The sequence below is a fragment of the Lissotriton vulgaris genome, chromosome 9 (assembly GCF_964263255.1).
Source record: "Lissotriton vulgaris chromosome 9, aLisVul1.2, whole genome shotgun sequence".
Classification (NCBI taxonomy): domain Eukaryota; kingdom Metazoa; phylum Chordata; class Amphibia; order Caudata; family Salamandridae; genus Lissotriton; species Lissotriton vulgaris.
This window is the reverse complement of record NC_141697.1, coordinates 335,582,128-335,845,755: the sequence shown is the minus strand read 5'-3', so window position 1 is coordinate 335,845,755 and position 263,628 is coordinate 335,582,128. Positions and strand designations below refer to the sequence as shown.

The 263,628-nt window shown below is 46.1% G+C and overlaps 1 protein-coding gene across 2 annotated transcripts; it reads right to left on the bottom strand.

The window, feature by feature from the left end:
• Window positions 1-42,789: 42,789 nt before the first annotated feature.
• Window positions 42,790-225,966, bottom strand: NRDE2 (NRDE-2, necessary for RNA interference, domain containing). Of its 2 annotated transcripts, XM_086937672.1 has the most exons (14): window positions 225,866-225,966; window positions 169,307-169,415; window positions 167,140-167,340; window positions 140,740-140,889; window positions 118,881-119,343; window positions 108,307-108,712; window positions 98,742-98,875; window positions 94,165-94,288; window positions 92,480-92,655; window positions 75,516-75,902; window positions 60,909-61,831; window positions 56,662-56,800; window positions 56,389-56,460; window positions 42,790-43,247 (listed from the first exon to the last, which is right to left on the bottom strand). In XM_086937672.1, exons 1-14 carry the CDS (start codon window positions 225,924-225,926, stop codon window positions 43,122-43,124), a joined length of 3,471 nt encoding a protein of 1,156 aa, XP_086793798.1. In that variant the 5' UTR covers window positions 225,927-225,966; the 3' UTR covers window positions 42,790-43,121. The 2 variants fall into 2 exon arrangements, with proteins under 2 accessions (XP_086793798.1, XP_086793799.1); XM_086937673.1 differs by lacking the exons at window positions 169,307-169,415; window positions 225,866-225,966 and having other exon boundaries at window positions 140,732-140,889; window positions 167,140-167,294.
• Window positions 225,967-263,628: the final 37,662 nt, after the last annotated feature.

Genomic DNA, 263,628 nt, shown 5'->3' with positions numbered 1-263,628 from the left:
GAGAAGGCATCTTTCACAACAGCAGGGCCCTGGGCAGAACCACATTTTGGCACCTCTTGATCCCCTGCTTTTCAGCCTAGTTGAACCTGTAACTTGAGATATACAAGGGGCAAACCATTATTTCCATTAATTTAGCAAATATGCGCTTTCTTTGCATCCTGTATTTATAGTGAGAAGCAAAGGTGGAACTTAATAAAATATCACTACTCGAATAGCACAGCAGGTTCCTATTTGTCAGCATTATGTGACCAGAAAGATATAAGAAGTTTAGATAACAATAATTAGAATTTACGGCCCAGATTCTGAAAGGTGTCAGAGAGCGCAGCGCAGCAGCCAAAAAAATGCTGCGCTGCGTTGCATGACAAAAGCACAGCGCCATATTAACAGAGATATGGGTCTCTCCTCCCCTCTCCCTACCGCTGGTGCTGATTTCAGCTGCCGTGCGCCAGGCACACACCTAAGCGCCTCAGTGCTAGGGTGCGTGTGAGTCTACCACAGGTATTGTAAAGGAAGGGTAACATCCTTGTACTAAATACTATGGCTAGAGAAGTTTAAAACTTTTTCCTACTTTGTGTGTGTGCTGCACAGCGCAGCAAGCATGCACAGTAGGAAAAGAAAGGAGATATAAAATAATTTCTCAATTTAACGCCTGCTTTCCAGCTGCATTCATTTTTGGCGCTAAAGACTGTCTGCTAATGTTTGTAGATCGGGTTTAGCGTCAAAAAGCATGGGTGGTTGCAAGGGAACGCTCATGTAACTCGCATTGGTATAGTTACAAATGGTCCCAGTGTGAAAGGATTGGTGTGGGTTAGGGAACAAAATAATAAATTGATACTGGTCAGTAGGACCCAAATTATAACAAGAAATACAAAGCGTGTTGGCTCTTAAGTTCAGCCACACTGTGTACATGAATGTCATTCAACGTTAATACAGAAACCTCAAGAAAGAACCACTCAGATCATTATCACAATATAGTTGGTTGTGGGTAAGGTGGAAGATCGTCGACGTTTCGACCCCTGTTGTTCTAGGAAAAAAACTGAAAACCTTAGGCTGGGGTCTTCATCAGGACAAAACGGTGGGGGCAAGGAACCTGTGGGGAAGCAGGGCAAAGGGTAAGGATAACATCCGAATGACGCGGGGTTTAAATTCGGTTTACTTAATGCATAAAGAGGCTGTAGTTACCGTGATTGAATAGTCCTCACGGCTGATATACTTTATGGTACGATTGGGCCATAGCTCCAAGCGAGAGAATAAAATCAAGGTCTGAGGAATAAAAGGAGAAAGTAAGCAATTGTGGCACAACTTACAATTACAGTAGGCCAGCACAAAGAGGCACATACTCACTTGCTATAGTGGTATGAATGCAGATAACCGTCAAGTGGAGACGCCACCAAAGGCTGGTCGTGGAGGAAAACCTGAAAAGGGTGTGGTAGTTACTTATAATGGAGGGCGATCAAACAAGCCGTCACCGGAGTGCTAGTGGGTGCAGGCGGCGGCGCATATAGCGGACTAAAGTAGTGGGTGAAACGTTGACGATCTTCCACCTTACACACAACCAACCATATTGTGATAATGATCTGAGTGGTCATTTCTTGAGGTTTCTGTATTAACGTTGAATGACATTCATGTACACAGTGTGGCTGAACTTAAGAGCCAACACGCTTTGTATTTCTTGTTATAATTTGGGTCCTACTGACCAGTATCAATTTATTATTTTGTTCCCTAACCCACACCAATCCTTGCACAACCCCCCCCCCCCCCCCGCCCCCCCCGTCGCTCTCCCCGTGGGGCTTATTTGTTTGTTGGTCAAATTGAAAAACATTGAACCTATGCAAAACTTAATTAAAACGTAAATCATACATTGTTTCTTGATTCTATGTGATTGGTCAACATTGAATGTGAATTTGTTTTCTCTTAACTTGTTTTTCCAAATCTTCATTTTCTTTACGTCCTTTTATGGTTTCACACTGGGACCATTTGTAACTATACCATATATAACCCAGGTCCCAGTGACTATTTTGGGTATACCCCCCTTTTTTGTACCATGTAACTCGCATTAGCAGAGAGGAAATGAAAGACCTGCATATACATTGCATTATACTAAAAATATCGGGTCAAGTCTCAGATACATTCTGGCAGCTAGTCTAGCTGTCTTGAAGATCTGCCTGAGTCAGAGGCCCCAGCTGTCCACCAATTACACAGATGTCCATAAATTGTGCCTATTGTAGATTGTCTGTTATTGATCGACAATGGACATCATTTGTTGATAATTTCAGCACTATTGCACTATCTACAGTGAATGAGTTCAAGCCACATGATGTGATGTTAAACAACAGACTTATCCGTTGCCCATAAAAGATCCTATTCAGATGACAGTTGTCTATAAACTGAATGCTGCTTCCTGACAGCCAATCATGCGGCTTACTACTAGGGGCGTAGCTTGGCCAGTAAGATTGGGGGGGGGGGGGGGGGGGGGGGTGAGATTCAGATTTCCTGACAATCACGATGTCATATAGTGTTAATCTACATTATGCAACAAGCAGAGCGCAAAGAGGGGCTTAAGGGACAGCGGACAGTGGAAAGGGAAAGGAATGCAGATTGGTATGAGTAGTAAGTGAGAGAAACACAATATTTTATAAAATAATCAAAACATTTTAGGACTTTTAAAACAGAGGTGATAGTGTGTAAGTGTTTTAGTCAGTGTGCACATGCAAAAAGCCCAGGTGAAATCCAACAGGCACCTCACCATATCCTACTAAAATCCCCTGTACCCAACTAGTTTTCAGAAAACACATTTATTAGGGGGGGTGTAATACAACAAACACCCCCTTTCACTAAGCTATGCCCCTGCTTATATGTCCTCCAATCGCCACAGTTGACTGTTATCACAGAGTGTATGCTGACCTTGGATTGGCTTAGATGTTGGCAAGCCAATCCTAGCACACTCTACACAGCATGCCCTCTCCTCAGTGGCCCTCTAAGTAAACGCTAATCATTAATTTATGGCATCAAAAGTCTGTCTTCGACCAACTGATGGTCTCTTTTCCTGGTCTTGTTTTTGATCTTCGTTCTTCTGAGGAGCTGACTGGCCTAAGAGGCAACAACTTTATCTGGGCCTCAATATAGGGAGCTCCTTGGCCAGACCAGTGGGCAAGTGGCACGACAAGCCAGCACCTGCCCTCATTTTTAAAGCACCACCACCAATGAGCCACCAGAGTTTTCCAAGGTCTGCTGATCATTCAGATGCTTTATCTTTTCAGTTGCTGGGCTGTCTCCTCAGATCTTTGTCCAGATGCTCAATAAAATATGTTTGATGCATATGAGCTGTAGATCATATGCGTTACCATAGATCGCCATTTGGTGTTGGGCCCGGATGTTTGCACTTTGTTTTTCTTCAAGAAGTCTTGTAGTCAGAAGGTAGGCGACTCCTCCTTTTGTTGATAGTGCTCATGGGCATTGACGCCATCCTTAGATTGTTTTTTTCCGCCATCGGGTTCGGATGTGTATTGTGGAGCTCTGGTTCAGTATTGTTTTTGAACGCCTTCGACGCGCAATCCTCTACCCTCGACGCTATTGTCTTTCGATCACCGGTCCCACTCCACGCGCATCGTAAATTTGTAAAACCTTCGATCGAGAACTTCGAGGTGGGCCGTTGGGCCTACCCGTGTCGACAACGCCAGCAGTCGATGGAACAGACACCATTTAAATATGTCCTGGGTGTCGTGCTACATTCCCACGCACCAACCTGCCAGGTCTGCAACCTGTGCATATCCCTGGAACACGACGAGAAGGACTGTGATACTTGTCAATCATTCTGATCAAAAAAGACTCTTTTTGACCGTCGGGCTTGACGCCACGACGAAGAGGCAGAAGAAGAAGAACTGGTCTCCGTCTCCGAAGCCGACAAGGAGGAAGACCTGATCACCACCCCAGGTCAACATACTGCGAGTACAAATCCCCATGTGAGCACACACCCAAAAAGACTAAGGCTCCGTCATCACACCTGCTCTCGAGCTCGGGTCGACACCGAGAAAATGTTTCCAATGACCCGCCCTCAGGACGGCTATGAAACATAAGGACAAGCCTTCTGGCTAGGGTTTTGAGCAGGCCCTATTCCGGTACCGAAACACCACCTTCGGCACAAAACATAAGCGGTCTCATGTGCCACTCCCTACATCGCTGGCAGAGAAGACACATCAGCACCGAAAGCTGTGGAGCAGAAAAAAGCTCCAGAGCTGAAATCATCCACGCCGTAATCTTCGTCACCTAAAAGCTCGGAGCCATCATCCTCTGCACTGAAACACTCGGAGCTGAAACATCCGGCTCCAAAAGTAAGCATTAGGACTCAGAACCTTCGGCGCACAGGGACCCTCAGAAAGCCTCCACGCCGAAACCCATTCCTAAGGGGAAGGACACTCCTTCCAAAGAACTTCTATCCGAAGATACAGTTTTGAACTCAAACAGAAAAGACTCAGTATCGACCCCAAAACTGGACAACTTACAGCCACTCCTCCAAAAAAAACTGAAGTTAAATCTCTCAGAGGACTGTCCTATCCCTCTGAAATATAAGGACATGGGTACGAACCCTTCTCCCCCTTACATACCTCCTTCTCTTCCACCTCACCCACATTTACTAATCACACCATCAAATTCACCACCACCCCCTTTTTCACCTGAACCACAGGATGATGATTATGGGGACGAGTATCAGCCACAATACATTCCACAAGACACTGATCCATGGGAAGATTACAATAAAGATCCGGATCACACTAATGGTCCTGACCTGTAGGCCTCCAGACCGTGCCCACCGGATGATAATATAGGCTTTACACAGCTTATTAACAGGGCTGCCCAATACAATGGGGTGGAGTTAAACTCCCACCCTCTAGAGGAGGATTTTCTTGTGGAAACATTCACACATTTTCAGAAATCCACTAATACTTTGCCCATGCTCAAAGGCATGAAAAAACACGTAGACAAGGTTGTTAAGGACTGAGTCAGGGCCAGAATACTGACCCAGAGAGTAGACAGAAAATACAAACCCGCTCCCACAGACCCTGTATATATTAGGGGACATTTGCCCTTAGACTCTCTTGTTGTATCGAAAGCCCGCAAGAGAGCTAATTCCCAAACTACAGGCGATGCCCCTACTCCTGATAAGGAGTCTAAATTAATAGATGCATCAGGCAAACAAGTTGCCTTACAGGCTGCTAACCACTGGCAAATAGCCAATGCTCTGGCCCTGTTAGTACACTACGACAGAGCTCACTAGGATGAGTTAGAAGACCTCATCCAACACTTGCCTGATGAATACAAGACAAAGGCTAACGACCTCATTCAGGAAAGAAACCTTATCACTAATACTTCAATAAAATGCGCACTGGATGTGGCCGACAGCACCTCGTGCCATCAACACAAGCATACTATTACGCAGGCACGCTTGGCTTCAGATCTCTGGATTCAAGCAGGAGGTCCATACTCCATACTCAATGAGCCCTTTGATAAAGAGCATCTTTTTGGGCCAACAGTCGACACTTCACTTGAAAAGATGAAAAAGGACACTGAAACTGCTAAGTCAATGGGGGCCTTACAGATACCTTCCAGCAGGGGTTCCTTTTGCTGCTCCTTTTATAGAGGTAGCTCAAAAACAGTGTTGTCATAGACTCCCTACTCCTCTTATAAAAACCACAATCCACCTCCTCAGAGGTTTTTTTTCGAGGAGGCTACAGAGGAAATAATAATATGGGACGAGGCAGAGGTAATTCCACCCGCACTTTGCCTGTCAATAAACAATGACTTCCCTCAACTACCCCCGATCATTTAACACCTGTCGGGGGACAACTCTCACAGTTCCTACCTGTCTGGATTTCAATTACCACAGACATATGGGTATTACAAATTATCCAGTATGGTTATTGCCTGGAGCTTACATGTACTCCCCCCAACTCTCCTTCCAAAAGAGCGTGCAATGTCACCAGAACACCTCACACTCTTTAAAACAAGAGGTTCTCTCCCTGTTACAAAAAAATGCAATAGAACCAGTCCCATTACATCAACAGCCGACAGGGGTGTACTCGCTATTCTTTTGAATTCCAAAAAAAAGGCTCCCTCAGGCCTATATTAGACCTCAGACAGCTAAACCTCTATATTCAGTCAGATCATTTCCACATGGTCACACTACAAGTGCTCCCACTGCTTCAGCAAGGCAACTTCTTTTTCACTCCTGATTTAAAAGACGCCTACGTTCATATTACCATTCACCCTGCTCACAGCAAATATTTCAGGTTTGTGGTGGACGGGCAACACTACCAATTCAAAGTTCTACCATTCTGGGTAACTACAGCACCCAGAGTGTTTACCAAGTGTTTGGTAGTAGTTGCAGCACACTTGAGAAGATAACACATTCACGTCTTCTCTTACTTGGACGACTGGCTAATAAAAGCCAACTCACAACACAGCTGCATACAACACACAAAACAGTTCAGCTGCTTCACGACTTGGGATTCACTGTAAACCTCACCAAGTCTCATCTCCAACCCTCCAACACGCAACAATACCTGGGAGCCACAATAGACACTTGCAAGGCTCTAGCATACCCCAACCCTGTCAGAATACTCAACATACAAACTCTGATATCACAATTTCGGCCTCAACACTCATTCCCAGCTCGAGCGTTTATTAAACTCATCTGAATGATGGCATCCTACATTCTAATCATTCCTTACGCAAGACTTCAAATGCATCCCCTACAGGAATAATTAGCACATCAGTGGACCCAGGCTCAAGGTCAGTTAACCGATCTGGTGTTGGTGGGCGGCCGCACTCATTGCTCTCTGTAGTGGTGGAATACACCAAACCTTTTCAAAGAGCGGCCATTCATCGACCCTGTTTCATAGATAGTGCTCACAGCAGACGCATCCCTCAACGGTTGGGGAGCTCATCTTCAAACACATACCATTCAGGGCATGTGGACTGTACAACAAAAATGACCACATAAACCATTTGGAACTGCTAGCAATTGTTCTTGCACTAAAAGCTTTTCAGATACATCTACTAGGCAAAGCTATTCTAGTTCTTACTGACAACATGACAGCGATGTACTACATACAAAAACAGGGAGGGATACACTCTCTACACCTCTCACACCTAGCTCAAAGCATATGGAGATGGGCCATCCCTCAAAAAATATATCTTCTTGCAGAACATCTCCCAGGAGTAAACAATCAAATTGCAGATCTGCTCGGTCATCAAAGACAACAGATCCACAAATGGCAACTACACCCTCAAGTTCTCCTCCCATTTTTCCAAATGTGGGGCTACCCACAGATAGATCTGTTCGCCACACACCTGAATGCAAAGTGCCCAAACGTTGCATCCAGATATCCACACCCATTGTCCAAAGGCAATGCGCTTTGGATCAATTGGTCAGGGATATTTGCGTATGCTTTTCCACCTCTCCCGCTAATTCTATTAGTGGTTCGGAAGCTCAAACAAAACTCCCTCACAATGATCCTAGTTGCTCCCACATGGGCTCGACAACCATGGTTCACAACACAGTTGGAACTATCAGTAGTTCCTCATCAAAAACTACACCTCTCCCCTAAGCTTTTCACTCAGAACCATAGAGAGATAAGGCATCCCGATCCCAGTCAACTCAACCTTGCGATCTGGCACCTGAAATCATAGAGTTTGGCTATTTTAATCTTCCGCCAGACGGAATGAACGTCATTAGAGAGGCTAGACGCCCTACCACAACAGCATGCTATGCAGCAAAATGGAAATAATTTGTAATTTATTGTAATAACAATCAAATCATTCCGCTTGATGCTTCAATTCAAAACATCATTAGCTATCAGTTATACCTACAACGGCTAACCTTGCATATACATCAATAAGACTGCATCCATACAATAACCATTTTTACAAAGTCACCACAATAAAGTGGTTCTTAGGACTAACCCAAAATTTCTACCCAAAGTCGTTTCTGCTTTTTATCTCAACCAGTCTGTTGAGTTGCCAGTGTTTTTGCCTCAGCCAGACTCAGTAGCAGAAAATGCTCTTCACACATTAGATGTCAAAAGAGCGTTACTTTATTACATTGAAAGAACCAAATCTTTTAGGAAAACTAAACAACTCTTTGTTGCCTTTTCCCCACCACATAAAGGCAAACCCAATTCAAAAGCAGGTATTGCACAGCGGATAGTTAAGTGCATCCAAATATGCTACCTTAAAGCTAAACACACCTTAACAATTCCCCCTAGAGTGCTCTCTACAGGCAAGCTAGGGACTTCTACGGCATTCTTAGGGAACATACCCTTAGATGGCATCTGTAAGGCTTCAACTTGGTCTACACCACACACATTCACAAAGCACTACTGTGTAGATGTGTTTGCAAAACATCAAGCTAGTGTGGGCCAGGCAGTTTTAAAAACACTATTTCAAACCACTGCAACAGATACAGGTTAGCCACGGCTGAGAATAAAACTGCTGTATAGTGTATGCTAACGCATATGATATACAGCTCATATGCCTCAAATGGAAAATACTACTTACCCAGTATGCATCTCTTCTTGGCATATAAAGCTGTAGATTCATATGCACCCACCCGCCTCCCAGGGTACCTCTATCTGTTGCAGTAATAGTTGCAGTAATATCTTAGTTAGGTACATTTCACATGGACATCTCTTTACTACTCTTACTAACTCCATCATCACCCATTATGGCGAAACAATCTGAGGATGTAGTCGATGCTCATGCGCACAATCAGCAAAAGGAGGAGTCACCTACCTTGTGACTACAAAGACTTTTTCGAAGAAAAACAAAGTGCAAACATCCGTGCCCAACTCCAGATGGCGATCTAGGCTAACGCGTATGAATCTAAATCTTTATATGCCAAAAACAGATGCATACTGGGTAAGTAGCATTTCCCTTTCTCTGACCGCGAGATAATATTCGATGACCTCAAAGATAAACTTTAGGAAATTACAGGTGCTTCAAAATTCCATAGCAAGGGCAGAAGTTATAATTGTGAGGAGAGAGCATATATCACCTATTTTGCATGACTTGGACTGACTGCCAGCTGAGAAGAGGATTCACTGTAAGGCACTGAGACACTGGTCCAAAATGTCATCTACTTTTCAGCACATCTACGTATGTGACTAGACCGGAGATCCAACCTGAGGAGGAAACCTCCTTGACATGTCTGGATGTCAAACCTCTATGAACACACAATAAATGATGCTGATAATGGCTAGCATTATGATGGAGACTTCTCAAGGGTGTGCAGATGGTATTGTCTTCTTTGATATGGTAAAGTTGTCTATCAAAGTTAGTGGTGAGTGCCCCTTAGCAGCTTTATTCACGTTTCCTAATATAAACATACTTATTTGATTCCCAGGTAAAGTCCATGATTTTCTTTAGGGTTCTGTGAAATAGGGCCATGAACTGAGGGTCATTTTGAGGGTGTAATATCAAGCAAAGAGCAATTGTGCTTTTTAAATGTGTTATCTGAACCATTACTTCAAAACTGGGGACAACTAGTCAGAGTGAAAGGAAGATTTATCCAGTGTCAAATGGTGCCCAGTGGCTTGGGTGTGTTGTGCACTGTGCCACATTTTGTGGCTCACTGTTCTGAGAGTAATAGTGGAGTGTTCTAAAGAATGGAGCTCTCAGTAGTGATGCTATACTGTTCTGTGCTCGTGCAGTGAGCTGTGTGAAATGGTGCACTATGCCATTGGCGGAGTACAGCACGCAGTGGGTGGTAGGAACAATGTGCCACATGTCGTTTCATGATCTGAGAGTGGTGATGCCCTATTACGTGAGTAATAGTGCTCTGTGGGTTGGTGCACTATGCCATTGGTTAGGGCACACGACGTAGTGGGTAATGATGAGCTGTACAGCATATGGTGGTGCTTTGTTTGGTATAATGATTGGGATAAAAATTTGTGGGAGTTTTGAAATTGTTGTATCTGCTCCCTTTCTGCATCTCAAGCATGTTTTTAGGTGTGTCTTGTCTTTGTCTCAGCCTTCTTCAACCAGTAGCTTCTTGATCCTAGGAACCTTCAGCTATTGACATGAGACATGGTCAATCGCATCTTTGACCCGACCTCCAAAGTATTTTAGTCTTACCTTTTTATTGGCTATTTGGGTGTCTCCAACTGCTACTATCACACATGTATTTCCTTAGGTCCCCTATGCACTGTATACACAAAATAATCCTGTATTAATTATTTTGCACTGGCAGCAGGCATTTTTATTACTTTGATCAGCACTCAAATGTAAACGTCAAACTTGTTGGCTTTGCCAGTGCTTGTACAAGACCTTGAAACTACCACTAGAGACTGAGTCTATGCTGATGGATGTAAAGTATTTTGGTGTCAGATATTTATGTACGTTCCAATTATTGCTTCACCTACTTTAATATGTCTGTAAAATTAACGTTTTCTCTTGAATTTTAGCCCTATGTCCTGAACTTTTTACAGTGACTGCCCAGAACGTGCTTCCATGGCAAGTGGTCACCCTAGATTGGGTATTGCCTAGCATGGTAATTCCCATGGAACACCCTCCTGATGCAAAGTAATTCAAAAAAGTGTGTAGTGCTACTTTGCATTACTTTAGTCAACTTTCCATAGCATATCCTGATTTGCATTGGAAAGTAAAGAACACCACAATACTCTATGCCAGGGTTGCATTAATGCAAAATCTTAGTCCAGGATTTTGCTTTGCATTCTAGTACTTGCAGAAACAGTGGGAGAACATGCTAACAAACGAGGCACATTCATTCATTTTTAGTGCTAAGCGGGGGAGCAAGTTAAAAAAAAATAATGTGCACAAACAGTAATTTCAATTTCGGGATGAGTTATATTGAAGCACGACTGTAAGCTTGAAGGAAGAGGGAAGGTGTTTTAATTATTTGTAGTCTCACGGAAAGCTTACTCCACACAGCAAGCGTCAAAGCACTAAACAACGCTCATCTTAAAACACGAAGTTACCCGTATTGAAGTATTTGCACTATTTTCGGCCTCAGGGTGAAGGTGTGCTTTCGGACCCTCCCCAGCTCTATGAAAACAATGCGCAGGGAAGAAGTGAGGGCATTGCAGATGCTGGGGGCTGTTTGTCTAGACGTGAGAGAATCCATCTGCTGTTGAGACACAAAGGTGCACCCCAAAGCTTTGCGTAAATGGCCCTGGCAAAGAATGCTAGAATTTGAGCACCCTTTTTAGGTCTCGCCTGTCGATGCGCATGCGCATCGAGCAAGCGAGAGTATTGCGACTTATCCACTCTTTATCCACACTGCAAGGAATCGTGGCGATTCCTTGCAGTGCCCGTGACTTTTAAGGTCAATGCGCATGCGCATTGAGCTTATGCGCATGCGCATTGACCTTAAAAGCGCGTGCGCGTGCACGTCCGTCTTTGTTTACCCGCTCCGCCCCCTCCCCTTCCCGCCGTGTCGCATTTCTCCTCCCCCTCCCCTCTCTTCCTTCCGTCTAACGCCGTCTAACTTTCTTCCGCATAACACCGCCGCAACGGTCACATCACTCGTCTTTTCAAACACTAAGGCTAACCCTTTCCTTCATCCTCAGGAATAGCCTTGTGCATGCACAACTGCGCCTAGATTCTCATCGGCACACAAAATAACCGGACCTCCCTAAGAGCCGCCAAGAATAACCTCTGCTCTGATTGTCTCCCTCCTCCAAGCCCACCCCCCCCTCCCCCGGTAAGACTCCACGCGGTTTGCGTCCCTCGCGCAGCTCACCCGCTCCGCCCCCTCCCCTTCCCGCCGTGTCGCATTTCTCCTCCCCCTCCCCTCTCTTCCGTCCGTCCGTCTTGTTTTCTTTCTCTCCTGCCTCTTGTGTTTTTCTCCTTCACTGTTGCCTTTTCTCTCGCCAGCTCTATATCGTCCGTTTCTTCTCTCGCATCCAACCCGCCGTGTATCAGTGTATTTTCATGATGTTGCTGTTAGAATTTTTTATTATTTATTGCTTTGTTTCCATGCCCCACTCTAATGCTTTCGTTACCTCATAATTTTGTTTTCTTTGTTTAATTTAACCCGCTCCGACCCCTCCCCTTCCCGCCGTGTCGCATTTCTCCTCCCCCCTCCCCTCTCTTCCGTCCGTCCGTCTTGTTTTCTTTCTCTCCTGCCTCTTGTGTTTTTCTCCTTCACTGTTGCCTTTTCTCTCGCCAGCTCTATATCGTCCGTTTCTTCTCTCGCATCCAACCCGCCGTGTATCAGTGTATTTTCATGATGTTGCTGTTAGAATTTTTATTTATTGCTTTGTTCCCATGCCACACTCTAATGCTTTCGTTACCTCATAATTTTGTTTTCTTTGATACACTGTTCCACTCTCTCTCGATTTTTCCCTTTACATCATCACCCTTAGTCTTTCTCTTCTTCTCCTCTCTTACCGTTTCCTCTCCTTCCCATGGTCTCATTTCCCTCTCTTGTACTTTTTTTCGTCCTCCTTCCGCTCACCTGCCCCAATCTCTGTAATCTCAATCTAAAAAGCGCTATTAAGCGGCCAGCATTGGCCTCTTCATAGTGCTCCTTCAAATTATCCGGTTATGCACCCCGCCTTCACTGTCTGCCACCCCCCACCTGAGGCCAATGCCAAAAGCTCTCCCAAGGGCGAGATCTACTGGCTTTGTCAATGCTTTTTGCATACAATGCTCTTCCAAGAGACACAGCTGTAGCATTTCACTGAGGTGAGTTTCCTGAACCCTTACATCACAACTCCAAGGAAAGGGTTACTGACAGACTGATCATAGACCTGAAGTCCGTGTGCTTTTCTTCCATAGCCATCTAGTCAGAAAAGCCGCCAGCAAACACAACATATAAAACTTGCTACCATATTAAACAGGAGTGGCAGCTGAATGAAACCGGCAGCTGACAGGCAAAAAGATGAAGGATATGACAGGTTGCAGCTATCCTTCAATGGGAAATGGGAGCTCCTTCAACGTTATGCAGTGTCAAATCCGCTTTCCAAAACACAAATGATAAAGACGGCAAGCTTCTCAGGATAAACGTGTTTTAATGCATTGCTGCCGGTTAGACATTACACTTAATACGGTCTCCACCCCTGCTTGATGGCACGAACAAGCAGAAAGTAATGAAAGTGCTCTTTAGAATGCATACACATTCAAAAGTAGAAAGTGAGCAAAGGAAATGTAGTCCTTTTCACCATTTTCAGTCGTGATAGAACGTTCTCTACCTGGGAACTGAGGCTCATCATCTGTAAAAGTCATTGTCTGCACTGTGGTCTATCTTGTAACACATTTACCCCTTCCCCAGTGGGAGTGCTTTGTCCCCAGTGCCACACCCTCCCTTCTCGAGAGAGGCCCAGGGACATTATTACTTTGTACTGAGGAGTGCAGTGTGCGAACCAATCACTCAAGGCTGCCTGACGGTTTTCAACTTCCTTACATTAGGCCTGTACAAATTTATGCCAGCCATTGTACCCTCAACCCCTCACTCACCCTCACTCTCACTCCTCACTCCCCCTCACCCTCACTCACCCTCAACCCCTCACCCTCACTCACCCTCAACCCCTCACCCTCACTCACCCTCACTCACCCTCAACCCCTCACCCTCAACCCCTCACTCACCCTCACCCTCACTCACCCTCAACCCCTCACCCTCACTCACCCTCACTCACCCTCACTCACCCTCACTCACTCTCACTCATCCTCACTCACCCTCAACCCCTCACCCTCACTCACCCTCAACCCCTCACCCTAACTCACCCTCACCCTCACTCACCCTCAACCCCTCACTCACCCTCACTCACCCTCAACCCCTCAACATCAACCCCTCACTCACCCTCACCCTCACTCACCCTCACCCTCACTCACCCTCACTCACCCTCACTCACCCTCACCCACCCTCACCCTCCCTCACTCACCCTCACCCTCACTCTCACTCTCACTCTCACTCAACCTCACTCACCCTCACTCACCCTCACTCACCCTCACTCACCCTCACCCACACTCACCCTCACTCACCCTCAATGCCTCACCCTCACTCACCCTCACTCACCCTCACTCACCCTCAACCCCTCACCCTAACTCACACTCACCCTCACTCACTCTCACTCACCCTCACTCTCACTCACCCTCACTCACTCTCACTCACCCTCACTCTCACTCACCCTCACTCTCACTCACCCTCACTCACCCTCACTCACCCTCACTCACCCTCACTCTCACTCACCCTCACTCACCCTCACTCTCACTCACTCTCACTCTCACTCACCCTCACTCACCCTCACTCTCACTCACCCTCAACCCCTCACTCACCCTCACCCACCCTCACCCTCACTCACCCTCACTCACCCTCACCCACCCTCAACCCCTCACCCTCACACAGTGCAATAGGTCTCGGAGCATTTGAGTTAGAGCTTTTAGAATTGTTTATGGCTTTTTTTATTTGTAATTCTTTAGCATTGGCTACAGGAAACAAAAATGCTAAAGATTTACAAAAAAACCCATAAACAATTCTAAAAGCACTAACTCTAATGCTGCGAGACCTATTGCATTTCCAATGCTTGTTTAATCAAGTCTTCTTCATGATTGATCAAAGAGGGCGACGTTTCCAGGGTCGGTTGGGGTTGTGTAAAGTTTTTCTCTCATGAACGTCCAATAATTGTCGTAAATTCTCCAAATTCCATCGTAGGTTTTTTTCTCCTTACAGCTGGGGCTATCACATCCTTTTACAGTTGGTACGAAAAACAAGAGTATCAACATCAATCTAAGCGTTCCAAGGCGAGCACCGGGAGAGACTTGACGGGCGGTTGATGTGAGCCAGCTGTGGCTGGGGTCCTTATCTATTAAGCTAACTCAGTTAATAAACCTTCTTGTTTATCCTTCTCCCGTGACTCTTCCGTGGTCATTTCTACAGTATAGCCTATGATAGAAGGCTGTAATGCTATAATCTCTCCTAAGGGCTATCACTTAGACGTGCCCTTCAGTGTACAGACCCTTACCCCAACCACTGGCACCACATGCGCTTCTGATGCAAATCAGGCTGCTGCCTCTACCAGATGAGCACTGGGCCTCCAGCTCTAAAGGCTGCTGTAGGACTGGAAGTACCGCCTCCAAAAAACTAATTTCTGAAAAGTGAACTGGTGTAACCAATATGAAGAAAATCTCTTTTGGGGAATGTCCCATTTGCTGGAAATCATTTCTGACAACGTATGTCAAGAGCTACACCAAAGTTATTATCAAACAGCAAGTCCAGTACAAACAAGTGTCCTCTAAAAGTTCTTACAATTGCTTAAAATGAAATGAACCAGCAACCCATTGAAGTTGGAGTTTGTATTCATGTGTTGATCTTTCATACCCAGTGTGATGATGCACATAAACATACATTGTTGGTGCATCACGTGACTTTTAAAAGTATCATACATTTTAAATTAATTTAGAGAAACACAACCTATATATGTTAGACCTGTCTGCCTCTGCGGGTGTTCTAACCATTATTATTTATTTTTGTCACCCTTAGCCTCCCAGTGTTTCTATTTTTTTTTATGTTCACCAGGATTTTTCAGTGTTGTCAGGGGGCTAGGTGTTCCTTGATTATGTCGCCATTTTTCCCTTCATTGTCTGTGCGGCCTAGTCAAGCTCCTGGAAATCTAGGGACACTCAGAAAACCTAAAATGGTGTCCACCAACTGCCATAACGGACACCTAAGGGTGGCAGACCCATAGGCTAGCATGAGGAAGGTTCCAGAACCAACTGGTAGGTTCCAAGAGCCCGAGGGCAGCCTATATAAGGCCAAGTCAAGGGTGGCCATTTTAGAGAGAGGTGACCTGAGAGCAGTTGGAGTACAGGCTGTGGCGCTAGTGGGCTAGGACGCATAGAGGGTTGACTTCCTTTCAGAGGGTTTGCTGCCTTACTGTTGCCACCGACCCGCTAACCAGGGACCTGGCCCTTCTGACTTGCACTCGTTTAAGTTGGACATAAGGTCCATGCGAGTTCCTAAAATCCACTCCCTAGCTCGAGGGTAAACTCACAAGTCTACTGGAGAAAATGCCGGTACTCGACAGAGACAGCGAGCCCTGAGATCTGAGGAAGTTTTTCAACCCTCCTCAAGACTGTGAACCTCCCACTCCAAAACTCCCGTAGTGGTCACTAACCTCTTGCTCCTGCTGAGAGGCGCTGTCCCGTGAAGGTCTGCCCATGGTGTGAGCCTGAGTGCGGAGCGGGACTGTGAAGTAAGGGAGAGATTGGCAGCCCAGTCCTGCGCAGGACCTAGTGCGAGGGAGACACTACCCCCAGGAGGGCAGGGCGGAGCAACAGCGGAGTGTAGCCTGCTAGCGGGCGGGTCCGGAGGAGCGCCTGACAGCGTCCTGTGGAGGTCGGCGCCGCTGCAGAGTGAACACTGATCTCCCGCGCAGAGGCGGAAGTGCGGGACTACGGTGAGCCTCGCTGCGACACCGCTGAGAGGAGCTGAGGTGAGGTGCAGACAGCGCATTTACAGCGAGAGCGTCCCCCCCTTCCCGAAGGCCTTGTGAAGAAGCGGTTTGGCCTGAGAGGGGAGGTGGACGCGGTTCAGCAGCGCTGGTGTCAGCGATCAGTGAACTAGAGCTTTCAGTCTTCCTGACCACAAGTAAGCAGGGAACCGGGGCCGGCAAGGGACGGGAAGTCTGCGCCACGGTTCCTGGTGGGTAAACCAGGCAAGGGGATTCTGTGCAGCAGGGAGTTCACCAGCGAGTGTTAAGCTGGACTAAGCGGAAAAGACCTTGTGACATTGGAAACTCGAATGAACAAGGGCAACCTTTGGCTGGTCAATAACGTGATTCAGGGAAGCCCTTGGGAGGGGGAAAACGGAAGAGTAAAGGTTGACATTCTTCTGGGTATCCAGATCGGTTAACTCAGCCGAGTAAGTTAGACAGAAGTCCCCAGAGTACCTGATGTCGGCTTAAGCTGTCCTGCCTATGTGGGAAATGGTTTTGCTAATGTACAGTATTTAAACACTCTGAGAAATCTGTGTGATAAACAACTGTTGTAAGTGACATCCCCGTGAAATTGGGGAATCATAATCTACTGAGTTAAGCCTAGGAATTTTAAACCTGAAAGAACTGGAGTCTTACGTTAGACTAGCTGGAATCCCATAAAGTGGTGTTGAAAAGTACTGTTTCACAAACTGTCAGTAATGTATTGAATAATTGAAGCTGTACAAGAATTGTGCTTACGCTGTTAAACAAAGTCAGAGCTGTTGGGGCGGAGCTAGCCGGCGTCGATGGCGGACGCGTGAGCCTTCGGCTCCTCGCATAGCCCCAGAATAATCCTGCAAAACTATCCTTAATTGTGCCGAACAAGCCATAGCGGGCTCTTGACCGTCTGCTGGCACCCCCAGCTGCCTTTGAGGAACTTTTGGGCCGATTACGGGTGCGCCCTCCCGACTATTTGGAGGGGCTGTTCCCGGCGGCACGGCAGTGGAGAACTAGGCCGACAGCAGCGCACTATCCTGGAGAAGAGGCCGGGCGACGTCACCGGACGTGCGGCCTCATCACTGGCAGTGGTCGGGCTGAACGCGAGAGGTCTCGCAGTTGGGTTTTGTCACTGATCGAGTCCTCCTCTGCTTACTAGTCGGCGACGACCTTCTGAGAGAAGAGCCTGGGGACTCGGCGGAGCAGCGGAGCGAACAACACCAGAGTCCTGCGTCACGAGGTGGGGTGGCCATTAGCTCGGTGCCACGACCTGTCTGATTCCCCGCAGCGACGACCTCTCCTATCCCTTAAGGGAAGAAGTTGCCCGGAGCTGGCATAGTGGATCTGGCTACCTCCTGGGCTAGGAGGCTTCGAGACTTGTGGAAGTGAACGGAAGGGTTCTGCCCGCCATTGCAGACGCCATCTTGGGCGCATCGGTCACTCGAAAATTGGTGGCACTTCGATTACCAGCGAGGATCCCGACACTGCATGGTCGACCTGCTCCCTTGATCTGCATTATCACACATCGGTGACTGAGATGGGGAAGAACGTCACAACACAGGGGAAGATCTCTTTTGAACGGCGTCGGCCGAAAGGGTCGGAGATGGCGGCGCCGGACACATCGCTGAAGGGAGCTGCGGCACCGGCCCCGGCAACCACGGAGCTTTGGGACATGCTGGCTGCAATGGAGAAGGGCATCCAGGATAGCATTGCCTTGGTGGGCACCAAGATAGACGCTCTGTCCTACCGCATGGATCGAATGGCGGAGCGCGTGGACGAGCATGCGGAACGCCTAGACATGGCGGAGCGCCGTCTCACTGAAGCTGAGGAAGCCCAAACGGAGTGGGACAAAGAAAGAAAGCAGTTTGACAGACTCCTGACTGTGATCGGAGACAAGACAGAGGACTTGGAGGCGCGATCACGCAGATCCAACCTCCGTATCACAGGAGTAGCGGAGACCACACAAACGGGGAAGATGGAGTTATACGTGGAGAAACTGCTGAAACTGCTACTGGGTGAGGAGGTTTTTTCCCCCATGTTCATTGTGGAACGCGCGCATCGCACGTTGGGCCCAAAACCTCAGCCTGGCGCACCTCCCCGCCCCATTATTGCGAAACTGCTTAACTATCGCGACAGGGACACTGCTTTGCGAGTGGCGAGGGAGAAAGGCAAACTGCAACATGAGGGTATGGATATCTCCCTCTATCCGGACTTTACAGCCAGGGTGCAGGAAGAAAGGTGACAGTTTGCACCGTATAAGAAACAACTCCGAACTCTGGGCCTGGACTATGCGATGATGTATCCCGCCAAGCTCCGAATCAATACCGGTGGGAGGTCGTATTATTTCACGGACCCTATGGAACTCCATAAGTCCCTGAAGACTTGGACGCGGGAGCGGAAGGAGGCCCGGCGTGGCCAAGACGACGAAGCCGGCTCGACATCGAACCTGGAATAACAGGACTAGGAGCTGCTATGGTGCGGCTTGACACTCTTCACCGAAGGTAGTCCACGGACCTTGGCTACACGGGGACTCCGAGTTTGCAGAGGCGCAGGGAGCCTATGTTCGCCTCACTGGGGCTTATTGGTTGAGAGTGGAGACACTGATTGGACACTAGCCTTGTGCACTGCTGGTAAGGTATTGGTCGTAACGGAGGAGAGTCCCTGGACAAACAAGGCAGGCTTGGGGGAGCCGGTCTGGGTGGGTGAGGGCTATGACTCTTAATATTTGAAGGGCACTGAAATACAAGTGGGGCTGCAAGGGGGCGCGGTTCGGACACTCTTTCGGAACAGTTCGTGGTGTACTATATTGGCGCGCTCTGCCCTGGTGCCTTTGGTTGTCTTACTTTCTGAGGGGTTAGTGTTGGACTATTGAACACTACACTTGTTGAGAGTACATGGGGGGGTTCTTGGGGCCTGTCTGACCAGGTTGGGGAGGTCGGCTGTGGGTGGGTAGATGCACTAGGGGCGGGTACTATGGTTTGGACTGTTGGGGAGTGTTGTTGCTTGGGGTTGTTTGTGGGGCTTGATTGCGCGGAGTGTGGACTGCAGTGTAGTGCTGTACCTGTTCGGAAGCGCCGGCTGGCGGCTTTGAGATTATGTGAACTACTGTGTCCTGATTTGCTTATCCTCGATGTTTATGCACAAGTGAACCCCGGTAATGGCTAGTGTAGCGACGAACTTGCATGCACGTGCCCTGAATAAGCTGAACCTGCTGACATGGAATGTGCGGGGCCTGAACGACTTCCGTAAAGTAAGAAAGGTCATTAGCTATCTCAATAGACATCATGTAGACATTGCCCTGCTGCAGGAAACGCACTTGCCGCTCTCCAGCAGAATGCTACAATCCAGGGGTCTGGCTGGGAACATAGTGGCCGCGGGATTCACGACACATGCCCGTGGGGTACTAATTTGGGTCAATCCCTCGTCACAGCTGCGGCTCATTCCTGTACACTCTGACCCGGAAGGCAGGTATGTCCTGACAAGGTGTGTAGGTAAGGGTCTGGACCTATTGGTAGTGAATGTCTATGGCCCTAATTATGACCACCCTGAATTCTACGCCACTCTGTCCGCTCTTGCCAGAACATATGCACAACCTTGGATGTTGTGGGGCGGGGACTTTAACTTTGTGCTCGACCCAACTGTGGACCGTTCTGCGGGCAATGTTCGGCGCCCTGTGGCCTCGGCCTCACATATGGCGGCTGAAATGATCAAATCTGACTTGGTGGATGTTTGGAGGGAAAGACATCCTACGAAGGGTGGTTTTACACATTACTCGGCGTTCCACGACGTCCATACCAGGATAGACTACTGTTTGGCGACCCCCCTGGTACTTGGTAACATTAGCACATGCGAGGTCCTTCCACGCACACTCTCGGACCACTCCCCTATTCTTCTACACCTTGTGACAGCCAGGAAGGGGATCCCGGCCTTCACATGGAGGTTCCCGCCTTTTGCGTTGCTAGATGAGGCATTCAGGGGGGAGCTAGCTGAAGATATAGAAAGATACTTTGCGACAAACATAGGCACAGTAGACGACTTCTTTACGGTCTGGGAGGCCTTTAAGGTCTACATCAGGGGGGTGGCGATGTCAAAGCACTCGAGTGTGTTACGCGCCATTCGGCGGGATCTCACTACTCTGGAGAATAGGATAGCGGAGCTTGAGGCTAGGCGACTGCAGTCAGGCGGCGACACGGAGGGGCCGGCGATCACCCAACTTTTGTCCGAGTTTCAGGCACTGGCGGACAGGGAGGTCCTCTATATGGGCAAATATGCCACAGCTAGACAGTACGGGGAGGGGGAAAGGCCTGGCGCGCTGCTGGCACGCATGGTCCGTAGCTCTAGACGCCCACTGGTTGTTGAGGAGCTGAGGACTCCAGAGGGAGACACAGTAACGGATGAGGAGCAGATACTAGAGACCTTCAGGAGATACTACGCAGGATTATATCAGTCACAGACGCAGGGAGTGGAGAGCGAGGTGGAAGACTACTTAGATCATATAGCTATGCCGTTCCTCAAGAACTCGGAAAGAGAATTCTTGATGGCCCCCTTCCACCAGGAAGAAATCCTAGAGGCGCTAGCGAGTATGCGATCGGGAAGTGCGCCGGGCTCGGATGGCCTCACGGTTAGTTTCTATAAAGCCTTTAAGGACTTACTGCTGCCACACTTGACCGCCCTATTCGACGCCATCTGTGAGAATGGCGAAATGCCGACTACTATGCGTGAAGCGCTGCTCATTACTATACCCAAACCGGGAAAACCGCCCGATCTTTGCGGCTCGTACAGGCCACTCAGCCTGCTCAATGTCGATGCCAAGATTTATGCTAAGGTCATTGCCACTCGACTGGCCTTACTGGTCCCTGAGCTGGTCGCTCCGGAGCAATCCGGATTTGTCCCGTGCAGGAATCTAACTTACAACATTCGCACGGTGCTGGGCACAATGCAGCATGTCAAGAAGGAGAACAGCGCACTGGCAATCTTCCTTGACATGGAAAAGGCGTTCGACTCGGTTGAGTGGCCCTTCATGGTACGTGTGCTGCGGAAACTGGGTCTAGGGGAGCCGTTCCTGCAGCAGATAGGGGCGCTGTACCATCGACCCACTGCTAGGCTACGTCTGGGCGATAGGGTGACGGAGCCGATACATATTGGGAGAGGTACGCGACAGGGCTGCCCCCTGTCGCCGTTTCTTTACGCACTGGTGGCGGAGCCCCTGGCGTGTGCCATGCGAGAATACCACAGCCTGGAGGGTATTAGCTTCCCCACATATAAAATAGGGATATCGACCTATGCAGATGATACGTTACTGTACGTTAGAGACCCGGAAACCAACTTGGCCGCGTTGCTACGCGAGGTGGTCCGTTTCGGCTCACTGTCGGGCCTGAAGGTGAACTGGGATAAGTCGATCGCGTTCCCGCTCACCCCGGTGATGTGTCCGTTCGCTATGGATACCCATTGCAGTGGTCCTCCGACTCGGTTCGCTACCTGGGCATTCGCCTTCATACGGATCCTGAGATCCGTATCCGGGACAATTACGGGGTGGCTTATAGCAAATTGGTTGATGACGTGGATAAGTGGATCAAGCTTCCGCTCTCCCTTTCGGGCAGAATCGCTTTAATGAAAATGGTGGTACTTCCCCGTTTCCTGTTTCTCTTCCTGAATTTGCCTGTGGTATTATCGAAGGTCTTCTTTAGGCAACTTACCAAAGTAATGGTGCGGCTGGCCTGGGGTGGCAAGCAGCCCAGAGTCCGGTGGACAACCCTAATTCTCCCCTGCGAGATGGGGGGACTGGGGGCGCCAGACCTAGAGCGCTATTATAGGGTCGCACAGGCCTCGCATCTACACTCGTGGGTACATGGTGATGCTCGGACCCCACACCTTATATTGGAGAGGCTGTTTGCGGACCCGCTTCCTCTGCCCGCCACTGTTTGTCAGCCCACTGACCGCACGGTTGGCCAGATGGACTCGCTGAAAGCAACCAACCATGCCTGGAACTGCTTGGTGAGTGCTCGTGGCTGTACATTACTGTACTCCCCACTGTTACCTGTGGATTGGGCCATTTGGCTTGATCCTCTGGGGGAAAAAGGGGTGATTAAAGCCTTGCGGTCTCTTGGCGTAGTCAGAATGGAAGACCTGTTCACGGATGGTAAACTTAAAACCTGGGACCAGTTGTCTGCTGCCGAGGCAGGCCACACCCTGCTACAGAAATTCCAATATCACAGGCTCCGCTCGGCGTTCCGTGAAATACTGGGCTCAGACCTGGAGGAACCGGAGGAGATCCCGGAACTGACCTATGTACTTAAATCCACCTCGTCGGCGAAGCTAAATTCGCAGCTTAACAAGCTGGGTGTGACGCAGCAGCGCGTGCAGCCGTTTAAGGCCAGGGAGGCCTGGCAAGCTGATTTTCAATCCCCCATAGATGACGGGATGTGGCGATACTGCTGCTCCAGCACGCGTAAGATTTCCTTGAACGGCAGGCACCGTTTGGTGCATTTCAAATATTTGCAGCGGGTGTACTATACTCCTGAACGTCTACACCGCTATGGCCTCCGTCCCACAGCTGAATGCGAGCGCTGCCGGACAAGGGTGGCAGATTTTTTCCACTTGGCATGGTTATGTCCTGGGGTGCAAGCGTTCTGGGAGGACGTATTTGCCGAACTTGATCAGACTCTGGGGGAACCCCTGCCCCGCACTCCTGCTCTAGCGCTTATCGGTTACTCTAAGCCTCTAGCCCCAGGGCTGCGTCGCCTGGTGGACATGGCACTGCTGTTGGCAAGAAGAGTGGTCGCGGCGTGCTGGATGCGAGGGCCCCTTCCCACGAAAACTAGATGGATGAGGGATCTACAGTACTGCTGCACCCAGACAGAACTGTACAGCGACCTGCTCCCGCCCAGAGGTAGGCCCAAGAACTTCTGGGATCTTTACAAAGAGCACTTACAAAAAGGAGAGGAGGACAGCTCTGACACCTCTGAGGCGGTTGAACTGCAAGATAGAATGGAGGAGTTAGGTCCTGACAATGTTCACTGTGATACAGGGGAGGGAAGGGGAGGGAATGTTCCGAGTTAAGGGGGGGCGGCTGTGAGGACCCAGGGTTGGGATAGTGGGGGGCTGCTGAGGGAGGACTGTTCACTACGGGGGGATGGGCACTGGACACAGGGTAAGCACACACGGGGACATGTTAGTCGGGACAGGGTTGGCAGACACACAGACACACTCTAGAGGGTGGGGTGGGAGTTTGGCGGGAACTGTTTTTTCTTGATCTCGCCACAATGTTTGCTCGATTAACCGCGATTGCAGAAGTTGATTGCCAGTTGACACACCGCACCTGCACGTGGCCGTGCGATATAACCTCCTAAAAGTCACAGTTATATAAGTAATGTATTACCTCGCCGCCGGGCCTCCGGGATGCCGGCAAAAAGGCTGTGTACGAACTAATACTTTGCTGCCTATGTGATTTTGGTACTGAATGCGGATGTACACTATGCTTGTGTGCTACATTTGATGATGTCAATGGCTGTGCTATCAATAAAGATCTCTTGTTTAATAAAAAAAAAAAAGAAATTTGGAAAAAAAAAAAAGTCAGAGCTGTTTAATGGACAGAAATTTGATAGTGCTAAGATACATAGAAATTTTTATATAAAGCAGTTCATATTTTTCTAAACTGGTGTGGCGTCTTTTACTTTTAATGGTAAGTCATTGAGTTATTGTGAGTGGGATTGTAAGCACGACACAAAAGCCTTGGAGGTTAGCTGTTTCCCCTCTGTGCCAGGCTACCCTATGTAGTCGAGGATTTCCCTAGGTCTAACATAATTGGTGTTTCAGCGGTGGGATACGGGTTTGTGCTTACACCCACTTAGTAGTAACGCAGTGCTTACCACAGGCTTACACCTGGAGTTTTCTCCAAGCGGTCTCCAAAATTTAAATTTTGATTTTCCAAATTTACTCTTGGTGGTGGGTGGAGGTTGTCCTCAAATCACACTGGTTAGTTCACTCCTGAGTGCCCATTTGATACCATACTTGAAAAATGGAACTGAACCTTGAGGAGATAGAGACCTACACTGTGGCCCAACTTAAAGAGTGGTGTCAACGACAGGGGGTGTTCTACAAGAAAGGTGCCAAGAAAAGCGAGTTACAGACAAGCTTGAGGGCATGGGTGGAAGCTCATATAGAGGAGAAACCAGACACAGAAGAGAGTGATCAAGACACTGTCCTTGGGGCAGGGCTGCTGTACCAAACTGAAGGGGGGAATCTACTGACAGGTCCCAGATCACTTTCAAGGGAGGGCAGCAGTGTCTCAGTGAGGAGCCTTACTGACGCCGAGCTAGAAGACAGGAGGGAAGAGAGGAGACTAAAATTGGATTTAGCTAGAATGGACATGGAGAGGGAGGACAGAAGGTTGGCCCACGAGAGAACAATAAAAGAGTTAGACCGTCAAGCCTTAACCTTAAGAACCTCCAATCCAAGCAATGGTGGCAGCGAAAACAAAGAGATCACCAGAGACCCCAGACCCTACTTACCCAAGGATGTCATTGCTAGCTACACCCCAGGTGATGATATTGCCAAGTGGCTAGCCGCCTATGAGGTCTCCTTAAGGGCCCATGGGATCTTGGAAACCCACTGGGGGGGTGGGCTATATAAGTACATGCCACCTGCTGGCAGGGATACCTTGTTGGCTCTGGAGCAGGATGAGCAAACCCACTACCCTACAATGAAGGTGGCGCTCATAAGGAAGTTTGGACTAACTCCTGAGAAGTATAGGCAGAAATTCAGGAGTAGCCACAAACTAGGCACACAGAATTAGGTGGACTTTCTTGATTACGCCAGGAAAGCCTTAGAGGGTTGGGTGAAAGGCAGCGAGGTAGGGGACTATGAAGGTTTATATGACCTCATACTCAAGGAACACCTACTCGAGAAATGTTTTCCCGAGCTGCGTCAACACCTGGTGGACAGCAAGCTGACCAGCCCCAGGAAGCTTACTGAGGAGGCGGACATCTGGGCTAGTACCCGGGTGTCCTCGAAGGGGACTGGAGGGGATTACCAGAAGTCTGGACAGGGCACCCCCCAGAAGAAAGAAGGGGGAGATAATAAGAGGGAGTTCTCAAAAGGTCCACAAAATACTTCACAAGGAAGGGGCAGAGGATTCATCCCTAAGGTTAACCCACCCCGCAACCCTAATCCTGGCAAAGTCAGCAGCCAAGGGTTGTTCATTGCTTCGAGTGTGGTGGTGTGGAACACTATAAAGGAGACGTGAGATGCCCAAAAAGACCACCCCCTCCCACTGGAGGAAAAGCCCCGGGAATAACTAGTGTAGTGCTCGGGGAGGAGATGCCTTTGGGTAACGGAGGGGAGCGGGCGGGTGTCACTTTAGTGTCCCTGGGTGATAAGGAGATGGTGCCAAAGACCCAATTGCCCTCCAATACTACCAAGTATGAGCAGTGGGTCACCATCAACGGCCGTAGAGGGGAGGCTCTGAGAGACTCAGGAGCCAGTATGACTATGGTGAGGAGTCAACTGGTGTCACCAGAGCAGGTCATCCCAAATGTACTCCATCCAGCTGTGATGGCTGACGGCAGATTGGGCCACTATCCCGTAGCCGAGGTACCCTTTGAGTGGGGAGGGGTTGCAGGCTCACTTGGAGTTGCCGTAAGCCCTGCCGTGCCTGTTGATTGCCTGTTAGGAAATGATATGGAGCACAATGCTTGAAGGGGGGTGGAATACCAGACTCATTTTGAGATGCTGGGTACACCTGACTGGGCCTCTGTCAGCACAAGGTCTGCGACTACCCGGAGGGGAAGTTCGCTTACGCTGGAGCCTGGAACAATGGCCCAGCCCGCTGCCAGAAAAGAGAAGGACAGAAGGCAGGAGGGACCTGCCTCGACATCTCTACCTCGTGAGATAGATAGGCCACCTGCGGAGGTGGATCTGGAGTCCACGGAGGAGAATGTTGCTTCCTTGGAGAACCTACCCATCCCCGCTGAGTGGCATGTGGAGGGAGGTCCTTCCAGGGAGGAATTCTGCAAAGCTCAGAAAGAGTGTCCTACTCTTGAGGGGCTGCGGCAACAGGCCAAAGCCCAGGCAGCAGGGAACATTGTAGGGCACTACCAGATTTACTGGGAGGATGGACTCCTCTACAGCGAGCCCAAGGCACCCGGACATGGTTCATCCAGGGCCTTGGTGGTCCCTCAATGTTTTAGAGCCTTTCTTTTAGAACTGGCTCATGAGATACCCTTGGCAGGACACCTGGGGCAGGACAAGACGTTTGCCCGGCTTGTCCCCCACTTTTACTGGCCTCGGATGAGAGTGGCGTCTGACACCTATTGTCGGATGTGTGTGTCTTGCCAAGCCAGTGGGAAAACAGGGGTGAAGCTAAAAGCTCCCCTGGAACCACTTCCTGTCGTTAGCACCCCCTTTGAAAGGGTGGGCATCGACATTGTAGGGCCATTAGATCCACCAACTTCGGCTGGTCACAGGTTCATCCTGGTTCTAGTGGATCATGCCACCCGGTACCCAGAGGCAATTCCTCTGAGGACCATCACTGCACCTGCAGTGGCAAGGGCCCTGATGGGGATCTTCACCAGAGTGGGTTTCCCCAAGGAGGTTGTGTCCGACAGGGGGACCAACTTCCTATCAGCTTATATGCGGGCTATGTGGAAAGAGTGTTGTGTTACCTATCGGTTTACCACTCCTTACTACCCACAGACCAATGGTCTTGTGGAAAGGTTTAATAAAACCTTGAAAGGCATGATAAGAAGTCTGCCTGAGAGCCTGCGGAGGAAATGGGACGTCCTCCTTCCCTGTCTCTTGTTTTCCTACAGGGAAGTGCCACAGAAGGGAGTGGGCTTCAGCCCCTTCGAACTTCTGTATGGGCACCCTGTAAGGTGTCCTCTCAGCCTGGTGAAGGATGGATGGGAAAAGACTCCCAGGAAGCTTCCCCAGGACGTGGTGAGCTACATGCTGGCCTTCCGGAGCCAAATGGCCAAGTTGTGGAAGCAAGCTTCTGACAACTTGGAAGCCAGCCAGGCAGTAATGAAGGAGTGGTATGACCACAATGCTCACCCAGTGGAACTGGAGCCTGGACAAAAAGTGTGGGTGATGGAACCTGGAGAGCTAAATACCCTCCAGGATCGTTGGACAGGCCCCTTTGAGGTATTGGAGAAAAAGGGTAAGGCCACTTATCTGGTGGACCTTAAGACCCCGAGACAGCCCCACCGGGTGCTTCATGCCAATCGCCTCAAACCACACCATGAGAGGCCCGAGGTCATCTTAATGATGGTGACCGATGGAGCAGAGGAAGAAGAAAGCGAACCTCTCCCAGATCTTTTATCGTCTCAAGAAAAGGATGGGTCGGTGGAGGGAGTGATTCTCTCGCCATCCCTGACTCCTGAACAGCAGAGAGATTGCCGCCAGATCCTGGAGCAATTTTCTTCACTGTTCTCCCTTGTCCCGGGAAGAACCCACCTGTGTACCCATGATGTGGACACAGGAGACAGCCCACCTGTGAAGTCTAAGATCTACCGGCTGTCAGACAAGGTGAAGGCCAGCATCCAGGGTGAAGTCACTAAGATGCTGGAGCTAAGAGTGATTGAACCTTCTAGTAGCCCTTGGTCCAGTCCGGTGGTTTTGGTACCAAAAGCTGCCCCGCCGTGCGCCACACCCGAATTGAGATTCTGTGTGGATTACCGAGGACTAAATTCAGTAACAAAGACTGATGCTCATCCGATCCCAAGGGCGGATGAACTCATTGACCGGCTGGGAGCTGCACAATACTTGAGTACCTTTGACCTTACTTCAGGGTACTGGCAGATTTCCCTTACTGAAGGAGCCAAGGAAAGGTCAGCCTTCTCCACGCCTCAGGGTCACTACCAGTTCTGCGTGATGCCCTTGGGGCTCAAGAACGCCCCTGCCACTTTTCAGCAGCTGGTGAACAAGGTCCTTCCTGGTATGGAAGCTTTTTCTGCTGCTTACCTGGACGACATTGCTGTCTTCAGTAGCAGCTGGGAGGACCATTTGCAACATTTGCAAGCTGTTCTACAGGCCCTGCAACAGGCTGGCTTGACAATCAAGGCCAGAAAGTGTCAGATCGGGCAGGGGTCAGTGGTGTACCTAGGCCACTTGGTGGGCAGAGGGTCGGTGCAGCCCCTCCAGGCGAAGATTGAGGCTATCATGGCCTGGGAGCCCCCCAAGACTCAAACTGAGGTCCGAGCCTTCCTGGGCCTCACTGGATACTACAGTCGCTTCGTGAAGGGGTATGGCACCATTGTGGCACCCCTCACTGAACTTACCTCTAAGAAACAACCCCGTTGGGTAGTCTGGACGGAGACATTAAAACAAGCATTGTGTACTGCTCCAATACTTAGGGTCCCTGATTTTTCAAGAGAATTCATTGTCCAAACAGATGCGTCAGAACATGGCATTGGGGCAGTGTTATCGCAACTAAATGATGAGGGCTTGGATCAACCCGTGGTTTTCCTGTCTAGGAGACTACTCCCCAGGGAACAGAGGCGGAGTACCATTGAGCGAGAAGCCTTTGCGGTGGTTTGGGCTCTGAAGAAGCTGCGTTCATACTTGTTTGGCTCGCACTTCCTGGTTCAGACCGACCACCGGCCCCTTCGTTGGCTGATGCAAATGAAGGGGGAGAATCCCAAGTTGTTAAGGTGGTCCATTTCCCTACAGGGAATGGACTTCCGGGTGGAACATCGGCCTGGAATGGACCACGCCAACGCAGACGGTCTTTCTAGGTATTTCCGCCTTAGTGATGAGAACTCCCAAGGGATTGGGTAGCTCTCCCCACTTTCAGCTGGGGGGGGACGCGTGTTAGACCTGTCTGCCTCTGGGGGTGTTCTAACCATTATTATTTATTTTTGTCACCCTTAGCCTCCCAGTGTTTCTATTTTTTTTTATGTTCACCAGGATTTTTCAGTGTTGTCAGGGGGCTAGGTGTTCCTTGATTATGTCGCCATTTTTCCCTTCATTGTCTGTGCGGCCTAGTCAAGCTCCTGGAAATCTAGGGACACTCAGAAAACCTAAAATGGTGTCCACCAACTGCCATAACGGACACCTAAGGGTGGCAGACCCATAGGCTAGCATGAGGAAGGTTCCAGAACCAACTGGTAGGTTCCAAGAGCCCGAGGGCAGCCTATATAAGGCCAAGTCAAGGGTGGCCATTTTAGAGAGAGGTGACCTGAGAGCAGTTGGAGTACAGGCTGTGGCGCTAGTGGGCTAGGACGCATAGAGGGTTGACTTCCTTTCAGAGGGTTTGCTGCCTTACTGTTGCCACCGACCCGCTAACCAGGGACCTGGCCCTTCTGACTTGCACTCGTTTAAGTTGGACATAAGGTCCATGCGAGTTCCTAAAATCCACTCCCTAGCTCGAGGGTAAACTCACAAGTCTACTGGAGAAAATGCCGGTACTCGACAGAGACAGCGAGCCCTGAGATCTGAGGAAGTTTTTCAACCCTCCTCAAGACTGTGAACCTCCCACTCCAAAACTCCTGTAGTGGTCACTAACCTCTTGCTCCTGCTGAGAGGCGCTGTCCCGTGAAGGTCTGCCCATGGTGTGAGCATGAGTGCGGAGCGGGACTGTGAAGTAAGGGAGAGATTGGCAGCCCAGTCCTGCGCAGGACCTAGTGCGAGGGAGACACTACCCCCAGGAGGGCGGGGCGGAGCAACAGTGGAGTGTAGCCTGCTAGCGGGCGGGTCCGGAGGAGCGCCTGACAGCGTCCTGTGGAGGTCGGCGCCGCTGCAGAGTGAACACTGATCTCCCGCGAAGAGGCGGAAGTGCGGGACTACGGTGAGCCTCGCTCTGACACCGCTGAGAGGAGCTGAGGTGAGGTGCAGACAGCGCATTTACAGCGAGAGCGTCCCCCCCTTCCCGAAGGCCTTGTGAAGAAGCGGTTTGGCCTGAGAGGGGAGGTGGACGCGGTTCAGCAGCGCTGGTGTCAGCGATCAGTGAACTAGAGCTTTCAGTCTTCCTGACCACAAGTAAGCAGGGAACCGGGGCCGGCAAGGGACGGGAAGTCTGCGCCACGGTTCCTGGTGGGTAAACCAGGCAAGGGGATTCTGTGCAGCAGGGAGTTCACCAGCGAGTGTTAAGCTGGACTAAGCGGAAAAGACCTTGTGACATTGGAAACTCGAATGAACAAGGGCAACCTTTGGCTGGTCAATAACGTGATTCAGGGAAGCCCTTGGGAAGGGGAAAACGGAAGAGTAAAGGTTGACATTCTTCTGGGTATCCAGATCGGTTAACTCAGCCGAGTAAGTTAGACAGAAGTCCCCAGAGTACCTGATGTCGGCTTAAGCTGTCCTGCCTATGTGGGAAATGGTTTTGCTAATGTACAGTATTTAAACACTCTGAGAAATCTGTGTGATAAACAACTGTTGTAAGTGATATCCCCGTGAAATTGGGGAATCATAATCTACTGAGTTAAGCCTAGGAATTTTAAACCTGAAAGAACTGGAGTCTTACGTTAGACTAGCTGGAATCCCATAAAGTGGTGTTGTAAAGTACTGTTTCACAAACTGTCAGTAATGTATTGAATAATTGAAGCTGTGCAAGAATTGTGCTTACGCTGTTAAACAAAGTCAGAGCTGTTTAATGGACAGAAATTTGATACTGCTAAGATACATAGAAATTTTTATATAAAGCAGTCCATATTTTTCTAAACTGGTGTGGCGTCTTTTACTTTTAATGGTAAGTCATTGAGTTATTGTGAGTGGGATTGTAAGCACGACACAAAAGCCTTGGAGGTTAGCTGTTTCCCCTCTGTGCCAGGCTACCCTATGTAGTCTAGGATTTCCCTAGGTCTAACAGTATAGTGTTGACGGTAGTCAGGATTTCTCTTGTAAATACACATATCGGCTGATACTAACACTGGAATAAGGCATACAGATAAAAGACCCTATGCCAGGACACTGGCAAGCCTCTGTGCTCAAGCACACAGGAAATTACGTGTTTCAGCATCCAGCTACGCTCCATATTGTGACACACCAAAAAAGAGAGATCATGGCAGAAAGGCTGCCTGTATTAATAATAATGATGATATTTTGTTTCGTATTTAGAGCTATATTTTGCCCTCCTGCCACTCCCAACCCTGTTAAATACTTGGTATTACTGTTTCCGCATTCAATGGTGTGCGGTTTGTCAAACTCAGAAGAATGGAAAGTTGAGTCAAACTAGAGATGTCCAGATGGAGCCATGTTTCAGTAGCATCTTTCAACTCAGTGAACTATCATGCTGAGGGACTGGTAGATGAATAAGTGTCAAGTGCATAGAAGCAGCTTAGTAGCGAGTAGCAAAATTGAGATGAGGCAAGTTTTAAGGACGAGCATGGCATACTGAGGGCATAGCAGTCAAAGGCTGAATTGGGCACTTACAGCACATGCAGGTATTCCCATGTACACTCCTAGGTCAGCACTTATGTCTCATTTGTCATCTTATACATATCCCCTGGAAAAGGCAACGCAGGGAAATTAACCTGCCATACGCCTCTGAGAAAAGTCTGCCTCTTACTCGTTGAGTACGTGGTTTCAGATTTCTTTTAACATTCGCCATGTGGAGAACGTTATCCCATGGAAGCTTGTTTCAAAAGTTCTTTTGACCCCACTTCTTAACAGGAGAAAACATGGTTCTGAATTTGACTGATAGAAGAACATAGTCTGGAAACTATGGACCCAGCTCTGGGCCATGGGGACCATTGTGATACCACACGGTGAAATGAAAGTTGTTGTGTCAGCCCTGAAAACAGCAGAAGGGCAAGATTAATAGTTGTCCCCTTAAAAATGTTGAGCTAAAAAACCTAAAGTCCATACAGCTAGGATCCCACTCATAAAGGTATCTTGTGCCCTGCTGCTCCCAGTTATATTCTGATGACCTAGTATCTGGTCATCAGTTTACGGTTAGGGACGCCGTCCACAGTGAACAGGAGTCTAGGGACATCTTAAAGGCCCAAGTGATCTAGATGTTTTGCAAGGAAACTGATGGAGGGTCAGCTCCCTCCACCGAGTCCAAAATGTGTCTTTTCCTTATGGACCTGTTTCTTGCAATGTGCTAGCCACCGTCAAGGTTTTCTGGAAGTAGGGACACCAATGTGACTTGGAGCAATCACTTCAATTCCTAGTGGCACCAGTCACAACTGAGAATGAGTGACTTCAACCAGCAATATTTCCAGAACCATATGGGCTGAACGGATGGCTGAGGGCAACCTCCTTCAACTAGCAAAACCAGAAACTATGCTGTGGTATGAGTTCATCTGCCTCTTGCTGCCTTTGGGGTGAAGAAGAAAGGCGCAGGTTCACCATTACATCAATCACACACAATGCAAGAGCTCCATGATATGGATGTTCTTCATGTTTTCGCCTAGCCACATTAGATGGCCTTGTCACCCTTGGGCAGCCTCAATTGATCAAGCTGTTCTCACAAAGGGCTTCCAGCAGCTTTGCTTTTACAGGTTTTCCTAGGGCTTATGTCAATCCACCTAGCAGGCATAGTCCTGCTTCTCAGCAGGCAAGAAGATTTTTCTTCTCTCCCAGATCATACCAGCAAGGCAACACTGCAGGCTTCCCACCCAGAAGTAAGCCAAGTACGGAGGGAGGCTAGCAATCCACAAGAGATTTTCCTTGGGCCTGTGTCTTCTCTCCCACACTGGTGTGCATACCTCATTGATGTCTAGAAGAAAAAGAAGGATCGCAATGCTGGTAGACCCTGGTGCAAAGCCCTGGGCCAACTTGAGCATCTGCCATTTTTAAATTTGGAGGGCGTTCTAATCCTGAATAAGAAGAAAGATATTCCCACTGCTGGGTAGATCGCTCGCTTTTAGAGTGGACAGTCCAAAGTGACACTATTCCTTAGTGGTCAAAGTGTTAACTGTATTTAGCCCCAGATTAAGGCCTGCGTCTCCACTCCAACTCCTTTGACTCCACGGATATGGGTTCCCTGACCTGATCATGTTCACGACTAGTGAACGAAGGAAACATTAGTTATAAACTTACTTGTCTGAATTAGGGCACAACAACATAATGGGAAACAGACTTTACAACACGGCTTCAAGCACACGTTCTGTTACTCCGCAAGATGAACAACGCTTGCCTTAACCATGCATATTGCTGAACCACGCACATGGGTGGTTAATGCAATCAGCTTTCAAGCTGTTCAAACGGGTGGGGGGAGGAACCAGAAAGAAGGACCTGCGCGAAGGACGGGGATGCGGCAGCTCTAGGACAGGCAGGCAGTTTTTAGGGCAAGGGTTAAGGGGGGCGGTCAGGGTAGATTTTAAGTAGGGGACATAGTTTTAAGGCTAAGGGCAAGTGGGAAGGGCCGTTTTCATGGCAGGGGGCAGTTTTTAGCACAGGGGAGTCAGGGTAGTTTAAGGTATTAGGGGTGGGTTTCTTTTTAGGTCTCAGGGGTGGGGTGGTTGGGTTATAGCGCATGGGCCGGGATTTTAGGACTCAGGGCAGAGGGAAAGGGGCATGAACTTTACCACACATCCCTTTACCACGAAATGATATGATAAAGGCATGTGTGGTAAAGGAATGTGTTGTTTAGATGCATTCGTTGTTGGGGATGCGTGGTAAAAGCATGCGTGGTTTAACCATGCGTGCCTCTATCATACAACCCCAACATAATACATGTTACATTGTTGAAACCTTTGTTGGTAATGGCTACTCGTATATGTGCAATAATTTTGTGATTATTATGTGCCTACATTTCTGGCATTGACATTGATTTTGAGGTCATGTGGAAGACTCAATATTTGCAGATGTAGAGGTGGGCACTTATTGGCTACTACTATACGATTCAGGTTCCAATGTGACGCTCTGGAACTGATGTGCACCAAATAAATTGTTTTTTTAAAAGTCAGTCACAAGCCCTCTATCGAACAGATGTTGCCACTCAGCCTGACCAGTAGCCAAATATGGTTCAAAATGCACTATTCGGCACATAGTTTCATTTGGGGGGAATCTACCTAACTGCAGATTCCTCATCCTTAGAATATTCCCCAGGTGCCAGACTGGATCAGGAAGCTTTTATAGAAGAACTAACATGTGCCACTTCATGGCCCTTCACATAGGCACCACAGTCAATTTCTTGATTGACTGACTCATTCCACCCCCCAGATGCAGAGCACAATCAACTGCCGGTACCAGTATACAGATCTCCAACATAGAGCTTTGTTGACTAGTAAAATGAGACTACTCCACAAAATGGAAAGGTGGGGGAGCACTGAGGAATCTGTGGTTAGATAGAGTATCCACTATAAAGAGCATTACCGACGGTATGTAACTTGTTCTTCTGCTGGATACTCTAACAGCAGTTTTTTCACCTTTAAAAGTGTTACCAAGCAGTATTTCTAAAGGTGGAGTGCTGAAGAGTGGACTCGGACCATAATCCTAAAGGACCAAATAGGTGAAATTCTCTTATCCCCTATCGTGGCTGTCGTTTCATAACTTTGTACACTGACACCTGGCAGGTGTGAAGAACATGCAAACACAAAAAAGCTGAAAGGGCAGCCAAATAACCCATAATGGTGTCCACTGAAGACCTTGCTGGGCCAAAGATTAAACAAACAACAAAACATCTGACAGTTTAGCTTGTATTGCAGACTCCACACCAGGCCACATATTTATCCCAGCCGCCTTCATAAAAATTTTTTGTAGAAGGAAGCCTAAGGACATCCACAACCTCAGGAGGTAGATACAATGTAGCCAACTGCCGCTGCTCAATCTCCACACATGGAAGTGTAGATTGCGATGGCTTGGTTGAAGAACCTTTTCTGGCTGCTCCAACAGAAGATCCTCCTAAAGCAGTAGCCTGATCTGAGGGCAAATGCTCAAGCCCAGAAGTTCCAGGTACCACCAACTACTGGCACAATCCAGAGTCACTAGGATGACTTGTGCTTCCTGATCTTCTTCAGAACTCTGTGCAGGAGAGATAGTGGCAGAAAGGCTTACAGAAGTCCTGTGCACCACTCTAGTCTGAATGCATCTCTTTTAAAGAGAATTCTTGGGAACTTGCAGAAGAATTGACATTGCACAGTCTCAATGGCAGCAAAAGATCTAGCCAGGGCTCTTTCCACTGTCAGAAGGCGCCCTGCACCCAATCAGTAAGCAACTGCCATTCATGATCTACCAGGCATTTATGGCCGACTTTATTCGCCCTGGCGTTTGAAGATCCCACCAGGTAGTAAATGATCAGGGAGATGCACTGATGCTGCAGCAAGTTATAGAGGCCCAGGGTCCCACTCTGCCCTGCTTGGCATTGGTGTGGTCTGTGAGAACCTGCACCAGCCTTCACTTGGAGTATTAGGAAAGACTGCAATGCAAAGCGGAATGCACACAACCGATTTATGTGTTTTTTTTTTTTTTTACAGGAGACCATAGCCCTCTGATTCCCACCTCTCCCAGATGGCTTCCCGAGCCTAGCAGGGATGCAACTGTCGCCACCGTCTGCTCTGGAGGGGGAATGGAGAGAGGTCTGCCACTGATCAGGTTGAAGGCTAGCAGCACCAATGCAGATCTTGTGCTATGGAGAGGTGTGGCGCCACGGCGACTGACGCTGGAAGCTGGGGATCACGGTTCGATTCCCCACGCCAGCAGCAGATTAGCCCAGCACCATGTGACTCTGGGCAATAGCTTCCTTAATCTTCCCGACGGCCCCCAGCGCATGGAGACCCTTACGGGTGATTGTTCACGCTTTACAAATGTGGATTATTATCATCATTATTATTATCACAAGTGAAATAAGGATAACATACAACAGGTTTCCTTGGTGCTGGGCACACTGAGACTGCAGATTCCAATACAGAACCCGCATATGCCACCTGGCTACGTGGACAAACAAGATGCTTGAGGCCAGCAGTCCAAGAAGCCCCACTGAGTTCAAGGACCAAGGCTGAAACATGGGGATCATAGCCAGATTGTCCTGTACTTTTTGCGACAGAGGAAAAGCCCTGAACTGCACTGAGTTCTGAACAGGTCCAGTAACAGGAAGGATCTAAAAATGAGTTACATGTGACTTCACTCATTGATTGAAAACACCAAAGATGTCTGGAGGTTCTCCATCATCTCGATGTGGTCTACAACGGACTGTGGAGAGCCTGCCTTCAACAGCCAGCCATAGAAGTAGGGGAAAACTGGTATCTCAAATAATTGAAGAAGGGTGGTGACCACCACTATCATTTCGTGAATAACCAAGGGGCGCAGGGAAGGCTGAAGGGGAAATGCTCCTGGCTGTCCTTAAACTACAGGTAATGTCTGTGGGAGTGGAGGAGGGGCAGTATGCATCCGGCATTACCAAGGAAACCAGACATTTGCCAGGATCCAGGGCAGACAGAACTTGGACCAATGCAAGTATTTAAGGTAGGCATTCAGAGGGCGAAGATCCTGAACAGGGGAAAGGCATCTGTCCATCAAAAGGAAATAGTAGAGGTAACAACCTGTTCCTTCTTCCAAAGCAGGCATCTTTTTGATGGCCCCTTTGGCCAATAGAGCTTGAACCTCTTGCAACAAGATGGATAGATTCTCCCCTGAAAGGAGATCAATAGGTTCTCCCTCTGAAGTGGGAGAAAGTTGAGGTGGGTAGGAAAATAATGCAAAGTCATAGCCGTGCTCGATGATCTGAAGAACCCATCTATTGAATGTAACAGCCGGCACCCTGAAGGAAAATGTCTGATCCTCCCTCCCACATAGTGGCTGTGCACTGCAAAGGGCAAACGAAGTTGGCTTGCAGGCTGATGCTGCAGTGAAATAATGTCTCTTTAAACCCACACAATGTCTGCTGAGGAAACTGTTGGGCAGGGAATGAAAAGCTCACTGAAAACACTGTGGGTCTGTTTTGTTTAAAGTGGTCAAGAGGAGAATCAGCCTTTTGGCAAGGAGGCAAGACACATCAAATGGCACATCCATTAGAGGTGATTGCGCATCCACAGAAAAGCCAGTGTATCCTACAGCACCACACTAATGCCCACAGCATGAAGTCAGTAGTGTAGAAGTTCCAGAGGTTTGGAGAAACATTGGGAAAAAGCTCCATAAGTGGACTGACTCAACTGGACAAGCCAAGCCGCCTGTCTTCAACCGCCAGTCGGTCTGCCATCCAGGTTCGTCCCACTAAAAAGCTCCGTAGGTCCGACTTCCAGAGTTTGACCGAGAGTAGGCAAAATCCGAGGCCAGCGAACCCTCAGCAAATCCAGCCTGGAGAAGAGCATCGAGGGACTCCACAAGAAACAGCTTTTAAGTCCGAATGAAGAAAAGGTGACTGGGAGCAACTGCAAGAGCCAAGCCACCTGCCTTCAACCACGAGCAGGCCTGGATCCTTGGTTCGTCCTCCTGGAATGCTCCGGAGGTCGGACTTCCATAAGTTTGACTGGGAGTAGGCGAACTCCGAGGCCGGCGACCCCTCAGCAAATCCGGCATGATAAAGAGCATCGAGGAACCCTACAAGAAAAAGCTTTCTGAGTACAAATGAAGAAAAGGTGACTGAGAGCAACCGCGAGAGCCAAGCCGCCTGCCTTCAACCGCGAACCAGCCTGGATCCTTGGTTCGTCCGCTGGAATGCTCCAGAGGTTGGACTTCCATAAGTTCGACAGGGAACTCATCGCAAGGCAAACTCTCACTGAATCCGGACTGGCTAAGAGATTCAAGATACCCCGGGAAGAAAAGCTCCAGAAAAGTTTCTAAGTCAGGAGGTAAAAACTTAGCCTGAGAGCTAGCGCGAGGGGTAGCCGCACTGGGCACCTTCGCGGTCGGACTGAAACTTTGACTTTGACCCAGTCTATCACTACCAGATGTCCCGAAAAAGCACAATAGGTTTCTATATAATGCTAAGTCTTTAAAAAATCATATCTCCGGTTCCCTACATTTGAATTTTGTTGTTTTGGTGTCATTTTAAAGATACAAATATACCCTATTCTTATAAATTGGTGCTGGAATTTTATTGTGCTTCGTGTCTTAATTATTAACTGAATTGGTGTTTTTAAATGCTTTACATACCTGCCTTTGAAGTTAAGCCTGCCTGCTCGCAGCCAAGCTACCAACGGTTGAGCATGGGAATAATTTTCCAGGACCTATTCTGAGCCCTATACTGTGTTAGTGGCAGATATACATTTGCCCCTACTAATAATCCACTTTCCAACAGAGGCCAGTTCAAAGGGTGCTCAAACTCTGTGGTTTGTGGGACATGTAGCCATATGAGGAGTGTGAGCCTGGAGGCCACCCTCCAAGAAAGATTGGCAGCAGGATGAGCAAGAGGGCCAGAAGTATGCAGAGCTGATCCTCACTGTACAGTATTATCAGAAGCTCGGCTATGACAGCCCAGCCACTGTACACCCATTGCCTGCACACCCATGAAAAGGAATGCATACGTTTGTAACGCATAGAGCTCATCGGTGCGCGCTGGTGATTTGGAAAATTGTTTTTAAAGAAAAAGAAGGAACAGCATGAGGAGCACGAGGGAACCGGAGGGCAGGGAGAATGCAAGCCCAAAAAAACTCAGTGGCACAAAGACGATGGAACGCATGTACTGGAATAGAATGCAGGGAAGAAAGTATAAAACAAGGATGTTTTAAATGCGTGCAGCCAGGAGAAGATAAATATGGAAGAACAGGAAAGTTGTGCAGCCTTAACGTATGAAAAAAAGTTCCACCCCTTAAAGAGGATGAGAATGAGTACTTGGGCCTTGGGATACTAATATGAGAAACACTTTGAAGAACAGGAAATACAACACTACAACCAATAGAAACAGAGGAAAAGTTAAGTGACAAGCATAGTGACAAATAAAAAGTAAAGGCAGGATGCAAGTCTTTTTTAAGATATATAAAAAACAACAGATTTCACAAGCAAGCGAAGTGCAGGCAAAACCTTAAAATCAAGGTTTTTCCAAAGTTAAATGGTGCAGGACACCTTAGTTACTTCCATTCTGAATGTTAGTGCCGAGACCAGTGCTGCTGTTCACCAAGGGGTCGCTTGGAAAGGCCTGGGCCGTACTTGGAGTATCACTGGTGTGCACTTTGAGATCTTAGGACAGGGACAGTTAGTCTGGGACATGGTCAAAGTCACTCCAAACCTTCTCCAATTGATGCTTTGTGCAAAGGACGAAGTAGAACCTAAAAACAAAAAAGACTAAACTATTGTACTTTGCTCAAACTGCAAAATAACACATTCTTAAAAGCCACTTAAAAATCTAGTAATAGGGGGCTGGGTAAATGATCCAAGCTCTAAAAGTACCCAGAAATACGCAGCCCTATTCCCCTCCTTTAACAAGCTTTTCATGGTCACATACACAAAATCAAAAGCATCCCAAATGTCACTGATGACTCCATTGGTGACGTCAAAACGCCCTTGGATTCCTTAATAACATAATTGAAGATGCAAATAAAAATGCTTTGACACAACTTTGAAGTTGTCAAGAAAATATGACTCTCTTTCTTTGTGCATCTTTTCAAGGGCATCTTAGTGTTGATGAACTGAAGGAAAAAATCTGTAGCCTGGGGTCTATGGGAGAAGGTGCATTCATCCCAGGGTCTGGTAAAAGGCAATGCCCAGCAGGATCAGAGGAGGTGATGAACACAGGATCTAACCAAAGACTGGAGCCCATGAGTTGTGAGCAACTGGGGACTAGGCGCAACTTGATGCAGAGCTTGTTAGGAAAATCAAGCAGGATAACGAAAACCAGACAATTTCTGAGGTATTCACTTTCATACCTCAACTTATACCTAATTTTCTGTAATGGAATATGACTGAATGAACTTCAAGGTTGTCTTAAAATGAAATCTGCCTTTGTCCTAAGGAACAACAGATGTTCTGAAAGCAAAGGGCAATTAAGTGATCCTACAATCTATGTGTGGGGTGTTGCTGTTTTAGAATTGAAAAGTGCAGAATTCCACTCCCACAAATATTGTTACCACGTACACTGTTCCTGAAATCAGATCTTTCACAATTATTGGGCTCTGCCAAAATACGAACAGGCACTTGATCAAAGTGCAACGTAAACACTGCTTGGCCAATGAAAGGTGAACTGGAAGGGTGAGGCGTGGCTTACGCCCACGGAAGATGGCAGCGTCCGAGTAATTTTGCTCGGGATGGCGCGGGCAACGGCAGAAATACGACGCTTCCTGTGCTTGTTGACCGCTGAAAATTGGGTTGCAGGCACCACAAACTATGTCCTGGTGAGGACGTCTTGCTACCGTTAAAATTATGTTAGTTCCTATCATACTTTACACTATCTCTAATATCCCACTACCTATACCCCTTAAATCGTTCCATAAAGTTAATTCTATACTTATGTCATTTTTGGGGAACAACAAAAAATCTTTTATATATCTGTCAAAACTGTCATGCCCAAAATCAGAAGGAGGTGTAAACGTCCCTGATTGTTCTAGCTACCATAAGGCGTTTGTATTCTGACAATTATCAAGATGGGTTTCAGACTTCTCATTGGACTCCGTTATGGGTTGACCTTAAAAACTCCGTCCTTTCCCCTTTTTCTTTCCGAGAATACTTGTCTTTTACCCACAAATCACAATGTGTGTCTACACTGGTCCTTAAACACTCCGGTAACTTGCTGATTCTGTCGTTCACTCTACCCCGAAAGATCTTGATACTTTTCTTACTTCCACTATTTGACATAATAAATATATACAAATAAACCTGAAACTCATATATTGGAAATTGTGGAGAAATAAGGAGTTACTCTGGGTACATCCACTTTATGAACAGGATACATTTCTTACATTCTCACAAGCACGCCATCTTTTCCACTGCCCCTCTTCCGTTCAACTTAAATTTTCAATTTTACAAACCACAGTATGCATTGCATATACTCACTTCCAATCTCCTCTCCCTTCTTCTTCCTTTGTTGATTCTGGATGGTATAACCTCCTCCGTACAAACCCCAAAGCATCTATTATTTGCTCTCCTCTTCTACTGATAGAGTTAAAACAAAAGTAGAACCTTCCTGGGAATCTGACTTAGATACAAAATGGTCCATCTCCCTCTAGAATAAGATCTGAACAAAACTTAGGAAATCTTCTAGGGCAGCAAACACCATACAAACTCTTTAATGCATTTATAACAGACTATGATTGTCTCCTTTGACCTTGCATTAAATGCATTCTGAACTTCCGGATTCTTGCTTGCCATGTTCCTTTGAACATGCGGACTTAAAGTATATACTTTTCACATGTCCATTTGTGCTCAAGTTTTGGATGCAAATTTGGACTCAGATTAATACAAGTTTTCACACCACAATTCATTTTTCATTTACTAATATTTTCTTGGGAAGCTTATCTACTGACTGGGACACATGTCAATCTCGGATACGAATAGTGGATTCACTGCTAGCAGTCGCGTTTCAGCAGATCACGAAGAATTTGAAGGATTTGTCTAAACAATCCTTTCAAATATGGTGGTACGCTGTCTATCACAACCATACATTGGATACCACATTTGTATAGCCTATATCTCTTGCTGCGAAGCGTTTACATTTATGGCCTCCTGTTACACAGTTCTTGGATGATAGTGCAAAGCGTTCCTTTGCTCCTACACCCCCCTCAACAAGAAGTTCTTCAGCCTCCTTGACTTTCCCTTTATTGATAGTAAGGCTGTTTAGCATGTTCATTTTTATCATTAAAACAATTTTATTTTTATATTACATTAAGATTTTAGTTGTACAAACCAGCTCTTTCCTACCTGGCGTATACTATTCCTTTTTCATGGACAACTTATTTTAATTAATACTGTTCCTTATGTTTTATTGCATTAAGTATTGATGTTTTAATATTTCTGCAATAAACTTACTTTTGAACTGGAAAGGTGAACTTGAAGAAGCTGCCTGGCACTTTCGCTTTTCTTATGTTATGCATGGTGTAAATGTTTGGTTCCTAAACCTGGGAACACCGACATTAATTTTGGTAATTACCCTACTTAAATATTCATGTTAAATAGATCTGCTTTGGGAGAGTATGGTATCGGAAGAAACTGATACAGTTGTCTTGCTCCACATTGCAATACCAGTATTGACTAAATTGCATTAGCACCCTGTATGGAATGCTAAAATTGCCTCTGCTACTCAGAATACTGTAACCATTGATTGTTGTTTGCCTGCATTTTAAGTTCAGTAAGAGTGGTACGTAGGTACGAAGAGCAGACATTTATAGATGGCGTGTTCGGGATGGGATTGGGAGCACAAGTACTACTAGCTAGGTGTTTACAGCTGTTCATTGTCCTTACTTTGTTATGTGACAAATTGTTGGGGAAGGCAATGAACAGCAATCAAAGCCTTGCAAAACGTTTTAAATAAATCACCTTCATCTACCAGCCCCCTGAGGTAAACGAAAGACGATGCACAAAGCTGTATGAAACATCAAAAGAAATGTTCTTTAAGAAATAACATAGTTTTTCTTTATTATTTACAAAGAGTCCACACAGACCACAAAGCTTGCACGATTTCTGTTGTACAGTACAAAAGTGTAAATTGAGGTGAATGGAATAAAGGTACTCGAAATGAAGGCACACAACAGGCACAGATACTGGGTCTGCTGTGCAATTATTAAGGGATGCTGGATGGTCAAAAATACAGAATAAAACAATATATTCACATAGGATGGACATCCTTAGCAGGTTTACATCTAAAAATATCAAATATTGACTTTCAAGCAGAGAGTCCTCTTTCAATGTACAAAAAGAGACTGATGCCCAACAGTGTGATCCTCAGTCTTCAAGAAGCAATTCAAGCTCTTCGATGGGAACTCTGACTCGCAACTCCTTCTCGGTCATTAGATCCAGAATCTCCTGCAACTGATCTGGAAAGTATTCTATTGCATCCAGGTAGAGAACCTGCGGGTTAAGGAGAAAGGAACAGCACCATTAACATCTAGGCATTAATAATCAAAAATAACATTTTAAACTAAATAGGATAACCCAACTCTCATGAGATATGAAAAAGAAATCTGAAGCAAACAATTATAACTAACCTCAGTTAATTTAGAGGCAAGTACAAAAAATAATAAAAAGTAACCCTATGAATTAAAGTACAAGACTGTGAAATGCGACCATATGCCACCTAAAACATACAGAAGCCCTGTCAATATTATAGAGGAGTCAATCAGAAAGATAGCAATCGAGAGAACACAACTTTATGAACAACAGCTTGTCATAGATTTGTTCCTCATTTATATTTTTTGGCACGAACACTCAAACAACTCACTGACCGTGGTTAAGGCGGCAGCAATTTACTTCTGCTGATAAAGATTTTCAAGCTTAAGCAACGAACACGGACACCTGTGTACCTGATCTGGGGCTTACTCTTGATTAATCTACAATGGGAAGGTAGACATTTCCCTAAGCACCAGCAGTGTTGCACTTGAAGGCAGCCACGTGGGAAGGGTCATTGGCATAGAAGAATGAGACTGAATGGAAAGCCACTAAACAACTGAGTAGAGACATGAGTGTGACAGAGTAAAAGCTTGCACTGCTACTGATTGAGAGGAGGTCATCTTTTCATGAGGATCCCATTGCAGCAAAAGACAGCTGTATATCTGATCCCTAATCAGAAACGTATGACTTAATTTTTGATGGGCGCCTGCTAAGAAGTTTGTAAAACTAAAATGCATTAAGATTAATAAAGATCAAATCATTTTGTATCCAATTTCCAACATCTACTATGCATTACTCATTGTAGCAGCTTGTACTGGTCCTCTCTGTAAGGCCCCCTGGCTCCAGACTCATGAGATGTCAGAGGCACGGCTGAGGTGCCACGGAGCATACCTGCAAAAAGATTGGTCAAGCCCCTGAGAAAACACATGACAACAGGGGTCTTAAACACGGATGGCTGATCCGGAAGACAGAGGAAAGCAAACAAGGAGGCTAAATAACTATTTGCAGTGCCAATAACAAATCTCCTCTGAGCATGGTAAAGTGCAAATAGCACTTGAGACAGTTTGACCTGCAAGGGATGCACACCATAACACCAAGCATCAAAGCTGACCCATCTGCCAGAATAAGACTTAGTGGAGGGGCAATGTGTAGACAAGATACAGTCAACCAACTTCAGTGGTAGCTGAAAGGAGCTCAGTTGTCCCTGCTCAATCTGCAAGGCTGTAGGTGGAGATCCTGGAGATTGGGGTACAAACGCTCTCCACCAGACTGGGAGAGATGGTCCGGCATGAGCGAAAGACAAAGCGGGGGTGACATGTGGAGAAGCTCAGAAGGTATGAATACCATACCCTTCTCAGCCAATGTAGGGCAATGAGAATGGTTTGGGCCCAGTTTTAGTGCATCATCCTAAGAAGTCGAGGAATCAAGGTCATGGGTGAAACGTGCAATGCTGCTGAACGATTCTCCTGAATGGAAACAAGTCCCTCAGGACTTCCCTAAAGAGATACTGGCGGGTGCAGAACTAGTGTGCTTCGAAGAGCCAGTCGTCGTGGTACAGGAAAATGGGGAATTCTGACTATCTAAGATGGGCCACAACCACTGCCATCACCTTCATGAAGGCTCGAGGTGTCCAAGTCAAGCCAAAGGGTAGTACCGTAAATTGATAGTGCGTAGAACCCACCACAAATTACAAATACTTCTGATGTGACCACAGGATAGGGATGTGAAAGTAGGTGTCCTGCAGGTCAAATGACACCATCCAGTCTCTCAGCTCCAATGCCAGTAGAACCTGAGCTAGGGTCACCATCTTGAGCTTTTCCTTTTTGAGGAATTAGTTCAGGCTCCTGAGATCCAGAATCTGATGCAGACTACCGTCCTTCTTGGGCAGCTGGAAGTAACACGCATAACAACACTGTCGCTTTTCCTTCTCTGGCACAAACTCCTCCTCCAGCGGTCCTTTGTGGAGGAGAGCTGCCACCTCCAGGTGTAAAATGGTTAAATGGTGGGGAGGTGAAGAGAAGGGAGGGACCCGTACCGTTGGCTCGGAACCTAAAGGAATGGAACTGTGTAGCATATTTCTAGGATTTGAAGGATCCACTGGCCCAAAGTAATGGCCTTCGAGGTTGGAAGAAAGCAGGACACCTATCCTCCGACAGACTCTATGTAGAATTAGAGAAGCATACTGGGCCTGCTTTTCTTGTGGTGCAGGGGGAGAAAGAGGAGGAGGGTTGTAAGGAAGATTTGCAGCCTTTTACTCTAATGAGGCCTCTTTACAGATGTATGAGAGGACTCCGTTGCTACAGCGCTGGTGTGTAATGTTAGGATCAAAACGAGGTGGCTCGTCCGCAGCCACAAAAGCAGCAAAAAGGTTGGAAATCCTTGGTCCAAAGCCAGAAGGAGTAGTTTCTGTCCTGTAACTCCAGTTCTGTAGTAGGGGTATCTCTGTTATAGTCATAATCTAGTGAATAGTCCCGCCCATGTGCGCGGACCCCGGAGCAATCAAAAATAATCTCTTAAGCTGTCAAAACATGCAGACCGGCATAGACACTTAAGAGAGAATTTAAAGACAGATAATGCAGCCTATATCCACAGGCTACACTGTCCAATACTTCAACTGGAAATTCCACCAAAAACCACAACAGCACAGCCTGTCCAGGGTTTTCCACAGAGAAAAACCTTGCTTTGAACAGCAAAACCCTCTGGAATGATAGAGAGGAAGGAGTGGACAGACAAGCCCCATAGGCTGCCATTATGTGGCTCAAAACAGGATACTGTGCCTTTAAGAGAACTTCCCAGAAGCCTCACAGTATCCCAGAATGCAATGCAGGTCCCTTTCACCTTCAGTTCTTTTTGAAGGCGTAACACGCCAGACCTGTAGCATTCCTTACATGAATATCTCTCTCCACCGGGGAGGAGGGCGGGCGCTTATGACTATAACAGAGATACCCCTACTACAGAACTGGAGTTACAGGACAGAAACTACTCCTTCTGTAGTAGGGGATCTCTGTGTATAGTCATAATCTAGTGAATAGAATGGCAAGCCCATCCCCACACCAAAGCGGCGGTGGAGAAATGAGAAATAACACCACTATTGTGCGAACAAATTTCGCAGCGAAGCCTGCCCAACCTGAGCATCTGCCCTGGTATCAGTGTCCAGACAGTAATGCTAAGCCAAGGTATGGACCGTCTTCCAAGTGGCGGCCATGCAGATTTCTGCAATCGGAACATTAAGCAGCAAAGCAGTCGCGGCAGCTTTGCCCCTTGTGGAATGAGCCTTAGGTTTACCTCCTAAGGTCGTATTAGTCTGTTGGTAACACAATAGTGTACAGGACACAATCCACCTAGAGATGGACTCTTTTGAGGTAGCAAAACCGGTCCAGACTGATTCATAATTGTCAAACAATTGATCTGAACCACGAATATCTCTGGTTTTTGCCAGATAAAATTCCAACACCCTCCTAACATCCAGGGAATGTAGGGACCTTCCCGCTGGAGATGCCGGATTCTGAACAAACGTAGGCAAAGTTATTGTCTGATTGACATGAAAACCAGAAAGAACCTTAGGAAGACATTTAGGGTGAGTATGCGTAACAACCTCAGCAGCATGAAATACAGTATAAGGTCCTTGGCAACACAACGCCTGAATACCACTCCCCCTGAGGGCCGATGTGATGGCCACGAGGAACGCCGGCTTCCAGGACAGATGCTGCAACGAAGCCCTATGAATAGGTTCAAAAGGCTTCTACATCAATCTGGACAGCACCACATTCAATTCCCATGAAGGCGAAGGAAGCCAGACAGGAGGGAATGCTTTCTTCCAGCCTTCCAAAAAATCTTTGATCACAGAGATCTGGAAGAAGGAAGTCTGAAGGGCATTTCCTGTAGGCAGTCAGCGCAGCAATATGAACCGTAATGGAGTAGACATTAAGGCCCGACTGCGCCAGGCGTAGAAGATACAGAAGGAAGACATCTTCCTTACACGTCGACAGGGCATGGTCCTTGGACTTGCACCAGATGCAAAAACTTCTTTCACTATTAAGCAGAAGAAGTCCTAGTGGAAGGATGCTTAGCCTCCTTCAGTATGTCCATACAAACTTCTGGTAGATTCAAATGGCCATATCACACTATCTCAGGAGCCATGCAGCCAAACCCAAAGACGAGAGGTTGGGGTGCAACGTCTGCCCCCCGAACTCTGCGAGAAGGTCCTGCCTGCAAGGCCTCCGTATGAGAGGACGGAGAGACCGGTGAAACAGGTCCGTGAACCACCACTGTCTGGGCCACTCCGGGGCAATCAGGATCATCCGCGCCCTGGACTGGGACAGCTTGATGAACACCGCCGGAATCAAGGGAAAGGGTGGAAAAGCGTACAGAAAGCTGTTCTACCAGTTAATCCAGAACGCATTCCCCAGCTTCCCCACAAGCAGTACCTGGAGGCGAAGTCTCCGCATTCGCCGAAGACTTCTCCTAGTACTTCGTCGTATATGACCCACTCATGGCTTTCCTGAATCAGTCTGCTCAGCACGTCTGCCCGAGCATTCTGCCCACCTGGCAGATGGGTAGCCGTTAGAGTCAGTCGCCAGATCGCCCGCGCCTCCTGCGACAGAGTGCGCGATCTCGAACCCCCCTGCTTGTTGAGGTAACACATTGTGGTCAAATTGTCCGTCTGTACAAGCAGAGAGTTGGTCTGGAAGGACGGAAGAAACGCCTTCAATGCCAAGGGAACAGCTCTGAGTTCCCAGAAACTGATGTGATACGTGGACTCCATCGGGGACCACGTCCCTTGTATCTGCAAGTCTCCGGAAAGCGCCCCCCAGCCGTGGGGAGACGCATCCGTCACGACAGTCTGTGTGGAAATGTCCTTGTGAAAGGGAACCCCTCTTAGGAGATTCTCCGCTGAACACTACCACTTCAGAGACTGAAGAGCACGCAGAGACAGTCGTATCTTGTCGCCCAAGGATCCTTTCCTCTAATCCCACAGATCCTCCAAGCACTCCTGCAAAGGTCTCATGAGCAGCCGTGCGTGTGGCGTGAGGAACATACAAGAGGCCACCGACCCCAGTAGAGAAGACACCGTCTCCACTACCGTAGATGGGGCGGTCACAAGAGCCTGAGCCTTCCCAAGGGGAGATAATCGACTCTCCACCGAAGGAGACACGCTTGCTGACAGCGTATTGACGGAGGCTCCCAAGTACTGTATGCACTGGACCGGAATGGGGACAGACTCGTACATGTTGATGTGCAACCCCAGCCCGTTCCAGAGAACGCACGTCCTCCTGAAGTGCGCCTGAGCTTCCGAGAAGGAGGAGGCCCTGATCCACCAACCGTCCAGGCACGATTGGAGAAGCCACCTCGTTTTTCCACAGGCGTGCAGCTACCACTGCCATGCACTTCGAGAATAGTCTGGGCGCAGACTTCAGCCCGACTGGCAGTACTGTGTACTGATAATGATGGGCGCAGACCTGGAATCGCAGGAACTTCCTGTGTGCAATGAGCACATGGGAGTATGCATCCCGTAGAACTATGGCACCAAGCCAATCTCCCTGTTGCAGCAGAGCATAAACCTGATGCAACGACAGCATGCAAAACTCCTCTGCTGCGAATCCACTTGTTTGCTTGTCGCAAATCCAGAATGGGCCGGAACTCGTTCCTGTCCTTCTCATGAACCAGAAGAACCGGGAGTACAGACCTCTCCTCTTTTGAGACAGAGGTACGTCCTCTATCGCCCTTGTCCTAGACAGGATAACGGCCTCTGCTTAGAGCTCGCACCGCTGAAACCGCAAGCCGACCGGAGGAAGTGCTGGAGGAGGGCCGATGAACCGAAGACTGACTTAGACCCAGCCGGCCTTTGTTCGCCGAGGAGCCACAAGCTCTCCCGCGTATGCGCACAATATACTTGTAAAGAATTAAATGGCGGCCCGGGACCACCGGCAAATCCTGGGAGGAAAAACGCCGCTAGAAAGGGCAGAAGGCCTCGGGCCGTTCTCCATGCCCCAAACCTACAGCCGTCCAAAAGTCTCCGATTCAGACTTCATGCGGGCCACTCACTACTCTCATGGCAACCCAAGGGTTGCTCAAAGAACGGGAGAGTAGAAGCACACTGCTGAGCCGCAGGCTGCAGAGACATCAGGCAAATAGAAGTATGGCAATGTAGGACAAATCCACAATACCTGGGGGTCGGCAGGAGAGAAAAACTTTGCTCCGACACCGATGCCTAGATCCGAAACTATCAGGCCCATTAGACCACCTCTTGTAAGGCTTCCCTCCTGTCTCACGGCAGAGGAACCACAAATCGGTGAAGAACCCCCCCCCCCAGAGAGGGATCTCACAACAACGGTCCAACAACCGCAGGCCACAGCGCGAGGCCTACATGCCGCCACCCCTGCGACCAAGTCAGGAGCACGGTCGGAGCCAGAACCTCCTGCCAGGCGGTAGTGGACGAAAGGTAAGTCCCGCCAACCAGTAAAGAGTCGGAGAGGGACTCCCCGTACTCATGGCAGACGCATCCCTGGCATCAAGGCACGGAGGTTCGCAGACTGAGGGGCAAAAGGCCCCTGGGGTGGTGGACGGAAGAGGGAACCGAGGGGATTCTGAAACATTCCCGGTGGTCTCACCAGTAGTGGTTGAGCAGGAGGCGACCTAGCAGCCGTGCAGGCATGCAAGCACTCAAAACTAAGCAAAAGGACAAACGTCCCTCGTGTACACGTGGTGAGTAACAACAAACTCCCCATCAGAAGGGTTCCTCGACGCTGATTAACTGCTCTGCGTCGTGGGTGGAAGGTGCCGGGAACACAAAGTCCCCCTACGACGGGAGGCTCACCAAGGAGCGAGGCCTGGAACCAGACCCAGGCGTCAAGAGCCGGCAGTACTCTGCGGCTGTAACCCATGACGCCGACCTCACTACGACGTCACCATTACTAAGACAGTGACTGTCTCTATGACAACCAACACTCAGACGTCAAAATGTCACTAGGTGTCAACCAAGGAGACGCCGAGCCATCCCTAATGGTGACGTCCTGACCCGACGGAAGAGGGCAGAACCCAAGTGACCAATGCCCCAAAAGGAGCATCACTGCTCCATGACGTCGAGCCTCACCGCTCCATGACGTCTAGCCTCACTGTCCCATGACGTCGAGCATCCCTGCCCCATGACGTCGAGCATCCCTGCTCCATGACGTTGAGCATCACCGCTCCATGACGTCGAGCATCACCGCTCCATGACGTCGAGCAACACCGCTCCATGACGTCGAGGCACCCCATGACGTCGGGGAACCCCATGACATCGAGGTACTCCATGACAGAGACACTCCATGACGTCGACGTCGAGACACTCCATGACGTCGACGTCGAGACACTCCATGACGTCGACGTCGAGACACTCCATGACGTCGACGCCGAGACACTCCATGACGTCGACGCCGAGACACTCCATGACGTCGACGTCGAGACACTCCATGACGTCGACGTCGAGGCCCTTCATGACGTCGAGGCACCTCATGACGTCGAGGCACCTCATGACGTCGAGGCACCTCATGACGTCGAGGCACCTCATGACGTCGAGGCACCTCATGACGTCGAGGCACTTCATGGCGTCGACGCCGAGGCACTCCATGACGTCGACGTCGAGGTAATCCATGACGTCGACGCCGAGGCACTCCATGACGTCGACGTCGAGGCACTCCATGACGTCGACGTCGAGGCACTCCATGACGTCGACGTCGAGGCACTCCATGACGTCGACGTCGAGGCACTCCATGACGTCGACGTCGAGGCACTCCATGACGTCGACGTCGAGGCACTCCATGACGTCGACGTCGAGGCACTCCATGACGTCGACGTCGAGGCACTCCATGACGTCCAGGCACTCCACGTGCCGACTGGAACCGCGTCATAGCTCAGACGTGCCCTTACTGGGGATAACCCCAGAGATCACAGCATGGGACTCGGTAGAGGACCTACCCTCACCTCACCCAGAGGCTGAAGATGCCTTCAAACTCCTCTGTTTGAAACCTGGAAGCCGAAGCCCCCTAGAAAAGAAGGTACAGAGAAGACAGGTGTCCAAAGACACAGGCAAGCACAGAGTACAAACCCTGTGAGCTTCAGCTTTGGCCTTCAGTTCAGCTGCAGACAAAGCACATGTCAGACTAGAAATAGTCTAAAGACAAAAAGACTGCAGAAATTCTGCCAAAAAACCACAGCAGAATGCAGATAAAGGCCAAAGACGTCGAGTGAAGCTACAAAAATCCAAAAATATCACAAAAATAGTATAGAAAAAGCTCAGAAAAGAAGAGCTAATGCTCCAGGGTCCTGCTAGCAGGAGCCGGAAAAAAGAACTGAAGGTGAAAGGGACCTGCATTGCATTCTGGGATACTGTGAGGCTTCTGGGAAGTTCTCTTAAAGGCACAGTATCCTGTTTTGAGCCACATAATGGCAGCCTATGGGGCTTGTCTGTCCACTCCTTCCTCTCTATCATTCCAGAGGGTTTTGCTGTTCAAAGCAAGGTTTTTCTCTGTGGAAAACCCTGGACAGGCTGTGCTGTTGTGGTTTTTGGTGGAATTTCCAGTTGAAGTATTGGACAGTGTAGCCTGAGGATATAGGCTGCATTATCTGTCTTTAAATTCTCTCTTAAGTGTCTATGCAGGTCTGCATGTTTTGACAGCTTAAGAGATTATTTTTGATTGCTCCGGGGTCCGCGCACATGGGCGGGACTATTCACTAGATTATGACTATACACAGAGATCCCCTACTACAGAAGCTGAAGGCTCAAGGATCTTGCCATAGCTTTACAGGCCTTAAACTGCTCCAGCGCTGAGTTGGCCTGGTCTCCAAGCAAGCACACTCCCTCAAAAGAGAAGTTCATCAGGTTACCCCAACATCAGGTGAAAAGCTGGATATTCTGAGCCAAGCATTAAGCCATACCACCAAAGATGCTCGGAGCCTGTAGTATCCAGACTTGAGAATATTCCTGGAGGTATTCAGGCCATCTGCAAGGAGCTCCTGAACGTGATCCATTATGTCTGTGGGGACATGCAGAAGAATCATTTCGGCTATGTCCCACAAGGTGTGAATGTAGCAGGGGAGAATGAAGTAGGCCTTAAGTGGCTCCAAGGCCATCCTCCCCACAGAAAATGCTTTCTTGCCACATGCATCCAGTCATTTTAACTGACTATTTGAGGAGGGCTGTAGGGAAGGAACCACCCAACTGAGTTCCAGAACAGAAATCCAGGATGACTAAGCTCTTTAGAGAAGGGTGTGTGTTGAGGAAGGCTGAATCACCAGGAGCAGAGTGATAACCACGGGCCATGAGCAGACTGACCACTGAAGTGGCGGAAGGCTACCCACCATGCTGCCATGATGGGTTCCAGCAGAACCTCATTGAAGGGGAGAAGGGGGTTTGTAGCTCATTGTTAGGGGCAGGAGAACCTCAGTGAGGACGGTCACTTTCCTTTCAGCTGCTTGCTACAATAAATTAAAACCCTCTGCTGCCTTTACCACGATCTTGTGCAACAAAATGACTTCCGATATTGGTAGTCCAGTGAGGAAGTCAATAGCCAGCTCAGATGAGGTATCTAAGCCACTGGCTAAAGACAGGCCCAGGAATTCAATGGGGTCCTGATCCAGGTTACCAGTAGGGAACTGCTTCACAGTGTCCAAATCCATCCCAAATATTCAATGGATGTGTGCTCTATAAGCCTCCTCTACTAGTGATTTCAGGCCCTCCTTCCGGTAATGGATCAGACGGTTTACGTCGGGTTGCAGTGCCATTTCTCGAGCCGGAGCAGGTGGCAGTGGTGGTGGAAAAGACAGCAGATGTCCAACGGCATTGGTTTCAGCACAGAGAATCAAAGCGCCGAATCAAAACAATGTGGTGATGGCACCAGCTCAGATGGAGCGGGGACGAAGGATGTCAGCTGAAAAGGATAAAGAGTGGCAGATGCCTTGGGGCCGCTAGGCACGAAAGTGCGCCAGATCGCGGTGAAGTCTTTGCAAAGATCGAATACATTGCATTCAGGAACATCGCTGGGTTTGATCTTGGAGCTGGGAACCCTGGGAAGACCGGGGTCGGTGTTGGAAGTTCAGGAGCTGGAAATGCCTGTGCTGAAGACTCCAGGAATGGAGGTCTGTCCCGAGTCAGGCCCATAAGAGGAGCAGGGCTGTGCTGTGGATCCATTGGCATCAGGTCGACAGGCTACGAGGACAAAGGTCCTGTGGGAGACAGAGAGACACTGGAACTTATCCCTGGAAACTTCATCTCCTTTCTTTTATATTTTCTCTTTGGGACTGCTTCTGTTGTTAGTGTTCGTCCTTCACCCGGGTCATGAGGAGCTTGGTCGTCTACTCTTTAATGGCCGTGGGTGCATGCTGAGGAAAGAGGAGCAGGACTTCCAGTCATGGTCCGAGTCTAAACACGAGTCATGGTCTGAGCCAAACAAACGGCATGTGGGTCCATAATGGACATCTGTCCCTCACAATCCCAACAGATTTAAACCCAGACGTCTTGCGAGGAGACATTGGTACTGCTTTCATTTGAAAAGTTGGTGAGGAAATTCCTGAGAGAGTGACACTCTGAATGGCAAAAGGCACAGAGAAAAGGGAACAAATGTCAGTGCGCCGGGGCAGGCACTTTATGGTCTTGGTGGCGTCACCTGACTTTGCCTCCACTGCCGTCTGAGTCAAGTGCCCTTTACCGGCAGCCTTGCTGCTATACAAGTTTACAGATCATGTCTGACACCTGAGGTAAGGAATCTTCAGGTAGAAGTATCCATCAGATATGTATTTTAGGGCCCTCCTTTCAATTAAAGAATAGAACTCACGGAGTCAGTGAATAAGCTAGCAGAGTGAGGTAGTCATCCTATCACTGGGGAATTCTCCATCCTCTTGATTCTCTTCGGTATTGAATCCTCCCATGAGCAGAGAACATGCTGAGACTGCTGGAGGTGGAATTGACTCCTGTGGCTTGGCCGGTCTTGGCAGCAGCTGAGAACTCAATGATAAAATCACTGGTGATGCATGTGGTGGCACATATTGTGGCATTGACAGACGTGGTGTAGCTGCTTTTTCAGGCCCTACTGGGAACCTGTTATAGTAGTCTGTTATCATCTGTCCTGGAACTCAGACCACCAGTCAACATCTGTATCACCAGGGGTTCATGATAACCCCCTCGTAATATAGTTTATAGTGAGCCTCCTAAAGGGACTCATGGAGCATAGACCTCATTCTTGTTCATCATGAAAGGTGGATAATGTTATCTTAAGTCGTGAAGGTTCATACTGGTATTCCATCTACACTGAAATGGGAAAGGCGTCTTTTTCATCCTACTCCTAGTATTTTACTTCTTAGCTGTGTGGGACTGTATGCTTGACCAAATGGACGTTCATCCTCAGAGCCCTCCATATCCACTATTCTGGGTGAAGGCTGTGGTGTCACCTTGCACGGTGATGTATACGCAGGAAGCAGGAAAAATTGAATTCTTGCCTGGAGGTGATGTTGTCGATAGTATTGTCATCTACAGTACACGTGTCTTTGTTAATTAAGTGCATGTTTGTCATCAAAGGTGTCACTGACTATGCTATTTTTGTCAAAAGTGGGAGAACAGCTGATAGTGAAAAAAGGCAATTGCAATTTCAGAAACTGAGGCACAAAATAGAGACTAGAAAGGCTACATTTTTGGTGTTGCTTGCTGGTGTGCCTTCTTTGCCTCAGGAGATACTTCAGCAGATGAACTGAGCTTTTTCAGTTTTCTTCTCTGCCTTCCTGGATAGTAAACAAGGTGGCTCTTTTGATGTAAAATTTCTTCTTCATCAGAAACTGTTTCAGAGATAGTTTTATGTTTAGAATGAGCCTTTGTTTGAGTCATCTTAGGTAGTTTTGAAGCAGTGTCGGAGTTTTCACCTGAGGGAATTGGGTCTTTTGCCTTCAAGTTGCAAAACCACAGCATCTAGCTTCCTACCATATCTTTAAGGGTTTTACTTGAAATCTTGTAAGATTTATATTTATGAACTGGGTATAAGCGACATATGCAGTCTTTGTGAGGATCATCACAGAACAGTCTTTTTCTCAAAGGTGCCACAAGGTCTAAAAAATACTCTTTTCAGAAGAACCTCAAACTCGCCTTCAAGCATGTCTCCCAGGTAAACATAAGCTTTAAAACCTGAGTAGAACATTATGGACTCCCTTCACACACGAAATGCAGGAGAAACCGGAGGGATGGTGGCCTCTGTGGGGCTGTGGTCCCCCTTACTGGCTAAAGTTTCATTCTTAGTTGATAAGGTGGTTAGCCTACTTCGGTGGCAATGTTTACAGCCTCTGGCACTATTTAACATTGACCTATTGTGGTAATGTTACTATGGGACTCTCAGGTCGATGATAGGAAGATTCAAGCATGTCATGTATCCTCCTAGACTCATCTGATACCTCATCTCTCTCCCTAATCTACTTCTATACTCTACACTCCTCCATCTCTCCTTTACTCATCCCCAACCGCCTCCTACTGCTATGATCTCCAAATAAATACTTTCTAGGCCCTTCTCTCTTCTATCCCTCTACTATCCCTTTCAATCCAACTAACAGAGGGACATGTCCACTGCTCACATTAATTTCATTTTTCCCAATAATAATTCACCATCACTTTTTGGGTTCCGGAGTAGCGTGCTAGTCGCTGAAAAGCGCTTCAATGTCTCCTCAGTGGTAGGAACAGTTATATGAATGTAAAAAATGAACTAAATGCAATTACACATACGTGAAACTATGTAAGATCCAATGCTGTAGAACTGAACAAACATACAAATAAACAATTGCAATGTGTTGCTGTCATACATCAAAAATGACTGCTGAACAATACGTTGGATAAGCCATTAACGTGCCATCTACAATATTCACTTCAAATACTCCCAATGTTTACTGTGCACAAATGTAAGAGCAAAAGTAAACAGTAACGAGTAATGCCCTATTTTCTTGAATCTGCAAAAAGCTAGGCTAGCTCCGTAAACAGCAGCTTGCCAATTATGCCTCTGAAAATTCAGAATTCACAATCTAGTCATCAAGGCAACAGTTTGCAAGTATAGCCGGAGACGTTTATCTCTCTCTCTCTCTCTTTCTCACTCACCTTTGCCCAAGGGCAGTTCTGAAGTGCTTTATAAAACAATCCTTTGGCACGCTCTTTGTTCCCCAGAGAAACCTAAAAAGGGAGGCAAAATAGTATTGTTTTATGAAAAATTAACAATGTACAAAACAGTAGGGTAGAACAATACTGGAATGGAAGTGAGAATGCTATACTATAGTTAATAGGAGGACACATTCAATATACAATAACAATCTATAGGTAAAGGAACTATTGCTTTATCTGCAAAGAGAGCAATGGAACAAAGTATGCGCTTACAGTAAAGTGCAAATACATCCTCCACAAGAGGGGACAGTGTGTCCCATTCTCGCTCTGAAGGGCGTGTTCAAATAGTGCTTTGATCCGGTTGGATAACCCAGTCTCGGGAAAAGTGTAGTGGACCTCTCCCAACTCTGCCCTAGGGGAGAAAAAAAGACTTTTACTACTATAGTAAACACTTTCGACAAAAAGCCCAGAAACAGCCATTTAACTGATTCAATCAGCAGTCGCTTTTCCTATTCAGAGCAACTGAATGTAGTCAGGTCATAAAAGACAGTGACTGCATAGTCGGCAAACAAAACTTTACCAGGCCATGAACACGGTTGAAAAACGATGTAAAATTCCAAACAATACTACAAAAGTTTTTAAAAAGCGAATAATTTCCAAAGACAATAGTTTAGACTTTGATGTGCAGACACAGCCATGCACACTATATGTGCCATTATTCTGTACAACCGGTCTCTCTCTGTGCTGCCTTTAGCTGTACAGTCAAATTTTTACCCAAAGGTTGTGGTGCAGTAAGTTGCACAGAGATAGAGCACAAACAGACTAGACTGTACATATATAATAAACACCAAGTAGTCTAACAGAATTAGAGGAGACAGAAAAGTCAAGCGCAAATCATTTGTAGACAATCTCTCTTCAGCGGATTATCGTATAAAAAGAGCTGCAGAAAGCGCCCATCGCTTATTCTCGGTGTAGGTCTTCCTACAGCTCATTTATGAGTTATGTTAGTTATTCCCCATGTAAAGTTTTTTAGTCATCGCTACATGTACTAGTTTAATTACAAGAACTATACTATTGTGTGTGCAGTTTCAAATATCATTTGTGTGAAGATAATGCATTTCTACACCGTCGATGCGATGCTTCCTACAAATGAAATACTAGTATTGTGGTGATTAAAGTTTATGAAATTAAAGTGTTTTGTCGCTATGAAAGATCAGAAAAGGTACTTGAGTGTCTGTGGGCTATTTAAAATAGATGATGGATCCAACATAAAATCTATACAGCATTGCTAAGTTAAATAATGAATTTACGCACAGTAAATAACATCGGGGTACAGTTTTACAGAAATATAAAAACGTGAAGATGGAATTACGTGAATAGGTTAGATAGCCTTCTCCCTATATTGAAAATCATCAGTGAAGAGCAAGAACGCTCAGCAAGCTGAAGGTCGATGGTGACATCTGCTGGATCTAGAGGTCACCAATATGAATCATAATCCTAACAAGGCCAATTCAGTCTTCCATCTCCACCAGGTCTGTACATTGAATACCACTTAATTGCATAATAGTAATATGGTTATTTACAGTGAATAGATATGGGAGTGTGTTAAGAAACACTATATAACATAAAACAGTTTTAAGAAGGATGAAAAAGCACACTCCTTGAAAGAAAGAAAATAAAGAGCTAAAAAACAAAATGTTATGATACGCAGAAGATTGTTAATCCAAATTAATGAAAACTCCTCAAAAACACAAAAGGTGTAGCAGGTCTGCTTCGTCTCTTACATGTCTTTCCTGAGTCAATATGTCAATACTTATTTGTCATGATTTAGTTAATTAAAACCATTACATGATATAAAAACGTACTGTTTAACTAGTGCACAGTCAGTTAACAAATAAGAACGTTCTAAGGCTCAGTTAATTTCAATAAATATCCTGATAATTAAAGTGCTAGCGCCGGAACTCATAGACAGTTGAGGTTTAATCGGATAAGAAAGTAAGAAAAGTCTAAAAATAAGAACACTTCATTAAAAGGCCCAGCTGTTAAGAATATAAAGTGCAAGTGCGTGGGATCATCAAATAAAAAGATTCAATGCACTTTAAACTCGTTATTAGATTAATAAAAACGGTAAATATCAAAGTTCAATCTAGGGGCGGAATACGTTCTAATGCCAGTAGAAGATTCTCCTAACAACAGTGATGGGTCTTGGCTCTAACTCAGCAAGGCTGAGCCATCAAGATACAAAAACTAAACAATTGCCAATGCTGAGACTGACTATTCCTATAGTTTGTTAGGCAATTTCATGAGTTCAAACATGAAATTCCGCTTTACAGATTTCACCTTAGTCAAACGTAAACGTAATGTTTACGTTTGACTAAGGTGCAATCTGTAAAGCGGAATTTCATGTTTGAACTCATGAAATTGCCTAACAAACTATAGGAATAGTCAGTCTCAGCATTGGCAATTGTTTAGTAGAAGATTCTCAACATTTTGGAGTGCAGCCCAGACATCCAGAGTATAGAGCTGTTGTTTATAACATAATATAGGATACTAAAGGGCTGAAACCAACAAAGATAAACTCAAAGCAGGGCGAAAAAAGTGCAGTCGTGGTAAATACTTTGGAAGAGGCCTCTGTAAGCTGTGCTGTATGGCTAGATGTTTCCGGATTTCTTGGGGTAATAGTCAGTTATTAGTTTTAGACCTTGATGCAAAGGTTTGGAGGTTGAGGGTCGGCGTTGAAGGGAGTCCCTAAGAACCTTGACAAATTTCCCGCACACCTTGATAAGGACACTGCATCCGATTGGAAAAAACATAATAAGGATGCCTCCACACAAATGCGGAAGCCCTTCATCAGAAAAATTGGTTTTACTAAGGCCCTCCTTGTGTCGTTGAGGGTGGGGCAGTAGCACGGAAGGGGAAACAGCAAATACCACAACCACTGAACAACGTGCTGCCTTTGTAAACAGCGAATGAGTCTGAACCATGCATTCCATTTACAACACAAGTCGTTACAATGACATGCATTAGGTAAAGCAGTGTTGGACTTTAAACTCCAACGCTTTCCCTACTGTGCCAGAGACTGGAGTTGGAACAGTAAATTATACTATTCCAAAGTCGAGCACCCCCAAGGCAAGTTGTTGTAACAACATGTGTTGTGAATGGAATGCATGGTACAGAAGCATTTGTTTTTCCGCCCGCATTGTTAAGGAACGAATGGGAAAGGAAAGTGTGGTTGTCTCATACAACCGCACAGAAGGTGTAGTTATGATTCCCGCTTGAAATTGCATAGTCTACGGGCCCGGCTTTGTCTTGGTTGGCCAATACCGGGTTGAACCCTGCTACTGGTAGGTTAGGCAAACACATATACATAATGTGACTCCGCACCCTGCTGTTGATGGAGACTGAAAGGTATGGCTCAGGTCTCCCAACCAGATATGATGAATTTAGGGAGAGTAAACCAGATATGATACATCACCTCTCACAAAAGCCTGATGAAGTTTCTCGAACTGGTGGTCGAAGGAGCAGTGCTGTCAATGTGCCTGACAGCAAGTACTCAGGAAGAGAGCAGTCTCCGGCTCCTTTAGCCCACAACCTTTAAACCAAGCAGTGCCAGCAGGAGCACCACTGCTAGCGGGCGCTCCAAAGATGGGCGCTGTGAGGAAGCTGGCACAGACGTGCAACCTCTTTTCTCTCCCTGGGGCTGGATTACACCAGTACTGCACATAAAGCAAGGTTATCCAACCTGAGGGAAGAAAAAGCACCTAAGGCTGGAGGGGCACGATCACGCTTCTCGAAACTGAATAGGACACTACATAAGATCCTTGCTCTTACAGCCTATTTGATTCAAACTTTTTGCGTGGTCTGCTGATGCCAATGGCCTAAGCTTCTCACACTCCCTGTCCACGTGTACCTATCTCTATACATGGACTGACCATGTGCCTATGTGCCTCATGTACCTCTACCTGTGTGTCCATTCCCACAAGCGCCACACATTGCTTGCATATGTGCTACATGCTCCTCAAACTCTCTGTCCACTGCTCCAAGCTCAACACTTTCTACCTCATATGTGCCAAGATTCTCACGGTGTCAACCCATGTATCTTAAGCACCCCAAGATCTTCAAATTGTATACCCATGCATCCTAAAGCTCTGCTCCTCACCACATGTGCCCTTAAGCTCCCTACTCTGTGCCTAATACAAGAAACATGTTTATAGGACGAGATGTGAAGGAGATGAAAGACTGGATTTGAAACTGCTTGAGATAAATAAAAGAAATATACATGGATGAAGAAAAAGAGCACACTTGCTCTTCAACTCATGGATCACAATAGTTATAAAAAACAGGCTGCTAAATCAATCACTTAAATACTAATGGATTGCAATAAGCGGAAGAAATCAGATGTACTTACATGGCAGGCTCAATTCACTCCACTCATAGTAGTTCAGTAATAAAGCAGTTAGGCAAAAGAAACCAACAGGCAAGACAATTGACAAAGAAGCCATCAAAAACAGCTGTATTACCTCTGAACAGATTCCACAAGCTTTTTCCTGCTTTCTTCTGCTTGGATTGCAAAGAGCCACGGCTCTAAAGACTTAGTGGACCTTGCAATGCTGTCAAACATCCGCCGTGCTTTGCTGGCATTGTGGGGCTTACTCTCCACCTGAACATAGACTTTCCAAAGAGTCTGGTTGCTAGGGTACAACTTCAAGGCCCCAGTGAGGACCTCTCTCAGAGGTTTCAGAGGGTACACACTAACTTTCATGTGGAACTTGAGAAGATTTACATGCATGAATGTGAGAGCTTCGAGTGCAGTGCTGACATAGGACGCTCCAGTATTTTCAGTTCTTAGTTTACCGTCAAGTGTGACAGAGCTGGGACATCTTGCAGAGACTTGACTAAAAACGGAGACTGCTGCTTCAATTCCAAAAGTTAAATACTGGAAGAGCATAAAACAGCCCACCAGGCTCATGAACGGACTAGTACATTCTGTTCGGTCAGAGGCTGAATGTTCACTCAAGCAGTCTTGAACTGCATGTTCATAAGCCTTACGAGCTTTCAAAGAACTAACTGAAGACACCTGTCCATTATAGGGAACGTATGGTCCACTTTCTGCAAGCTTGGTAAGGATGTGAACAGCCCGGGACCTGCCAACCCCTTCCTGGCTCTGTAACAACCCTAGCTCCAGTTCACCATAAAGCAGACACAAGTCGCAGAGCTGTGGGTTCTTCATCCCATTGGTTCCCGCCATGCTGATCGCCGTATCAAAAACTTTCCTGGAGTCCTCAATGTTTCCAAGAAGCCATTCAAGGTAGGCAAATTCCTTCCAGAGTGCTAGGTTGTTCCGGTTCTCAGCTTCCTTGAGGAGGTTCTTAGCTAACCTCTTGCTTTTCTTTCCCTGTGATTTAAGTCTCTTTTTGTCTTTCAGTTTATAGTACCAAGAAACCTAAAGTAACAAAAGGAGAAGATACTTTGTTTAACGTATTTCCAACGTTTGTCTAATTATAATTACTACATTGGAAAGAATAGCATTGCACTTTTCCACAACATAATGTAAACAGGTCTTTTTCAAAAATAAATGTACTGTGCCAACCTGCAGGCTATATTTACTGAATTCCAAAACAATAGAGGAAGTGTAGAGGAATTGATAGAATCACCCTCCTTGTAGATCCGCATAAACAAAAGATTCTATCAAAAAAAGTGCAAGTGTTAAATTTTAGGGTTTTTACAGTTTATTATTAAAGGCAGTGTGAAGTGAGCATCTTCATCAGACCAGTGGTATGAAGGCACTATGTGCTTTTAAAATACCCCTCACACACTAAGAATCCCTTAGTGTCATGCTTCATCATTGGGGTCTTCCCGTCCCTCTACGGGGCGGGGCGTGCTACGACCTACGAGCTACGCGGGAGCACTTTTTTTGTGATGAATGACTATGTGTTAGTGCAGTGTCAGTGAAGGTAGTGAAGAGTAGGGACCTTGTGATGTGGATAAAAAGTTTAAAAATTCCCTGGCTAGTGGAAAAAATAATTTTATTCGCTTCCCTGGCTGGGAATGTTAAAAAGGGGTTGTGAGGTAGGGCTGTTGGCACCTACCAGGTCGACATGTTTCACAGACAGTCCCCTACTGTCTGATCATCAGGACCTCTGATGGTCCCTACTAGAAGGTACTCAGTTCTAAGGTATTGCCTAGAGTCCTACAAACCAATAGCAAAAATAAGCTATCGGTTTGTGCTTCAGGGCATGAGTTGGCCCAGGAAGAAGCTTTAACAAATGAAAAAAGTTGAAAAAAGACGCAATGATCTCTGAAAGAAAAAAGTATATAACAGAGTAAAAATATACCTTTGTAGCACATAGTTAGTTTAGACCTTGTCATTGAATTTTGAACGCATACCTAACTCGGTTGCATTCTAGGAGATTTGCTCTTTAGTTGGGAGCTTACTTTTGTAGAAAAACACACATACGATCTCGACATGACACACGTACAACTGTGACTCACATATAAAGACAGACATCCGGTTATATCAATGTATCGATAGTATTGATAAATGTTTTTTTGCGATCGGTTTACTCGTTGTCAGAGTTGCGATTGCAAGTGGTGAATAGTATGGAAGGAGCGCAAATATATACATATATATACATACTTTCCCAGTTCTGATTGCGTGCCTCATGAGCCGGCAGAAACAAGGGTTTTCAACGCGGTCAACTGAAAGGATAAATAGAGCCGCATCCTCTCGTTAGACAACATTGTTCGCGGAAGCATATTTTACCTTATTTCTTGTGAAGACCTGATGCACTCGGCTGTTGTTCACAGTCGATTTACTTACTTCACCGCTGATAAACACTGCTTCAATCCTACCCCCGTGCCGCTCCGAGGAGAACATCAGCCTCACCTCGCTTTCATCGTTCTATGCATGCCGGTTTTGCAGTGTCATCGGCGTTGCATTGTAGTTCAACCACTAGCCTGCTAACCCAAAATGGCCGCGTGTTTTTGGGACACTTCCTGGTTGGGATAGAAAAAAGTATTTCCTCTTTGTCTATTATTCACAATAAACAGTTTTAAGGAAGATAGTTTTTGGACGGTGGTAGTATTCCATGAAAAAACTAAAGAGGGTTATTGTTCATAAGGATAAGTGATATCTGACAACGAGTAAACCGATCGCAAAAAAACATTCATCAATACTATTGATACATTGATATAACCGGATGTCTGTCTTTATATGTGAGTTACAGTTGTACGTGTGTCATGTTGAGATCGTATGTGTGTTTTTCTACAAAAGTAAGCTCCCAACTAAAGAGCAAATCTCCTAGAATGCAACCGAGTTATGTATGCGTTCAAAATTCAATGACAAGGTCTAAACTAACTATGTGCTACAAAGGTATATTTTTACTCTGTTATATACTTTTTTCTTTCAGAGATCATTGCGTCTTTTTTCATCTTTTTTCATTTGTTAAAGCTTCTTCCTGGGCCAACTCATGCCCTGAAGCACAAACCGATAGCTTATTTTTGCTATTGGTTTGTAGGACTCTAGGCAATACCTTAGAACTGAGTACATTCTAGTAGGGACCATCAGAGGTCCTGATGATCAGACAGTAGGGAACTGTCTGTGAAACATGTCGACCTGGTAGGTGCCAACAGCCCTACCTCACAACCCCTTTTTAACATTCCCAGCCAGGGAAGCGAATAAAATTATTTTTTCCACTAGCCACGGAATTTTTAAACTTTTTATCCACATCACAAGGTCCCTACACTTCACTCACTGACACTGCACTAACACATAGTCATTCATCACAAAAAAAGTGCTCCCGCGTAGCTCGTAGGTCGTAGCACGCCCCGCCCCGTAGAGGGACAGGAAGACCCCAATGATGAAGCATGACACTAAGGGATTCTTAGTGTGTGAGGGGTATTTTAAAAGCACATAGTGCCTTCATCCCACTGGTCTGATGAAGATGCTCACTTCACACTGCCTTTAATAATAAACTGTAAAAACCCTAAAATTTAACACTTGCACTTTTTTTGATAGAATCTTTTTGTTTATGCGTATATTTACTGAATGCCATTTGGTTTTGCATTTTAAAAAGAAATTCTAATTTCAATTGCTACTAGTGCAATATTAGTTGGTTGTGACTTTCTTAAAACTTTTAAAAAACAGATTTTACAAAAAAGGAGTGAAGAGGAGGAGCCAAGTCAGCATCCAAAATGGTCGCATAGCCGCTCGGCTCCGTGAGCCCTCTCGCCCTGCACGCCCATCCTGCTGTTCGCTCTGAACTAAGAAGGTGTATTTGGATAAAAGAAGGAGAGCGTTCACTTACCACCTGCTCCTGAGACTCCTGCGTGCTGTGAATCCGGAGAATTTCCCATCCACTGCTCTGCGGCCCGTGCGATGACGAAGCCGGGGTGTCGATTGCAACTGGCAGCCGGCCGCGACTGCAACAACAGCGGCCGCCTCTGGTGGTGGGGAGTCGATCGGAGGGTGCCGTTGTCTTGAAGTGCCGCTGACGGCAGTATCGGCCCGGTCCCTTCTCGAAGAGCCTTGGGGGCCTGCGAGGCATACTGGAGTCGAGGGGGGTGTGTGGCTCTTGGCCCCCCTCTTCGGACTCCGCGCCCGGACATAACCAAGGATCGCCCCCGAGACAGGCGGGCGGCCCCCAGGGAGTGGTAGGGTCTTTTGTTTAGCCTTTTGGTAACTCTCCCTGGGGAACCCACCTCACCACTTTGTGCTCCGGGCGTACATTTGGTGGCGCCCTGTGCCGAGGCCGGTCCCTACAGTGAGGTGTAGAGGGACAGGGCCGAACTGACAAAGATGGCGGCTGACACCCTCCCTCACGGATCCTGTCTCGGTCGGACGGCTGCCGTAGGCACGGAGCTGGGGTGCTGGCAGCGCACTATGGAGCCCACACCCAAAGATGTCTTGGCCGCCCTAACGGATCTACGCGAGACCTTGATTTGCAATGCCTGTGAACTGGATCGAAGAATGGCCGCCATTGCTGTTTCACCGCCCAGTGGGGATGTGATCCGATTCCAAATGAGTGCCGGCGTGCCCGTATCTACTTCCTTGGGGAGGACTTTGGCCTTGCCCGTGTCTTGGGAACTGCTGAGGGCCCTGATTCCTTCGTCCTCCCTGGACAGTGCGGCTGTGTGCATGAGTGACTCTTTGAGACGCGTGCTTGGCCTGAATCTAGAGACGCGATGCTGTTCTTCTTCTCGGGCCGTCCCGACAGCACTGCGGCACTTGCCGGCCTGTGAGATTTCCCCTTCATGGATGGTATTACTGTGCTTGAACTTTGTGCCACTCGCGGGCTTGGTACCGACGCCCTTGGATTTCAGCTACATGCGTCCTGATGGACTCGAACTGCTGAACTTTTTCTTGGTGTTGTTCGGGCCTGATTGGCTCGGATCCTCCAGATCCTTCAAAAAGTACTGTATATCGATTGTCAAGGGGTCATTTGATGGTTCTGTTGCTAGACGAGGCCAGGGATGATGCATTTTAGGTTTCGGTGGCCCTCACGTAATCTGACGGTGCTTTGGATGTGTTACATTGGGATTGTATTACTGATGTAATTGGCACTTGATGTTCTCCATGATACTCTATTCTGCTTCTGAATCTTCCCCATGTGCAGGGGTGATGGGCGGGGCCGGGCGGCGACTTTGAGGGCCCTCCTCCACATATGTTTCTTGTCTTTTCTCTTTTTCTTTCTAAATTTCGGGTTCCATTAGGGCGACAGGCCCACGGCTGGGGGGGTAGGCCTTGGCCTTCCGGGGGTGTGCAGGGTGGGGGTAGGGGGGGCGGGGTTTGCTTGTTCTTTGTTTCCATGGCCCTTTAGTCTTTTTTCTTTTTCTATAGTGTTGTCTTCATTTATGGTTCCTGTAACGTGTATTGTTCTGAGAAGTGGGGTTAGGGTTTGCTATCCATTGGATTTGTGCCTACGTTTCTCCTGATTTGAGTGCCTTACCCCACTACTTTGTTTGTGTTTATACTAATTGTTGATATCCTGATTGCGTGCTGTGTTGCAGGACCACATGTGATTGTATGGCACTTTTTCAGTTCTTATAAATTTAAAAATGAACCTCTGTAATCCTGACTTTGGACCTGATCGTTTGTCCACGAGTTGTCTCCTGGTCTACGTATCGCCCTGGCTTTTGACCTGTTCTGACTCTCCGCATTGATTGCTATACTTTTACTCTGCTTCGCGGCCGGCCGAGAGGGTTGTAGGCCCGTACCTGTAATTGATTGCAAGACTAATAAAGGTTTAAAAAAAATAAAAAAAAAAAGGAGTGAAACAAATCATATTATGCATCATATTACTTGAGCTGAAAACAGACAGTCAGTTTGAGGTAAGTAGCAGCTCGAGTCGGCTATCCTGATTTGTACTAGACATTGCTCCAGCTCATTCCCACCGAGCCAAAGAATCCTGGTTTTGCTCGATTTAGCCTCCTTCAGCCACCACAAGGCAAGTAAGTGGGTTGCGTATGACTGCAATGAAGATACCCATCATTTAGTACTATGATTGTAACTTCATAAAACTTCTTTCTCCATTACAGGATCATCATTTATCATCCAAAAATGTGATTAGATGAGCAAGCTCAGCTTTTCATGAGCGGCAAAGAAACTATGGGTTGGTACTATTACAAACAAAAGAAGAAATAACCTCTACTCTTAAGGAAACACCATTCCCTTTTGTTCAATGCTGCCGCAGATAGTATAGAGAAATGTCTTAGCTACAAAAGACAGAAGGATCTGCAGAAGAGAGGCCTATTGAACTTTTATGAAGGTCGAGTTTTTATTCGCCAGTCATTCGAATATGGACAAAAAAAGGTCTTTCTCAGATTAACTACTATCACAGACATGCACTGTGAAATGGATTAAAAGTAGGACTTTGCACTGACAATTATGTTTTCATAGTACGAATCAAAGAACGTCCATAGGTTTCTTGTAATTAGGATGTGGAAGCGTGAATGCAGTAGTGGTTAAACACGTCTGGAGTACAGGTAGCATACTGAGATTTGCACATTTAGCCCACTTCTTATATACTATATTCAAGTCTAGTAGGGGTCTGAATTCCTGATTTAAACAATTCAAGAATAAACTCAATTGCCTTTCTGATTTGAACGAACTGGTTTTAACATCTGCAGTAAGGTACTTGTTTCAGCTTCAATACGTATTTAGTGATACACTAGCAAGGTCTTGGGTAGAACTATAAAAGGTGTAGTCTTGGAACATATTCTCTAGCCATTTTGCTCAATATTTAACACTCATCTACTTTTTGTTATTGAATGAACAGCCATGTATTACTGTTGCCTTAAACATTAAGGCGTCCTTGCACATGTATATCACAATGTGCATTGATATTGCTTTTATACTAACTAAACGGTGCATCACCTCTAACAAGCGTGATATGTTATGCAGATTTGTAGAGCGCACTACCACCTGGGAGAGTATCGTGGCGTTGAGCGGTTGTGAGTCTAGCCAAAATTAGTACCTTGTGGGACTAATCGAAAAGCAAGCTCTTCAACTTCGTTTAGAATTCAGGAAATTCCATTTTTTGCCAATCCTGGCATAAAGGGTAGTCCCATAAGCCAGTTTGCTTGAGACAAGGGCATGCATGATGGTTTTCAGCTGCTAATTGGGTATCATTTGAAAATCTTTCTCAACATCTTCAGAGTATGAAAGCATGAAGGGTTTATGGGGTGACTTGGGGGGTCATGTCAAGTTTGTTGTTGGCAATCCCAAGGTTCTTGGCATGGGTGGTAAAACTGTGCGTCAGTTCTAGCTCTGCTGGCCACCAGATGAAGTGCTCCTCCATATTGCTGGTCAAAACATAATAGTTAGTTCACCAGGTTGTTAATGGACATTTTTGCCTAAATAGTGACCTTATCAAATATTAGGCACATATGCATGTATTCCTACACTTTTCCAATTTGTATTTGCTGATATAGTAGGAACCATAGTAATTAGTTTCCAACATGAATTTTTCCTGCATTAATAGTTATGTTACTGTTCTGAGCATATCCCACAAAATAGTGCAGCCAGTAATAAATACTCATAAAAATAATTACTGAATTTATTCCGTTATCAGACATGGTACATTCGATGATTTAATATTCGATGATGTCACTTCTAAAGCTAGGATATATAGCCTTGTGTTACACTAGAAGAGCAGTATCTATTGTCCCATGTCGCATTGCATTTTAGCAGTTTGATGACTGCCCAGGTGTGATCATACAATTTAGCTTAAAGTTGTACTAAATTGCTTGGTGCACTGCTATGGAGTCATTTTTACCGTAATTTGGGTTAAATAGCTTAGCAAGGTCTATGAAGACACTGTAAAAATCAGCCCCATGAACAAGAACTTGACTTATTAGGGCTAAGACCATTGCATCATCCAAGGTGGAGTGGCCTTCTTTAAAGCCTGTTTGATAGGTAGACACAATATTATTGTTATTCAACCACTCCAGTAACTCAGGAGTATGCATACAAAGACTGCCTGGTGGATGCAGCAAAGACAACAAACTGCCAATAAAAAGGCATGATGGCACACTCATTTTGTTGGCTTCCCTGCTGCCTATGGACATCATTGCCTCATTTGCTTTTGCCTTTTAAAAACTATTCAGGACAGAAAACAACACAACTAATTTTTCACGTGTCATTAAAAAATAATAATAATTTTAAACGTAAAAATACAAAATGCAATTCAATAACTAGAGCCTGCTGACAAACTGATACAAAGCATTTACATTTATTCCATTTTATAAGGGACCAGAAACATTTTCACCTGCCATATGCAAATGCCGCCAGTGGTAAAACAACACACTTTTTCAGTTGTGCACAAATTTGGAGAAAAAAAACTCTATTCTGACAGAAAATATCAAATTCTGGTTGCAATTAAAAGCTGGATTATAAACAATAAAGTGAGGAGTGTTAAGTGTAATTCAATATTTTGCTTTTAGCAAAAGGTTAAAAGATAAAAACCTATCAATATGCACTCTACACCTTATTGCTCCAGTCCACAAATTCTAATGTATAGTTGTTTTTGGAATACGTTTGTAAAAATAACTAATTGTTTGAAAACATTGGGATTGAATCCCTTACAAGACCTGCACATGCTCAACAGATCATTCAGATGATGATAATTTACATTAAACATATGTCCAGTTGGCTTTCAGATAACATGGCTACGCAGCGAAAAGAGATAGTAAGAAGACTCTTGAGGCGGAAGCCGGGAGTCAGGGAAAGCATTGTGTGTTATTTACTTTATTTTGCACCATCACGCATTACTTATCTGTGTGGTATTTTAAAAAAAATCTTTTTCACCCTATTTTAACTTGCACTGTGAGTAAGATAGTATATCTAAATTTGTGTTGCTTTTTAACATTCGTTGAGCGCTGTGTCACTGCGCTTTAATTCGAAATCGCGCCCTGCCCCTACCTCCTCCTTTACTCGCCCTGAAAGTCCACGCGCCTCACAGCGGCTGATTAAGGGCCCTTGGAACGCAGGACTAGGCTCAACTCATTCCAGTCAGGCGCCATATTGGGCGTACCGCAGGTCAGCAGGCTAGTGCTCAGGGCGATTAGGCCCAGCACTACATATAGAGCTGATCGTCGCGGTTCGCGGTGATAGTAAGAAGACTCCTGAGGCAGAAGCCGGGAGTCAGGGAAAGCAATTGTCTGCATTGTGTGTTATTTACTTTATTTTGCACCATTTATTTGATCGCATTACTTATCTGTGTAGTATTTTAAAAAGAATCCTTTTCACCCTATTTTAACTTGCACTGTGATTAAGATCGTGAATCTAAATTTGTGTTGCTTTTTAACATTCGTCGAGTGCTGTGTCACTGCGCTTTAATTCGAAATTGCGCCCTGCCCCTACCTCCTCCTTTACTCGCCCTGAAAGTCCACTCGCCTCACAGCGGACGATTAAGGGCCCTTGGAACGCTGGACTAGGCTCAACTCATTCCAGTCAGGCGCCATATTGGGCGTACCGCAGGTCAGCAGGCTAGTGCTCAGGGCAATTAGGCCCAGCACTACTAAATGCCCTTCCCACTTCGGAAGCACAGCGGACGAGCGCAGCGGGCGCGACGATGGCGCGCCGGAGGTGCGCCAGAGGTAAGCCCGTCTGCGCTCGTCCGCGCTAGGCAGACCACAGAGCCCAGCACTATGATAGTCACTCACCAGGTACCTCTTGCTTACCCTAAAGAAGCTCTGCTTCTAATGAGACAAAAGACAGCACCATCTTGCTCTCATTCCATCTCACTGGATGGCCCCTCTTCACACTGTCCTCACTGTCCTTTCAAACTTACTACCAATGTTCCTAGCCCATCTTCCTCCATGGCTGTTTGCATGGCTTTAGTTAACTGTAGGTCACTCTCAAAACATGCCGAAGAAATCCATAGCATGTTAGAAGATCTCCAGTTGGACATTCTGTTCCTGACGGAAACCTGGTTAGGACCTAACTCTGATCCAGACATCATCAGGTTCCTTCCACAAGGCTTCCTCATACAGAATTTAGACCGCCTAAAAGGCAAGGGAGGGGGAATAGCCATAATCTATAGGGACCATCTTGCCTACCGTTTTCAAGGCAGTCCCCTTTCAGACTGTGAAAACGTCCTATTTACAATTCAAGTGTCCCCATGTAAATCCCTATCGGGCCTTCTTATATATCACCCCCCCGGGCTCCGTAGGACAATTCTGCAGCTCACTTGTGGAACATTCATCTATGCTGGCCACCATCAACTCCAATTTCATGATTCTAGGAGACCTTAATCTCCATTTTGATAAGAAGGAAGACAAGTTGGTCTCGGATCTCGCCTTAGATCTTGCAACCCACCTACTCCGCTTGGAAAATCGCCTTCCTACCCATACGCTGGGTCGACTCCTAGACCCTATCTTTTCCAACGTTCCTGATCTTCTTATCTCAACTCCATCTCCGATACCATGGTCAGATCACCAACTAATAACATTTAGGTGGCAGATCCCCACCCCCCGTCATAGACCTCCACCGAGCAAACCAACACGCCCCTGGGCTAAACTGGACCCGGAAACATGGAAGTACAACTTGGAGCGCTCCCTTCCACTGTGTGACTTAGATCCCATAGCAGCCGACTCCGCGTTCTCAACATGGATAGGGAAAACACTGGACATTACTCTGCCGAAAAAATTCACGTGCAAACCCAGAAGTACAAAATTCCTCGCCCGGGTTCACCATAGAAGTACGCCTCCAAAAAAAGCTCTGTAAAAAATCTGAAAGGGCGTGGAGGAAGGACTTCGACCCTTTAAAAAAGCTAGAATATAAGCGCATGATGCTTAACTATAAAAAAGCTCTCAAAACAGCACAGTCCACGTATTTTGATGAAAAAATCAGGTCTTCTGCTAATTCTTCCAGGGAGACATTTCAAATTGTAAAAAAACTTTAAAAAATTCCTAATCCACCCCCTTCGGTGGGCCCTTCGACCAGCCGCTGCAACAAACTCGCCGACATTTTTGATTTCAAGATTAAAAAAATCCTCATCTCTCTCTCATCACCTCCTCCCAAGACTATTGATCCTCAAGACCTGTCCGAATTCCCTCCTCAGGCCCAGAAGCCCAAATTAGATTGATTTGTCCCCACAACCACTGAGAAGCTTTTACCTGTGCTACAATCAATCAAAAGTGGATCCCCACTGGATCCTGCTCCTCTAAATATTCTAAAATTAGTCACCCTGACCATTCTGCCTTACATGGCCAACTTGATCAATATCTCGCTTTCCCATGGTATGGTTCCACCTAGCTGGAAAAAGGCAGTTGTCAAAGCTCTGATTAAGAAACCTAACCTTGATCCCCTAGAGCTAAACAACTTCCGCCCAATCTCCCTACTGCCAGGTATCAACAAAATTGTAGAAAAGATAATTAATCATCAGATCTCCGACTACCTGGAGACTAATGGCCTACTTAAATCCTCCCAGACGGGTTTTAGACCGGGCCAAAGTACCGAGACCGCAATGGTTGTGGTAGTCGAAGAAGCCAGAAAGATCATGGATGAAGGCGGGTCAGTGGCAGTGATCCTCCTGGACCTTAGCGCGGCCTTTGACACCGTGAAGCATTCCACACTTGTCCACAGGCTCAAGGGTATGGGAATTTCAGGGGTTGCCCTGTGTTGGCTGAACTCCTTTCTGAGGTGGCGGATGGGAACTTTACCTCCAAAAGTATACCTATACACTGTGGGGTTCCCCAGGGCTCGTCGTTGAGCCCAACCCTTTTTAATGTGTATATGTCCCCCCTGGAGAGGATCGTCACCCCGTCGGGGATTAAGTTACGTTTAATGCACCACTTCTGGGTGGTTTATATCGGTTTATTAAAATCAATAAACAGAATTTCAAAAAAAAAAGTTACTTACCTACGCAGATGACACCCAGATGGTAGTATCCCTTAGTCAGCAAAACCATCCCTCTCCTGACCTCTACACTTGCCTTGGAGAGATAACCAAATGGATGGATAGATCCCATCTGAAGTTAAACAGCTGAAAGACCGAGATCATGATCCTGGGCAATCAATCCCACTTCCGCCCGGAGTCCCTATGGCCCCCTTGTATGGGACCTCCTCCAACTCCTAAGAGCGAAATTAAGAGCCTGTGGATTTGACTGGACGAAGGTCTTACCTTCTCCACCCAAGCCCGGAAAACAGCTGGTACTTGCTATGGTCTCCTACGGACCTCCAGAAAAATCTTACCGCTGCTGCCTCCCCAATCTCAAAAACTCCTGATCCAAGGTTTAATATTGTCTTGCCTGGATTACGGAAACGCCCTGTACCTCGGAGCCCCTAAAAAGGTGGTCTCACAACTTCAGGTCGTGCAAAACACGGCGGCCCGCCTCCTCACGGGTACGCGCAGTCGCTGCTCAGCCAAACCCTCCCTTAAGTCTCTCCATTGGTTGCCCATTCAAGAAAGAGTGCATTTTAAGGCCCTCTGTACCACACACAAAATTTTGCACAAAAGGCCCCTCCTATCCTGAAGGATCTTATCACGCTCCACACAACCAACAGAACCCTCCGGTCATCTCACCTTCACCTCACCTCAGTACCTAGGATCAAGAAAGCCCGTCCCCGTGGCCGCCTTTTCTCATATAACGCCTCCAAATTGTGGAATTCTCTTCCACTGGACATTCGGGCTCAACCGAATCTGCTTCCTTTTCGCAAACTTCTCAAGACATGGCTGTTTCCCTAACTCACTTCCCCTCACTTACTCCTTCTTTCACTAGCGCTGGGACGCTTACGGGCAGCCATGCGCTTTACAAATCGGTAAACATAAACATAAACATAAACACACGGCTTTTAGTTTAAGATCATTGGTAATATTATTTAAATATAAAATGCATAGTTAAAGAAAGTGAGGGTAGGCAGCTTGCAATGGATAAATGGATGGCATAAGCAGACTAGTCACTAGCCGTCCTCATTTCAGAAGCTCTTCATTCCACTTATAAAAAGTGTACCACTGAACATTTATACTATCAAGGGGAAACTGTTACCAAGACACACTAAACACACACTGCTCTGGAAAAATATATGTTTTTCACCAATGTGTCATCAGGAGAAGGCTAAATCCATGCGATCTCTTGCACAGCACCCACTTGCACTCACAATCAGTTTCAGACTGAGTTTAGCGCTCATGAACAGGTGCTTGATAAAAGGCACTGAAAAGTGACGTTCCTATTTGCGGCGCCCACCAGTAGGCAAGCTATGTATATTTGCGGCGCCCACCAGTAGGCAAGCTATGTGCTGAGCAAGGTGAAAGTCTCTGTGTTCATTCAGTCTTTACCGCTCGTCTGAGACTGGTGTTCTAGAAATAGTCTGGAGGTAATAATAGAAAAGCAACGCAACAGAGATGTAATGGGGTGGCCCTGTCTCTGGGGCATATGTGTCTATCACACAATCAAAGGTTACAAATTGTGGTTACCATTGGTGAGAGTCAGAATCAAACTCCAACAGCACCACCTGATAAATGTGGACATGACAGATAAAAAGTAGGGCAAATGGCTAAATGTAGGGCATAGGAATGAACAAGGACATTTCAAAGAAGCAGCAGTGTGTATAGCAGTGATCAAAGTGAATACATGGGGAAGGTGACCAAAACAAGTGAGGTGCACACAGACTAAGGAGATAACACCGACAAGGAACATACAGCGAAAGTTGGAGAAACTTAAAATCAGACACTTATTAATAGGAAATGGTGCTAAGTAGTAGGCTCTGGAGATATAGACACAAAAATGCCACTAGGTGTGTTGCGCCACGCATTAACTATAACCAGGGCCGATGGAAATGATGGGGTTTTTGCGGCCACAGGGTTTGTGGCATAATTATGGATCAAATGTTACTAAAAACGCAGCAACAAGGGTTGCCACGCAGTAGAAGGCCCTTTGCAAAAACTCCCTGGTCCCTTTCCACATACTTATTGTTGCATTTGGGTGTTAGACCAGTACTGATCTAGAAGAACCTTTGTCCAGACTGTGTGAAACTCTTTAAGAAAAAAAAAGTAATGAAGTAATATTATCCCACCATGAGCAGCATTAAGCAGCATAATTCACATTTTCTTGTTGCATAATATAGTTAACCCTGCTGTATAACCCAGTTCCCTCCAGCTGCATAATTCCAGGGGCCTTAACTAATACCAGTCCTTCCTGTCCCATTTAAAGACAATCATCAATCCAGTCAACTATTAAAACAAACACTGGAAAAGCTAATACGCCTCACATAGCAAAATATCTTGACTTTCAGTGCTTTATTTTTTTATTTTTTTAACCCTGTTGTAGAGCAGCATGGCGGAAAGAAAGAAACACTAGGACGCATTACAGATACGGTATTCAGAGTAATATAACAAAGCACCTCCTGCAAAAGTCATGAGCAGAATATCTAATGTGGTTCTGACACTGGGAGTGATGCAGCCTCATGAACCATAAAAAAGTAGTATGAAATTCACTTCCCTTCCTTGAATCTGCAGTGATCAAACAGCTCAATTCAAGAATTGCTGCTTAAGACTTGACACCTTCATGCACATTAATATTAATACAAAACACAATATCAGTAGGAAATGCAGGAAAATTGCCTGAAAATATGACAAAAAATACAAATGAAGAGTAGGTGAAAAGCACTACAAAACTCAAATGTACCTTAGATATTTCGTACCGTAGCCAGAAGAGAGAGAGATAAGACCTCTCATCGCCCGAAAAGAAAGACAGTATGGGCTGGAAAACATTAACAATGAACTCCTCGCCCTCCTTACAGTGACCTGGATGGTGTTTTTTACTGGAGAATGAGTCCATGTGCCCTATACTGTTAACTCCAAAAAAGGGCAAGTCTAAAGTTGATAATGGCAATTCGTTTGGTTGTCTGCAATCGAAGATGGAGGACTCATCCATGGCGAGGTAGAGGAGTGAGCAAGGAAGCCGAGAGCCACACGGAACTCCCAAGAACTGCAAAAACGACTTGACCAGCTGGAACTTCAACTGGGGAGACGATATTTTGATTAAGGAAGAGCCAAGTTCATCAAACAAAACCTGAAAGGACACAAATAATTTTTGATAAATGCAAACACAACACTTTTAACTCAATAGTCTAAGAATGACAATAATTTATAAATTAACAAAAGGTATTTTTGTTTATTCATCCTCACCCACGAGGCATCATGGCCATACAAAGTGTACTGATGGCCCATTGCAAAGCAGAAATTTGGCATAAAACTACGGAAATCTAGCAAGCAGTTATGAATGAACCAACAGGAAAAGATATGCTACCTCCACGGTATGCAAGTTTAACAGAAGCAGCTCAATATCAATTAAAATCAATGGACTCAAGCTAGCCTGGCTGATGAGGGGTGGCACCCCGAAACTGGTCCCAGGATGCTTGTTTCCAGTCCAGGGAAGGCCTGGCCTGGCAGTTCAGGCTGTTCTATTCCCACCAGGCGCAGGGTCAAGACTGACTTCCATATGGCTGGGTCCAAACTGGGGTGGCATAGTGAGCAAAAGAACGATGGATTAAACCCAGATCTCTTGACTGGGGGTAAGTGGTTGAAAAGTTTCACCACTCTGGCCATCATCTTGTTGTGTTTGCAAAATCACAAGCTATACAGCATATTGATATATGTAAACATATCAATTATGTAAGGATTTTCTAGTTGATTTCATTCACATTTGTGGTGATTATGTTATGCTTTCTAGTGAGTGGGTGATTATTTTTAGTTTTGCTGATATTTTTCGTATTTTTGTTGTAGTTACTCCTCGCCTTTGCTTTCCTCCTCACTCAGAAAACACTATACACAACGCAGTCAATCAACACTGGGTGTTGCTATGCAAGGTGTGCGACACTGACAGATGAAGTAGGAGAGAGAGAGAGAGCAGGAAATACGTAGATTATAATGTCCAATCCACAAGACAAGACTTAGTGGGTCTTGTGCCCAACAGGCGATCATGAGATCCCTGCAGCAGGGGGGCGTGGCTTGTCAGCCAAGCATGGCGGCCGTGTTTGAGTAGAGCTCTGTCTCTCGGCCCTTGTTACCCTGGCACTTACCCTACAAGAGGTGTTTTTCAGATCCGAGCTGTGCGGAGCTCAGCTGGTGTGGTGCTGCCGCAGAGAACCTGTGGAGCCCAGTGGATTCCAAATCCGGGCAGCTGAGGCGGCAGTGCGACCGGGATAGTGTGGCGCGAAAGGTGCCCAGCGGCCGTAGACACGGGTGCCTGCTGTCGCAGGAGGCCAGGCGCTGCTCCCAGCCTGAGGGAGACACACGAGTACTGTTGGGGGGCCGGCGCTGCAATTGGCCGCGATAATTGCTGCACTGCCCCGCGCGAGCGGAGGATGAGGGGAACCCCACGGCCGGCAAGGACCGTGGCCTGACGCCTCCCCGTTGGAGCCCACGGCTGGTGACGGCGAGCGGATCCCCCTGACTCGGCGAAGCGGCTGCCCACGTTGGTGCTTCCGGAGCTGCTGCCCGTTTCAAGAACCCCCCAGGGAGAGGAGCGGGACCAGAGGCGGTTGGGGGAGCCCCGTGGAGGTGCTGAGGTTCGGTGGCTGGTGGCGGCCTGGGACGCCTCGGTGGTGACTGTGCAGCCCGGGGGCCCCGGGCGGCGGATGGTGGACGGCGCCCTAGGGGTCTGAGGCCCGCCCCAGTCGTGTGCAGTGAGGAGGGGGCAGATCTGTGTGCCAGCTGGACAGCGAGGGAGATCGTGCGCTGCACGGCCCTTGCAACATCGGAGTGAGAGCAGGCCTGCCCTCGGACCGCGGCCGTAGGTGGGGGCTGAGTCAGAGGAGGCCGACGGCGCTGACCGCGAGCCGAGCAGAGCCTCTGTATCCCTATTTTGCCAGCAGGACAAGGTGACAAGCTAAGACGCGGGCGGATGCTTGAGGTTCGCTTTTTGGAACAAGCAGCGCACATCGTAGGAAATTTTAAGATCTGGGCGCCATTTTGGAGTTAGCGCCATATAGCCGCTGCTGCCCCGTTGGCGAACTAGCTTGGCGAGCGGACAGAGTGGCAGGTGGCCAGGACTGAGCGCGGTGCGCTGCATCTGCTCTGTGTGGCGCTGTGGCCTCTGCGGTCGGGGGCCATTGAGGTGAAGTGGCTGTGATTGCTGGTGAAGGGGGCGCTGACGGAGAGGACCCCTGAGATCCAGTGGGCGTAGACCTGTGGAGGGACGCAGTGGCAGTCAGCCATTAGTTGGAGGCGCCTGCGGAGCTTATATACCCTGCTCCTGACACCGGAAACCAGGAGCTGGACCCTGGCCATGGAGGGCTGCCCTGTGGGTGCTACTGGCACTACACGGACCGTGGAAGGAGGGCCACACAGGAGGCTGGGGGCCGCTATGCAACGTATCTAGTTGGAGTCAACAGGGCTCCCTGATATTGAAACGCCATGCGGCTGCGCCGAGTCGGGCGTGTCAGTGGAGGGCACCAGGCGCTGGTGGAGACAGCTACAACAGGCTGGATGGCGGCGACATCGAGGCACAGCGGAGAGCGTTGCTGGCGCGCACGGCCTGGGGGAGGCCTGGCAAACCTGGGCCTGGGCGCCATTTTACACCAGGCGCCATCTTAAACCCTGCCATAACAGGCGGACCCTGCCCACGAGTCAACTCTGGCACCGCACCTAGAAGCCAGGATATTGAGGCTGTGCAGGGCGCACTGGACCCATCCCTCAGCGTTACTGGAGCTGCTGCAGCCATTGGTGCGGGACATTAGCGGGGGCTGCTCGCACTCCCGGGGGCAAGTGCATAAGGAACTTGGAGCTGGGTTGGGCGGCGACCCACCCCTGGGTCTCTGGCAGTGACAATCCTCCTCTTCAATTGGCTTCTTCCTGGAACTACCACTGCAATATTTGAGTCGGTGAGGTGTCCCTTCCACTAGGCACTGGCAGTCCGCCACTGTGCGTTGATGCAGTTAGTGATGGGCAGGCTCAGGGACAAATCCCAATTGAAGCAGCAGGCGGGGGGCGACCCAGGCTCCACACAAGAATGGGGATGGGGTGACATGGAGCCCGCAGCAATTCTAGCAGCCAAGATGGACTCTGTTTTGGCGGCGGGGGAGCGCAACGGAACCACTCTGGAGCAAACCAAAACGTCCATCGAAGCCCGGATAGACAAAGTCACCTCTGACTTCACGCTATTTCTCGCGGACCATCGTAAGCTGTCGGAAACAGTTGCCACGCAGCGCCAGTCGGTCCAGGAACTACAACCTGCGGTGCAAAGCCAATGCCTCAGCGCTGCAAGACTTAATTGACAGGGTTCGTGGTGGAAAGGGCACACAGAGTACCGGCATAGGCTCAGCGTCCTGGGGCTCGGCCAGCCAGTTTCTTTTCAAAATCCTCAACTACTGAGACCGAGAGGTGGTGCTTCGCAAAACCAGGAAGCTGGGTGACCTAAAAGTGGGAAATAGCAGAGTGATGTTTTTCCCAGACTATACGGGAACGGTGCAGAGAAGGAGAAGCACATACATGGCCGTAAAGAGGCAGTTGCGAGAACTGGAATTGCCTTACTCCCTGCTGTTCCCCTCTCGCCTTCGGGTAGTTTCCAAGGACGGCACACACTTCTTCAAGGCCACGTCGGACGTCTGGGACTGGCTGGAAGAGGCGGGGCAATGGTCGGGCACGAGACCCACGGGCCCGGAGGAGGGCAGATGGCAAGAACAGAGCTCAAGGAGGAGGAGAAAGAGGGGGGGTCGCCGGGGCGCAGATCGGAGCCGGGTCGCGCCCAGCCCTGAGAAGATGCGATTGGAGCGGCAAGAAGTGCTTGAGGCGGTTGCGACATTGGGAGTGGCGAACAATGCTGCCTGCTTGGACTCCCGACCGCAGAGCAACCTAGACGGGAGCGGTTCGTCGTCCCCATCCACTGAGCTGTCAGAGGACGTGGGCCTACCTGTGATGACGCCCCAGACAGCCGACCACATTGTGTGAATGGATAATGCGGCATGATGGCCAAGCTGAAGTCTCTGTTCTTAATGTTCAGTTTCTTATATCCGTTATATTATTTTTGCTAAGCGCACTGCCAGAATACGTCATTAGCCGCCTATGCTGGCACCGACTTAAAACCATGTACCGCTTAGAGTATGCAGAAGCGCTTTCAGGCTCGAAGCTGGGCGGCGCTGAGTGCCCGGCACGTGCAGTGGCCCCCTATGGGCAGCTCGCATTAGCTCTGCGCGATCTTAATCTTAGCATTCCTTATGCACCTCTCAGATGTCTAAGGGCCTGGGTAGGGGTGACCCTTGGATTGATTGTTGACTGCCCATTCCACCGCATATCCATTGCGCTGTGACAATACATTACTAAGTGGTAAATCTATTTTTGGTTTGGAAGTATGCCCCGTTGGGAACTCGCCCACACTGTTACTTGTTGTTTATGCGTTTCAGAAGCGGCACACTAATTCCTCCCCCCGAGAGGCTTACCATAGGCCCCATCTGGGACGCCCCCCTGACCCCAGGCGGCTGCACTGCGACCTGGCACATGGCGTGCACTAACATCATGACCTGGAATATCCGCGGCATGCATACCCCATCGCGCCGATATTCTGTCTTCTCCTATCTGCAGCGCCACGGGGTGGGGATTGCACTCCTCCAGGAAACGCACATGACCCAGGTAGAACTCCACAGGCTCCGCAAACGCTGGAGAGGGCAAATATATAGCACGGCCTTCTCTGCCCATGCGCGCGGTACGTTGATTTGGGTGAGGGCTGGTGTCCCATTTGCCTGCGAAGACACTCAGGTGGACCCGGAGGGGAGATATTCCCTGCGAGGGGGAGGTCCTGCTGGGATCCTTGTATGCACCTAATATGGATCAGTCATCCTTCCTGGCAAATCTAAACCACATCCTTCATCCACATGCGGGTCTCCCATGGTTACTCGGCGGGCGCTGACTGATCACTACCGGCAGCTCTACACGGCCCGAGGTACCGTCCCTAGACCTTTGCTACTCGAGTTCCTGGGCTCGGTTGCACTGCCCACAGCCTCTGAAGAACACAAAGATGCACTTAGTGCCCCACTTGCCCGAGAGGAAGTGGGAGACGCGATTTAGGCACTGGCGACCGGGAAAACTCCAGGACCTGATGGCCTGCCAGCTGAATACTTTAAAGCGAATAGGGACATTCTGGCACCTGACTCCTTCAGCTGTACAATGCAGCGATAGATGCAGGTTCGTTCCCACCATCTCTGCGAGAGGCATTTCTGGTATCCCTACCTAAACCAGACAGAGACCCCACGGCCCTGGGCTCCTACCGCCCACTGGCAATGCTTAACGTTGACTACAAAGTCTTTGACAAACTACTGGCGGAGCGCCTGGCGCCAGTGGTCCCCCACTTAATCCACTCAGACCAAAATGGTTTTGTGCCAGCGCGGTCCACGTCCCTGAACCTCAGGAGATATTTCAAGGTGGCGGCTGAGGCGACGAGGGATTGGCCTAGAGCAGGGTGCCTGGTGTTAGACTTGGAAAAGGCCTTTGACTGTTTGGAGTGGGGTTACCTGTCGTTGGTACTGGAGAAATATGAGCTAGACATGGACTTTCTGCGGATGGTAGACTTTTTATATCGAAACCCGGTACTCTGTGTGAGACTGGGGCCATATGTCTCGGAGGCAGTGGAGGTGGGCAGGGGCACTCGGCAGGGGTGCCCTCTGTCCCCACTGCTCTTCGCACTGACCATGGGGCCCCTAGCCGAGGCCATGAGGCAGACACTGGGAGATGGCATCCCCTTAGGTGATGCCACCCATCAGGTATCACTATATGCTGACGATCTGTTGGTATACGTTCGGGATGTGGGACACATACCGGAGCAGTTGGCCCACTTGCTGAGCCGCTTCGCCACTGTCTCGGGGCTTCGGGTGAACGCCAGCAAGTCCTGCCTCCATGCATTTAGCAGCGAAGTAGACAATCCAGAATACCACCTTCATGGCACAAGAGTCCAATGGAAAGCAGACACATTTAAGTACCTGGGGATCTAGATTTATCGTCAGCCAGCTGACCTATTTGATGGGAACCTGGGACGAGCGCTGGCAGCGCTCAGGTCCCAGATCTGCTTCTGGTCCACACTCCCGATGACGCCTACAGGCAGAGTGGCTCTTGCAAAAATGGTCATGCTCCCCCACCTTCTGTACTACTTTGCCAATCTGCCCCTATTCATAGCGGCCTCCTTTTTCTCCATGCTTAACTCGGTCCTCCGTGACTTCATTTGGGGCACGTCTCGGCACCGGCTGGCACTTGGGAAACTGTTTCTACCCACATACAGAGGTGGACTAGCCGCTCCCTGTTTTGAGCATTATTACCTAGCTGCGCAGCTCCAAAGGATCGCCCGCTGGTTAGCAGACAGGGGGAGAGAGGACACTGCCACGAATGAGCCACCATACACTCTGGAGAGGGTCACCACCCTTTTTCATCCGCTAACGGCGCCAGCGCGTCCCGCTCAGTTGCTGCTGGCTGTGGCATACAAATGCTTTCGTAGAGCGCTGTTTCTCTCACGAAAAGTGCTCCCCTATGCACCTGCGGTGCCCATAGAGGGCTCACCGGGAGGTGAGGGGGTTCTTACACGCCACCTGTTGAAGCAGTGGCATGAGGCGGATGTCCGGACGTTGGGTGACTTACACAGAGTTGGAACACTTATAGCATATGAGACACTAGTCGCTGAGGATGGGCTTCCTTCTGGGGGGTTCTTACTACACCGCTCCCTTATAGCACACATGACGGCTAGGTGGGGAGATATCATGGCGGAGCCTCAGCAACACCTGACCATGCAATACCTTCATGTCATGGGTAGGGGTAGGCATTTGATCAGATGGTTTGCCGCATCTTTGAGGGCATACACGGAGCTGGATTTGGCCCCACAGCGAGGCAAATGGGAGCGGGATCTAGGGCGGGCACTCGCTGATAAAGAATGGGAGAAAATCCTTACAAGCCCTGTGCGCATTCTCTGAAATATGCGCTTTCGCCAAAACCAGCTCTATATTGTGCACAGGGCCTATCTCACCCCTGACCAAATAAACAAATACTTCCACAGAACCAATGCGTCCTGCACCAGATGCGGTGAGGTAGATGCAGATCTTCTCCATATCCTGTGGAACTGTCCAGGACTGGGCACTTACTGGAGGGACATTAGTGAGCTACTTAGGCACTGCACCGGGCGCACCATCCCCTGCAACTGGCCTAAATACCTTTTACACCATTTCAAGAGATCACCCAAAGATAAGGTGTCGTCCCGCTTCCTGGATTTGGGGATGATAGTGGCAGCGTGTCTCCTCACGAAGAGGTGGAAGGCGCGCGACCCGCCCAGCGTGCAGGCGTGGACCCTGTCCCTCCAAGAGTGGGCCCGGGCGGAATGGACAGCCATACAAATGGAGGAGACGGTGGGGCTCAGCAGGGAACCTATAGCAGAGCGCTGGGAGCACATGCTTAATGCCCTACAACCAGTAGGAAGATCTATGAGCGACGGAGCAGCAGGGGATCAGACAGGCACACCTGGGGATGGGGGTGCACCGCGGACAGTACACCTGACTTGTCTCTTGTTAGGTGCGATACATAGCGCTGCGATACAGGGAAGGCTGAGGATGGAGGTACGTGCGCTCAGGGGGTCGCGGGGGGCCGGGTTTGGGAGGGGGTTGGCACGTAATGTCCGTCATTGATACACGGCGCCGGGAAACCAAAAGAGGGAGAACAACACTAACTAGGTGCAACCGTCACGTGGATTATTCGGCGTACCCGCCTCACCACAACCTTTCTCCTCCCGGTTTTCACTCTACATGTGAACAATCGAGATCCCGCTTAGCCCGACTCCATAACCTCTTGGAAGCCCGAGTTCAGAACTCTGTACAACGCCCCGACTGGGCGGTCTCCTACACGTATTGTCACCTATAATATGTTTCTAGAGGCCCTGAAGATTCACAGTTTGTTCCCTGCGATGAAACACGTGTTGGCTTGTGATTTGGAACAATAAATAGAAGTGACCACACCAAGAACATTTTGTCCATCCACCCATATTTCTCCGTTCATGTATATTCATTCTCGAAGTGCTACTAATTGTTTTGATTTATCCCAAATATTTCCACTATTCTCCTACACGTACTGATATCAGTATCATCCTAATAATTTTTTGTGTATAGCGCAGGGGCATTGTTGTCTTTTCTGGCACGTAATGTATATCTGTGCTTATGCCGCTGTTTGTTCGCTTGATTTTATTCGATTTTCTACAGTTGTTATATAAATATCATCTCTGTGCAAAGGGCCCGGGATCATGGACCCCTCATGTTGTGGACACACCCAGACACATACTCTAAACCTAGTGGTACTTATATGAAACGTTGCAGCGCCTAAATACACGCTATTTTGCCTATGCATGAATGCTTGACGTAACCAATCAGATGTGATGCATAAATGCTGCACTTAATGTAATGCTTGAATAATACAAATGCCAAGAAACAGATATGACAAAAAAAATGAGATCCCTGCAGCAGGTGTTGATGTCAGCAGTGCACAGCGTAGCTAGACTAGGACAAATAGTAGACAGTGTGGCAATCATGGACAGAAGTTTTATACTTCAATGTATACCCTTTTACAGGAGCCCTACAGACTTTCTTTATTAAGAAGTTTTGAAGGTGTCAGCTTGTAGCATTCACCAGAAGACCATGTCCAGATATGCAGCCATTCTACCAAATTGTAGATAGGCGGATAGTATCCTGGTCTATTTCCAGAACAATGTGTTTGTGCTACCATTGATATCGAACATGTCTTTACTTGTAACACTGGAAAAACAGTGAGTAATTTCACTTCTGGTCAACTGATATAGATAAAGACTATTCATTAGCTCCCAATCAAAATTAGAATTTAATTAAATAGCCTGTGAGTTGCACACAGGAATGTACACACAACCTACCTGACCTCCTCAAACTCAGACAGTCTCAAACTTGACATAACACAGGCCATAGCCTAACAGTAGAACACTATCTTGGAACAGCCTACTAGTAACAAGGAGCAATCTAATAACTTCAAGTGAGTTTTGCGCTAATGAATCTTTATGCGCAGCATAGCTGGGACTCCATTTAGTCTTCATTTTATGTACAGCCATCTATTTTACATACATGAGCTTATCAAATACCGTAAGTAATATTTTGAATGAAAGACTTCAACAAGTAATACACAGCTTATCTCAAGTCTCATCAGAATTAACAGCTCTCTTGACTGCGTAGGTCAATTTCCACCATCTTTTTCCAGCCTCCAATCTCCAAGTGTATGTTACTAATGACAGTAAAACAGCCCTGCTGAGGACATCTGCTCAGCAATAAAAACTCTTGTCATAACGTGAAATCATCCCAAATAATCTATTGCCTTCCAGAGAGCTGTATCGCACACAGTAGGTGCTATTCCGGTTCAGCTACTTGGTCATTACCTAAGACCCACCCACCTATCCCAGTTCTACTTTGATTCTATCAGGAGATAGAAGACTTTCTAAACAATGGAATTTCTTTGACTTGAGAAATTGAGCTTCTTTACACAAGAGACTTTGCCTCAGTGCGTAGAGGGGCTTTTACATTCATATGAAACAGAGATCAGAGGTATTCAACATAACTTGATTTACAGAATAACTTCATTTGCACTGTTTTATACACAGTAGACTAACAGTATATTGAATGTATTTAACTTCTATTTTATGTACATGTCAAATGTACTTGGCCTAATGGTCTTATCCTCGCTTTACAAAAGACAGGAACTAAGAGCAAGGATACTTACCATACAAACAAAATGAAAAATGTAAAACTACATCAAATCGGAAATAGTGTAAGCCACTCAATTCCCACTCCAAAAGTAAGAGAGAAAACATTCCTGCCTAAGTTACAAAAGGAGAATGCCCTTCCACCAATAGGACCAGCAAGAGCACCAAGAGGCAGGTAGATTGGCAGTATGTGGTGGACAAGTTACTTACCTTCGGTAACGCTTTTTCTGGTAGAGACATGATCTAGCCAATGATTCCTTACCATTTAATTCCCTAGGTGTCAGACTGGATCCGAAGATTTTTCTTCGAGCAATATACCTGCACACCAGTAGGTGACGTTGGTCGAATCTGCCTGACGTCATTGGCAGCATTTGCGCCGTTGTGCCGTCCGTGTTACCTATATAAGCAGCACCTCGGCAAACTGAATTCAGTTGCTTTTCACAACTTTTCACGCCAGAAGCACGGAGCCATGAAGGGCACTGATGTTAGTGTGTTTCTTAACAACTAGGGCCCTACGAGGAATAATCTCTAACCCAAAAAGCCTGTCCGCAGTGCAGGGAGGATGTTTCTACCAGGTAAGGCGTTACAGAAGGTAAGCAATTTGGCCATCTTATAGAGACATCTAGCCACAGATTCCTTACCTTTGAATGGATACCCAAGCATTACCATTCCCGACAGAGGGACTGCAGACAAATTTAGACCAGGAAGTCCTGCAGGACAGAGCGGCCAAAAAGGCCATCCCCGCGGTCTTTACTTTCCAGGCAGTAGTGCTTGGTAAATGTGTGCAGGGAGGCCTACGTTGCTGCCTGACAAATGTCGAAGACTGGAACTCCAAGTTGAAATGCCATGGTAGCAGCCTTAGCTCTGGTGGAGTGACACCTTAAGCTTTCAGGAGCCTGCTTTTTGGCCAGAGCGTAGCAAATTTTCATGCAGAGAATGACCCATTGCAAGATAGTCCTCTTCTGCACCACACAAGCTTTCTTTGTTCCAAAATACCTCACAAAGAGTTGGTCATCCACCAGAACTCTTTACACAGCTGTTAATGTATAACGAAAAAGCTCTTTTTGGGTGCAGACAGTAGAGTCGCTCCTCTTTTATTTTTTTTTAGAGGGATGCAGAGGAGCGTAGAAAGTGGACATGGTGAAAGATTGCCCCACATGGAACGGTGTTACCACTTTCGGTAAGAAAGATGCCATAGTGCGTAGTACCAACTTATCGGGAAGATGGTCAGGAAAGGAGGCTTGGATGACAAAGTCTTCAATTCACTCATCCTCCTGGCAGATGTGATTGTTGATAAAAAAACTGTTTTGATAGTAAGCAGCCAGAGAGGGCAATTGTGCAGAGGTTGAAATGGAGCACACATTTGAAAAGCGAGAACCAAATTAAGGTTCCCCAGAGGCATATTTAAAGGGGAAGGTGGGAACATATATATAGGTCCTTAAAGGAATCTGTTTACAATGGAAGATTTAAATAATGCGGGTTGGTCTGGCAGCCTCAGGAAAGCAGACAGGGCAGAAAAGTACTCTTAGAGAGTGCCCAGTGCAAAGCCCTGCTGGGTAAGGGTCAAATTAAAAATCAAAACCTGAGAAAGGGAAGCAGAAAGAGGATAAATAGACCTTTCTGTACAATACTTTACAAATCTGTTCCACCAGCAGGCGTACACGGTCATGGTAGATGGGACGCTTGGCTGCCAAAATACCCTTACAGACTTTGGAAAGAAGGTCAAATGCTATCAACTGCCACCGCTCAATCTCCATGCAAGAAGGCGTAGTTGACAGCTTCGGGTGGAGGAATCGCCCCTTCTGCTGTGACATTAGATCTTCCCGATGGGGTAGCCTGATAGGAGGATCGATGATCAGTTGGAGAAGCTCAGAATACTAGACTCTCCATGCCCAGAACGTAGCCACAAGAATGGCTTGGGCCCGGTTGCTCCTGACCTTCCTGAGCACTCTGGGCAGAAGTGGTATTGGCATAAAGCTAATAGAAGGCCTGAGTTCAACTTGAGATGAAAAGTACCTCCGAGTAAGAGTTGCCTTGGAAACTCCAGCTTGCAAAACTGATGACATCGCGTGTTCTTGGTGAAGGCAAACAGATCTAACCAAGGCTCTCCCCACTGTTGAAAGAGATCTTGCGCCACCTTTAGATGGAGATGCCATTTGCGATGCGCTAGGCATCAACGGTTGAGTTCATCCGTCCTAGTGTTCAGAGAACATGCCAGGTGTTGAACCACCAGGGATATACCCTGCTGTTCAAGTTACGTCCACACCGACTGGCCGCCCATGATCTTGAAAAGCCGGACCTGGAAGGTTTGGAGACTGAGGTTGTAGGGTTCAGGGGAGGGGGCTTGGGTGGGGCAGTGGGGGTGGCTAACCTCTGGCAGCCCAACTCACGGGGTTGGATCAATCCGCACCCGCGGCTGCACAGAGGTTGTTGAACGTGTGCGTTGTTCTGGCTAAGTTATGGCTGGCCTGGCTGAAAGCCCCTTCCGTAGCCACGAAAGGGGCGAAGGCAGACAGGGGATGCGTGGTCACTGAGAGGCCCAAGGACTTGGCCATAGTCCGTGAGTCCTTAAAGCACTCCAGAACCATGCCTGCCTTGTCACAGAAGAGACGGGTGCCATCTAAGGGCATGTCCATAAGAGAGGCCTGACATCCCCTGAAAAGTCAGAAGCCCTCAACCAGGCGTGGTGTCGAACAGCCACCGTTGATAAAATCACTCTGCCCAGTGATTCGGTCGTGTCTAGACCACAACGAATGGCAAACTTTGCAGCATCTCTCCCATCTGAAAATACATGGGAGAGGATGGCCCGGGCCTCCTCAAGGACTTGTGGCAGCACTTGCGCAACTATTTTCCACAAAGTATGGGAATAACGGCTTAATAAGCATGTGATGTTCACCGACCAAAGTGCAAGGCTGGCGGAAGAAAGCATTTTCTTACACCAACTATACAGCTATTTGGATTCTACATTGAGTGCGGAAGGGAACTTGCCTTGGGTAAAGGCTTGGACCACTAAGCTCTCAGGGGTACGGTGGTTGGTGAGGAAATCTGGGTCACCTGGCGCAGGGCGGTGGCAGCAGGCAATTGTCCTATTCACAGAAGCCCCTGTGCTGGGCTTGGACCAGGTTCCTAGTAGAACATCAGTTAAGGCCTTGTTGAAGGGCAGCAGTAGTTCAGAGGCTGAGACACCAGGCTGCAGGACCTCTGGCAAGATATTCATCTTGACTACCATGGAAGAGGGCTGAAGGCCCATAAGCTCAGCTGCCCTTCGCCCCACCATAGCATATGATGCTACCTCCTCCATAGCCACGGTAGGGGGAGAAAGCAGTCCGGAATCTGGAGAGGTATCCAGTCCGCTGGCCTCACCCAATTCCTCATACCAGTCCATTTCTTAATAAGGCTCGTCTTGTAAAGGGTCCAGCGACCCCTCCCAATCTTCCTCCATTCCTAGCCCTACAGAATAGGGCTGAGGAAGTGACCTAAAACCTAGGGGTTCTGATCGGGCTCATCAGGAATAAGAATGGGCTGGGGCCTGTAGCATCGGGAGTCTCGGTGTTGGGACCAGCGCAGAGGAAGGTCGCAGTGGTACAACCGGCCTCAATCCGGATCCATCGCTGCATCCATGGGGGGTCGTTGGTGCCGGTGCTGGAGCCCACTCAGAGCCTCCGGGGCCCAAAGGTGCACTGGTAGGGTCAGGCCGTCCAAATATGAGGAGGTGGCATCATAAAATTCCTTGAGCCGGCGAAGGTTGCTCCGACTCCAGGAAAGGCAAAGAAGCGAGGAGCCAACCCAGGCGCAGGTTTAGAGGGATGAGGCTTAGAGCACCGAGACTCCTCTGTTGTGATTGCCGCTGGACGGGGAGAAGTTGAAGCGTGCTTCCACTTCTTAAGTTTCTTGTGCTTCTTACCTGACCGACTCGACCACTTCGAGTGGGAGGAAGAGGACTTGGGACTCCCGGAGCAGTACCCAGACCTTCCTCTTGACCAAGACCGTGAACGAGACCTCCAGGAAGAACGACTCGGTGCCAAGTGCCAGGCTAAAAGAAGCTTTAGGGACCTCGCCCTCAAAGCTTTTGGAGCCATGGCCTGGCAGTCAAAGCACAACTTTGAGTAGTGGTTGCACTCCAGGCACCAGAGACAAACGAGGTGTGGGTCCATCACTGACGTGGCGCGGTGACCGGCGTCGCATGGCTTCAAAACAGAAGTCTTCTTGAACATCAGGAAAAACCTACACTCCAAAAATGGTGTCGACAAAGCGATGGAAAAAGGCTGTCAGAAAGTGACAGAGAGTAACTCTCTTCACGGATCTGTGCTCGCTGGCACGGAAAGAAAAGAACTGATGTCAGCGCGCCAAGGTAGTGCCTATATAGGTGACGCAGACGTCACAACGGCGCAGATGACGCTGGCAACTTCACGCGTAGCTGACAGACGATACCTACCGGCGCGCTAGAGAATTGCTCAAATAAAAATCTTCTGCATCTTGTCTGACGTCTGGGGAATTAAAAGGTAAGGAATCTGCGCTATATGTCTCTAACAGATATAGTAACTTTAAACTCAATCTACCAAACATGTTGCTCCTAGTTAAGCAGAGTACTAATTCTGATTGAAATGTTGTCACTAAATGTATAGTGTTCAGTCACTTTTTGGGTCTGGCGTTAGCCAAGACCTTTTGATTCGACTAAAGTTATATGTATAATATTCTTACATAAAGGGACTTTCATCCACTTCTCTTCATCCCTCGGTCTGTTCCTGTGTCATTCACATTTTGCTTCTGCCAACTACAGCATAATTTGCTGTAAGAACACGGGTTGACCCAATGAGTCGCTGGGACCTGGGTAAGCAAGTGGTACAAACAAAGTGGTCCCAGATACTAAAACAAATAAACCATAAATTAAGAAACACTTGGATGGATTCAAAGAGAATATAACAACATTGTTTTTATTCACAGCGTGTATCTTAAAAAATTATTCATAAAATACATCAATAATTGATCACATTTAGTGCCCCTAATGAAATGGAAAGGGAAGGGTAGTGGTTGGATAGTGAAGGGACTGAATAAATACTAAAACAATGGTCACTATGACCTCAATAAACCACAGCTAATAGTAAATTAACAAACTAAAAATCACAATTCATAAATTGATTAAACAAACTCATGCCTCTGAAAAACAGAATTACAAATGATAAATTGGGAAAGAGGCTGAAAATAGGAAGGAGTGTCGACGTTTCTCCCCAAACTGATGCAGGCATAGAGTGGAACCTTGCTAGAGGGTCTTCATCAGGACAAGGACGCGAAATGGGGCAGTAAATCTTATCAAGGGAATGTGATCGGGGATGGAAGCAGAATCCGGTACATGAGTCAGGATCCTGAAAGTCTTAATGGAGCTGCAGGCCCGAGGGGTTCCTGTGTAGTTAATCTCTCAAGTAATACAATCGGCCGTGCTCTGACACATTAAAATCGCTGAACTCTACAGGAGGAGGTTCTAGATTCTATGATGCAGGTAGGTTGATGACGGTAAAGATAGCCACCAAGTGGGGTCCAGCTTCTTTAAAGGTTCTCGGGCTGTTGCAAAAGTCTTATTTTCAAGTATCGGAGTGAGAAGACGGCCACTAAAATCGGTCAGGAGTCTTCTGGAGTAATTCACGGGCTAACACGGGGTTTCTATTCCTCCACAATTGTTTGTACCACTACAGCATAAAGCACAGAGCACAGGGTCAGCCTACTTCTGCCACTGGCTAACTTCACTTAGAGTGATTGCATTTAACCCTTTCACAAGGAATACAACTGCACACAAGGTAGTTCCCTTCAGTGCCAATGTTTTGTGTTTTTACTTTATTATTACTTTAGTGTTGCATTTGCCTTTAGAGCCTGATTTGATAGCATAACACTTTCGACTAGAGCAAAAGGCACATTTCAAATTGATCACTTCCTGCCTCATGCCAATGCTGTTGTCAATTCCTTTGAAGTGGCCTTTGTTTATCTCACTGCTGCTTTTTCACACCATACCAGCAGATCACATGAATATAAGCTCACTGAAGTGCTCGATCTTTGTAACTATCCTGTCTTCAACCTTTTCTTGTTGCTTCATCCTTTCATTCGCTCCGCTTTCTTTCATTCTTTTTCTTCTTTCCTTCCTTCATTCTTTCCTTTTTCTGCCTTCCTTTCTTCCTTCCTTATTTATATCCTTCTTTATTTCCTTCTTCCCTTATTCTTTCTTTATTCCTCTCTCTTTTCTCTTTTTTCATTTGCTCTTTCTTTAATTTCTTTTCTGTCCCCTGCCCTCCTTTCGTCCTTCCTTCAGCCAATACCAGACCTATTGGCTTTTTAAAGTCTCTGTTAGCCAAGCTCTTTTCATTTTACTAAAATAATTTGGATAACATTGTTATCTGTAGGCATTTTCAGCCAGTCTTTCTCAATTAGTCTGTAGTCTGTCATTCTCATTTTTTTGCCTTTTCCAGCATGCATCATGGGGCAATGTGTCAGCTCACTTCAGCTATTGGCTGACTTCACTAAGAGTTATTTTTACATAAAGTGGTCATTTCATCTATGTCAGAACATTGAACTGCGTATCCACAAATAAAGGAACACATGTAAAACAATGAAAGGATGACACCTTGATTTGTTTTTATAGGGAGGACATTCCTAATATTTTTTCAATCACTAGGAGTTACGCTTACTTTCCTTCCACGATGAACACACAACGTTGTTCCCTACAGAGCCAAGGAGTACTATGGCAATGTGTGCTTCTTTAAGATAAAAATATCATGTTTTTGCTTAGATTGATGAGGGACTGACAACTTCCTGGACAATACATTTTTTATAAAAAGCATGACAAAATAAGCATTGCCACAGTCTGGAGGCTAACGCCAGACCAATTGCTTTGGTGATGCTTGTTTTGGATACTACATTCTTACCTGTCTCTCAGGGTCTTCACAATCTTCCTCCTTTTGTCCTTTGGTTGTATCAGGTCGCCAAGGTATCCAGTGCCGGGTTTCCCGAGAACACTCAGTATCAAGCCAAATCCGCCATCTGGGAAGTGTCTTGTCTTTAATTTCTGAATCGTTGTCAACCTCTTCTTCATCCTCCTCAACTTAAAAAAAAAAAGAAACGCACCTTTAAAAATGAGATCAGCCACACAACATAAAAAAGTAGCCCACAACATCACTGTAGTCGCCCCTCAAAGAAACACCTTTGCTCTTAGCAGTATAACTAAGATCAACAGGTTCCTGGAACCAATCATGGGAACACTCATTTTAGGTAACCACACACCTCCCTATTTGCACTAAAGCCTTTCCAAATTCATGCTATGGGATATATCCTGTGACAAGGAGTGTTCCCAGTGCAGCTGGTGGAAAAGTTACAAAGGCCTGTAAGGAAGGAACAAGTGAATGGAAGCACAGAGGTAAATAAATCAAAGAGAAGAATGTGAAGGATTCTATGATCATATTAGGCCTTAACCTCCTTTGTCATATATTACCCTAATGTCCTTTGGCAGATTGTTTAACTTTGGTGGGATCTCTCTAGTAGAGTGGTATATAACATGCGTCATGGGTGTCCAGAGCCATCCCCTATTTTCAGGATAACCAGATAAATTGTATAATAAATGTAATCAAAACTAATTTACTTTCTGAAAGTCTGGCATCGATCCTACCCACCTGGGCCTTAGTTTGCTAACCTTGCTCTAGTGGGTGTAAGGAGTTCTGAACTTGCTTGAAAATTCTTATTTTACTGGTGACCTAGGCCCTCCCCAAGTCATTAAAAATAATACAAAAATGTGCAATTCAAGCATTTTCAATCAAATTAATATTTCATTCATTGAAGGGCTTTCTTCCCATCATCAGTCTCATGAAACTACTAGTGACTCAATTCCCAAAAAAGAGTAGAATGGAACCGAAGAACCTGATGAACTACAATTGCATATCTAACCTGGCATGTCCTTGTTTGAGTAATGCAAAAACATGCTAACACTCTACTTTGCTGACAGAGCCCGATGATGATGAAAGTCACCAGTGTAAAGCACAATGAATAATTTGAAGGAAATTACCTATCCGGTGGTAAAGATGGATGAATACGTTCATAAGGAGGGGTATCACCAACATATTTAGCTTTTTTCTGGTGGTTATTACGACATAATTATCAAGCTGTGGCACAGTAATTTCCATGCAGATGAAAAGTGAGTAAAACTGCAAAAAAAATGCTACATCATGCAGTACATTTCTATTGATCTGCTACAATAATGCAACCAAGTAAATAAAAGGGCCAAGAGAGTTAGTGACCCATCCCAGAGCATTCACTAAGCATGTAAATCCATCCTTGAAGAAAATTGGAAAGATAAAACTAATGACAAGGGTTAACATTTTAAGTTACCCATGAGCGTTTAGGAAAATAATGTCCACTGCTGATTAAGAGCTACTCTCTTCTTCTTAAGTCCTTTATTCTCCTCCATGTACACTCAGGCAGTGAAAAAGCCTTTCACGCTGTGACATTGCCAATTTAAGAAAGTAGCACTACATGAATCAGAATTACCGATAAATCAATTTTAGAAATGGCGGTTCAGTAAATGTCGTTAGTGCTGATGAATGTGAACAAAAGTAGTTACCATGGCTTTGGACTACGACCCAGCCCCCTTTCTCCTTCTGGCGCATCCAAGAGTTCCAGCCTTTTGCTCCTTTCTCACCAAATCGTGGCTCACCACTATCCCAAAATGGCTCGAAGAACTCCACCTGGAGCAAAAGATGGAAAAAGGAAAAAAAAGAATTGTCCAGTGTAAGAAACTAGGTTTTTGACTTAGGGGGTGAAACACCCTTGTCAAGCAACAACCACAATCCTTTTCAAGGTGAACCACAATAGTCACTAATTTAACCAGCACTTAAACTTCTAGTAGCTTGACACAAAAGAAGTCAGACTTAACTTATAGGTACTGTGTTAAGTATTTATGCAGCACAAAAACAGTATTAACGTGAAAACACAACATAAGAGATATCCCACACCAATTTAGAAAAATTGAGTAAAATGTATTTAATGAAATGAGACCATAACGACACAATTCCAATCAGTACTGTACAGCCTGATATATGCAATTTAACAGGTTTAAGGAAAAATAACATCAGGAAGTAGAAAGCTTTAACTGTCGTTATCTGGTCGTGCTAGACCAGGATAAAGTCACATGCTCAGGCTGACTGTGAAGCATTGTGGGTCAGGATTTCACATGATGGACTCAATTGATTCCAGCAAATGGTCAAGGATCTGGGAGGCACTGCTTGGGGATCAAGAACACAAGGTTGACAGGGCTCAGACCAGTCCAGTTGCAGGTCCAAACTACAAAGACTTTTCACTTTATTTTTTTTAATGATCAGCTGCCCATAGCACAAAGAATACATACAATGAATTACACAAACATATACATGGCGAATACTGAAATGATCTCAGTGTTGACAAACAAAACCTGAAGCAATGAAAAAACATATAAGGTCTAATGTCCAAAGATTCAAGTTAGGGATATCCTTACATCTTCATTTCATATCACAGGATAGCGGACGTAGGACATAAAACGATGTCGTCGACATTTTGACCCAATGATCATGTACTAGTATCTATGCATCACACCGGGTCTTCCTCAGGACAAAAAAGGTAACAAACCAGAGGACAGCCTTCAAACGATGTAGTCAGGGACACATAGCTGTGTTCTGTCAAATATATTCATGACACCAAGGACCCCAGCTGGGGTTCACTCGGTATAAAAAGGGGTGTGCATCCCTCAATAAATCTTCTCGTTTGTTTCACTTTAAGCAATGAAATCCCACAATTGGATTTGTTTGAAATGGATTCCTTAAATCGGAGCAGCAGCTGGCTTGCTCACGTTGCTTCTCTGAAAAAGTGTAGTATATAAATTCCAGGCAGAACCATGGTCCATCATTCAGCCTGAAATTGTCACACAGAATTACATCGGAACCAGAGAGTCTGTTTTCCCTTTAATTTCCACACCGACGTTGTCGGATCTAGCTGCTGCACAAGCCCTGTGCATGCTAGACAGTGACGTATTTATCCATGCACCGCTTTGCATGTAAGTGAACGCATCGGCGGCTGCAAACAGAGTACAGAATTCTGCCATCGGCTTGCAGCATCTAAGGTACGTCCTCATCGGAGAAAAGCACATCCCAGCTTTTCGTTATAAATTGCCCATGATTTTTGCACACTAAGATTCGGGTCTCTTGTCCACACTTATCGTATTGCCATGATTTAATCCGGATTCCGTGGGTGGTAGACTAATTGCGCCTGACCACTTGAGCCGTCTTGAAATCTTATGATCTGCGTTATTCAGTAAATACGGTATTTTACGTTCCTGTTGTTACGAGGCACTTTTAACCCACAAGAACCTCACACTAAGGACGCGGTCTCCTTGCCCACAGCCTCAAATGTCATTAATTGTTTTGTGACCTCTCGGTTTGCCAGTTAAACACGAAGCTTAATGATGTAAATGAATTTGAGCAACGTGGTCATTCACCATATCCATTCCCTCACACAGTACCCCCTTTTCTAATCTTAATTCTAGGAGCCAGAATCATGCCTGATTGGACTCTGCTCAACCCAGGCGTACCTTTTTCCTAAGGCTCTAGGAATCTGAAGAATAGGTGAGTTAACTCAGATTACCACATGCCCACGCATGTTTTTAAGGAGCCCTATGAACACACACCTACCCACTTAGTGTCCGTCCAAACTCCTAGTCCTGAAGAAGACAATACCCTCAGCGTCGAAACGTCGACGGTTTTATCTGTCCATACTTCAATAGGTCTCCTAGCTTACAAATCAATGTGATTTAATTCCCGAGTTTGAGATACTGTTTGTTACATAATGAAATTGGATCTTTTTTCAAAATTTCTCACTTGTAAATACATGTCCATTGCCGACTGTGTCACTTATTTGTATAATACACCGATTTCGCCACCGTGTCCCTTTATTCACCATGTCACTGTAAATCACCTTCACGTGCGCCGCCCCATTAATTGAATTACCATACAGCCTGTTTCTATGGTAATTTACACTGTGAACCAAAAACTTTGAAAACTCAAGTAAAAATACTCCCCTTCTAATTTGTTTGAAATCATGGTAAACGTTGTTGTTGTGTTTGTGTTCTAGCACCTTTCTCAGATTCATTACTTTACCCAAATGTGTATAACCATAAAAAGAAATTGCATGACCCGACAGAACCAAATGTTGCTTGTATCATATATGCCCAAGTTCTGAGGGATACTGGGTAACCCCTTTGTTCTTTATAAGGAATTACTCACAGGCTGCAATGGCAGTTCTGAAATATGTTTTAAAGGACTATTTTAATAGGAGTCACAATGAGTGCTGCAGGCCCACATGTAAAATGGTATTTATAGGGCCTGGGTTCACGTTGAACCACTTTACTTAGTAGATATTAAATGTGTCAATTGGGTGTAAGCCAATTTACCATGTCTAGAGGATTGAGCACAAGCTGCTTAGCACTGGTTAGCAGTGGTAAAGTGCACAGAGTCCTAAGACCAACAAGTAACAAATTTCAGCAAACAGAAAGGGAGAAAGCAAAATGTTCAGGGGAAGACCACCCTAACTGCTGTCAGCTCTAACATCTAGTATTTTATGCAACGCAGAACAGTAGTTCCTATATCTGTGTCTAAGCATTCACAATGTTTCGAAGTTTGCCTAAGAATACGCAGTCTCTGTAAAAGGCTAAGTTGGGTCTAAAACGTAGTTTCCCTGTTTCACCGTTGACAATTCGGCCACTAGACCACACCAGCGTCCTAATACACATACAACTACCATCAGTGGTAGGACGTTCCACAGAAGACAGATCTGGAAGAATCAGTAAAGGTAGGGGATCTTTCACAACAGCCATCTGGAACAGAGACTAACTAAACTTCATATGTACTAAGTTACAAAGTGTTACGTTGACAGAGTTAACCACAAACTTTAACCACACACTACATGTCACCTTGAATCTACATGTGTTTTAAACTGTTTTACCTACTAAGTAGCCTATCACAAGTGCACTGCCCACATTCGGACCGAAATTTTTTTTAAATAAGAGAATGCTGATTTCTGCATTCATTCAATTTGGAGTGTAAAATAAATTGGGTAGCAGAATTAGTGAATCTTGAATGAACAATGTGCCAGCAAAGATAATCTGTAAGACATCATTTGGTCTATCCTTGGTGTGGATAGCTAGTATATGAAGTTAAACTTTAAATTATCCAGTAGTAGTTGTCAACATGGTTGTGGGCTAGCTATGCTACACAATAATGTAACAGGTTTGTCTTAGTCAATCCAGACCAATGATTGCTGTAGACGCTTTATATTCAGGGACCCCTGTAAAGAGGGGATTTGATTTTTACTAGCTGGCTGCAATTTTTGCATGTAAAGTTCTGTCACGTTTCTTTGGAGTAAAAAAGAATGCATTTTCCAGAAAAAACATTATGTCTGAGCTGTCCCTGAGAACTGCACCAGTGATCAAAGCAGCAATAAATGTTTTTGCTACCTCTGCATGCCTTCTGGGGGCATTTACAGTGAGCAATATGATGCTTAAAAGGACAGACATTTTGTGAAATAGCTAGTGCTCTGATCTTTGTAAGTGTTTTCGGAAAACACTGGAGTAATAAATCCCTAATACAATCTCTAATACCCTGCTGGGATTGTAAACTGGCAAACACAGGTGAATAGGACGCCCTTTCTACTTTCCCGTTATACTTAGCAAGGGACCTAAAACGAAGCGATGAAATCTGCAAACAACCTATGAAAAACGTCTAAAACATACTAAAAATACAAGGATTAATTACATAGGGAATACTTCTTGCAATTACAGCATATGAAATATGAAGCATGCCCAAAGTAAGAAAATAAAAAAACGGAATAAACTTTGGTGCTATGAATGCAATACTGTTACACAGAAAAACAGTGCTTTAAGTAAAGATGGATAAAGAATGTGTGAAATATGCACACCAAACATGTACAGTCAAAATATCTCATACATAAATGCCAGGTTCAAATGCAGTGCCCAGCTCTGCCTTAACAAACTATCCAACAGTATACATTAAAAAATGCAAAATCAGAAAAACAAGTTGTCTACTGAAGTCAGTTTTCGATGGTGTCTTGTGGACACAGAGTTACCTTGACTGATCTATTAACAGGAGACCTTACCTGGTCTTTCGTAGACATATTCTTCACGTTGTCAGGTTTGAAGAAGGTGAAGTCGATCATGGCCTGGTACAAAGATATAGCCTTCTCTGAATGGCCAGCTTGCCTGAGAAAATGGCACTGCTGCAAGAAGACAGCTGCAGAGACAAAGGAAGTAGGTAAACAATGAAGATAATCTTTTATTCCTAGGCAGTGCTTAATGTGAGCTTGTGCAAGTTGTGGAGACAGATTCTAATTTTTCAGGACAAGGACTTATTTTCATCTTCAAACTTTCACCCAGAGAAAGTAAAAACAGTGAAAAAGAAGGAGGAATAGAAAAGTAGGAAAACAGTGACAAAGGTAGAAAGCTGGGTGAAAAAGAACCGTCATGAATGAGATACAGGGAGCGTAGAGTGGTGAAAGAAAAAGGCATGAGGTGAAATCAAAACTGGACAGCTTTGGTATTCGGCAGCCCTGGCATTCAACAATGCTGTACTCTTGAGACAAACGTTGGGACCCTGCACTATATACATTTTACATAATGTACCTCGAGAGTCAGGCACCCCGTTGTGGGACTGGGGCTCATTGGCGGGTATTTCAGTCACCAGCTTACATACAACAGGAGGCCAATGTACATTTAACATACATTCGAAAGGAGAAAAAAACACAAGTACTAGGCAGACTGATTCTAGCCACACTGTAGTGCCAGCAGGTTTTGGAGAAAATGGTCATACTATGAATCTTAACACTAATTGTGGGTCTAATTAAAGGAGTCACTTGCCCTTGAAGGCTGATACAAGGCTTACGGAAGCATACTGCTGTGGGTCGAATCCAATTGGATTGCATTGTGAAACCTGCATGACTGCTCTAAGCAGTGAATAGCAATGATTACCTGAAGACACCGCGGACAAATATCCAGTATTTTTATGTGAAATCTATTTTTAAAAAGGATGGGAATTTTTTTTTTTAAAGCTAGTATTTTTACCAATCAAAGCTGAATTTTAAAACTACAGACTGAAGAATGCTTCAGAGTTTCAGAATTCAGAATTACTACTTCAATATCTATACTAAAGTACACAGATAATTATTCCAATTCTATGAATAAACTGCTAAATTTGTAATTGTCTTCAAGCCCTTACCCTTCAAAGGAAAATAAAAGGCGGCTTTTTTACTCTTAAAAAGGCAGAAATCAAATCAGCTTGTGTCTGAGGTATTCCTCTTTGCCATGGGGATTAATTTTCTTGCTGCCCCTCAGAGTTTCTCCTGACCTCTTCAGGCAGAATTCTCACTCAGATAAGGAGTTTCCGGAAGGTAAGTGTCAGATGATGAGGATCCCCTATAGCCTTTTGTATGCCACTGGATGAATACTTGTCAAAAAGCAAGAGCGTCTGACAATCAAAAAACGACAAAATTTTATGTCAGAAAATGCTCAAATCACACCGTCTCTAAAGGTGCCAATTAAACTCAAACTTTAAAGGTTCTCAAAGACTTTTCCATAGAAAAAAGCTAAATAAAGGGAGAGTTTTGTGCTCCAACATCCTGATGACAGAAGCGGGAAAAATAATTGGGGCTACAGCTACTGATGGGGCATTGGAGTATGCTTCTTTACAAGAGCAGTGTCAGTTTATCACACTTTCTTGGTTGCAGACTATTTATTGTGTATGTATGTATATTAGGTGTATGTATAGTATATATATATATATATATATATATTATTTTCTTGTAAAAGAGTATACTAGAATCATGTGCATGGGCAGTACTCAATACTTAAGATTAACAAATAAGATCTCCTGATACCACTCCCACCTCAGTTCTGCCTGCTAGGCATGCTACCAAGAGCCTAGGGGCACAGTTATATTAAAAGATTTACAGACCTTGCCCTGGTACTCTTTAAATGCCAAATAGCAATGTAGTTGAAGGCCAAATGGTGCCTGACACGAGGTGCTGGCTGAGAGAGAGCATATGAAATGGGCTAGAGTGGAAGCTGGGAGGCCTGCGTGACGAAACTGGAGGCCAAGAATGATGAGAGGGGAGGGTGTCTAGCTGACAACCAAGATCTCCGCTCTGGGGTAGAGCGCCGGTCGGCCACCGGCTAATTCCCCGCTAACATCCGTTAAATTGATCCGATTGCCCGCACTCTCCTAGGTCGGAGGAGCGACTCGAACTGCTGCTTCATTTGAGCTGTCTCCGTATTGATTTGAATGCCGACCGACGACGCCCGCGCCATTTGAAGTTGGCGGCCGTGGGAGGAGGGCAGGCCTAGCCGTGACAAAGTGTGGCCTTCGTCAGCGCCAGCGACCGCGCTGAAGGCCGTTGATTCTGAAAGTCGACCGTGGGCGTCAGATCTCATTGCCGGGGACCAGCATTATTTGACCGCATTGGCCAGACCCAGCGATCGGCGCAGACTACGCCGGACTGTTGGTGAGAGCCCGAGGCGCCGTGCTCGCTGCGCCGAGCCAAGACGCACTGCGCATCGCGCTAGTTCCTGCCGGGGGCCCAGGTGAAATCTGGACAAAGGCCTCAGGTGCCTGCACAGTAGAACTGTGATCCGTGGGAACTAGGAGGACATCTCTCCCACAGCTGTTCCCCCCCCCCCCCCCCCCTCCCCGCTCAAAGATTTGGCCCCATTGGGAGTTGAGGGCCCGGATTGTTGGCCAAAAAAGAAGACATCCCCCCGACCTCTTTTGCACTCTGAACTTGAGGTGCATTACCCCCGTGTGGAGGATCGATGGGGCCTGGGTGACACCTGCCTAGGCCTTGGAGGTCGCCATTTTGGGCCACACGCGGTCCCTTACTGTAGAGGCTCGGGTCCAACGATAAACCTACATCTCGCACGCTGCCGTGTTTACGCAGCCCCCGACGCCTCGAGTTTCAACATCTCCCGATTAGAGAAGAGTTACAGGGCAAAATGGCCACACACAGCGGCCCCAAACCGGCAACTATCCACAAGCTGTCGAAGTTTGACAACTCTAAATTGAATGAAGCCGAAGGGAAACAGCCGGAGGGGGAAGCAAGGTGACACTCAACTGATGAGGGCCCGACACGGGCAGACATAATGGAGGTGGTACAGGGAGTCCGCATGGCGCTGGAACATAAAATTGATACCATCTCCATCGATGTCAATCTGATCCGTACTGATCTGCGGAATATGGGGGACAGAGTCAAGGCAAACGAAGGTTCTATCGCCACACTAACAACCTCCACGTCGCGTTTGGAGTCAGTAGTCAAACAATTGCAGACCCAGACGACTGACCTAGAAGCCCGACTGGATGATTACGAAAGGCGCGCAAGAAGAAACAACGTGCACATTTTGTGAGTTCCTGAACGGGTGGAAGGGCCGGCTACCGATCTGTTTGTGGAGGACTTAATTCAAAATCACCTGCAACCACGATCCCTCTCCAACTTCTTCTCCGTCAAATGTGCCCACACAGAGTGCCTGGAGGCGCTCCGAAGCTGGGCGTTCCCCCTCGTTCTACCCTGGTCCAAATCTTCAATTTTTGTGATCGCGACATTATCCTCCAGGCCGCGAGGAACGGACCACCCTTAAAATTTGGTAATTCCAGTATAACCTTTTTTCCAGATTTTACTTCTAAGGTGCAGCTGAAACGTCGCTCTTTTCTAGAAGTTAAACGTGTTCTCAGGGGACACAATTTGAAATACGCCATGCTCTTCCCGGCGAAGCTACGTGTGAAAATCAACGGCAAGTCGCTCTTCTTCCAGTCCCCGGAGGGAACCTGGGACTGGCTGGAGGGGTGGAGATCATCTCCAGGCCGGGACGCCAATTCCCAGGATCATCCACGCGACTCCAAACGTCTTCAAGGAAAGATTGATCCTTTGTATCTGGTCACGACCTTGACTATGTCCATGGGCCTCATTCTTGGGTTGTTATGAATAAAAAAAACGTTATTATTTGTGCACGGGACACTGTGTATTTGTTTCCTTCATGAACAAACATTTCAAGACATTTGTTCATTGGGAATGGACCCCTTGAGGAATTGGGAGGGATGGGTCTTGCTTTTTGAGGCCCTCGGGGTTATGATCTTCCGTCCTGACATTGTTTGGTTCTCTAGGTTTATTCTGGGCAACTACAATGCTTCCGTGGAGGGAAGAGGGCCGAATCTTGGGACACGTTGTTTGTGTAGCGTTTCCCTTTAACTGGGAACTTTATGGGTACTTAAGCACTCTGCAAATTGGGGTGGTGGGCAGTTCTGAGTCCACGTTGCAGGGAGGCAGGGTGGTTTCTTAAGTTTTGTTTTTAAATTTTCTGTTTTTTGTATTGAGCAATCTGTCCACGATGCTAATGCACACTTGTATGGTAGTAATTGACGCATATTGTGATTTTACTTATATTTGTTTAGGCTGTTCTCCATTATTTATGATTGTCATTTGGGCCTGGTGGGAGATGGGGCTCCTGTTTCAAGAGCCTAATGACTGACTCCCCTGCAACCTCCACCTCCCTGGGTCGACTCAAATTGATCACTTGGAATGTGAACTGGTTGGGAGATCGGATCAAATTGCGGTTAGTTTTGCAATATCTGAAACGTCATTCCCCTGATCTTGTACTTCTCCAAGAGACTCATATCCCAGGCACCACATACAAAGCGCTGAATCGCAGGGGTTACAAACTCCTCGCCCATGCGGGGATCCAGAGGGGTAGGTATCCTTGCACGCTCCTCCCTTCCCTTTCAGGTTAGAACAATCACAAGGGATTTAGATGGCCGATTTTTCACTGTGTCGGGGGATTGGGAGGGCTGTTCTCTCAATGTGACCTCATTATATATACCACCCAAACTCCACTCTGGCTGTTCTGGGCCCACACATAATAAGTTCACCTGAGGGAGACATTTTATTAGGGGGTGACTGTAACGCCGTCCTGCTTGGAGAACTGGACCGCCTGTCCTCCCGACGAAATGAACCGCAGGGGAAACTACTGTCGGACTTCTTAATGGTCCTGGGATTGACTGATACTTGGCGCACACTTCACCCTTCAGATCCACCATACACTTTCCTCTCTAGGATTCATGGGAGCCTGTCCCGTAATGATTACCTTTTCTGCCACGCCTCTCAGCTCTCTATGTTTAGTGACATAACCTTCTTACCTAGGGGCATATCCGACCACTCCCCGATCCTGGCTCTCTACGGGGGTAACCCGCTCAGCTCTCACCAAGACATGGCCCTTATCCCATGGTATCTCCGAGTCCTGGAGATTTGGGCCAAACTGCTGAAGGCCACATCGGATTATTTTGCTGAGAATGGAGGTTCCGTTGACTTGGATCTAATATTATGGGAGGCGTATAAGACAGTGATTCGGATGTCTGGAGTGTCTGCAGTGGCAGGCCATCGAAGGAAGAAGCGTCAGCGGCTGGAGGCTATTGAACTAAAGGTGGTCTGTTTAGAATGCCAGCTTATCGCAACTGCCTCCTCTGACACTTCCCACAGACTCGCAGTGAAACAGAAGGAATATCATGACATAGCCAGAGAGGCAGCTAGGGCGCATTATTGCTCTACCCAGTGTCAGGTTTATGAAATAGGCGACAAGGCCAGTAAATTGTTAGCGTGGTTAGATAGGCGAGAAATTGCTAATAGATGGATTGCTGAAATCAGGTCTCCGGAAGGAGAGAGACGAACTGACCGGGACGGTACTGCGAAAACCTTTGCCAATCATTTTGAACGTCTCTAAGTCCCTACATCTACTTCCACGCAGGAAGAGGCTGCTGACCTTCTCTCTACCCTCCCTCTATCAAGGATGGAAACACAAGATGTGACAGACCTTGACACTCCTCTCGATTCTGAGGAGGTGTCTAAAGCTATTGGGGCAGGGAAGGCTCTGGGGCCCAGTGGTTTACCAATTGAGCTGTACAAAACTGTCTCAACGGTTCTAGCCCCACACCTGATACTATTGTATGATGAAAGCATAAAGCTTGGGAGTCTGCCAGAGACACAACGCCTGGCGATCACTGCAGTTATATACAAGGAAGGGAAACTTCGAGATAATGTAGTGCCTATCGACCAATTTTCTTCCTTGATCCAGAGGTTAAAATTTTAGCTAAAATCCTGGCCCTCCGCCTGCTGCCCCATCGTCATAAGTTAATTCAACCGGACCAATCCGGTTTTATGCCGAATACAAATACGGCGCTAAACCTCCGTCGGAAATACTCGGGCTACGTCATCAATTGGGACAAATCTATGATATTTGTCCTCCATGGCAGTCCTCCGAGGTTTCCCACGGGCTGTACGACCCGAATAGTCATGGAGGGCTTCCGGTACTTAGGTATTTATGCCACAAGGGACGTGGATGTCTTCTACAGAAGAAATCTCCTCCCCCCCTTTGATCGCCTTCGGGCAGATGTGCAACATTAGAGGGCGCTCTCCCTCACCTTACTTGGTGGGGCTGCCCTCTTCAAGATGATGGCGCTTCCCCGCTTTTTATATGTCTTGCAGAATACACCTTATCCTATCTCACCACAGTATTTCTTAACAACTGATTCTGAGGTCCGGACTCTATTATGGAACAGCGGCACTCCCCGAATCGCCTTGACTAAACTCCTACGTAGTTGGTACATTGGGGGTATTGCACTTCCTGCAATCAAAACGTATTACTGGGCCTCACAATTGGTGGTCCTCAATCATTGGGCCCACCACCTCATCACGGATCCAGGGTATAGGATAGATCGCTTCAATATGATGGCGGGCAACCACCCTCTTCAACGTATACATGAGCCCCCTCGCGACCATCGCCCGCCAACACAACCTCAACATCATCTCTTACGCGGATGACACTCAACTAATCCTTTCTCTCACCAATGACCCCAGCACCGCCAAAACTAACCTACACGAAGGAATGAAAGAAGTTGCCGAATGGATGAAACACAGCCGTCTGAAACTGAACTCAGACAAAACAGAAGTCCTCATATTAGGTACATCCCCCTCTGCATGGGACGACTCTTGGTGGCCGGAAGCCCTTGGAAAAGCACCCATCCCGACAGACCACGCACGGAACCTAGGCGTCATCCTGGATTCTTCACTCTCAATGAACAGACAAGTCAGCGCCGTATCCTCATCCTGCTTCAACATTCTTCGCATGCTCAAAAAAACATTTCGCTGGATCCCCACCGAAACCAGGAAAACAGTCACCCATGCTCTGGTAACGAGCCGACTGGACTACGGAAACACCCTCTACGCAGGTACTACCGCTAAACTCCAGAAGAAACTCCAACGAATCCAAAACGCCTCAGCCAGAATCATATTAGACATCCCCGCAAAGAACACATCTCATGTCACCTGAAAGACCTCCACTGGCTACCCGTCAATAAGAGAATCACTTTCCGACTGCTAACCCACGCACACAAATCACTCTACGACATCGGACCAGAATGCCTCAACTCACGACTGTCCTTCTACACCCCCTCCCGCCAACTACGTTCTTCCAACCATGCCCTCGCCACCGTACCTCGCATCAACAAGACCACCATGGGAGGCAGATCCTTCTCATACCTGGCTGCTAAAACATGGAACTCACTCCCTACCTACCTTCGCCTTACCCAGAACCACCTAGCATTCAGAAAGCAACTTAAAACGTGGATATTTGACAAATAATCCTCCTCCCCTTCCTAAGCGCCTTGAGACCCTCTGGGTATGTAGTGCGCTATATAAATTCTTTGACTTGACTTGACTTGACTATGAGGGCGCTATATGGGGGACCCAAGCACTCACCTTTATTTCCATCCACCTCCACCAACTGTCTCGATCTGGCACGCAGCTACAGCCTCACTGGATTGGAAAGGGTAGAATTACACAAGTTACTCCCTTATTGGAATCCTATCATCTAGGGATGCTGTCAAATTTTCCAGGGTTTGATAAATGAGACCTTATTGGCCTTTCCACAGTTGGGGACATGTGGGTGAGGGGTGCGATAGTTCCGTTTGTTGAATTGCGGGCAAAGTACCAACTACACGAAGGGGAAACATTCCGCTACCTACAAGCGTGTAGCGTTCTTACCAAGGTCATCCCTAAAGGTTTCGATCTTCCAGGCTCATCTACTTTAGAGGACAGACTCCTAGACGACTATCTCCCAGACAAGGCTATTTCCTTAACTTACCGTAAGATACTTAATAACCTTCCGGAACCACTCGATAAAATCTGCATGAAATGGGTGGATGACGTGGGAGACTTGACGGATGAGGACTGGAGAGAGGCCATAGCATCTCCCAGGGAGGTGGCAATCAGATCCCGGTTCAAACTTATACAACTAAAGATATTACACAGAGCCGATTATACTTCCACCGCTTTGGCTAAAATGGGATCAACAACATCTTCACTTTGTCCCCGCATTGGGCACATTCCTACATCAGTGGTGGGACTGCACGATTCTTCAACACTATTGGAACGGTATTATTGACACTATGTCCCAAATATGCCAGAAATCGTTAGCTCCCTCGCCCAGGCTCTGCCTTTTGAACATTTGGGATGCTACCGATCTCAACCACACTAAGCAGTTGTGGGTCACTTTGGGCTGTATCATAGCTAAGCGTAACATCGCCAGAACATGAAAGGGGGGAGTCGAGCCTCGTAGTACAGACTGGGCTGGAGACATGGACTGGTGCATGCAGGCCGAAAGGGTGATATATGAAGGCAGAGGCTGCTCAGGCAACGGGACTAAAATATGGGGACATGGAACAAGCATAGAGGGCTTTTATGCTCCTCTTTTGTGGAGGATGCTGCATATCATGTCGATAGGGAGTCGCTTTAGGGATGTGATATTATGTTATGTTTATTTGTGGCTTTTATGGTTTACCTTGATTTTGTTAGGTGTGTATGTGATAGATATGTCTTAAGTGATGTACTCTTTCTGGCGACTGCTCTCTCTTTTGGTTTGTTTTTTGTTGTATTGTTATTTTGTGTTTTTTCAATAAAAAGATTTATTAAAAAAAGAATGATGAGAGGCCATCTTGAGGGGGAGACCAGAGGGCTGATTAAGTGGATTGAGTGCTCCTAGCACTAGGTCCCCTTATTTGAAATAAAATTGTTGACGTTATTTAAAGGTTAGAAAATTAACCCTTAAAAAAGGATGCATATGGGATCTCTTCACCTCATATCTGACTGTACAAATCTCTACATATCTTCAAAGAGTGACCCACACAGGTTCCCGTTCTCATAAACCTTCCTGAATATCCTGGATTGGCATTACCCTCACTACAGCATTATAACTTGAGGCTAACCTCCAGATTTGTATAAGGATCATCACTGCACTCCTCTACTGTTGATGGCTTACACTTGATGTAATATATTGAATGTCAAACTGTGCTGGTGGAGTGTTTTCGGTAACTCAAGAGTAAGGTATGAATTGGCTCACAGTTCAAGTCATGGATGTCATTTATAGGAATATCATTCAGTGAGATGTGGAATCAATACAAAGGGCTGGGCTAAATCAGGAGGCCAACTGTGGCCTACAGTGTGAAGAGTTTGTTGGAAAATGGGTGTGATGGGCTCCATCTACATCACATATTTCTTCAAAGTCACAGTTAACTGGATCAATACCTTATCAGAGTCATGCTGAAGAGTGAAAATGGCACAACATTTTTTTACGTACCAAATATCACCTCCTCTGTGCCTGGCAGGGCAGGGTGGGACACCATTCTGCCGTCCAGTACAGTAGACAGGGTGCTCAGGCATTTCCCATAGATGTTGTTAACTTTGGAAACAGAAAATGTGCTAAACTGGCTCTGGCAAAACAAGAGATATTTCTGCCAAAGCTGTGGATCATTGGGGTGGAGAAACACTAGTTTCTGCCACTCTTTCAGCAAGGTGGCTGGCTCCCAGAACTCCTCACACAGCTTTAACCGGGACAGTTTCAGCTCCACGTCCTTTTGATTGCTGTCAATGGCTCGCTCCAAGATGGCGAGCTTCTTTTCCAAGAGGAGCTTGAGAGAAATCTTCCTAGATTCCAATTCTCTTTCATCAATGGTGTACATGCTGGGTCCCTTCATTAATTCATCCTAAAGAGAAAGAAGTTAGATTTAAATGCCACAAACATTTATTTTAACACTAAAGTCATGCAATGGAAGACTCAAAAATATAAATAAGAACTAGGGCAATCGGGCCGTTTGCTACATGATTTATATTCCGCAAGAGAATAAACTGATTGTTCAAGTCATGCTAAAACGATGCATATATAAGACACAAAATATGTACATGTTTATTTGGTATCTCTTTACTTACATTTCAGCTGCAGTGAAGCTCACTGAAATGAAATGAACACACTGGATGTGCCTGTGTGCCTTGCCAGCTAATGACACCAATTCATCCCCATAAGAATATTCCATAATTCATACACAATTTCTATAATTTACACGTGCTGCTTTAAACAATGTAACAAAGTCAGAATGACTTTCTGGGAAGTTGTGACCCCGCCAACAGGAGGTACCCATTAGGATATGGGAATACAGGGCAAGGGGGCAGAGGATACAGTAAATCTAAAATAACTAAGTATAACAATTTCAATTATTAAACATTTCTAGAACGAGGTAGATGTTATACAAGTTACAGAATGCGGGGTCTCTCAGGAGGAATATAAAAATTGATTCTTCATTAAAATGGTAGTAAATGCCTTGACCAACCTCACAGTAAAGGTGTCAAAGGTTGAAGGCATAATTACATACATTTTCTTGGGGACAGCAGAAGCAAATTAGACATTCAAGAGGGTCTGCAGTGTTAAAACTTAAGCACAGAAAGGAGCAGACTGTCACCGAATTTGAACATGCTACACACAGAAGAACACTTTGGAGAAAATAGTAACTACAATGGTAATATTGCAATGCTAAATGTCCCACATGCAAAAAACAACCTCACGGAAAATGAAAGACTCTCCTCCAGTGCAATTAACGACTTCTTAAGTCACAAATACAATAAAAGCCTGCTTCCATCCATGACTTCACCCCATTCCCTAAAGAGAAAGAAGGGTCCTTGATGTATGAGCCCTACTGGTATGCAATAACTATTGGCTTGTTCCAGATGGCCAAACCGTCTGGCAATTGTTGGGAAGACATCAAAGAAGTGCTCTGCTCAGACAAACCCTTTGGCTCCTACAACTTTACAATATGCCTATAACTCTACTTTTTTATGCTTCGAAAGGGGCAGCTTATTTGGTGAGTGAGATCTAGGCCTACATGCCAATAACCAGCAACATCTCCCCAGTTGCAGAAAAAAAACACTTTGGAGTGCCTACAAAGATATAAGCTTAGTAACTTAATTCACCTTTGGAATACACAAAGCAGGCAATAAGTGAGGGGTCCCTAGTACAATAACTGAAAAATGTCATGTTCTCTCCCTCATACAAAAATGCATCTCTGGCACAACACGTTATTTATTTATTTATTTATTATTTATTTATTTAATGGTTTTTGTAGTGCGCGTTGTAACTCCGAAGAGCATCCCAGCGCTGTTACACGTTACATCCTTTCCAACATATAGGGTCCCAATGCAATCATTATGATCCCCCAATATATTTCTTTATATGTTGTTATGCAACATCCCAGTGCTTTGAAGTACTATGGTACAGTATACATGTGTCACGTTGGTTTGGGAGAAAAACATCTGGCAGCTGGATCTCACAGAAACAAAACCAACCCTTTAGGGTTTATTTTAAACGTTTTACTAAGCAAATGTTATTAGCCGCAAATGTTTTCATACCTTACTTTGGCTCAATAAACAGATGAGGTTATCAGAGGTATCTGCGTAGTTAATTCGGAAACTTTTTGCACTGTTTAAGGTTAGTGGTTTAGAGGTTTGTAAGCTTCTTGTTGGCTCACCAATTTATCTAATTAATCTAAATAACTATCTAAATAAATATCAGTCTTACAAGTATTTTTCTTATTTCTGGTCATACCACAAGTTTGACCCAACGAGCAATAAATAGAAACCCCAGTATAATAGCCAATGTTGATAAAAAATACATGGCAAAAATGACAATGGTCACGTATTTCATGATAGAACGTTCTCTTAAAGCATCGCAGGAACATTAGCGTGCTGGCCCTTAATTTTTGCACGGCTAAGTCAATAAGACAGGTCCGCGAGTGAAATCCACACCAAAAACTCAATCAGGCAAAAGTCCAAATGTTTGGTTCCAATGATCACAAACCTAGATTTCTGTATTTTTGTGTTGGACGAATATAGTTTTAATGAGGTAACCTCCTTAAAAAGTTATTTTTGTTGGAGGCACTAACTAAAAAAAAAATTATCGAGGCATGTGACGTACTTGCATTTCTAAACAATTTAAAAGAGAGAAGGATGTTCCTCAAATTGATTGCCCTGATATCTCGTTAGAGTAAATTTGACTTTAAATCTTCAAAAATTATTTCTGCTATTTCCCTGACAACATTGGTAAAGTAGATTCATAACCGTCGCTATTTTCAAGGAGCAGTTGCAATAGGTAATGGATTTTTAAATTAATCAGGACTCAGAATAACTGTTCAAAATCCAAATTGTTTCAAGAGATTTACTACTTTGGCTAGCACAGGTGAGCCTATATATGGCGAACAGAGGTATCAAAGCTGCAGATGTTTGTGTCAGCCTGTGCATTTTTCCTGCCTCATCGAACAATTAGGTGCAGCCCTGTCAAACAGGCCGGGGAGGGACAGGGATAGGAGTCTCTTAATAGGACAGAATTTAGTTTTTCATGTTTGGAAGGTCTCAATACAAGAGAAGGAGGGGGTTAATTTAAAAATCCCTTGAATAATAAGGCCCGATAGAAGCGTGAGGCAGGACTCAATGTACTAAAAGGACAGATAAATGGAAAAGTGTCTGAAAATAAGGACAATAGGGTCTGAAAAGTTTAAAGCAGAAGAATGCCGTATTTTGTACCCAATCAAGAAGACTTGCCTGTAGATGCATTCCCTGCTCCAGGAAAAGCACCCCAAGCCATCCAGAGTAAAGAAGAATGTATATATTCATAGATATGTGTAAAGTGCAAACCAAATCATGCTTTATAATAGAAAGGGGGTGGTAAAAAAAAAGCCAAGTAAGGAATATGCTACTACCAGTATGCATCTGTTCTTGGCATGTAGGGCTGCTGACATTCATATCTGTGCATAGATCGCCGCCTAGTGTTGGGTCCGGATGATTGCACATTGTTGTCCTGGAAGAGTCTTCGAACTATCACGAGATAGGTGGCTCCTCCCCCGGACTCCAGTGCGCATGGGCATCCTCTCCATCCTCAAATTGTTTTTCGCCATTGTGGCAGGGATGGAGTATGATACAGTAAGTGATGTCCATGCTATAGGATAATTCTGAGTGCTACAGCTGCGACAGGCACCGGGGAGGAGGGAGGGCGATATGAATGTCAGCAGCCCTACGTGCCAAGGACAGATGCATAATGGTAAGTAGCATAATCCGTTCGGGGCATGTGGGCTGCTGAATTCATATCTGTGCATAGAATGTATAGCAGTCTCCATCTTAGCGGTGGTTGCCCGTGCCAGCTGCAGCAGCCTGAAAAATAGTCTTGAGTACAGCCTGTCTGTCCTACAGCTGCTGGCTGTTTGGAGTGTACATCTACGCAGTAGTGTTTGGTAAATTTATGTATGGTAGTCCCCTACTTGGGTGTGGAATGCGCCCTTGGGGGAACTGTTAATGTGCGTTTAGCTTTTTGATAATAAATTTGTATGCACTTAACAATCCATCTGGCTATACCTGATTTTGAAATGGGGTTGCCTTTGTGCTGTGGTGAAAGGCAACAAACAGTTGCTTAGTTTTCCTGAAAGGTTTCATTCTGTCTATATAGTACAGGAGAGCTCTCTTAACATCCAGGGTATGTAGAGCTTTTTCTGCCACTGAATCTGGATTTGGGAAGAACACTGGCAGTTCGATAGTCTGATTGATGTGAAACTGGGAGACCACCTTTGGCATAAATTTAAGGGTTTGTACGCAGCACTACCCTATTTGCATGAATTTGTATGAATGGCTCCTGAATAGTTAGGGCTTGTAGCTCACTAACTCTCCTAAGTGATGTAATCGCTACTAAGAAAGCCACTTTCCACGTTAGGAATTGAATCTCACACGAGTGTAGAGGTTCGAAAGGTGGGCCCATTAGTCTGGTTAGAACCATGTTGAGGTTCCAGACAGGCGAAGGTGGGTGTCTTGGAGGAATGACTCGTTTGAGTCCTTCCATAAAAGCTTTAATAGCAGGTACTCTGAAGAGTGAAAGGTGTTGCCTGTTCTGAAGATAAGCTGCCACTGCAGCCAAATGTATGCGTATGGAACTGTAGGCTAGATTGCATCTATGCAAATGTAACAGGTAACATATGATGTTTTGAGTGGATGCATCTAGCGGATTTATGTAGTTATTGGTACAATAGATGACAAATCGTTTACACTTCGCCGCATAGCATGCTCTGGTTGTAGGATTCTTGCCTCTTTGATAATATCCATAAAGTCAGGAGGCAAGTTAAGGTAACCAAACTCTATGACCTCAGGAGCCAATTCGCAAGGTTCAACTGTTGCGGATCTGGGTGCTGAATGTCTCCATGGCTCTGCGTTAAAAGACTGGGTGTTAGGCGCAGCCTTTGATGAGGCACCACGGAAAGTTCTAGGAATGTGGTGTACCATGGTTGCCTCGCCCAATTTGGAGCAACTAGGATGAGTGTCATGGAGTGTTGTCGCAGTTTGCATGCCACTAGTGGTATGAGCGGGGCTGGGGGAAAAGCGTACGCAAACCTGCCTGACCAGTTCATCCATATCGCATTGCCCTGAGACTGCGGATGTGGAAACCTGGCGGCGAAGTTTTGGCATTTTGCGTTTTCCCTTGTGGCGAATAGGTCTAACTCTGGGTGACCCCACTGCTGGAAGTACGGTTGCAGCACCGAGGGATGTATCTCCCACTCGTGCATCTGGTGGCTGTGTCTGCTGAGCAGATCCGCCATCTGGTTGTCTTTGCCTGGGAGGTGTTCCGCCATGAGGAATATGTTCCTTTGAATGGCCCACTTCCACATGCTTTGCGCTAGGTGTGACAACTGTGGAGAGTGTGTCCCTCCCTGCTTCTGTATGTAGTACATGGCAGTAATGTTGTCCGTCCGGATCAACACGACTTTGTTGCACAAATGCATCTTGAACGCCTTCATTGCCATGAAGATTGCCATCAGTCCCAATAGGTTGATATGCATCTTCCTTTGCTGTGTCGTCCATAGTCCCTGCACTGTGTAATGGAGGACATGCGCTCCCCAGCCCAGGAGAGATGCGTCCGTCGTCAGCATTATTTGTGGCACAGGCTCTTGGAACGGTCGTCCCCTGCAAAAGTTTTGTGGGTTCCACCAATGCAGAGAGTGGTATGCGCGACCGGTCACCAACACTAGGTCTTTTAAATGTCCTTGAGCCTGGTTCCACTGCCGTGCCAAGCACTCCTGAAGCGGACGCATGTGTAGTCTCGCGTGAGGGACTATGAAGATGCAGGAGGCCATCATGCCTATCAACTGCATAAACACCCTCGCTGGGAGCGAGTGTTGGGGTCTGAATTTCTGAATTAGTAATTGAATGCTGTTGATTCTCGCTGAGTTTGGCTGTGCCCTTGCTACCAGAGTGTCTATCGTTGCCCCCAGGTACTGTTGTACGTGGGCGGGTTGGAGATGGGACTTTGGGTAGTTCAATGAGAATCCGAGGCTGTGGAGGAGGTGAATAGTGCGAGAAATGTGGCTGGCACATTGCTGAACTGACTTTGCCTGGATGAGCCAGTCGTCCAGATATAGGTAGACGTGGACATGGTTTCTTCTTAAGTGCGCTGCTACCGTCGCTAGGCACTTGGTAAACATCCTGGGGGCCGTTGTTACCCCGAAAGGTAGTACCTCGAACTGGTAATGTTGATTCTGTATGGTAAACCTGAGATACTTCCTGTGTGCAGGATGTATTGGTATGTGGAAGTATGCGTCCTTTAGGTCTAGCGTTGCCAGTAAGTCTCCCTGAGTGAGCAATGGCAGTACCTGTTGTAAGGTGAGCATGTGAAAATGTTCTGACAAGATGTATTGGTTTAGGGTCCTGAGGTCCAGTATTGGCCTGAGAGACCCGTCCTTTTTGGGTATTAAGGGTATACAGCGAGTATACCCCTGTGCCTTGTTCTTGTATGGGGACGAGTTCTATGGCCCCCTTTTGCAGCATGCTGATAACTTCTTGCTGCAATAAGGCTATGTGCTCTGCAGACATAGGACGGTGTCTTGGGTGGAGTGGAAGTGAGCTCTAGACAATAGCCGTACTGAATAAGTTGTCTCAGCCACCTGTCTGTGGTAATGCTCTCCCAGACTGGCAGGAACTGTTGTAATCTCCCCCCGACCAGTGTTACATGGTCCGGGGGCAGTGACAAGACGTCACTGTTTATTATTGGCGGAGGATCTGGTGTTGTTGTTCCCTCGTCCTCGGCCTTTGCTGGTGTTTCCACGGTATCCACCTCTATTGCTTTTATTATAGGTGGTTTGCGTGCTCCCTTTATTGTATGGACTTTGTTGTGATGCCTGGCCTCGAGTGGCTCCTCTGTTACTGGAGCGACGAAAGGAACCTCCCCTGAACTGTTGGGACTGCAAGGCACCCATAGACTTGGCTGTTTCTGTGTCTTTTTTAATCTTTTCTAAGATTGTGTCCACATCAGGACCAAATAGAAAATCAGGGTTTACAGGCTGATTTAGTAATGTGGTCTGAATTTCAGGTTTGAATCCAGAGATTCGCAACCAAGCATGTCTCCTGAGCATGACACTTGTGTTAATGGCCCTGGCTGCAGTATCTGCTGCGTCTAGCGCGCATTCGATGGACGCGTTTGTTATGAGCTTCCCTTCTTGGATTAGCATTTCTGCTCCTTCTTTGTAGGCCTCTGGCAAATGTTGAAGCAGTTGCTCTAAAGTGTCATAATGCGCCCTATCGTATCTGGCTAATAGGGCCTGTGTATTGGAAATTCTCCAGATATTAGCTGCTTGAGCAGCCACCCTTTTCCCTGAAGCTTCCAAAACTTTTGATTCCTTGTCTGGAGGAGGAGCATCACCTGTAATTCGCGAGTTTCAATCCTGGGGTTGATAACCCTTGCTCTAGTGGTTTCTTTGAAAATGTCCCCTGCGTGTTTAAGGACACCTTTTAGCATTGGTAAAGTTTTAACAGATTTCTCTGAAGTGGAGAAAGTGTCGAACAGGAAGTCCTCCTCAACTGGGTCAGCGTGCATGTCCACATCATGATTTAGCGCTGCCTTTTCAATCAAAGCATTGAACACAGCTGTATCTTCTGTTGGGGAAGTTTTAACAGGATAAGAAGGAGTATCGGGAATAGTCTGTGACTCCCCCTGGTCAGCAGGGTCCGTCCAGGCTTGAGTCTGGTCATCCTGATCCGTGTCCGCAGGGTAATGATATTGTTCATCATCGTCATACCCCATATCATCAGGAGTGGGTGTTGGAGAGTATGCAGAAGTGTCCTGGCCATGGTACCTTACAGTCTCAAAAAGGACAGGCGACTTTGAAGAATCCCTTTTCTTTTTGAGTGGGATTTTGTATGATTCCAGAGGATGTTCTGACCTTATCTTCTTTTGATAGATAGTAAGTCTACCAGATTCGGAGTCGATATGTAGCTTTGACTGGTCATCATACGAGGGCTCCTGGTACAAAACATCCTCTTCTATAGGATGTGTCCTTTTTCCCAACGACACCTTCTTGGTCGTTTCGACCCCAGGCTTCGGATCGAGCGCTTTAGGGCGCGCAGTCGGGGCAGACCGCATTTTAGTGGCGGCACAGTGTCTTTAGACAGACCGACCTTCTTCGGGGCCGGCGTTGATGGAGGCCCAACCGATTTTGCCTTGTCGCCAGTAAGTTTATGTCCTTGCGTCGACTTCGGCGCTTGTGACTTCGGAGGCGCGCTTTTTTGTTTCTGCTCGACGTGGTCCTTTGAGGCGCTTTTGGATTTCGACTCGAGGCCTTTGACGAGCTGGGGCCTGTCGAGTAGATGCTTCGGATCGAGAAGCTTCCGAGACTCGAGTCCTTTGTTTGTGTCGCTGTCCGTCGACGTCGACTTCGTCGGCTCGACGTGCTTGGATTTGATGGTGGACTTTAGCGCACCGATCTTCGGCTCAACACTCTTCACCTTCGACCCCACAGGGTCGTCGACACCTCTTTTGTTCGTAGACTCCGATGAGTTGGAGCTCTTCGATCCGAAGACTGATTTCAGCAGTTTCGGTTTCGTTTTTGTCTCGAGGGCTTTCGGTTTCGTTTTTAGCAGCTGGACCGATGGCTCATGTGATAGATTCTTAGCCGGGTCTTGACGCAGGGCTATAGAATGTTCCTGAAGATCTTGGCTAAGGCCTTCTGGCGATGCCTCGACCTGAGCCCTTGGAAGTCTTTGAGTGTCTGTTTCGGGCCCGGCTGGGCCTGGTTCATCGCTTGAGTCATCATCAACGGCTCCGATGGGGGATACGTCGTCCCTTACCTCGACGACGTTTTCATCCTCGACGTTCTCCTCGTCATCTTCATAATAGTTGGAGTCATGCTCCGAGCTGGGATCCGACTGCTGTTCTAGATCCTCCATCTCGACGACCTCATCGTCTTCTGCGTCGAAGATATTCACCGGGTCGGGCGCTGGCTTCGACAAGTTTGCCTCGCTGCACGTCGGAGTCTAAACGTCTTCTTTGACCTGAATCGAGCACAAGCTAGACAGTTGTCTTCCTTGTGCTCTGGTGATACGCACTTGTTGCACACCGGGTGTACATCGATGTGCGAGTATTTAGAGTTACAAAGGGGGCATCGTTTGAACGGGCTCCGTTCCATCGACAATCGTCACCGGTGTCGAAAAGGCCACGCGGCTCTCTTCGACGTCCTGCTGAAGAATAACTGGAACAAGATTTCGGCACCGATCGAAACAATACCGACGCCCCGAAGGCCTATTGGCCTTTAGAAAAGTTTCCGAACTTGAGCAAAGAAAGGTACATCTGAACCCAATGGCGGAAAAAAACAATCTGAGGATGGAGAGGATGCCCATTCGCACTGTAGTCCGGGGGAGGAGCCACCTATCTCGTGATACTTCGAAGACTCTTCCAGGACAACAATGTGCAATCATCCGGACCCAACACTAGGCGGCGATCTATGCACAGATATGAATTCAGCAGCCCACATGCCTCGAACGACTTACTTACAGATGTAGAGTTTTCTTTGTTGGTGTCCATGTGTAGTACCCAAACCAAGTGTATATTTTGGACTTGAAAAGTAGGATGATCAACTTTTTCTTAAGCGGAAGAGTGAAGGTGGTTGATCTGTGTTACAGGAAGTTCTAGATCCACAGCTAAGTAGCGGCTGTTGTGCTGTCTTTTCCTACTTGCTTTTTGTTGTTTTATCCTGCTAATGCCGTAATTGCATGTTTGGTGTCTATGACTGCAGTTATTGCTGCTGTGTTGAAAGGAGAACTCCTTGAATGGAACAAAGTAGGTTTTGATGGCAATTCTGCCTGCATGTAGTTTCTGGAGTCCCAAAGTAGAGTTTGTATCTTCCTAAGTGTTTATGTAATTGCTACTAACATTTTCACTGTTGACTATTGAAAATGATCTTGCCACAAGGGATGTCTATGTATTAATGGTAGGAACTAGATGCAAGAGGAGACAATTTAGTAAACCTTGAGAATGAATATAGGCAGAGATGGGCTTATTTCAGTGATAATGGGGTTCTAGAACAAGGAGTCTAAGTTTTACCAGCAGCACACAAAGTCATCTCCAGAGTTTAGAAGAGAGAAAGGTGTATTCTTTCATAACAACAAAGTGAGAGCAGAAAAATAGTGGAGTCTTTTGTTAAGTAGGGAGGTGAGACTTATTTCCTCATCAAATATATTTATACCTCTGCATTAATCAAACTTGCCATCATACTGGTGCCAACTAAGGCCTTTTGAACAAGGACCAGTTTAGAATCAGTATATATATACTTATTCAGAATCCACACAGGAAGTCACAGGCATGTGATGTCTCGTATATATTTCAGGGTTTATGCAAACATGACTCACACTGCTCATATTCTGGAATCTTTTCTCCAAATAATATTGTACTTAAACTTCACAAGGAGCAATTTTATGACAAAAAGGATTAAGTTATGTCTTCCCCTTACAGACACTAAAATGATGCAGTATCCAAAGCACAACAGCAAGCAGCAAGAGCAGATCTCTGACAATACTCCATACCTGAAAAGAGACAAACTTCATCCACAACTGCACATCACTTGGGTTCTCTCTCAGCTTTCTGTTGTATTCCTCCACTTTCACCATGATGGCTGTGTCCTCACTGCTCTCTAAGGGTAACGGCAGCTTGCTCTCTGCCTCTGGGGGACCCTTGCCTTGCCGCCACAGCATTGTTGAATGATCATATATTCCCAAGGGATTCACCCAGGTTTCGGCTGGACACAAAGTCTTTGTCTCCTCCTCTTCCTCCTTATTGATAGGGATGAAAGCACTTTGGCTAGACTGAAGGCTTTGGGTATTGATGTGAACTTGGAGAGCAGGGCAGCTCATTAACTGGATGACACTCTTAGTGAAGTAGCGATCAGGCCGTTTGTTAGGTGTTTTTTTAGCAGATGTAGACTTTTCCCAAATGATGCAGTGTTTCTTTGGATTGATACCCAGTGATGAGTCGCCTTTTCTTTTATACCTAAAAGGGCGAAAGACTTAATTTGTATCAAAGCAAAACATTAGGATGGAACACACAGTGTTTACAAAACTCGCAATCTCCTATCCAGAATCAAAGAAGTTTCTCAACTAGGAAATTATCACAGACAGAACGATAAGAAATATACGAAAGAAATGTAAGTCATCAAGACCCATGATGTGAGGAAATCAGTCCCAGGTTCAAACTGCAAAGTTGATATTTATTAGATGTTACATTGTGCCCGGTCTTGCCTGCTGTTAGAGAAAGGTAAAGTTAAATAGTGTATATGCACTTACTGAAGTACTACAGTTAGGGTAGAGACACTAGAAAGGTAGGAGGAGAAGTGCTAGAGTAAAAGTGCTAGCAAAGAGATACAAGGATAACATTAGCGCAGAGCAACTGGTGTATTGGTAAGGGAAAGGTTCCAGGCAGTTGTAACACTAAAGCACTATCGGTAAGGGTAGAGGTAGAAGTATTATAGGCTTTACACGGTTAGTAGTAGAAGTATAATAATATTGGCAATGGTAAAGCAGCAAGAGTATAGACAGGAGTATTAGACAGAAGAAAACGAAGAAGTAGTTGAAGAAGAGGAAAATCCCCAGGGGTATAGGAACATGGAATTAAGAGAAAAAACACAGCGAAGGGGTGAAGAGCGAGGATAGATGAGCAGATAAGTAATTCTAAAAAAAAACACACTCCAAGTTTTTATTTTTGCAACACAAAGGGTATTCAACCTGGATGGTTTAAACATCTTGGGAATGTCATACAGTTGAAAAAATAAGGACGGGGGTTCACGTGATGGATTACCCAGATGATGTTTGCTAAAATATGTTTTTCTGCAGAATCGCACATAATCCTTTGAAGAACAGCTCTAAAATGTCCTATTCCAGACGGCCATGTTCGTGATTAACAACTTTGTGCCTCTGTGTATTAAAGAGTAATATCCCAATATCCTTCTAAAAGAAGTTTGAGAGTTACTACTTCATCAATGAAAAAGTAAAACAATCAATGGAAGAAAAGTAGTTCACACCTTTGATGGGCTCTGATGAAGGCTTGCGGAAGCAACAGAAGCAGCGTCTGGCTCCCTGATGTAGCTGACCCGAACCAAATGGGACCAGAGTTGCAACCAGCCTCAGGCACAGAGTGAGGGAATGAGGGCTGCGATGGCGTATGGTGCAGAAGAAGAGGCGGACAAATGAGGCCTGAGTGCGTCGGGCGCAGCAGCCGCACAGCCGAAGGAAGATGTTGTGGATGGGGGCCAGGCCGTGGGATTCCCCTCTACCCCTACCTAACTGGATACTTCAGAGCCCTGGTAGAAGTGCCACAATACGTTGGTGCCCAAGACTGAAGGAGGAAGGTCCCTCCATGAAGCACACAGTAGCAACTAAGAGATGACAGTGGGGGATTGAAGGTGCGGGCAAACCCTTGCGGGCCCTGTGGGACAGACCTCCACTGGTGTTTCATGAAACTGTTTAACAACCCCCCCACTGGGCAGTAAGAGCATTGATTGCCTGGATGAGTTTGTTCCACAGGCTCAGTTCAAACTTTATCAAGGTCGCACGGCAGGGGTGAGAGGTCGCTTTTCTGGCCCCACCTGCCTGGTTCTAGTCACCTGGGCCTGTGGTCTACATAATTTTCCACTGACTCTTGATGTGGAGCCGGTGGGAGACCTGCTGGCTGGCATTGTTCAGCCTAGGTCGTAGTGGAGCTGAGATAGGTGCAGAGTGGAGACCGGCACAAAGTCACCTATTCGTGAAGGGAGGGAAACTTCCGGGGAGCTTACTGAGAGACGATCCTTTTAAATGTCAGTCAACCATGGCTGAAATGAAGCCCAAAGGAGCCCCTCAAACTCAATCCAACAAAATGGACAAATATGCAGTGCCTAAGCAGCCTGGGTATGTGGCCGCGCCACAGGTGGAGGGTCCGGAGATGGCGGAGCCTTCCCTGGGTGCCAAAATGGAGGATATAACAAGCATTGGCACAGCCAATAGGGCTCACTTTTGGTTATGCAGCACAATATCCTTGGTGCCACATCAACTGTTGCATGGCTAAACACTTATAAAGTCCCAAAGGCGAGACCTATTGGCTATGCCAATGTTTGTTTTTGTTTGGTGTTAACAAAAAAAATAATAAAGAACTATTTATTTATCCCCCCCCCCCCCCAAAGAAAAATAATAACATCAGGCAGAGTGTATACACTTTAATCAAACAGCCAAAGGAAAGGCAAAAAATGGGCGGTGTATAAACAAAGTTCTGCTCAGTGAGCATTAAAATAGCTTGATAATGAGGATATTGGATGTACCGCATAAGTTATATTTACTTTCCTAGCATGCCGCATTAATTTGCCTTTCCATATAGCAGAACTCCAAAAACCCTGCTGCATGATGTGATCATGCAATGATAAATAAATGTGCAGCTGTGCTTAAAACCAATCTCTTCTGCGTAGAACATACATCTATCTACTTGCTGCTCTACCCAGAGGGTGTTCATGTCTGGTCCATTATTTCATATGGAGGGGGAATCTCGTGCCTCGCCACACATGACTGGACAAGCACCTTGAGCCCCGTCCTTCCTATACCCATACTATATTAACTGAAAACTGCAATCGTTTAGAAGGATAACATCTATTTCTCATGGACAAACCTGTGCTCGTTAGGCAAATACAGCATTTTGGTGGACATTTATAAATGATAAGTGTATGCATTTTTCAATGCACAATGGCTGTAAAGCGCAGTTGGTGGAAGTCACAGCAGTTTTAACTAATCTAGTTTTTGTGCTTGCAGAGAAACAACTCAAGTGTTGCAATGTGCTCCTAACATGCCGGATTCTGCTGCTGACGAGGCCCTGCTATTACGAAAATCTAATCAGGGTTGGGTTCATTAACAGCACAGCCAGAGATTCCGTACTCCTGATGGAGGCAATCGCAGGGCGAACAATGGCATGTCAGCCTTTGGGAAGAAATGAAAGAAAAGAGCAAAAGAAAAAAGAGTGAAGAAAACCAGGTGTGAAAAAGAAAAGAGAAGAATCAAAAAGAGAGAGAGAGAGAGAGAGAGAGAGAGACCGGGAGTAGAAAAAAGAGTGGAGAAAACCAGGTGTGAAAAAGAAAGAGAAGAATCAAAAAGAGAGAGCGCGAGCGAGCGCCCGGGAGTGCTGCGTATGCTGTTTTCCGAAGCACATACTCATGCTTGTGGCGCGCCGCTGCGCAGTCCCGTAAGGTGTATGCCGCCACAAGCACGAGTATGTGCTTCAATAAACATCTAAACGACGTCTAAAGGTCCTCATAAGCAGCGCATGCGCGCTGCGTAGGCAAGACCTAAAAAGAACCTATAGAACCTAAAATGTATGCAGTAACCATTGATGTCAACCTCCTAAGAGTTGATTTTAGGAAAATGTCCAAGAAGGTCACTGTAGCGGAAACCCACACTGAGCGCCTACATTCCATGCCCCATACATTAGAGGAGCAAGCTACACAAATGACAAAACAACATGCAGCCATGGCAGCCAAACTAGAAGACCAAGAGGGGAGGGCTCGAAGGAACAACATTAGAGTGGTGGGGGTCCCTGAAGGGAACAAGGGCCAATGCATTGATCTCTTTCTAGAAGACCTCATAATCAACAATTTAAAACCCAAGTCCCTCTCCAACTTTTTATCTGTCGAGCGGGCACATAGAGCGCTGATACCGCCGCCAAAACCGGGCGCCCCGCCCTGAACGATCATAGCTCGTATCTTTAATCACTGTGACAGAGATGCCAGCCTGCAAACGGCTCGATCCTGAGGAGATCTCGCTTGTGAGAGCACTACAATCACTTTTTCCTGGACTTCACTCTTCAAGTGTAGCATCACCGCCACAGCTTCGATGAAGTTATAAGGGTTCAACGAGCGGCAGACTTCAAATAGGTGATGCTCTATCCAGCGCACCTTAAAATAGTGCGGATGGAAAATAAAGACATTTCCTAGCACCAGAAGAGGCACTGGATTGGTTTGAGAATTGGCGTATGTACCACAAGCCTGAGCATCGCAATGGAGAGAGAAAGCGCCATGGAGACAGGCCAACGGAGCACAACCTTAAACCAAAGGAGATAGATTGACCGACAAAGCCTTGCAGGACACTTACTCGGCTGACCCTGCCACATGATCATACTAGGCGAACGGCCAAGGGGAAGCTCTGAGTCAGAGGGCATGCTGATAACAGACTCTGAAGAATACGTAAGCAGCGTGGGTGCTCTCGAGGTAGATGAAGCTATTTATGAGACCATTGAGGCAAGAGATGGAGGGCAAAAGGTTACAGCCTGTCCATACTTCTGAAATGTAGTCATGAAGATATTACCTGCAGTTATAGGGGGAAAAATTACTTACTCTCAGGCTTCTCTGGCAGAGCCAACTTCCCCCAATTAATTGAGATTTTATTTCATGGGTGACAGGCGCTGTGCAAATTGGGGAAGTGGGTAGATTTAGACCTACTGTGCAGGTTAGCAGGGAGGAGGGAGTTTTGGGGGAATAAATGTAATTATGGTTCTTATATGTTTTTGTTAACTTTGTTTTTAGACACCAACTCAGCAACATCCTGCTGTGCACACAGGGTGGGGGACAAGCAATGCCGGTACATCGGCTGCACTTTTGGTTCCCAGGGGAGGGGTATACCTGTCTTAGATGTCATATGGCATCCCGTACCTCACCTGGCCTAAGAGTATTGACATGGAACGTCAATGGCATTGACAGCAAAATTCAACGTACCATAATTATGCAGTATCTTCAACCACATGGCACAGAACTGGTCCTGCTGCAGGAAACTCACCTTAAAGGCAATCAGTATAAGGCACTAGATAGGTATGGATACACCCTCCTTGCTCATGCAGGTTTTAAGTCAAATTCAAGAGGAGTAGGTATACTTATATATGACCCCCTTGAGAGATATGTTGCTCAGACTGGCACATAGGAGGGTCACACACTAAATATCTGCTCAGTCTATGTACCTCCCAAGCTCCATGCCGATACATTCCCAGCACTTCGAGCTCATTTGCTTGAGATGCCTCCTGGCACTCTAAAACTGGGGGTGACATGTATGTCACAATAGATCTACTGCTTGATAGGTTCTCTCCATCTATCCGATGCCCCGGCAGGAGCCATCGCTGACCTTTATAGATGCTATGGAATTGATTGATTTCGGGCAGACACATACTTCCACATTGAGACAGTTCACCTATGTCTCGGCCACACACGGCAGCAGCTCTCACTTAGACTAAATTTTCACGCAGCACACACACACTGGCTTTTTTCAAGGGGCTCTGCACAAGGCATGGGGTGCCTCAGATCATTCCCCAATAGAAGTATAATTATGGGGCCCGCAGAGCAACCCCATGCCGCACCCTAAAGATGCATGGCCCCTAAAACATGAGACATTCAGTGACAAGATTAGCGACCAAACTGAACACTACTTACGGGAAAACTCACGGACTGTTGACTTTTCTTGAATTTTAGGGGAAGCCTTTAAAACGGTGGTATGGGGCCAGGCTCAGGTCATAATAGGCGCCAAACATAAGGAATAGCACTGACAATGTCAAACTCTCGAGCAGGACATAACACTGCTTGAGGCCAAGTTACAGGGGGGAGGAGTGCCTCACTACCATCTTAGACACCAACTGCGTCTCAAGCAGCAATAACTAAGGGATTCAGTAGAAAAAAAAGCCGTAGGTAGTGCACTAGCGACACAACTATGATTATACGACATTGGGACAAAGCCATTAAGTTAATATTCTGGATAGAAAAGACAGAGAGAGAAAGGAAGTGGGTCTTAGAGATTCAGACCCCAGATGGTGCTAGGTGTACAACGGGAGACGAGATAGCAGAAGCGTTTGCTGCCTATTTTGAGAAAACCTATGTGTCTGCTTCCAACAGGACAGGGGACGTTTGCGCTGAACTCTTTAAAAATCTCTCTCTCGGGGCGTGGCCAAGATGGCGACGGAGTAGGACGTGTTTATAAGTGCCTCCGGCGCCACGCTATCAATAAGCATTGTTCAGCACCCTCTTGGGCTACCAAACGCCCGTAATCCTCTGCCGCTCGCTCCCCCCGGGCCCCAGTGACGAGATTGGGGAGTCCCGCAGTTCCCGCGGCTGTTTGATCGTCGGCGGCTTGGAGCGGCCCGGAGGCCGGTACGGACCTCCCCGAAGAGTGGAAAGTTGGGCCGCCCCTTGCTGGGGCCATCTGGGCCTGGACTCCGCTTCCTCGCCCTCCGCCGGGTTCAGGACGGACCCTGGACAGCACCGAAGCAGCGACCCCCTGCGACAGTGAAACAGCGCCCCTGGGCCCCGTGAGTGATCTGGGTTTTGGGAGCCTGGGCAGCTGCACAGACGCCGGCGCCGTGTAAATTGAGCCCGGGGATTTCGGGCCTACGCGCTGTTATAGCCGGGCCTCCCCCGCACTGCTGCTTGGACTTCCGGCGGATTGGGGGAGCGGAGCCCTGGTGCTGGAGCGGGGCTCGCAGTGGGATCCGAGAGCCTTCAACCTGGAGCCTAAAGCCAACTGGAAGGACTGGTGGGGTTGACGCGGGTGCCAGGACCACGGGCCTGCAAGGGAATAATCGATGGCCTGATGGCTGGCCTGGACTGAAGGAAGATTGGATCCGGCCGCGGACGCCTGCACGTGGAGGTGAGCCTCGGCGGGGGCAGGGGGATCCCCGCAGCTTGAAGAGGGGGAACGGATAGACCGCGGCATACGTCCCCCCTAGCAACTCCCCCGCCTACGTTGCCGGCCTGTCCGAGGGCCTCTCGGGATCACCCGGCGGGACTTGCCGGGGTGGGAGCGGTGGGGCGCGACGTGTGCCGGTGCTGCCCGTTCCGTGATTCCCTGCTCCCTCCCCTTGCCTCATCGGACCGATTGAGGTGTGTGGGTGCCCCTGGGTGCGGAGAGTGCCTATTGCCGGAAGCGGCGCCCGAGGTGTGGACCCCCTGCCGTTTTCCCCCTATTACCTGGAAGTATAGCACGGGAGTGAGGACCCCCCTGCGGCCTCTCGCTGGCCCCTGAATCGCGAAGGGCGAATATATTGCTGTGGAGTTCTGTGCCTGGGGGCTGGACGGCTGTGAAGCTACGAGGCCAGCATTGGGGCACCTGGGCCCAACCCTACCCCTGGGTGAAAGTACTTAGGGGCGTGTCTTGGCAACCATGGCATCCAACAGGACGAAAAAAGAGAAAACTGGGAAGGAGGGGATCCCGAGGGGAACGGCGCCTGCTACCTCACCTATCCTGGACAAATCCCCAAAAAAGAGTGAAAAGGATGAGCCCGCGACCAAGGCCTTCATGATAGAACTCTTTGCGGACATATCAGAACTGCGCTCACAATTGGCCTCAGATTTGCGCAACGTGAGGAGGGATGTGGACGGAGTGGGGGAGCGGGTTGCGACGTTGGTACAGCTGAGGACATCCACCAGCTCCAGCAGGACGTGATCCGCTTGACGGAGCAAAACCTGGACCTACAGGCCCACGCAGAGGACTTAGAAAACATGTCCTGTCGCAACAATATTTGTATCCATTCGATTCCCTGGAAGGGCGAGGGGGCAGACCTGGGGGAGTACGTTGAGTCGCTGTTTAAACACATTTTGGCAGAGGAGGACATCCAGACCATCTGCATGGACCGAGTGCACAGGGTCGGGCTGCCACGTGGAGCTCATGCGCCACCCCCGATATCCTAGTGTGCGTACATGACTTTCAGCTGAAGGAAAGGATCCATCGGAAAGCACAGGATCTGGCTTCCCTCCAGTTCCGAGACCATCGCCCCCAGCTGTACCAGGATCTGGCGGCTTCCACCGTGCAGTAGCGCAGGGACTTCAGACCTGTGACCACCTTTCTCCAGGAGCAAAAAGTGCCCTAATCCTGGGGGCACCCCTTCCGTCTCATCTTCCGTTGGCAAAATAAGCTGATCCAGGTGCATTCTCTGGAGGCGGCGATGGATCTTCTGGGCCTGGACCGCCCGGAGCCGGCATCTGGGAGCGGTGGCTCGACTGGCAGACGACGACGGCGCTCGGCGGAGTGGCAAAGAGTGGGCAAGCCACCGCAAAAGGGGGGGCCGGACCTGTCTACAAGGCTGCACGAACGGGATGCAGCGGTCGCCTCGGTGGCCCAGGTCACTGATGCAGAAGCAGATCAAGATGAAGTGGCTTCATGACACCAAGGCAGGCATCTACAGGCGCCGGAGGGGACCTCCACTCTGAGTTAACACTTGTTTTCTCTCCATATCGTGAGGGAGCCTGAATACACGATCTGGAGGGACAGTGACTGGTGCCATATACCCCTGTCCTATAGACTTTTTCTAATTTGTTCACTGTATTATGTTCTTTCTTTGGGGATGTTGGGGGGATTTTGGGGGGTGGGCGGGGTGGGGACAGTGGGGTAGCGAGGGTAGGCTCGTAGCGCGTATTTTGTGGACTATGCTGGCGGGGCAGGTTGGCCAGGGATGGGGGGTAGCTTGGGATGGGGGAGATCTGCGGGGTGGTTTGATCTTGCCATGGGCGGGGGGTTGCATACTGCACTGGGGCCCTGGGGAGGAGTTGGGAGGGAGGGGACTGTACATCTGACTCCACATCATGGCGGGCGGGAGCTACCGTCCTTTGTAGGGTTATCTTGTAGGACCTTTCAATGTCACCCTTAACCTTAGGAACATGGAATGTGAAAGGGCTTAACTCCCCCCAAAAACGCCAGAAGTTCTGGAGGTATATCATTGATCATCATCTCGATATAGTGGGCCTTCAAGATGAAATTCCTTTGATGAAATTCCGCAGAGACCTTAAAACCTGGCTCTTTCCTCAATAACAACTGCGATTTGTAATCAGTACTCTACTGGCGCCGGGAGACCCCTTGTGGGTAGCTGTGCGCCCTATAAATTCAACTACAAATACAAGAGACCCACCTGCCCAAGAAAGAAGATTCCCGCCTTAAGCACAAGATGTTCCCATTAAACTACAGATCCTCCACCGCCACGAAACACAGCAGGGGGGTGGCCCTTATGTTTCGTTCAACCCTGCACTTCCAACCTATGGGGGTACAGAGTGACAGAGAGGGACGCTGGGTCATGGTTAAAGGCCTCTTGAGAGGTAGACTCTGCACATTTCTTGTCCTGTACGCACCTAACACAGGGCAAAACGCCTTTCTACATACGCTGCTGAAGGCCGTTGTTGATTTTGTAGAGGGGCCGTTGATTGCTATGGGAGACTTTAACATGGTATGGCAACCGAAGTTAGATAGCACACACTCCCAAAGATCAGCTACGGGCGTGTTCTCTCCCGACACGGCAGCAACGGATTTCTGACCTGGGCCTTGTTGACGCCTGGCGCTCCCTGTATCCCCAATCCAGAGATTTCACCTTCTTCTCCCACGTCCACCGCACCTATTCCCGGATCAACCACTTCTTAGTGAGCCAGTCTCTTCGGGGGGGATCTGAGGGAGGCCAAGATTTACCCACTTTTGGTTTCTGACCACAGCTTACTTGCGATCGGACTCCAGTGGGGTGTGCGGAATAACGGTAGCTTCAAGTGGTACTTCCCAGCTTCCCTGGTTCGGGACAAACCCTCATGCACCTCCTTACGGGGACTGATTACCGAGTTCTTCACACTCAATGCCCCGGAGGACACGTCAATATACACCACGTAGGATGCCTTCAAGGCGTATCTTCGTGGACACTGCATTGCACTGAATGCCGCTCTTAACCAGCAGCGCGGTCGGGAGCGGGAACTCCTAGAGACAGACTCTCATCCTTAGAGCAGGCGCATAAGGAGAATCCCTCCAGGTTGGGACTCAGGCAACTAACGGCCGTCAGGGGTAAACTCCGGGCCCACTATGACAACAGAGCTGAATACACCCTGCTGAAACTGCGACGGCTCTCTTACTCCCAGGGCAATAAGGTGGGGAAACACCTGGCCAGACAGCTACGGGATAAAAGGGAACGTGAGTACATTGGGGGTATTCAGACTGCATGGGGTGAGGTGACTCATCAAGATGAGACGAAGGCAGAGCTCTTTGGGACCTTCTACAAATCCCTTTATACAGGGGAGCGCCTGGAAGCTACTGCCCAAGCCGAATATCTGCAGGGGCTGAGGCTACCTCAGGTATCGGCAGAATGGAATGAGGCACTGTCCGCCCCCTTCTCCTGGGACGACGTGCTGACAGCCATTAAGGCCTTAAAACCCCACAAGGCCCCGGGGGCGGATGGGTATACAGCCATCTTCTATAAAACCTTTGCCTCTGAATTATGCCCACACCTGGTATGTATGTATGTATGTTTGTATGTATAGGCATTTATATAGCGCACTACTTACCCGGAGGGTCCCAAGGCGCTTCGACCGCTGCGAAACCCTTCCTGGCTTCCCTGAGAGATGGTTCCTTAATGGGTATCTCCAGGGTGAGACCAGGCATCCCCGGCGGTCTGGTGGGGCCGTTAGTGAAGATGAGGCAAGCTAATGCCCAGAGTTGCCGAGTGTGAACGCTGATCAGAGTGGGCACCGAGGCGAGAGAATTATCGAGTCCGCTGACCCTGGTCCAGAAACCTGCCGCTCCGGGAATCGAACCCTGGTCCCGGGCCGTCCTCTGCTCTCGGGTCTGCCGCCTCTAACCAGTGAGCCACACTACTTCACCAACTATTTAATCACATGGCTGAAGAGGGCGGAACCTCCCGCACCATGGCGGAAGCACTTATTTCCGTCATCCCTAAGCCCGGTAAAAACCCTAGTCAATGCGCGTCCTTTAGTAGTAGTAGTAGTAGTAGTAGTAGAAAAAGCTTTATTCGATTTTTGTAAAATTAAAAAATCATAAAAGCAACATCATCAGAAATCAATACATAGTGTACACAAAATATAACATTACATTTGAGGAAAAATAACTGTGAATACAATAAATTTATGAACACATTAAACTTTTCCTTTTTCTAAAAACACTCTTTAAAAAGCCGACCATGGTTGCCACACACAGTTCATCATGTTACAGCTGAAGATACAATAAAGCTGGGCGGCACTGGTGCCAGGGACCGTAATTTTTCAAAAGTGGTTTAATCCATTGGGCTCTCTCTTTATGGCAAAAAACACAAAAACAAATCACATGGAGGGTTGATTGTTCAGCCCTCCCATCACATGGGCATTTAATGAGCATTTTTGACCAGTCATTAATATGTGGAAATGAAACTAGGCGAAAAAAGATGTCAAATCTGAACCTAGTAAGTAGAAACCTGTCAAAACCCTTGGTACACCAGTTCAGATAGGGTTGCATATTGCCCGATGTAAGCAGCATTTGGTGCCGCACAACCGATCCTTTATTCAGCTCTACCCCTAGCCGCAGGGATTCCAGATGGTACCAACAATTTTTCTTTAGGTCTTTCCTCGAGATCCTGCATAGCCCCTCTGGTGCAGTAAAGAACTCGGGTTTCCCCATATCTTGACAAAACTTTTGGATATAAGATAACCACGCTATTTTGTAAGATTTGTCAAGAACCATAACGTCGCGAATGAACTCTCTGTTAAGTTCCAGATCAGCTGCGGTCCAAACCCTGTGCCAGAGTAATATTGGTTGCATCGCAATCAGATCACTAATATGACGGACCCCCAACTCAGCGGGACAGTTAAACACAGATGAACTAAAAGGTACAGCTAAAATAAACCTTAAAAAAGCATTTTCTACTATTTGTAATTCCCTAGTGTCTTGGATGCCCCTGACGCCAGCCCCATAAATGGCTGTGCTGACACATTTGGCCGTATAAATTTTAAGTAGGATATCAGGGGGTCTTTTGCCCATCTTTCGCGAGAAAGCCATGAGTGCTGCAGTCGCTTTTTTAAACGACAGGGTCCTACTCCTAATGGCTGGACCCCAATGTCCCCCACCCTCAAGGACTACTCCTAGATATGAAAAGGATTTGGTAGTCTGCACTTTTTCCCTACGTGCAAACAGTTTGCAGGTTTTGAACTTGCCCCTGGCGCACGTCATTGCGAAGGTTTTTTTCACACTTAAAGTCAGGCCCCTAGAGTCCATAAAATTGATGTAAGCATCTAAGGCTGACTGCAGACCTCTCTCTGTCCTGGCCATAATGACGGCATCGTCCGCATATAATAGGGACACCACTTGTTTGGAGTTAATTCTGGGTGAGTCAATAACTTTGGACACCAAGACATCCTCTAGGTCATTGGTATATAGGTTAAAAAGAAGAGGCGCGAGGACGCACCCTTGCCTCACTCCACGCTTCACATGAAAGGGCTTGGTGCATTCTCCACTGGTTCCGAATCTCACCCTTGTCTTTGCCCCAGCATAAAGTTGCCTTAAAAAGAAATAATGGGCTCTTCTACTTTCAGGTCTTCCAGCACCTTCCACAGTCGATCGTGCTTAACGCAGTCAAATGAAATGAAATGAAATGAAATTTGATTTGTAGAGTGCATGGCTGCCCGGAAGCGTCCCAGCGCTTGCTTAGGGAACCGGTCCTGGTATTCCCCTGCGAGATAACCCATTTCTGGGCATCCCCAAGGTGAAAGCCAGGCATCCCGCTGCGAGGGGCCGTTGTGGAGATTAAGCAAGCTATTGCCCAGAGTGGGACTCCATGATTGCAATAGGCACCGAGGCGAGAATTGTCAGGTCCGGGGAAATTTTGAGCCCAAGACCCGCCGAGGCGGGGAATTGAACCCTGGTCCGGGCCAGACCTCTGCATCAGGGTCTGCCGCTCCAACCACTTGAGCCACACTTCTCCACATGCGGCACTCAAATCAACGAATGCTGCATAGAGTTTGCCCGCCTTGGCCTGAACATATTTCCCTTGAAGGAGTGTATAATTCAGGACCTGTTCCACAATGCCCATCCCTTCTCGGAATCCGTACTGAACCGGGGATAGAACTCCTGCTTCATCCACCCAGGATAGTAACCGATTCAGAACAGCCCTTCCCGTGATCTTCATGAAGGAGTCAAGAAGGGAGATGAGGCGATAACAAGAGGGACTCTCTCTGTCTCCCTTCTTGAAAATGGGAATGATGATAGAATCAGACCAGGTACTGGGAAAACCCAGCTCACAACTTGCGTCCAGGACTCTCTTCAGTATGGGGGACCATAGATCGACTGAGTATTTGAGTAAATCGATAGGAACCCCATCTATTCCTGGGGCTTTGCCTCCCCTACTCTGCTCAATGGCAGCGGACATTTCGCCAATTGAGATGCCCAAATTAACTTGTTGAAAGGTCAGGGATGCCTCCTTATCGATGCCCTCCATGTCGACTAGCTTTGGAGTCCCCTCTGGGTTATAGACTTCCGAAAAGAAGTTGATCCAAGAATTTTCGCTAATAGCAACCTCTACCCTAGCATTATTTGATACATTAAAAAAAGGTGCGTTGACTGCACGCCAGAATTGGGCGCTGTCCTTGGATTGTGCAGCAATAACCAGGTTGTTCCAGGCCTCCTGTTTGATATTGTTCTTACAGTTCTTCCGGGATAAGCGATAAACTTTCCTGCAAGTGGCCACCTCAGCCGGGTCCCTATTCTTTTTATGTAATGCCGCCATGAGGTGGGAATGCGCCCTAGAACAGGGAGCGTCGAACCAAGAATTGGTTGTTGGCCTAAAAGTAGGACCTCTCCCCTGTCGGGACAAGCTATCTCGAATGGTCCGTGTGATGGCCTCAAAGGCTGCCAGGGTCTCCTCATGAGAGGCCTCAACGTCTAAACACCTTTCGATTGAGGCAAGGGATCCCCTGACTATCTTGGCTTGCATGGCCTTCGGATCAATCTGGCTCCATTTAATAACATAACCATTTTGTCTAGGCATATCACAAGATTTTAACCAGGACAATCTTTCTATAAATGAGTTATGCTTGACCTGTGGTAATTTGATGGCAAAGGAAAGGGGAAGATGATCACTAAAATGTGCGTCCTATAGGCCGATTGCCCTCCTGAACCTGGACGCAAAGCTCTACTCCTCCATCATCGCCCAACGGCTCAACGATCTTATGTCGGCTCTTATAGACCCGGACCAGTCGGGGTTTATCAAAGGGCGCCAGACCCATGATAATACAAGGAAGGTTGTACACCTTATTGAGAAAGCAACTAAATTTAAAATCCCAGCGGTCCTGGGGGGCCTCGACGCCGAGAAGGCGTTCGACAGGGTGGGCTGGGGGTTTCTGTTCAGCACCCTGGCTGCATCCTCCAAATTGATAACCATGATACGAGCGAACTATCTCTCCCCCCGTTCTCGAGTGGTGGTGAACGGTCAGTTCTCTCCATTCTTTGACCATTCAAGAGGCACTAGGCAGGGGTGCCCCCTGTCACCGCTGCTATTCGCCCTTAGCATCGAACCTCTGGCAGTGTCGATGAGAGCTAAACCTGACATCCGTGGGATACCCTTCACTGGGGAATCCCACAAGATCACCCCCTTTGCGGACAATGTTCTCTTATCCCTATAAGATCCGGCTCATTCTCTCCCTCATGTGCAGGCGGCATTGACGCGCTTTGAAGCAGTAGCCGGTTTAATGGTCAACTATGACAAATCCTATGTCCTCAACCTTCGATCCCCCAATCGGACATCCCCCATCTTAGGTCGCTTACCCCCTTGCCATGGACAAACTCAATATTTGGGCATCCACTTGACCCCACATTGGGGAAACTGTACTCTGCTAACTTCCCCCCGTTACTTGCCAAGATCCAGTCAGATCTGGCCAGATGGAAACCCATGTTCATCTCCTGGCTTGGGAGGATCCATGCGATCAAAATGACCCTCCTTCCCAAGCTCTTGTACCTGTTCCAGGCCCTCCCTATAGACCTTGACGCAGAATTCTTTAGGCGGGTGCGGTCAATGATGCTGCGCTTCATTTGGCAAGGGGGCCGCGCGCGCTTCTCTTTCACCGTCCTACGCAAACCGAGGAAGGAGGGAGGTGTGGGACTGCCAGACATGCATATGTATTACAAAGCGCCGCAACTCCGCATGCTGGTCGAGTGGTCACAGCAAGAATCAGAGAAACACTGGCTACATATGGATAGAAGCGTGGTGGGGAGGTCGATTTGGGATTTGGCATGGCGACCCAAATGTGACCGACCAACGAATGTTTACCTCAGCACCCCCACTAGCACCGTCCTGAAGGTCTGGCAGATGGACCACCTTTCCCTCCCCCTTCACGCCCATACACTTCAATCCTGCCTTCCCACCGGCTTCCCTTGAGCGGCCCTTCAGAGCTTGGAAGGACGGAGGGTGTCTGGCTCTCACGCACTTGTTCCACAATTATGACCCAAACACCTTTGAGAATTGCAAGAGGGACTACGGGGTATTGGAGACCGAGCGATACCATCACGCTCAACTGCTACACTGGGCGCTCTTGCCCCAGGTGCGCGAGGCGGCTACCCGACCCCTCACGCCATTCGAGGCCTTTCTGACCAAGACTGCATCCATGATCTGGGCAATCACTTTCATCTATGGGTACCTCCTCACCACTGCTACTTCCCCTAGGCCCAGGTATATGCATATGTGGCAAGAGATCCTCCAACATGACATCTCTGACGCCGAGTGGTCTCACCTATGGTCCGATATTGCCAAGTTTAATCGCTCGGTGGAGCTTAGGGAGGCACATATGAAAACCATGATGGATTGGTACTTACATCCCGCCAAATTGAAGCTGATCTTCCCGGGTACCTCTGATAGGTGTTGGAGGGGATGTGGGTTCTTAGGGGACTTCCAACACATCTGGTGGGACTGTCCCATTATCCGCCCATTCTGGGAGGAGATTCTGGCCCATATTAAGGACATCCTGGGATACCCTATCCCTACCTCAATGGCTGCCACCCTGTTGGGCCTCCGTGATCCTGATCTCGAACACCAGACCAGGGCAGACAAGAGGATTTTGTGGCTCAGCATTGGTGCAGCCAAAATTACTTTGGCAGCAGTCTGGAAGAAAAGGGAGGCTCCGGCCATATCACTCTGGCATTCGAGGTTGTGGAGGTTGCTTAGTATGGAGAGGATGGCTGATATATTTTTAGACGACTTTAAAAACTTTGAATTTCGCTGGGGCCCGCTGGTAGCATTCCTCTCCAAAGGCCTGCCATCCGCGGTCTGCCCACCTAGCACCCGTAGGCTACACCTGTTTCAGGTCTGAATTCCTGTCGCTACACATCAGGTTCATTGCCTACGCTATATTGCTACCACCACTGGAGAGGGGGGAAGGAGGGTGGGGGAGGGAGGGGGTGATTAAATGTGTTTTCTTTGTTTGTTATGACATCCCGACTAGTGCTCCATCACATTATGGTGTACAGAGCCCTATGCCCTCTGCAGGATCTCCTTGCACTGTTACGAGCCGATCATGCCAATCTAATGGGGGTCTAACTGGGGTTTTCACGTTGGTGAACTCCAGTGCACCAATGACTTTTCAGCATCCTCCACCCTAAGGGCTTACTGGCTCCTATTCCATATGTTGGAAGAATGGCACCATCCTGGGCGTTAGACTGATTACAAAGACTTGAACGCAGATGGCCCACCCAAACTCTGTTGTGTCGCCCTTAGACGCCTGTTTAGCTAACCCCTGCGTGGGCTGAAATGCGGGATTGTCGCATGTTTCTTTTTTCTGTTTTTTCTTTCTCTTCTACTAAATGATCAATAAAAACACCTTTGACAAAAATCTCTCTCTCACTGAGCTGACTGTCGAAGATAGAGATAATCAAGAGAAGGACCTGACGGCCGAGGAAGTGGCCATTTGCAACTTGCAGTCGGGCAAGGTTACAGAAACGAACGGGTTGCTGGTAGAACTATATAAATGCATAGCAGATAGAGTAGCTCAACCTATGTTGGACATGTTTCAAGCAGGCAAATCATTTCATCCATTGACTATAGTTTCTTTTGTGGAAGATTACATTTATAGGGGTTAGATGGGGGAAATAGTGGGTAGGTATGTGAGTTCATGCCGATGTGGGGTGGGGTTGATAGGTGAGCTTGAGGAGATTAGATACTGTTATGCTGCATGGGTGGGACTTCTAAAAAAGGATAGGTTCTAATCTTTGAAATTAGTTGTGGGTAATTTGAAGAAATAGATTATTCGTGATTAAGGAAGACATGCATATGACTTATAAAAGATTGTGTTCCGAGAGAGAGAGAAGATGAAGTGAAGGAGAAGGCAACTGAAATAAAAAAGGCGACATGACAACTAGAAGTTTTAAGTAACGGTCAGTTTTTCATGCTGGGTATTAGGGATACGGAGGATGCTTTTTAAGACAGCATGCAATTTGAGGTAAAAAGAATGTAGAAAAATAATTATTTTTAAGGGAAGGTGGTGCTTTATTTGGTACATTTGATTAACACTAGATGACCGCTTCTGCAAGAAGAGCTGATCAAGTCAAGTCAAGTCAGATAATTTATATAGCGCACTACATACCCAGAGGGTCTCAAGGCGCTAAGGAGGGGGAGGAGGATTACTTGTCAAATATCCACGTTTTAAGTTGCTTTCTGAAAGCTAGGTGGTTCTGGGTAAGGCGAAGGTAAGTGGGGAGTGAGTTCCATGTTTTAGCAGCCAGGTAAGAGAAGGATCTGCCTCCCATGGTGGTCTTGTTGATGCGAGGTACAGTGGCGAGGGCTTGGCTGGAGGAACGTAGTTGGCGGGAGGGGGTGTAGAAGGACAGTCTTGAGTTGAGGCATTCTGGTCCGATGTCGTAGAGTGATTTGTGTGCGTGGGTTAGCAGTCGGAAAGTGATTCTCTTATTGACGGGTAGCCAGTGGAGGTCTTTCAGGTGATCAGAGATGTGTTCGTTGCGTGGGATGTCTAATATGATTCTGGCTGAGGCGTTTTGGATTCGTTGGAGTTTCTTTTGGAGTTTAGCGGTAGTGCCTGCGTAGAGGGTGTTTCCGTAGTCCAGTCGGCTCGTGACCAGAGCATGGGTGACTGTTTTCCTGGTATCTGTGGGGATCCAGCTAAATGTTTTTTTGAGCATGCGAAGGATGTTAAAGCAGGATGAGGATACGGCGCTGACTTGTCTGTTCATTGAAAGTGAAGAATCCAGGATAACGCCTAGGTTCCGTGCGTGGTCTGTCGGGATGGGTGCTTTTCCAAGGGCTTCCGGCCACCAAGAGTCGTCCCATGCAGAGGGGGATGTACCTAGGATGAGGACTTCTGTTTTCTCTGAGTTCAGTTTCAGACGGCTGTGTTTCATCCATTCAGCAACTTCTTTCATTCCTTCGTGTAGGTTAGTTTTGGCGGTGCTGGGGTCCTTGGTGAGAGAAAGGATCAGTTGAGTGTCATCCGCGTAAGAGATGATGTTGAGGTTGTGTTGGCGGGCGATGGTCGCGAGGGGGCTCATGTATACGTTGAAGAGGGTGGGGCTGAGAGAGGATCCTTGTGGTACGCCACAGATGACTTCGGTGGCATCGGACTTGAATGGTGGAAGGCGGACTCTCTGGGTTCTTCCGGTGAGGAACGAGGTGATCCATTCAAGTGCTTTTCCATTAATTCCGATGTTGCTGAGGCGTTGTAAAAGGGTGCTGTGACAGACTGTGTCCAATGCTGCAGAGAGGTCGAGGAGGATGAGGGCGACTCTATCTCCATTGTCCAGTAGAGATCGGATATCGTCTGTTGCTGCGATGAGGGCGGTTTCAGTGCTGTGCTTGGCTCGGAAGCCGGATTGTGAGGAGTCGAGGGATTTGTTGGCTTCGAGGAAAGCGGCGAGCTGGTTGTTGACAGCTTTCTCGATTACTTTGGCCGGGAATGGAAGGAGCGAGATGGGGCGGTAATTTTTGAGTTCGGTGGGGTCCGCTGTGGGTTTTTTCAGAAGGGCGGTGAGTTCAGCGTGTTTCCAGTTTTCCGGAAAGGTGGCGGAGTTGAAGGAGCAGTTGATGACGTCTCGGAGGTGCGGTGCTATGACGGAGTCTGCTTTGTTGAAGATGTGGTGAGGGCATGGGTCTGTGGGGGATCCTGAGTGGATGGAGTTCATCAGGCGGATGGTGTCCTCAGTGGAGATTGGGTTCCAGTCGTTAAGGGTGATCGCGGGGGGAGAGTGTTCAGCGTGTGGTTGGGTGGGTTGGGCTCCGTGTTGGGTGTCGAAGCTGTTGTGGATGTCTGCAATCTTGTTGTGGAAGAATGAGGCTAGGGAGTCGCAGAGGGCTTGAGAGGGGGTGATGTCGTTGGAGTTGGCCGAGGGATTGGAAAACTCCTTGACGATGTTGAAAAGTTCCTTGCTGTTGTGGGCGTTGTTGTCAAGTCGATCCTTGAAAGCTGTTTTCTTGGCCTTTCGGATTAGTTGGTGGTGAGTGCGGGTGGCGTTTTTGAAGGCGTCCTTGGTGCTGGTGGTTGGGTCTTTTTTCCAAGCTTTTTCAAGGGTGCGGCAGAGTTTCTTGGACTTCTTAAGATCATCGTTGAACCATGAGGCCTTCTTGTTGCCAGGTTTGCTTTGACGTTTTTTCAGTGGTGCTAAGGTGTCGGCGGTGTTGGATAACCATAGGGTGAAGTTGGCGGCGGCTAGGTTTGGGTCCGAGGAGTGGGCTGGGGTGTTTAGAAGGAGCGATGAGGAGATCTGGTCGGTGGTGATTTTGTTCCAGTTTCTTTGCAGAGTTGGTTGGAGGTGGTTGGTGGGTTTGGGCTTGTTGTAGGTGAAGTGAACGCAGCTGTGGTCAGTCCAGAGGAGATCCGTAGTGTGGCTGAAGGAGACATGATTGCTGGAGGTGAAGATGGGGTCGAGTGTGTGACCTGCGATGTGGGTGGGGGAAGTGACCAGTTGTTTAAGTCCGAGGTTGGCGAGGTTGTCCAAGAGGGTGGTGGTGTTGCGGTCGTTGATCTTTTCAAGGTGAAAGTTGAGGTCTCCCAGAAGGATGTATTCTTTGGAGGGGAGCGCGTGTGGAGTGATGAAGTCCGTGATGTCTTCACTGAATTTTGCGCGGGGTCCTGGTGGTCTGTAGAGGAGGGTGCCTCTGAGTGTGGTTTTGGGGTCGATGTGGATCTGGAAGTGAAGGTGTTCGGAGTTGGCGAGGTTGGCGTCAGAGCTGGTTGAGATGCGGAGTGATTTCTTATGGACGATAGCGATTCCTCCTCCTGTGTGGCGGGTACGGTCTTTGCGAGTGATCTTATAGTCTTCAGGGATGGCAATGGTGATGTCTGGTGCGGAGGAAGCATTCATCCATGTTTCCGTTAGGAAGGCGATATCTGGGGAAATGGTGTCAAGTAGATTCCATAGGTCAATGGCGTGCCTGTGGACCGAACGGGTGTTGAGAAGGATGCATTGTAGGTGGTTGGGGTCGGGAGTCAGTGGTGTGGTCGTAGCGGAGATGTTGTCGGTGCCGCTGAATTTGCAGGAGTAGCAGGAGAAAGGTCCATGGGTTTGTCCAGGGGCGGCTTGGACGCAGTTGGGGGCGCGACCGGGGTTAAGGGCTAGGAGGGTGGCGGCATCGTAGGTAAGGCGGGGGGGTGGGAGGGACGAGGGCCAGGGGGACAGGCGCTGGGCGCGGTCCAGGCGCGGACGGGCGTAGACGGGCTTACCTTTGGCGCACCTTCGGCGCGGGTTGGGCGCGGTCGCTGCGCGTGGACGCTGCGCGCGGGAGCTCCTGTCATATATGGATAGCGGGGGGGAGGGGCGAGGGCGGGTCAGCTGGGAAGGCGGGAGCGGGGTGGAGACTAGGGCAGGGCGACCAACAACAACAACAACAAAATGGCCGGTGGCCTCGCAGGATCGATCAGCTGCACTTTACCTGCAGAAATCGATTGTGACCTCAGTGACACGCAGCGCAGAGCGGCAAGAGGAAATGTGATGCCAGGCAGGCAGCAGCGGCCAGGGCAAGCAGCGGAGCGGCGCAGATTAATTAAATGAATGAAAATCGGTAATTGTAAATAGGCAATAGTATGCGGATTAGCGCGATGCAAATAAATCAGGCAGCAATGTAGTGGCGGCCAAAGCGAGCAGCGGAGCTGCGTAACGATACCCAGCAGGGAAGCAAGGCAGGGAGCAAACATCAAAAAGAGACTCTGCATATGCTGGAGCAGAAGTCTTACAATGTTCAATCTTGAGTTTTGCTTAAAATAGTAATTACAGAGCCATTTTGGAAGCATCTGGTTTTGCATGGCACAAAAAGAAGAGCAAGGACAGCTTCATAAGGCACCAGAGTGTATTGCCGCTGCATTCCAGTGGCAGGATAGTGGAGATCGGGACAATGTGGTTAGGACGATGGTTACAGGACTGCCTTTAGAAATTCAGTGAGGATCCTGTTAGCAAACGGCTGCTGATTAGATTTCCTGGAGCACTATTTATAAGATGGTAAGGATGAAGTTAGAATAATATGAAATGGAAAAAAATGAAGACATGCTGCTTTGATATTACCCCGCAATAAACACCTCAGTCCTGGAAGCCAAAAGCAACTTTGCATGAACCTATGGCAAATGAAATCCTCTGTATGATGAAGCAACCAAATTCCACTTAATGACAGCACACACCTCCATACCTTGCGATGTCCCCTCGATATAAAGACTTGTACTCCCAGTTTGCTAGATCAGGTTTTTTATCAATTCTGAATGGTTCGGCTGTCAAACTCTGAAGATCTTCAATCCACACTGAGCGACTTTGAACAGCATCTGGAACTATGTCTTTCTGCCTGCATACATGGAATAAACCAAAGTAGGCCTATAAGTAGGGTTAACATAATACACAATCATCAAATAAATGCAGTACTACCATTGCTCAATAATTCAAATGCTGGGGTTTATGTTTAATTCAGAGTGAAGAAAAGTTACCAGTAGTAACAGTTTCAGCAGAGGCATCTTTCACAGATTTACAAGTTTGAAGCATTCCTCCCCATTGGAGAAGCTCCCACAAAGAATTCTAAGCTTGTGACTCAAAATGACAGCAACTATTGTTACAGTTAATTTGTCTACGCTTGTCCTACATTCTTGTAGTCTGCTTCTCAGCAGAGGCCCTTCTAAAAAGTGTAAATTCCAAAAGTGGCAGGATGGGGGACAACCAGATGGAGGACAACCATTCCAGGCAATTACCACTGTTGCTGACAGTATGATGTTAATAAAAAAAGGCAGTAGATGCCCTCTGGATTAAACAAAAGTTATGTAATCTTTCTAGAAGTCTGCGTACTTTTTTTCTCCACAATTATATCAACACTAAAAGAGGTTACTAATTTGTACCATTTAAATTAATTTTGGACTCAACTTCTCAGTGTTTTCGGTCGGCGGCACTTCAGGATCAGCAGATAACCCAATAAATGGGACCCAATCCAGGTGTGATGCATTACATCCAGTTTAGTCATATTATTAAAAACGAAAGCAAAAAAACATGGGCAATGTATTTCAGCTTAAAAGCCTTCTATATATTATATATAAACAAAAATTGACAATAAAGAATGCTTATTATTCCACAGCCGAAATACTCTTTCAAAAAAAGAATGTTAATATTTTTGGGGAGAAGAGTTTTAAATATTTTAGAGCAATATGTCTGCAGTAAAGAGCTTTTCTAATGGAATAGCCCAAACCACATAAATCACAACCGACATATAAAGAAAGGAATTAAGCAACTCAAAAGAATGATCCATCAGAGGGGCATCCAAAATACCACCAGGATTGTTACCCCTATGAAGTAAACTCCATACTAAGGATTTGAGTACAATATAGGTAAGAAACCTGTGTATATTTACTGCCCTCACCAAACTTTCATTAGTAAGACAAGTTCTTAAACAATCAGCACAGATGCCCTATTTGACACCCCTACAATTGTATCCGCATTCCCAAGTTTCTTATGACGTATGGCAAGTAAAAATGTCTTCTCCTTCTTTTAACTCTTGCACCCACAATATTATATTGTATATCACGGTCCTCTTGAACATACCCTCATTCTTCCCTCTCAGCCTATTACTCCCCCCGTCTGCTCCATATGTCTTACTTTCATCACCTATATTGGTTTGTACTGTGGAGCAATATAACAATATTGTGTCTAAATGTAATGTAAAGGATAAGAAGATTTCATGTCTGCATTTCCACTGTTTTGTTTTATTACTTTTATTATGGTATGAGTCTATTCGGTAAAAAGGAAAAAATAGTACAATTTGAATTTAAAAGAAAGACCACCAGTCAGAAATATTATCAGACACAATCTAGTTTAATTAATTGGGTTTCATTCTAAAGCTGTATAATTATAATTCTGTTGTTTGAGGAAACAAGGTTTTTGCACTTTTTGTCCCCATTTGGGATGATGCTGGTGGCTTTTCGACTGAGAGTGCACCAAGGCCTGCTAGCCAGGGCACAGTGCCAGTGTGCTAACCCCCTATAAAATGTATGTTGAATTGACTACCCCCAACTGGCGGAAACATACTTACTTATAAGTCCCTAGTATATGGTACCAAGGAAACCATGTAAGTTAGAGTGTCCATCCAGGATTGCGGCACTGATTGTGCCACCCTGCGTGAGACAAAATACAAAATTTCTTTCAGCCTACCACTGCAGCATGGAAAAGCATTTTTTAAAATGCTAGTTCGACGTTGACATTGAAACTAATGTCAAAGCCCCAAATTTCTTTAACTATATATGCAAGGCTTCCCTAATGAAGCACTAGCAAGCCCTAAGGCTGTATAATGTGAAGTGGGACCATACTTTAATATGTCCTAACAGCAAACGTTTAGAAAGTTGCCACTCCAGTTTATCAGGTAGTCTTTACAGTGGCTGGCCATTAGAAATCCTTCTGCCCTTCTGGTAGTCATGTGAATGGCTTTCAGGATCAGGAACAATAGAAACCTGATAGAGCGGGAGGTGTTACCTCCCCCTTGCATGAAGTCAAACTGGGTGTTGCTCGAAAAGGCGAGATTCAAAGGGGAATCCGCCTTTGGTGGGCTACTGGGGGTCACACTCATGTAGGGATGCCCCTATGTTCAGGTAGACAAACTGGCTGCAGGACCAAGGAGGGAAAACTACTGACCAAAGAGGGGTTCCAGAGGGTGTGTAGCCCATAGGTAGCCACACCTCTAGGGCGGGCTACCAAGCACATAACACCTGAGGAAGGGTTCAGACATTTTGAGAGTGGGCAGAATAGTGTACTTCAGAATTACTACATGGCATACATAGCTGAAGTCGTCAACAGGTGGGAGGGATGCTGGCAGCCCATTGGCTAGTGAAAACATAATTTCCCCCAACCCTCCCCCCCCAGGGCACGTGCCGGGCAATAAATATGGCACCCTGTACCTCAAATCACATCTGGAAAGGAGAAAGGACGGAAGAAGGACTACTCTGCTGCCCGCTGGATCTGGCAAGAGTAACGGCACCAGCAGCTAGACTGCATCTGCCGCTTGTGGTGCCTGGCTCGATGAAAAGTTGCTCCTGAGCCCCAGACCAATGTGGTGACTCCAAAAGTCAGTCTGCTGACCCCCAGCCAAAGACTGGCACTAGCCCTCACCAAAGAATATTGCTGGACCTGCTCTGGCTGGAGCTTGGCAGCCCAGCCTGGACTTCTAATGGTTCAAAGAGGACTTTGGGGGACTCTGACCTTATGGTCAAAGTTGCTGCACATTACCCGTTGACCGAAGAATAACCCCAAGAAGACCCCCGTCGACCACACAGCGCCAAGAGCATCTTCCAACATCCTCGGCATTCTGCATTCTCAGCATCAGGACCACTCCATTGAAGTCTATGTCAGTCTTGATGTAAAGTGTGGAACTGGACTTGAGACTGCTTTGGTGAGGAGGTAACAGTCCAAATACCCCTTATTGCTCCCCCCCCCCCCACCTTCTCCTTGTCGGAATTTGTTGCCCAAGTCTGACTGCAGTAGCTGAACAGAACTCTTTCAAACTTTTCAAAAGTTTCCAAGCTTTACTAAAGCTTGTTTGCGCTTTGGACTAAAAGCTGAGATTTATATTTTACTTATAAACCTCCTGTGGATTTTGCTCATCTTGGTGTCTAAAAATTCATAAAAATATAATCTATTTTTATAAATTGGCGTTGATTTATTTCATTCCGAATGACTTTCTTATTTCGTTGTTTCTAAATTCTTGACACTAGTTCATTGTTTAAGCTTTGCTGCTCGAAGCCACAGCTACCTAGGGTTGAGCCTGACTGGGCCCAAGACGGTTTCAATAGTGTATTTCATGGTAAGGCTGCACAACCATACCATATAATACACCACAATCCTCGAGCTGTATTTGGAAAGACTATTTCAGGACTAACGTGAAGAATTGCAGGTAATTTCTAAAATACAGTGCTGCAAACTGGTGTTTACATACTTCTCTTACTTTGCAGTCAAAGAAAGAAAAAAGGGAAGTAAGTGACTTTTGTGATAATCTTGCCGAGGTACAGGTAGTGTGAAAGGAAAGGCTGTAGGATGTCATTTTTTGTAACACAACAAAATGTAAATATCTGTAACTTAACTGTAGACATTCAGCAGTTCAGAAAGCAAAAATGAAGCACTTTGTTTGGTTAATTCTGAAGTTTGATGGAAGTAAAGTTTTTAATAGAATCAAAATTAATACACTTTACTTTGCGGTGCACAAATGATACATATTCACTGAAACACGATTTTCACATGTTATGTGTGCAATATAGTTTTATCTGGTACCCCCGAAACTATGGCTGCTTAATAGCAGAGAACTTTAACACAGCTACCTTTTTTCAGAGTTTTCGCTGCTAAATGATGCTCCTTAGACCCTGTATTGATGGGTTGGCTTGCAGATTCTCAACTTTACATGGATCTGCTGTATTGGCCATTTGGGACAGTGACAACAAGTGAAATGTTTGGCACAAACCCCACTAATCACAGCAAATTGTCTTGCCTCCATACATACAGTGGATCTTCAGTATTGACAGAGGTATGATCTGTGTCTCTGCCTCACCAGGATGCATTTCTTTTACCTTTATTAGCACGCCTATAACTGTCACTTTGTGCACAGTATTCTGCATAGGTCCAGCAATAGAGCAGTATCAGCAATATGCAACCTATCATTCAGTACAAAAGATGAAAAGAGAATTAAACAGCGAATACAATCGAATAAAAAGACCCTTCAATACCAGAATCACCTATTAAAGGCAAAAGTGATACGAGAACTTCAATGGACTCGATTCTTCAAAGGGTGACAACTCTACATGATCTGTAGCAACCCACCAAAATGAACATTGACATCATGAAAAATGAAATTTTAGGGGTGAGTAAGGACCTTACAGACTTATGGGGTAGATTAGCTGAGATTCAGAAGAGAATTAGTAGTTTAGAGGATAACAAGCTGAAAAAAACAACAAGCATTGGCACAGCCAATAGGTCTAGCCTTTGGGACCTTATAAGTTTTTAGCCATGCAGCACACTATTCTGGGTGCTTAACATTTACAAGTTTTACAGCGTGTAGCACTGGGTGGGAGATTGCAAGCAAAACAAACTTACAACAGAACACAATGGAATGTGCAGGGCGAGCCCTTGTAGGGCGCACAAGCTGCTCACGGTCGCAATCTGCGTCTGCATGCAGCTCCGACCCTCTGTAGCCTTTGCAAAGCTACGCAGACCCCCATCGGGAAGACAGTGTTAGGGATGGAGAAATGTGTGATCTTGGTTTAAATGCGGGGGCGAGTGAGAATGTATAGGGGCCTCATGGGTTGCCATGACCAGGTCACAAGACGAGCAGGCCCCAAAGCTTAAACTCAGAGCTCGGCCTGTTTACGAGCTTTGCAGCCATTCTCTGACAGCTCTTTGAGCAACTTAAACAAGCAGAGGGAGCTCTGACTGACCTCTCAGAATAGAAAACAAGCATTTGCAATGCAATAGGTCTCGCATTAGGAAAGTTTGAGTTTTTGGTCTTGTAAACAACAATTTTTTTTATGTGCTGGTTTTGAAAATAATAGCTTTGTCATTTACAATGCCAATACCTGTAATTTTTGCAAATGTGACACCTATAGCATTTGCAATGCAACATGTTTTGTCTTTAATGTATTGATATTACAAATAACAATGGCTTATAATTTTTTTTAATAATTAATACTTAAATAAAAGGTATTTTAATTTATAATGGCAATAGCGTACATTTTTTAAATTAACTTTTGTGAAGATTATGTTCAGTGTATTTTATTGAGACGAAAATCCAAGAACAGAAGTGAAATATTAAAAAAAAATTTGGCCCTTTCTAATAAAGCTTGAAAAATTGAGAGAACATATTTGAACCAGTTGTTGTTGAATGGTTGCACAGATTGATGCTGTGTTGGCGCTGAGTGATCTTGTGGTGGCAACGAGTGATGCTGTGGCATTCAGTGATGCTGTGGTAGCGCATAGTGATGTTGTGGTGCCCCCGAATGATGCTGTGGTGGTGCGATAGATAGATAGAGTGAGTGCAATAGATAGATATAGTGAGTGCGATAGATAGAAAGATAGAGTGAGGACGATAGATAGATAGATAGATAGATAGATAGATAGATAGATAGATAGATAGATAGATAGATAGATAGATAGATAGATAGAGTGAGGGGATAGATAGATGATAGCTAGAGAGTGAGGTCGATAGATAGATAGATAGATAGAGAGTGAGGGCGATAGAGTGAGGTGATAGATAGATAGATAGATAGATAGATAGATAGATAGATAGATAGATAGATAGATAGATAGATAGATGTGTGGAAGAGAGCAGCATAACAGCACAGCATAAAAGAACACAGAGTTAAAATAGGGTGCAGGGTGGAAGAGAATAGCAGATTGGCACTGGAGAAGATAACTGGGAGTTAGAGTAAGAGGCGGGTGGAAGACAACAGCAGATTAGCACAGGAGAAGACAACAGGGAGTTAAAGAAGGAGGCGGGTGGAAGAGAGCAGCAGATCAGCACATGTGAAGAGAAGAGAACAGGGAGTTAGAGAAGGAGGTGGGTGGAAGAGAGGAGCAGATCAGCACAGCAGAACATGGAGGTAAAGAAAGAGTTGGGGTGGAAGAGAGCAGCAAATTAGCACAGGAGAAGAGAATAGAACAGTAAGTTAGAGAAGGATGCGAGGTGGAAGAGATCAGCAGAAGAGAACTGGGAATTTGAGAAGGTGCGGGGTTGAAGAGAGCAGCAGATCAGCACAGGAGAACAGAACATGGAGTTAAAGGATGCGGCAGGTTGAAGAGAGCAGCAGATTAGCACAGATGAAGAGAAGAGAACAGGGAGTTAAAGAAGGAGGTGGGGTGGAAGCGAGCAGCAGATCAGCTCAGGAGAAGAGAACAGGGAGTTAAAGAAGGAAGCGGTTGGAAGAGACCAGCAGATCAGCACGGGAGAAAAGAACAGGGAGTTTAAGAAGGATGCGGGGTGGAAGAGAGCAGCTGATCAGCACATGAGAAGAGAACAAGGAGTTTAAGAAGGATGTGGGGTGAAAGAGAACAGCAGATCTTCACCGGCAAATAGAAAAGGCAGTTTGAGAAGGAGTCGTATGTAAAAGAGCAAAAAGATCTTCACAGGAGAAGAGAACAAGGAGTTAGAGAAGGGGGCGGGTGGAATAGAGCAGCAGATTAGCACGGGAGAACAGAACAGGGAGTTAAACAAGGAGGCTGGTGGAAGAGAGTATCAGTTCAGCACAGGAGAAGAGAAGAGAACAGGGAGTCAGAGAAGAAGGTGGGGTAGAATGGAGCAGCAGATCAGCACAGGAGAAGTGAAAAGGGATTTAGAGAAGGAGGCGGGGTGAAAGACAACAGCAGATCAGCACATGAGAAGAGAACAGGGAGTTAAAGAAGGAGGCGGGTGAAAGAGCAGCAGATCAGCACAGGAGAAGAGAACAGGCAGCTAGAGAAGGAGGCGGATGGAAGATTACATAAAGAGCACCACAGGAGAAGAGAATAGGGAGTTAGAGAATGATGCGGGGGTAAGAGAAGAGCAGATGAGCATGGGAGAAGAGAACAGGGAGTTATAGAAGGAGGTGGTGGAAGAGAACAGCAGATCAGCACAGGAGAAAAGATCAGAGTTGAAGAAGGAGGCGGGTGGAAGAGAGCAACAGATCAGCACAGGTGAAGAGAACATGGAGTTAAAGAAGGAGTTGGTTTGGAAGAGAGCAGCAGATCAGCACAGGAGAAGAGAACAGGGAGTTAAGGAAGGAAGCAGGTGGAAGAGAACAGCATAATAGCACAGGCAAAGAGAATCTGGAGTTAGAGAAGGAGGCGGGGTGAAAGAACAGCAGATCAGCCCAGGAGAAGAGAAGCGAACAAGGAGTTAAAGAAGGAGTTTGTGTGGATGAGAGCTGCAGATCAGCACAGGAAAAGTTAACAGGGATTTGGAGAAGGGGGCAGGGTGGAAGAGAGCAGCAGGAGAAGAGACGAGAAGAGGGAGTTAAAGAAGGAGGTGGGTTGGAAGAGAGCAGATGATGATCACAGGAGAAGAGAACAGGGAGTTAAAGAAGGATGCGGGTGGAAGAGATCAGCAGATTAGCACAGGAGAAGAGAACAGGGAGTTAAAGAAGGATGCAGCGTGGAATAGAGCAGCAGATCAGCACATCAAAAGAGAACAGGGAGTTAAAAAAGGAGGCGGGTGTAAGACAGCAGCATATCAGCACAGGAGAAGAGGGAGTTTGAGAAGGAGGTGTTCGGAAGAGAGCAGCATAACAGCACAGCATAATAGAACATGGAGTTAAAGAAGGAGGCGGGTGGAAGAGAGCAGCATATCAGCGCTGGAGACGAGAACAGGGAGTTAAAGCAGGAGGTTGTGTTGTAGAGAGCAGCAGATCAGCACAGGAGAAAAGAACAGGGAGTCAAAAAGGAGGCGGGTGGAAGACAACAGCAGAACAGCACAGGAGAAGAGAACAGGGAGTTAGAGAAAGATGAGGGTGGAATAGAACAGCAGATTAGCACAGGAGAAGAAAACATGGAGTTTGAAAAGGAGGCAGAGTGGATGATAGCAGCATATCAGCACGGGAGAAGAGAAGAGAACAAGGAGTTGGAGAGTGAGGTGGGTGGAAGAGAGCAGCAGATTAGCACAGGATAAGAGAGCAGGGAGTTAGAGTAGGATGCGAGGTGGACAAGAGCAGTAGAAGAGAACAGGGAGTTAAAGAAGGATGCGGGTGGATGTGAGCAGCAGATCAGCAGAACGGAGAAAAGAAGAGAACAGGGAGTTAGAGGAGGAGGTGTGTGGAAGAGAGCAGCAGATCAGCGCGGAAGAAGAGAACAGGGAGTTAGAGAAGGAGGCGAGGTGGAAGAGAGCAGCAGATCAGCAGAAGAGAACAGGGATTTAGAGAAGGTGCGGGTGGAAGAGAGCAGGAGATCAGCACGGGAGAACATAACAGGGAGTTAAAGTATGCTGCATGTGAAAGAGATGATTCAGAAAAGGGGGTGGTGATTAACAGAGTGTCTGAATTAAGCAGACCACTCTTACCCAGTCCAAAGATCAGGGCTTGATCCATCACCGTTTTTTAGCTCACTGCACCATCCCAGCTCAGAACTTGGCTATATGCAAATTAGTCTGACCCTGGCCCAGTGCATCATGGGAACAGGGCAGACCAAACTACCAAGCCAATTCTTATACTGGGAAGGAAACAAGCTACCGGGGACCGGTTTCTGGCATTTCAGCCGTCTTCGGCCCGGCTTGCTTGAATCCTGATGGTGCAATGAGCTAGGGGCTCACATCTGAGTATACCCTTCCACGCTTATGGTGGACAAAAATGATTCAGAAAAGGGGGTGGTGATGAACAGAGTGTCTGAATTAAGCAGACCACTCTTACCCAGTCCAAAGATCAGGGCTTGATCCATCACCGTTTTTTAGCTCACTGCACCATCCCAGCTCAGAACTTGGCTATATGCAACTTAGTCTGACCTTGGCCCAGTGCATCATGGGAACAGGGCAGACCAAACTACCAAGCCAATTCTTATACTGGGAAGGAAAAAAGCTACCGGGGACCGGTTTCTGGCATTTCAGCCGTCTTCGGCCCGGCTTGCTTGAATCCTGATGGTGCAATGAGCTAGGGACTCACATCTGAGTATACCCTTCCACGCTTATGGTGGACAAAAATGATTCAGAAAAGGGGGTGGTGATGAACAGAGTCATCACCACCCCCTTTTCTAAATCGTTTTTGGCCACTATAGGTGTGGCAGGGTATACTCAGACATGAGTCCCTTTCTCACTGCTCCATCAGGATTCAAGCAAGCCGGGCCGAAGAAGGCTGAAATGCCAGAAACCGGTCCCCGGTAGCTTGTCTCCTTTCTGGTGAAGAATTGGCTTGGTAGTTTAGTCTGCCCTGTTCCCATGATGCACTGGGCCAGGGACAGACTGATTTGCATATAGCCAGGTTCTGAGCTGGGATGGGGCAGTGAGATAAATAACGGTGATGGATCAAGCCCTGATCTTTGGACTGGGTAAGAGTGGTCTGTTTAACTCAGACACTCTGTTCATCACTACACCCTTTTCTAAATCGTTTTTGGCCACTATAGGTGTGGCAGGGTATACTCAGACATGAGTCCCTTTCTCACTGCTCCATCAGGATTCAAGCAAGCCGGGCCGAAGAAGGCTGAAATGCCAGAAACCGGTCCCCGGTAGCTTGTCTCCTTTCTGGTGAAGAATTGGCTTGGTAGTTTAGTCTGCCCTGTTCCCATGATGCACTGGGCCAGGGACAGACTGATTTGCATATAGCCAGGTTCTGAGCTGGGATGGGGCAGTGAGATAAATAACGGTGATGGATCAAGCCCTGATCTTTGGACTGGGTAAGAGTGGTCTGTTTAACTCAGACACTCTGTTCATCACCACCCTCTTTTCTAAATCGTTTTTGGCCACTATAGGTGTGGCAGGGTATACTCAGACATGAGTCCCTTTCTCACTGCTCCATCAGGATTCAAGCAAGCCGGGCGGAAGAAGGCTGAAATGCCAGAAACCGGTCCCCGGTAGCTTGTCTCCTTTCTGGTGAAGAATTGGCTTGGTAGTTTAGTCTGCCCTGTTCCCATGATGCACTGGGCCAGGGACAGACTGATTTGCATATAGCCAGGTTCTGAGCTGGGATGGGGCAGTGAGATAAATAACGGTGATGGATCAAGCCCTGATCTTTGGACTGGGTAAGAGTGGTCTGTTTAACTCAGACACTCTGTTCATCACCACCCCCTTTTCTAAATCGCATGTGAAAGAGAGCAGCAGGTTAGCACAGGTGAAGAGAAGAGAACAGGGATTTAAAGAAGGATGTGGGACAAAAAGATGACAGAAAGAAAAGGGGGGACGGAAGTGCTGTTTGTGAAGAGAGTGTTCTTTTTGTTGCATACTAAATGTAAGAAGGAAAGGAAACAATGAACGTGTTTGGGCGCGTAAAGTTAATTAAAAAATACAATGTAAGTAAAAAATATATATTCTACGCATCAAAACTCCTAGGCACGAGGTCAAGTTGTCAGTCAGACAAAGCCGAAAATCACAACAAAATGAGAGAAAGAGGAGGCAGGGCGGAACTACACGGAAGGGGAGAGATGCGTGGGCGGAGAGGAGTCTGTGAGAACGCGCAGCGGAGATCAAAGAAAAGGTGTGCAACCATATGGAGAGTGAGGGGGTGTGAAGCCTAGTGAGCTACATGCGTTTGGCAGCAAAGGTGGTGCGCAGCGCCTGCCCGCCACCACATTTTCCGACCAAAACGTCCACTTTGTTCATTTGTTAAATAAAGTTATACAATAAATCCGAACTAAGCAGAAAACACATAGCACCAACAGACATTAACACAAATAAAAAAACAAAAATCTAATGATGCGTTTTGGAAACGTTTGTGTTTTAGTAAAAATTTAGAAAAGGCATCTACTGACATCATACGAACTAGGGGGCAGTGTGTAAGAGGGCAGTGTGTGAAGGTGAGTTGTATAAGGGCACAGTGTGAGTGTGTAAGGGTGCGGACTGTGTGTGTGCGTGGGTTGTAAGTGTGGAGTGTGTGTGTCCTAAAGTACTGTGAGTGGGTAATGTTTGAGAGAGCAGTGAAATGGGGTCAGTGTGTGAGGAGGGGTCAGTGTATGTGTTCTGTGTGAGAGGGGGGCAGTGTGTGTGGTCTGTGTGCAAAGGGGGCAGTGTGTGTGGTCTATGTGCGAGGAGGGCAGTGTGTGTGGTCTGTGTGAGAGGGGTGCAGTGTGTGTAGTTTGTGTGTTGTCTGTGTGAGAGGGTGGCAGTGTTAGTTAGTGACTTGCCAGTAAACTGTACCTCTAGTATCTTTAAAGGTTGTATTAGTACTGAAGAAAAAAAACAATCTGACACGGGCTCACGTAAATCACTGCAGTGCCTTATAAAGATTTGCAATGCAATCGTTTTTGCATTAGGAAAGTGTGAGCTATTGGTATTGTAAATTAAATTGATTTTTAATATGTTTTGGCTTTGAAAAAATATAAAGTCCTATTGGCTCTGGCAATGCTTGCTAGTAGCAAGCAAGGACAGTGCTGTTGTGGTGTTGAGTAATGCTGTTGTGGTGCTAAGTGATGATGTGATTGGACTGAGTGATGTGGTGGTTTCTTAGAGTGATGTTGTTGTGTCCCAGAGTGATGTTGTAGTGTCCCAGAGTGATGTGGTGGTGTCCCAGAGTGATGTGGTGGTGTCCCAGAGTGATGTGGTGGTGTCCCAGAGTGATGTGGTGGTGTCCCAGAGTGATGTGGTGGTGTCCCAGAGTGATGTGGTGGTGTCCCAGAGTGATAAGGTGGTGTCCCAGAGTAATGTGGTGGTGTCCCAGAGTGATGTGGCGGTGTCCCAGAGTGAGGTGGCGGTGTCCCAGAGTGAGGTGGCGGTGTCCCAGAGTGATGTGGTGGTGTTCCTAAGTGATGTGGTGGTGTTCCTAAGTGATGTGGTGGTGTTCCTAAGTGATGTGGTGGTGTTCCTAAGTAATGTGGTGGTGTTCCTGAGTGATGTGGTGGTGCCCATGAGTGATGTGGTGTTGCCCATGAGTGATGTGGTGGTGCCCATGAGTGATGTGGTGGTGCCCATGAGTGGTGCCCCTGAGTGATGTGGTGGTGCCCCTGAGTGATGTGGTGGTGCCCCTGAGTGATGTGGTGGTGCCCCTGAGTGATGTGGTGGTGCCCCTGAGTGATGTGGTGGTGTTCCAGAGTGATGTGGTGGTGTTCCAGAGTGATGCGGTGGTGTCCCAGAGTGATGTGGTGGTGTCCCAGAGTGATGTGGTGGTGTCCCAGAGTGATGTGGTGGTGTCCCAGAGTGATGTGGTGGTGTCCCAGAGTGATGTGCTAGTGTCCCAGAGTGATGTGGTAGTGTCCCAGAGTGATGTGGTAGTGTCCCAGAGTGATGTGGTAGTGTCCCAGAGTGATGTGGTGGTGCACTAGAGTGATGTGGTTGTGTCCTAGAGTGATGATGTGGTGCTATCTTCGAGTGATGTGGTGGTGATGAGATGAGCGAACGAAAAGGCGGAATGGAAGTGCTGTTTGTGGAGAGAGTGGTTTTTTTGCATACAAAATGTAAGTAAAGGAAACAATGGACGTGTTTGGGCGCGTACAGTTAAATAAAAAAACATTTTAAGTAAATAAATATAAAAGAAGCATTAAAAACTCATAGGCACGAGGCCAAGTAGTCAGTCACATAAAGCTGAAAATCACAAAAAGATGACAGAAAGAAAAGGGAGGACAGAAGTGCTGTTTGTGTAGAGAGTGTTTTTTGTTCCATACTAAATGTAAGAAGGAAAGGAAACAATGAACGTGTTTGGGTGCATAAAGTTAAATGAAAAAAAAATTACAAAGTAAAAACAAGAGCTGCGAGCTATCAATAAACTGAGATACAGCTGCGAAAGTGGTAATTGAAATACACGATATCGTAAACATGCAAGAAGATGGAAAAAAGATGTTAGGTATAACACTTTCGATATCTTAAACATGCAAGAAGGTGGAAAAACGATGTTAGGTATAACCCTTTTCAAAATCCTTATTTCAAAAGTGCACCGTGAGCTGTGAAGTATACAGTGACATGCTCTGGGTAAAAATGCGAACAAGCCGCCGGCATTGCTTTGGCGGCGGGGCGGGGGAGCGGGAGTGCATTCCTTTGAAGTCTGATGAGGGGGTGGGGGAGTGGCAGCCTTTGAAGTCTGATGCCGAAGCACAGACAAATGGTGGGCTGTTGCATAATGTTGAAAACATTTGGATGTGTATTTTGACAAAGCATCCGATTCGTTAATCACAGACGCACTGCTCCCAAAAAAGCCCGTCTTTTCATGTGTGTTCGCAGGATTGCCTAATAAGTAGCACAAAAGCTCCAGTTTAATTCAAGAATATATTTTTGGGGGTGAATGCATTTAAATAGATGTAAGCAAGTGTCCAAAAGTTCATTTCGAGCAACAGTCAGAAACACAGCGCGTTAGCATACATATCTGTGATACTAAGGACAAGAGAAAATATTGTTGCCCTATGGTTCTCGTGAGATTTGTTGTTTAGTAAAAAAATGAACAGCATTTATAGTTGACAAATATTAACGGGGGCCCAAAGTGAAAAGAAAAAAAATCCATCCCGTGCAAGTACAAGCTCTCGGCATTGCTGGGGGGGGGGTGTCAGTGGAGCGAGCAGGTGCGCATTCCTTTGAAGTCTGATGCGGCAGGCGGGGGAGCGGCAGACCTTGCAGTCTGATGCGAGGCACAGACAAATGGTGGTATGGGACGTGGCTGGTTTGTGCACGCGCATGGATCACATTAACTGTGTCTAATATGCAGTTTTGGTAGACTGTTCTTTTCCGCTTACTATAATCTCGCCAGCAATGCGCAATCGCATTGGCTCAGGCGAGACCTAAAAAGGCAAAAAAAGAGGTGGCTCTTTTCTGTCTGCCTCTCGCACTCATCCACTCACACTCCCTGTGTTTTCACACATTCCTGCACAAAACCGAGCTTCCAAATTAGCTCCCTCTAAACCGCACAAAAAGGGCAAAATAGCCCCATTAGCTCATCACAAGATGGGCTAGTAAATCCTTCTGCACTGCCTCAGCGAGGGGATAGTGCATGGAATCTCTCCTTCAGCCTCAGGGGGTGGGTGGTTAGGGGGTGGGTGCTTGTGTGTGTGCGCGTGCGCGTCACTCAAAATAAGGGGCATACAAAAAATGTATTCACTTATTTTAACAGTTTCCTATAGTGCAGTCGAACCCCAGTGCGATAGAACACATTTGGCAAGAACCATTTTGTAGAAGACTTAAATAAGAATAAAACAGACAAGAGTAAACAAATCAATGTTAAAAGCGAAGAAAGTAGCACTCTGGAATCTCTGAAAGTACTGCTACAGACACATCAGGACTTTAAAACGTTTATTCAATATGAAGCTGCAGAAACAGAAGGTTCTTAGGTGGGGGAGGGCTGGGTGCTGTATTATAATGTGATAGCAACACTTTCACCCAGAGTTCTTTCCGAGGTTCGAGCTGGGGCCACTTAAAATCGGGGGCGCCAGAAATCTCAGGTGCTCTGGATGAGGAGTGCAAGGCGAAAACAGATAAAAGAAAGAGCAGGGCAAATGGGCCTGTTGAAAGAAGGCTGAGAGAGACTGGAAAGAAGAGAAAATGATGAGAAGGGCAGGCAGGCAAGAGCATACCCAGAGAAGAGGGACATGAGAGATCAGCAGGGAGAAGGAGGTAAGGAAAGGAAGGGAGTGAAGGGAAGAGGGAAGAGATAAAGGGAATTAAGAAAAAAAGGGAGGGAAGAGAAATGGAAGGAGTGAAGAGAAATGGAGGGCGTGAAGAGAAAGGGAGGGAGTGAAGAGAAAGGGAGGGAGGGAAGAGAAAGGGAATGATGTAAAAAGGAGGGAGGAAAGAGAAAGGGAGGGAGTGAAGAGAAAGGAGGGAGTGAAGACAAAGGGAGGGAGTGAAAAGAAAAGAGAGGGAGGGAAGAGAAAGGAAGGGAGTGAGTGAAGAGAAAGGAAGGGAGGGAAGAGAAGGTCAAGACTGAGAAGGAACCGCAGAGAAGAAGGGCGAGGAGATTGGAAAAGGGAGGGAAAGTTGGGAAGAAGGATGAAAGTTAAAACGTGAAAGGGAGGAGCAGCCTGGTAGCAAGTGAGAGCAAGAAGTTGAGAAAAATGAGAGGAAGAAAGCGTTAAAGGATGGGGAGAGAAGAGAAGCTGGGAAGGGAGACCACAAGAATAGTGAGAGAGTGAGGTCAGGATATTAAGAAAAGAGCACAAATGAAGAGAGGCAGCGAGGGGGTGGAGGGAAGGCAGATGTCCACTTGGGAAGAATGGTAGGAAATATGCCAAGATAGAAGGAAGAGAGACAGGTGTGCAGAGGAAGCTGTGATGGAAAGGAAAGCCCAGGGCGCGAGCAGGATAGGTGAAGGGAAGATGGGAACTACAAGAGGAACAGGGAAAGAAATAAAAGGAGAAAAGGGAATACGAGGAGGAGAGTGGAAGACCATGGTCTGTGAAGAACTGAGAGGCTGATAAGGGAAGAGGTAGAAAAGAGTTAACACAAGCAATGCAACAAGGGATGAAAGTAGCGCACTGCAGGCAGTGAGAAGAGGTCTCAGTCAGAGCAGCAGGGAGAAAGTGAAAGCGAACACGCTATAAACAGCGCACATAACTTAGTCGACAAGGTGAGCCCGCAAGTGGTGCACGCTTGGGAGAGCAGTCTGCTTATTTTCAAGCAATGCACTTGTGCTTGTGGCGCACCGCTGCTTGCTCCCGCAAGGTGGATGCCGCCACAAGTGTGTGCTTGAAAATTAGCAGAACAACAGCTAAAGGACCTGCTATGTAGCGCATGCGCGCTGCGTAGGCCAGACCTAAAAAAGACATGGACTAAAATAGCCAGAATCTGCTTGAGAGGGATCACATAACTAGAGGATCATAAAACAAGAGGTAATCTAAAAGTCTGTGGTCTAACAGAGCATTCAGAGGAAACTGCATCCTCCTTCTTGAAACCTGAATCAATTAAACAACAGAAATAAAATAGGACAACAAATTTAAAATTAGGAGTCCAGAGGATTCCATTTATGAAATTTAGAATAACCCATGACCATAAGCTGTGATTTTCAAAGGTTTAAGATACAACCACATCAAGAATATCATCGTGTCCTGGACGAGGCCCACGATAGGGCAAAAGAACACCGGGGTGGAGAGGTAAACGGCCCTCGGGCCCTAAAACTGAAGCCGAGGTGAGATGTCAAATCAAGAGAAGAAGACTCTCACAGGTAGGACACACTGATCTAAGCAGGGCTGCATGGACAATTACAGAGAGGGGGGGGGGGCTCAAACATGGACACAGAAGTCTCACCCTCACGAACAATGTATTCCAGTTTGGGAAGTAAGCACTCTGCTCAGTTGGGGAGGTGGAAGGTTCTAGATCCGCCGGGCAGGGAGGCAGGGTGGGGGGACGGGCTTCTGAACGTTATGAGTTTTCTTTGTTTCAGTTATATGCTACTGGTTTCACAAACCTTTCATGTTTACGTATGGCTTAACCAATGGTACACCTCTGCACGAACAGGCACGATGACCCGAGAGACGCATGCTCTCCCTAGACACCCACTATTCTATACAGGACAATGCACTGATTTTACTAGACGATTCTTGGGTAAAAGGACACATACTTGGGATACAGACTGATCCTTTGACTCTGCCCCGATTAGGAATGTAATAACACGATTGGACTCACTAGTTACATACTATGACAGGCCGTGGAGGACCGGGATATGATCCCCAGTTGCAACGATTGGTCGCACCCCCACTGACAATCATCTCGTGGAATGTAAATGGCCTGGGGCATAAAATTAAAAGGGGACTAGTTCTACACTACCTAAAGCGGAAGGCCCCCACTGTGGTATTGCTCCAAGAAACTCATTTAACGGGTTCGACCAGTAAAGCACTAAACCAATGGGGGTTCAAAATGCTACACACGCAGAATTCTCCTCAGGATCATGTGGGGTGGACATCCTGATACATAAAAGCTCTCCACTAATACTCAAACGCACATGGGCTGATGATCAAGGATGCTTCACTGCGATCGCCTGCCAATGGGAGGGTATAAACTACAACATAATCTCTGTTTATATCCCCCCGACGCTACACCAAGGGGCCTTCCAGGACCTGGGTAAACTACTGCTTGATCTCCCGGAGGGAGAATTGATCATAGGAAGAGATTTTAATGCAGTACTGAATGCGACGATAGATCGCCAGCCCCCCCGGGAGACAACTAGACCCAACCAACTATTTCAGGAATTTCTGGAAGCGCTAGGACTGACAGACATGTGGAGACTTAAACACCCTACCGACCACCATAACACATTTCACTCGGGGCGCTCATAACAGCCTGTCTCGCATAGACTATGTATTTGGCACTGGCTATACCTCCGGAAAGAATCACATCCATAGAACTTCTACCACGAGGGATTTCAGATCACTCCCCAATTCAACTCACATACACTACACAACTCACTAGACGGCAGCGAATTTACCCAGTATACCCGGGGTTCCTAAAAAACCACAAGATAGCGAAAGCATTAACAACCTCCACCTCGCACTACTTTGGAGAAAATTCATCAACAGTAGAATCACCATCAATCCTCTGGGAGGCATACAAAACACAATTACCAGGCATAAAAGGGAACATAGGGAAAACCTTGATTCACTAGAAATGTCAGTCCAGAGAGCGGAGGCAGCTCATGCCCTAGATCCTACTGATAATACCACAAAATCCCTTGCTCTAGCAACCCGCGAATATAGGGCATATGAGGAGGACATGGCGAAAACGAGGCACACAGACACGTTACATAGGATATACGAATTAGAAGACAAGACAGGGAAAATGCTCGCTTGCTTAGAGCGGAAGGAAAAAGCAGATAGATGGATAGCCCAAATCACACTCGCAGACGGCACACGCACAACCCATACCCAGGTAATAGAAGAAGAACTCGCCACCTACTATGAAAGGGTGTACACTCCACGGGGCTCTGCGACGGAAGAAGATGGTCTGCAATTCTTACAGGCCATACCCTTAACAACGTTATCACCGGAACACGCACAAACACTCAAAGAAGATATAACGGCGGAAGAATTAGGGAAAGCGCTAGCAGCATTACACACTGGAAATGCGATGGGACCAAACTGACTACCGGTGGAATTATACAAAAAAGTAACACGGCAGATCACACCCCATTTACGCCCCTTGTATAATGAATGTTTAACGCAAGGCACCGTGACCAGGGATCAGAGACTAGCAACCATCGTCACCATTCATAAACCCAGGAAACCCCCAGATCTAACGTCCTCCTATCGCCCGATCTCACTAATGAATGTGGACGCAAAAATATTGGCGAAACTGCTAGCACGCCGACTCCAGACACATCTCACAACATTGGTACACCCGGACCAATCGGGCTTCATGCCCGGGCGAAAAACCTCTCTAACTTGAGGCGCCTTACTGGGGTACTGCACCGTACACCTCTGCTGCAGGAAGATGCAGCCATTCTTTTCTTGGACGCCACAATGGCGTTTGATCTGGTGGAATGGCCATTCCTATTTGCGGTGCTTAGAAAGATGGGGTTCGGACCCAAATTCTGCGGATGGGTTAGGCTACTATACACAGAACCCCTAGCCCAAGAGTTGTGGCAAATGGACATATCTCACGTGAAATCACGCTAGGGCGTGGAGGAACAAGGCAGGGATGTCCATTATCCCCGCTTCTATTCGCGCTCATACTAGAACCGCTGGCGATGATAATTCGCACGGAACCACTCAGATTCGTGGGATAAAATGCGAGGATGGTTGGGAGGACGAGTCTCGCTTTACGCAGACGATGTACTGATATACTTAATGTCCCCGACCGCATCATTGGAGGCACTATTGGACGTCCTCCAGCGATATGGAACTGTGTCAGGGTACACCATAAACTGGACAAAATCACTTCTCTACCCACTACGCGGCCTACCGCCTACACTGCCCCCTGACTATGCGTACAAATAGTGGCCGGGGGATTCAAATACTTGGGAATCTATGTCACCCCATAAGACTCGATTTTTTTTTTTTACAACTCTTTTTTTTTTATTGACAGATTGCACAAAAAAAACGCAGCACTCCGTACCCCGGAGGGACTGCAAACAAGTAGTTCTCATCATAAACAGCGATCTATACCACATCGTATAACAGAACCCTTAACCCCCGGCCCACCTACTCCACCCCTCCCACCACCACTCCTCCCCCAACCCGGATCCCCCCTTCCCCCCCCGGCACAATGTCATTTTCATCTTGTAGCGAAAATAAAGGATTACATACATAATGCTGTGTATACCACGACGCCCTCATAGCCCCATCACAACAGCCCCTCGGTGTCTCTTGGCTGCGCTGGCGGTTCCAGCCATATAGCTCTGTAGTCTGCCCACCTTTTCCATATTTTGTAATGCTTCCTAGGGCAGCCTCTGGCTTCAAAGATTGGCGGCTCCAACCCCATGCAAAAATCCAGGCCCTTTTTCCACACCCCAACCTTAGGAGCCTGGGGGTCCTTCCAGGTCTGAGCCACATCCCGCTTCGCAACCACAAGACCCAGCTGGAGCAGATGTCTCTTGTATATATTGGCACCTACTCCATCGAAGACGTGGAGAAGCCCCAATTTGGGAGTACGTGGGAGGTCCCAGCCCAACACCTCGGCTAATCAGTCCCATACCCCAGTCCAGAATCCAGCCAAATTGCCACAACTCCACACTGTATGCAAGAAAGTGCCCATCTCATGTCCACAGCGCAAGCATTCAGGGGATTCAATCAGCCCAACTCGCCGCAGTCTTTCCCTGGTGTAATAAGCCCTATGCAGGTACTTGAACTGGATAAAGCGCAGGCGCATGGCAATAGCCGCTCCTCTTGGGGCCTCAAGGGCTTCTCGCCAATCTTCTTCCCCTAGCTCCCCCACATCCCTTTCCCAAGAATCCCGCAGCTTCTGTAATGAAGAGGAACAATGTGTGACTAATGTTTGATAAAGCAGGATATTTACTTTTCTTCCAGGTCTCCCATAAACACTTTTGCCTCTATCGGGCTAAATTCAGGTATGGAGTCAAGTCCCTCCAGGGAAGGTGTAATAGCATGACGGAACTGCAAATACTTGAAAAACTGCGTTCGGGGCATGTGGAACTCCTCGCTGAGCTCTTGAAAGGATTTAAGCGTCGTGCCTTTCAGAACGTGGCCCAATGTGGAGATACCTATAGAATCCCAGCCCCGGAAGCCCTCCAGTGCCGCCAGTGCCGGCAGTCGACCATTTTGCCAGAGTGGGGTCTCCTCCGTCAGCCTACCCCACCATCCCATGCGGCGCAGCGCCTGCCTCCAAATCTGGAAGACCACTTGGGTAACCCTGGGCAGCCCTTTCTTCAACCGTGCGGAGTATAAAATTGTGTGTAGCGTGTCAGGTTCCATGAGGTATCTCTCAAGGGCATATGCCGGGTCTCTCCTATCTCCATACCACCATTCATTCAGGATAAGGAGGTGGGACGCTTGGTAATAAGACAGAATATCTGATGTTGCCAGCCCTCCGCAGTACGTGGACAAAAAGCAGGTGGGTAAGGCCACTCTTGCAGCCCCCCTGTCCACAGAAACTGGCCCAGAGCCGAGTTTACTTGTCGAAACCATTGCGGCGAGATTGAATATGGATGGTTCTGCAGCTGGTATAGCAGACGTGGAAGGGCAACCATCTTAAAGATAGCCGATCTGCCGTAGATATTGTGGGGTATGCGAGACCAAGATTTCATATCCGTCCGAACTCGGTCCCAAACCGGCAGTATGTTGCGCTCCCAAGAAATAGCGGGTGAAGCCGTCAAAAAGACTCCCAAATACATGAGGCCCCCAGTGGCTATCTGTAGTGGCGAGGTCCACGAGCCGAGCCCTTCAGAATCCCCCAGCACCCACAAAGTGGATTTGCGCGGGTTTAGGTACAATCCCGACACTTCGCCGAATACTCTCATGATCTCTAGGACTCGAGGTCCCGACCTATTCAGATCTGTAGGGAAGAACAGGATGTCATCCGCATATAATGCAATTCTGTCCGATGGACCAGCTTCCTATTCGAAGCCCCGTAGTTGTGCGTCTATTCGGACCCACGCTGCCAGTGGCTCCATGGCAAGAGCGAACAGGTACGGCGAGAGGGGGCATCCCTGTCGAGTGCCCCGCCGTATGGAGAAGGCCGCAGACGTGGCCCGGCCACTCTCACTGAGGCCGTCAAATCCGTATATAATAGCTTCAAGTAGTACATGAATCGTGGCCCAAAGTTAAGGTGTGAGAGGAGTGCAAAGAGGTAGACCCAGCTCAGGGAGTCGAAGGTCCTGTCTATGTCAGCCAGGAACAGTGCCGCCTGGGCCCGATGCCCCCAATCGCCTCAACCGCTACATGTGCGCGTCTGATGTTGTGTCTTGTTGCCCTATGGGGCATGAACCCGGCTTGGTCCGGATGGATCAGGTCTGTTATATGGGGGAGGAGCCGGTTCGAGAGTGCCTTGGCCAAGATCTTGGAAACACAAGGAAAGTCCCTGGACTATGTAATCACTATGGAACCTTTATAGAATTTGTTTGTCCTGAGGAAGGTGTTATCACAGATTCACCGAAACGCAGCGTCGACAACGAAAACAAACTGTGACTCCTGATACTCATTGTTTTTAATTAAATTGTGATATTTTAATGTTTTTTAATTTGTGCATATAAATGTTTTTTACCTTTGTAAAACTGTAATAAACTGTATACTTTTTATGACAAAAACAACACTTAAGGTTCTTATTTCTGCTGTATAACTTTATTGAAAGGGTACAATCTCGAATGCATAATCTGATATTGGGTGGCATTTTTTGGTACATGTGAACTACATTAGGGTTCCATAGTGATTACATAGTCCAGGGACTTTCCTTGTGTTTCCAACCTAGTTCTCCTTGTCCCTTATCACCACATAAAGGAGGCCTCCCTTTCTTTTTTTACATTTGGCCAAGATCTTGGCCTCAAAATTTAGAAGGGAGATCGGGCGATACGACTCGTGTCGGTCCAAGACTCGATTTTTAGGGAGGAAAATTTATTGATACCAAAGCAGAAGCTCAAATCGCATGTGGCCCATTGGCGAACCCTCCCAGTAACACTATTGGGACGGGCAGCGCTCTTCAAAATGCTTGCTCTCCCCAGGTTCCTTTATGGGCTACAGAACACCCCATTCCCGGTCCCGATCTACTATTTTAAATCAATTGACGCATACCTCTCCTCCCTGCTTTTGGACGGAAAGCCGGCCCGTATAGCGCACTCTAAATTGATCCGTAGTTGGTATGACGGAGGAATAGCCCTACCGAGGGTAAAACTGTATTATTGGGCCGCACAACTAATGATTATTAACCAATGGCTACATACTCCACAGCATGACCCAGCATATAGACTCGACAGACATATCCTACCACCGGAACATCTGATGAAGGCTCTCTACACTAACAAACGATGACACACACTTACAGGCCCTACGGCCCACACAGTGAAAATATGGCACAAGGCGCAGAGGGCCTTGGGATGGGAGGGAGTGCTCACATTAGCTACCCCGCTCTGAGACACGCGCCGCCTCGGCACCCTGGCTAACTCTAAGGGATTTAGGCAATGAGACCTCATTGGCATTACCAAAATAGGGGACCTTTGGACTCGGGGAGAGGTCATTACCTTTGCAGCGTTACAGGAGACATACGGTATGACAGATACTGAGCGATACTGTTACACCCAAATCCGACACGCACTCCAAAGTGCTATCCCACCAGGGACGGAACTGGCTGACTCATCCCCCCTGGAGGATAGCCTTCTCACCGACCATTTAGAAAAGAAAGCGATATCGCTAACATACCGTAAGCTGGTAAATAATCGTCCAGACCCCACGGTAGTACTCCGTAGCAAGTGGGAGGTAGAACTAGGGGATATAGACGATTCAGACTGGATGGAGGCGCTGGCATCGGCTAGGGAGGCAGCAACCCGTCCTGGTTAAAATTAGTGCAACTCAAGATACTACACCGAGTATACTATTCTCGCACCCTATTACACAGATTTGGTCACACATTAGATCCTGGATGCCTTAGAGGATGCTGACTCACTGGCACGTACTTCCATATAATATGGGACTGTCCCAAAATACAAACCTATTGGGAGCGTGTGCTAAATTGCATATCCAAAGAAAGTGAGGTGGAGGTTCAGCCAGAGCCCAGGTGCTGCTTATTAAACATTTGGAAACCCACAGACCTCAATCGGGGATTACAAACTTGGGCAATACACGGGTTGGAGCTCGCAAAACAGAATATTGCCAAAAACTGGGGCTCGGGAATAGTACACACGCGAACACAATGGGAACACGACATGGATGCAGCAATGGTGGCTGAAAGAGTGGTATATATTCATAGGGGATTCCCAAAAAATGGTCAAGAATATGGGGAAAATGGAATGATTACCGGGGGAATCCATGTGATCCTCCGCCAGCACTGTCTGACGTAGAAGCTAGCCCATGAATTCGCAAAGTCAATGCATTGTTATATACTGGGGCACAGGAGCAGAGAGCGGAGGGAGGAGGGGGGGGGAGAGTGAGGGGTCACTGTTTAACCTTTCTCTGATGACACTGATTTACATATGTACTACAACCAGAGACACTGCACGAGAAATGGGTTCACTTGGTGGACTTTACCTAGCCACAGATGATATGCTCATTATACGTCTATCCTGCACAAAGTTGCCTGTATGATGTACTGAGGTGTTTCTATTTGCAAAGACTAATGTTCATGTATATGCTATGAGACACTTTACCTAATGACTGTACTACCCAGATGTTAAAAAGCCAATAAAGAGTTTAAAAAATAAAAAAAAAAAAGAATATCATCTTGCACATAAAGAAAAAAATAACAGATTATGTGGAACTGATCCAAAATTGGTATTACGGAAGATTACTCCAAGAACACTATCAACCAACAAAAGACTTTTCTATCAAAGAGGAAAACCCTTAGAGACCTTTCAATTTATGTATCCTTTGCCACTTGAACATGTTTCATGATAACACAAAGTTAAAACATTTGTCTTTGATGACCCAGACTCCTACATCTTAAACCTCATGAATCTGATGAAATCATAAATTGTGGTTTCTTGGTAACCATATTCTTGAAGCACTCTATGTTGAATTTCTTTTCATCTAATGGGTATGGATGTAGGGTTGTACTTATGTGTTTGTGTGAACATCCTTGCACAACTGAATTGGTCAGAGACTGGCAAGACTTGAACACTTTGGGTGCCATCACTGTAAAAACTTTTTAAAAAGGGCAACCCAATAGTCCCTTGCGAGCTTGGGTTTACACTATGTTGAAAGATAAAGGGCTAATAAGGGAATCAATTGTAAATATGGAATGTTTTAACTAGATTTACTTAAATTATGTGTCCCAGTAGTGACGGCAGATAATAAATCAGAATAAAACCTTGTATGTAATTCATAAACTAACAAATCTCAAGAGTAAGGCGCACACTGTATTTAAAGTCCACTATGATTGATATCAATATACCAGAAAAAATACATCAATGCAGTAGTGAAAATCCAGTAAGTGCATGTCGAGGAAGTTGGACTTGACATTGGTGTTTCCGTCTCTACGTAAAATCCTGTAAAGAATTAAGAGATGACGCATGCGCTAAGATGCATAAAAATAGTTGCATTTGTATCAGAAAAGGGAAGCAGGCAGAGGCTCATTAGCCTAATTACGGGAGCTGCCCGGTTATGACAGCCGTATGCGCAGTCTACATTTAGTGGAAATAGACAATATAGCAGGATTGCAGTGCACTTAACTGAATACAAGTTTGTTCAAATATATGCTTAGAAGAAATTAAAATTAAAATGGGGACAGTGTACTATCTTTCTCAAGTCATGTGAATATGCTGAATCGGCACGAGTATCTGGCATGGTTAGTATGCACTGAATATGGTTTTACACTGATGTAGTCAGGCATGAGGCTGGTTATGTACTGGGTCAGCTCGGCCATCGGCTACTTATCTGGCCTACGTGAGTCGCCAGGTATGGAGAACGGTATGCATGTTCAGAATAAAATAATGGATAGGCAGTGTTGCAAAGTTGTGGTGCGCTTGTCTGCGTAGGAATGATTGCCAATGTATGCCTGTTGAGATATTCTGTGCTTTTTCTTCACTAAAAATCTGTTGCACATAGCGGTGTTGACACCAATTGTCGGTGTTGGCTCTGCAGCACGTGAACAGAGCTGAGTGGGCAGTGGATAGGGGCCTGCGCAGCTTTAAAATAAAGCAGTACAAAGGATGAAGTAAGCGTCGGCCTGAGAGTCCTCTTACATAGTCGGTTGAATTCCGGGAGCACTGCGTCCGATGAGAAGGCCAACAAAAAGTAACAATGATTGAAATCCGAATGCAACTTTAATCGTGCTACGTGGGTGGCGGGGGAGCGAAGAGACAACATTAAAAAGCCATGCCAATAGGCGGGACGAAACCCCATACAGTGATTTAAATGTGTTGAGATGGCCAACAAAAAGGAACAATGCGTGAAATCTGATGGGAGGGAACCAAGCACCCAAAGGCAGGACAAAATCGAAGAAATTATCCAATAGAAAGCAAACCTTTCTACAGGACAATGCAAGCAACCAATAAAAAGCCAGGAGGCGGTATGAAAGCCCATACAGTGATTATAGCAGGTCTTGCAGACAGTGCATGCACATTGCCTAGGCTCGACCTAAACAGCACAGCTAAACCTGTAAAACAATTAGAAATAAATTCTAATTGTCCACTCAAATAGACCGTTGGAAGTAACGTGAGGATACTGTATTAAATATTTGCTCTTGTCAAAAAACATCAGCAAAGCAGAGATTAGAATTCCCTCAACAAAACTTGCAAGACACCCCCAAGTGGTATCTGTAAAAGTCAGTCTGTTCACGTTTATAAAATGAAAGTTCCTCATTTTTCACTTTTTTTAAACAAAAAAATTAAAATGTCTATATGCGTTTGCAGAACAAAAGCCCCAATAAACCATTTTGCACTACAAAATAGCACACAGGGGCACGTACTTTGAAGTCTTGGCTTTTCCCTCTTCCAGTTGGTTTGGATGAGTCTTACTCTCCTCTTCACTAGAGCTCTCCTTTTCACCTCGACCTTTTTTCTTTTTCTTTAGATGCTTGTGTTTCTTCTTTTTCTTCTTTTTTTTAGTTTCTTTTTCAGTGCCTTTGTTTGGGTCGCTGTCGTCTGCAGCTTCTGAGAGAGAAGGACTCCTAAGAACAGGAAAACATTATAATGAGACCCATGAAATGAAAACAAACAGAACTCTTTCACCTCTGTGAAGGTTTGCCCCCGGGAGGGCGAACAGGACCCTCCCTGTCTTTTAGCGAACGTGTACAGCATGAAGGGTGGTGGCTGGGAATTGCGTTTAAGCATGTCTATATGTACCAATTATAGACGAAATGGAGTTGGCAGAGTTACGTTAGTGTGAATTACTTCGCATACCTCAGAAGAAACCTGACTAGAAAGGAGATACGCAACAGTGTGTGGTTGCACTTGCACACAGCGTTCAAATACAGTCTTAGTAGCATATCTGAGCATAGTGTAGAGAAGCCACATACTAAAAGCCTACATTCAGAGAAGCAAGTGAAAACAAATGTTATATTATAATCTATAGTTGTGTACGTGCATAGCAGATGATAGAAGGTTTTGCAATACATAACCAGTAGTGAGGCCAGTATAGAAAATTACTTGTTATAAGAGTTTCTCCTGTGAATATGTAAATGCCATGATGGCATGCTTAGGCCCTGGGGACAGAGGAAGATGAAGTAAAAAGTTGATTATCCTTACTCCTACATAACCCCAAATGGCATATCATGCCAGGGCCTGGTGGCTCGGTGGACTAATGCATTCACTGTAGGGGCCTGTGTATGACCTCGTGGTCACAGCTGCAAATCCCGGTGAGTCCACTCAGCCTTTCATACTTCTGCGGTCGATAAAATGAGTACCATTGAGTTGGGTAACAATAAACATCTTTTATTCAATGCCAAGATACCCTTCTGGGTCAACGTGCGCTGTACAAATACACGTTATGTTACGTTAAGGCAAATTCTCTCACAGGAGCAAATCATGGTTTCTATTGGAGGATATCACAATGCAGAAAGCAGAGGCAGGAGACTGCGGACAATTGCTTGTATATCATGCTTGTTGCTGGTCTTTCACCAAGTTAACTAGGTTGACCTTAAGAGTGCCATCAGATAGACAATTTAGTCCATGGGCCTGGCGACATGCCCATTAAAAGTAGACCAGGTCTACAAATGTCTACTTCAGCTCCGACATTTCAAACTATTATTCGAAAAGTATCAACCTCAGAGCTATACAGAGGAAGGGTTTCTGGTTTCCAACATGACATCAGAGAAGTGGAGAAGTGTGGCTCAATGGTTAGAGCGGCAGACCTTGATGCAGAGCGCTGGCCAGGGACCAGGGTTCGATTCCCGCGTCGGCGGGATCAGGCTTAAATTCCTCTGACCGGATATTCTCGCCTCAGTGCCGAATCTAAGCATGGGCCCCACGCTGCAACTCTGGGCAATAGCTTGCTTAGTCTCCACAACGGCCCCCGATACACAAGGGATGCCTGGTTTCACCATGGGATGCCCAGGAGTGGACACCTCAGAAGGAAAAGCCAGGAGGGGTTCCCTTGTGGTAGGAGTACAAGCGCCGGGATGCTTACGGGTTACTGTTCGCGCTATACAAATACAACACATTTACACACATTTACACATTTACATCAGGTCATGAGGGGGTCATTTATTGTCAGTACAAGGGCCTCTACTATGGATCTACCTGGCCCTAAACATCAGGTTCTATGCCACATTCTTAAGCATCAGAAAAAAACAGAAGACTTATTTTTTCATTTTAAAGTTTTAGCAATAGCACCAGGAGTCTTCTCAGAGAAGTGGGTGCTTTATAAATTATATCACTCACTGCTAAAGAAAGGAATCTTTGAGTATGACAGTTTTTTAAAGCCAAGTGACAAAGTGGACAGACTAAAGTAAATACAGTGATGCACCACAAATCTCTGGCTGCAACTCGACACAGATGGGAATACAGGCATCATGAAACATTAATGAAGTTGTACACCTTTGAAAGGGCTACATAAAATCTGCCTGGATCCCTTTGTGACGTGGGATGTAAATATGGGTGCAAAAACGCTCAAGAACCATATTTCCAGAAGGCTACCTGTTGGCTGACGATATCGCAGGAGCAGGGTCGGTGGTCTCGACAGCACGCTGATGCAGCAGGAGGGCGTCATGAGTGCTAAAGCTTCGGTTGCTGAGCCAGTCCAAATCTGCAGGGCAAGAAAATAAAAAAAAACTGAGGAAACAAACCCATGACAACACACACATTGTGCTCTGTGAAGCTGAGGTGCCATCAGGTCAACAGAGCCCAATCTGCAGTAAATACCACTATGTCACTTATAACCTTCAAGGGAAGCAGATGGCTAGCATGGCCATTTTCATTTAGGAAAGCGCCTGGGTTTAATACACAGTGCAGTATTTAGAAATTTAAATCCTCATCTGACATCAATCCGGGAATTAACAAGAACACAAAAATAATATTTTTAAAAAAAACACCAAAAAGCAAGGGCTCACTCAAAACTATGAAGGACTGATACCAACAGCACCAGAAAAATATATATTTACGAAAGCATATATTATAATTGTTTTATGAGTCAATGCTCTGAACACAACAAATGCTACCCATTGTGTTTACTATATTAATCACGTAAAAGACAAAAACATTTCTGAGAATTCTTTTTTTCCCAATTCATGGCATGCAAACCACTGGGTACTGATTACGCCACCTGCTGCAGATAAGGCAGAAGGTCAGAAGGTGGACAGTGCTTATCAGTGTCGCTTGGCTGCTTAAATCCTTTATTGGATTTTTGATATATAAAAAAAATTATGATGTGGAGTAAATTCTTGTAAATGTCCTTTTCATTGCAGACCCTTGGTTTGATGTTAATTCTCTCAGAAGGATGCAGATGTGCGCAATGTGAAAAACACCAGGGCATCACTGTGATTCGAGCACTGTCTCTCAGGCACTGTCTTTGCCAAGTTGATGTGTTGATAAATTCTGTTTACCACACCACTCCCAAGCAAGAGGAGATGGTACATTGCTAATGCAGTGTGCAACGCATCCATCAGCTGACATTACAAGAGGCTGCATTTTCACATTGGGCTGTTTCTCGCTGCAGCAGAACATAAGCAGAAGAGACTATGATGTGAGGTAGAGGCCAACACGTTGTTGGACAAGCGAAGGAGGTTGCGGTCTGTTTCATCAATTATGTCATTTGAGAGGTCATCAGCGATGTAATAAATTATGTCATAGAACATGTCATGAGTGAGATTATATGTGAAGTCATAAGCAGTGCATGGCAAATAGTTAGCTTTGCTAACTATAACTCGTGAATTTATGGGGGGGGTTTTGTTAAAAATATCAATGTTGTCACCTAACTATAACGCTACTTTAATCATGTGTTTGTCAGTAAATTTCTAATTATGTTCCTCTTTTTAACAGATCTTTTTTCACACCTAACTAGAACGTTACTTTAACCTTTGTGTTTTTTCAGTGAATTTCTAGGCTTTTTTGTAACATAAGAAATAATTTATTTAAAGCTAACCCCCCCACCGTGCACAGTGTTCAGGCGTCTACTCGGGGGGGTCAGCAACATGGCTTTATATTTTTTAAAGGGGAGAGGGGCCACTTGGCCCCCCCCCTCCAGATCCTTCTTAGGTCCTGGGACCCCATCCCCCAGGGCATTTTTTTGGTAAAAGAGGTGGGGGCAACGTGCCCCCCCCTTTAAAAAATACAAGGCCCTGTGGCTTTACATTCGGTAATAAAATATTACTTTATATTTATAAAACCTGGAAATTCACTGAAAAATCGGCAGCCAACCCCCGGGCCAAAAACGTATGAAAAAAAGATGTCTCTAATGGCCCTGGGGATTCCATCACCCGAGGGTTTTTTTTTAAATTTAAGTGGAGGGGGGCTTTGTGGTTCCCCTACTCAAGCCCTATTATGCCATGGTAACCCCATCCCCCTGGGCCTTCTTTATATGATAGGGGGCCCTCCTTCCCAAGCTTTATTAGGCCCTGGACACCCCATCACCCAAAGCATTTTTTTTTAAGGGGATGGAGGCCAGGTGCCCACCCACCCCCAACCAAGAGCCTTTTCCAGTTCGGGAACCCCATCCCCAGTGTCTCGCATCATGAAAAGGTAGATGGCCTGGCACCCAGCATGCATTCGTTGGAGACCATGTGGTAGCCCCAAGACTCCCACGGCCCCATCCGGCTCCCAGCATGCTGCGGAAGCCGGCATTGCTCCCGTCCGGTGGGAGCAACGACTTATGCAGCTCCCTCTGGGCGGAGAAAAATTTTGAATGGTATTCCTTCCCGCAATTATTCCCCCAGCAGGCGGAAGCATTTTCAAAGCTTCCGCCTGCTGGGAGCAGACTTTGTGTTTGCTTGACAGGGAATGAAAAAATGCTACTGCCCGAGCCGGTGTGGGCAGGAAAACCACTTTGTACTGGGGGGTCGGGGGGCTCCCGGGACATTGCTAGTGAGCCTGCCCCATGGCTGGGCTCCTCTGCCCGAGCCGGTGCTGGTAGGGAAACCACTATGTACTGAGGGGTGGGCTCCAGGGACATTGCTAGTGAGCCGGCCCCGAGGCTGGGCTCCCCAGGGCCATTTATGGCTCAAGGAGCTGGGGCGCACTGCAGCCCTCGCCCCCATTTTAATTATTTTTGCGGTCCCAGGGAATAGGGTCTCCAAGGCCTGCAGATGCCCAGAGAAGAGGGGCTGTGTGACGTGCAGCAAAAAAGAAATTATAATTAAACATGAACCCTACATTTTTAGTGATGTAGCAGGCTTTTGTGGTTGTTCCAGTTATTTCAGCCACCAGCTGGAGGGCTAGATGTAAGGCGAACCTCCACAGATGAGTAACTCTGTCTTATCTCCATTTAATTTGTGGGGGTTGGGAGTCATACAGGAGGCAACTTCTGACATGCATAATCTTAAGTGGTCTGTAGACAACTAGACCTCTTTGTTAAAGGAGAAAATAATAGTAGAATTATCATCATGACATCAGATAAAGGCCAAAGGAGTGGGTCAGTAAGGTAACAAAAACAGAAAAAAGTAGCGCTCTGGGAAGATCTTTGAGGTGCCTCACATTTGAAAGTTTGTTGGAAGGAGCAGAAAGAAGAAAGCTGAACAGCTTGGGTCCTAGTAGTAAGAAAGTAAGAAAACCAAGTAAAACCGTTACCATGGATTCAAAGATACAACTCAACAAAAGAGAGAATGAAATACTGTATCAAAGCTTGTGCTTCCATCCAAAATGACCAAAGTAGCTCTACTCCAGGACTTTGGAATGATCTAAACATAGATTGAGATGAGCCCAGCTGTAAAGAACATTCGGTATTGTGTGATTTGCCAATTGATCTCTTTTTCCAAAATGTTTGTTGTTATTGGAAATAGAGAAATAAGGTGAACATGACAGAGCAGATGGATCAGACAATGGCTATTTTGGGGGGATTAAAAAGGGAACCAATAAAGCCTTTTTTCCAGGTAACTGAAACAACGGCATATGATATGAACTTATTGCACAGCGAGGTGAGAACCAATGTCATTTCTTTAGAAAAGAGATGCCCAATCGGATGATGACAAGGATCCAATGGGGAACCAGATTTCGATTGAAGAAAAATCTGTTCAGTTTTTCAATATAATAGGTTCAAACTGAATAAAGAAACCTGAATTGTTTAAAGATTCAGACAGAAGAAAAGTCTCCACTAGGTTAGGTGGAAGGGGAAAGCTAGGTGCAATTGTTCATATTGTTTCTTTCTCAAAGATCAATGAGAGTTGGTCAGAAAGAGGAGACTGAGAGGTAGTAATTGAGGTAGTGAGACAATGTGGCCTTTCCCAGACAATAGCACTAAACCCAGTGCTACTGTGGTCGCTCTCCCTACTCCTAAATTGGCAACTATTTTAGGAGAAAACAAAGACAGACTGAATCAAGTTTGATGGGGAAGAGAAGGTAGCTAGCATCGTAGCAGTGCAGCAGGCACTACAATACTAAGCCTTTTAACAATCACTGAGAATCAAGTAGTAACTAACGAAAATGAAGTATTAGCACAAGTACTTAGCAATTAAAAACAAACACTAACACCTAGTTACATGTAGTGCAAGATGTCTAAAGTTTAATTGCAAAAGGTAATAAGGGAGGTTGCAAAAAATGTTAAATGGGAGGACAGAATTGTTACCAGCTATTAGCATAATTAGAATGAGATGTTTTAAATACTTTTTTTTCCACACTTTATTTAGTTTTGGATTTTTAGTTACCTTTAATAAAATAAACAATAAATCAAACGACCAGACACTGGTAAATATGAGGGTAAAACTATGCAAGGTAGGAGAAGAAGAAGAAGAAAAGAAAGAAGGAGGGGAGGACAGAAAAGAGGGGGGTGGGCACAGAGGCCATCTTTACCTAGGAGAGAGGAGACGATAATTACATCCTGTGATTTAATTATGCAATTGCTTCAGTCTCTCAATTTCAGGGGACGGACCATGGCTAGTGACTCTGGTCTCCCTCACCAACCCCCCAGCCTATTACAGTGTCCCTGTTATTATTTTTGGAGGATCCAGACATTCTGTGGAACCAACACCTTCCTCTCTATAGCAGAAACATGTCTTGCAATTTCCCAAATCCACCCCCGAAATCTGATTTTTGATAAAGGTCTTAATTAGTTACCAACTTCTTTGAAATCTAAGCCTTTTGTCAGGCAGTGTGCCTGTCAATTTTCCACTGAGTAACTATGCCAAAACTCTACCCACAATAATAACAGTGGGTTAAACTCATTCTATCAGCTAGCAAGATATGTGCAATTAATCTTCCCAAGTGTGAAGACATTGAGGATTTCCTATCCTTTCCTAGGTGGCCTCAAGCGGTAGCTCTATGACAGTTATATATTTTATAAGGAGTAATAAAGTTGCCCAGCATGGTTGGATCTGAGGAGACCACCACCATATATGCGCCATTGTGCTGCTCACCTGACAGTCCCTCCAACACACATCGGAGCCCCAAAGGTATCCTTGAGTCTGGCCAGAGTCAGTTACCATCTGGTTAACAAATTATAAGAATTCTCCTTATATTTTGTGCGGATGGAATCTGTTGCTTACCTCAACCAATTGGCATCCCACTCCTCCTCAACTAGGCTCCTTATCAACTCTTCCTGCCACTTCTCCATATAGCTATGCCGTATTAGTTCAGGCCTAGCGTCTAGAGCCTGGTATACGCTGGTGGTACCTTAACCGAATAGAGGCCTGTTCAAAGGTGGTTTCTACTGGAGTTAGTTCATGATCTCTTGGGGCTCATCGTTCCCATGGTCCAGCCCAAAGTAATGCTTGTAGTAGTTTGAGTCCTCACATTCATCTCTAGTTTTTATGTTTTCATGATCAAAATATTTATTTTCGAAATTTTTATAGCGCAACAAATACCCTAGGGTGTCTCGGCGCTTGTGGAGCTACTAGAAAACAACCATTAGCTTACTGGTTGAACAGCCATGTTTTTAGGAGCCTGCGAAAGCTCATCAGGTTCGGGGCAGTTTTAATAGCCAGTGGCAAGAGATTCCAAAGTTTTGGAGTGGCCACCAGAAAACGTCTGTCTCCCCAGGTGGCGGTTCTTGCACGCGGTACAGGGAGGAGACAGATGTTAGCTGATCTTAGTTGCCTCTTGGGGGTGTACAGCTGAAAGGCTTCTATGAGGAACCTGGGTCCAACGCCATGTACTGCCTTATAGGCAATGCAGAGGGCCTTAAATTTGATACGGTTCTCGACTCTCAGCGAGTGGAGATGGCGAATGGCAGGAGTGGTGGGCTTGCGACGAGGAATGTTAAGAAGGATCCTTGCAGCCGCATTCTGAATAGACTGCAACTTCATTAGGACACGCTTCTGTGTGTTTAAAAAGAGAGCGTTCCCATAGTCTATTTTTGAGAAGACGAAGATAGAGACCAGGGTCTTCCCAGCTGAGGTAGGGAGGTAAGGCAATAGTTTCTTAATTTTTTTCAAAATGAAGAATGCTGAGGAGACAACCTTGTTTGTGTGGAGGTCAAAGGACAGTTTACTGTCAAAAATCACTCCCAAATTTCTGGTCTTTTCTACTGGGACTGGTGGAGGGCCCAGCTTTTCAGGCCACCAGATAGAAGACCATTCAGGAGAGAGCCTGCCGAAGGTCATAATCTCGGTCTTGTCCGAGTTAAGCCTCAAACAGTTCGAGGCCATCCAAGTGCTGACCTCGAGCATAGTTCTCTGGAAGTTGGCTGCCACAGTAGGGTCATCTCTGTGGATTGCAAGAACCAGCTGGGTATCGTCTGCGTAGGATGTGAGCCGTACCCCATGGGCCTTTATTACCCTCGCTAAGTCCGCTACGTAGATGTTAAATAGCATAGGACTTAGCGAGGAGCCCTGTGGGACTCCACAAGGGAGTGCAGAGATAGGGGAGTAGAAATCTCCCAGCCTCACGGTCTGGGTACGGTTTTTCAGGAAAGATGAAATAAGGTCCCTGGCCATACCATCTATCCCCAGGGCAGTGACACGGTCGACCAGAGTGGCATGGTCGACCGTGTCAAAGGCTGCAGACAAATCCAGAAGGATCAAGACCACCGCCCCTCCCTGGTCCATGATAGCCCTGATCTCATCTGAGGCCTTTATCAAGGCGGTCTCCGTTCCATGCCCTTTCCTGAACCCAAATTGCGTTTCATCGAGGAGTTGGTGAACCTCGACGAACTCTGAGAGTTGTTCGTTCATCAGAGATTCGCATATTTTGGCAGGAAAGGGCAGACACGCAATGGGTCTGTAACTGGCCACAGCTTTAGGGTCCAGGGAGGGTTTTTTCAGAAGGGGTTTGATCACAGCCTTCTTCCAAGGACTGGGGTATTGACCTGTCTGGAATGCAGTGTTGCAAATTTCCATGAGTGGACGCGAGATCACTTCAGTGAGTTTTCCCATCACAGAAGGAGGACAAGGGTCCAAAGGGGAGCCAGACTTAGTGGTGGAAATGAGTCTGATAATATTGTCTCGTGTGGTGGGCGTAAAACGGGGAAAGCGATCATGATTATGATCGGAAAATGCTTCTTCCTCATTACAGACTCTATGTTTAGTCCTGGTATCCCCTTCGAAAGAGGAATATATATCAGCCACCTTTGTGGTGAAGAATGTGGAGAGATCATTGCAGAAGGTCTGTGAGGGTTCGACCCCCGGTCCCGTAGAGGGAGTGGACAGAGTTGTATAGTATTTGAATCTTTGAGGGGCCAATGCACGAGGGAGGAAATTAGTGTTTATACTATGAATTTGGCTAATCCGAGAAAGAGCTAGGATAGCCCATCTATAGAGATCCTTTAAAAGGATATCAAATAAGGCTGGCATAAAATGCCGGTATACAGGGTCTTGCAGTTTGCCACTATCCAGACTCCTAAATAATGTAAGAGCCCTTCTATGTGTGTAAAATTAATTTTTTGCAAATAATGCATTGCATGCTCAATTATACCCATCTCTGGGGAATAATTGTAATTAATAAGGAATCCAGACACTCCTAAGAAGGCTTGCAATTCCTTCTTAAGAGCTGCTGGCCTGGACTCAGTAGGTTTGTTTGGAAACACAAGAGGTGATCGCAAACTGAACAAATTTAATAATTCTACTGTTAATACTGACATCATGGATAGCCTTTCTCTCCATCACCTATGAGGACTGCTCAGTCCCTATGCCTCTTTTGGGTGGTTTGTTGGGTGGGTGAGGGTGGGCTAGTGGGTAGGAGTGGGGGGATGTGCGGCGGTGAGGGGGGCAAGGAATAGCAGAAATAATGTTCTAAATGCAAGTGAAAACCAAAATGTACTGAATAAAAGGTGTAAAAGCTCATTTTTTGGCTAATAGTGGTTAGTGGTGTTGAAAAACTTGATGTAGCCATGCTAGGACAATTTGTTTACTAGAATGCGTAGAATAAGTTTTTGCTCTTGGAATATTTGCGGGCTTAACGATAAAAAAAAAGAGAGGAATAATGGCTCAATTATTGGGATCAATTCGAGTTGATCTATTATGCGTACAGGAGACTCATATTCAGTGGAATGATAGAAATCGGCTTAAAGATTTGGGATTGGATTTAGTTGAATGTACAAGACAAGGGACTAGGACAAGGGGGGTCGCTATTCTTAAAAGATTTGGTTGGAGTAAATGTAAACGTGTAAAAGAAGATACTCTCGGTCACTGGGTTATTACAGAGTTGTGTCTGGATGGTTCCTCTTGGCAATATGTACAATATATGGTCCTAATTTAGATGATTCAGACATGCTGAACCATCTCAGTATTGAGTTAGCAGCTTGGCCCTCCCCATTAATTATGTGTGGGGATTTTACTCCAGACGAACTAATGGAAATAAGGAACTGTGTCCTAGAACAAGGGATGGGAGGGGAGGGTGGGTGTCAAAAATGGGAATGTGGGAGTGTTGCTCGATACTGACATGCTTATTGCTTGTTTTCTATGCTGAAAAATCAATAAAAAATGTTTTTAAGAAGAACAAACAAAGAAAAATTCGTGATTCATTTGATAACGAAGTGAAGAAACTCCGGGATATTGAAACACTACTTATGTCAACAATTATTAGTGGAGAGGATACCGACTTGATAATGAAGGAATTAATTTCTCAGAAGACGGGCCTTTATCAGAATTTTGCTACCAAGCTAGCAACAAAAAATGCAATTTATAAAGCTGAGATGTATGAGGTAGGTGAGAACTATGGGCGAATCCTGGCAAAAAGGTTGCGTCAGAGAGAAGTGTTGAATAGGATCAATAGTATACAGGATGAAACAGGATTAATTTACGATAAACCGTCAGAAGTACTTGAGGTTTTCCGCCAGTTTTATAGTTTATTGTATGCGGATGAGGAGATAAATGGAGGCAAAGATAGCTTATTAGATTTTAGAGCAGATATGGAAATATCATCACTATCAGCTAGTGAGAGGGATGAATTGAATAGTGCTATTATATGGGAGGAAGTTGAAGTCGCCCTGACCTCACTGGCTGTCGGTAAGGCGGTAGGTCCGGATGGCATCCCACTGGAATTTTTTTTAAGGTTTTTCAATCGGTACTTAAAGATGAACTTTTAGCGGTTATTTTAGAAGGCCAAAAGGGGAATACACCACCGTCCTGGTGTGATTCTATAATCACCATCTTTTTGAAAAAAGATAAACCACCTTTGATACCCTCCTCGTATCGGCCCATGTTTTTGATAAATGCTGATAGCAAATTATATTCCAAAATCTTAGCGACAAGATTGTCGGGGATAATTGCTTCATTAGTCTCGAGGTATCAGCATGGATTTATTCCGGAGCGAGAAACAGCGGACCATGTTTGACGATTAATTGCTCTGATTGACTGGGCGCAAGCCACTAATTCTGTGATGGGAGTTACCCCGTTGGATGCCGAAAAGGCATTCGACAGGGTTTCCTGGTCATATTTGTGGGACATTTTCGAATTAAAGGGATTTGGGTCCGGAATATTACGTGCTCTGAAGGCTCTTTATCGGTCCCCAACTGCTTGTATTCGGGTTGATGGCTTAAAATCTGCTCCATTATCAATTTCTCGCGGGACACGGCAGGGGTGTCCCTGTTCCCCACTTTTATTTGCTTTACATATTGATCTTTTTTTGAATAAATTAAATGTAAATGACAATATTAAACCTATCTCTGTAAGCCACATAAATGAGTGTGCGCTCGCTTACGCGGACGACATTGTTGTCATTACTAGCGACATTAGTACTGCACTTACCGCTATTAATGAATTAGCATTTCAATTCGGCTCATTCTCAGGGTATAAGTTAAATATTGCGAAAACCCAAATCCTGCATGTTGGAGATAAGCCTCCTGTTAATATAATCACTGTGTCGGAGGTGACTTATTTAGGCATTAGGATTTCTTTGCCGGTATGTAATATCCCAGAAAATAACATGAATGAGGTCTTGACAAAAGTGAACACAACATTAGAGAGATTGGATCATCTGCACCTATCGCTGTATGGCAGAGCAAATGTCTTAAAAATGCTGGTACTGCCAAAATTCTTGTATATGTTTCGTACAATTCCTATTACATTTCCTATGGTGTGCTTTAGGAAACTTGAAAGGATTTCGTCCTAATTTCTCTGGGGATACAAGAGTCCAAGAAGAGCGTATAAAAAGCTAGTGCTGCCGAAAGAGCGTGGTGGGTGGGGGATACCATATTTCTTTTACTATTATATGGCCGCAGTATTGCAATACATCAGTCCGCTAGTAGTGGGTGATAGAGCCCGTATTTTGCCTGGTCATGCCCCGTCTATTTTCGAATTTGGTATGGGTGAATCAATCAAAGGCTGTTTGGTCTCAAGAATTGAACCCATCTATAATAAAAAAACAAGATTTAAAACTCAAAATGCAGCTTATGTGGTATGGAAATCAATCAAACGTCTGATGGGGATCCCGAAAGTAAATAGGTATAAGCCATTTACTGCAGCTGAGATACTCCCATACATCTTCAGAGATCAAATTGCAAGTGGGTGGAAGTATAAGGGGATCCTATGCTTGGGTGACTTATTACAAGAGGGTCAATAAGCCTCGTTTAGTGAGCTGCAAAAAAAGTATGGCTTAGCAAGGCATGATTTTTTTACATTTCTTCAGATTCGCAGTTTTATGAATTCTGTGGCCTCTGGATCAGAACGGCAATGGAGGACATTTTCTCTTGTTGACAGTATGGGGAACAAGACTTCTATTGGTGATTATTATTCCTGCCTCACTACAGCACTACCAGAGCTGGGTGTTGAAGCAGTTAATATGGCTGAGTCATTGAGGTTAGCAAATCTGGTCTTACTCACAGGGAGGATGCGTGCTCAGCACTATATGGCTATTTTCAATTTGTACTATAAGCCGAAAAAAGTAGTTAAATGGAGCACTACTGTAGGGATTAAATGTAATAGATGTGGTCAGTATGCTGCTGATGATATACATATGTTTTTATGTGCCCTAAGTTATCTGTATTTTTTGCCTCAATTGAACAATTTTTAAATTTGATATTGGGAACACCAGTAATTATAACTGCTGAATTAGTATGGATCGGTGTTAGCTTAGAAGTGTCCACCCAACTTAGGTCAGAGGCCATTGAATATTTTATATTCATACTAGCAGCCCGCCCCGACGTTGTCCGGGGGCAATCAGGCTTCGCACAGGCAGTCCGCCAAACTTTACCGCTCCTCCCCGCGCTCCAAACGGCCCTCTCCAGTCCGCCAAAGTTTACCGATCCACCCCTTGCTTGACCCTCCAGGGGCAATCAGGCATCGCGCAGGCAGTCCGCCAAACTTCACCGCTCCTCCCCGCACTCCAAACGGCCCACTCCAGTCCGCCAAAGTTTACCGCTCCTCCCCTTGCTTGACCCTTCGGGGGCAATCTGGCATCGCGCAGGCAGTCCGCCAAAGTTTACTGCTCCTCCCGCGCTTCTAAGTTAACCGCTCCTCCCCTTGCTTGACCTACCTCAGCCCGCTCCAGTCCGCCAAAGTTCACCGCTCCTGTCCGCCGCTCCTCCAAGCGCTCCTGATGATGTCAGATCGCACGTCGTTAGCGCACACGGCCGGCGCTACTTCCAAGGGACTACTTTTTTTTGGAACATATATTTTTTAAGGAACGTATCTTTTTTTGTGGTATATAGCCTATGTCACTCTGCAGAACCTGACAATTCCAATGATGTATTGGGTGTTTGGATTGGTGCTGTGGTTCCCGAGTTTACCCGCCTCAAAGGTTCACAGTTCTCGCTTTATAATAGTAGTATAGATGTATGGCTGTGATACGTGCATGCATTACAAACGAATGGATCAATTTGGATCCGCCCTCTTTCCTTAGTTGGCGTGCTCGTTTATTAGCGATGTATAATCTAGAAATGGCTATATATAAAACTAAAGGAAGAAGAAAGAGGGCCATGGGAGCGAAGATCTGGACTCCTATAGCTGACTGGATTTAAGTTAAAATTCTTATCGCTACTGATCTTTCTTTTTTTTGGGGGGGGGGGGCGAGTTGCGAATTGTACAACATGTTATATATGTGTTTTTCTTGCCTCTCTGTACTAATGATTGCTTTGTTTTTTTCTGCATTCCTTGCTCAAATAAAATAAAACCTAAATAAAATAAAAATAAAAAAATAAAAAAGTTCTTCCGGAAAACTAAAGACCTAGCTCTTCCATATATAGGTTCTCCACTTAGACTTCTTAGACTTACTGCTTCAGACTGGGCGATTGGCTGCAGCGCAGGGACACACTAGTGAGTGTAACCAGGCGCTTTACAAACTCACTTATTATTATTTATTATTAGGATATGATACCACCGATGACATCAGGACCCTGCTGGACAACGGAGAAATCGGGGTCCTCATCCTCCTGGACCTGTCAGCCGCCTTTGACACGGTCTGCTACCACACATTACGAACACGCCTCCATGACGCCGGGATACTAGAGAAGGCCCTGGACTGGACCACATCCTTCCTCTCCGGCAGAACACAGAGCGTCCGCCTTCCCATTTCCGCTCCAAAGCCACCGAGATCATATGCGGCATACCCCAGGGCTCATCTCTCAGCCCAACGCTGTTCAACATCTACATAGCACCACTCGCCCACGTCGCTCGACTGCACGACCTCAACATCATTTCCTATGCCGACGACACCCAGCTGATCCTCTCCCTCACCAAGGACCCCCACAACGCCAAAACCAACCTCCACGAAGGAATGAAGGCAGTCGCTGAATGGGCGAGGAACAGCCGACTGAAGCTGAACTCGGACAAGACGGAGGTCCTCATCCCCTGACCCAACCCCTCCGCCTGGAACAACTCCTGGTGGCCGACCGCACTGGGAACAGCTCCAACACCCCCACCACTCACGTAACCTAGGGGGTCATCCTCAACTCCACCCTCTCCATGACTAAGCAGGTGAACGCCGTCTCTTCCTCCAGCTTCAACACCATCAGCATGCTCCGCAAAATCTACAAGTGGATCCCCACCGAAACGAGAAGAACGATCACCCAGGCCCTCGTCAGCAGCAGGTTGGACTACGGGAACGCCCTCTATGCAGAAGTCTCAGCCAAAATCCTGAATCGGCTTAAACGCATCCAGAACGCCTCTGCACACCTGATCCTCGACATCCCCCGCCACAGCTACATCACACCCCACCTGAGAGACCTGCACTGGCTCCCCGTCAACAAGAGGATAACCTTCAAGCTCCACACCCATGCACACAAGGCAATCCATAACACTGGACCAGCGTACCTTAACAGACGACTCAGCTTCTACAACCCTACCCGCCAGCTCCGCAACTCCGACCTCACCCTGGCCACAGTCCCTCACATCCAAAGAGCGACATCCGGCGGCAGATCGTTCTCCCACCTCGCCACCAAGACCTGGAACACCCTCCCCATCCACCTGCGGCAGACCCAAGACCTGCTCACCTTCAGAAGACTCCTCAAGACCTGGCTTTTCGAGCAGTAGCAACTTCCCCACCCTCCAGCGCCTTGAGACCCTCACGGGTAAGTAGTGCACTTTACAAATGCTATGATTGATAGGCTTACATTCTAAAAGTGCTCTATTGACAAAGGTATACAAGAGTTTATTATGCTTCACTACTTCCAAAGATACACCTCTATCCCCCCCAAAGTACCTTAAACTGGCCTCACCCTTTGCAACAGGAACGGACACAGTAAACAAAACTCATTACTTCAACTTCTCCCCAAAGACTGAGCAGAAAACAAGCCTAGTGAGAGCATTAGTCCTAACAGACCCCCGAACTAACCCAGAAAGAAATCTTGTTTGGTGTTGTAATGTTGACTTGATGTAACTCCTGAAGAAACAAACAATATATGGTATCAAATATTTAGTTGGGTATGGTTACCTAGGTTAGACTATTTGCGTTTCACATATATAGCACCTGCACGTAGTGTGGAGACAAAGGACTTCAATTTGAAAGAGCCCACTGAAATAAGATGACTACATTTACTACTTCACTAAGAGGATTGTCAACCAACATACATGGAAGGGTATTATGGTACAATGTATGAGCTAAGTTTCATTCAATCAGCTCCTACAGACTCAGACCTATGCCCACAGAGCTATCATTTAGGTTAAAGAGATCTTAGACTCTGACCAAAAGCATCCTCCAAGTTATACATATCTTGCAGTCTCAGGAATATGGTAGCATAGCAAGTTTACAAAGCTTTTACAAGCTTAGACAACTGACAGCAGGGATATTTGTCAGGCCTGGATACTTTGTATCTACAGCTAGTCTACCTCATGGATCACAGAGATCTTATAGGCATGGCCGTCTGGCAGGAAAGCTAGTCCCTCAAATAACATAGACTATACAAGGTTGAGCTTCTAAAGGCAGAGTTAAGCCACATGTTGTACAAATCTTACAGGCACATCTACCTAGATTTACAGGAATATTATAGGCTGAGTCATCTAAAAGGATAGAGTAGAACTTACAGGTTGAGGTCTCCGACTCTCACAGGTTAGGGACTGCAAATCTATTAATTAGGTTAGAGTCATGTTGTACATGCTGAATAATCAGACAGACAAGATTTTCATTAAAACTATCATCTTATTATTTTCACAAAGAACATTATTGCACAGTCTACAATGTGCAGATCTCACACCAATTCTTGACAATTTCTACTTTTCCCAAAAAGTCCCTTTGCATCTAAATCTAACTTAACTGAATACCCAGCTGAATGTTTAATCCACACTTACAGCTTGATTGTGTGTTTATCCACTACAAAACCTTTACAATACTGAATATTCAGTCCCAAGTGATTGTAGTCAGTATTTTTAGAGTAAAATAATTTTTTTTATTTCCACGAGTTTATGTGGCCGGAAATCAATTTCTGCATCAAAGTTATCATATAACAGTCCCAATATTTCAAGCCAAGTGTGCATAATGCTCTATAATTAATCCCACAAGTAGCTGTCCGGTGCCTAATTTCTTTATACAACCTTGAAATGGTTGGCGCACAACTCAAATTATTTCAAAAATACAAATCTGTAACAGATCTGGGTCTCTAGCGCAAAGTGATTCTCAATTGGTAGCACATCCTCTAAAAATTGGGGCATTATCTGGGACCCTAAACAGATCCTTTAAAATAGTGGAGTTCAGATTTTTCAAAGTGATTAGTCATACAAGGCAGCCATAAGAGGGTGTCATAAACTATTAGTTTGATTTCACTAGTATTGGCTATAATCCCAGAGAATAATCTGTGAGCCATAAAAATTATATATTCAGCAGGGAACTTTCCACAGCTTCAACAGATCTTACTTTAGTTTACCTTGCCTTTTGTGTCCCCAAGATAGCCTATTATAAAAGATAATCCCACCCCCAAGTTATTTATATATTTTAGGATGTGACTGCCATTCAAAAACTAAAAACCACTGTACTCATGGCTTGGAACTTCATCAGATTAAACATAAGTAAGTACACTGTCCCAAAGGACATTCAATCCACATTGAGGGCTCGCAGGCGCTTTGTCCCAGATGACAATGTCACTTGAGAAATAAAATAGCAACCCATAGCAGAAAGGTCACAGTCTTGATAGCACATATACAGAGAAAAAAAAGGACTAAGGCAAAGATGAACCCCTGACACATTCCCTTCCTATTACAGACCTGGGATATTGGCCACTTTCTCTGCCCGTGAATCCCAACAGAGGTAAAATAATTGAACAACCAGTCTTTTTGGGATATCCAGTTTTAACAACTTCATCCATGATCGTGATCTGTAACTACTATCAAAGGCTGCACTAAAATTCACTATGCAGTGGCACATGACACATCCTCCTCAAGGATTGTCCGGATTTCACCATCACAAGCTATTGCATTGAGCAACAGGGATAATCCCTTTCTGGAGCAAATCTGCATCTGGGGAATTCTCTAGATTCTTAAGCACAACGCAACAATTTGGCAAAAGCTATTATGAGGGTCACAACACAGATAGCAACTAATAATCAGATATGCTATTGATACACTATGTACATGGGTAGGTGAGGAAAGAAGGATCAGACAAAACATGGGAAGAGAGCACTGAGCTGTTAGGACGAGAACCCTCACATACCCGAAGGTGAAACACTTCATCATGGAGTTCCCTACTCACAGTGGGACAGCAAGAAACCCAGAGTGGGCTACAACTCCCCAAGAAAAATAAAGGGGAGAAGCAGAGGTGTTTTGTTATAATGATGAGCAATGTCAATGTATAGGAGTAAGGGGCAGAGAGCAAGACTAGTGAAAAAGTGTAAATAAAACAAAATCTCATGGTGGGCGAAAACTGTCCTTTATTTTTGTACACCCATTGGATAATGTTAAAAACTGAGTGGATAGTGGTTACTAGAATTGACCTATCTTATGTGGTCAACATTTTACAGCCAAAGAAGACTTGAAAAAGTTCAAAATGCATTTATCAGAACCAGAAGATGTAAGTCACTCTGCTATTGTGTTAAAAAATATATAAATGCTATCTATACATTCAACTTGGTGGCTATACTCGTGGCCCGTCACAGCAGTAGGTCTACTTAAAATGCTAAAAAACAAACAAATAGCAGTTACGTGTGCAACAACCTAAACTCTAGTGTCACCAGTGTCTACAGGACTACAGAGTGTTCCTTGGGTTCATTTTCTTGTATCTTTCTCCAAACCACTCCATCGACTCCAACACATCCTGTCTGTGTGCACTAGTTACTCCATAAGGGCCTATATTTTGTCCCAACCAATCTACCTGACAATTTCAACCTCAAATTAGATTTACATCAATTCTTCAGAAAAGTAAGGTTAAAATATTATTTAACTAAAATACCTTTCAATCAATCCTTCACTAGTACAGGCTTATGACCTCCCTCCACCTTCAATCCTCCATCACAGATGATGTCTCATTAAATCCTGGTATTTGAATAGGTGGTCATGAGGGACGTGATGCACTCTCTCAATTAGAGGGAGTATGTCAAATTCAACATTTCCAAAAGTGAACGAGCAGTCCATGACTCACTTAAAAACAATCCTGATATTATCATTAAACCTGCGGACAAGTGGGGAGTCATAGTTGTTCAGAATACCTCCTACTATAAACAGGAGATCGTTAACCAACGTGGTATGAGTGATAATTACACCAAACTCAACTCCCACCCTAGTAACAAAATTGCCACATTCATAAAGAACGTCACTGGAAAAGGCCTAGATGATGGGTATCTAAGTAAACATGAACATGAATATTTGAATAACAAACAACCCCGCATGTCCACTATATACACACTACCGTAAATCCACAAACATATGCACAACCCACCTAGAAGGCTGATCATTTCAGGATGTGGCTCGATACTGGAGCCACTGTGCAAATACATAGACTATTTTCTGAAACCCATTGCCATTAACACCACCACTTATCTTAGGGACACTATGGAAACTATTAATTTGGTTGATGAATTGCCATTTGACCCTAGTGAAGAAATACTTGTAACCATGGATATAGCCTTGTTATATACGAGCATTCCCCAGGACGCAGCCCTAGACGTCATCAGAACTACTTTAGACAAAAGGCCCAGACCCACTCAAGTACCCACAGAATTTATCCTAACACTTTTGGAAATAGCAATGACCAAAAACCTTTTGGTATTCCAAGGTGACCATTACTTTAAACGAAGGGTGTAGCTCTGGGAGCAAGTATTGCTCCAAATCTAGCTATCATATACATGGATGCATATGAACAATCATTTGTACTCAGTCCGCTTAGAGACAACATCAAACTCTGGCGGAGATATAAAGATGACGTTTTAATGATCTGGAGAGGTACAGAGACCCAACTGAAAACTTTTCACACTTGGTTATACAGCAGATCTACGGACATACAGTTCTCCTTAGTGCAAAACACAGAGGAAATACACTTCCTGGACATTACCATTAGTGTAGAGGAGGGCAAGCTTCACACCACACTATATAGGAAAGCCAGTGAACGCAATACTCTGTTGAGGTACACGAGCCACCACCCACGTAGCCTCAGGGAAAATCTGCCCTATGGGCAGTTCCTGAGGGTCAGACGCAACTGTACCAAGAAAGAGGACTACTATATCGAGTCTGCAGAACTACTTAACCGTCTCAGAGACAGGGGAAACCACATTAGGCTCCTTAAAAAAGCTTGTCATAGGGAGCACCTCCTTGAACTCAAGACCAGAATTTCTTCTACACCAGAGAGATTGATCTGTGTCACAACGTTTTGCACCAAAAGCAATGATATACTTAAAACTATAAATAAACAATGGCACTTAGTTGAAGACGACTTGTGCCTGCAAGATCCTCCCATGCATGCATTCAGGAAAGGCATAAGACTTAGAAATGTTTTAGTTAAACCCTTACTCCCATCTAAAACGCCTAATGTCCAATTACCTCTTTGGAACATTGCCCCAATCAAGGGTCACTTTAAATGTGGAAACTGCAAGGTGTTATGAAGTAATGTGTATTACATTATACTTACCTTGTGCTTCTCGTGCTCTTTACTCTTACCTCATTGTGGAATCTTCATTATCTTATGTTCTTTAGAATGGTAGGCCGACAATACTCGACCTTTGGCAGTTCCTGCTAGTTCGTCGAGGGTCTTGGATGCCAGGTTACTCTCTCTACAATAAACCTTGTTCAATCGTACCACGGTGTCCTCGTTTCCATCATAACATTTTTGGCGAGGTTTCGTTTCCTCGACGCTCTTCTGAGGGAACCAGGTGCTTTCAAGTTACCTGCTTGTCTTATTGAAGTTCTCCGTGGCTGTTGTTCACCTGTGGCGCTCATTTGTGATAAGACGTGTTCTTGTCCCTCTTTCAAGGTACTGTTTTCCATTTTTATCTTTGTAAATTTTCCGAGGGATTATTTGAGCAATCCGCTCGAGCGCACACCAACGGCTGTTGCTTACGTCACTGGAACACAATAGTGAGGTAGCCTGGAACGCACAACGCGTTGGACGCGTGCTGTCAGATTTGGCATGCATCCATGCATCGTCATACGTTACGCTACGTGCAGCCATTTTGGATTTGGTATGTGTGTACGTTTTCAACGCTGATGTCTTCGTTCAGCGCTTCTGACTGACATTGAGGTGGGACTGCATTTTCGGCGTTTTGAATCTACAAACGTTTGTATTCATCGTTTCACTTAACAAGTTCATTGACACTTTGCTGTTTTCACCGCTGGATTTAACCACTTCATTGTCCTGTGCAGCATATTCGGTGATCTGCGCACCTGGACTTCTTTCACTCATTTTGGCTTTAGGTTTCAATTTAAAGTAGTTGGGCATATTGTAACGTTATTTTCCTAAATGGCAGAATCACAATCTAATGTTATCATGCCACCTTTATTTTTAGCCACTCCAGGTGCGCCTAAAATCATTTGGGAAGATTGGTTATGAATGTTGGAAAATTAAATAGTTGCTTTAGATGGTGTGAATTTTTCTCCTGCTAGAAAGAAAGCACTTTTATTGAGTGCTTTAATGAGTGAAGGTCAACGTATTTTTAAATACCTTCCTGTCGTCATGGGTCCTAATGGACAACCTATGGACAATGAGTATCAAGAAGCTGTTAAGAGATTAGAGGTTAAGTTTGCAAAAGAAGTCAACATGGTTATGGCTAGATATAAATTCTACACCCAACCTCAATTAGAGAATGAAAGTATAGATGATTTGTTTCTAGATTACGCGAATTATCTGTGAAATGCAGGTTTGGCAATATGTGCGATGAGCTAATTCGCGATCAATTAGTGGTTCAGTGTAAGAATAAAAAAATACAGGAGAGGTTGTGGGCAGCGAAGAATCCCACACTTAAAGAGGCTATTGATTTAGCTATGGTGATTGAAGAGTCCCAAATTTTCATAAGTGAAATTAGCAAGAAAGATAGATTGTCCAACGAAATTGCAAGCACTAGTGTGGATGATGAGGTAAAAATCAATGTTGTATCTAAAAAAAAGAGTGTAAGCTTTTCAGGGACTTCTACTAAATTTAAAAACAGAGAATGTTCACGTTGTGGAAGTCAATACCATTCTTCTGATTTTAAAAAGTGTTTTGCAATAGATCAAAATTCTAACAAGTGTGATCGCAAAGGTCACTATTCACGTATGTGCAAGTCTTCTGATTTCATTGACAAATCCAAGTTTAAAGTAAATGTTGTCCAAGAAGTTGCTAGCCAACTTGTTTCACAAAAAAGAGTTTTGGCTCTTGGAGATGAATTGAGTCTTGATTTAGTCAGTGAGTTTGATGCACGTAGATTAGTTAGACCTTCTGCTAATTTTAATGTTTGTGGTAAAGAAGTTTCATTGATGGTTGATTCGGGTTCAATGTTCACAATCATACCTGAATCTATTTTTAGTTCTTTGTGGTAAGATGTTTCTTTATCCAATAGAGATATAAATCCCATCAGTTATCAAGGAGAACCGATTGACATTCTTGGTTATATGAGTGGTGCCATCAAATTTGGTTCTAGATGCATTGATGGAAAAGTTTATATATCCAAAGAGGGTCCTCCAATCTTGGGATGGATACACCAATTTGATTTGAACATAATTATCAACCCTAGAGCTCCTAACCAAATCATGGTTGTTGATGATGTTGTTCACATTGATCAAATTCTTCAAAATGCCCACAGAGTTTTTTAAGATAGATTGGGGTGTGTAAAAGGATATATGCATAAAATTCTTCTTAAATCCAATGCATGTCAAATCCAACACAAACTTAGGAGGGTTCCCCTTTCTGTAAGGGGCAAACTCGAGGATTTATTACATGACTTGCTGAAAACCGGAGTGATAGAACCTGTTGAAGCTTCAGCGTGGATTTCACCTGTTGGTTTGACTCTTAAGGCGGACGGTTGTCTGAGGTTCTGCATTGATTTAAGGTCCCCCAACAGAGACATTGTAATGGATACCTTTCCCTTGCCGAATATTAATGAATTGGTGCAATCCATTGGTAGTGCTAAGTACTTTTCAAAAATTGACTTGAGGAGTGCGTATCATCAGATTAGGTTACACCCTGATTCCAAGGCACCCAGAGCGTTCATTACCTCGGAAGGCACTTTCCAATTCACACGCATGCCGTTCGGGTTAGCCTAGGCCGCAAGTGTCTTTCAGAGGATGATGAGTGGCCTGTTTAAAGATTTAAAGGAGGTTATCTTTTTCCAAGATGATGTGTTAATTTCAGGAAAAACAGTGGAGGAGCACAACTTTGTATTGAAACAGGTGTTATGGAATTTAGAACACATTGGATTAACAGTTAATAAGGATAAGTGTATATTCTTGACTGAACAGGTTGAATACTTAGGATATACTGGGTCTTGTGGTGCTATCACTCCCAAACATTACTTGCTGGTGGCTATTAAAGATGCGCCGCATCCAAGGGACAAGGACCAATTGCGGTCTTTCTTAGGCTTAGTGGAATACTATTCAAAATTTGTGAAATCCTTTGCTGATGTTGTTGAACCATTGAGAGGTTTGTTACGGAAAGGTGCCAAGTATTGTTGGGCAAAAGAACAAGAATTGGCATTTACAAAGATCAAGGAAAAAATTTCTATTGCTGGAATTTTGGCTCCGTTTACTTCCAATTGTAAAACCGTTTTGACTGTGGATGCCAGTCTTACTGGTTTGGGTGCAGTACTTTCACAGTTTCAGAGGGGTGTGGAAAGAACCATTGCTTTCGCCTCTCGTACCTTGACACAAGCTGAGAGGAACTATTCTGTTATCAAGAAGGAGGCGTTAGCTGCAGTGTGGGGAACGGAGCATTTCAGGGTGTATCTTTGGGGCTTAAGGTTTTGTTTAAAAACGGATCACAAACCTCTTATGAGAATTTTATCCGCTGGTGGTGCTGGCAAAGGTTCCGCTAGGTTGGCACGTTTTGCGGCTAGATTACAAGACTTTTCTTATGATGTGGTATTCATTCAAGGATAGAGGAATTCACAGGCAGATTGTCTGTCTAGGTTGTCGTTGGAATGGGAGGTGGTTGATAGAGCGTTGGTGAATAAGTTAGCTTCAGAAGAAGCTGTAGCCTGTGTTGATGAACTTAGTGATTGCAGTTTGGGTGCCTTTTCTTTTTTTTTTTTTTTTCTTTTTTTTTTTTTAAACCTTTATTGTGCATCAGAGAAATACAGTTACGGGCCCACAACCACACGGGCCGGCCTCGAAGCAATTAATAGCACAAAAAGTAAGGATAGGGCAGCCCAGCAGTCCCAAACAACAAAATGCGAAAAGTGTCCAGGACATGGCATATGGAAAGAGGGACCGCCGGGTAAAGGAGGAATTAGGTTAATTTTAAATTTTGTAGATAAGAAGGATCAGACGCGGACAATCTATCAAAGCAGATGGCAGGCAACGAACCAGCAAATCAGCGACAGTACGAGAGAGAATAATTGAAAAAGCAGCAAAAAATAATACGCTTCAGGATAATACCACAAACAAACAGTACATGCTGGCTATCGCCCGCCCCACGGACTCAGTACTCCCAGATCCACAATAATAAAAGAATAAGCAGCAGAAAGAATACTCCGCGCTACCCCTAAACACCCGTCTGACCCAAAGAAAAAGGGAAAAAGGAAGAGAAACCAAGAAAAGGAAAAAATTAAGGCCCATAGAAACTGAAACTAAACAAAATCCCCACCCCCAACCCCCCACCCTGCACGCATGCGGAGGCTACGGCCTACCCCCCCCCCCCCTAGCAGTGTGCCTGTCGCCCAGAAATCGAACCCGAAATTTAGAACAGAAAAGGGAAAGAAGAAAAGAAAAGAAATAACGTAATACACAGAAGACCGGAGGAGGGCCACAGAGATAAAACCAAAACTACCAGCACATATCACTCCGGCCGCCCGATCCCAGACCCCGCCACCAACACAATACCTATATTCAATGACCCCGGCAGTCCATCAATATCCCAGCAGTACAAGCAAAAAACAGTCCGAACATAAGAGGAGACAACCTCAACCTTGCCCCCTGCGATGCGAAGCAGCGACATAGTCCAGCCTCATGGTAGACATCTTGGAAGAGGCGAGCGAGCAAAGTGACCACATCCGAGCGGGGGTTGTCCATCAAAGTCCATCCGAAACACAGCCATGTAGATGACAATGGTACAAGAAGATGCAACGTCCTTCAGTGAACCACCAAAATCAGCAAGCCCAGTCAATAGGAACCACTCCAGGACAGAAAAGCAAGCCATGTCAGTAACCCCGCGAGGAGTCGCTAAACGTGGCGCCCGGACATTTCCCTCCAGCCACATCGCAGCTCCAGAAACTGCAAGCCTCTCCGAGGATGTAACAGCCGGCCCGCCGTCCTCAGACCATTCCGCCACTTTTCCAATCAACACTGAAGTGTCATCAGGCTCACGCACCTTCAATGTCTCCGAACACACCCGGGTAGACACTCCACCGCAATCAAGGACAGGATATGGCACAGTGTCCTGCAATCGAGGGACAACCCGTCCCACCGGGAGCATATAGGTGGAAATAGCGTCCAGCCGGTCCCCTAAGTCCCGGACAGTATCTTGTAGGGCAGATCTCAAAGTACCCAAGGCACACAGGACGTCTACCACCGTCAGTGGTGCAGTAGAGGGAAGAGGAGCAACGGGTCTCTGCATGCGGGGCTCGCGGAGGTGTCGTAGTCCTTGAGGCTGGTCTCCACCATCACCGCCACAAAGCTGGTCTCCCAATCCGGGTTCCGCGTAAGACGACATGACTGGGGGCACTGGGGCAGCACAACCCATGCCGACCCCATGCACAGCGCCAGAGCAATGTGGGCAATCGAACCTCGTCACCGGCAGCAGCCCGGAGTAAGCACAGCAGCCGGGGGAACAATCGTCAAGATGGCAGCACCCGGGACCCTGGAAAGGAAGGCGATCAATCAGTGCCTGCAGTAAGTCGGAGACACAATGTTGCACTCCAGACTCGAAATTCCCCCAAGCGCGGAAATGAGAAGAGCAAAGCAAATCCACGCGGCTGTGAACACATCGGAGCAGCTGGTCCCGCCGGTCTCCTCTGCCCGCTTCAGTGTCCGACGGGAGTGAAAACATGGCCGGCCATCGTCAGGACAAAGACCCGATCTGCTTTAACCAGCGCCGGAATGGGGACGAGGGCACTCCGGCACTTCTACAGCTTGGGCTGCGCGAAGAAACACACCGCTGAAAGCAGAATCGCCTCCCGGTCCCGACGATGCCGGTAACAAACAGGATAGATAGCAGAAGAAGGTGCGGGCCGGGAGGAAGACGGAAGGATCGGCGGAGCCGAGGGATCAGGCGGCCATCACGGATGCAGGCTAGGCTCCTCCTCCCTGGGTGCCTTTTCAATGGAACAATGAATTAAGGAGATGCAGTCTGATACACTGTTGAAACAAGTTATTGTCATGATTAGGAAGGGTGTGTTGCGTGAAAGTATGGTTCCTGTGGTTTTGAGACCTTTTTGGAAATTATTGGACGAGTTATCTATTTGTGGTCAGAAAATCACCATGCGTGGTGATAGGTTTGTGCCTCCTTCTGGTTTGCATTTCCATATTTTCAAGATTGCCCATGAGGGACATCTTGGACAGGGCATGACTATAAAAAGAATTAAGCAAGAGTTTTGGTGGCCAGGGATGAATGACCAAATTCGTAGGTGGGTTGAAGAATGTTTGTTAAGCAAAGAAAGTGCGAAAAGGCTCAGAGTTGGGACTCAAAAGGCATTGGGTCATATTCCTGACCCTGGCAAACCCTGGTATACCATATGTTTGGACTTTCTTGGGCCTATATCTGAACTTATTTTAAATTTTCGTTTTGCTGTGGTCATTGTGTATGTACATTCTCGCTGGTTAGTGGTTAAATTTGTCAAGGAAATCACCACTCGTTCCACTATTGAGGTTCTTGAAAAATTGTTCTTTGTGGAGGGTGTTCCTCATTCATTATTGACTGATAACGGGACTCAGTTGACGTCTGGAGAAATGCGATGTTTTCTGGAGCGTTGGGGTATCAAACATTTGTGCACCTCTTTATATAACCCTATGGGAAATGGCATAGTTGAAAGGGCCAACAGACTGGTTAAGGGTACTTTGCAGTTTAGCTGTGGCCAACAAGCATTCTCCTATTCGTTTAATTGATGAAATGTTGTGGACTATTGGCTCTACTGAGCATAGAGTAACTCATGTTTCACCGTTCTTTAGCATGAGGGGACGTGTGCCAGGTTTTAGATTAGTTCCTGCTTGGCTGCAGGACTGGGTGTCTTCTGATGGGAATTCTCCGGTGGATTTCTTTGTTTCCAAGTTTAAAGTTGGTGATTGGGTCAAAATAAGATCAGGTAGGGTCAAAGCTGGTTTAGGCAAATTTTCTGCTCCATGTCGTATTAGCAAGGTGTCCAAACACTATGTAGTTGTTGAGGGTGGTCACAAGTGGAATTTGCGTAGAATTGCCTTGTATCAGAGAAACAGTAATGTTATCAATGAGGATGTTTCTTCGGACGGTTGTTCGAGTGCTATGTTTATTCCTGACAAATTTGGTGGCGTTGAAAGGAGGGAGATGGGTGGTGTTTCTGGCGATCCTGAGTCTGGCGTTCTTGCCGATCCTGTTTCAGGTTATTCTGCTTTGAGTTCTCCTGATGTTTTTCCTGATGATGGTCTTGTCCTTGGGGATTCTGATGGGTCCAGGGTTGGGCCTAAGGGAGGTTCTGGTTCTGGAGATGTGGGTGGGAGGATTCGTAGACCACCTTCTTATTTGCAAGATTATGTTACCTCGTAAGGTTGCTTTGTGTTAACATTTAATTTCTTTCTTTTTAGGAGAGAGGATGTGTTATGAAGTAATGTGTATTACATTATACTTACCTTGTGCTTCTCGTGCTCTTTACTCTTAACTCATTGTGGAATCTTCATTATCTTATGTTCTTTAGAATGGTAGGCTGACAAGACTCGACCTTTGGCAGTTCTTGCTAGATCGTCGAGGGTCTTGGATGCCAGGTTACTCTCTCTACAATAAACCTTGTTCAATCGTTCTACTGTGTCCTCGTTTCCATCATAACACAAGGCTTGCCCTTTGACCAAGGAAATCAAGGATAACCAATATAATGATTACACCTACACCATGATGGAACACACCAACTGCAATTCATCAGGGGTGATATATGCCATTCAGTGCACCTGTGATTTTTTTATACATTACCAGACAACACAAAATATAAAATGTCTCATCTTATAACATTCCAGCAGAATATGCTGTGGAGTACAAGGTGCCCCATTAGTGCAACACTTTACCACATTTGGGCACTCGGCTGAGAGCCTAAGATGGTGGGTGATTGAAAGAGTCCACAGAAATCCTAGAGGTGGCAGTTTCTCACATATCCTCAACTTCGTGAATGCAAATGGATTCACACATTTGATACAATACTCAGGGGTCTGAACGAATATGAAGAGATAGCCAGACAGGCAGCCACCCTTCACATTTGTTAAACCTGATCACACACCTTCTCTGAGTACTCGGTCACCTCAGATTTTAGCTTGTAAATAGGCGTCCCTATTCCAATAATCGAGAATGTAAATAAACAGGGTTTTAGCTCTAGCAGTGGATATATTGGCACATTTTGTGTGACATTGCATTAACGTTTTTTCACCCCACTCTATGTATGTAAATATTGATGGTATACATGTATTGTTTTTGGGTCCAGTGCTACCCGCTTTTCATTCTGTATGACACTGCATTAACTGTTGTATTTTCACCACCATTGTATATGGGTTATCAATATATACAGGTATTGAATTGCATCCAGCGCTACCCTCACAACCATGTTCACCTTCACTGTACATAATGACACTTTTCTCATGTATGTCACTGTTTCAGATGTGCTCTGTCATTAGTTGACATTCCATCGCATCCACGAATATAGGCCCCCACCAGGGAACTTAGACCCTGAAAGTGTCCACATTCGGAAGTGCACACGAGGCAACTGCCCCTTTGCACTTTATACTCACTCTATATATCATTGTCTATCTGCGTGTTTCCATAGCGGCACGCAGTAATATGCATCCCTGTTGCATGCTCTCCGCGGCATCGGCATCACTATTGCCGCTTCATATAGACGACCGCAATTATTATATGCAATCCGCTATTGAACTCCGCTCGTTGCCATCAGTGTTCCATCCACTCGGGGCTCTCAGGTGACTGACACCTAACATGAGCGCGACGTGTACGCTACGCAGGCATTGATCGAATTGGTTTTAACCGGATGCCGTCTGCCAGTTCATTCCTTGGTCTGAACTCGGCAAGACATCTACCGCGAGGAGCGCGACGCCCGTTCTTCCAAAAGGTAAACCGCAGCAATTAAACCCTTGACATGTTAACTGTTCTTGTGGGATGATTATGCTTAAATCCACATTTAGCTTCATGTTTTCCAGCCCAAATTGCTGGTTTGGTTACATACAGATTAGTGATATGTGAGCTCACTCCCACATATGGGAACCTTAATCCCTGCCTGTATGTTTGTTTTTCTTTAGATTTTCCCAATTAATTCGGCCTTGCATAACTATGGATACCCACTCCAGGGCTCATCCTTTCTTTGAGGACTTCACAAGACTTGTCCGCCCATGTGAATGACACCACAACTAGGGGGTGAGTGAGCCACTAACCCGTTGTACTAAGCGTCTGGGCATTCTAGTCTCTACCCTACTAACCAGGGCACGGTCTCTTCACAGATGTTACCGGCCCAGCGTGGATCCTTGACACACCTGTGATGCCGGCCCGGCACCAAGAATAGGTCAGTGTCATTACTACGTTCATCTCTAGACTCCCATGAGTCTCTTAGCGCCCCAATAATTGAGTACTCTCCATCCCCAGGTTTCCCCACCCCGCCCTGAAGAAGACTCGCCGCAGAGGTCCTAAATTACCCTCCTTGCATTAGTCGGTCGAAACGTCGACGCTCTCCATCAACACGAGACATGTACCGCTTTCCCCGCCCTTCTTCTGAAATTGCATTGATGCATGAAAATTTGTATAAACTGTTGTAAAAAATGTTTCATAAAGAACAGGTCTCTCTACACTGGTCTTCCTTACCAGTTTGTTATTGAAATTTATTTGAATTGTGTACTCTTCAACCTGTGATCTTCACATTTACCTATCTAACACGAGCATGCCCATTCTCCCTTTCCTTCTCTTTTATGCAACCTGTTATCAAGTACATAAATTGTTATTTAAGTCTATCATATGGAATAAATAGACTTCAAGAAGAAAAAAAAAATGTTGCCCCTTTTTGTTTTCACATTTATTATATGCTTTTGTAAAAGATTCTTGATTCCAAGGAACGTAGTGGTCTCTCTACATGGTATTAAATACCAGTGTTGACTGTATATGCAACACACAATAGATATATTGAAATGTAGTTCCTGAGCGCATCACAGAACTGCTTCTTGTGATACAAAATTTAGCAAACTCTTATAATTTTACTTCAGTTGTCTCATACAAAATGTTTACATGTCTGGCTGACGAATACATTTTTTGTCTGATGTTGGCGTTAATTTCTCTACTTAGTTATCTTGCATCTTGACCCAACAATCCAATTGGTATTTGATTAGCCACAATCTTACAGCTTTTAACTAATAGCGATGAGTTTGGAAAAGAGTCAGTTTTGCCAGCAGCTAAACTTGTGTTGAACACAATATCCCCCACTCATTCAGAAATTCTAGTTGTAATATCAAATTGTAGATGATATGAGGCCCACTTAACAGGCACAGAAGTTGGATCACTTTCCTTGGTAGCAATTATTTTAAGATTATTAACTAATTAAATAAAGTACTGAGGTTGATCAATCTATGAGCACAAATATAATCACAAAAAAGTGAACACATGTACATGCAGTCAATCATATATACAATGCTGGCCACTAATTCAAGTGGGTTCTGCCAGGCAATCGTCACCAAATTGACCATTTAAATGAATGCTGTAACAAATGGCCTCTGGTCTGCGTTTTCAGTTATCAAGCTTTGAACATAATCAGTTCAAACCTGATTTCTGCTCTATACATATCAGAAAATATCCTGGCATTTGAACCCCCAAAGCGAATAATCATGGTGTCAGGTGAGACAGCAACAAGATTATATCCACGTGAAAGGCAGCAGTTCATACAGAGAACTATTTGAAATACCTAGGCAGTTTGAGATGGACAGCATGTAAATTTGGAGCCGTGTAAACCTGTGTGACTACATCACAGTGGAGTAGTTTAGACTTCCCAGTCAAAAGCATCCCCCCCTTCTTACCCCCTACAAAAATGCTATATTTTCTAACAAAATGATACCCAATTTTCCTGGAACATTACAAGACCAAAACTAGATATACACTAAATTTGTCACATACTTTAAGACACGCATACTGAGTCACATTCCAGGAGTTTCTTCATGTCAGAAACGTTTCCCCAATGCTAAATACTTGGGTGAGGACTCCTGTGTAGTACAGTCATAGCATCCTTCGTAAAAATCTCACCTTCTCCCATGCCTGCTCTTAAGCTCTTGTTTCCTGGTTCACAAGCAACGTGTTACACTGTAATCATTAGCTGGGTCATAACAGGTTATCATTTTGCCAGATTAAAAATTTCAATCTGCATTACTGCGTTTGGGTGGTTCAGATTTAAATGTTTAATCTTGGCACGGATGCTGGCCGGAAATAAAACTGAGACAAAAAAAGGGATGATCCGCAGCGTATTTGAACTTTACCATTACCCAGTGTGCATCTCCCTTCCTCAATCCATATTGGTGGGCAGCTACCAGTGCTTTGGCAAACACCAAGACAGGGGGAGAAAAGATCGTTGCTAAAGTACCCACCCTTTGGAAGTCGCTGGGTATTGCAGCACCCACCGAGTATCAAGCCCAATGATGAAGCATGTCACCTAGAAGGGAGAGGGCTATTACATCCTATTCATAGGACTCTCCACGACAAAAAGGTGAACGTGATTCCACCAGTGGATTCGCAGTTTGCTGTCAAGGAAGAAACAGCACACCAGGCATTGCACTAGGCACCTCGAATTTTTACAAATTAAATTTAAATCATCAATCGGAAAAGCCTTTTAATTCAGGTTTGCCAGGCTAAAAATGCAATACAACTGTTCCATTTAATAGTGAAGAACTATCACTATTTGTGTGGAAATATAGAACATACATATCATGCAAAAGAGTTAATCCTATGCTCGCATACAGGCTACACACTCTTTCAAAACAATTATGCCACTCCCCGCATATTTTCTCATTGATGGGGATCAATGTTTTTAGCTGGTGTACAACCTTTCATATTTCGCAGTACCGGGGTGTCAATCAGTAATAATTTATTTCCTATGCTCCAGCATTTCACTACAGCCACCCAAAGTACCTGCTCTTAAAACACCATATGGTGACAAGCACGCAATGATGTTGCAAGTTCAGAGTTAAAGGACTTAATAGTCAACTATTTCTCCTCTGTGCAGAGCTAGAATGCCCCAATCTGTCCCTCTGGTTACACAGATTTGGTAGACCTGGTAATTCCCAGAACAGCCGTCCCTCAGGGGACACAGAAGATACAAGCTCAGGTCTCCGACAAAAGAGTTCTCCTTAAGATGAAAAAGCCTGTATAGGCTCAAACATCAAGCAGAGCTACTCCTAGTGTCTCACAAAACCTACATGCTGAGGTTTCAGAGAACCAGATCTAAGTTACATAGGCCTTTTATAGCCATGTGTTGCACAGCAACCATATATCTCTGGTTACGTAGATATCGTAATCACACAAGCACAGGGTGCAGACAGAGAAGCTATCCCCTTGGTTATTACTATATTCGAGGCACATATATCTAAAGGGCAAATTTATCTCCTTGTATCACAAAGATCTCACAGGTTCAGGACACTGACAGGGTAGCGGAGTCTGCGGTTCTTTCAGGCTTATGAAACAGTTATCCTTCAAGTTACAAAGATCCTATAGGCTCAAACATCTGGCATCAAAGCCATCCCACCAGTTACAGATCTTCTAGGCTCATTCTCCAAAGAGCAAATCTATTTTTCAGGTGTGCATTTCCTATAACTGAGGTTACTGGCTCAATATCCACCAGATTACACAGATCTTATAGATTACATTCTCAGTTATTCACAGGCTTCTGACAGCAAAGTTATCCCTTATGTTATAATGATCTGGAGCACTGAAGTCTCCATCAGGAATTGGACAGCAAAGCTCTCTCTTAAATTAGGCACAGTATAGGTTCAGGACTCTTGAAGTACAAGGTTAGGGAAATATCTCACCTCCTGAGAGAAAGAAAATCTCAGTTGTTCAACGGAACATCATTGTAGATGGCAAGCTTTTAAAGACAACAAAAAAGTTTCATGTACCTCACTCATTACATAGCAGCCAAAGTGTTTAGCAAAAGAATTCAAAAATTGGTGTCCAATATGCTTCAAGTTACATGTCACCAGAGGATATACAGAATTGAAATCTAGAAATTTCAGAAGTTAAGCATATTGGGACCATTGTCTTCTTACAAATGAGGAACCTCAAGGCAACTATTGGTCTAGGTTAACTGGACTCACATATAAAGTGTTATCACTTTAGAGCAAAAGATAGGGGAAGGAAACCAGCAGGAGCAGACATAGATGGTTGCAATTGTAAAGTAGGGCCTGATGAAGTTCAATGCAAACCCTGGAGAGGACGCAGAAAGATGTACTCAAACAGGCAAAAGTCATAGGTGAGAGTCCAATACATCATTGAGACAAAACTTGATTGACAAAGTCTGAAGCCACTACCTGAAAGAGTCTGGTATAAGAAAGCCAGTGACTGAAAGGGGCAAACTCAAAGCCCATTCTACGAATATAATGTTAGGGCATTTTGACATCTGCACTATGAAAATTCTGGCTTAAAAAGTCTACGACTCTTGAAAGGAAATACCACCTTTATTGATAATAGTCTTTACTTAAAATGCTTTCCACACTAATCACACAATCTGTGCTTTCCTGCGTATACAGGATTTCCATTTTACTCATTCAATAATCCTGGCCAGACAGTAGCTTTGGGTGACTGCAGATACAAGTCTACTAATCCTTTCTTTCAGTCAACAAAGTCTCTACCGTAGAGCCAGTTTAAAATGTCAGTTTATTCCACATCAACCACTTGGCTACTGATTTTCCACACTCAGTGCAGAGCCTTTTTTCGATGTTTGAGGCACTTCAAACTTAAGTCTTCATAACTTCTTTTTTCACAAAAAGGTATCCAGGCCAAATTTGGGTCTGTTTTTCCCCACATCTCGGGGATTCTAAAAGAACCCAGGGACTGTGGATTCCCCTGGAGAGAACTGCGAAATTAGCCAAAATACAGCAAAATGTTGAGATTTTTTTCAGTTAAATGAGAAGAAAGTGTTGTGCAAGAGAGTATGTTTTTCATTCAACTAAACCAACAAAAGGTTTGCTGTGCTAAGATCACAGCAACACGTAGCACGGGGGTAAAGGGACCAGTTTTTGCATTTTTCTATGTTATAGTACATTTTTAGATCTTGACGGACCTTTGCTGTTGCTAACAAAATATTTTGTTAGTTGTAAGGGGGCTTAGAGACCACCCACTGTACACCACTGGGTCGCTTCATCATCACTCTAATGACCATGTTTTTTTTTTGGTTAGCGCATGAGTGACATTCGGCTGTTCATCAATATTTTGTTATCTTTTGGAGGAAGCACTCCATCATACTGCAACTGTGAGGAAACACTATAATACTACATCTGTTATTTTCAGACTGCACGTGTTTATAAAAAAAATTTTAATTTTGTTTTTTGCTGTTTGACTGAAATTTTTCCATGTTGCCTTTGCAACCTCCCTTCCTCCTTCCCTTCAGCCATATTGCCTTTGATCTCTTCCCTCCAACCCTCCATCACTGTGGCTACTGACCCTTCTTTTTGTATAGCCGACGTTGTTACTGCTTATTAACATGGTGTGATATAGGACTCGGACCAGGGCAGTAGTAAAGTTTGAGCTATAGGTGTTATTTATTTTTTTGTTTTTATTTATGTGTTGTTTTTTCTAAATAGCGAAATTAATAGCTTTCTTCTTTACAAAGCCAATAGTTATAATTTTTGTAAATGTGACACCTCTAGCATTTGTAAAGCAACATGTTTTGTATTAACGGGACTTATATGTGACTTATATGTATTGAAATAAAAAAAAATCAATGTCTTTAAAAAAAAACTTAATAATTAATACGTAAATAAAATGGATTTTATTTTATATTGCCAATAGCTTAAAGTTTATTAAATATATTTAGTTTAAGATGCTGTGGTTGCGCTGAGTAAGGGTGAGTGAGGGTGAGGGTGAGTGAGGGTGAGGGTGAGTGAGGGGTTGAGGGTGAGTGAGGGTGAGGGGTTGAGGGTGAGTGAGGGTGGGTGAGGGGTTGAGGGTGAGTGAGGGTGGGTGAGGGTGAGTGAGGGTGAGTGAGGGTGAGTGAGGGTGAGTGATGGTGAGTGATGGTGAGGGGTTGAGGGTGAGTGAGGGTGAGGGTGGGTGAGGGTGAGTGAGGGTGAGTGAGGGTGAGGGGTTGAGGGTGAGTGAGGGTGAGGGATTGAGGGTGAGGGGTTGAGGGTGAGTGAGGGTGAGTGAGTGTGAGTGAGGGTGAGGGGTTGAGGGTGAGTGAGGGTGAGGGTGAGTGAGGATGAGGTGTTGAGGGTGGGTGAGGGTGAGTGAGGGCGAGGGTGAGTGAGGGTGAGGGTGAGTGAGGGTGAGTGAGGGTGAGTGAGGGTGAGTGAGGGTGAGGGTTTGAGGGTGAGTGAGGGTGAGGGGTTGAGGGTGGGTGAGGGTGAGTGAGGGTGAGGGGTTGAGGGTGAGTGAGGATGAGTGAGAGTGAGGGGTTGAGGGTGAGGGGTTGAGGGTGAGTGAGGGTGAGGGGTTGAGGGTGAGTGAGGGTGAGTGAGGGTGAGTGAGGGTGAGGGTGAGTGAGGGTGAGTGAGGGTGGGGGGTTGAGGGTGAGTGAGGGTGAGGGTGAGTGAGGGTGAGGGTGAGTGAGGGTGAGTGAGGGTGAGTGAGGGTGAGTGAGGGTGAGTGAGGGTGAGTGAGGGTGAGTGAGGGTGAGGGGTTGAGGGTGAGTGAGGGTGAGTGGTTGATGGTGAGTGAGGGTGAGGGGTTGAGGGTGAGTGAGGGTGGGTGATGGGTTGAGGGTGAGTGAGGGTGAGTAAGGGTGAGCGAGGGTGAGCGAGGGTGAGCGAGGGTGAGCGAGGGTGAGCGAGGGTGAGTGAGGGTGAGTGAGGGTGAGTGAGGGTGAGTGATGGTGAGGGGTTGAGGGTGAGTGAGGGTGAGGGTGAGTGAGGGTGAGGGGTTGAGGGTGAGTGAGGGTGAGGGGTTGAGGGTGAGTGAGAGTGAGGGATTGAGGGTGAGGGGTTGAGGGTGAGTGAGGGTGAGTGAGTGTGAGTGAGGGTGAGGGGTTGAGGGTGAGTGAGGGTGAGGGTGAGTGAGGATGAGGTGTTGAGGGTGGGTGAGGGTGAGTGAGGGTGAGGGTGAGTGAGGGTGAGTGAGGGTGAGTGTGAGTGAGGGTGGGTGAGGGTGAGGGGTTGAGGGTGAGTGAGGGTGAGTGAGGGTGAGGGTTTGAGGGTGAGTGAGGGTGAGGGGTTGAGGGTGGGTGAGGGTGAGGGGTTGAGGGTGAGTGAGGATGAGTGAGTGTGAGGGGTTGAGGGTGAGGGGTTGAGGGTGAGTGAGGGTGAGGGGTTGAGGGTGAGTGAGGGTGAGTGAGGGTGAGGGTGAGTGAGGGTGAGTTGAGGGTGAGTGAGGGTGAGTGAGGGTGAGTGAGGGTGAGTGAGGGTGAGGGTGAGTGAGGGTGAGTGAGGGTGAGGGGTTGAGGGTGAGTGAGGGTGAGTGGTTGATGGTGAGTGAGGGTGGGTGAGTGAGGGGTTGAGTGTGAGGGGTTGAGGGTGAGGGAGGGTGAGGGGTTGAGGGTGAGTGAGGGTGAGGGGTTGAGGGTGAGTGAGGGTGAGGGGTTGAGGGTGAGTGAGGGTGAGTGAGAGTGAGGGTGAGTGAGGGGTTGAGGGTGAGGGTGAGGGGTTGAGGGTGAGTGAGGGTGAGGGGTTGAGCAACATGGCGACTTGCATGAATAGCACTCTCTGGAGGAGTCTAGCTTGTCTTTGCCGATTCAGGAGAGTGGTTCAGGTCTCCGTGTGCGATGTCCACAGCAGCCGAGCGGAGGATGAAACCTATTTCGGCTTTGAGAAAGTATCAGCGGCTGAAAAGAGTGAACAAGGTGAATGCTGTATTATAGAGTGCATGGGTGGCTTTTTAACACAATGGCAGTCAGTGCGATTTTCTATCACATCTATCGATTTAGTGACAGCGTGGAATAAGTATAAGTAGCGATGGAAATGGAAATTTCCCCTAAAATGGCGGTGAAACGGTGGCAGTAGAAAGGCGGAGGTCTCACGAGAGAAGGAATCAACGAATACATTTTTTTTAGAAAACTCTGGTCACCCAAGTACGGGCCTCAAGTACTATTATTCCATTTGCGAAAAGTGCTGTTTCAAATTGCGTAGTATGTTGAAATGCGACACGGCGGGAAGGGGAGGGGGCGGAGCGGGTAAAATAAACAACATGGCGACTTGCATGAATAGCACTCTCTGGAGGCGTCTAGCTTGTCTTTGCCGATTCAGGAGAGTGGTTCAGGTCTCCGTGTGCGATGTCCACAGCAGCCGAGCGGAGGATGAAACCTATTTCGGCTTTGAGAAAGTATCAGCGGCTGAAAAGAGTGAACAAGGTGAATGCTGTATTATAGAGTGCATGGGTGGCTTTTTAACACAATGGCAGTCAGTGCGATTTTCTATCACATCTATTGATTTAGTGACAGCGTGGAATAAGTATAAGTAGCGATGGAAATGGAAATTTCCCCTAAAATGGCGGTGAAACGGTGGCAGTAGAAAGGCGGAGGTCTCACGAGAGAAGGAATCAACGAATACATTTTTTTTAGAAAACTCTGGTCACCCAAGTACGGGCCTCAAGTACTATTATTCCATTTGCGAAAAGTGCTGTTTCAAATTGCGTAGTATGTTGAAATGCGACACGGCGGGAAGGGGAGGGGGCGGAGCGGGTAAAATAAAAAAACAAGACGGAGGGAAGAGAGGGGAGGGGGAGGAGAAATGCGACACGGCGGGAAGGGGAGGGGGCGGAGCGGGTAAAACAAGACGGACGTGCACGCGCTTTTAAGCTCAATGCGCATGCGCATTGAGCTTAAAAGTCACGGGCACAGCAAGGAATCGCCACGATTCCTTGCAGTGGATAAAGAGTGGATAAGCCCCCATAGTCTCGCTTGCTCGATGCGCATGCGCATCGACAGGCGAGACCTAAAAATAAATGTATTTATGAAGTACGTAGGCTTTTTGCACAAGATCTCTTTGGTGGGTTTCTTCTCCGGGCATTCCTCTGGCAGGATGTGTCCACGTATTACCAGTACTCACCGTCGGGGAAAATAGAAAGAGGAACGAGGCCTTAGTATCAGGCTATAATAGAACAAAGGGACCCAACACCACACACGAAATGAGTCAGGTTGGCAGGATAAGTAAAATTCGATTACAGTAATACAAAAAGAGAAAGAAAAAGGTGCAAGCATAATAAAACAATGTAGCAAGGAGCGCCAAACACAGCTTGAAATATTAAAAACTAAACAGAGAGAAATTGCTATAATAAACCTGTAAACCAGAGAAACTGCTTAGGAAGAAAGGAGGGTTATATCTAAAGGCCTTTCATTTTGTCCAAGCATGGTATGTTATTAGTGATTGCAGCGTATGCATGTAACCCCAGAAGGTATCCCGGTGCGTAGAAAGGCAGCCACACATGCCACGACCTGATTCAGGGGGAAAAAACCCTGATTTTTTTAAGCCACATTCCGCTTATTTTACCTGTTTGCCGCCTGATATTGCCTCTGCTTCAATTCACCTGATTAATTTTTTTACCATATCTCCCACTTACTTGTTCTAAAATGCTGGCATGTATGCATTGCCTGAAGGCCAAGAGAGTGGGGCTAGAACAACTAGGTTTTAACTTTTTCCTGAGCAGCTTTCATGGTCAAGTAAAAGAAGGAGAGCCTTCCTGCTCTAGCGCCGATGGAACTGGGGCTGGAAGCCAGACTGAGGGTTTGAATAAAGGGGGAGGTAGCAAGTGAGTTGATGGCTGTCCAGTTTTTTTCCAGTACTTTGCCTGGATATGGGAGGAGAGATATTGATCTGTAGTTGGCCAAGGAACACAACTTGTTTTCAGTCAGTAGAATGTGAGGTAGTCAACAGCAAAAGGGTATAGAGGGAGGTGAGTGCAGTACCATTGCGTTCATGTCCAAGGGAGAAGATGTAGTGAGGACAGGGATTATTGGGGTAATCAGAATTGCTAATTTGGAAACATTTCAGAGAGAGAATGGCCGGATATGGGTGGCTGAGTTGTGGGGAAGGAGGTGGCTTAGGGTTGGCCTTCACCTGAGATGCAGGAATGAAAGGGAAGGACAGGTGCAGTGGCAGTAGAGGCAAATGAAAGTGCTTTCAAGAAAGGTGGGTATGGCTTGAAACAGAGCACAGGGATGCCCTGGTTCAATATGCACAAGGTGGGGGCTACATAAAAAGTGCCTGCCAGGACCTGCCTCACCCGCCTGGTCCACTTCATCCAGTAACTCGCCTGTGTTAGTTTCCTTAAAGCTTGGAACCACAGTCCTACGAACAAGGGATGGTTGGGCCTTTAGTTTATTTTAATTTCATTTTATTTATGGTATCTTCTCCTTGTATGGTTCTCCCCCAAAAGGATGCCTGGCCTGGTTATTAATCTTTAGCTTAACTTTGTTATTTTGGAACATTTGTTTCTCAGTTTTAACTAGTTTTGGCCCTTATCCTGTACCACTGGCCGTCTGCCATGCATTGGAGAACTGGCTCTTGGTGCCTCCTCCCTCACCTTCCGCCATTTGAAGCACCGCCTCCTCCTTTGGGGTTTTATAATGGCAGCCACAGCGTGCATGTGCAGCTGATATGCCAAAGGCACGTTCATGTCTGCCCAGATCAAGCGCAGCACCCCAACCGCAGGATCTCCTCCACCTCAATCAAACGTAAGTTTGAATATTGATCTAACTACCCTCCAAATTGATTTGCTAAAGTTCACTCGAAAACTAACTTCACTTTAAAAAGTATTTTGATGGCAAAAAGGTCACTAATAACTGGAGGATCCTATCCAGAATGATCAATTTCGAACATAGCAGATTTAGAGCAATTGCATGATTCAGCACTAGAAAGGAACACATTTAAATACCAGTGGCGCCTGCCAACTCCTGCGTGTCGCGGGGCAGGCAAATGGGTCCAGGGCCCTAGTTAACGCTCATAACCTATCCTGGTGCTGCTCTCATGCTGGCAGAGCAGCGCCAGGATTGGGGGGGGGTCTCTATCAGCACTCACAAGAGCACTGGAGGCTTTTGCTTTCTCTAACCCAGCTGTCCTAAGACATCTGGGTTAGAGAGGTTTAAAGTGCGCATGTGTGTTGGACGTCGAAAGAAGGCTGGCCAAAGAGACATGCACACTTTAAACAAATGTAAAGACAGCCCACCCTCCTCCATGCTGCTGCCATTCAGCAGGCCGCACCGTCCTGACACTCCATTAGGGACGGGGTGGCGAAAAATAAACTGGTAATGAATTAAGTTCATTACCATTTTATTTTTCGTCGCTGGCGGCATTTCAGTGAGGCAACGCTCCTCCGCAATAACGGAGGAGTCGCCCCTGGTAAATAATAATGAAGCATAGCATGCATCTAGTGTAGTATTTGAGGAAGGGTGGAATAAGCAACTGATGACTAAACATGTTTTTTGAAGCAAATCATAGTTTTGCCCAAAGGTTGGTGATGCTTTTGTTGCTGCTTTTAAAAGAGTAGTGTGGACTGAATGTATTCATATCTGACAGATACTTATCTATATAAGATCAAAGGTTACAATATGATCTCCAAACCTGAATTGAATGCTATGATAGGTTGTGCCAGAATAACTCTATTGTTATTAAGTCCTCTGATAAGGGAGAATAATATCCTACGTATGCGAAGGGAGTACTGTCCTGAAACGAGTGTAGGCAGCTTAATGACAGAAATTGTTAAAACAGGTTACCAGGAAACCAAACTACCTACTTGCAATTTAAACTGAACAAGACAGTAATGTAATGGATAGTTTTTTTAAACACTTTATTTTTCAAATAGGATACTGTACATGTTCAATATACAATTGTCGCATGTTGCACGTTACTTTCGATCCTTGTTTAAATTTAATGTTACACAGAGAGCCATAGCCAATTCTTTTCTATAGCATGTGTGACCAAATACCCTGATGCCAGAAGGAGTTGTCTTCTACTCAGCAATGCACGCCATGACCATGCCCTCCCTGCCAGGGACTATGATTATACAGTATGTAGTAGTAGTACAAAGCTTTATTTCGATATGAAATATCTTAAAAGGCACATTGGCAGTTAAAATACAATTCATATTTAAAAAACATTAGATAAGCACTTGAACAGGAGTACAACAGTAAAAATACATTAAACCAATTACAGCTTTGGACACAGTTAAAAAATAGTCGCCTTGTAAAATTATCCTAAGACTTTCAGTCTGATCACCCACGCCCAACTAAGGAATTTGGCCACCCCACAGGCTAGGGTGGTATTAGGGCCTGTCTGCAAGATTCTAAGGGCAGAGGAATGATTCTTGGTCTCAAGCTGGCGGCAAACAGGTTTTAACCATTTCGATCTAGGTTTATTATAAGCGTGACATACAAAGAAAAGGTGTGGGATAGTTTCAGGTGCATTGGTACAAAACGGGCAATCAACAGGTGTTTGGTTGGGGGGTTTCCACTTACAGGTGCGTTCACGAACTGGGAGAGTTCCCATTCTGAACTGAATGTAAAGAGCCCTATCTCTGGGTTTCATAATGAAATCCAGATAGGGTTCAAGACGATGTACTGTCTTGTGTAGACGGAACTCATCAGTCAGCCTGCCCAGGTTGGTATCTCTAGAATCTTGGGCATCAACCCATAACCAATATGCTCTCTTGATCTCCAGTTTTGACACCGAAACACCTGACTCCCATGCAACATTAATACCAATAGCCAGTAAAAACGTATTTACCCTAGTAAGCCAAACAATTTTATGGACCCCTGCATATTCATGACTTCTCTAAGGCCGTCTGCGTAGCTAGATAGCTCTGGTGTACGCCACAAACGGGCCCAATAGAGAAGCGGGCGCAAGATAATGAGATCTTTAATGGATCGGGGTCCCATGTCGCACTGGAGTGGTTTGCTTGGAGTACCCCCAGGGAATAAAACGAGCTCTCTAAAAACCTTATTTTCAGCCAATACAAAGGGATCAACGTGGTTGAAACCCCAGAGCTCAGCTCCATACAATGCACTACCTATTGCTTTTGCAGCATAAATCTCCAGTGCAGGTGCTGTGGGTCTGGATATTGAGGCTCTATGTTCCCTCTCAATGGCTCTCAGAACACGCTTGTGATTCAAGGCCATTTTCTCAATATGTGGGTGCCATTTCAATTGATCAGATATCCTTATCCCTAGGTAGTCAAATATTTTAACACGCTCTAGGGGCACCTCGTCAAGTGTAAGCGTACAGTTGGCTTTCTTACTAGGGTTAAAATAAAGGAGCTTGGTTTTGGTTGTATTAATTACCAAGCCCCTTAAGTTACAAAATGTACAGAAGCGGTCTAAAAGCTTCTGGAGCCCCATTGGTGTTTTAGATACCAAAAGCATATCGTCCGCAAAGAGCATGGCAGGGACTTTAGCACCAGCCAGGGTAGGGGCATCGGCATCAATATCAGACAAAAATTAAACAATCCCATTAACAAACAATGAAAAGAGGGTCGGCGCCAGGACGCATCCTTGGCGGACGCCTCTATTAACCGGGATTTTATCGGTTTTCTGCACCTGTGTACCCCACCGGATGCATGCATAATTTCCATCATGCATACGGGCCAGCAAATTCAGAATAGGCAAGGGAAACCCCATCTCCCGCAAAACCGTCCACAGGCGCTCTCTGGGAACCAGGTCAAACGCGGTCTTTAAATCAATAAAGGCCAAGTACAGACCGCCCTTGCCAATGGTTACTATCTTCCAGTGCAGCAAAACCAGCCTAAATGCCTGGTCAACAGTGCTTGTGCACGCCCTAAAACCTGCCTGGAATTGGGAGATGATGTTATTCTCCTCCGTATACAGTATGTGCAATTTGTTAGTCTTTTGATTCTTGTTGGGTCTGTTTATTCATGTAAGTCAAGTAGGTATGTACGTAGCAGCTGCCATATGTCACGCGGTACAAAAGGGGGTGGTGATGGACGGAGCATCTGAATCAATCAAACACTCACACCCAGTCAAAAGATCTGGGTTTAATCCATCACCGTTCTTTAGCCCACTCTGCCACCCCAGTTCAGACATGGCTATATGCAAATCAGTCTGACCCTGTGCCTCATGGGAACAGTCCAGCCCGAACTGCCAAGCCATGTCTTCCCTGGACCGGAAACAAGCTTCCGAGGACCGGTTTCTGGCATTCCAGCAGTCTTCAGCCCGGCTTGCTTGAATCCAGTAGCAAAGTGAGCAAGGGACTCACGTCTGAGCATACCCTGCCACACTTATGGCGGCCAAAAACGGTACAAAAGGGGGTGGTGATTAACGGAGCATCTGAATCAATCAAACACTCACACCCAGTCAAAAGATCTGGGTTTAATCCATCACCGTTCTTTAGCCCACTCTGCCACCCCAGTTCAGACATGGCTATATGCAAATCAGTCTGACCCTGTGCCTCATGGGAACAGTCCAGCCCGAACTGCCAAGCCATGTCTTCCCTGGACAGGAAACAAGCTTCTGAGGACCGGTTTCTGGCATTCCAGCCGTCTTCAGCCCGGCTTGCTTGAATCCAGTGGCAAAGTGAGTAAGGGACTCACGTCTGAGCATACCCTGCCACACTTATGGCGGCCAAAAGCGGTACAAAAGGAGGTGGTGATGGACGCAGCATCGGAATCAATCAAACACTCACACCCAGTCAAAAGATCTGGGTTTAATCCATCAACGTTCTTTAGCCCACTCTGCCACCCCAGTTCAGACATGGCTATATGCAAATCAGTCTGACCCTGTGCCTCATGGGAACAGTCCAGCCCGAACTGCCAAACCATGTCTTCCCTGGACCGGAAACAAGCTTCCGAGGACCGGTATCTGGCATTCCAGCCGTCTTCAGCCCAGCTTGCTTGAATCCAGTGGCAAAGTGAGCAAGGGACTCACGTCTGAGAATACCCTGCCACACTTATGGCAGCCAAAAGCGGTACAAAAGGGGGTGGTGATGGACGGAGCATCTGAATCAATCAAACACTCACACCCAGTCAAAAGATCTGGGTTTAATGCATCACCGTTCTTTAGCTCACTCTGCCACCCCAGTTCAGACATGGCTATATGCAAATCAGTCTGACCGTGTGCCTCATGGGAACAGTCCAGCCCGAACTGCCAAGCCATGTCTTCCCTGGACCGAAACAAGCTTCCGAGGACCGGTTTCTGGCATTCACGCGGTCATGATGTCGTCGGTTGTAATTGGGCATAAAGGTCTCTATTCGTATTACAGTGTAATAGGGTATTAAGCCTTGACTTTTGCATCAGTGGATGCCTGCTTCCCCATTGTATGGCCACTTCCCTTTTGGCGAGCATTAGCGCTATAGCCACGAAACATCGTGTTGATTTTGGGATATCACGGACGAACCCCAACAGTGCCCGCAATGGAGTGAGTGTGAGATCAAGTTGTGTCATGGGTGACAATTCAGTGAATATAGTCCTCCAGTACTGTAGCAGCTTTTTGCAAGTCCATGTCATACAGGCTAAGTCTGCTGATGGAGAGTGACATTTGGGATATGTGTGTGGACGGGAGGGTTCCATCCGGTGCACTTGGGTGTAACGTGTGCATGCCGTAGGAACTTAAAGTGTAGCAGACTATGTTGGTGGTTTAAGGAAATCATGCGTGTCTGTATCAGGGGAGTGGAATTTAATAAAATATCTACTTGTCCATGGGGCAAGTTGCTTCATAAATCAACTTGTCCTGTAACAAAATCCAACTGTCTCTTTTGTGCCATGTAACGAGATGAAAAATTATGGCAGCAATCTCATTATCCTAGAGCTCTGATATATCCTCTCAGATTATGCCAGGGCTCATACCACAGTAGGGTTTCAATGCTAACAATTCCCTTATTTTGCCAAATTTCCGCAGATGTACATACTAGGGCTGAAGGTAGTGGTAAGCAATAGATCCAGGGTTGGAATGCCCTTTTGAGTCTCTGAAAACCGACCAACTTGCATGTTTTAAGGGTTTATCATCAACTTTTCTCTAATCTTTTCCCATACTGAGAAAAGTTGAAATTTTACTCCTGACAAAAGCAGATGTAAAACTTCTTCTAGGGCTGGGAAAAAAGAGGTTGGAAGAAAAGTGAACTTGCAAACACTCCACAGATTTTTGCATGAGCAAACCTACACATGTATATTTGTTCATGCTCAAATGCAGTTGACAAATAATTTCTAAGAGTACTATTTTTTGGCCTACTTCTGTAAATTCTTGTGAATTCACTAAAGCCGTGAATCTGCACTTAATGCAAGGACATATACCATGGGTGCACTTTTTGAGGCTTTCATTATTAATATGGTACCTAATTGGGTCCAATGTAAACCTTTTGTGTTTATTAAAATTCAGTTTCTCTCTCTCTCTATTGGCTGGCTTCACTGTGATTGCCAGTATTCTGCTCTTTCACAAGGAGCATATCAGCACACAAAGTAGTTTTACTGTGGCAATGTGTGTGTTTTGAGACCAAAAAAAGTTTTGTTTTTGCCAATATTTGATATAATGGTGAGGGCCGGGCAGCTCCCACACCAACAAGGTTTTACAAAATCCATGCCAAAATTAGGCCTGGGCGGAGTTCACGTAGTCAAGCTACGCAGATTTCCGCGAAGTGGTAAAAAAATTCTGCGAGTTACGTGGAATTCCGCGAGCATGCGGAGTTCCTTGTTCCGCCCGTTCGCGATGCGTTTTTCCTGTTTTGGAACGCGTATTGTGTGTTCGGGATGCTGTTTGCCTGCTCGGGGGGAATATCTCACAAACTTGCCCATGCGGTCGCAATTGGGCGCGGCATCGCAAGCTTCACCAAACATACGCCGGATGTGTGATGCCGTGTCCGAATGACGTGATCACAATCGCACACTCTCGTGGGATCGCGCAGCCAGCTACCAAAATTTTGTGGCGCGTGCTAACGGATCAGAAAACTCGTCAGCGAGCACAGGGATTCCAGTAAGTCCATTCGCGCACGCAGAAACGTATTTTTCAAGCACGAACAAGGGAAAAACTCTGCTACGTCGGGGATCGCAGAGTTTTCGTTAACTCCGCGTTCTACACGGAATGTGGAGTTGTCAAAAATCCGCAAACTCCACGAGCATGGCGCATTTTACCACCCAGGGTTAGCCAAAATAACCCTGACAAAACCAAAAAGCTGACCACCAATGTCAGACCAACTGGCTTTGCCAGTGCTTGTTTATTGTTATGTTTCCCGTAATCTTATTGAAACTGGTTACACTGATTTTCCATTATGAATATTTTCGGAAAATGCTAGCCTACGTCAACACATTTTACTAACTGATGCTGAATAGAAATGGTACCTAAAATTTTACAGTAGTTTACCAAGATGTTTTTTTCTATTTGCATTTTCTGTGAACATTTCATATTGTAAGCTTTCAAGCTTCTGCAAATATTTGCATCAAATCAGAGAGCATTCTGGGAGCATCATGCATACCTCCCAGAGTGGTGAGGGAGTAGCTGCCACTATATGCCAGGAACTAAAATTGTCTTCACTAACCCCGTTAGATTTAAATTCGGCAGAAAATGTAGTGATTAAACTGGAGTCGGTCTTAGATCCTCTAATATGTGTACTACTATACAGGCCCCCAAAGAACATGCCCCTGTTCCCTCACTCTTTGGGTGAACAGATGGCCCATTTAATAACTAACCATTAACAAAAAACTGTTGATTGGCGTTTTTAATTACTGGGCCAACGACACAATGAGTGGACCTCATTCTGTAGAACTGACTGACCTACTTAATGGGTTAAACTTTTCTCAGCAGGTAACCTCTGCCACACACATTAAGGGACACACCTTAGATTATATCTGGACAGCCAATCTCACAGTGTCTGCAATGACAGTTTCGCCTTGTACATGGTCTGACCACTATTTAAAAGTTTGTTATTAACAATATAACTACCAAACCCCTAGCTGCCAAAGGGTCCAGGGCCAGGAACCGGAATAGTATCAATAGAAATCGTTTTTTGGACACATTGGCAAACACAGTCCCTGTCACCCGGTCATTTATTACTATCAGGGAGGAAACTCTTACAGCATGGCTAATAGCAGCCAGTAACGAAAATGCCCCTATCAGGACAAAAAGATCTGTAAGGCGCCATGAGGCTCAGAGATGGTTCTCTGCTGATCTAAAAACACAAAAATGTGTCCTCCGCCAATCTGAAAGGAGATGGAGACGTAGCTATTCCCCTGTTAAAAGAGAGATTTAGTTAGCCCAACTAAAGGAATACAAACAAATCAATCTCTACAACCAAGGCTACCAATTTTTCTTCAAAAATCCTGAGTTCCTCTAATAAGTCAAAAGAAATAGTCTCAATTGTCAGCGAACTGTCCAACCCCGATAGAGTCACAGTAAAACCGATACCATCTCAAGCACTCTGATTCCCTGAACACATTCTTCATCAATAAAATTACCTTGATTAAAGCCAGTTTCCCAACCTGCTACACCCCCAAGGTACTTCCATCTACGCCGAAAAATTCCTATTCCCTTGATCAGTTACAGGCAATAGACGGTCCAGTATTTTTGGACCTCTTGTCCAAAGTAAAATCTGGGTCACCCACTGACAGCTGTCCATAACACATTTTAAAATAAATATTCTCTCCTAAATGAGTCACTATCCCTGGGCTGCGTCCCGAGAGCCTTTAAAGAAGAAATTATTGTTCCCCTCCTAGAAAAACCAGGGGCTGACCCTGAGACTCTGCCTAACTACAGTCCTCTCTCTCTGCTCCCCTACTTGGCCAAGGTATTAGAATCTCATGTGGCCAAGTGCCTTTGCGCCTTTATTGAACAGTCGGAATATCTTGACCCTCACCAAGCTGGGTTTCGTCCAGCTCATTCAACAGAGACAGTGATACTGACCACGCTAGACACACTAAGGAAAGAAGCCGATAAAGGATCTCCCCAGGCCCTGGTGCTGCTTGATCTTTCAGCAGCATCTGACACGGTCGACCATGGTATTTTGATTGACCGTGTGCAAGATGCTGGACTCCAGGGATCAGCTCTTAGCTGGGTACAGTCATTCTTGGAGGACCGCTCCCAGTCAGTCTGCCTATCTCAGTTCACGTGCAAAAACCACAGTTGATGGACAGAATGCAGAACAATGTCATACATTCACCCCAGTACAGAGATCTGGGCCCAAATCCATCGTTTTTTTGCACTCCACACCACCCCAGTTCAGACATGGCCATATGCAAATCTGACCCTGTGACTCATGGGAACAGTCCAGCCCGAACTGCCAAGCCATGTCTTCCCTGGACTGGAATCAAACATCCTAGGACCGGTTTCTGGCTATCAGCCAGGATAGCTTGATTCCAGTGGCCTGGAGAGCACAGGCCATGTCTGAACTGGGGTGGTGTGGTGTGCAAAAAACGATGGTTTTAGGCCCAGATCTCTGTACTGGGGTGAATGTATGACATTGTTCTGCATTCTGTCCATCAACTGTGGTTTTTGCATATCTCAGTTCACAGCATCTAAAATGAGTATAACATGTGGAGTACCTCAGGGTTCCTCATTATCACCTCACTTGTTCAGCCTATATCCCCTCCCATCGATCCAGTCCTTGAAAGAAAGGAAGGTGTGCACATTCAATTACGCTGATGATATACAATTAATGTTTACTATTAATAACACACCTGACTGTGTCCGAATTTCAAACTACTATGCTGTACATCCGTCATTGGATGAACAGCAACCACTTAAAACTCAATCCTGACAAGACCGAACTTATCTTGACAGGGGGCACATGGAGGTCCCATTTTTGGCCAGCTGAGTTGTGCTCTCCTCCCACTCCATCCCCTTCAGCCAAGACTCTTGGAGTGATAATTAACAGCGACCTTACTATGAAAACCCAGATAGGGTCCGTGACCTCGACCTGCTTTCTTCGGTTAACAAAGATAAGGAAGATCAGTAGACTCCTAACTAGGGAAGCACTGATACAGGTTGTCCTTGCCATGGTTATATCACATATTGACTATGCCAACTCTTTATACTTTGAATGTAGGTGGTGGTGGCACTCGGTTGAACTACTTCTCTATTTGTATGGTATGTGTGCTGTGCTGAATTACTGCCTGCTGAACAAAATGAAGGGACCTTTCAGTCCCGAAATGCATTGGGTACTCAAAGTTTGTGGTTACTTTTGTAACAGAAGAATATAAGTTCTTGAAATGCAACATATATATAATGATGTATTTGTGAAAATTTTTAATTATTTCATGAAAAACTGTGAAAATGTCATGATGAATATGAATTAAATATTGCTGAATGATATAAAACATTATTGTTGTTGCGTGCTGTAGTCCTAACCGTCATCATTTGGGGTCAGGCCACTTACATTGTAACTCTTTATACTTTGGCATACCATTATACCTTACTAAAAGACTGCAATTGGTGTAGAACCAGGCAGCTAGAATGATCTTCCAGCAGCCTAGATGGCAACATGTCTCCCCTCTCATGAGGAAGCTGTATTGGCTCCCCATCCCACACGATCAGCATTCAAAGTTGGTTGCCTTATCTTTAAGACCTGGCACGGTGCAAGCCCAAAATTCATCTCTAGCCTTATTCAAAGGCATATACCTACTCGCAACTTGAGTCACGCCACATGAACCTTTTGGTTACATCCTCTTACAAACTGAAGTGGCAAAGAGGCTGCAGGTTTGCAGTGCTGGCACCTAGATTCTGGAACTCCCTGCCATCTGACATCAGAGCCTGCACGGACCTTCTGAGACTCAGAAGGCTCCTCAAAACATGGTTATTTACCCAAGCTTATGACTGAAACTCAATCATATGATAAACCAACAGGGCCTCTGCATATCCTAGAATCAGCGCCAAGAAACCAATGGGTGTACGTGCGCTTTGCAAGAAATTTTAACATAACATAGCCTCATATTGCTAAACTTTGAAAACGTGTGTACACATTTTTATACTGGATCCACTGTCAGTAGTGCAGCTAGAGCTTACAACATTTTCTAAGAGCGCTCACCCTAATAATAAAGGCTTTTAATGAAAACCATAAATACAAGTTAGAACAGCATTAAGCCCCAGACACACATATTACCATAACTGCAGACAGTGCACTTTCCTGAACCATATTGTGGTACTGTAAACTGGCATCCATAGGGATTTGTGCTGTAGGGGGTTGGAGCTACTTGTTCCAAGGACAAAACACACATGAGAACGTGTTGCCCTTGACACCAAACAATATGTCCTGGGCGTCGGGCTAAAGGAATTCCACATCCCTGCTGTATGCAGCAGTGATGCCATTGGAAGTCAGACCATGAATGACCCAGATCCCGTTCCCATGCAGCACATACTCAAACGTCTCTAGCAGGGAGCAGAACTATGCATGCTTTATACAGCTTAGACATCAGGTGATCACCACCCGTATCCTTGATGAATAGCATCAAGGGTGTAAATTTGGACGGTTCAAGGGGGTAGATGGGGATCTGGGACCTAAGTGATCCCTGCATTCGCCTCATCACAAATTGGTCCATCAGTGAGGCCTCTTGGAAGCTGATGTCTTTAGTCCGGGAAAAAATTTGCCCATCAGGAAACAAATCTCAATAATTTCCAAGGAGTACCTTGACAGAGTTTGCTTTCCAAGAGCCTCCTGCGTGATGGGTTGCCAAGTATTACCCGCTAAGGGAAGAGCAGGCAAGTAGAGTAAGTAACCTCCTGTTGCCCTAATGAGTCTTTTCTAGGCCCAGCTGACCGTGGAGACCGTATGAATGTTGTGAGGGTCGCATGGTAATCCTGCCGGCCGAATTGTTGCCAGCGGGGTGGGGTACGTGAGGTCTGCTTCTGGTTTAGCATATGGTATCCTGAGATCTGGACAAGTGTCTGGCAAAACTGCACTGGGCTTTTAGGAGTTACACACCTGCACACCAAGTGTAACAACTATTTTATAAACCCCCAGATTGGGTCGGTAGGCCAGGGTTTTGAGTAACCAGTTCAGTCTTTGCCCATTGTCAATGGCACCCCAACCTTGAATTTTCCTGTAGGGCTATGTCTTTATTGGATGGCACTGATCTTAGTCAGGATGCACTAGGAAAGTGTACGCATATCTGGGGTGAAAACATTTCACACTATACGTGGGTAGATAGCACAGTAAGTCCTCAGACAGTCATGAGACTAACTTCTGTCTCTTTGTGTTTCAGAGGGAATAACACTGTTAATGTAGGACAGAATACTGGATGTAAGGTCACAGTTTACCACGCCAACATACAGGGGGGCACCTATAGCCTCATAGATTGACAGTGTAGAGAACTGCTGTATGCTCAGTTACCACTAAATTGGGGTGGAATCTGTTCCATCGTGACAGGGGTGTGGAATTTATTAAAATATCTACTTATCCATGGGGCAGGTTGCTTCGTACATCTACTTGTCCTGTAATAAAATCCACTTGTCCCTTTGGTGCTATGTAGTGCTGCCTCAAATTATGGCAGCAATCTCATTATATAAGAGCTCTTATATAGCCTCTCTGATTATGCCAGGGCATATACCATAGTTGTGTTTGAATACTAGTAATCATTTTATGTTGCCACGTTTCGGCAGTTCTACATACTGGGACTGAATATGGTGTTAAGCAATAGTTCCAGGGTTGGAATGCCCTTTTGAGTCTGTGCAAACCTACTAACTTGCATGTTTTAAGGGTTTTCAACAAATCTTCTCCAATCTTTCCCATACTGAGAAATGGTGGAAATTTACTCCTGATAGTGGCAGACGTAAACCTTCTTTCAGAGTTGGGGAAAAAAGTAATTGGAGAGAAAATGAACTTTCAAACATCCAGGTTTTCACATGAGCAAATATACATATGCAGATATGCTCATGCTAAAATGCAGTTCACAAATTTTTTGTAGAAGTACAATTTCTTGCCCTACTAATGTAAATTCTTGTGAATTCACGGAAGCCATATACCAAAAGTGCACTTTTGAGACTTTATTTAATAATTGGGCCCCTAATTTGGTCTGGCGTTAACCAGGACCTTTTGTGTTTATTAAAATTCTCTCTCTCTCAGAATCAGCTGGCTTCACTGTGAGTGACAGCATTCTGCTCTTTCACAAGGAGAATATCGGTACACAAAGTAGTTTTGTTCAGTGCCAGTAACTAATGTGGCAGTGAGTTCTTTTTTGAGACCAAAAACTATTTTTGCGTTTGCCAATGTTTGGTATAATGGTGAGGGTCCGGCAGCTCTCACATCAATAAGGTTTTACAAAAGCCATGCCAAAACAAGTCACGCATTGCCAAAACTAAAAAGCTGACCACCAATGTCAGACCTACTGGGTTTGAACAGCATTAACACATGCACACAAATATTAACTTAACTACAGGCAGTACCCTTCCCTGATCCTTAATGTGGTACTGCAAAGTGGCAGTTAAAGAGTTTGTGCTGCGGGGGGTTGGGCCTACTAGTCCCAAGAACAAAATACACATTAAAACTTGTTGCCCTTGACCCCAAACAATATGTCCTAGGCGTCGGGCTATAGGAATTCCACATCCCTGCGATTCGTGAACTAGCACGCTCCGGTTTTGGTCATTCCTGGCATCAACTTGTCAACCTTTCACGAACACCCCATAAGTCGTCCACCGACCTTCTTCCACCATAGCCGCAGGAAAAGAACTGCAGAGTACTATGACACAAGCACTTGGAGTTACTTACCCCAGGATTATTGCCCGTTCAGTGATGCCCAACTATTCTTTGGAAGCATTAAGCCATTTGTACAAGCTAAATCAACAGCTTGTTGGCTCCATATAACGCTTTTGAAGGTCATAAATACTACCAACAAAGGTTTCAATGCCATAAAGGAAGAGCTACATGCCATGTGAATGATGGTGATGCAGTATCACTATGTACTGGACCTTATGACGGCCATGCAATGAGTAGTATACAAGTTGAGACTGCATGTTGCATGTTTATTCTAGCAAATGATGCAAACAATGGGACTTTATCGGAGGCTATATAGACACTGCATAATCTACAAAAGAAAATGGTAGATGAAGGAGGTGCGCCAGATAGCGGGTTCAGTGTTTGTGTTCTATCACTGTCATCAGGGATGTCGAGGTTGTTAGGGGCTTTGTTGCCAACTATTGTGGGCTTACTGCTAATATACTGTGTTGCACAACTAATCTTAGCATTTTGTAGGAGAATAGGTGAAAAGGCGAGTGGGATGTTCCGAGTTAGGACACCAATGCAAGCAGTAGATTCCCATGCCAACTTGTACCACTTGGTGCCAAGTTCAGACCAAGGTCTAGGTGAAGTAGTTGAAATATCAACTAGACGAGGAATGTTGAAGAAATTTTAAAAACTAAACACACTGTAGAAAATATAACACAAGAGAATATGACAACATCAAACCCAAGCAGAAAATACACAGCTGTTTTAGGACGGGGAGCTACTGAGGGGCAGGTAGGGGCGGTCATCACGTGAATAGGGGGCAGTAGGAGGGGAGAACAACATTAGAGCCTGGAGGCAGAGCAGTCAGGCAAGTTAGATGTATTCTTCTGAACATAAATCCAGTTAGGAGAGTTACCTGCTTTCCAAAATACATTTTGTTGCATTTTATCTAAGGGAGAGGATGTGGCATTAAGTTACCTGCTTCTCAAAACACATTTTGTTGTATTTTATCTAAGGGAGAGGATGTGGATTATGGCCAGAGATGCTGACTTTGGAACTGGGGAACCAGGTTCAAGTCATGGTATGGGCTCAATCAACATCCTGTTATTTTGGACAAATCACTTAATCTTCCTGTGTCTCAAGAAAAAATGAATATGATATTGTGTAATCTACCTGTACTCATGCACAGGTCTACAATACCTTTGGGCGGCGTTCCCACTATTTAAAACTGCAAAACAAAAAAAACAAGCATTTGCAATGCAATAGGTCTCGCATTTGCGAAAGTTTAATCTATTGGAAATGTAAATGATAACAGCGTTTATTTATGTTTTAAAAACCAACACATAAATAAAAAGCAGTGTCATTTACAACGCTAATAGCTTAAACTTTTGCAAATGCAAGACCTCTTGCATTGCAAATGTTTGAAGGAAAGTATTTTAATTATTCTTGTAACACAAACATCCATTACTTGGATTTACACTGCATTTGGTTTTGGTGCCAGGCTTCCCGAGAGCAGGCCTTGACTTCTGGAGTACAGCTTTCAGGGGATCACCGGGTGTACTACAGGAGCCCTGGCGAAATACTGTAGACCCTGCATTAGGTATCCCGGGCGGGGGTGTCCCGATTTTACCATTGGTGGGTGCTCCCTGTGAAACCACTGGATCTCGCAAAAAAAAACACAAAAACACACCTGAATAGAATGTAGGGAAACCATAGCATGTTTATTGAGCACGTAGCGAGTGCTACCGAGGAGACCGCTAGTAATGTCCTAAGGGCTAGGGTACAGAGGCATTCAATGAGCAGAACTCTTACCCGGTACTACAAGAAGCCCTGGTGAAGATAGAGTATCCAAGTAAGAAACGACAGGCTGCAACAACTGTAAACACTCGTTGCTCCTGTGTCTTTTCTGCCCACCTCTCCCCTGCCCCACCCCATTGCAGCAGATAATGGGACAGTGGCTGCGTGTCAGCCGTGGAGAGGGATCCGGTACCTTTGTATGGAGATATGAGACTGCTGACGGGATGAGCTCTTTAGCTGCATAGATTCGAAGATCGTGGAAATCAGCGTAAGAAACAAAAGGTAGGCTGGGGAGAAGAGAGGAGCAGAACAGCGCAGTGCAGGGGGGACAGGGAGTGCGGAAAGCGTGGAGTCGTCAGAGCAGGGGAGGAGTGTGGAGAAAGAGAAGATGAAGGAGAGGGAACAAGGCACAGAATCAGGAGAGAGAGAGAGAGGTCAGGCAAAGAGTTTAAAGAGCGAGAAGCTGAGATGGGGATGACGAGAATGTGGAGCAGACAAAGCGTTGTGATAATGGTGTCGGTGTGTGGCAGGGAGGCTAGGAGGTGTCACCAGGCCGAACAAGTGTGGCAGAGTGAATATGGAGGCACAGGATACTTAGGAGAATCTGTGACACAAACCCAGATCTGCAAGGGGCGCAGAGACAAAAGGAAATCACCAGATCACTAAGCCTGCCGTGCACAGAAGCAAAGGGGCAGGGCACACTCTCATCCACAGGTGCCCAGTTCGTGTGCCTTTAATGCAGGGTTCTCCAAACCGTTCCTGGAGGGCCGCATCCATGCCAGATTTTTAAAATAACTACATGTATCTAAATGGGGATATGCACAAAATCTGGCATGATCCGGCCCTTCAGGACCGGTTTGGAGAACCCTGCTTTAATGCATGCTGCTTGCACACAAAGTGCATTGTTTTTACGGGAGGAATAAGCTCTCATCTTTAAAATTAAAAAAATAATAAATGTAAACACTTTCACATTGCAGGAAAAGAGTTCTAAAACCTTCTGTTTGATATAAAAAAATACAATAAGCACAATCCTCCTTAAAACAAAGCCCGAAACCAACAAACATCCTACTAAAAAAGCCCAAATGAAGGTTAACATCGATAATAGCTAAAAGCTTAAAAAATATAACAAACAAAGGGGAGCATGGAACAAAACGTACCCACAATACAACTGTGGAATTAAGAGGAGGTGGGGGGGAAGGAAAACTATATATAAATGTAATCAGCAATGGTGCCAAAACTACATACAGGCAAACAGAAACAGAGCAGGAAACCAAGAAAAAAAGTAGTCTCCCACAGAACATATAAAGAACTGTATCGTGATGAGACATACTTAGTCCCTGCTGCATGGGAGGAACGGAAGAGAAAAAGGAGGGACAAAGAGGCAGGACAGACCACTGGCAAGCAAGGATTTTTGAAGGACACTGACATAGACAAAGGAAAAACAAAAGCAAGCAATGGGTGGAGTTGGAACTCCACAATGCAATTACTACAGGATGCTAAGCAACAGCGCAAGCGTTGCCTAGGCTCGACCTAAAAAGAGGAGTCCTGTCTGCTTATGAAGAACTTCCAGTAATGTTGGCACGGCCTAATAGAACAGAAAATGACTGGGGTTCCTATTATATCAACTAAGTAGCACTCACATTATAAAGCTTCGAAGGGTGAAAAGCAGATCCTGCAGAGATTCAAACTTTGACCTCTAGGTTGAGTTTGGCCTTTGGCAACAGATGCCTAGACTCCCATAGCTTCCGTACATTAGGCTGTGTTTAATAAAACCGCTTCTGCACTTTAAAATAGCTTGTTCTAATATTCCTATTTCGCTCAAAAACTCTGTGATTGCACATGTTCATCAAAGCCAGTGGCATCAAGACCAAAGGCAATTTGTAGTGGGTCCCGAAAGATGACCCTGCCCCCAAACAACTCCCCCCCGTGCCACCCTTTAACCCCGTATCCATGGGATCCCTTTTCTCTCCCAGGTCGCTGGGATTTTTAATACCTTTCTCCAGTGGTATGGTCTGCCTTGCACATCATCATGGGCTCTCTTCTTTCCCATTCTAGCATGAATAAGTCGTCCTGTGTGTGTGTACTGTATAGGCGTTCAGATTTTATATTGGGGTACACAGGACTGCACGTCCCAGATAGCATCAGGCTTGCCTGGTTTAGGTTCTGAAACATGTGCATGGGAAACAGAAGAACTCTTATACGACCTCAGACTACCCGTCCAGCTCTGCCAAGTATCCCGCATCATGCGTTAGATTAACGCATTTCAGTGTGGTGGCCTGCATCACCGCACTGAAATGAGAAGTCACGCATTTCAAGTGCCCCCTGAAGCGATCAAGCCAGAACGCTTTAATTAGCACCATCTGGAAAGAAAGCAACGCACGGTTGGTTGCTCTGGCAGAGTCATGTGATTAACAGAGGCTGACTGCTGCAGGCATGGGGGCTGGCTTATCTGCGCTCGGCTCTCTGAATCACATGACGTGACGCATGTCAAGGAGACTGCAACAATTGTGCACACATTCGCGCCCAGCGCCGAGACAGGCCTAATAAAAGGGACCTGTGTACAGGGGGCAGTTATCAAATTGTTTAAAAGTTAAGTTTGACTTAAGTCCGTGGAGCCTGCTGCTACTCGCACCTCTGTTGTGCTGCCCTCTTATCAAGGAACCGTTTGCATGTTCCGGAACAGAGTTGGAGGACCCCCGGTCGCTGCAGTGCTGGACACGAGGGTTAAGTGGTGCCTGCAGCCTGATTCTGCAAGAATCCGGACCGGACCACGGATGCTGCAGCCAGTTGAGTTTGGGGCCTGCAGAATCTCATGTGCTGGTCGATGGTTTTGTGCCTCACTCTGAGAGACTGCCATTGACATTACTGTCGAAGGTAATGTAATTGCTTTATACTTCATTTATGTCCCATGATCATACCTGCTGAGAGCTGGGTTTTAAACTGTACCTAATTCACTCCACACCAATCAGTGGCAGCCTTTCAAGCAAAACCTTGTTTTCTTCGGGTTGCAGGCAAAATTACTCTCTGATTTTGGAATTCACTATTGAAAATGATTCAGCGTGGAAAGGGTTCGAATTGTGGCTGATGGCTGTGTTGCTGGCTTCTTGCATTATGGGTGTAATTGCTTTCGGTGCGGCGTGATTTCAGACATTAACAGTTAAACTCTAAGTGTGCAGAGTCTAATTTAATTCATTACTGAAAGCTAAAACACACAATCCAAATTGCCTCGCGCACGGTTTTATTTTGTATGGGTTTGAATCTATCTGGGTGAGTGAAGAAGACATAAATCTTGGATGGAAATTGCAGGACGTGTAAAGCAGGGAGTCCCATTGCATTATCTTTATGGAAAGACACAGTGTACCTTCACTGAGCAGAACTGGTTTCAGATTACATCTGGCCAGCTCTGATCTTTCTATAACATCTGCAGGTGCAGAGAGAAATGCTCCTGTCTGTGCAGAGGGTTAACATGCTGCTACAAAGAAGGTGTACTTTGACATCACCGACATGTATTTTATGTAGATAGCTCAGCAGGTTAATGCTTTTGACACAGAGATCCTTTAGTTACTTGTGGTTCAGCCGCACCTCCTGAGCTGAGGGAGGGTGCTGTGCTTAGACATGACTTATGGGTGTCAAAGCTCCTGCTGGAGAGTTACTTGTCTGGTAGCAGTTTTGACTCACCAAAAAGTAGCGCAGAGGGTAACAACGTATTTTGCATAGATCAGTTGCTTTGCACCAGTTTCAAGATCTTAGAGTTTCTCGTTGCTCAAATGGATTTCATTTTATATGTTTCCGTCTTCTTCATTGCGTGATTTTGACCACGAGAAAGTGTCACTCATATTTGTTGAAATATCACTCATGGTTACACTGAAATTCCGAAAATGTCACACATAGCAATCTGAAACCTTGGCAGCTATGCCCGTCCCCAAGCTCCCACGAGAAAGAGGGAGTTCCTCTCTCACTCACCTTTCCTTGTGTTGGTTTGAACGTCATTTGTACTGTCAGAAAAAGCCGGGAACAGAGACATCGCTAGCCCTCACTTTCAGCTACAGTAAACAGCACTCTACGACGCACAGAATGTACGTCAACATGTCAGCCGCGGAGCGTCATGGGATACGTAGTTCTAGCGGTCTCCTATCAGTTTCCGAGAAGACAATTGAAAAGAAGGAGGGAAATAACAAGCGTGCAGCAGAATTTCGAAGATCGTGACCTAATTACGCTGCTAGTCAACTGACAAAAATAGTAGACTACATGCATTTAATTCAAATTAACAAATCCGGTACAGTCAAAGCTTCTTGTTTTCTGAAAAGCATCATAGCACGTTGATGCCTAATCAGCCGCTCCCCCCACCTGGGACATTTGCTCGGATATACATAGTAACGGGGTAGATCCCAGCATTAATGCTTCATGCAACAAGCAAATAATACTGCCGAAAGAAGGAAACTCCTCGGGATCACCGAAAGTGTGGCGGAATTGAACTGCGTCTGAAATATTCGCCACACGAAGTGAACGTGCAGAGAGACGAGTGGCAGGCATGAAACGGATTCCTTCTTTGTGGAATTTTGAGCAGTAAGCGTCTGGCGTTCACTGGAAGTATCGGAGGACACTAACAGCGTCGGGAGTCTCCCGGTAAGTGAAACACGCAATTGACTAAACCAGACAATCTGCTTTAATCCGTCTTGTAATGCTGTAGTGAGTGTCAGCGGGCCCATAAGCTTGACTTCACATGTGGGCCAAACTGAGTTAATCTGACTCTGGGACACTAACTTGAAGTAACTTCCATTTCCTGGAAAGACATCAAATAACCCTTTCAAAAACGGAACTTCAATATTTCCTCACATTTAACAGTTTTGTCAGAGAAGTGAATTCATATCTCTCCTTTATCATATAAAGCCAAAGTAACAACAATAACAATTAAATATACAACGGGATCATTACAAGCGCTATGATGGAAAAAAGAGCTGCGCAACGTCTTGAAAAGGCAGAAAGTATGTTCATGAAAACAGTGCCAGGCTCAATATCGACTACTACCAAAGTAACTGCAACAAGATCTATAAATCCAACTGTCAAACAACTATTCCAGCAACTGGAAAAACTTCTTCGTAAAGAGATTTCACGCAGCTGGGAAATCATAACTTTGGAAAAATATACCAAATTGGGTCTGGTTCCAAGAGGCTTACGTATTTTTACTTTGACCAATCACCCGGACACCAGCCCGGAAATGCTGGAGGAATGGGGGCAAAATAACATGAACTGTTCGTATAGGATGATCTTAATTATAATAAAATATGCAAAGAAAAATGTAGATGATCTCCTTATAAGAATTAATGACTTGGAGTAACAGGTCAAAGCCACGGGGGAAAGTGAGGAAATAACTAACAACCTGCGTCAAATAATGGACAAAAATCTGGATAAACATGACCATGAAATACAGGAAAGAAAACAGCGAAAGTTTAGACGTGATGAATCTGGTTTTGAAAATGGTACAATCTTCACCTTTGCTAAACGATTCGACGTCTTAAAACAACAACAACAAGCCAATCCTCAAAATCTGCAAGACAAGGCACACACCTCACAGAGTGAAACTGAATCAGACCCAAGTGATGGCGAACAAAGACCTATGGGGATCAAAAAGCTGTCTTTTTTAGACGAAATGCAAATGCTGTACAAAGATCAGCAAAATCCAAAGACAAGAGGAAGAGGACGGGGAAATTCCAGAATGAGAGGAGGGGCAAGAGGACAAACCGGCAATCAAAACCAATGAGGAAAACAAGAAGAAGCAGGAAATCAAAGGTACCAGCTTCGCAATAGAATAGTAATGAAGAAGCAGTCATAATGGAGAGTAAAAAAACGGACCCCAATCTAATAGTCAATCTATCTGATTACCAACTATCACCAGCAGAAATCACACTTCTTAGCAAAGGTTTAACTTTCTGTCCGGAAAAACATCAAAATGAAGTAGAAACAAGGATAGATATGTATAAATACATCCGCAAATTAAAGTTAAAGAAATTCTTTGCTAAGAAGAGACCAAGGCAAGTGTCAAATATGACAGCTGATGAATTTGACCAAGCTGTAGGGCAAGAAGACTATACAATTGCGGATACAACTAGTCTTAGAACTGCCTATGAACTAACGCACGAGATAGACGAAACAGAAATTACAGACACTCAACTTCTATCAGAGATGGGGATTCCGACTGGCTCACATTCAAGAACCAATTTGAAAAACAAGTCTAAATTCTGCCCTACTCTATACCCCGGCAACCGCATTGACACATTCCATGATCTGGTGGTGGCAGAACTAGAATTCATGAGTAATACAACAACCAAAAAGGAGAATCTGACAACTAAGGAACGCGCAGCTCTCAATGCCCTCAAAATCAATTCTGCAATCGAAATAAAACCTGCAGACAAGGGGGGCAATATTGTCATCTCAAACAAAACAGCCTATATGGAAGAGGCAAATCGTCAACTAAACAACACAACTAACTACAAATTGTTACAATCCAACCCTACTCTGGAAATGATGGACAATTTACATAAATCCATAAAGATTTGGCACGAAAAGGGATGAATCAGCAATGAGGAAAAAACCTATCTCACTGTACTACATCTGATAATTCCAACAATATATTTCCTGCCAAAAATTCACAAAACTCTACATAAACCACCAGCCCGACCGATCATTTCTAGTTGTGGTTCATTGTGTGAAAATATAGCATCATATGTCGACCACTTCCTGGCACCGATTGTCCCAACTTTAAGCTCCTTCATAAAGGACACTGGAGATTTCCTTAGAAATATCATGGAATGCCAACCACAATATTGGTTGGCCACAATATATGTCGTGTCACTTTACACGTCGATACAACACTGCGTAGGCCTAAAAGCAGTTAAATATTTTCTAAAACAAAGGCCATTATCGGAGCGGCAACATACCAACATGTTGATGGGCATGATAACTTTCTGTTTAACAAACAATGTGTTCCTTTCCAATAAAACATGTATGCTCAAACATGTGGATGTGCCATGGGGGGTTTCCTTCTCTCCAAGCTATGCCAATCTCACCATGGGCTGGTGGGAGAGGAGCATAGCTCCGAGAGAAGAAAACTAACCATACACCACGGATGTGGTGTTATGGCTCCGATTTATAGATGACCTCCTTCTCCTTTGGAAAGGTTCCAAACAGAAACTCATCAACTACATAAAAATATTGAATCAGAATGAAGTGGGTTTGAAATTTACTTTCAACATCTAAAAGGAAGAAATAGACTTTCTTGACACTAAAATATATGTCAAGAATGACAAATTGGGGGAGGAGGAGCTATGTCACCAGCTAAGATGGCCGCTTAGGTGCCCGGCTCCGCCGACCTCCGATTCCAGCCGGATGATCCTGCAACTTATCCTGAAATCATGCCCGACCTCCAGGGAGATGAAGCCTTGCTGAATCGTTTGGTCCAATCCCCAGACCTTTGTCGCCAGAATTGACGGAGTTTTGTCGTCTTCTGGATCCTGGCCTAACGCAGCTTGTAAGCCGGGGCCTCGAGTTTGAGCCCAGCCGGGACGTAGTTGAACAACATCTGCTGTGTGACTACGACAGGGTACGGTCTCAACAGTGGAAGTCTCCATGTCTGATTTTGATGGTGATCGCCGTAGTTTTCTTGATGTCGTCGGACAATTGACCTGTGCGTCTGTGGAGGTTCTGGGACTCCTGGCCCGGGGACCCAGTTAGACATTGCCGGGGTCCGCCGGGGTGGGGCCCTTGTCCGCTGTCCAGCGCCACTTTGTCTACAGGACGCCCTCAGTTGCGACCCGCTCCGCTCTGTCATTGCCCCCCGGGAGGACCGGGCTCCTCGGGGACTGCCACTATGTTTGTGATAGTAAGAGCGGAGGCGGATCTGACGAATAAAGAGCCGACATTGCGGACCGTGCTGGCCGCCATCATGGAGCTACAAGCGCACATTGAATCTCGACTCGATAATATGCTTGCCGATGGGCCTGACGTGGACTGTTTGGGACCAGGCTCTGATCTTCCACTAAGTCTACCAATATCGACACTTCCCATGAGGTCTGGGATGACCAATGATTACCGCCCAGGGCAAAATGATCTGGTGCAGCCCTTGAGTTGTGTACCGACAAAGAGTAGCGAACTTGGTTCCCAGGAGAGTTGGTCGCACCCGCCATTGTTGTCGCCTGGGGTGGTTCCGCTTGGCCTTTTTATCCTGGAGTTTCCCGTCGGAGCCGACTGGATTGCCATAACATCTCCGCCTCCCCCGTCTGCTTTGCCGCTTACGCGGAGGGAACATCACTTGGACAGGGTGGCGATGATAGAGGGCCTATTGATGATCAAGGCTGGTAATGACTTTGTTTTTCGGGCTCTCTGTGGATTATCCTCTTCGGTACTTCTCTCGTATCCTGGATCTACAATGACTGCGGGGCTGCTGCCGGATGGTGTTTGCGTACAAGATCGGAAGGGCCAAGGATGAGACTGCTTTGATGGTTTGACTTTGGGGCCTTGGCGGACATGGGACTTGGACCTGGGTATTAGAGTGAGGTCGGGCGGGGTTTAGTGATTCCCCTGTATTTTCACAGTCATATCTCCTGGTATTATCTGTGCTATCGCAGGGTTGGTTGGTATCCGGCTAGGGAGAAGGAGACCGGGTGCGCACACGCTTCCTCCTCCTCCACTTCTTCCTTCTTTTAGGGTTTTAGTTATTCGGGGCGACAGGCACGCTGATAGGGGGGTTAGGCTGTAGCTAACTGCAGGGGTGCAGGGTGGGGGGCTGGAGGGTGGGTTGGTTTTGTTTTGCCTTTATTTTGTTTCTATGGCCTTTTTCTTCCTTTCCTTTTCTTTCCTTTTATTAGTATAATTGGGGAAACTTTCTGATTGGTATTGTGTATCCGTATCGGGTGCTCTTGCTTCTTTCATTATCCTGATCCTTGGGTGGGCGGGCTCTGAGGACTGGCGCTTGATGTAGACTGTGCATTGTATGGTTTTATATCCTGAATAGTATGCTTTAACGCCAGCGTCCCAATTATAGCTTTTTCTGATCTGCATATACTGTTTCTCTGCCTAGCCACCGTATTAGTATTTTCGATTGTGTGGCACCCGATACGTTTATTTAGTTAAGTTAAAAATAAAACCTCTATCTCATTCTGTGACTTAACCCTGTGTTCAATACGAACTTTATCCTGAATCGCTGCCGGACCCCAGGGATGTCGGCTGAAGAGCTGTGGCATACCGCAATATATTTGCTCCTATTTTGATTAGCGGCCGGCCCCTGTGGTTGTAGGCCCATGCCCGTAATGTTATTGAAATAAACAATAAAGGTTTTCACAAAAAAAAAGAATGACAAATTGGAAACTACTGTTTTTAGAAAGAAAACATCAACAAACAGCGTGTTACATGGCACCAGCTTTCACCCAGCATCATTAAAACAAAGTACACCCTATGGTGAATTCTTGCGGATGAAACGCAATTGCTCAGTACAAACAGAAATGGAAAGCAAATTTGCGGAAACCAAGTCTTGCTTCATCAAACGGGGATACAAGCGTACTGACATTATACGTGGTGAACAGAGAGCGAGATCCAAAACAAGAGCTGAAACGCTAATAGTAAAGAACAAATTAGAAACTAAAACAGATGAAGAAAAGCCTCGGCTGATCTTAACTTACTCAAAAGAGAGTTTCAAGATACGACAAATTCTAACCAAATACTGAACTGTCTTAAAAAAGGATCCGCAAATTGGGACTCTGATAGGAGACAGACCATTAATATCATGTTAGAAGGCTCTATCGATCCAAGATACCCTGGTGAATAGCCACTTCAAGAAAGAAAAACCTGAAACATGGCTACACAAGCGGCAATTGGGTTTCACAAGATGCCTATCATGCAAAGCCTGTAAGGTCGGACAAAATACAAAATCAATCATAGATCACAAAGGCAGAAACTTTGAGATACATGATAAAATCACGTGTGAATCCCAATTCGTAGTCTACCTAATACAATGCTACTGTGGAAAGAGATACATTGGTTCAACTGCCTGTCCTCCGAAGAAGAGGATATTGGAGCATATAAGATCAATCCAAAACAATGACTACAGCTACGCCATTTCGAAACATCTGAAAACCCATCCTGAAAAAACCTGGAAAGACATTAAATACTTGGGTATAGCCATGATGAAGGAGCATGAAAGAGGTGGTAATCGTATCCAAAAACTGAGACGTCTTGAATCTAAGTTAATAATCCGTTTCAAAACTAGAATTCCGTGGGGATTGAACAGTGACGAGGAAATGCATGTGCATTTATAGATCAAATTCTGTCTTATGAACTTTCTGAAAACCAAATGAACAATTTTCAACTGAAAAACCCAATTCGTTTTCTGAGACTGTACTGAAACCTCAAATTGAATCTTTTTGCTATTAGATATACATGTATGATGTTTAAAGGTATAGGTGTAAGCGAGTATAGAAACAGAGAGATATGGAAATCAAATTTTTAACTTTTTATCCTATTGTTGGAAAACTGTGAGCCCGGCATAATATAGCAAAAAGGGGAAGAGTCATTAAAAGGCACTCAGCCATCACTGACTCATTGACACTCAGTCTGTATTATAGATATCACATGTATCGATCAGTAGCAACTAATGCGCAAGGGCGAATCATTTTTATGACTGCCCACAATCATATCTTATCACTGCGCTTATTAAGTTAAAAGCGTAATTTTTGTCCCCTTCAATAATGTTGACTGTTGGATAATTAATCTCCGTACCTGCACTGAGGACAGACCGAGAAGATGAATCATCCTACAACCAGATATCTATTGAAGGCCATGTAGCAGGAAACTTCCATTGAGTGATTTCTAGGAACAAGATAAAAAATGTTTTATCATGAAATGTTAGATTCTGATTGGTTCTCCTAATGGGAACCATAGGGAGTCATTCTTCACTACAGGGAATTGCATGGTTTCATTGTGCATTGCTGAGCTAGCTGGATTTAGGTGCCCCTTTACACTCTCCTGAGTCTAGAGCCCTCTCTGCTCCTTCTCAATGAAATAGACTCGTGGAGCGCATCTTTTCTCACATACTGACTGAATATTTATTTGATTTTGCCTTTTCAAAGCTGTACTTGCTGCACATTCTGCTTGACTTATCTCACAAATGATCCCAATTTCCTTTAGAGTATCATAATAGGGAATCTTCCCTTCATGGAAAACTGAATTTGTCCGGTTTTGCTTTATGACAACTCTTAGCATTTTGCTTTATATTTGCCAATTTTGAATTGATATTAATTATATAACATAGAGGTTCATTGTAAGTGACCAATTATTTTTTTATAACCTGCAATGATTTGAGTTTGTATCTTTGCTTGTCTACAAAAAACCCTTCATGTTTTGCAAATAAGCTCCAATATGCCGTCCTTGTGGCTACTAATGTGCTTCACTACCATTGCTATATTGTTGATTTGTTGATGTTAAACCTCAGCCCGAGTCTAAAGGTCCATCCACTTAAGTGAAGCTTGTACTTGGGTTTGCACCAAGGTTTTGCACAGTGCAAATCTTAACCTGCTGCAACACATGCATGCAAATGCAGGGCACCCTGACCTCTCCCTAAGGAAAATGTTGGCATCAGCAAAGGAATGTAGATCTGCTCTGGAGCAAAAAGCTTTGTCCAAAAAGTCTTTCGAAGCTCTTAGAGGAGCAGGCTTACTGGACTTTGGTGTCCCCGCAGAGACCAGGGGTCCATTTAGAGCCGTGGTACTCATAGTACGGCCCGGGGGCCGCCAGCGGCCCGGCAGGCCATCATTGGTGGCCCACTAACCTTGCCGTTTGTAGTTTCCAGTGAGGCTGGCAGTAAACACAGACGATGACCGCAGGAGCATACGTAGTGAATACGTATTAAATAGATATACACTGTGTATGCTCCTGAGGCCATCTTCTGTGTTTACTGCCGGCCTCTGTGACGTCACAACACCATTGGAAAGATTCCCAAAAGTCCCTTTAAAAGTCAGCTGTAAGCGCTTTCACAGCTGACCTTTAAAGGGCCTTTTGGGAAGCTTCCTGTTTGGACAGAGACAGATAGAAACAGAGATAGAGACAACAGATAGAGACATAGACAGATAGAGACAGAGACAGTATAGATACAGAAAGATAGAGACAAAGACAGATAGAGTCAGAGACCGAGAGAGAGAGCTAGAGACAGACAGAGAGAGATGCAGAGACAGGGACAGATAGATACAGATACAGAGATAGAGACAGAGACAGATAGTGATAGAGATAGATACACAGAGAGAGACAGGGTCAGACAGAGACAAATAGAGATAGAGACAGCTAGAGATGGAGACAGAGACAAGACAGAGATAGAGAGAGACAGAGACAAATAGAGATAGAGACAGCTAGAGACAAATACAGATAGAGACAAAGACAGAGACTGAGAGATAGAGACAGAGAGAGAGAGATAGAAAAAGAGACAGACAGAGACAGATGGAGATAGATACAGATAGAGATAAATACAGACATAGACAGAGAGACAGCTAGAGACAGAGATAGATACAGAGATAGAGATGGAGACAAAGTTAGAGACAGCTAGAGACAGAGACAAATAGAGACAGAGACAAATCGAGACAGAGACAGATAGAGATAGATAAAGAGACAGACAGAGAGAGAGAGAGAGAGAGAGGGACAGACAGAGACAAATAGAGATAGAGACAGCTAGAGACAGAGACAGCTAGAGACAAAGACAGAGATAGATACAGAGAAAGAGAGACAGAGACAAACAGAGATAGAGACAGCTAGAGACAAATACAGATAGAGACAAAGACAGAGACAGAGAGAGAGAGAGACAGAGCCCGATAGAAACAGAGCCTATCTGGAGGCGGTAGATCATCAAGGAGTGCCAAATCCCCCCTCCTGAAACCACAGATCTTCCGTAAAAAGAGACCTTGCCACCGAGCTTTCTCTGGATCTGCTCCTAAAATCTGGAACTCTCTTCCACCCGAAATTCGGAGGATCTCTTCCAAGACCGCTTTCAAATTGAAAGGAAAAAAATTCCTCATGAAGAAGTTCTTACCTTAATAAGAGTGACTATATATATACCTTCTTGTACTTTATTTTCCTCCCGAAAGGCATCGGACATTGTACAGTATGATTCATCCCTGTATTTGATTATTATTTGGTAGTGTTCATTATTACTGTACATGATTATTGTGTTTGCTCCCCTTAAATCATTATGTTACATTTTCTTGCCCATCCCGCACTCACCCAGGTCTGTAAATGTTCTATTAGTTGTTTACCACTTGATTCAATGCTTAGTAGAAGCCCCATATAATTCATGTTCAGACTTTACTATAGTATTGACTTTTATTGATTCATGATCTGATTGTTACCTTTCCCTATAACTGTAAAGCGCTCTGATATCCTTCGGGATCTAGTCTGCGCTATATAAAACTTTATAAATAGATAGAGACAGAGACAGATATAGACAGAGATAGAGATCGATACAGAGACAGGGACAGATAGAGACAATGATAAATACAGAGTTAGCGACAGAGACAAAGATAGAGACAGATCGAGACAGAGACAAGGACTGATAGAGACAGAGACAAATCAAGACAGAGACAGTTAGAGACAGATAGAGATAGAGATAGAGACAGAGACACAGAGAGAGAGACAGGGACAGAGAGAAATAAATAGAGATAGAGACAGAGGAGACAGCTAGAGACAAAGACAGAGATAGAGCTAGAGACAGAGAGAAGGAGACATAGACAGGTAGAGACAAATAGAGATAGAGACAGAGACAAATACAGATAGAGACAGAGATAGAGAGAGAGACAGAGACCGATAGAAACAGAGACAGATAGAGATAGAGACAGAGATAGATACAGAGACAAAGAGAGACAGAGATAGATTCAGAGACAAAGAGAGACAGCGACAGATAGAGACAAATACAGATAGAGAGAGAGACAGCTAGAGACAGAGACAGATAGAGACAAAGACAGATAGAGATAGAGACAGAGATAGAGACAGGCACAGAAACAGAGAGACAACTAGAGACAGATAGAGACAGACAGACAGAGACAATAGAGACACAGAAAGATAGAGGCAGAGAGAGACAGAGATAGATGCCGAGATAGAGATAGATACAGACACATGGACAGATAGAGACAGAGATAGATATAGAGACAGAGATAGATACAGAGATAGAGACGGAGACATAGACAGAGACAGAGATAGAGATGAGACAGAGAGAGACAGATAGAGAGAGAGAGACAGGGACAGACAGAGACAAATAGAGACAGAGACAGCTAGAGACAACAACAGATAGAGACAGAGAGAGACAGAGACAGACAGAGATAGAGATAGATACAGAGACAGAGAGAGACAGGGACATACAGAGAGAGAGAGATACAGAGAGAGAGACAGCTATAGACTGAGACAGATAGAGACAAAGACAGATAGAGATAGAGACAGGCACAGAGACAGAAACAGATACAGACAGAGACCGATCGAGACACACAGACAGAGACAGAGAGATCCAGACAGACAGACATAGACAGACCGAGACAGAGCGATAGAGACAGCGAGATAGAGACAACAGATAGAGACAGACATAGAGAGAGAGAGAGAGATATGAAGAGATGTGTTTATATGCTGGGTCTGGTGGCTTAGTGGACTAATGCGTCCGCTGCAGGGGCCTGTGTTCAACCTCATGGTTACAGTTTTGCTCTAGCCGCACCCTCCCCCCCCCCCCCCCCCCCCCCACTGACCCCGCCCCCTCCAGAACAGCCCTCAGCCACAAACCACACTGTAAATTTGGCTCCCAAGAGAAAGTTTGTGAGTACCCATGATTTAGAGCGATAATGGCTAGTATCCTTAATTTCAGAGACAGTGATGTGACCTTACAGAATGTGAAAGTAAAGGGCCCCTTGCAGTCTTAAAATGTGAATGTCCTGCTCTTTCTGAACTTCACGTAGGCCTTTCAGAAACAGAGTAGGACATTGGCTACTATTAAATGGGAACTGAGAAAGAAAGGCCTGAAATTCAAGATGCTATTCCCCATTTGTTTCCACATATTGGCGAAGGAGAAGTCGTGGCTCTTCACTTCGTGCAACAATGTGTGGAGCTCGGCGGGTTGTTGCTTAAATGAAGGTGCATGAATCAATGCTTAATGAAGGCATGTTGGACCTCTTGGAGATGAGCCAAGTATGACTCAGGTGAATATCAAGGACAAACCCAACCATCCAAGGATTGGCTGATGCAAAATTTGGTGCAGTAGAATAAGTCCACTGGACATAAAAGAATCACTATCTGAATGCAATCCTTTAGTATAATACCCTTATTGACAAGTTTTTACTGATCTCATAAAGGAATTGAAGAATAGCCAATGTAGTCTATGGATAGAAAGCTGCATTTGAGGGGTAGTTATGGGTCTGTCAAGAGACTCTGCATCATGCTTTCTCTCCTCTCTTTAGGGGTGAGTCTGGATCTGCTAACAACCAATGCAACACTAACATTCTACCCCTATGCAGGCATCAACATTCTTGTTGTCAAAGTATTTGGAGCATGTTGGGCTTATTATTCTACCACAAAATGTAATGCCAATATGCTCCCAGGTGTAACCCATAAGCTTGATATTTTTGGTTTGGGCGACAAGCTCAACGCAAATTGGGGCTGTGGGTAGTTCTGAACCCATAGCACTGAGTTCCAGGGTGGGGAAATGGGAAAGAGGGTATTTACAGTTTCAGAGTTCATGGTCGAATAATAGTAATGCAGAAATAGGATGAATGCTGTGTAGCGAGCTGCTATGGGGGCATTGTATTGAAGTCAGGCTTTTGAGTGATAATTAGAATCAAAACAGCTTAACTCAAACTCCTTTAATTAATGGGAGTAGTGTTGAACCTACTCCACATGCATGGACAGGATGTTGAGTTCACCTTTTGCCGGCGACACTTAGGTGTCGGACCTACTTACCTTTAGGAAGCGGCTAAAAACCTGGTGTTCCGCTCTACAAATACTGTTTAACATAACATATCATGTAGGAGAGATTTAGTCAACACAAAATGCTTTGTTTATGTAGGTGAGCAAGACCTTGCTAAACACAAGGTATACAACGGACTCAAGTGGGTGTCTCCATATTGCTAAGAAAATCTGAACCATTAATGCAGTATAATGCCTGAATGGATCAGTAGGGCTTTCTTGTGGTGGCCTCTGGAACTTGGGATGGACAATACATTACCCTGTTGTCAATATACCTATAGTACATTTGCAAAAGTGCTAAGTTTTGTCAATGTGTGTAGAGAAAGGCACCCTGAAGAGCAGCAATACTCTTGCTATTCTGTTGTGCATTGAACCTTTTATAGGTGGATTAATTTTTAGCATTGCAATATTTTGTGTATAGATTCTGGAATGAAGATTCCTAGCCAGGGGAGTGTTCCATCACTTCTCTTTATGTATAGTATTTGAAAGCGGAGACCAGAGTAGGTCCCTAAGGTAGAGCTCAGATAAATGGGGAGCTGAAAGATAAAACTATAACTGAAAAACTGAGAGACGCTACAGGTAATTATATGGGAGCACATTTGCCTTTTCTGCAGGATCACCACAGATTGTTCACCTTTTGCTGAGCCATATAGTTTCACTAGATTTAGAACTCTGTGCACTTTATCCCTGCTAAACAGTTATAAAGTGCCTGTGCTCCCCCATACAAAATGGTGAAATTGGTGTACCCGTAATTGGCATATTTAACTTACCTATAAGTCCCCAGAATATGGTGTAAAGTGTACCCAGGCTCTGTAAGTTAAATGTCACTAGTGGACTGCAGCGCCATGTATGCTGCCCAGCGCAGTGACATTGCAAACATGACTGCAGGCCTAACCTTTGTATCCTGGGTTTTGGAGTTTTAAACGGCAAATTCAACATGTCAAAATAATCCCTTTGACAGGTTGATTCCGTCCTTTTGAATATTGATTCGCCAACGCTATTTAGTCATTGTTGCTCACAAGACAGGGTGGGTGGTATGAAAAATAGCATATGTAGAAATGTAATGTTAAACATGTCCTTAAAGGTGTATATCCGACAAGTGCTCCATCACAGACTGCTTTAAATTACGCCCAGGTACTATTCTCCTGCGAACATTGACTATGATTGGCACTTTATGCTTCTAGTCATTATTCCTACTTAAAACTTTAAAAATCATCTCTCTGGTTTCGTTTATTTTTATAATTTTGGTGTCATTTCACTGTATATTTCTAATTCTATTTGGGATTTTAATTTTGTTGAATTTCGAGTTTATAACTTTTTTAGTACATCAGGAATACTTTACACATTACCCTCAGTTAAGCTTGTCTGCACTGTGCCATAGCAACCACGGGGTTGAGCTCAGGTTAATTTATTGCAGGACTCGAAAAATCCTAAAAGTGTTAACGGATCTGCAGGTCTAGTGACTTAAATAATCTACTCAACCTAAAGCATTTGACCCATAAACTAGTCTCAAACTGTGTGATCGAAACATATATCTTATTTCACAAAGTTTCCTTTTCTTCAATATTAGGTATGAGAACACCTTCAAAATATGAGTTCAGCATGACTCTCCATAGTGAGTGGGCAAGTAGATTTTTCGAAGGCTTGTAGTGATTTTAAGGGTTGACCCTGACAAAGGTTGTGATTATTCCTTGAGGTGGGTAGTCATCCACTCCAATGAATACTCCAATGTGGAGAAGTGTGGCTCACCGGTTAGAGGAGGCAGTCCCTGATGCAGAGGTCAGACCCGGGACCAGGGTTCAATCCCCGATGCGACAGGGCCTTGAGCTCAAAATGTCCATGGACTCGATAATTCTCGCCTCGGTGCCTACTTGAATCGTGGGTTCACACTCTGCAGCTCTGGGCAATAGCTTGCTTAATCTCCACTACGGCCCCACCGCGATGGGATGCCTGGTCTTCACCTTAGGGATGCCCAGTAGGGGTAATCTCGCAGGGAAAGACCAGGAAGGGTTCCCAAAGCAAGGGCCTTGAGACCTTACGGTGAAAGGTGCTATATAAGAACGTATGATTTACGATTTACGATTTAATTTCTGACAGGAGGCATTTAAGTCTCCTTAGGGGGCAGGTAATCTCTTATGCACCAGGGAAAGAAAGAGAGAGAGAATGGGCAGCCAGCACAACTGAGAAGGCTCTATTAACCCTTGAGAAGTAACATCTAATGAATTGAGATGCAGTTACAGGTGAACAATTTAAGCTAAAGAGATTGGAATTTCATTCACTCTGTACACTAATGAAGCCCAAAACCAATACATTGCCACTCGGAAACGTGTGTATGAAACTGAGAATAAAGGGGTGGGGCGGCTTGTTAATTGGCTTAGCAAACATGAGTTTAGTATTATGTGAGTAAGGGCTGTGCAGAACATGCAGAGTTCCCTGTTGCTTTCAATGTAGAGCATGCACAGACATTTGCTGATCACCTTGAGTTACTCTACTCCACAAATCTGCAAGTGGAGAATCCGACCTTCTTGGTTTTATTGGGGAGTTGATAATCCCACAATTGTCCACGATAGGTACGGATTCCTCGGAAGTGACGTTTACAGTGGAAGAGGTTTTATATTCTCTCACTCAAATAAGAGGAGTTAAGTTTGTTGAAGTAAAATGAGATCTCACATCGACTTGAAGTCTAAACACCGATATTAAAGCAATAATAAACAATATATGAATTCACAAGATTGAGCAACAAAGGTTGCCCCATTCCTCTTACCCAAATACATGGCGTGTTTATAGACTTTTACACACAAGCACCAATAGAACACTTGACAGAAACAAAAACATTTAGATCATTACAGGTGTACAAATACAACAAACAGTGCAAAGGCACAAGTTCGTTTCAGGAAAGATAAAAGAAATGTAAACTTCTGGATGCTAAATTCACTACTTGTGAATCCTTACCTAGAGCTGCCAAGCATGACAGTGAAGCTTGATACATCAGAAGCGGCAAGGCCCTTGTGGCACTGGTTAACATTGGCAAACAAAACGTGTGCAATGTTTCCATCTTTCCCTTAGCACCCACATATGCAACTCTTAAACAATTCTATAGGCATCAATCTTTTAAATTCATTGTTCATTTCATCTTCTTTTATTTGTTTTCCATATTCAAGATTGCTACCAGTACCATCAACACATGGGGGAAAAATAAGAGGTATGGAAGGGGATGCACCTTTATTATTAGTGGGATCGATGCGTGGCACACATACAAACTTGTAAAAGTATGAAAAGAAGGAACAAAATGAAAAAGACAACTGGTATTATTTCACTTATCATCATGCCCACTTCGCCAACTATGTATTTTAGCCAGGACCAAATACTCAACCGCTCTAAATTGAAACCATCAATTAATATCTACCCTTGACAGACAGGACACAATCAAGAGCCATCTGATTGGGTAAAATGACCGTTTAATTTCGCATCCAACTGATCTGCAACCAGTGTCCGCGAGAGCTTGTACTTCATGTATGGTGAGTCCTATTCCATATATGGAAATTGTAATAGAAACGAAGTAGGCAGTCTCTTGTGATGAGGGCCTCCAGGATATCCATTTAATGCAAACCTCTAGGGCTGGACCTGCCAATCCAAGTTATAAATGGACTATCCAGGACCATTGCCACTGAGGGGACCACAACTGCTCCTATTGGACACAATGACATGGTTGAGTGCTCTCGGTTGCGCAGCCGTATGTCAGAGCCACCACAGGCATCAGAGGCCAGGTGGTGACAGGGGCCACTGGTGAGCATGAAGGCACGGCAGCGGGCCCCTGCCTTGCCAGGGGACCACAGCTCATGGGGGATGAGTGGCACTGCCCAATGGTCTCATGGAGGGGGTGGCGATGGTGGAATCTGAGGTGTGCGGCTGATGGTGGTCACGCGCTGTTGAACCATGGGGGAGATGGACGACCCCCTACAACTACCAGCTCATCAGAATCATCCACCAGAGCGCTGTGAGTGCTACTGATCTCCTTGGTGTCTCACTTGGCGCTTGCTGTCATTGATGGTACACTCTGTCCCCACTTACATTGCGGCCTACCATAGCAGATGACGTGCCAGACTTTGCCTGCATTTACTACTCCTATGGTGTTCAGCTCAAATTAGGAAGTGTAAATTGGTATACTGGTGCCCCCATGCCCAACGGGTGTTCCTACAAATTGAGGCACTATTGCACGCCTCTGCTGCTCAATGTCTCTGTGACCTACATACAATTATGGGGAAAGAAGGCCCGAAATGGGTCAATTCTTTCTTCAAACATAAGAAGGTGACGCGCAAGGCTATCCAGGACTCAGACATCGAAGGCATGACCCCTGAGGGCCCTCCTGGGGGAGGCAACGTCATATTACTGAGTTTTGTGGCAGACTGCAGTCCATCTGCAGCATAATAGACTCTCTGGCAACCAGACTTGATCAGCTTGCTGAAAGGCTAGACAGACAAAATGTGAGGATAGATGGAGCGGAGAGGCGCATTTCTGATCTGAATTATGACACCAGCACCATCGCCAATCGATTGAGTAAGGCGGAGAAGCTGATTTCCCAGGTGATGGCCAAAAATGAAGACTTAGAAGCCCAATCACGTCATAATAACATACTGATCTCCAGCATAGCCAAAACTACATAACATGGGTTGCCCAGACACCTTTGTTGAATAGCTGCCCATTGAACTGTTTAGTGTGATAGAGTTCTCTTCTACCTTCTTGCTGAAATGGGCACATACATCCCTCAGAGAGCGACCACCTCTGAGAGCCCCACCCTGGCCCCTAATAGCCCGATTTCTTAATTTAAGCGAATGGGATACGGCCATCCACCTGCCACATGAGAAAGGCCCACTTCATTAACAGGGAACCACCATATCCATCTTTCCAGTTTTTACCTAATCTGTAGAGGAGGCCTGCAGAAAGTTCACAGGTGAGAAAAAAAATGCACTACAAAGGGATTAAATATGGCATGCTCTACCCAGCACTGTTAAAGAGCGACGTGGGTGGCAAAGCACACTTTTTCATCAACCCCACGTATGCCAGTTTGTTTTGGAAAAAAAACTTCAATAGCAAAAGCCTGACTACCCACACAGACGCTGCAACTGGATCAAATCCTAGGGACGACGATGGGGACCTTGTGAGTATGTCTGACCAACACAATGCCTAAACAATAGGATGAAGACCCAAGGCAATGCACTGTTGCTTGAGGACAAAGTAGACAATAATACAGACTATGCATACTCCACTTACTCTTGATTTCGCAGGTTCTTATTTGTATGCCATTTTGTAACAACATTTATCTTTATGGCGGGAATGGTTTTGCGGAGCAGTGCTCTCGTCCAGGGTGAGACTCAGTTATTTATCACTGAAAGGTGGGGTTATCAGTTTGGGTGTAGGGAGGGTGGCTTGGGGTTTGTTTTGTTTTTATATTTATTTATTTTTTATCTCAGAAATATGGTCACACAAACACTAAAACACAAGCAACACATACGGTCCAGCTTAGCTGGACTTTTCCACATCTTCCTACTGCAATGACATGTCTACCACAGTAATAAAAAAAAACTGACACTACTGTCATGGAATATCCAGGGCAAAATAACCAATGCAAAGGTAAAATGGTACTGGCAAACTTAGACCGCCATGGCGTAGACAAAGCATACGTTCCCTGCCAAACGGAGAGCATATAGATTTTTCTCTTTGTGTAGTACTTATTCACGAGATGTTCGCATACTCATACACAGACTTTATGTGCCATCCAAAGTACATAATGACCCAGAAGGGAGAAATATACAGCTAGAAGGCAATGAGAGACAAAAAGTAACACATATGCACCAAATGTAGACACACCCAGGTTTTGTCAATCCATCCTTCCTAGCCCTACAATACGCAGACACTGTTCGAGTGTTATGACTGACTTTCCAGTTCGATCTCACGCCTGTAATTGCCCTCATGGGCTTTGTAAAGCAGATACTAGGGTGTGTGTAGATACACAGCGATACCTTAGCAAAAGGACATAATGCGATGTGTTGTGGTGGTAGTTGTAATTACGAAAACAGGATTGGATGGGAGATCTAGTACAATGTAAAAACCATTGTGTAGTCTTTTCAGACCAGCAGCCCCTGACTGCCAGACCTAAGGACATCTGGGGACCCCTGAAATCCTATCTGGTTGAGACTAAGGACTCCTACAGCGCACAGGCAGAGGACTATGTTGCGGCCTCAGCCTCTTCATAGGCAGTGCCTAGGTAAGGTCATTCTTCCACCCATTGATATATTACAAAACTCGCCCTTCAGGGATCAACAACATTATCTGTTACTGAGATGCATGGACCTCAATATTTCTGGACACACCCCCATTGTCGCGATTAATTGGAGGGGCCATCCCCCCATAAACGAACAAACTATAAAACCCATATACATGAACTTATGTTGATGTAATGCGCCTCTGTATACCGTGACCTACATTTATCATGATGAACCTCTGTACTGTAATTTTTTGTTAGTTGCTTGATAAAACCTAATAAAAACAACAACAACAAATTACAAAAAGAGACGACCGCAGTTGGAGCTGGTATTGATGAGGGGCTGCAATCCATAGTAGGTGAAGCTGCGGAGGCACAGCAGCTGAAACCCCTCCTGTGCCTTTGATGCATGCCAGTCTGAGGAAGCAGGACTGGAAACAGGGGGTGCAGAGGTGACAGATTCTGGAGGTTCTGTAGTCCACTTGCAGTGGCTGGAGAGGATCCAGGCAGTGATTTCTTTGCACTTGGCAGCAGTGGTCTTGGCGAATAGGACTTGCAAAGGGACCGCTCCACTGGGGTTGGAGGACAGAATTACTCTGATGCACTCTCGCGTGGACTCAATCTCCAGGCTGCAGGTTGAGGTAAGCTTCGGCCAGGCAAGCAGGAAGGGCGGCTAAACTTGAGAACAGAAACTGCAGGGACAGGGAATAAGTTGCGTGCAGTAGTGCAGAACTACATTATTTAAATGAAAGTCAAGTCAAGTGAAGCTGAAGACACTGTAGAGCAATATGGTATCAACATGGGACAGGCCATGACAATTTCATAGGGATTGAGTTCGGTTTTCTGGGATGGAAGGCTCGGTTTGACCAGAGTGCCAATGGCAGTGCATCTAGCAACTTGAGACCACTTTCAGCGTAAACTTTAGCTATCTTATTTTCTGGGTACCATTGTATCTTTCCACTTTGCCCAATGACTCTGGACAAAGTGGAAATGCTACTTGATCCCTAAATCCTTGCACAACCAATGGACTATGGAAGAAACGTACTGAGATCCCTTGTCACGGGTTCGAGTCTCGGCAAGGACCCCAACATCCTGTGATTTTGGGCAAATCACTTAATCTCCCTGTGCCTAACAAAAATGAATGTGTCCTCATGTAATGCAACTGGTGCTCATGTAAAGCACTCTCATACCCTATACCTTCGGAACAAGTTTGCGCTATATAAAACCCTGTAAAAAAAACAGCTATAAAGTAGAAACACCACACAAAATCAACCCCACACCAGATTAGAAAAATAGAGTACATTTTAATAAATAAAACAAGACCAAAATGACAAAAAATGCAATCAGTAGAAATGGAGACATGCAATTTTAAAGACTTCAATAAATACAAAAAACTCAAAGCGCCAACTTTGGTTATCTGGTTGTGCCAGACTGGGTACATTCATAAGATCAGTCTGACCGCGATTGAATACTGGCGGCTTTAGGGACCCAGTTAGGCCTAGTGAACAAGAGTACCTTAAATCCTGGTTGCGGAGCGTTGCGAGGTCCCGCATTGAGGTTGCATCACTCAGTCGAGGGGATGCGAAATCTGGTTACGAAATGTGTCACACAGTGATGTTTCCGGGGAGCTGTGAGGCTGCGATGCAAGTTCCTGCATTGTCATTGAGGAGGCCATCGATGTGGGATCTTGGAATGCACAGTCCTCCATCCAGGGTGGGTCGCGCACCAGCTGGTTACGAAGAAACTATGGGGTTTGCGATGCAGAGTCGTATGTCATAGGCGAGGCTTCCATTGAAGAAGAGCTTGCAATGCAAGGGTCTGCATTGAGGAGATGTCATGCAGCAGCGAATCCGATGAGGCTGCTGGCTGTGAGGGGGATGTGAAGTCCTGGCGCAGGGAAAGTCTAAGCAGCAGAGGTGATGTGTCGGTTCTGCTTGGGGTTGTGCCACACAGCAGAGCAGGTGCGTTGGGTCTGCTGGGTCCACCGATGGGCTGGCAGAGCACCTTCAGCCCACTTCCAAGGGCCCAGGACTGGGGAGGTACCACTTGGCAGGGTAAGCCTCACAGTTTCAGAGTCCAGGTGCTGGTTACAAGAGATTATCCCTTGGAGTCACTCTGGTGGTCCTGAGTGCAAGTTGCAGGTTTCAGCTCTTCTAACCCAGGCTAGAGGTAACAGGGCAGCAGTCGAGCGAGCAGACTACATGCTGTTGTTGGTGGAAATCTCCCCGCTTCATCAAAGTCTAGACAATGTGCACCGTGTTGCTGCTTTTGCCCTTTGTGCAAGCCTGTTTCTGTATGCATGGTATGGACTGATCCCCATGAGTCCGGTTTAGATTTATCAGGCTGCAAACTCCAAATGACTAGCAGAGACGATAGTTTAATATGCCCAAGTGTCAACAACACACAGTATAGAGCCTTATTTAGGGTGGATTATAAATCACACACATCCTCATTGGCTCACTGTTTTTAGGCTGCTCACACTGCACTTTAAATGTGCTTTTCCCATGCCAGGGGCCTTGAAACAGGATTTACCGTCTTCTGGGTGTGACAACATCGCAATGCACTAGCCTGGTCTGCACTCTGTACTCAGGGCTGAGATGTTCTTTTTTGCACCCATATTGCTCAAGTTAAATTTGAGACATCAAATGTTAATATTCCTGCAGTCTTTAGAATCTTACTATGTAGTTTTACATATTATAAAACTAGCTTTTTACATTAGGAATATATATGAATCCCAATAATATACATTTCAATAGATGATTTTTTAACTTAGATATGTGCACCTTTTGTCCAATGAATGAGCCCTTTCATTGTTAAAACAATATTTGTTGTGGCCTTTTGTTCTATCAAATAAAGCTTTATTTGTAACTCCCCTGTGACATTTATCTATTAAAACTGTATTTTGAGTTTATTAACCATATTGCTGTAGGGATATCAGTGTTGAAATTTGTATGAATTATATGTGTTTATTGCTTTGCTGTGCTTTTATGGCTCTGGCCGAATAAGATGTGTTTGATTGATTGCTTCGACTTTTTCCTTACCCTGTGGCATTAGGTGAGGAACTGGGATGCACTACGGTGATATGGAGATGGGATTTCAATATGGTACTACACCACGAAGTGGACAAGTCCCACTCAGACCGGAGATCCCATCGACCATGCGGCTGTGCAGTTACAAACCATTGCATCAGATAACAACCTGGTTGACATACAGGGAGAGAGGCACCCAGATCGACTCGACGGCATGTGCATCATAACCTCCCATAATGCATGGTCGCACATTGAATACTGGTTAGAACCTAAAAATATCGCTGCTGTAACCCAAAAAGCCTCAAATGCTTTCAGGCCATGCCCCAATAGTACTTGTGTTAAATCTAGTAGAGGTGGGAGATCGTTCCTTCTCGTAGAGACTGCTACCACATGCTCTAAGGGATCTGCTCTTCTACTCTGAAATGAGAAATTATTGGAACAACGCCATCCCGTATACATCGTGAGCTGATCTACTTCTGTTACTAAAACACGGAGAAGCAAGCAGTCAGGGCATTTCTTCAAACAGCACCATCCGGTATACATCCTCAAAGTTGATCTACTTCCGTTACTGGGACACGGGGTTCCAAGAGCTTTGAGCCCCGTTGTCACTACACCTGCTGCACCATTGAAATCATGACCCTAGTGACTGCAAGGATGCCAATTATAGAGGTCAAATGGCATTCAATATCTGGACAGACTACCTGGGCCTGGCAAAAGTTGTAGAGACAATGAGAAAAGAGCACCTGCAACGTGTGCAGCCCCTCACAAAAAGGACATCATTGTGTGGCTTAGACACCGCACCACCCTCAAGGCCAGAAAGATGGGAGAAGAGCCAGGTGCCCTCACACTGGTCTGTGGTGGAGCGCTCAGATCCTGTATTCACACTGAGAGAAAGGTAGCTGGAGGTTGCCCCATGGTACTCACCCATATGTGAAAAAAGTGGCTCGAGCATTGAAAACTCATGGGGGTCAGAGAGATTTGACCAGCTACCACTACCCACGTCTGAGCCATGTGGCTTCGATACTGTGGGGCTTGTGTCTGGGCCAGAGGTAGAAAATGCAAAGTAAAGTACTATATGACCACAAGCAGTGCAAATTGACCCCAGCCGATCCACTGCTACTGCCACTCATTAAACCGAGCTTGTGCCCTTCCGTGAACCATAAGATGTCAATCGGAGCGGCCAGGTAGACTACCTCATGTCCTTTCCTCCCTCCTCCTCCTAATTTGCCCCTCTGGGGATCTGCAGATGAGAAAGAGCCTTCGATACACGAAGAACGAAGGGCGGCCGGTGGCTGACCGGACGACGCTCACCTTATGCCACCCAAAAGAGCCTCAAATAACAAGGTCTTGCAATTCTTCGCTGCTACCGTCACTAGGTAGAGAATGTGCCTGGGACTGCAGTGCAAGCCCTCTGCAACTCCCTAGCTTCATTCTTCCACAACAAAATCGCAGACATCCACAACAGCTTCGACAACCGACCCGGAGACCAACCCACCCAACCCTTTGCAGGACCTTCACCCCCCTTGAACATCCTTAATGACTGGAACCCAATCTCCACTGAGGACACCATCCGCCTAATGAACTCAATCCACTCTGGATCCCCCACAGACACATGCCCTCACCACATCTTCAACAAAGCAGACTCCATCATAGCACCACACCTCCGAGACGTCATCAACTGCTCCCTCAACTCCGCCACCTTCCCGGATAGCTGGAAACACGCCAAACTCAGCGCCCTTCTGAAAAAACCCACAGCTGACCCCACCGAACTCAAAAACTACCGCCCCATTTCGCTCCTTCCATTCCCGGCCAAAGTCATCGAGAAAGCGGTCAACAATCAGCTCGCCGCCTTCCTCGAAACCAACAAATCCCTCGACTCCTCACAGTCCGGCTTCCGAGCCAAACACAGCACTGAGACCGCCCTCATCGCAGCAACAGACGACATTCGAACTCTACTGGACAATGGAGACACAGTCGCCCTCATCCTCCTCGACCTCTCCGCAGCCTTCGACACAATCTGTCATAGCACCCTATTACAGCGCCTCAGAAACATCGGAATCCAAGGAAAAGCACTGGAATGGATCACCTCGTTCCTCACCGGAAGAACCCAGAGAGTCCGCATCCCACCATTCAAGTCAGAAGCCACTGAAGTCATCTGCGGTGTGCCACAAGGATCTTCACTCAGCCCCACCCTCTTCAACGTATACATGAGCCTCCTCGCGGGCATCGCACGCCAACACAACCTCAACATCATCTCCTACGCTGATGACACTCAACTGATCCTATCACTCACCAAAGACCCTAACACTGCCAAAACCAACCTACATGAAGGAATGAAAGAAGTAGCCGAGTGGATGAAGCACAGCCGTCTAAAACTGAACTCAGACAAAACAGAAGTCCTTATCCTAGGTACCTCCCCCTCCGACTGGGATGACTCTTGGTGGCCAGAGGCCCTTGGAAAAGCACCCATCCCGACGGACCACGCACGGAACCTAGGCGTCATCCTGGACTCCTCACTCTCTATGAACAGACAAGTCAACGCCGTTTCATCATCTTGCTTCAATATTCTTCGCATGCTCAAAAAAACATTTCGCTGGATCCCCACCGAAACTAGAAAAACGGTCACCCACGCACTGGTCACGAGCCGCCTGGACTACGGAAACACCCTATACACCGGTACCACCGCAAAACTCCAGAAAAAACTCCAACGCATCCAGAACGCTTCAGCCAGACTCATACTAGACATCCCGCGTAAAGACCACATCTCTGGTCACCTGAAAAACCTCCACTGGCTCCCCGTTAATAAGAGGATTACTTTCCGCCTCCTAACCCACGCACACAAAGCACTTTACGAACTTGGACCCGAATGCCTCAACACACGACTTTCCTTCTACACCCCCTCCCGCCAGCTACGATCCTCCAACTAAGCCCTTGCTACTGTACCTCGCATCAACAAAACCACCATGGGAGGTAGATCCTTCTCCTACATGGCAGCTAAAACCTGGAACTCACTTCCCACTCACCTTCGCCTCACTCAGAACCACCTAGCATTCAGAAAGCAACTTAAAACTTGGATATTCTACAAGTAATTCCCCACCCTTCTTCAAGCGCCTTGAGACCCTCTGGGTATGTAGCGCGCTATATAAATCGTTTGACTTGACTTGACTTGACTTGACTTGACTTGACCTAATCAACACACAATGACAATCTCTGAGCATACTCCTGATCTCCATTCAGCATTCTTTTGTTCTTTGTCTACTTCCTTTGCTCCTATCCCCTCTCACATGAATCTTTCCCCTTGCCCGCTACACCGCCTAGCCCCCTGCCCTTTTGTGCCCTTTGGCTAAGCACTCCTTCTCCCCTTGTTGGGGAAAGATCCTACATGGCCATATGCAAATCAGTCTGACCCTGTGCCTCACGTCTGAGCATACCCTTCCAACTTATGGCAAACAAAGCGGTACAAAAGGGTGCCAGAAACCGGTCCTAAGAAGCTTGTTTCCGGTCCAGGGAAGGCTTGGCAGTTCGGGCTGGACTGTTCCTATGAGGCATGTCTGAACTGGGGTGGCAGAGTGGGCTAAAGAACGGTGATGGATTAAACCCAGATCTGTTGACTGGGTGTGAGTGTTTGATTGGTTCAGATGCTCCGTCCATCACCTCCCCCTTTTGTACCGCTTTGTTTGCCATAAGTTGGCAGGGTATGCTCAGACGTGGTGAATCCCTTGCTCACTTTGCCACTGGATTCAAGCAAGCCTGGCTGAAGACGGTTGTAATGCCAGAAACCAGTCCTAGGAAGCTTGTTTCCGTTCCAGGGAAGGGATGGCTTGGCAGTTCGGGCTGGACTGTTCCCATGAGGCACAGGGTCAGACTGATTTGCATATGGCCATGTCTGAACTGGGGTGGCAGAGTGGGCTAAAGAACGGTGATGGATTAAACCCAGATCTGTTGACTGGGTGTGAGTGTTTGATTGGTTAATATGCTCCGTCCATCACCACTCCCTTTTGTACCACTTTGTTTGCCATAAGTTGGCAGGGTATGCTCAGACGTGAGTCCTTGCTCACTTTGCCACTGGATTCAAGCAAGCCTGGCTGAAGACGGCTGTAATGCCAGAAACCGGTCCTAGGAAGCTTGTTTCCGTCCAGGGAAGGCATGGCTTCGCGGTTCGGGCTGGACTGTTCCCATGAGGCACAGGGTCAGACTGATTTACATATGGCCATGTTTGAACTGGGGTGGCTGAGTGGGCTAAAGAACGGTGATGGATTAAACCCAGATCTGTTGACTGGGTGTGTGAGTGTTTGATTGGTTCAGATGCTCTGTCCATCACCACCCCCTTTTGTATGGCTTCTTACTTGGGCGGTTGACTGCACATAACCTGAGCACATTCTCTGCAGACCCCCTGTTCCTCCCTCCAGGTTTGCAAGTCGCAGCAGTCTTTTTAGGCTCCACAATGGCTTTTGACTCCCTGGAATGGCCATACCTGTTCTCACTCCCACGCCATATAGTCCTAAGGCCATGCTTCCTAAGGTGGATAGCTCTGTTTTATGTACATCCCACTGCCCATATTTGGGTAAATGGATTGGTCTCCTCCACAGTCCCAATCAGTAGAGGCAGGCATCAGTGTATGAGTTGAGATTGGAGTGTGGTGTTTCCTCTTCTGGGTCCACTTTGGTTCTCCCTCGGTTGTATATATTAGCAGCTTTAGGCTGCCTTTGCTTTGCAAAGCCACACACAATACATTTGTTTTTGTGACATGATATTATTTTAGAAATACACTCCACATATTATTTGTTATTCAGGGACTCTCCTTGGGATTCAGTCTAAACATTTCGTACAAGGTCGAACAACATGGTGTACTGGTTTCTTGTGCCCTGTCAGAAACATCTCCCAACGTTTTTAGATACAAGACAGTATCACAGCTGCAGTTTTATAACACAATATTTCTTATCATATAACCGTGTCTCTGCCCCTTGGAAGGCAGAGGGACCAGTCTTGGAATGGGGGCAGCAGCCTTGCATATACTGAGTTTACACTTATGATGCAGACCACCTACCACCTAACTACACACACACCAGCTATAGGGTACCATAATAATCCCAGAAATCACTAATATATCACTGTGCTCACATAGTGAGGGTAGGCCTAGATAGATATATTAGTTACCATGGTTGGTTTGTTCATTGTTTACAGCCTGCTAGTAATGTTGATTACGTTGCTTAGTTGTATCTGGTAAAGCATGATCTTACACTTCTTTTTATACTGTATAATTACTTTTTTTTTTTTAAATAACAGTTTTAAATGTATGTTTTTATTGTCTTTTATGGTAATATTCTTACCGAAATAAAGATATTTTGAAATTGAAATTGTATCTGTTTACTAATCGCAGCACAACTGCTTCAAAAGACTATGATAGTTTCAATAAATTTATAGTAAACTGCCTTCGTGTCTTTTTCCTGTTTATTATGGACATGTATGCGTGAGAACAGAAAGTGATGATCTGTTTCTAGAGTTCCCTTGGGGACTAGAGGTTCATGCTCTAGGTTTGTCAAAATCACCTGTTACTCTGGAAAGGTCAAGAGTTCGGGTGAGGCACTGTGAGCTAGTCGGATTTGGGCCACAAGTACTGATGTGGTAGAGAGACTCAGTCCCTACATTCTGATGTCCTGTTCTCCCAAGACACAATTCTGTTTTCAAACAGAATCCCTGCAACAGGAGCCCCTGGTGATTTGGGTAAGACAGCCGCACATGGAATGTGGCCAGAGCTTCACATTCAGGCAGCATACTGTCTCCATGTATGCAAATGACATTGCAGTTTATGTGCGTGAACCTGAAAAAAATGTGGTGACTATTCTTCTCGAGTTCTTTAGATTCAGAGGACTGACTGGAATAACTATTAACTGGGATACATCTGCCATTTTTTCCCCTGACCCCAGCTACCCTCCGATTTGATATGGATTTTCCTGTGATGTGGGCGGTCACTATATGAGTACCTTCTTTGCAGACCTCCTGTGTTCTTAACCAGCTCAGGTCACTTCTAATAATGCTTGCTGGGAGTGGATGACAGCCGAAACTGGTATGGGAGGTGTTGACACCACCATTTGATCAAGGTGGCATAGGTGCTCTGGACCTTGAACTCTATTAATACTGTGCACATACCCTTTTCTCAATTAAGTGGTTCATCCTGAGCTGCACATCTTGCACGTACCTGTGGAATTGGATGGCGCTGTCTATTGCCCTTTGACCACTGTTGTTTGTGCCACCCCCAGGGGCTGAGGGGGGCTTTGAACACTGGACTGCACTGTGAGAGCCCGTTGGCCCCTACTTTAGGCAGCAGAGCTGCCAATGGCAAAGATCCAACTTTACCCCCTTAACTGCCTTGCCAACATGTGCATCCATGTGTCTGAGGCTAATGGGTGTTCTATACCTGGGGGCTACTCTGTTGCAGAGAATGATAGATGTGAGGGATGTGGGGAGGAGAGAGCTTTATTCCTGCACTTGGCTTGGGCTGATAGAGAATATCACAGCTGCTGCGATCCTGTGGCTACCTGTGGTGGCCATCTGTGGCTATGTGAAGAACTTCCCCACTGGTGTCCGTAGCTCAATGTAATGCTCCTTCTACTGGCCAATGTTATGTTAAGGTATGTTAAAAAGGCTTATATAGCGCATGGCTACACCAGCAACGGGGTGTCCCAGCGCTAGCGGAACAAGGCGACAAAGATAGAAGGTGAAAGGCTAAAAGAAGGACAGCCCAGAAATGCACAGGGAGTAGGCGCCATGGGGCAGAAGTGCCCAACATAGGCGTCCCCGGCTAGATGGGAGAGAATATCGAGGTTTTAATCTGCTTTCTGAAAGCCATGTGATTTTGGGTGCGGCGGCCGAGATCGGGATAGAGTTCCAGAGGGCAGGAGCCAGGGACCTGAATGAGCGCCCGCCCGCTCTGCTCCTGCGCACCCTGGGAGGGGAGTGCAGTCCAAGCGCAAATCTGCAGAATGCAGAGCACGTGTTGGTACATACAATGAACAGAGCCCCTGCAGATTCTGGGGGCTCTGATTAAACAGAATCTTATGAATGGTACAGAGAGTTTTAAAATGGATTCTCCGTTTGATCGGGAGCCAGTGTAGGCGGCGCAGGAGATGGGAAGTGTGGCAGTGTTTAGGGAGGGCAAAGAGAGTGCGGGCAGCGGCATTCTGGGCCCGTTGCAATCTCTTCGTGACCGTTTGGCCAAGATGCAGGTCGCTATGCACTGGGCCACTCTGTGGTGCCCACTGTCGGCAGCTGTTTAGCTGACATTACCTTCTGCCAGGAACTACTAGCAGAATACTGGTCCTTCATGCAGGCACCCATTAGACCAAAGGAAATTTGGAAACCTTTTGAATTAGATGTGGCTACTAGGCCCGATCCCTGAGCGGGGTGGACGATGTCACTGGATGATGTGGAAATGGATGGCTCTGCCTCACTACAATGTATTGACATGATACAGCCGCCACACCCTCCTTGCCGAGCTCAAATCAATTACCAGTGTTCATACTGTCCCCACAGAACTCAAACTTGCATTGCCCCAGACATCTGAAAGTAATTCTATGCACCCATATACGTACCTGAGCGCGAAGTTTGATATATTTCTGTCATTTCTAAAAGGAGATGTGCATGAAGTTTGTATGTTTAGTTGCATAATGCACTGAAAAGGGCAATAAAAAAACTTGTTAACCTATACCTCGCAGGTGGTATCAGAAATGGGATACCATTCTCTCTCACCTAACCTCAGGACATCATGGATGCAGTAGTCATCAACCTGTGGAGAGCCAAGAGAAATTGGAGTGGGCCTTAGAACACGATATAAAGGCCACGGATAAGGATAGAGAAAACTTTCAACATAACTTACGAAACTAGGCTGAAAAAAAATTATGCAACTAGGTCTCAACCATACTGCCACAATGGGCAAACTCGTTGAAGTACTCTTGCAACAAGAGGTAGTACTTATACGCCATTAGTGATGTTGCAATCATTCACTCTGGGAGAAGAGCCGGACTACTTCTTCAGTGATTTTGAGTGCACGGCGCAAACCACCAATTGGCCACTTTGTGGGGAAACTAATAAAAAAGACAAGACTCATCTTAGCAAGGCAAAAGCAGCTTTACTGCCGGGGCAGGCAGAGTAGCTATCTCCACACAGTTGAATAGCTAGTCCAAATGGTTTCTAGCAGGCTGCCACCTTAAAAGTTACACAACCAAGGTGTCTTCCAAAAAAGGTCAAATAATAGTTTACTCAATAATCATATATTTGTTGCAAAAACATCACATCACCTGTGTCTTCAAACTCCTGACCTTTTCTCTACACATTCTTTATTGTAAGTTTAATAATGCTTAACAATTTATTTACGTCTTTCATATGCATGTGTGTTATATTGTTGTGCTCCCAAGAGTTCTTATTAGATTCTGTGTATTCTTGGCTTACTAAACCTCTTGTCTTTAATCTTTAAGTCATGTTTTCAATCACTGAGAAAACAGAATACGTGTTTTAGTGCTGTGACCATAAATGCCTTCAGGCTTCTTCAACTAAGACCTTGCCGATCATGCACTCTATTTCTTAGTGAATTCTTCACCTGTCTTGCATCATTGTGGATTTTAGGCTTGCACTGCTCTTTCACCACATATAACTCTGTGACGCTCTCTACTGATGTCTGCAGTAGCGCAACTTCTTCATATTTAATTTCCTCTCTAACACCACCCCTATTGATGGAGAGACACAGACAGCCTATTAGTTAGCCTACCCAGAAGTAGATTAAAAGAACTATTTTAGAGACGTTGGTAATTGATGATGAAAGACAGCGGCAGCTGGTGAATTTTTGGTAGGAGTGAGGTCCTTCAAAGCCCAAAAGTACTCTCCAACACCTGCCCTCCATCTTTAAAATCCCCCTGGCTGAATACCTTAACAGGCATTCAAATCACATGTGCACGCACACACTCAAAATGCGTTCAGGCATACAAACAAACATACATACACACACAGTCGCAGGCACACACACATAGACAGTCACTCAGAGGTACACACAGACTGCTAAACATAAACACTAACCCATGGCAGTCCTGGACATGAGCATACATGATTTTTGTCTGCAGGGCAGGCCCGTGATTTCTGACTCCCCCATCTGTCTGCAGCATGCCAGAGTCAGCTCCATGAGCTTCCATCAATCAGAAGCCGGCATAGGTTTGAAGTTACAGAGGTAGACCGTTTTTCTCGATTTCTGATTCTCATAGGGCAAGAGGGCGAGTGATTGACTAGCCCTGAAGCTTCATTTTCTGACATGCTGCACTGCCTATTGCTAGTGCAGCATGTCAGATATGTAATGTGTCTGTGTGTGGCTGGGCTGTAACTAGCCGCGGTGCGTCCAATGGGGCTTAGGGGCGTAGCCTCACTAGCCCCAGGACCCGCGGCTGCAAGAAAAATAAACACTGACACCAATAAAATAAACACTGACACCAATAAAATTTAAGCGTCGAGCGCCGCCGGGAATCCGGGCAGCACCCGACGTATCCGGGAGTGCGCTGCGCAGGGGGGCTGGTCTGCAGCTTGAGTGACAGCAGACAGCCAAGGTAATCTGTGTTAATGATTGTAACGCGCAAGTGAAGCTTGGGGCTGCAACTTGCCCAAGCATGCGCAGTCAAGTTCCCCCATAGAGAGTGACCAGGGGGGTGCTGGTTGAACCGGTCCCCAGTAGAAAGGGCGACACAGGGCGAGCAGCAGTGGGCCCCCCTAGCCAATCCTGGCGCTGCATGCAGCGCCAGGATTGGCCGGTCACCGAGCAGCAGGGCAGGGCAATCCATTATTGAATGCCGCGCTTGGGTGGTGAGCCGCACTGCATAATGGCCAATCACTGTGTGTGACTTCATGTAGTCATGCAGTGATTGGCCATTGCGCGGCGCTGCTACTGACGTCAGATGATCCTCTCTCTGGGGCTCTGGGACTCGCCAGGCACTACCTGATAATGCCAGTTAGACCCTGGGTGTGTACTGTGTCCGTACATTGACATCGTCTATGTCAGCGTCTATGCCCCTGCAGCGAAGGAGTTTGCCCTCTGCCCTAAGTTAACTGTAAACTTTCTCCACCGAGCTCCGAATCGCACTTGGGACCAGCCTCCCCTCTCACAGCATTGAGCGTATCCAAAGGAAGCCTCACATCCATCTGCTGACGCTGATATGCTTGGAATCCATAGCGTCAGGCTGCCTGTGTTGCAGGGCTAGCGCTCTAGGTAGGACCCTAACTATCATGACCCAGGATTGAGTTTGCATGCAGTGCAGCGGGGCAAATGCCTCTAAAGTGTGCCTGAGGACAAGGGCCTCCAAGTGTGCCCCGGGCGAGGGCCTCAGGTTCAAGGTTGTGCTGCAGGGCATTGTCTCGAAGTAGTGCAGTTTTGCATGGGCTCGGCCTGTGTTGCAAGACTAGGCTTTAACAGGGCGAGGTCTTCAGGCTGCACAGCAGCATCAGGGACTAAGCCACACCGACTGACCTGCCTGTAGCTCCACAAACGTGCAGGCCAGGCCTCTCGGTTCCACAGCGAGTTGTAGGTTTCAAATATCATAACGTGCCTCCAGCTGTCTCCTAAGCGCAGGCTTTTCTCTGTTTATACAATCAAACATTAAATACACATTCCGCAGCGGGACCAATCGCTGCTTGAACTGCGATCGTTGGTCATTCGATTCAAACCAGTCTTTTTTTTCTAGTTGTTGCATGTGTTCAAATAAAGAGGACAAGCGGGCGCTTCATTGCCTTGGTGGGAAAGTAGGTCCGTGCGCGTGGCTGGCATCCTCTGCAGAGCCCCCGGGTCTCTGTGGGTCAAAAATCAGACGAGGAGACCCAGCCAGCCATGTTTGTGATGTATAATAAAAGTCTAATTGGCGCTAATAATAACCTGCTTGTGTGGGTAAAGGCCATATTAGAGCCTGAGGTGCTTCATCACTGAGGTAAAGAAGTCTGCCGTTTCTACTGTCATTTTCGCTAAGGCTGTCTGAACCTTTGAAGTAACCCCCCTCCCCTTACAGGCATCAAACACTCAAGATAAATCTATTTACTGTTGACTGGCTAATCTGCGAACCAGATCAAGGCAACATTCCAAATCGGATCTGTTTGTTCAGCATATGGAGACAGCCAAAGTATCTTTTGAATGGTAATTATGATAAGCTTGAGAGCTGGCAGAGTTAAAAGTGACTGTCAGTGTCCTGAATGTGGCTGTGGTTATTCTCTGGCATTGGGGCTCCACTTTCGCTCTCACCAAGGAAGGATTGGGTTACAATGTCACGCCATTTTGAGGGGCTAGTGATGGGGGAAAGTGGAGGAGAGGAACACAATCCAGTAGTTGTCTACCACGGAAAGCTTCAGAGGGGTGATGGTCTGCGTTGATGCTGTGGCCTTGCTGTTTGCCTGGTGTGAAATGGAGGCGGTGGGACAGCCTTTGCATCCGCCATTTCCTGGTCTCCACATGTCCATTCCACATGGATCCCCCTGCATAACATGTGATCCTCCTACTTTGAACCCTCTGCCACTGTCACACGTGAACCCAGGGGCATTTCACATTTTTTCAAGGCTGTATGCGCCAGTCAAATTGGGCTTGATATCCAGTCTTATCTTCCATTCAGCACAATCTGATATCCCGAATACCCCTCCAGCAACCTCAGGTCAGGGTTGCTGGGCGTGCTGCAGGGAAGTGGTTTCAGGCTTGGCTGCATCATCAGGCTTCGTGCTATGCTACAGGCCAAACATGTCAGGCTGTGATACACGTCCAGGTTCCACCGTGGGTCGAAGTCTTGCTGCTCTGCCGGCCGGACCACGGGCCTACGGGTTCGCAGGTTCCAGGGATGGCAAAATAGAAAGAGGCGGGCGACCGGGGCTGAAGGGCTTTGAGGCTGTGCTGCACGGCAGAGGTAGAAGGGAGGGATCCAGGAAGTGCCGGGGGACAAGGGCTCTGTGCTATGCAAGAGGCTCCCAGACTGTCCTGCCTGATCGAGGGTTCCAGGCTCTGCCGCAGAGACCTGGAGTCGTGGACTGTGGTGCGTGCACATGAGCCAGCCTGTGTGCCCTCTGCCCTGTCACTGGCTTCCCTCTCGTCGTCTCTCTCGAGTCTCGACCCGTGCGCCGTAGAGACCTCCTACATTCAAGCTTGCTGAGTGTTGCTTGCTGATCATCAGGTATTTTCAAATTCATTTGCTGTAGTAACTAACTGTGGCGTTTGTCAATTTAGTCAGTATGTGTCAGTGCCATAAAGAAATTAGCAACAAGGAGAAGCATGGAAGATCTGTTCTGCTTAATTGGTTGCAAAGTCTGCATTTTAAAATATTTTATGGGGTTAAGGCATCTGCTACCGAGGTGTCCAGTAGATCTCAGGGAATCATAATAGTGGTGAGATAACTCTGGAGGTTAACACATTTTTGGGAGAGATCTGTGTTTTGTGTAGTCCCATATTTGAATCAAAGTAGTATAGAAGGTTAATGTCTCTCCTGCAAAACATAATCACCCACTGTTCTTGAGGGGTAGGAAGGGGAGTTTGCGGATTGATGAACCTCAATTTGTTACTACCTTCTTCAGGTTTGTTATTCATGATATCGCAACACAGATGGTGTGCATCTTATACAATGTTGTGAGCATAGATGTACCACTTAATTATGCAAACGTGCCCTGATATGTGTATGATATAGCATATGCCAACTGAAAATGCAATAAAATATGTTTTTTTTTAAAACACAGCTGTATCCTGCAAAGCACATCATGTAACATTCAACTCACAGATTTATTTTATGTCGATAGTAAAGTGGGTTACTGTTTTGAGCACAGAGATCCTTTTGTTACCTGCAGCTCATACATTGTAAACCTTGTAGTACACCACAGTGAGATATAATTTATAATTACATTTGTTAAGCGCGCAGCTACCCGGAGGTTTCCCGGCGCTAAGGCAAACTGAAGGGTAAAGAGGATGGGGAGGGACAACAGAACAGAAGTCTAGGTGTTGAAAAGCCAAGTTTTAATTCCTTTGCGGAATGTCAGAAAGCATAACTCAGAGCGCAAAGATTGGGGAAGGGAGTTCCATAAGGAAGGTGCCAGCAGGGAGAACGAACGTCCTCCCATTTTGGCTCTGTTCACGCGAGGAATTGTGCACTTGTTCTGAGTGGACGACCTAAGTGAGCGAGGGGGAATGTATTGGTGCACAAGAGCAGAAAGATAATGCGGGGCTTTTCCAGTCATGATCTTGTGCATATAGCAAAGATCTTTAAATTTAATTCTGGTCTCGATTCGCAACCAATGCAATTTGCGCATATGCTGTGTGACCGAGGATCTAGCAGGCAGATGACAGATAAGGCGGACTGCCATGTTCTGAACAACCTGATATTTCCTGGTTACCTCCTTGCTGGCACCCAAGAGTAAGATGTTCCCATAGTCCAGGCGAGAGGTGACAAGTGCCTGGACTACGGTCCTCAGGGTATCAGCCGGCAGCATCCACGTGATTTTCCTCAGCCATCTGATGATGGTGGTACAGGTAGCAGAGACTTTGACCACGTGTTGTTTGAAGGAGAGTTGGTTATCGAGAATGACCCCAAGATTACGAGCTGACCCGGTAGGAATAGGTAGGGGGCCCATCTCTGGTGGCCAATGTTGCGGGCCCCAGAGCGAGGTGTCTGAGCCAAACAGGAGCAGTTCTGTTTTGTCCCCGTTCAATTTTAATTTGTGTTTCAGCATCCAGTCAGATATTTGTTTCAGCCCGGATTGAAGAGAGGAGAAGGAAAGGTTTTTGTTGGTAGAGAGTGAATAGATGACTTGAGTGTCATCAGCATAGGAATAAATTGTGAGACCGGCCTGTTCTGCCAGAAAAGCAAGAGGTCTCACATATAGGTTAAAGAAAAGGGGGCTAAGAATAGACCCTTGGGGGACACCGTGAATGGAAGGGAGAGTGGACGAGACAGAAGAGGAGGAAAAGATTTGAAACGTGCGGTCCGAAAGAAAGTTGGCAATCCAGGCGAGGGTCGGGTAAAGGTAAGGCGAGATATGAAGGTCATTTCACGCCTACACCTTGCAACCCTGATTGTCTCATGTAAAACATCTTGAACATTGATTTGTAGACTTACATGATTTATTTTGAATGGATAATGTGTATGTTGTGTAAAGCACTCTAACACTCTGCATTGGGATGAGTAGCGCTATTATATAAAGGAATATGTGACGTTACAAGGCGATCACTTAGATCGCTGTACGTTACATCACGGTTATTTCAACAGGGAGTGTGGGCAACATGCCAGTGCACAACTGACACTAGTGCACAGATGAAATTGTTCAAAACTTCTTGTCTATATTTTTGTGTTCTGGCTTTGTTTTGTTTTGCAAGTGATTGCGAATATATGCTCAAAATGTATGCATTCACCAATGGGGACAAAAAACAAAGCACAGATTTTACTGATCAAATGCCATATTAAGTACATTACATTTTGTTTCACCTAAACACTATCTATCATCTGTCTGGAAAGACATGCGTGATAGTCACATGCGTTCTAATGGAAATGTGGTAAAGGTAAGGCGTGGTTCCCAATGCTTTGTGAAGGCTGTTTCCCAACTGCTGTGCACCTTCTTCTACTCTTAGAGCTGAGATTTTCATGAAAGTCTTATAGTCTGAATTCAGCACCTGAGCGTAATAGGGCGGAATGTATGAAGCTCTGTGGTTATACTGAATAAGCAGCTACCTATGTTATGCCATCTATTAATGTGATAACTGTACTTTCACAATTGCTTTATTAACCTTCCTGCTTTCTCAAATTTGCTTGAAAATGCACGATTTTTCTTCTTTTTTTCCAAAATTTTCTTAGGGGGGTAACCCCCCCAAATCCCCCTTTTGGGGTTCTGGCACGCTCGCTCGCTACGGTGCTGTATGCAAATCACTTTGCGCCCCACCACTTTCAAATGTCACCCACCGCCCCTGGCTGTAACAGCCCCTATCTGAAAGTGTAATACAGCTAGTGGAGCCTCTTCTGCTGCTAATGCTAAATGACAGACATGGCAAACAAATGATCCGTGAGATCATTTGTTTTCATGTAAAAGCTGTAGCATGCCGAACAGTAGTTGAAAAGTGAGGCAGTGGGTTGACTATCTGACACCCCTATGGGCAGCCACCACAGATGAAACATATCAAATAAGCTTCCAACAAAAGAGATGAACCGGGTAGATATTCCAAAAGTCCCTATTCTTTGGAATCAAAGCTCTAGCAGACAAATGGCTTAAACAAAAGGAATCTACTAAACAGGGCATAAGGAATAACAACGTATAGGACAATTTATAAACGTACTTCCTCTGGGGATACAGAGGTGGATCAAACATACTGACGGTCTGAGCTTAACCACTGACTTTGAGATAACTAGCGTGTTTTACAAAGCAAATGAAGCATGTAATAGGGAATTTGAGATAGTAAGAATGCATTAGGCAAACCCACCCGCCAGGCCTCCGGGTCAATTTGCCCTTCTGGTTAGGCCAGCACACAGGCCATGGCCCCCAGAAATTAAGGTCCTGTAACGAAGTGGGGAGACGTACCACTCGTGAATGGTGGAGTCCTTGCCCTGCTGACCTTGCATCTCCGCCTTCTTCACAGACTAATGAGTGGGAGGACGGACCGACCGGACCGGACGGCGAGGGAGAAGAGAGCGGCTCCATTAAGTCAGCGTTTGCATCTGAGGAGGAAGGCCCGGCCCCGAAGGACGTCAGAGCGACCGGATTAGTTAAAAGAAAGGAAGTACTGTACACGGGGTGTGTGATCACCCCGGAGGAGGAGAAGGTGGAAGTAGGTGGTACGGAGGAGAACGAAGGAAGCGGAGGAGGAGAAGAGGACAGAGTTAACCCGAAGGAACAGCGCGGAGAAGGTGGAGGGACCGAGACCAGAGGAAAGCCAGGAGGCCAACGACCCCGTGAACCGCCGTGCCACACTCCCGAGGGAGGAGTGTGGCTGTCACAGGTACGGCGGCGTTGGGCAGCCTGGTTGGGGAGACAGAGTGCTCGAGTGTATGAATGAATGAATGAATGAATGAATGAATGAATGAATGAATCTTTATTGTGTGGTTACTTAAAACCATTACATTCGACCAGGTATAAAATTACGAAAGTTAAAAAAAAAAAAAAGCCACAAAATTTCTGTAAGCAGGCATTTGTTAAAAAAGTTCCCAAAGTTCATAAGGACGAAAAACCACAGCATTTTTGATGACAAGCGTTTATAAGAAGTTCCCAAAGTTCATACGGGCACACGCCGTCAAATGCCTTTAAGGGCCACCGGGGGTCCTATGGCAAGGTCTCTATTCCTGCGTGGCCTTTGCGGCTATCAACTCCAGCCGGGCCTGATGTATAAATTTTCCGAATGAGGCCATCTGTTTTACTACGCTCAGGGTATATAGGTAATGAATTGCTTCCTTGGCTGTGCGTGTCCCAGCGTCCCTAAGAATGGGCCTAAG

What these genes read in the sequence shown, in the direction of transcription:
- NRDE2 (XM_086937672.1), bottom strand. Translation starts at nt 225,926, where the DNA reads ATGTCTCTGTTCCCGGCTTTTTCTGACAGTACAAATGACGTTCAAACC. An exon ending in ATATGTCTACGAAAGACCAG is followed by an intron (nt 94,289 to 98,741) that starts GTAAGGTCTCCT and finishes CTTTTGCTCCAG; the next exon opens with GTGGAGTTCTTCGAGCCATT. An exon ending in CTTGTGGAATCTGTTCAGAG is followed by an intron (nt 56,801 to 60,908) that starts GTAATACAGCTG and finishes TTTCTCCCCTAG; the next exon opens with GGCAGAGTTGGGAGAGGTCC.